Source organism: Spea bombifrons, chromosome 6 (genome assembly GCF_027358695.1).
Source record: "Spea bombifrons isolate aSpeBom1 chromosome 6, aSpeBom1.2.pri, whole genome shotgun sequence".
NCBI lineage: Eukaryota > Metazoa > Chordata > Amphibia > Anura > Pelobatidae > Spea > Spea bombifrons.
The window spans coordinates 6011432-6252957 of NC_071092.1; the positions used below are offsets into that span (position 1 = coordinate 6011432).

General features: G+C 42.7%; 12 protein-coding genes and 3 non-coding genes across 18 annotated transcripts; 10 read left to right on the forward strand and 5 right to left on the reverse strand.

Moving 5' to 3' along the window:
- The first annotated feature begins 72145 nt into the window (after positions 1–72145).
- Positions 72146–79508, forward strand: LOC128500491 (serine/threonine-protein kinase pim-1-like). The gene is made up of 6 exons (XM_053469655.1): positions 72146–72448; positions 77351–77451; positions 77689–77739; positions 77911–78274; positions 78394–78570; positions 78810–79508. Exons 1-6 carry the CDS (start codon positions 72364–72366, stop codon positions 78986–78988), a joined length of 957 nt encoding a protein of 318 aa, XP_053325630.1. The 5' UTR covers positions 72146–72363; the 3' UTR covers positions 78989–79508.
- A 10529-nt stretch (positions 79509–90037) lies between these two features.
- On the forward strand, positions 90038–111964 carry QARS1 (glutaminyl-tRNA synthetase 1). Its single transcript, XM_053469224.1, has 24 exons — positions 90038–90189; positions 95265–95412; positions 95820–95929; positions 96189–96264; positions 96585–96649; positions 96909–96962; positions 97646–97700; positions 103960–104031; positions 104332–104417; positions 104719–104805; positions 105105–105204; positions 106084–106162; positions 107005–107113; positions 107238–107368; positions 107859–107951; positions 108032–108169; positions 108458–108545; positions 108869–109012; positions 109137–109241; positions 109347–109439; positions 109936–110063; positions 110477–110543; positions 110953–111078; positions 111666–111964. Exons 1-24 carry the CDS (start codon positions 90076–90078, stop codon positions 111714–111716), a joined length of 2319 nt encoding a protein of 772 aa, XP_053325199.1. The 5' UTR covers positions 90038–90075; the 3' UTR covers positions 111717–111964.
- Positions 105680–105814, forward strand: LOC128501072 (small nucleolar RNA SNORA14). Its single transcript, XR_008355011.1, has one exon. It is a non-coding gene; the product is annotated as a small nucleolar RNA SNORA14 (small nucleolar RNA).
- Positions 106532–106667, forward strand: LOC128501071 (small nucleolar RNA SNORA14). Its single transcript, XR_008355010.1, has one exon. It is a non-coding gene; the product is annotated as a small nucleolar RNA SNORA14 (small nucleolar RNA).
- Positions 107587–107723, forward strand: LOC128501073 (small nucleolar RNA SNORA14). Its single transcript, XR_008355012.1, has one exon. It is a non-coding gene; the product is annotated as a small nucleolar RNA SNORA14 (small nucleolar RNA).
- Positions 111965–115452: 3488 nt separating the features above from the next.
- Positions 115453–126471, forward strand: QRICH1 (glutamine rich 1). Of its 2 annotated transcripts, XM_053469386.1 has the most exons (11): positions 115453–115762; positions 117675–117987; positions 118659–118772; positions 120125–121099; positions 123011–123182; positions 123356–123510; positions 123817–123931; positions 124176–124284; positions 124416–124570; positions 125193–125292; positions 125592–126471. In XM_053469386.1, the coding sequence occupies exons 2-11, from the start codon at positions 117685–117687 to the stop codon at positions 125782–125784; spliced, it is 2391 nt and encodes a 796-aa protein (XP_053325361.1). In that variant the 5' UTR covers positions 115453–115762; positions 117675–117684; the 3' UTR covers positions 125785–126471. The 2 variants fall into 2 exon arrangements, with proteins under 2 accessions (XP_053325361.1, XP_053325362.1); XM_053469387.1 differs by lacking the exon at positions 118659–118772 and having other exon boundaries at positions 115454–115762.
- A 2012-nt stretch (positions 126472–128483) lies between these two features.
- On the forward strand, positions 128484–139995 carry IMPDH2 (inosine monophosphate dehydrogenase 2). 2 transcript variants are annotated; one of them, XM_053468890.1, is made up of 15 exons: positions 128484–128724; positions 131122–131170; positions 131468–131569; positions 132013–132087; positions 132190–132396; positions 132502–132589; positions 133156–133355; positions 134075–134165; positions 134901–134996; positions 135372–135443; positions 137776–137919; positions 138070–138214; positions 138427–138570; positions 138987–139070; positions 139387–139995. In XM_053468890.1, exons 1-15 carry the CDS (start codon positions 128627–128629, stop codon positions 139406–139408), a joined length of 1617 nt encoding a protein of 538 aa, XP_053324865.1. In that variant the 5' UTR covers positions 128484–128626; the 3' UTR covers positions 139409–139995. The 2 variants fall into 2 exon arrangements, with proteins under 2 accessions (XP_053324865.1, XP_053324866.1); XM_053468891.1 differs by lacking the exon at positions 135372–135443.
- On the reverse strand, positions 139926–160363 carry NDUFAF3 (NADH:ubiquinone oxidoreductase complex assembly factor 3). The gene is made up of 6 exons (XM_053468901.1): positions 160343–160363; positions 143027–143140; positions 142107–142299; positions 141574–141640; positions 141053–141153; positions 139926–140138 (listed from the first exon to the last, which is right to left on the reverse strand). The coding sequence occupies exons 2-6, from the start codon at positions 143116–143118 to the stop codon at positions 140043–140045; spliced, it is 549 nt and encodes a 182-aa protein (XP_053324876.1). The 5' UTR covers positions 143119–143140; positions 160343–160363; the 3' UTR covers positions 139926–140042.
- Positions 160364–160484: 121 nt separating this feature from the next.
- Positions 160485–165898, forward strand: DALRD3 (DALR anticodon binding domain containing 3). Its single transcript, XM_053468889.1, has 13 exons — positions 160485–160709; positions 161258–161565; positions 161797–162089; positions 162454–162512; positions 162758–162871; positions 163293–163363; positions 163518–163576; positions 163685–163767; positions 163875–163998; positions 164089–164147; positions 164428–164541; positions 164976–165044; positions 165325–165898. The coding sequence occupies exons 1-13, from the start codon at positions 160521–160523 to the stop codon at positions 165442–165444; spliced, it is 1662 nt and encodes a 553-aa protein (XP_053324864.1). The 5' UTR covers positions 160485–160520; the 3' UTR covers positions 165445–165898.
- Positions 165899–169091: 3193 nt separating this feature from the next.
- WDR6 (WD repeat domain 6) lies at positions 169092–176111 on the reverse strand. Its single transcript, XM_053468885.1, has 7 exons — positions 176060–176111; positions 175217–175323; positions 172294–174727; positions 171912–172013; positions 170932–171048; positions 170597–170712; positions 169092–169905 (listed from the first exon to the last, which is right to left on the reverse strand). Exons 2-7 carry the CDS (start codon positions 175281–175283, stop codon positions 169433–169435), a joined length of 3309 nt encoding a protein of 1102 aa, XP_053324860.1. The 5' UTR covers positions 175284–175323; positions 176060–176111; the 3' UTR covers positions 169092–169432.
- A 3322-nt stretch (positions 176112–179433) lies between these two features.
- On the reverse strand, positions 179434–192210 carry P4HTM (prolyl 4-hydroxylase, transmembrane). The gene is made up of 9 exons (XM_053468892.1): positions 191768–192210; positions 190463–190544; positions 185284–185474; positions 183687–183783; positions 182725–182887; positions 180950–181135; positions 180639–180729; positions 180024–180147; positions 179434–179941 (listed from the first exon to the last, which is right to left on the reverse strand). Exons 1-9 carry the CDS (start codon positions 192122–192124, stop codon positions 179724–179726), a joined length of 1509 nt encoding a protein of 502 aa, XP_053324867.1. The 5' UTR covers positions 192125–192210; the 3' UTR covers positions 179434–179723.
- On the forward strand, positions 186572–188975 carry LOC128499921 (secreted frizzled-related protein 5-like). The gene is made up of 4 exons (XM_053468902.1): positions 186572–186837; positions 187541–187710; positions 188111–188197; positions 188599–188975. The coding sequence occupies exons 1-4, from the start codon at positions 186608–186610 to the stop codon at positions 188913–188915; spliced, it is 804 nt and encodes a 267-aa protein (XP_053324877.1). The 5' UTR covers positions 186572–186607; the 3' UTR covers positions 188916–188975.
- Positions 192211–194764: 2554 nt separating the features above from the next.
- Positions 194765–210138, reverse strand: ARIH2 (ariadne RBR E3 ubiquitin protein ligase 2). 2 transcript variants are annotated; one of them, XM_053468895.1, is made up of 15 exons: positions 210045–210138; positions 206492–206852; positions 203990–204057; positions 203550–203613; positions 202500–202647; positions 201869–201990; positions 201659–201768; positions 198652–198769; positions 198136–198186; positions 197698–197719; positions 196954–197105; positions 196685–196828; positions 196046–196114; positions 195639–195722; positions 194765–195397 (listed from the first exon to the last, which is right to left on the reverse strand). In XM_053468895.1, the coding sequence occupies exons 2-15, from the start codon at positions 206744–206746 to the stop codon at positions 195326–195328; spliced, it is 1479 nt and encodes a 492-aa protein (XP_053324870.1). In that variant the 5' UTR covers positions 206747–206852; positions 210045–210138; the 3' UTR covers positions 194765–195325. The 2 variants fall into 2 exon arrangements, with proteins under 2 accessions (XP_053324870.1, XP_053324868.1); XM_053468893.1 differs by having other exon boundaries at positions 210003–210109.
- Positions 210139–211428: 1290 nt separating this feature from the next.
- Positions 211429–222907, reverse strand: LOC128499915 (rab GDP dissociation inhibitor beta-like). The gene is made up of 11 exons (XM_053468896.1): positions 222832–222907; positions 220849–220956; positions 219212–219308; positions 218373–218507; positions 217761–217959; positions 217067–217198; positions 216733–216832; positions 215814–215985; positions 215262–215406; positions 212247–212301; positions 211429–211760 (listed from the first exon to the last, which is right to left on the reverse strand). Exons 1-11 carry the CDS (start codon positions 222874–222876, stop codon positions 211602–211604), a joined length of 1347 nt encoding a protein of 448 aa, XP_053324871.1. The 5' UTR covers positions 222877–222907; the 3' UTR covers positions 211429–211601.
- A 2169-nt stretch (positions 222908–225076) lies between these two features.
- On the forward strand, positions 225077–233823 carry SLC25A20 (solute carrier family 25 member 20). Its single transcript, XM_053468900.1, has 9 exons — positions 225077–225315; positions 226811–226903; positions 227427–227554; positions 228460–228550; positions 229212–229329; positions 231134–231206; positions 231745–231854; positions 232579–232703; positions 233122–233823. Exons 1-9 carry the CDS (start codon positions 225211–225213, stop codon positions 233182–233184), a joined length of 906 nt encoding a protein of 301 aa, XP_053324875.1. The 5' UTR covers positions 225077–225210; the 3' UTR covers positions 233185–233823.
- The last annotated feature ends 7703 nt before the right edge of the window (positions 233824–241526 follow it).

Here is a 241526-nt window from a genome sequence, read left to right on the forward strand (position 1 = left end):
TATAAAATAGAAAACGCAAAATACTCACCTTTGCTTCGACCTCTTTAGGGACGTTTTAGTACAAAATGTGTTAGGTTGACGCAGGTTTTCCGAAACTTTTCTTTTCTTCCACATTTTTAAAAATAAGCCTCCATGTACAAGCTTCCATTTTATTGGATACAAAAGTAATTAGTTACGACTCTAGCTCTGTGCTCCTCTGCAATATGTAGGATTTCTATGTTTTAAGAAAGACATCATCGTTCCAATATGGGAAAAAAAGGGTGATTAATTGCTTGTATATTTTGTCATAGATTTTTAGGTTGATAGGCTGAAGCACAAGTAAAAAAAATTTTTTTAAAAAAAATTGGCAATAAAAAAGTGTCACGGTGACATCATCGGTGAAAATTAAGACAATGCGTCTCCGTAGAAGACATGATCCGTTCTCTATTATCTCTCCCACTGAGTCTAATCAGACGTTTTAAAGAAAAGATCTATCGCTTCCTGTTTGCCGTTTGATCGCCCAAATTGTGATGGTAACTGTACAAAGTATTTAATTTCTGTACTGTGCACATTTTTATTTATTTATTTTTTTAGGATAAGGCCATATATTACCAAATATTCGGACTTTTGTTTTCACTGTAGAAAAAAGAAAGATTATGACATCATCATAGAGAACTGATACTTAAGAGAGTTAACAATGTAACGTGTTTTGTGTTGTCATTGTGTTACTGTCAAAACCCCTCTGGAGTGCTGCATTAGTCAAGTTATTGGGAGTTAAACCTAATATATATATATATATATATATATATATATATAACACGGGGGGCTATTACTTCAGTGTTAGGAATAATTAGCCAAGGGATCAGGTAATTTAACCAAAAATGGCACTGGTTGGTATATGGAACAGTTTGTATATAGCAATAGCTCTGACAGTTGAGCTTCCTCTGGTAGTTAAAAGGTTAAATGCCTCACAATTATACCTGTCTGGAACACTTAACATTTTGGGTGTAATGCGGAGAATGTTTTACCCCTGAGCCAGAATGAGATTCTGCAAGCCCAGGGTATCCACTGAGGTCCCGCGAATATTTCACCGTATAGGACGGTCGCAGCTTACGTTCCGTGGACCATTCCGAGGTCCGAGCCCCTATCTTGCCTTTTAGATAAATGCGTTGCTCTAGAATGCAGAGGGTTGATCTACGACAAACAGAAGCACACGTGTTACACATAGGACTAACACAACGTCTGTTCAACCAGCCTCCAAGAAAAGTCCAAGAGAGGAATGATTTGGGTTGTCGGTAAGTATGAAAGTGTCCATCAAAGGGATAAAAGTCTTTGTGAGGTCTGTGGAAGTTATGGTTTAGGTATTAGAACAAACTTTGGTTTCCATTAAGAATATGGAGAGTTAGATAATTAATCAGACTGACAGGGAGCTGGCTGCTATAATCATTAATGGACATTCCGTGATTCCAGGTAAGATTTCCATCTCAAGCACCCATGGCTATAAGTAAGACATAAGAAGATGCTGGGGGAGTTTGGGGTGGAAGGGGCATCACCCGCGTCTCTTGGCCTTCCGGATGCTGTAGGCATTAGCCAGAATTGGACATATTTGTTGGTTTTGAAAGGTTTTGGGTGGTCACACAAAGCGTCTCCACATCTCCAAGTCAACTATCATAGCCATGAAACTGCTGGCTCTACTTTATAATAGATGAGTAGATTTTCTTCATCAGTCGTTTCCTTAAACATATTTTTATATCAAAAAAATAAATAAAATAAAAATTCTATATATAAGTATAAAATACAAAGTGAATAAGAGCACATATTGACATCGCCATCGACTTCTAGCCTCCGGAAACTTGGGAAAGCGTGTCTCGTCACTTCCAGTACATTACATTGTTCTAATGCTAGGATGACGTACCTTTGGTCTGACTTCCAAGCCCACCCTTGGGCATCTGCTACTTTTTCTCTAGAGTTAAATAATAATTTATAAAAACTATTCCAAATTAATATTCTTAAATCAGTTTCTTTCTGAACGTTTGACCCTACGAAACAGTTTCTGTAAGAGCCACTAGGCGGCGCTGTCCTGATCTATGCTATGTAAATTCTGATTGGTTAAAGTCAGCCTACCATTTCAAACTTATATGAAACATATATTTTTTTCCCCCATTAACCCTTGGTGTCCCATTGGGGTGCGTTACATGTCACTGCACACATCCATTGTAATACACGGTCGATGAAAGCTCAGGTTACGACATTCCCTAAAATAAAATAAAAAGTCAATGCTTTGTGTTACTGATGCACTGGATTTCTTCTTGCGGAGGTGAATTGGGAGAAATAGCAATCTTTTAAGAATTTTTGGAATATTTATTGCTTAACTGTAAGCAGTGATGTATGAAAAGGTACCGGACACAAGCTGTACGCAAAACAAATCATATTGCGGTTTGGAATGATTCAAAATATTGGGGAATTAAGCGACATATTAAAAATATTACTTTTACAAATGATGAGTTTGTTTCATTCTTAATTTTTTTTTTTGGGGGGGGACTTTCAAACCGGGAGAATAACTGACTAAAAATGTATCTCTGAAGGGTTCCGAGTGCAACGTGCATTCTAAACTTTGCAATTTTCGATGGCGCCGCTCGCTGTTATTATTTATGTAGTCAACTATCCTGGATGAAAGGATCTCCATGACAACCACCTTCATCTAATGAAAAGGTATTCGAGCACCCAGGTCTCAACAGACTGCTTCATAGAGCGCGATCATGAAAAGAGACCGAAACAGCATCTCTCTGAGCGGTTTCTGAATTGCCGAGCTCGTTTGAATGTTTATGTCTCATTTTGGGTGTTTTTTTCCTCGCTGTATTTCCTAAATATGCTTATCGTGAATTGTAAGGATGCCGGCTCCAATCCCAATCCAAAAGAAGCTACGATGGCGGGTGGTTGGGTTGATTTTGAGGAATGCGAACCACCCAGCCGTCTCGTTTTCTTGTGGTACTGTCTCGATTTTGTGGGCAACGGGGAACGCAGACGGGTTAGGGAGATCCATAGATCCTTAAACCTCTCATGAACGGCCCACCAAGTTGTAATCACTGATCCAACGAGGCCTACTCGTCACACATTGTGTCCTGACATAACGTCATATCCTGATTTTCTTCCTTAATGTATTCTGAGGTTGTAAGGTTGGTCTCCCCTTACGAAAAAATTACTGCAGTTTTTCTGAAGTAATACTGCAGTTTTGTGGACATGAAAAAACTGCAATACTGCACTTTTACTGCAGTATTACTGCATTTGTACTTCACTGTACTGCAGTTTTACTGCAGTTATTTTTGTACGGAAGTACAAATGCAATAAAGCTACAGTACATTGAAGTACAACTGCAGGTTTGCAAAAAAAAAAAAGTGCGGTAAATGTGCAGTAATACTGCAGTACAGTGAAGTACAAATGCAGTAAAACTGCAGTAAATGTGCAGTATTACTTCAGAAAAAAACTGCAGTAATTTTTCGTAAGGGTTAGGGTCCTGTCCCGAGCCACCTCCGCCCGTCTCTAACCATGCTTCCAACAATGGTGACAAGATTTGGCCCTCTGATGTTGGGGGTAGGTGGACAATCTGGTCCCTTTTATGGAAAACAGGTCAAAGGATGCTTTTGATATGCAGACTCGGGCAGGCCAGATGGACCATATAGAGGTTTAATGATGATTCTCAACATGCATCAGACCTTGAGGCGCATGGGATCACGGACAGATCTGGGGGGGGGGCGAGGCAATTGCCCCCACCGAGAACCGGGACATTTCAGGTAACTCACTTCTTTATTTCCCTGATTTCCTGGAGGAGGTGGGCTTCAGCAGGGTCACGCAATGTCGTATATGCAAAGTGAGTGGGTATGTTTTTGTGCGTCTAGGTATGTTAGCGTGTGTCTGGGTATGTTCGTGAGTGTATGTGTCTGGGCGTGTTAGAGTGTGTGTATGTATGTTAGTGAGTATGTTAGTGTGTTAGTGTGTCAAGTGTCTGGATGTGTGTGTGTTAGTATGAGTGCCCCTGCCGAGATCAGCCGCTTATCAAGATGCCGAACAGTCATTCAGAAAGCCAATGTTGCAGGAAGTGTTTTTGGGGTAATTTTAGAATATATTGTTCTCACTGTATTTGAAGTTCGTGTTAATAAGGATTCTTTTGCTGCGTTATTAAAAAGTCAAGATGATTGAGGGGTTTTTTTCTGCAAGATGCTGGGGATGAAAAAAAAAACAAAAAGGAGGCGGTAGACTGGCGCTGTTGGAGAGATAAGAAAAAATTGTATGTAAATTGGAATGCTTTGTGTCACTAAAATCCCCCGAGTTCCATCCAACAAAAGAACACAATAAGGAACAGACAGGTGTGCGGCTATAGAAGATAAACTGTTTCAAAATAAGAACTGTACAATTTAACACCTTCAAAATATCTCTTTTAAGCCTCAAAATGCAAATCGTCTAGACGCGACATCAGCTGATATTACGGGGAAGGGTTGTATGTACCAAGTGATTTCCAGACTCAGATTAAAGCCTTAACGTTGTGATGTAAGGAAGGTTTACTTTACTGAGAGACTAGTAGAACAGCCTCCCAACAGAAGTGGTAGAGGCTAATCAGAAGACCCCCACCCCAGGCTAATCCAAAAGTCTACACAAAGGGCTGACCTGGTGTGTAAGTGTGTGTTGGCGTTAGGGTGTAAGTGTATGTTGGGGAGTATGTGTAAGTGTGTGTGTATGTGTGTTAGCGTGTAAGATTTTGTGTGCAACATGCGTGTCATTGAGTCTGAGGGTTACCTGGGGGTCAAGGGACCGATAGACGCCACTTGGCTTTACCTTCCCTCCCCTGAGGCTAATACAGTGAGGGTATTAAACATGCATGGGATAGGGCATATGCCTCCTGAATCTAAGACGATACCAGCGACTGATTAAGGTTTGAGTCTTTACAGCAGGAGAAACGGGCAGACTAGACGGGGGCCGGACGGGGCCGATCTGCCAGCAAGTTCTATGTTTAACATTAAGCCAGACCTACTAGGATTCACCATCCTTTCGGGACAAGTCACCCGGTCTGTCTGCATCTCTCCACTGGATAAGCTGGTGGTCCGATAGGCCAGGTCCTTCCAGTCCCAGCAGGCACACAAACAAATATTATAACTGTAGGTAAAGACGGATGCTGTACTCTACCGGCTTCGCATTAACGAAAAATCCCGCAGTTCCTTTTCTGCACCGGAGAAATCCGTCTCGTCCGCCCAAAGGAAAAAAAAACGCAAAAAATAAATTGAGATGCCGAGGAATTGCAGGAGCTCTGCTGATTTAATCTCAAAGCTCCCCGGGGAACGGACCAAGGAAACCGACACGCGGATCGGTATCAAACCTTTTGTTAGCTGTATTAGAAGGGCAGACATAGCAATTACCGAGAGCTGGTTGTGAAAAAACATGGATACATTTATATATATATGTTTGTGTGTCGTGTAATTATATGATAATCACTATAATCAAGTGATATGATTTGGGCAAAAAATCGGTTGCATTACCTCCAAGGGGGGATCTTCCCTGATGTCTCGCTCCACACCCCAAATCCAATTTTATTGACAATTATGAATGCATTAAAATGATGAAACCTTTTTTCCATTTATTCACAAATATACAGTACTCACAAGTAAAAAAGCACTTTATCGATATGGAGCGACACCATGTATCCAGTGTTTCTTTGCCACAGTTGCCTCCCGTGTGAAATAATCAGGCTCAGGTCGCCAAGGTCATTCAGTTAGTTATTTGATTATTTCCGATATTTGTTTTGTAACTTGCTAACACACGCCCTCTAACACTCATGCTAACACACATATACTAACACACTCACATACTAACACACACTCCCACTAACACACCCCTTTCTTTGCCTGCCTCCCTCCTTCCTCACATTTCTTCACCCTCTCAGAGGCATTGTAAGGAGCAGCGGTTTCACCGCGGGGTCACATAACATCATGTTGCGAGATCCTATCTTGCTCCACCTCTGCAACTTGGACTGGCCCTTTTTTTAAGAATTTTGAAGGGCCCCGGGCACCAGCCCTCCCCTGATGGCGCTCAGCAGTAAGATGGGCAGCGCGGATGGAGCAGCCATTGGGGCTCCCTGCGTTAGGCCTACGTTAGTGACAAAAGCCCTCCAATGTACAGAGCACAAAAAGCAAAATGAAGCGCTACGGGATTTGATGGCGCTATATAAAACAAAAAAATAAATAAATAATATTTAAATAATAAATATTTAAATTTAAATAATAATAATAATAATAATAAAATGAAAAATGTATCCCAATATAAATACGGCTAAGACATACACTATTGCTATCCATTACGTATACCTGCTTGAGGCTCAGTTGTTCCTGCACTGATCAATTATGAACAAAACTAAAATAGGTAGAAAGTTCAGGTTCATGTGCTTAAAACCATCTATAAAACGGCATCAAGTTTCATATGCATAACGTGACACACCTTCTGTCCTTACACACATGTCCTGTCCATATTGAAATAAGTGTATGTCATTCTGCCATGTGTCTGTATTTATGTATAGATATAGATAGATAGATAGATAGATAGATAGATGATAGATAGATAGATAGATAGATAGATAGATAGATAGATAGATAGACAGATAGAGATAGAGAGAGAGAGAGAGAGAGAGATAGAGATAGATAGATAGATAGATAGATAGATAGATAGATAGATAGATAGATAGATAGATAGATAGATAGATAGATGGATAGCGAATTTTAAAATGCCGCCCCCCCTTATCTACCCTTCCTCTCCCTCCCCCCCTTGTAATTACCTTTCAGCAGTCCTGCGGCGAGTCTCCCTGTTCGGTCTCGGTGCCGGCTTGTAATGCTGAGCGCCGGAAATCTTCCGGCACTCAGCATTACAAGCCGGCACCGAGACCGAACAGGGAGGCTCGCCGCGGAGGAGAGTGGGGCGCCGAGCGTGTACTGACCACTCGGCACCCCTTTCTCTCTCTTTCGCTTTAAAAAAAAAAAAAAAAAAAAAAAGGGCTTCAAAAGTGCCGCCTGGAGCGGTTGCCCCACTCGGCTCCATTGTCGGGACGGCCCTGGATAGATAAATAGATGGATAGATAGATAGATGGATAGATAGATAGATAGATAGATAGATAGATAGATAGATAGATAGATAGATAGATAGATAGATAGATGCAGATAGATAGATAGATAGATAGATAGATAGATAGATAGATAGATAGATAGATAGATAGATAGATAGATAGATAAATAGATAGATAGATAGATAGATAGATAGATAGATAGATAGATAGATGCAGATAGATAGATAGATAGATAGATAGATAGATGATAGATAGATAGATAGATAGATAGATAGATAGATAGATAGATAGATAGATAGATAGATAGATAGATATAATACATTAATCCTGACGGTCCATTTGAACTAATGGTTATTTGCTGCCACCATGTGGCCAGAAGGGGGTACTGACCATCATGGTTTTTCTCTATAGTAATATTGGACATTTTTAGTTGTAGGAGCGCCATGGCAACAAGTCACCGTCACATAAGATAATAATTTTTACAGGACTACTATTTTTAAAAAACAAAAACAACCTTTTAGATTTTTAGTATTTTTAACAACATAAGATGAATGTTGCGATTCACAATTTGCAATTTGCAATTTCATTTTACAGCAACTTACTAAATAGTCACATCCTAACCCATCAGTTAGATTAATTTTCAAGCAGCACATAGAAAAAAATATTCTTTATTAGTTTTTCAGTTTGTGATTAATAGTTAAAATTATTTTAACGGAAAATCCCCAACAAAATCCAGCCAGGAGAGACATTATAGGAAGAGATTCTTTAGTTTGCTGATTATGCCTATATCTAAAACATTTCTAAAATTAACATTTCTAACAATTAACATATAGCTAAAAGGAGTTTTTTTTCTATTTCTTGAAAACATAATAGAAGCAGAAAATATATTAAAGTTCCCTACGCGTTTCACTCACAGGAGCGCTTAATCTTATTTAAATTCACATTAAAATACACATTCATTTACAGAAACATGAAAAAAGTTTGTTAGGATCCCCGTCGTTGTTTTTTTGCTTCTTACTTCACTGTCTCTGATGTGTGACCTGGTGATGCAAGGGTTACCGAAGATACGCCGCAATATGTTTTTGTTCCACAGGAAACCGGCTTGAAAAACACAGACTGGAAAAGAATAGAGAAAATTAAATAAATATCAGAATTAGTCCACGGGATAGGAATGTCTGAACCTCTGCCAAGAATTCAAATAACATGTTTATATGTGAAAGTGTTCCATGGAACAAAGAGACGGGGTCGTGTCCCGTCGTACAATGCAGTCAAAATCACACTGTTGTTGTGAGACGTAGCAGGAAGTTCGGCCCAAGAAATAGTTAAATAGGCATTTTTAAACAATAATAAACCATGAATTCTGATTCCACTCATTTTTACTCTGTTAAGCGCTGTTTATAATGCAAATGTAATTTTATACAGCATTCGCTTTCAGTCCAGTCGCCAAGGCCAAACATGAGATGACTTGGGTGTCCCTGGCACTTTAAGGCCAGCGGCCGCTAAGTTACATAAGTGTGGCCGCCAGCTTGATACGCACAGCAGCACGTTGTGGCCGCCACACACTACAGCGCCTTATCTGCTGCTGAAGAGGCAGACCGCGTGAGTACGGATCTCTCTTGGCCAACAGCCCACCGGACATTTGCCAAGTGTGGCAGTCCATGCCTGCCAATCGCCCTTCTTTGCCCCATAGTGGAATGATCCCAGTTAGGACAGTTTGGAGGGTACGGTGCCATGATCAGTAATACACAATGTCTATGGAAACACAACTAGGTGCCACCATTATTACCTCTGCTCACCTACCCCGTTCCGTCAGTCGTTCTCCATCTTAATCTAAAATACCCACCTAATTCCAAGAGGCTTACAACGTTCAACCAGCACCCGCCACGTCCAACGGAAAGAGCATCAGAGTCCTCCATATCGCCCTCACTAGATTCAAGCAGTCCTCACCTACACCTCAACCACCCAATAGATTGTAAGCCCATAAGATCAGGGCCCTCTTCTCCTTCTGTAAAAGTATATTTTAAACTATGTTAATGTAATGGGTATTTCAAATTGTCTTCGTTAAATATTCTCACTGTCTTCCTATTAAAACAGCGCTATGGAATCTGCTGGCGCTATATAAATAAATGTAATGTATGGAATGTGCCAGTCTGTGCCAACATGGAATGCCATTCGGCTTGTGAACGCATTCTACGAGCTGGTCCAGGGTCTGGCTCAGCCCTGCTTGGTGCCACCCCTGAGCCTGTCTTATACGATACTCTGTATTTAATGATCATCCTTCTATGAAATATCTGTATCTTTTTAACCCCTTAATGACAACGCCCGTACATGTACGGGCTCAAAATGCATTGTTTTCAATGGGTTTAGGGACCGCCCATTGTCCTTAAGGGGTTAATTAAAAAATATATATGTTTGCGTTAAAAACATTTAACATTTAAAAACATTATTATTTAATAATAAAACAAGAATATCTAAACATATTTTTAGTAAAGGTAGATTCTGCTAATAATTAGCACGGGCAATTAAAATAATAATAAAAAAAATCTTAATAATAATAATTGCAAAGTATTAATTTTTTTAATTAAAATACACATTGGGATAAACTCTTTTATTATAATCATTTGAGAAATAACTTTAATATATATATATATATATATAATAAATATATAATAGTAAAAATAAATGTAGCAGTCAATAAAAGAAGCCTCTGGTCCATAGAGCTTGCATTCTAAAACAGTAAAAGACGTCATCGGCCACCGGGAAGGTTAAATAAGCATCGGAGTTATTTTAAGGGGACCGTCCCTGCCAAACGTGATGTTAAACTAAAAATACACAGGGGTTTAAGGATCATCGTAGCCAAGTTATTATCTGGTTTCCTTTGTTACTACAGAATACAGAAATAGCTCTTCTGGAGGAAGATTCAGGACACTGGGGGGGGGGGCGGACATAACAGTTCAATGGATAGCCGGCGGCAGACGCCAAAGCGTAATATTAATACGGGAAGAACACGCGCCAAGGCTGTACGTGTGTCCTTTAACCCTCATCCCCCACGCTGGCCAAGATAGGGTTAATTGTCTGCCTATGGAAGGCCATGGGGGGGGGTATAACTCTTGATGATCCAGAGCGTGACCATGAAAATTCATCTCCATCTTGTGTGCTGGTCTGCAAACCGTGATGTTATTTCCGCGGGCTAGAAGTAGAAGTGTGAAATATCCGGTTTGTTCCACGGTGGAGAAGAGATTTGCTGAATTTGGCTATTTATTTTTCCGCACGGCCACTAAGATACTTGCCAACACAACCGTGCCACTCGAGCGAGATAAAATCCACAAGCCGGGGGTGAATGTGTGTGGTGGGGGTCAAATTAGGACAGGGAGGAACTTTGATTATCATCTGGTAATACAGACTAAAGGTTAGCTCCTCTTAAGAGTGTAAGCTCTTGCGACCAGAACCTTCTGTTTAAATACGTCTTTACAATGTATTCCCTCAACTCTAAAGTGCTGTTGGATCTCCACGCCTAGATTTTGCCTCTTGTTTTAGGGTTTTCACCCCAATCTCAGGGTCTCGGGGGGTTCATATTCTGATTGAATCTGATGGAATCCCTGCTTGAATACAGATGACTTACAATATGTCTGTATTGGACTATAAAAGGGTTACAATGTCCCAGGTTTGTTGGCGATATATAAATAAAAGTTATAATGTTACCCACAATGCTCATTCATGACATCATCACGAGTCGCTACGCACTTCGGTGGCTGAACCAAATTCCATGTCAGGTCCGATGCTGTTGCTTCTCCCAACAGGTAGAGTTGGCCAGTCTCATAGGTCTTACGAAAGGGTTAAAATTATTAAAAACAATCGATTCCGTTTAAACACGAGCCTGATGAAGGTCATTGTTCACTGCCCGTCTACTATTATCCTCATAAAAATCCCATCACTTGGAGCCGCAGCTTTCCCCCGGAACTGTTTGGCTGGCTGAGGATAGTCAGAGCTGTAGTCCAACCAAAGAGCTTGGGTGCAGCAATTTGGTATAAATCCCAAATGAACCAAATTTGGTTTAATGAACCCCCTATAAATACCATAGAATATAATAATAATAATTATTATTATTATTATTATTGTTATTGCTATTATTATTATTATCTTTTATTATTATAATTATTGTTATTATTGTTATTATTATAGTTTATTATTATTATATTATTATTATTATTTTTTATTATTATTATTGTTGTTGTTGTTGTTATTATTGTTATTATTATTATAGTTTATTATTATTATTATATATATTATTATTATTATTATCTTTTATTATTATTATTATTGTTATTGTTGTTGTTGTTATTATTGTTATTATTATTATAGTTTATTATTATATATTATTATTATTATTATTATTATTATTATTGCTCCGACAATTCATGCAGCCCTTATAGAAATCAAGTTTTATCAGAAAAAAAGAGCTAATTCCAGTAAATGATTGTGTTTTTTAGCTCAGCGTACAGATCGTCACTTAAGGTTTGGATATTCTGTTCTTCGCTTATTATAAATCTGTTCCGTCCGCGGCGTTTTCTTTAATAGACCCTCGTCGCCCCGAACACAATGCAGAATGGATATCTGGCAGCTGCCCCTTGGATCTCCATCCGGCTGAACAAAGGGATAAAAAAAAAAAAGGAGAGATGTTTTCTGGGAAGTCGGTGATTAACGAAGCCAACTCTCTGGGCGCCTGAATTCCACGGATCTTTATCTCTCGGGAGACAAGAATATGCCATAAAAATAAGGAAACATCGAAAGATTCAGCGCAGGCGGCAATGGCGGCCACCGTACAGCCTATTCAGGGGCTATTGTTTTTGCGAGACAGTTCTAAAAACACAAAACATAAGTCGTGGCGGGGTAAAGGTGATGGAAAAAGCCGCCAGCTACCCTCTTAGTTCTAAAAACCAGGATCCAAATGCCCCCCGGGTCGCTCGAATGCTTTTTCTACGGACGACCCTTAATGTGTCTTATTATAGCCCTTCCATTGTGTTTCTAAGTCTAATTCCTGTGCATATTTTCTTTATTAAAAGCTTTATTATGTTTAACATAATCAATAAAAAAAATAATGGACTCGAGTAGAGTTGTATAGCACCATCATATACTGTAGCGCTCTACAATGGGCAAACGTGACATCACAAAGCAAATTACGACTCATGGAAATAGAAGGTTATGGGCTGGCTTTGGTTTATTGTAAGGGTTTGAGACATTCGAAATAATTGTTAATCCGCGTTTTCAAGGGTATTTTCAGTAAGAAGTTTACGTTTGCGAACCAAAGCTCTATCGCCGAGTACATCTTGGGGCTGGTTTTCGTTCTATAAGGTGGTGGAAAGACAGGTTCCTCCGCCTGCCGTGTGCTGGTACTGTGCGTGTTTTATTATGTGGGCTTCGTGGACAAAAAGGTCAAAAAAGTTTAATAGAGGAATCCCTTTCACTTTTGTTTTCTGTTCAAGAAGTAGAGGAAGAAGTTCCGGTGCTGGCCACTAGGTGGCGCCATTATATGTAGAATAATAATGGTAGAGAAAGTGGTTACACCATCCTGACTCCGCTTATCCCATCTATGGGGCAGATCGGCCCCATTCGGCCCGTCTGCCGGTTTTTCCTGCAGTAAAGACTCAAACCTTAATCAGTGGTTGGTCTCGTCTTAGATTCAGGAGCCGTATGTCTATCCCATGCATGTTTAAATCCCCTCGCTGTATTACCCTCTACCACCTCTGCTGGGAGGCTGTTTTATCATTGCAAATAGTATACCATGACTGTGAGTAGCATTTTTGTCTCCTCAGCGCTTCCCACAGTGCATACATTCATAAAGGTCTGACAAAACTAGAACTGACCGACTAAGACGAACTGATTATAGCTGAAAAAATAACAATATTTTATTCTGTGCATTTCCTAATAATTATGGTTGGTGTACCTAAGTTAATATTTATATTTATTGATTTATATGGCGCCATCATATTCTGCAGCGCTGTACAATGAGTAAACAAATAGTACATAACAATTGTTACCTACAGAAACAAAAGGGGGCCCTGCTCCAAAGAGCTTACAATCTAGAAAGTCTGCCTCTGGTACCCAAAGCCCTCTGTCCCTCTTTCCTCCCCTGAAAGTGGGTGAAAGGTATGTATTTTTCCGTGTAAACTCTCCCTCTACATGCCAAAGAGTTATTAGAGTTATATCTCCACGAACCGCTAAGATAAGCTATCTGCCGCAGACCGGGATCCTCAGCGTGACAGTGATTTATTATATATTATGCAGAATTATTATATTGGTGTTTATAATTATTATTGCTTTTATGGAACTCAATCAGAATCCCAGAAGAAGAATGTACTTTATTTATACAGTTTATGTTATAAAGCCGTTTCCTGCTGTTTCTATACACATTATCGGGGCTTTTAGGGCAGTAGAACCCTGCGATCCCCTCATACCCAACAAACATTCCGAGCTCCTAGAAAAGAGGGGCATCAGGGGAGGAAAGAAGGGGTTTCTATGAGGGTAGGCAGAGGGGCCACAGGGTCCTCCAGATGAGGGGCAATGGTGCCAAAAAAGCCAGCATTGCCTGATGGGAATAAGTGTGTTTTTTATGGACCCCTATATATAGATATTATCCCCCCCCTCCCCCCGTCTCTTATATGAAGATGTAATGCAAGTGATAGTATTTTGGGAATACAGAAAATCTATATAAGGAACAATACTTTTTCTACAAATACATATATTTATGAAAATTCAGGTTTCGGTGATTTGGGTAATTTGTTGATCATAGTTTTTGTACTCTGTCCATCGTCACGCGTTATATCACTGCCCAGAGAGAGGCGTTGAGAGAGGAGCTGTCTCGTTCCAGGGTATCCCTGCGTACCTGGTGAGTTTCTCTCTCTTTAAGACTCATCTCTTCTGTCTTTCCTCCCCTGCCCCTCTTTTCTAATACATCCCAACACTCCCGCTTTCTGCAAAACAGTCCCTACTGTCCAAGTTTTTGCGGAGGTTTGGCTCCACGATGCTTGGCTTTTCAGGAAAGGTAGGCTACGTTCGCAGTGTAATACCATTGTACAGCACTAAGGACTATGAAGGTGCTATTTAATAAATCAATCTATGCAAATCAAATATTTTTGTTGATCCCGATTTATTTCATCCAGGGAGAATTCCCAGCATTTCTGATAGTTTTCAGCTGCCGTGGTTTAGCGCATGACCCTCTTGATGTCACTTTTACACGTAATTGCATCAATGCTTTATTTTGAGGCGTCTGGACTGGGGTGGAGATGTTCGGGGCAGTTGGGTGGTATTAATAGACCTCACCAGAGGCGGGTAAGTAACTGTTTTGTCTTCAGATAAAATTCTCTCGTTGGTTTTGACTACGAAGAAAATAACAAAGCCGGTGTCATCGGGATGAACGCGTCGCAGGGATCTCTCCGCATCCAAATCCGAATGATGAAACGGCTCCCGGAGTCAGGGCACGTAAACAATGATGCAACTGTTACACCGAATGACTGTGTATCAGAATTGTCAGGGTCAGCGATAATAAAGGAGGTTTGTCAATAAAGTTACCGGTCTGTACTCAATGCTGGAGATAAACCTTTAACAAATGAATGAAGAGTACTCCTCGAAGACATTCTAATCCTCCCCGATTGGTTAGCAGAGATACAACGTATCACTGTACTCCATCTCATTTTTCTATTACATTCAGTGACATATTTCGGTCTGGTGCTGACCTAAGCATGACCCAGGACAGTAACCGTATGATGTCATACCCCAGTGAGCTGTGTTTAAAGGATGCGCTGTGCCACAAAGTGGCTGGGCACAGTGCCTATGGGCCAGTTACAAGGGAGATCTCTGGTCTCCATGGTCATCTCATGGAGCATTGGGACTTTGAGGAGCCTGGTCACCAACAGTAATGTCCACGGCCCACGCGCTAAATGTGTAAGTCTGGACGAGTAGGCGCACTCTTTAGAGCAATGATACTTTCTTTGACCCTCCGTGATGATTCTTTGCTAATAAAAGAGGGTTTAAAGGGCCAACTCAGGTTCAGATAAGCCCAGCTGTGCCTTTTTCTCGACCGTGATACGAATCAATAGATTTCCCGTCAAAGAAAAAGCGTAGAAATACAATAATATCCGTCCGCATTGGGGAAGGCCTGTCAGCACTTAGAAACCGAATCCACCGAGCCGTGCTTAACAACACGCAGGGAAATTAATTGCAGGGTCCCCAGGGAGGGGAATGGGTTAAGAGGCAGAGAAATTGCGTCCCCTGACACGCTTACCACCTGCTCCAGGTTATCAGGGGGTAATCTCCGCTGAAAAATGCTCCGTCTTCATATCTTTGATACAAAGAAGAAATCGGTTCAAAGGGGACATCTAATTCAATGGAGTTTTACAAGTTGCTCTCAAAAGAGAGAGGAGGCACAGAAGAGTCTAAAACCGGAAAAGCCATTTCCAAGACAAATGAAAGAGCGACATTAACAGTAAACTTAACATAATGATATTTTTTTTCAGGCCGTCTTGGAGCTTTTTTAGGGGAAAAGGAGATAATTTTCAAGTTAAAGTTCTTGTGTCTCTTCCAGTTGAATTGAGTTTCTAGTTGAGTTGAGTTGCCGAGGTCTTCTCGCCTGAGTTGTCTTCTGCGGAGCAACTTGTAGGTCCATTAAACTCAACTCAACTGAGAATTCAACCAGATCTCCACTTGACTCAGCTCCCACCTCGCATGGAGCTGCAATGGAGGGCATGGTGAGTTGAGTATTCACAGGAAGTTGAGTTGAGTCAACTTGGTAATGAAACTTGATAGAATTGAATATTGATAAAATAAACCTGGGAGGGGAGGAGGCCCGATCAGAGAATGAGTAAACCAAACGGCCTGAAAATCCAACTTGACTCACACTCTTGTCAAACTTAACGGCACCTGAACTGCTGTAGAGTCTATCTCAACATTTAACCGCAAAGTCTGCTGAAAGTAACTCTAGATAATGCGATGGGAGATGTGAAGACTCAACAGCATCTCCTCTTTGAGAACAGTTGGGTTAAGGTTTGAGTTTGTTTTTTTAAGTGTCGTTAAACTAAATCAGTTGAGCTATTTGACAATGCCGACGCATAATGGATAGAGCTGTCCATTTCAGGAACGTTCCATCTCTTAATTGGGTTTACCAACCTATGGTACCCATTGTATACTTCCGATGGGGCAGGGATTATCCTAGAACATGTCAAATTCCAGAAAGTTAACGACATCTGAAAGGAAATATTATTAAAGTGGAGATACCAACAAAACTAAAGTTCTACATCGTGGAAACCTGTTTGGATGAAGGTTCAGAACGATGCGCTATAAGAGCAGAAACTGACAGAATAAATATGCTGAGAAGTCTGAAAGTCTTCATGGATCTTGGAAAGTCCTCTTCTGGGTTTATTTTGTGAAATGGAAGGTGGTGCGGCCCCGGTGGGTGAGTCTTCTCAAGACTAAACAACTTTAAAGTGCCTTAACCACCGGCTTCCACTTTCACCACAGACTCTCCTGTTTGGGTCACCATTAGGGTTCCTTTGTCCAAGGAAAGAGGGTGAAGAAGACCTTTGGGAAAGCTCTCGGAGCACCTGAGGGGGGGGAAGCTTGTGAGTACAGGACCACTGAGCGGGTAATCATGTAGACACATCTCTGCTTATATAAAATCTCCAACTGGTAACTCTAAAAGGTCTAAAACTGTTACATTTTATAAGAAAACAATAAAATCACCGAAGAGGCGTCGACTAAAGCCGAGGTTCTCTCAAAACAACAGCGTGGACTGAGCTCCGCACCGCAGGAGTTAAAAGGGTTGGGGGAATGATTTATTTTCTTGTAGGTTTTCCCCGCTGCTGTTCTGATATCAGTCCAGATGTTACCCTTATTTTCTAACATGAACGGACAAGGAGCGTCTGGAGTGATGTCATTATACAGACAATAAGGAAAAAAAAAGACACTTCGTGGCAGACTAAAGAGATAAACAGCTGGCTGCCTCATTCGTCTGATGTCTGGAAGAGTATGAGTGGAAAGTATTCATACCTGAGTCCCGCAGAGTGAGATCATCAGCCCCTTCCAATGAATACTCAAGACCAAAACGTAGATCGGGACATTGCTAGGAAAACCTCCCTGTGATCGGTGAAAGAGCCTTATTTTATTCTTTAATTCGGGGGGGGGCAACAATGCGTCTTCTAGTCTTGAAGAAAGAAAAAAAAACATGTTTTAACCCTTTAAGATCACAGTGCCTTCTTTAACTCTTGGTGTCTCTATTAACTGTTTAAATGCATCTGAAACTATGTATCCTGTCGAGAATATGCAATGGCATTATATTCCAGGAGGCGGCTATCAAATATGTAATTTGTGTATGGCCAAAGATAAGTAAGTAAGAAAGTGAGTGGGGCTACGTCTAAGTCCTACCTGTTTTACACTTCTCAGTGACCCTAAAAAGTTCACGTTGTGTCTTGGCTCACTAACTCATGATGGAAACTGGAATTGACGTCACTCCATATAAAACATTTCATTAACTAAGTCACAAGTTCGGTCAATCAGTGTGGTGAAGGAATCTGGCTTTCATTGTCCCTTCTTTTGGGGTCTCCGTGGAGCTCCAAATGTCACACTATTCCATTCACAATGTTTTTAAGCAACACGAGACCACCATAGAATCCCAACCCCGGGAAGTCATCTCTAGAGTTCCAACCCTAGAATATCAGCTCCACGTTCTACTTCCAACCAAGAACATCATCCCCATGAATCCTTTATAGAACGCCAGGTCCCAGCTATACAAATAAAAAATAATAATGTTACTGCGGTGTGAAACGTGTCGGCAGTTCTTCTTCAACTTAGATTTTTAACAGAGGTGAATGGCCTGAAGGTCACATAAATCTTATTGTATCTCTATAGGGGTTCTGGAATTTGTTTGCTTACAACAGAGCAATAATATAAGACCATATTATGTCTTCTCACCGCTACGAATGTGATAAAAGTTTAAAATGCGTGCAAACTACAAAGGAAACAGCCGCAAAAATAAAGAAGTCCAAAGGTGGATGTTGGAAATCAATAAAAATGTAAACATACAGGGTGCTTATCTCTAGAAATATGTCTAATTAGAGCAGCCTGTTCTATATATATTTATTTAAATATATATACACACATACACTGCTGCTCAAAAGTTTGGAGTCATTGTTTTTGAAAGAAAAGCAAATTTTGTCCGTTAAAATAACATGAAATGGATCGGAAATCCAGCGCAGACGGGGTTAATGTTGTAAATGACTATTATAGCTGGAAATGGCTAATTTCAATAGAATTGCTTTATAGGCATACAGAGACTCTTTATCACTCCCATCACTCCTGTGTTCCAATGGCCTTTTATCACTCCCATCACTCCTGTGTTCCAATCGCCCTTTATCACTCCCATCACTCCTGTGTTCCTATGGCCCTTTATCACTCCCATCACTCCTGTGTCCCAATGGCACTTTATCACTCCCATCACTCCCGTGTCCCAATGGCCCTTTATCACTCCCATCACTCCTGTGTTCCAATGGCTCTTTATCACTCCCATCACTCCTGTGTTCCAATGGCCGTTTATTACTCCCATCACTCCCATCACTCCTGTGTTCAAATGGCCCTTTATCACTCCCATCACTCCTGTGTTCCAATGGCCCTTTATCACTCCCATCACTCCTGTGTTCCAATGGCCCTTTATCACTCCCATCACTCCTGTGTTCAAATGGCCCTTTATCACTCCCATCACTCCTGTGTTCCAATGGCCCTTTATCACTCCCATCACTCCTGTGTTCCAATGGCCCTTTATCACTCCCATCACTCCTGTGTTAGAATGGCGCATCGAGTTCACTGATCCAAGTTAAAGTTTAAAAGGTTAATTGATCATTAGAAAACCCTAATGAATCAGTAGCTATGATGTCTGCGCCACACTGAGTGTGTCTTCTATTTCACTTTTCTTAAGGATGTTGCTGCTCCACTTACACCTCCACTTAGAACCTTTAGCTGGGATGTTCTGTTGGTTTCCATATTAATTGTTGTACAATTAGAAGGTTGCCCTAAAATAGCTCTGGATGATAGGGGCCACTTGGATCGGTTCCCAAAGTTTGTTGGGCTCTCCTTGTTGCCCCTGTTGTTCGTTCATCATGTACTTGTTGTGGAGTTTGTGAATAACATGTTCTCGGCGGATCGGTGAATTGTACCCCAAATGGATGTTTCAGCGCAGAAGGAAGTTACTGGAATCCTCTGACGGGGCTGCACTTTACCCGGCAGAGGAGGAGAAAGGTCAGATAAACATGATTTGCGGAGGTGTTTGCCATAAACCTGGGAGAAGGTCAACAAGCGGATTGGGTTAATGGAATGAAACGTAATCCTGAACAGTTATCTGTGTTAAGGGCCATCCCATTTACAGTAATCCGTCCAGTGTCATGTAAACATTGGACGCAAATCACTTTGCATTTCACTGCCAGAGAGATAGAAATAAGGGTCCGCGTTTCAATTTACAGCAATTAGCAGACCCTAATTTTGTCTCCAACGTTGGTGCCATTTATAAATGTAAATGGAGCATCTTCACCCTGAGATTGTACCCATGTATGCCCTCATTGGAAGTTTTTTACCCGCCATGGTGTTTTGCCCAATTGCCCCGTAGGACAATGGTGGCAAATGGGATTGGCTAATGATGGATCTCAATTATAAGTCCAAACATGCTGGGAGGTCCAAGGAGGAGCTTCATTTACTGGTACTTTAGCCCCTGGCTACACAGATGTCTGACCATGATGCTAGATTGTAAGCTCACTTGAGCAGAGCCCTCCTTACCTTATGTCACTTTAAAGTGTGTGTGCGTATGTGTGAGTGTATGGTGTTGGAGTAAATTTATGTTACAGTATGGAAGTTTGTGTATAAAGTTACAGTATGGTGTTAGAGTGTGCGTGTGTTACTGTATGATGTTAACAAGTGTGTGTACATGTTACTGTTCAGTGATGGCATGACTATGTGTGTGTGTGTGTCAGCATATGGTGTTAGCATGAGTGTGTGTGCTAGCATGTGGTGTCAGCATGTGGGGGGGGTGTTAGCATGAGTGTGGGTGTCAGTGTATGGTTTCGGAGTGTCAGGGAGCCCATGGTTAGAGTGTGAGGGAGAGGAGATAGCGTGTGTTGTTGAGTTAGTGGACATTAGAGCGAGCGTGCGTGTTTGTATGTCCGTCTGTTTTAGTTACAAGGGAAGGTCCTGAAGAAATACTGTGCTACTAACCCTAGACCGACCCCTGTTTTTAACTCTGGAGATACTGGGATGTGTCATGTGACATTAATGTCACCGGCATCATGAGAGGATCCCCAAAATAAGGACAATGTTAGGTGATCACAATGTCTAGCATACATCTTGCAAGTGAAGGGTGACTTTTCGTAAGGTCGCGCTTAATGCTATTCTGTGTCATAAAATGTGGAAGGAGAGATCGAGCCGTGGACTAACGCTGAAATGTTTCTAGGTATTGCCTAATACAGTAAACCATTCCAAAGGCAGCCATTGATTCTTATCTACCGCCGGAGCCAAAGATCCTCAGAAACCTAGAATTTCCTTTATAAGGATCTCATGCAGCTGTTATTCCTGCCAAAAAGCACTCACTAGAACACAATAGGCGACTGACTGCTTCAGAGAGGTCTAAGAACGCTCCATTAGCACCATTAAAAGTTCACACTGAGACAATGCTTGGGCAGGGGTGATACCAGCGCGTTCCTGGTCAATGTATGGGTGCGGGATTGGAATCCCGGGCACGGGACGGACGGACGGACGGACGGACGGACGTGTCCGGAGTCACAGATCCAGCATCAAAGACTTCAACTTCTTTCAGCAGAGGGAAAGGGCATTCGCTGGCGCGCTCCCTCTGTTTACTATCTGAGCCTCAGTGATAAGCCAGCAGTACACATCGCTTTCCCTTTGATGTATATTTGGGAAGCGGCTCTGTAGGTCTCCCTTTAACCCATTTGTAGCCCAGAGGGAGCCACCTAAAAATCATGTAAATTTTAACTTTGATCCCCTAATATTTATTCCTCAGACCCCCTTTTATTTTTGCCAGCCTTCCATTAAGCAATGGGGATATTATTATCATTATTATTATTAATAATAATAGCGCCACTAACTTATATAGCACCAACAACTTGCGCAGCGCTTCTTACAGTCCCTACAGTTAAAGGGTCTGAAAAAAGAAGAACTGGCAAACTAGGACAACCTGATATATTTTGGTATCGAGGGCCTGGCTCGAAAGATTATAGTCTGGAATATACACTATATTGGAAAACAAAATTGCAAAAGGGTCTCAATTAGCCTTTTAAACTTGGATTAGTCAGCACAATGTGCCACTGGAACACAGGAGTGATGGGAGTGATAAAGGGCCATTGGAACACAGGAGTGATGGGAGTGATAAAGGGCCATTGGAACACAGGAGTGATGGGAGCGATAAAGGGCCATTGGAACACAGGAGTGATGGGAGTGATAAAGGGCCATTGGAACACAGGAGTGATGGGAGTGATAAAGGGCCATTGGAACACAGGAGTGATGGGAGTGATAAAGGGCCTCTGTTCACCTATGAAGAAATTCCATAAAAAAATCATTCGTTCCAGGTAAAATACTCATTTTCAACATTAACCCCTTCTGGGCTGGATTTCTGATCCATTTCATGTTATTTTAGTGGACAAAAGTGTGCTTTTCTTAAAAAAAAAAAAAAAAAAAAAAAACAATTTCGAAGTGACCCCAAACTTTTGAACATTACTGTATGTTCGGGACAAAAGGACTGAACAGATAAAAAGGTCCATTCATGGTACTCCTTTTGCCATGGACTTCCATTCCCATGATCCTCTGCAAAGTACCTGACATTAGGGGCATCATAGAAGGCATAACCCACAATACATAAATGCATGAATGAAAGTTCTTCTTTGGTCTTTAACTTGTTTCGTATAAAATATCTAATAGGAAATGAACAAATCTTTTGTGGGTTAGCGAATTCAAAATAATATATACGGTATATATATATTGTATATTTTTTTTTGGAACAGGGAAAATTGCCAAAATTGCAACACAAAGTCAACAAATGTATCACAAGTTACATTCTTTTTGATACATTAAGGTGACTTACCTTAGAGGGAGAACGGCCATGGCAAGAAAAATAAACCGTTTTGTCCGGAACAACATTTTATATAGATCTAAAAAGAACTTTACAACCTTTAACCCCTTAAGTGCCAAAGAGCAAAAGTAGATATTGCGTTGATCGCTTATCTACCTCCGAAAAGCGATGTCATTAAAGGCAAATGACATATTTAAAAAAATGAATGAATGAATGAATGATTCCATCCCAGTCTTGCTTTCCCAATTCTCCAGGCGCTTCACGGTTAATCCAGTTCCTTCCTTTTCTCATTAGAGCTCAGGGCAAATTGGGCCAAATTTCTTTTTTTACATCCTATGCGCGCTTTCATCTGATCTGTGCTCTCGTTTTTTAAGATACAGGATCCACAGGAGTCTCCAAACAATTACTCGCGTTCTTCTCGGCCGAGGCTAACCGAGGACAACGGGAAAACTGATCTCCTCCTGCAGCACCGCACTTAGTTTTGTTGAGGTTGTTAAAGCTCTGAGATGTCATCGGGATTTTTACCATGCACACACTTAAAAGGGGTTTTCGGCACCATAAAGTATATTAACATTTCTTATATTCCATGGTGAGAAGATCCTACTCCATGGGGGGGGATGTACTGTGAATTAAGTGCAAAGGAACAAGTATTTGGGAATCAAATTTGGTAAATTGTCTTTTCGGTGGAATCTAAACACATTCCTATTATTTCATTTGTATTCCAGTACCTTTATATTCACCTTTGTTGCATTAGTTACATTGTATTATCGTGTATTCCTTTGCAATAAGGACCCTTTTACATTGCTGGGAGCCTTGGCCGTAGCTACGTTAAATCTCATATGGAGGGCCAGATGACAAAAATTGCCCCATGGGCTGCTATCGTTGGAACGTTTTACCAGAAGCCTTCTTTTGTGTTTTAACAAGGAGATTATGCAGCATTTACACAATGCCTGGATCCTTTCCATGTTCCTATTATGAGATGACTATTCTATGTAGCCCTCTTTTGATGTTCCCAAACAAAAAAAATCTGATTCAAATATCACCTAACTACATTGTAACAACATAGAAAACCCTAGGATAAATCAGCAGGATCGCCGCGGAGTTACATAGGATTATTTTTGAAGAGTGGTTTGGTCCAACAGGCAACCACCGTTGTTGGGTATGAATAAATCATGCATTATTGGCATATTCTAAAATCTACAGTGTTCCTAATTGATCCGCAGATCGTGATTCTGTTTTCTTGAAAAGGAAACGCTATATTAAAGCTCTTATTTTTAATGCGGTTAGTTTTATTTATAGAAAATTGGGATATTTGTGGCTTGGTTTTCATGCCATCTCTTTAAGCCACATTTGTCATTACGACAATGTGGAGACACACGAGAAGAACGCAGGCATGTGATTTCAGCAGCATGTATTACAATACGGCAACGACACGGACGTCACTCCGCATGCGTCAGTCTATAACATAATTAGTCACAAGACAGCAGCCGGCAGATTCCATCAGTGCCGGGTCCTTATGTCATTTCATCTATATCTGGAAACGCAGAGGGTGTAGGTCGAAAAAAAAAAAGTGAGCCGTGCCATGTAAAGAAAATTGTCCCATAACTAAGTAAATGCCCCACTTACTCATTTCCCCCAAGGAATAAAGCATTTATTTCGGGGCGCAGAAGTATAAATGGAGCTGGAAAGGCAAGGTCAGTGGTCTCTAGAGGTCCAGAGGAGACAAAACTTGAAACATCAACTTGGCAGTTGACATCTTACTAAAAGTTGAGTTGTAACTTGTTTTCAAGTGGATGTCCGATGAGTTACCCGCAGTTTGCATCTTCCTTGAAAGCGAGTCTGAGCTGATGTTGAAATTGCCATCTCTGAGTTGAGTTGACATTAGCCAACTCACAAATTGCCACATTTCATTCAAGTCAACCGCGTCGGACTTAATGGAGCAACTCCATGAAACTGAGCCTTTACCGCATTAACCCCTGGGCCTGACCTGTCCTTTGGTGTTTAGAACATTGTAAAACCATAAAACACACTATATTTATTTAAGAAGACATAAGTCAGTTGGTCTTATCCCCAATTTCCATCAAATTCTTTATTTATTGCTAAAACGGGGCTCGCTCCTCAAAAAAGGTATAATCATCAATCATTAATTTAAAAAAAATAGGACAAAAAAGTGTACATTTTTGTAATTTGTAAAAGTGTCCATTTAGCCCTTTCTTGCAGCCAAACAATTAGAGGGTCTTGACCTCTGTACAGCACATAATGAATATTATACATGCACCATTTTCCCATCTCTAAGAATAGCATCAACAACAGAGTTTAATCATAGAAAGAAGAAAATCGGGACTGGAAAAAGCCCAGAACACAGCAGATTCTGGACTTAAGCAAATATTTTTCAGCCTATACAATGAGAGAGGTGTCATTAGGAGCGGCCCCCCGGGTTTCATGCACACGCCTGAGATAAGTGATGGTGGGGAACAGGACGTTATCAAGGTGCTATGAATCACCTTGCCTGTAACTTATGGGAGGGAGATCAGCGCATGAGCTAGGAGATTATCAACTTGTTTTCCTCTTGGATTTCATGCGCTGCAGTGAGCAGGCAAAGTCCAACAAAAGAGAGTGCGTCAGGTTCATGCCGGGTTAACCCTTTCACCATCAGAGAACCTGGTCCCTTTACCTTGGGGCTGTATTCTTTAGAGGACCAACAGAGTGGAGCGCCATAAACTCTTCTAATGCCCCTACTCAAGGAACTATAGGTTCCCTTCCAACCGGGGATGTCTCTGTGGTTTCATCCCATCAGGCTCAGCTGGGTTCCAATGGAGCTCCAGACATGGCCCAAGGAGAATTGATTGGCATAGCTATCTACAGTTCCAAGTTTGCCAGTCCAGCTCCAGCAACCAAGCATCTGTTGCACCTCTCATCATAGCATGCTCAGAAGGGCTGGTCTATGGGTGGACTGTGCTATGATGTCATAACAACACCCATACATTACAGGTGGACCCACGTGTGATGTCACATGTTCTCCTATGCCCCGTTGTCAGGAGCCAAAGTAGAGAAACAGAAGTAAATGCGATAAAAATGTAAATATATTACCTTTTTTTAGGTATGGGCCTCAATTAGTTAATTAATATCCCCTAGAACAAAAGTGCCCATCTTTGGTGTTTTGAAATGTTGGGGGGTATGACAATCTAGGACTCTGAGTACCAGAATTATCTATTGATTTTTTGTTGTTAAATATGCTTTAAAAATATGTTAGAACATAAGATTTCTTATCCTAGGAAGATTATTGTCGCATTTATTATTATTATTATTATTAATGATAATAAATAATGATATAAATGATATGAAATAAAGTAAAAACCTGGTATTAAAAATATGTTTGAAATATTGAATTTAAATACATTTAAAAACATATTTAGAAACGGATTAGTCTTGTATGCTTGTTACAAAAGTATCAATACTTTAATGAGTAATAATAAGTAATAAATAATAGAGCGTCAATACATCGTTTCCGTGCCTTATACCCTCCAGAATGCGTGTTTCTGATGAAACCGCTAAAAGAGAACCTTTCGTATGTAAACAAGCGGCTGACGAATTTCAAAATCGTTGAGCAACTTTTTCCCGCCTTGGATTTCCGAGAAACCTCGCCGTCAGCTTGGGGTGTAGTAAGACGCAGACTTCTCGTATCGCCTTTTTTTTTCTAAATTAAGTTATCGGTTATGTGTTTCCTCACAAACCAAACAGAGGCTCAACGAGCCGCGCTTCCAGTAAAAAGTGACCCTGTGGTCGTCGTGGCTCGCGTCCAAGAGGAAGTGTTTCAGAAGACCATCTTCCAGAGCAGGAAGTTGAGCGGTTTCCTGTTTTTCGTCGATGTCTCTTTGTGCTTGCCAGGCGTAAAGGAAATCGTAGGAAGAAGCAACAATGACAACACATCTGCCTGGCTCCAACGCAGCCAGGGAATCACTCGGGGAGCCGTCCCACCCAATGTCTCCTCCATCCTTCTAATTCTTTCCACCATCAACCGCTCCCCCGCACTAACTGGGGAAGCCCCCTGATGAGAACTCTCACTGGGGAGTAACTTATTATCGCACAATAACAAGCCTATACAGTTATTTTATCATGTTCCCCCTCTATACATACGATGAGTCCTTCATGGAATGGAAACTTCTCAACATTTTCTAAAACAGAAGTTATGCCTCTTCCACCTTTTAATCGTTGGGTGTAAAATCCCTAGATCATGTCATCCAAGGAAGACAATGTTCTAATTTTTACGAATTACAAAGAGGTCTTAACTTTGACCCAGGGCTGCTGGAAACGCGGAACCTTTACGGGCTACAAATCTGGTCCCTGTTTTGTGAAACTGGTATAATTAAATTAGAATTCAATTAATCCTGCAGACCCTGACAGATCTTAAACCACATCTGGTGGTCGTCTGGCCTCTGAAGGCTTTGAAGGATTATAGGAATTGTAGTTCACCAAAAGTTGCAGAGCTGAAGATTCCCTGCCCTAGGTTTCAGCAAGCTTCCATTATTAGATAAAAATGATTATAAAAAAAATAACTAAAATGATCAAGAGATGAACTGTTTTGTGAAGACGTTGCTTGGCCGCTCAGCTTTCAAGCTAAGAACATGCGCATTCCATCTCAGTCGCTGTAACGATTAACTGATTTGCCACAGTTTTGTTTAGTTTATTGGCAATTTACGACTAGTTTTATGTGAATAATCATGGCGGTGGTTTAGGGCACTTCAACGAAAGGTACAATATTCGAGAAGCCCAAAATGAGCCAGATTTATTTAGGCCTCGTGATGTCACACTCCGCAATCTCCGAGTCCTTAATTCCCACATTTCTGTAGTGAGAGACGTGACCAAGTGGCACATGCTCTGCTGGCATTGTTATACATAAACTGGACATCAAAGGGATCGGGACAATGGATACAGTCTTCTGGGCGTCGGAATACGTCCAGAGCTACTTTGTAACATCACTCTAATGGGCACTTAGCATCGGATGAAGGAAATATTACGTCTGCTGGAATCTTGACTCTGAAACCATGCGTTGCCACTCCTGACTACGTGCCCGTTATTGTTGACATGTTACATAGCTGTCTTTTAGTTCATGGGAAAGGCTTTTAGGAGGGTGCGACTCCCGATGATGAGAATTTCTGGATTTTTATTTTTTACAAATGAAGTCCAGCTAAATCTATGAAGAAGTGTTGGTGGTTACTATGTGGACCACAGACAATGCCATGAATGAGCGTGTAGTTGTCCACCATGGAGATAGTTTAGTCAACAAGTGAAGTAACATTATCATTGCCTTGTATTGCATTGAATGCTTTGTCTGGAGGGAAAGGACTGACACTTTAATAATGAACCTGTGATGAACATTCACCATTTATGGCCAGATCATCTCCTTGCCATTTTTATGTTTGGATATTGCCAAAGAGAAGCAGAAGAACAAATATTCTTGGATGAATTCAACCAGCTGTCCAAGAATGATAAGGAATGTGGTCTTCAGAAAGCGTTCAGAAGATGCTGGATGTCTTTAGTTGAAGGTGATACCTTTTATTGGACCAACATAGATAAAAAGGTCACCGGAGCGTATGTCGCTCTACCTCTTCAGCCATGTTGACCCAATAAAAGGTATCATGTTTTTACTAACGGCTCCATAGGAACATCACAATGATAGATCGAAAGATCGTCTATTGTGGATTGCGTAATAACCCGGCCCGGAATTTTTCATATTTACAGACTTTATGGGTTAAATATTACAAAACGTTTATGTTTGTTTTTGAGGAATTCCAGAAACAACGTATTGAGAACTTTGCCAGTAAATTGGAGCCTCCCTTTTTCCCCTTCTTGAGAATGTCTGAATTTGCATTACAAACTCTGAATGACCCTAAAGCGAGAGTAACGTTTGCCTAACCAGTAAGATGAGTTACTGGGAATAAGAATTTCCGATCAGCCTTTTTGTTTCCTCAATTCGTATATTTAAACAGCTTTCTCAATGGCAAATATTCGGTGTTTTCTAGTGAACTCTCATTCCTTCTGCGTTCCGTTTAAAGGAAGTGTCTTCATGTCACCAAAGTATTATCTGCCGTAAACAAAGCGGATAGAATTATCACACTTTTCCCCGTCTTGAATGGAACGCTCTGTTCTCTCAGGGACGTTGCAGCGAAGGATTATTGCTCAGGATTTGTTTTGTAATGTACTGTCATTTTACGTAATCCAATATCCATACGCATCGAGTTTCGCTGAAAAATAAATAGTTATTTTAAACGTCTTAAAAAAAAGGGAATGTCCCGAAGAAGAAAAAAATCTTTAACGCATAAACAGGGTATTCCAACTCAAAGGTGATCAATCACCTTGCGAGCTCTGATAGGGAAAAGGGCTTTATCTGTGTCGGTCTGAGAGAAGTTGGAGTTTTTAGTCGAAGACGATAGCTTTTATTGGGCCAACACAGAAAAAGATGTAGGGTCCCATGAGCTGTCACGCCCTCAGAGGTCTCTACTTCAGATGAAGTCTACTGATCTTTTCCGTATTATACGTGGTGGTGATCCATGATTACCGCATTCGTTCTATACTTCCAGAACAGCCAAAAAATGTATCTGCTGATCAGTTTTGGACTGAAATCCACATCTTTTGGGAATGGACCCATAAAGGGAAGTATTTAAAAAGATCTTTGTGGTTTTTGGAATTCCACTATTAACCCACGCTTGGGAAGGGACATTAGACCCCTAAATTCTTCTCCTATACCACAGAAAGCGGAACGGGGCCATGCATACTCCTAGTTCAGGGGCGTCCAACCTGCAGCCCTCCAGCTGCTGCAGGACTACATTTCCCATAATGCTCTTTCAACTAAGGGGCTGGCTGAGGAGGATGGGAGATGTAGTCTTGCAGCAGCTGGAGGGCCGCAGGTTGGACGCCCCTGTCCTAGCTGAAGAATACGGTTGACCTTTAGACCAAACGCACTTCACATTTGAAGCCCTTGCACCTAATATGGCTCAACATGGTGTCCTCCAGTAGGGGGCTCCACCACCATATATATATCCATCTATATACGTCATGTCCATTTGGACCATACCACTCAACCTTTTCCCCATATTACCTACTCACTTCTAACATTTTTTAGTCAACAGCGGGGGGTTTTGTAAATCCTGACCTCCAATTTTTACCAGTTTTTCCCTAAACTGTACCAATCTTTACACAAACGTTTGAGCGCCTGAGCCTTCTTGGATCTTGGACTTTCACCATTTTTGGGTCAAACAGACCAGAGGAACGACCAGATGAAGTTAAGCACAAAGGCGTTGTATACTGCATCGCCATAAACACTGTGTGATTTCAGTTTTATTTAGTTAAAAAATCTGTAATAAATGCAAAAATATGGTTTTCTAGATTATTTACCACTGGCAACAATTTCTGTGTTTCTGTCATTTTTCTCCAACGTTGTCAGACCTTTAATTTTTAATCAGAAAGAAAGACAAAAAAAAAGAACAAGAGAGATTCTATTCGGGGATAGCTATTTCTGAGCACGCGGACACCAAAGCGTTAACGCGAGCAGCTTTTTCATGCATATAATATGAATTCATTGCATTGCAGGCGTAGATGAGATCAGGGGATGCTTTTCACACTTCCCCAGAAGAGCGATTTCCGAGAAACAGTTGCGAGAGTTACATATTCATATCGCCTTCCCCATTCGAGTTACTTGGAACTGGGGTTGTGGCGCTGAACCATTCTGCTTTCGTGTTTATCTCTAGATTCCTCTGCTTGTGGGTTGTGTGTTTTTTTTTTTTTTCTTTTTCTTCGGAAACTGCTTTCTACGTCAAGACGCTAAACAACTCATAGAATTTCAAATTAATTCAAACCTCTGTCAGTGAGGCACTCGGAAAGGAATTCCACTTATCTTAACCCTTTTCTTATGTCCGTGGGGCTTTCTTTTTTTTTTCCATTGGACGCAGATCGGGGTCCTCGGGGGTCCCAAGCTGTGAATTTCAACCACGTGTCACAGTATGCCATAGGCAGGAGCGAGCGGGGGGGAAGGGGTGACAGTAGAGAAAATGAAGAACAAGGGGAAAAAAAACGCATGCCGCACAAATAAAAAGAGGATGGGACCGTTTGGGGCAATAGTTTAGTCTTCAGAGCTTGCAATCAGTGGTATAGTGGGTCTTCCAATGGTGGCGTCAGAATTAATTGGGCCGGGTTGCCTCCAATCTTTGAAATGTCTTTGATCCCCTTGGTTATCTTCCATCAAACCTTGAGAGTGCGTTGTGCGTATGAGCGATATTCCAGCCCATTGACTTCTATCTAAAACCTCCGCAAGAGAAAAGCCATCAAATAAGATCAGGCTGTAGTTTTTATGGTAGGGATAACGCACCGGTCAGATCCATGATCCACGAATATAACGTAAATACCAAAAAATTACCTGAATATTAGACTATGGGTACGTGATTAATATTATTAAGTACTGTACCTTTAATGATCTGTACTGGGATAAAAATATTATATTCTGCAACAATACACAGGAAAGTTACTATATATATATATATATATATATATATATGTATACTGTATACGTATTTAATGTATCGGTTTGTCTTAGTCTGTCAAATCTATAAATAAAAGATAATAATAATAATATATATATATATATATATTATATATTATATGTTATTGTATAAGTAGATGTGATTGTTTTAGGCTGCAGTCTAACATCGCAGTGAATTTTATGGCCTCCATATTGTGAAATCGCAGGTCAGCACCGCGTGTGCACAAATCCAGACGTTGTTTCATTTATTAGTTTCATTTATTAAGAAAAGGAAGAATTTAGTTTCATACAAACTGCAGGTGCAAATAAAGCAGCAGTTACAGTTTCACAAAAAAAAAGATTTCCGAGAATAATATTTTGCAAAATGAACCAATTCTAGCAGTTACTGAGCTAGTAGAAACTCGGATATTTATAGAATTCACTCATGATTTATTTTTGTGTTTTATGCAAGCAGCAGGTTCCTCTAACAAGAAAATACGCCGTATAGAGTTTAGTTCTGCTAATTGCACGAGTATACTGTATGCTATAAGTTCTATTCCAGCTGCTATTAAAGCATTGCTTGTCCAGTATTGATGTCATCGATGTTAAATAAATTTATTCTGTGAGGCTATGATGACATCACTAAGAGTGTACCAGGGAATTTGTGGCCCCTGGCTACCTGGAGCCCACCATTGCGGGACGCAGCCAGGACTGAGAAGAGCGGGATAGAATATAGAGATTGGAGAATGCAGGAAAGACAATAAAGGCAATAAACTGGGCAGGAGAGACAAAGATAGGGCAATGATAGCATGGAGGGTAGAACGAGCAATGAAACAAGGACAAAAGAATGAGAGAAACATGGGTTAATCAAGAGGTGCATGAAGGCAAATAGAAAGTACAGAAGAATCAGGAGAATGCTGGGAGGACAAATAAGAGGCAGAATGGAGAGAAGAGACTGGAGAGGAGGTAGAATGGAGAGAGGAGACTGGAGAGGAGGTAGAATGGAGAGAGGAGACTGGAGAGGAGGTAGAATGGAGAGAGGAGACTGGAGAGGAGGTAGAATGGAGAGAAGAGATAGGAGAGGGGGTAGAATGGAGAGAAGAGACAGGAGAGGGGAAATAATGGAGAGAAGAGACAGGAGAGGAGGTAGAATGGAGAGAAGAGACAGGAGAGGAGGTAGAATGGAGAGAAGAGACAGGAGAGGGGAAATAATGGAGAGAAGAGACAGGAGAGGAGGTAGAATGGAGAGAAGAGAAAGGAGAGGGGAAATAATGGAGAGAAGAAACAGGAGAATGGATAAAAGAGACAGGGTAGGGGGTAGAACAGAGAAAAGAGACAGGGTAGGGGGTAGAATGGATAAAAGAGACAGGGCAGGGGGTAGAATTGTCACCCGGAGATCCTTTGCAAGCATCATGTACAGTAACAGAAACATTTCAGTGATATTATGTTTACAGACATGCTTGACACCACTCTACAATACAACACATAAAATAATTCCTATCGACAGCCTCACTGCTATATAACCCCAACAACAGGAATATACTTTTGACCCTTTGAACACTGGAGGTTATGGGCCTTTCGTGGACCAGTGAACATTGAGTTAATCCATGCTGATTTGGTTATTGAGGTGCCCCCTTTCCAGCATGTGTTGAGTTAATGGAACCAGTGAGAGTTACAAGAAAAATGAAGTATGAAGCCAGAGAGGGATTCCTTTTGGAAAGAGTTCATTCCCCTTGGCCCGTTGAGTGAAAGTATCACTGTGTGTAAAGTATCTGCCAATTCACAGTTTCCATCGGGCACAGAGAGCTGTCTGTCTGCCTCGGAGAAGTCGAGAACTCATATTAAGGTGAATTAACCATTTATAGCGTATTCCGTAAAACAAGCACAACAACTGTATCCAGCGAGTTACTGGAAGAGATTTAGACCCTTAAAATGACTTTAGACTCTTTAGATATTACTTAATGCTTCATGCACCATAATACCCTGTGCTGGTAATGAAAGGGTTACAAAGAAGAGCCACCTGGTATATAAAGCGTATGGAAGTGTGGCCTATAAACATGGGTTTTTGGCCCCCAAGACGAGATGTTTCTTCAATAACAAAATAATTGCTTTGCGGATCCTTTAGACGACGAGAAGAAGTCCTAAAGCAAAAGGTTTGGGGAACGGCCGCGTCCTGTAGGCATGTTCACATACAAGCATATTCCCAGTGTTACCCCACAGGTGACTGCATGTAACCTTTGACCTGTACTGAGAAATACAATCATCGGGAACCACACTCCAATAACCTTATTAGTGAATACTCTTCTCCTTCTTCCATTCTTGGAATCTGCCCCTTTGATCCTTGTTAAAAGTTACCCATTTCCCCCCATCCCACAGCACCGACGCGTAGCTAACGACCTCCCTGACCGCTCCTGTCTGTGATTGGTCCGTTTCCCATCACATCCCCGTCACAGGAGATGCCCGTATGGAACCATGGAAGTAACAACACACATCTCCCCGTCACCTTTCACCCATTATTCACAGAAGACACATATTTCCTAAATCTATAAAGTTCCTATAGGACCTATAGGCCGATAAAACTCTATACCCCATCTCCAAGACCTCAAATTCCTCTTGCCAAAGGTCGGAGCTAAAGGTCCTCTCTTTTACTGATGAGCCAGGATGTATCTTAAGACCCAAATATAATTGGCCACACTTATTCCCGTGGCCTTTGCCCTAAGCCCCCCTAGGGAATTATTTTAGGAAATTATTACTACAATTAAAGCCCCCTGAGCTATTTTGCTCTGTGGAGACACCGTCTTGGTTTGGCCCATAATGTCAGCTTTAAATGGAATGCTTTTTATAAAAAAGAACAGAGACGGTGCCCTCTTTAAAGGTTCTAGAATTCCGCAGAGTATCGTTGCAAGGTTGAGGGGCTCACTCACTTGGCGAGGTTGGACTTTAGCTCGTAGTAAATGTTACGGCCGCAGGAGGATTACTCAATAACCTTGCCAAGTTGCATTGTGGAGAGGACGCTGCTAATTATCAGCATAAGGAGTAAATGGCAGAGTTAATTTTAGATCAGGAAAGGTCAAGAGAAGTTAAAATGTTGCAACCATCTATTCAATGGTTAGTCAAAAGTGTGAGTTCTTTCTTTTTTTGGGGGGGTAGGGGGGAGATAAAGCAAAATAATGATTAGCTTTGCTAAGGAGTTTGAGGTGGGAAACTATATGTAGTATTTACCCCCTGCCCCCACCGGGCAAATTATTAAGATCAGGAACCATGATGAGGTGAAAGGGAGGCATGGGGGGGGTGCGGTTGGTGGGGTTCCTCTTAGGAGAGGATTTATGGCTGAGGAGGTGCTACTTCCCCCAGAACTTTGGGTTCACTGAATACGGGTGATAAGCCGGCCTGCTGGTCATGTGGTGTCGCTGGCGCTTTAAGGCCAGCGGCTGCCTGGCGACGGCAGACCGGGTGAATATGGGACGTCAATGGCCAGTCTAGGCCTGATAGCTACCAATGGAATGGTCACACGGATTGGGACAGTATGCTGGTTGCTATGGTGATAAGGCCACTTGCGGCTTTGAGCCAGAATCACGTTTTCCACATAACCTGCATTTTACGCGTTTTTAATATAAACGTCGGTGACGATGTTTTAATTAATTTACATGTCAACAAAAGGGAACTTACCATCGTAATTTTGTAGATTCATCTTGTGAGTTGTAGTTTCCGTGACTATTTGCATGAGGTTTTGACTACTGCTTCTTAGAATTCACCTCCTCGCGTTACTCATTTTTGTAAATCTTATCTCCCCCCCTCGGAGACCACAAAAAAAAAACACAACTTTACCGGGCAAAACAAATAAAAAGCATTTGGTAAAACATACTTACAAAGAATATTTTTTTAAAAATGTTTACACATTTCACGTGGTCACTGGGTAAATAAACAGTGGCACGCGGGGGGCTACGGCGTCCCTGTAATACTGCGGGATCTGTACATACAGGGTCTTTTTATTTAAGGACTGTCCCTTTAAATCATATACTCGCGTACCCGCCATAATGGAAACCTCACGTTTGGTGCAATGGACGGGCTTCGGTCTGGGAGAACCACCTTGGTGATCATGGTTTCCCCTCTTCCAGGTTAGTATTCTGCCAAATAAAGCCAATAAAATGTATATAAAATAAATAAAAGTTAAGAAAACGGAAGTGCTTCTTTTCTACCGGCATTAGTATATGAGAAAACAACCAACGTCATACATGCCAACTGTCTCGTGTCCTACTAGCCGGCTGTCCAAAGCAAGGTCACCAGACACCGGTGGTAACGCAAAACACCAGCTTCAAATTGTCAGGGTTACTCAGTTTTTGTGTTCTGTGACGTTTGCCAGTGGTCCCCTCCTTGTAGGCCAAGAATCCCCTTTGTCTCTACCCTCAAGCAGCCAGAAACTATTGACTTTCACCAGTGGGGGAACCGTAGCTTAACACAAGGGGAGGAATAATTTAATGGGGAAGAGTCCTTATGCAGATCCTGAAAACAAGAAATTAAAATGACTGCTCCAATGGTTCAAACATAAGGTGGGTTTCTACCGGCGCAAGACTGGCAACGATAGGGCGGATCTGGCACTTTAAGGCCAGTGGCCGCCTGATGGCGTAAATGTGATCAACATAGTATGGGGCCAGGCATATCCAGCCGCTGGCCGCACGCTACACCTCCAGCGGCAAAACGGGTAGGTGTTTGGTGCTGTTGACCAGTGGCCCAACGGGCATTTGTCCATTGTGCCAGATGGCCAGTCCAGGCCTGGTTTCTACCACCATATAACGTAATATCCTATGAAGGCTGAGCGCGTGTCGTCTGTTTACAGTTTAAAGGATATATTTCTCTATCGCTGTTACTAAGATGGGTTCCCAGGAACTCGAATAATATTAACACCACAATAATAAAAAGCTTTCAGCGCAGGATGAGAAGCGGCCTATTTATAACTCATTTTTCTCTGTTTTATACGCGGAATATCTTTCTATATTTAGACGCCAAACATATAACCTTGTAACACGCAGTAAAAGCGTCGGGAATTTTATGCAAAGTCTGACTGTAGTGAAATATTTACAGATCTGCCGTTATTATGTCGCAAGTTCTCAGGATACTTTGGTGAAGTGTAATGTCATGTAATATTACTATATATACTATATGTATTTATATATTTGTTACATTTATATAGTGTCCCTCTTACAGATCCAGAATCCCCCCCATATGCATTTGCCCCTTCCCCCCGGCCACACACGATATACTTACTGCCAGCCAGATCCAGTACTAGTTCCCCAAATGCTTGAGGGGATCTAACGGGACCCCTGTCCACATGTAATCTCGATTAGCCAATCAGCAGTGCCAAACGACGGCTTTGGAGCTGCAGCTTCTCCCTAAGGTTTTTTTCTTTTCAGGTTGAATGAATGCATATGAATCCATATAAATTCACTGTTCGGGGGGCTTCCTGGGACACTGGGGTATCCCTCTACCAAAGAATATAAAATTAAAGTCAGATGCCTCTGATATTACCACCCCCTTCCCAGATGAAATCAGAGACCTGGTGCCAGCCATTCGCTATCTAATTAATTTTTCGAGCATCCTACCCCAGGAGACCCTCGTGGCGCAACGGATGGAGTTCCTGGCCACCCCAGGTCAACGTTCAATTCAACTACAGCTTCAAGACACATTTGAAGTGTCAGCGTTCGAAGGAATATTGATACGTACCTGGAAATACGTCGCTAATCCGTACGAGCTCTGAACGTGTTATCTGTACGTGCCGGCTGCGACAGAGATAAGTGTTCTTCAAGACTTTTGCCGCGGAAAGTTAGCACACCCTTCAAAAGCAGTTTCCTTTCGCTGAGAATAATCCCCCTGCCCTTCCATGTCTACTAAGAATAATAAATGTGCCATAGAGTTACTAAAACAGCAGGGGCCTTTTTTACAAAGAGGCGCAGCTGTTCCTGCCCCGAGGGGCCATCACCTGCCTTATTGCGTAATGACTGTCACAGGTAGCTGGAGGGGGTGGGGGGGGACGATGGAATGGAGTCTTAAAGCGATTGCAAGCTCTTATGGGGGGAAACAGAACAATCTGGTGTACAATCTGCTCCTATTAGCGACTATAGGTAGCAGTCTGTTGGATAGAAAGGCCCTCCATCTATGTTCTGCCTGGAGCCATCAAGCACATCCATCCACGACATGACTATGTTACTTAACGGAGTGCTCGCCAAAAACAGGATTTACCATATAAATGCCATATTAGGTATATAGTATCTTACGCAACACCCTATATAACACATTTGTTGGCTTTTCTTCTTGGCTTCCGTTGAATTGGCTTGAGTTATTCTTGCCAAATTTTGTTATGCTCTCGAATGATAACTTGGCAAGTATTTATCTGCAGGGCTCTATCGACGAAGTAGATACTTTTATAGAGCCAACATAGAAAAAGAGATAAAGTTACATAACATATAGAGAGACCTTGGAGGTCATACAGAGAACTCCAGGGTTCAAAGTAATATCAATGGCCTTTATGACTTTTTAACATAAGGGTTGTTATTCAAAGGGCAATGTAGTCCATAACCTTGGTTATTAGATGACCCCGATTAGATGGCCCAGCTATGGTCCTGTAGGCGTGATAAAGGGCCAGGTATATTGACCGCGGTCACTTTATGCCATGAATTATGTGTAAGGCTGCAAATTATCATGGAACCCACTGGTTCCCTTCCTAAGAATCTCAGGACCCCTAGTCTTCTGAGGTCTTCTACAAAGGCCTATGGACCCCAAACCCTGCTCTGCATCCTTGATCTCTTCTACAAAAGCAGAATCTTCTTGTAGCTTCATGTTGATAAATATATAATATAATAGAATAATAATATAAAAATAACATGAATCCCAAGAAAAAATGTGGAGATCAATTCCACGAAATGTGGCCAGAATTTATAATTACTTACACGTTAATTTCAGCAGCTGGTTTACAGAACCCCCTGACATGGAGATGACCTTTCTCATGGTTAGGCTTCGCTGGGCTGATAAGAAAAGGTGCCGGGGAAACTGTCTTTCCAGATTTATCTACGACTTGCATCGGTTCATGTGATGTGTGAGATCAGCCATGGATACGGATCTGCTTACAGGGTTATAAGTCAAGAAGATTAATTACGGCGACTTTAAAGAACCTTTTTCATGACAAATTGTAATGAAATATAAATAGTAATCTGGCGTTTTCGGGATATTTTTGTTTTGTTCATACTACACGTGATTGAATCCGGTTGATCTAATTTCAAGGCTTTGCGCCTTCATAGACCTTAACCAGTGGTCAATAAGTCAATGGAAGCCTTCTGTAGATGCGCCAGATGATATCACCCTTACACTTTATTAAGAAAAATAACAGGTTAAACACAGATTTTATTATTATTATAATTATTATTATTATAATTTAAAAACTGTATCAGTTCCTTGAAAACAGGGTCCCAAAGAGTAACTTTCCATCCTAAAAAGGGAGATTTTAGAACTTTAGCTACTCTAAACAATGACAATGTTTTAGGATTTTAGTTGAAAGTTATAAAATCCATGGTTTTAATGAATCTGCTGGCCAGCCAGCCAGTGAACCTGTATACCAGATATACAGGTATTTTTAATAAGTTGACTTATTAACCAGATGAAACTCCGGATAAGCGAAGACCATCATTTGTCTCGGCAAAGCTTCCGAACTAGAGTTTCCTTTTCCCGTCCTTACAAATAAATTTTAAATGTTTTACATATTCTTAAAGAATTTGCAAACACTGCAGAAGCTTGCGCGAGGAATGGCATATACATGTTTCAGACAAGACGCATCCAACACGATGGGGTCATGTCCTATAGCTGCAAGCACCTACCCCAAGGATAGAGTGAAAAGTTCAGAACCATACAGAAAAATATTATAGAAAGTTCATGGGGTAATTTCCCAACAGACATGGGAAAAGTTAGAATTTCACACTTATATAAGTGTTTTATAAAAGTTATTGAGGGCTTTCCCAATTCACTGTTTACGTGACAAAAAAAAGTTCCTGTCAGGGACAATCGATAAGGTTTGAAGAATATAAATTATAAGTATTAGGTTTATACTTTATACTTGCATTTTACTAATAGACAATAAATATAAATACATATATAATTATATAATATAATAATAATAATAATAATTATTATTATTATTATTATTATTTTATTTCCTAAAATATATTTGCAATTTACTAATAGATAATAAATGTATTATTATTATTATTATTATTATTATTATTATTTATTATTATTTTATTTCCTAAAATATATCTGCAATTTACTAATTGACTATAAATATATTATTATTATTATTATTATTGTTATTATTATTATTATTATTATTGTTATTATTATTATTGATATTATTATTATATTTATATCCTTTTTTCCATTTTATAGGACACATGAGCTGAAATTATTGCTATCAAATATATCACTGTGGGTTTTTTTTAATGAATCTATGCATTTCTTAGATCTTTCTATACATCAGTAACAAATTACAATGGCCTAAGGGGAATTCTCTTATATTCTCTCATGTCGGGAAAATGAAAGGAGGAATGTGTTTACCTGTCAGTCACGAATGCTTTTATTTCATGTGGAAGTTATATCGATGACATTCTTACATGTTGAAGATGTATTTTTCAGAATTATCTTATCTTGCAGATACATTTATGAATCCTAAACAAAGTGGGTGTTTCATTGTAGTTCATTTCACTGTTTTTTATGAAATACAATGTATCTCAACTGCTTCACACTTGCTTGGGGTTTGTTGATCATCACTCTTAAGTTATCTAAGTCCTTTCTTGCCTCGTTATCATAAACAATGAATTGTTTGGGTCTTAGCCCCTAAAAGAACAATGGGTTAACAAAGGTTTATTGTGAGCGATTAAGAACTAAGTACCAAGTGTTGGTTTTTAGGAGGGTCTTGTTGGGTTTTGCATGTTACTCCAGTTTAGCAGGTAACATTATTATATGTTTGCACTACCCTTTCCTAGATGTATTATATGTTATGGTACTCACAGCCAGGGATGTACTTACCTGCCACCACCTCCGCACCACCCCACTTTTTAAGAAGTGCGGCACAGAAGGAAACTATGGAGGACTGGGCTGACTTGGCACAGCCCTCCATAGTGTTAATGAGCCAGTTGGGGAGATCAGGGGTCTCCATTTTAACTGGTCCATTGACCAGTGGCTTGGCATGGGCACCATGGCTCCCTGTTACGTAGTAGAGCTGCTGCTGCCTCCCATGGACCTGCCACCCTATGCCAGAACACGTCACTACCCACATGTAGAAGCTTTCGTCCTATTGCCAGCAATTTGCAGGTCTGTCCATGTCTTTATAGCCTCTTTATTTGATTTGGTTGCCTTGAGCTTCATAAAGTGTGGAGTACAGAAGAACGCACGTCATTCAACAATTACTGTTAAACACGCATTCCAGCAGTTGTTTCAATAAGGTACAAAGAAAGTCTTCCGCGATGTTTTAGGGTGTGATCTATGAATGTACAATGTGGACAAGTGCCTATGGGTGTCCCTGATCGCCGGCGGGACACACTCTGGTCTCAGCTGCAATTTTGGCAGGTAGCACCTCCATTGCAGCGTCACACACCGTCCTCGTCTATCTCATCGTAGACGACTGAGCCTCAAGCTTGTTACTCCGGTCTCAATGTTTGAGGGTATATGGGCACATTCTCTCGTCTGACTCCTTCATATTCAGATTTAATGATATTTGAGCATCCCATATCACGGCTGAAATACCTGCTTGAATATAGGTGACTTTAAAATATCTTCAGTAATGATCTTCACATGAACCATTATAAGAACCATGTGGTTGCCACCATTAGTGAGTCGCGGCATGAAATCTCTATGTACCCTTAAGGGCTTTAAATCCCAGGTGGGCCAATCCCACCACCGACGTATAATTAGAAAGGTATTCGCGGGTTTTAGTGAAGGGCCGCGGAGCTGCAATATCTCACATGCATAAAGAATGTAACAAAATTCCCAAAGTGCGACTGTGCAGCCCCATTTATCTTACCTGCCTCCCCAACGCATGGAGCAATGTTCCCCTAGGCCGTCACGAACACCTGTTTGCACAGGCTATAGGTCAGGGTTGAGCGTCGCAGAACTCCTGTGCCTCGGGTTGAGAAGCCGAAAAAGTCACACAATTATGCAGCTGAACTCCCGAACCAGTAGAAAAACACCCCGCGAATCCCTTTTTTCTCATTTTCTCTAGCAGTGTTAAAGATGCTGTCCCACCGACTCTGCTGAATGCTCTAAACCTTCGCCACAAATTCATGGATCTAGTAAAAATGTTGCCGCATGAATCATTTTTTTGCTGCCAGGAAGATTTAATTGTCACGTGGTGCAAAAAGCAGGCACGGATAGGTTGTTGCCATAGAAACTGGAAAGCTACTGTCTATGCAATTATTAGAAAAAGAAAAGGATGACTAAGAATGTCTTAGTGGAACAGCACCTTTAAAGGGGCAATAACCTAAAAATGTAAAGAAAAATATATCTTTTTTTAACCTTTTTAGTGTGCCCAGACTTGTAATACTTTTTGCCGAAGAGGACTCGGCTCTCACACCAGCTCTGGATTTCCTGGCTTTATCTTAATACACCATTTATAGAAGTCTCGATAAATGGTTGTCATGACTGCCCTGGCAATTCTGGGACTGTTGGCAATTCTGAGCACGCAGTTACCGGCAAAGGGCTTACGAAGCTGTGCCGTCATGCGGCCGGCAGCCTGGTATAAAGATCAGGGACGGCAGCCAAGGCTGTAGCAGCGGCGCACCTTTACCCCGGTGCGCGGGAGACGGAAGTAACCCTTCGCAGCACTGACAGTAATCCCAGAGAAATGGTATTTAAACAATGTAAAGATGTTTTTCCCACGCACCCTCCCTCCCTCCCGCATTCTTTCTTATTTTCTCTGCATTCGTCTTCCTCTAATACTCTCGCCTTTAATAACAACGCTTATTATACGTGTTAATATTATTATTATTAATAGAAAATGGGCTTCATTTCTGAATTATGATCCTAGCCAAGGATTCCAAACTCCAAGCAGATGGGTTATGCAACGCCATACATCCCGAGCAACCTTCTATAGGATAGCCAGTCCCTGTTTGGGTCCCAAATCCCTGATGCCCCTCTTTCCTCCCCTGATGCCCCTCTTTCCTCCCCTGATGCCCCCTCTTTTCTAGGAGCTCGGAATGTTTGCTGGGTATGAGGGTATCAGAGGGTTCTACTGCCCTAACAGCCCCCATAATGTGTATAGAAACAGCAGGAAATGACTTTATCAGTTAAATTGTGTAAATAAAACACATTCTCGTTCTTCTAAATACCTTACACGTTTATGTCGTGTAGACAATGGGTGGCTAACCCAAAAGCTCAAAAACTAACTCAAAGTCCAGTGGGATTGTTGTTTTTTTATATTATTATTTAAAGGTACGTATCATTTCGCCTTTTTCCAGAGACAATCGCGTCGTATTCCTGTAACGCTGATTCTGTCCTCGGTGGGATATCAGGAACCCCACAAACCTGGCTGCGTAGCACAGCAAGCGGCGGCAACCCAGATCACGTTGGCCTGCCCTACATGCAGCAAGTCATCATTTATCATCATTAAAAGAAAAATTCTATAGAAAACCACAATTTCCTCTTCCTATTTTCCCATATATTTTGAAACATTTTCAGTCTCCTGTTCGATGCCGTGATATCTCCTGGAAGGTTTGCTCCTGACCCAATTCCTAGGAGTAGAACCAGGTGAAGGTTTATGAAGTGAGCTCAGTTATGAATTTCATTTAAGACGGTATTAAAGCATTTCTCGCTCCTAATCATGTTTTTTATTTACAAGTCTAAGGTCACAAATCCATTTTTTAAAGAATTATAGTGATTTAGAGGCGACGCAGCCACAAATCCCTCTGGGACACAGAACCGGTGGCAGGCTGGACCTTTGCTGTCTCACCTGATCTGACCTCCGCTGAACGCTTTGAAGGCGCTCTCTTGTACGCGGTGGAAACACTCTAGACTTTAGACGTGAGTGGTTTAAAAAAGAGAATCTACCGTGAATAATATGTTTTTGTGCTCTGGGTTCTCAAAGGTAAATTGCCACAGGGGGTTTTGTGGTGACCTTTAGCATTGAACTAATTTATTGTGGTGGGGTTGTTGTTTTTTTTAGTAAAACACCACAAAAACAATTGTAACTTCTAGAATCTGTTGTTTTTTTTTCTTGAAAATCGCTTGTATTTAGACCTCGTTATCTTTCTTTTTTTTTATCCCCCAAAAAACAAAAGCCATCTGGCCTTTGACACCTTGGTAAACAATAGAAAGCCATGGTGTAATTGACAACATCTGTGTGAGTGTGAGTCCCCTCCTAACACATCGATCTCCATTCAGAAGCCAGGGGGTCTAGGGAAAGCACACAGTTGTGTTCATCAAATGATTCTTCAATGGCCAGGTATGAACTTTACCTTCCTTAAGGGGCAATAAATGGTTTTATGGTGACAAAGGACGGTTCTGGGGGCAAATGCTGAAGCTTGGAGCTGTCCACATGGAACCCAAAGCCATGCTTCCATATTCTACATGATTACAACATAGTCCATGACATTGAAACAAAGTATCTCATCTTCATGATTGTCCCCAACAAGCTGCCGTTCCGTCATACTGTGTCTAATTGCACTCATTAAGCCGTTTAGGACGCAGAATTCCCGGAATCCGGTTCGGCAAGCGGCTGAGTTTGAGGTCTTTATCTCCGTGCCGTCTCTTTAAGCAGGTTAGAAATCCCCTGCTGGGTATGCGCAAGGGAAACAAAATGAGTTTCATTTGGAAATAGCGGAGAACCAATTGACGAATTTGCACGGAGCGTCCCCTTAAATTACCATTTAAACGAACTAAACGCGTCTTCAAAGAGTGAGATCCCAACGCTGGAAGGGGAGAGAAACCAGTTGGATAAGGTCCACCCGCCTCACCTTTTACTGCACCTATTTCTGTTCCATTAAAAGACAAGGCTGATACAAAAAGAGATATAAGTAATCAATGCCATTTAATGCAGCCTATAAACATATTCACTAAACCTATTCATTTTCTTTGCATGGCTGAAATGGTTCGGTTTCATACAGATGGAGCTTAATGACTCAGTTGGACCCCGGGAGGAATAAGACTGAGACATTCTACTGCTTACTTACGGGAGTGTAATATATGCTAGAATCCTCAACTTTACTTATGATCCCCTTAGTAATGTACAAATCAACATGGAAGAGGGGGAATAGATCCATGCTCCATAATCCACATTCAGGGGCGCACAGAAGCCAAGGCGCCTCTGGAACCCCAATGATCCACCTAAAGTATCCGTTTGTCTTAGTCTGTCAATTCCAGTCTCGTAAAAGATAATAATAATAATAATAATAAATGTAACAATAATCTCCCTAGGATATTAATAATAATAATAATGATAATAATAAATGTGACAATAATCTCCCTAGGATATTAATAATAATAATAATGATAATAATAAATGTGACAATAATCTCCCTAGGATATTAATAATATTAATAATGATAATAATAAATGTGACAATAATCTTCCAAGGATAATAATAATAATAAAAATAATAATAATAGAATAATTAATAGTTATTCTCTCCCGTTATAATATCCCTTTTTCCAATTACCTGAACAGTCAGCGTAAAGTCTGGCCCAGGTTTTTTTTTGTTGTTTCCCTGTTTGATTTGCTGTGTTGTACCCGCGCAGGTACTTATTCCTCTCCTCCGGCCGTGATAACTGTGAACAGACTCATTCAGGTATGTGACACACATTCTCCGCCGGCACCGGTGAGTGATATACGCAGAGCTGGCGGACATTTCTTTTCCTCTCCAGTTCTGCGAATATGGGTCATTGAAACCCCCACCTCTAATCTTGTTGTTGACAATATAACCATCTCAGATATTTAGGCCGCCATAGGAGACGTATTATGGGGCGTTTTAACCCTTTTCTGTCTGTAGATCATATAATACACCGAGGATCTTTATCTACGCCAGCCTGGAGATGGTATTCGTCTAAAATTTACTGCAAAACAGGTGAAAGTCTTATCTGGCGTTCACCCCCATCCATCAATTTGCTGAGCCTTGGAATCGGTCGAACAGGTGTCGGCTTCCACCTGTCTTTTTTGGAGTTAAAGTCAGCTGTGACCAGTGGCACATTTGTTCACGTGATTAAGAGAGAGATGATCAGATGGAACAGCGGCTAAGAATAGTCACACAGTATCCCCTTACAATCGAGATCTTAAGGTCTTCTGCCTCACGCCCACCGCGCCTCACCTAGCAACTTGGGATGGAATGGGGGGAAAAAATGGCTGTCAGTCTTGGGTTTGAGTACCAACAGCTCATTCACGAACTAATCGTTATCATACGTTTGTCAACATAATAAGCTAATTAGAGGCAGGGGGTCGATTTTGCAAAACCGCTTCCAGTCGTTGAAGCGACCGCTAGTCCTCCATGTGAATCAGTAACGGCTCCTTTGATCTCGAGACATTGTATCTCCCGCCTGAGTTGACACCAAGAGAAAAAAAAAACACACACACATTTCAACTGACATGTCTCAGAAATTACTTCAACCGCAATAAAAACCTTGTAGGTTGTGGTATGCAAATCGGGAGATCACAGAGCATACCTGCTGCCAACAAATCGCTTGGCAGTCTTGATACTTTGTAACAAAATATAGAGTGACATAAAAATATAAAGAGTAATGACTGTATGATGACACATATAGTATAAGACTGGAGGACACAAAAGTGTGACAGCAGCCGCTATCGATTGCCAGATCACTTACCGAAACGTGGCAGTGACTTCAACTGCTAAAGTATATTCATTGCTTTCAACTGTCAGACGATTCACGTGCCATTAAGAACATTTTTTTTGTGTATTTATTCCTTCAACATCATCTTCAAATCACAAGCTCTAGAGATCAGAGGTTTATGTCAGTTCAGTGAATATACATTTTTTTTAAACATAAAAAAATATAACTAATAATAACTAAAATGATGAACAAAGAAGTAAAAAAGAAAGGTAAAAAAAAAAACAGAATTGTTCAAATAATAAGGATCCGACCAAAACAAATCGAACAAAGAAGAAAGAGAAGAAAGGAAAGATGGAGCATTTCGGGTTTTTACCTCCCTTCTACCTTCTGTTGGGATGTGAGGTTAACGCAGGCCATTTTGGGCTCACTTCAATAGAATTCCAGACATTCCGTTCTCGAATTACAGCCATTCTCATGCAGGCCTGATCTGCCCCCATTAGCTCAGTCGGTGTTCATAGAATTTCACATGATTCCCCCAGTCTGCAGTCCTGTAATTAACACGACGGGAGATTGGGCAGTAAAACAAAGTATCAGACCCTCCCGAAACACACACTAATACCGAGTATGTCAACGGGACCCCTTAGACACTTTTATCTTTTCAAAGAAACCTTCAAGTGAAATGAAAGCAAAGAAAATATGAATTTATCCGTGGAAAATATTCATATTGCGACTATGACCTCCCAGTGAGTGGATGGTCTACGAAACCCCAGACAGGACTATCCTTTGATCTCAACTTTCTGATTTCAATGTACTTTACTTTTATCTTGTATTTATGACTTTTTAACTGATTTATACAAATCTGGAGCAATGGATTTGGTGGCTCTAAGCCAAGTAACGGATATCCCCAGAAGGCAATGTGAGTTCTTATCCCTACGTTACCTTATTAAAATTAAACCTCACTTCTTAAAAGCCATAAAAAGTGAAAAATAGTTATTCTATAGGTTTTTTTTTACTCTTCTGAACAAAAGGGCTGTTAGTCCTATATCTTTAAGAAGCGGCATTGGCGAGATGCTATTGGCTACACAGATAATTTTGACTTCACACCAGCCAATTGGACGCTCCGTCCAATGACAGCAGGGTTCCCAAACCCTGGAAAATGGGGTGACAAATTTGAGGAGGTCTGAGTTCACTGGAAACACTAAAAATGTGTTCCTTTTAACCCATTTCCTGACTGGTTCAGATTTTGGATACAAGAAGCAGCCATGTTGCTTTTTCCTTGGACTCGTATGAGGTATCCTGTGCTCTAATTTAACAGTTTTGTAGATGCGCCCACTGGAGAACTATGGGAAAGCTGTTAAATGTTCCCTTGCAGTCAAACATATTGGATAGATAAAAACACTATTGCCACTTTACAACAGACATTGGCCAACAAGACCCAAGAGAAGTTCCTTGAAATGAGTTTAAAGAATGCATAAATCTGACACCCCAGGGATTATAAGTATGGAACTACAAAACACACGGAAAAAAAAACATCTAGTAGTGGCCAAAGTTCTTCAAAGGAGCCAAGAAAGCCAGTCGCCGCCTTTGCCTCTTGTCCTCCACACCCAATCCCAGAAGATTTCCATCCACCAACTTTGCGGCCTGTTTTTGTAGATCGTAGTTACACGCGTGTGGCGGACGTCTTATCCTTTAGTTTTATTTTTGTCCTCTTCTTGACTTAAATCCTTTTGCTAGCCAGTGTTTTTTTAGACGCTTTCACTTACCAGTAATTAGAAAACTTTAGCCCTGTGGAAAAAGCCCTTCCGATGGCTCTATTGTTTCTTCAAAAAGAATATAAAATAAATAAAGATGCTTTATTTGTTTAAACTTCATGCTGTCCTTCTTAATAGGACCTGGCATACCAAGATGTCTCCTCTGTGTGTTTCACAACTCTCAGATGGATCAGATGGGGATTTGGAAGAGACGGAGGGATTTCCAGCCTTTTAACAATGGGGGGGGGGACGGAAAGTTTCAAGTTCCCACAAGTGCCAGAAAAATACTTACTGTGATACAGGATACACACCTGGCTTAGCCCGGTTATCCTAAAGATACCTTGTAAACAAGGCCCAGGCGCCTCTCCCATCGAGGCAGAAGAAAAATTTATGGAGGAATCCACGCCACGTGGCTTTTGTCCCTAACGAGATGAGAAGAGAAAAAAGGAATTGTTCACATAGCGGTGGGGAAATCACCCTTCTCAAATGAAAAACAAGTTGTGTGCTCTGGAAAATCCCAGGTTTTAGGGGATCCTAAATCCAAAAATGCTTACACAGGACAGGACATGCACCGTGTATCTGAGACTAGATGTTTTGGGGCTGAAACAGGTGTCGAATTTATGGCCAAGGCTCCTAGTTTTCTGTACTGCCCTTCGTGTTCAGTGGCTTGTATCATCACAACTTAGTTTACTTTAATTTCCCCATGACATCATAAGCACACAGTTTAAGTTAAAGCAGCTGATTTCCGTTTCAGTGGCTGTCTGGGAAAGTGTCTGCTAGATGGAAGCCAGAGCATGAAATGTGTCTTCACCGGTCCCATTCTTTTCCTCGACAATAATTGCACCCACATTTCCCTTTGATCATCTTGGTTGCCGATATTTCTTACCAAAATAGTAAGATCACTAAATACCCATTTATTTAGAGACGCATACAATCTGTCCTCCTAATACCCACAGCCTACATTCTGAAAGAAACCATTAGTTCTCCAAAGATCTCGAGATCTCCAGGCTTCCAATGACTTCTCCATCTAACCCTCACAATAAACACCATGGCTCAAGCTGAAAAGCTCAATCTTTTTTCCTCTATCTATTAAGAACTCAAATTTTCAGTTGATAAGTGGTTGTTAAAAAGAATGGTTTAAATTGGCCTGCCTGTTATAAGGGTTTATTCACTAAAGTAGGCGCTGATACATTATTTAAGGGAATAAAGCCTGACTCTTGCCTGAATGTATGTCACATAATTAAAAAGGTCTTCTGATTTCCTTAAGATTCTTATACTCATGCTTAGTGCCCAAGACGAAAGACTTCTCACAAATGAACGCATTTCTCTATGGCCACAGATGCTGGTTGAAAACAAAAAAGTTGAGTTTTTTTGAATTTTTTTTGTTCTAATTCCTGGACGTTCAGCGGTGCACTTTTCAATAACCTATAATAATGAATGACCCCATACATTATACGTTTAGATCTTATCTTTTACAAACCGAGTTTAAAATGATGAGCATCCATTGTTCAGAATAGTAGTTAATTACAGAGCCGTGATACAATGAACTCCATCTAGGAAACAAAGTCAGAAATACGATCCCACTTCTACCACCAAACAGAGAGAGCCTTTGCCCCGCCGTAATTGCCATAATTGGAACTTCAAGGAGGCTTACAAGAGGCTTTCTTGAGAAACTGTGTGAACTATATAAACAAAGTGGAATTACAACCCTTTTTCAGAATTAAAGCCCACCTCTCATGTTTAGACACATTGGAACGGAATGACTCTTTTTGGAAATTACAGTCAAGGTTGCCCTGGTGTTCCTACAACGCAGAGCCACCCAAGGACTGATCGAGCTCCATTTGACAATCACAGCCATCGGAGCATTCAATAAAAGTGAGCTTCTCAGACAAGAATAATGTGGATTAATATTGCTATAATTTAATTACATCAAATTATAGCAAGGGATAGTACGAAAGTGGGACACATCGTGGAGCCCAGTTTCAAAGTCTGCAATGATAATGGGGAAAATGGGATTTAAGTGTTAAAAATATAAAACAAAGTGAATCATAAAATATTGGCTATACACAAATGCATTAATCTCCATTAAATTTGCCAGTCAAAATAAGATAGAAATACCGATGTACACGAGAGCAAAAGAATGACTGTGGAACACTGGAATTGTCTAATTTGTTACAAATGGGTAAACGATTTTGATATAAATATGGACCAAGTGCAATAGGGGATACAATGTAAAAAAAAAATTGCATTTGCTGTTGGGGCAAGCAAGATCATCATACTATTTGAATATTGAATGCAATGTCAGGACTGTTACAGTGAAACTAGGAGAGTTGGCAACGAGTGGTCATATCACTGAAAATGATGAATTTTCTTTTGACAACTGCATATACCGGTATATAGGACATGTTGCACATTTAGCATATTTTACATGTTTATATTTTGTATTCTTTTCTAAAATAATAAATAATATAAATAAATAATAACCGGCTCTATCGCTATTTCCAGGCAGCATTACTGCTCGTGCCGGAAATCTACGAACTGAATCAATAAAACGTCCCAATAAATGTCATTTTACTTTCACAAGACTTTATTGCTCTGTAATATATGTCAGTGTTATAAAGGGCAGCTTGTTAGAACAAATGATGTATCAACGGAGAAGGAGGGTATATTTAAATACCCTCGCCCGCTATCGGAATGAGGAAATGTCTCTAAAGGAAAGGAGTGCCGGAGAATTACAGGTACAGCTTCATTTTGTAATAAAAAAAAGATATGGAGTTTTTTTTTCCCAGCGTTTAAACCCAAGGTATTCTACTAAGCTCGTCTCGCAATCCAGTTTAGCGGCGTCCATTGAGATAGACCGTGCATGCGCACTTAACGGGACTGACTATGGATGAATGGTACTATCCACGTTCTATCCGTATGCTGCCAAAGGGTTAACCCAATGGTGCATATTGAAAAGTGTCAATAATAACAACAGTGTAATGGAATACATGGCTGTTGAGAGGGGCAGGTGCAGATGAGGGGTGACCAGCTGGGCTATTTTTGGGTGAATTGGCTGTCTCAGCAGAAGAAAGGCCCATTGAGTGTGACTGCCCCCCTCTTATATTCCCCAACTTCTGCTCTTCAAGCAGATACCGCTGACAGCACCCGACACTCCTACCATCCAACATTACTCTGTCGGCACATTCCCGGCACACTAATGATGTCATGAAGATGGTCAATGAGAAGCCTAAGCGAATATTCCTGCTGACAAAACCGGTGGAGGATGTATGTCAACACGGGGTCACATAACATGACTTTGGGAACGCCAGCCCTGAGTGACCTACCATACGTTAGGATCATGTAGAACTGATGGATGAGAAGTGAGACATCATGATCAGCAACTTACATGATGATCAGCAACTCACACGGATCTGAATACATTTCATAAATCAAAACCATTATGTGAGAACCAGAATGGCCGATGACCCCAAGAAACCAGGACGGTACAACTTCTTTGCCACCTGATACAATTGTTCTTGTCCTAAAGTACAGGCATTTGGGGGCAGACAATCCCAGTTATGGTGTTGTTGGAGTATCATTCCCATGACCATAGGCCAAGTTATGTCTGTAGTTTAACTAGAACAATCCATATGTTCTCCAACTACAACTCCCATGATTACCTGGTAGTTGGGGAAAGACGGGTTGTCTTCCATCGTGTTATAAGAATCCCAGGCTTATGTCATTTAATAAAGTTTTATATATTATATTTCTTTACGTTGTGTTCTCTGTTCCAGTTTTAAAGCAGACTCTTAAGACTAAAGAAAAATAACATATTTATTAGCCAATCAGAATAAGGAGGACAGGCGCCCACGGGGGAAGAAATGTTCTTCTAAGTATTTTAATTAGAACAGGTCATTTTGGAACCTGTCAAGCCATAAACTGTGTAAAAAAAGGGTAAAACGACAATAAGTTTTTATCATTTTGCAATGAATGTCTTTTTTTTAGGTGGTAGATTTATGTACAGCATAGAATTTCAACATAAAAAGACATATTTAAATTACGACACGTTTACACAATAATTTCCCATAAATTATGTAATTTAAGCGCATTCACCTTCAAACCACTAAGAGATTGTGATTTCACAAGAGCCGGGCCCTGTCCTCCTTCTGTACCTTTATAACTTACCGTACATTCATGGAATTGTGAAATTGTATATTGTTCACTTTTCCCAATTGTAAAAAGAACATATTTTATACTGAGGTTACGCAATAACATGGCAGCCCGGGTACTTTAATGACAGCGAGCTTTTAGGCTCAGGCTACCAGGAGCCTATGCTTGCCGGACGCGGCCAGGACTGCCCGCTGGCTAATGCAGCAAATGCCCCGGTGGCTGCTGGGCGACGGTGTCCCCGACGGCCAGTTTTGGGCCTGCTTCATACACCAGGCATGTCAATGTTTTATTTGAAAACATGGCGCGTACAAAATCACCAGGGTCCCAAGGAGAAGACAAATGAGCCCAGATTTCCAGCATGGCCAGCCAGTCAACGAGTTGGGAAAAACCATTCCCTGGTCAAGGAGCGTTAAACTCCCAGAGCTTCACAAATACATGCCCCCCCCCAGCACCAACATGTGGAAAGGCCACAGAAGGACACTTTTCCACTACTACTACTCGTGCAGCTCTAATGAGATGTTTTCATGTGACTTTGTGACCTGCTGGTAGCTGTGTACGCAACTAAAGCTTTTAGGAGAAGAAGGATAACGTATTTTATTTACACAATATATAAACACATTCCTGCTGTTTGTGTAGACACAATATGGTGACTTTTAAGACTGTAGAACCCTGCGATCCCCTCATCCTCAGCTAACATTCCGAGCTCCTAGAAGAGAGGGGCATCAGGGGAGGAAAGAGGGGCATCAGGGAAGGAAAGAGGGGCATCAGGGGAGGAAAGAGGGGCATCAGAGGGATATGAGGCCCAAAGAAGGACTGTCCCTCCCGAAGAGATACACGTTGGATGAAGAATGGACTTTCAATACAATAAACAAGCCCCCCCCTACCCGTTATCCTTTGTTGTTGAGCGTGTGTGGCCCGTTGATTTTATCCTCTCGGTTTCGGGAAATGTTTTGGTTTGATTCCATTTGCGGGCTGATCTGTGTGTAAAAAGGGAATTCCTCGGATTCCTCGAGCGAAATCTATCTGCAGAGTCTTTTCAAGGCAATAATAAATTGTAATTGTTGCAAAATAACGTCGCGGGATTTACGCAGGCGAATTCCCTGCCGCTGTCATACTGGGCGTCATCTATAATAAAAAAAAAAAAAGAAAGTTCCTCCAATGATATGTATAAAAGAATATATTTGTTGCATTAGTACAGCGCTACTATGTTTCGCTCTGACAATTACACGTGAACTGATGGTTCTGATTTTCAAAGCTCTTGGAGATACCATGTTGCATTTTTTATACTCTTATCTCTAGAGTTGATCCTAAATTCCAAGGCCCTGGCGGTGGGCCAGTTCTGTCCCATGGGGCGCCCAGTGTGCGGAATCCCCAACCTCATTCCATCAGACTCTCCCTAGCCTTTGTAACGCTGCCGTTGCCTCCGGGGAAGCCTAGGAGACATCTCAAATCCGTTGCACAACCGGCCTTTCCTCCACATTAACTCCTCTCACTTTAGACAGCAGTAGAGCTGGTTCGTGTTACACGTCAGTATCTTCTCCAACGCGACCGGGGCTGCGGATACAACGACACAACCCAACGCGTTTTCAATGAACCTTAACAGAAGCTTCCTGCTTCATTCACTAAGGAGGATTAGTCTAAGAAGCGAAGCTCAGCGCTCTGTGTTCGGCCGGTTTGATGATGGTTCTTCAAGACGATCGCCACTCAGCCCACAATTACCCCTTTTTGGTAAAAGTACCCCTGGAACTACATTAAAATCCAACGCGGGCCAAATGTGGTTTCCTCCTGGGCAAGTCCACCGCATGGTGTGTATTTTTGCTTAACCCAAGCAGAACAAATTGTCTCAGGTTTATTTAATTAGACGTTTATAATTAGGTTGCACTCGAGGAACTCATCCTATGCTCCTCCTAAGCGCCTATTTATATGAACGCACTGGGGTATGAAGCTTTTACAAACATTGGGGGGGGGGAGCTGTGATCGCGCCAATGTACAAAGAGTTTTGCACCAAAATGTTCCAGATTGTGACAGCCAATCAAAAAATGTAATAAAAAGCAACAAAATTAGGCCATCATCAGGTTTTTGGAGAACAGCGCATTCTTACGCTGCAAGTAGGACTTTAGGCCCTTTGTGCATTTGGGTCCATAACCCCATTGTCCTCTTTTTCCTCCTCGTTGACCTTTGAATGCCTCGCACCCTCTCAACACATTGACTAATCATATTTACATTCAAACACAGCCTTTAAGTGATGGGATGTTTAGCTACAATTGTGTGCGATCACATGGCGATGACTGCTGCGTTCTGGAACTATCCTGTCCATGTGGACAAAACTTTGACTTCTTCGCAGATACCGTCTGCCATGTGGATTCTGTACGAGTCGTACTGTGGCGGCCTATGAACGTTTATTTTTTTTTGGGCCCTTTGAGCAGAAAATATTCTGGGGATTTTTTCATTATTTTGAAAACAGAACCCTGAAAAAAAAAATCGGTTAATTAAAATTATTATTTTTTATTTATTTAAAATTAGCTGTTATCAAGATATTTTATGCCTTTTATCAGAGGATGGATAGCATGGTATCAATAGTTTATTGGTTCAAAATCCTCTTCTTCAGGAAGCAAGATTTAGGACAAAGATGATAAATATTTTAACATATATATCATAGAATCATAGATTCTGGATTTTGACCCAGATAACACCCATCCCGCTGTAAAGACTCAAACCTTAATCAGTCGTTGGTCTCGTCTTAGATTCAGGAGCCATATGCCCATCCCATGCATGTTTTCCTAACTGTGTTAACCTCTACCACATCTGATGGGAGGCTGCTCCACTTATCTACCACTCTCTTGGTTAAGTTACACTTCCTTACATTACATGTTATGCTTTATAAATGAGTGGTCTTGTTACCGCAGGAAGATGCCACTAGATTCGAGGGTGAAGAGACCACTTCTCAATGTTGCGTAATACAGCGTTGAAGAAGCCTATGGTGGGTTTTAAGTTCAATACTATTTTTATAGGGTCTTTAAGACTAGCATTTTCCATTGGAGGTTGCCATGTGGTATTGCGATGTCACCTGTGCTCGTAAAACCCAAAGTGGTACTTTATTTATTGAAAAGTTTGTTCTTTTCCCTTCCTATAGACTTCCATTGGTCCCCCATGGGCTAAAACTCAAACATTCTTCTCTTTCACCAAACAGCGAGATAGCGCCATGTTATATTTATTCAAGCGATTCAGAAATAAGTACAAAAAAAAAACCCACCACATACCAATGGGTATTAAACACCAGCGAAAAACAACAACTTTTACTACTCCGTTGTAATAAAAATTACGCAACATCTTTTATTATGGTTTAAAAGAAGGTTTGGGGAACGAGAAATAAAGATACTTTCCCCTTTGAAGTTCTCGTTGTCAAACTAGAATGGGATTTTTATGGAAACGTAGTTACTAAACTCTCACACTAATTAAGGCTAATTAAATTCATGTAAGATTATTCCAGATTCCAAACCTCCTTCCCAGGGGTGACAAAGAAGGAGAACAAAAAAAAAAAGTCTGATAAGGATAGAATGTCTGCCCTTAAACCACCTTCTTTAAAACCCAAATTATTTACATTAAGCGTATGCCGGTCACATGTCTCCCACAATACCTTTTATTCTGTTCAACAGAGGAACTACCGGCCGTTCTGGAACGGGATCAGTAAAATCAAGAAATGGCCGGCGGGCACTCAGATGCGGGCTAGAAGCAGTCTCATCCGACTTTCAAGGAAAAACAGACACCCGATCCTTGTGACTGAGTGCATTTTCATGTCACGTGTGTCTCAAAAGGACATAAGATCCGCAAAATCGAAACAGGTTTTAAAGGAACAATAAACCGGAAAAAAAAATTAACTTGGCGTCGATCGTCTTCGGCGAAGCAAATCGGCTTATGGCGTGACGTCAGCAATGTCACGAAGCTTATGCCAGACCTATTTCTTTAATGCTAAGAGATTGTAAGGGGGTAACTAGTCCATCGGCAACACTAAGTATGGTTTGGGGTAAGTTCGGAACCGCTAAACATTCTAATACGATGTTATTAACATCCTCAAATAAAGTAGCCCCTCGGGCTAGCACTCAATGTCCGAATTCCGGCTAGAAGAAGCGACACTCAGCAGTAATCAGGCCCGGACTGGCCATCTGGCACACGGGGGAAAAAGGCCCAGTGGGCCGGTGGCTGACAGCACCCAATGTCAGCTCCTTAACGTACCAGGGCCGCCTCGTCATGCCACGGCTGTGATAAGCACATGATTTACTGCATGCAGATCACACGGGTAAAACAAACTTCATGGAGGTTCTCCTGTTCTTCTACTACAAGTAACAAGAACCTGCAGTGGAACTTCCCCTTTAAAAAAAAACACAATTATCCATACATAATGAATGTACTTGTACTCGTACCCTCTGCTACGCCCGCTGATAAAAGATATGCGTAACCCCTCGTGCAGGAAGCTCGCGGTTGTGAAAGAGGACGCTCTACACATCCTATCACAATTCTGCTTTGTTTTGGGGATTTTAGCCTCGGGTATCAAGTGCGTTCCTGCGAGAGGATTCTGTTTGTTCGCTTCGGAATGAGAGAGACGTTGCAGTCACACGGGGATCAGGTCGGTCACGTGCAGACCCGGCACAGACCGGAAGCCAAACGGGCTTCGCGTTAAGGAATGACATTGATATAAACGGTAGGAGGTCATGCGAGGTTGTACCGCATCACAAGACTGGTTTAACCCATTGGCTGCTCACAGGCCAAAAAATCCACCGCAGCGTATGAGGGAATACGTAGCTCTATACGAGCATTTCTTCCCATGTTCGTGGGGGGCTCCGGTAGATTGATATGCCGGGTGGTCGTGGCATGGACTGAGGGCGGCCAACCGTGTGACTGCGCTGAGCTCATCCGCATGGAACTTTGGTTCTAAACCGGGGGAATTCTGACTCGGTTTGTTCTTAATCAGTAAACTATATAAAATTTAGACGCAAAAATACAAAAACCCACAGTCAATAAACCGGGAAATGATCCCACCCAGGCATGAAGCTCCGATCCTAGACACTGAGGAATTTCCGTGGCTCCTTTCAATCCTGTTTAAGAAGTTTACACATCTTAAATACTTTGACCTCTTCTGCCCCGCGTGCTGTTCTCACCAGCCCATTCCGGGCCTTTCCGGGTGGAATATGAGCAGTGAAGGCATTAGCATGGGAACCGTCCATGATTGGGCAAGGTCACGGGGTCACGACTAGCCCGCTGCTTCCAATCGGTGTGGAGAGGGCCTGTCAACTCACATCCAGTGTATTGATGACATTGTTTCTTTGGAAAGCACTCACCCAAATCCATACATCCCCTGCCCTTCCGAGGAGCTCCTCACTTGGTCTTATGCGGTTCTAACAATATCTGGAAAACAAAGGTCAGCCTGATGATAGATCCCCCCCCAGAGAGACCTCGCACGACCATGAGTGAGGGAATCTCCTCATCCTCCTTCATAAAAATCAGTTCTCACAGGTAGTCAATGATCTAGGAGACCAGGAGAACCAAGAGAAGGTTAAATGGACTATATACCTAGATCAATAAGAACTACCGTAATTCATGTTCTTTGCTCTGGATATATTGTAACTGGATGTAACAAAGTTCATGTATCACGGTACATTTCCTGTTCTCACTTTGGTTTCCAAAACCCAAGGTGTGGCAGCAGATAAGAAGCTTATCAGTATAAGAATCTCAAACCTGATGTTATTCTGGCGTATTTATGGGCATAGCTTTTTATGCATGTCTAGTATTCATCAGCCTATCATTCAATAAATTATATTAGACTTCACCATTGGAATGCCAGTCCAGGTATCTACTACACACACAGGAATACAGAATAATCCGATCCGCCAACCTGACATAATAATTAAAATCGCATAAAAGCACACGGCGTGGTGAGCAACAGATGTGCTCTGAAAGTGTTGATAAAATGTTGAGCGGAGAAGTGGGTCAACCGGATCTGAACTTCTGAAACTTCACTCGAACGCTGCACCTGGCAGATTCTAGCGGCTGTGAAGTTCCGAGATGAGTATTGATACATTCCATGCTTCAGTCTCGCGGTAATATTTGTAACTCACCCAATGACGTTGGCGGATTAATCACCTTGGGCTTCTGCCAAAGTCGGCTATTGCCACACACTGACTTCAAACGTTTTTAGATCGTTCTGAGCACTAAAAATGTTTTGTTTTTGTTTTTTTTCTTAGATCTGAAGAATCTAACGATTGTTTATAGCTTGGACGAGAGAAACGAGAGGGGGTGAGATGAGAAACGTTGTACAGCGCTATGGAATAAGATGGTGCTATAAAGGGAGTGGATAAGCGGAACAGCCTTCATGCAGAAGAGGTAAATGTTAATAATGCGGGAGAATTTAAACATGCGTCGGATAGGTTTTTTTTACAGCAGAAAAAAAATGTTCATTGCTTTCCCTAAAATCAGACTTTATAATTATATTCCGCATAGGTTAAAAATGGGCAACTAGATTGGTGGTAACGGCCAGCTGGTTAAACGGTTACGACATCTGCTGTAGCATATCCAGAGCACTAAAGAGCTTTAAGGTCATCGCGGAATTCTGCAATGACGTATGACAGATTGCCAGCTTTTGAGTCTATCTAGGCCTCATCTTCACGCATTATATTTATTATCTTGGTATAATGCACCTGAAGGAGAGACCTAGAGAGTCTCAAAGGCTTGCAATCCATTATCTTTACCAAATTTGCTCTTTCTACGGCTAACACAATAGAGCTCTTTACGAACGGATAAAGCCATCTCACACTATTTCAGTGTTCATAGAAACATTGTATCCGGCATGAACTGCCTACGCCGGGAAAACACACGCGGGATTCAACAACGTTCGCTGAATGAAAACAACGGGCGGTGGACACATTTCATTCATGGCGCTCGCCATTCCAAACATGGAGAATTTTCATTCTTGGGCCCATCCGCAGGCCTCTGGAAAACGTGTCGGTTTCAATGTGTGGTCGAATTACGGCTCGGTTTGTGTCTGTGTTTTATGTTTATTTTCTCCTTGCTTATGGCTACAGCCATTAATCACTGCCTTATCCTATCTTGCTCCAACACACTGTTTCCACGGTAACCATCAAAGTGAAGAGCCGTGGCTCTGACATCACAGAAACGGGTGACGCACGCGCTTCCAGATAATGCAGTCTTTTGTGGACGATGGGGCATGTGAGATACGGTCATAGGAAGCACGTGAACGGCTCCTCGTCATTCCTCTCCCCCGAGAGAGGCCGAGGGGGGAATTATACGAGACCAGCCTGACTCCAGTCGAATTCCTTCCATCTTGTAATCTCTCCTCCCTGCCTCCTAACACACATCATGCACAGTGCCTTTTTGTGACGTCCCAGAAGGCTCACGGTTAAAGAAGCAAGCCCTGCTTATATCGTGCTACATACGAGTTCTATACGTGTCTAAAACCCAGACTGGGGGGGGGCTTGCTTAAAAAAAATATTTATACGTTATTGCGTGGTGTTCGTAACTACACTGGCATAAAACATCCATAAATTAGATAATGGTTCCTTAAAAAAAAAAGATGGAAATTAAGAAAAAAAAAGAGGAATAAACGGTTGTCTTATTTCCTGGGAAAAAAAATAAAAAATTTTTTTATAGAATTATTTTTCTTCTAAATGTTTTTTTTCGGTAAAGTTTTCAGGATCTATATTTTCTTGCATCAGATAAGTGACACAGCGCTGGATTTTGAAGACGAGCTAAACGGTTCTAACACTGAAGCTGGAAGTTACTAAAATGTATTTGGAGAAAGAACATTATGGGCAAAGGTGGGACTGAGGGTGACAAGGTGGTCCTGGCACTTTAAGGCCAGCAGTCGCCAAGTGACATAAGGGCGGCCATCGGCTGGATATGTTATACTCATATATAAGACCCCAAATTGGTGCCATTGTGCTAGATGGCCAGTCAGGGCCTATATATATATATATATATATATTAACAAAACTCAGCAACTGTTGCAGGGAGAGAGAACTTAATGGGGAGGAATAATCATACAGGCTGCTCCCATGGTATTCCCATAAGGTGAATTTCCAGTACTCATAAATGGCTTATTTTAACCTGTAGACGCCATTAGATTTATTTAGTAAACCGGACTATTAAATGTTGGATTTGCGAAACGTTACAAATCCGCGTTAATCTTTATAAATGTAACTGGAACAATCTTTCATATGTTTTTTGTTTGTTTGTTTCTATGAAAGTTGGGACGCATTCGCCTTCCATATTTATGGAATCTGGAATTTACGTAACACACAAGAGTTTTTCCACAAATTGCCTGGCTTTCACTCCGTCGAGAATTTTATTTTTTTTCTAGAACTTAACATTTTTTTTTTTATTATTTTTTAAACGCAGACATTAATACTTTACCGAAATATATTACGTTCCTGGCATTTCACGAGTACACAAAATAGAACATGTAGTTCCCGCAATAAACACAGAGCATGTTCTGGGGAGACCATAGCGTTATCCATGCCAGTTCCAGTGCCAATTACACCCACTCTCTCATTGGGCTGCGCTGGAAATGCCAAGTTAAACTCAAGCAAACAATTTCAAGTAGTTATCGGATTATTTTTCTGTTCTGTACAGCAAGTAAGTTGCCCACGCAACGTATGATCTAATGATAGTTCTGTAGGATGCAGACCGGTCCAAGCGTCTCCCATCGTATAACCAGAAGAGACGTAAAATATTCCCCGCTCAACGCAGGATTGGCAGAGACTCGCCGGAGTCTGCGTTCCAGAAGCAGTCTTTACATAAATGTTTTTGGTAGAATTACAGCATTATAGCTGTGTTATGATATTAATAAAGAGTCAGACAGTGTTATTGCGAAAGCTGCCTTTTAAAAAAAAAGAATGAAGGCTGTATTCTGGCTGTAAGATAATTGCAAAAGGGATCAGCAATCACAATGTGCCATTGGAACACAGAAGTGATGGGAGTGATAAAGGGCCATTGGAACACAGGAGTGATGGGAGTGATAAAGGGCCATTGGAACACAGGAGTGATGGGAGTGATAAAGGTCCATTGGGACACAGGAGTGATGGGAGTGATAAAGGGCCATTGGAGCACAGGAGTGATGGGAGTGATAAAGGTCCATTGGGACACAGGAGTGATGGGAGTGATAAACGGCCATTGGAACACAGGAGTGATGGGAGTGATAAAGGGCCATTGGAACCCAGGAGTGATGGGAGTGATAAAGGGCCATTGGAACACAGGAGTGATGGGAGTGATAAAGGGCCATTGGAACACAGGAGTGATGGGAGTGATAAAGGGCCATTGGAACACAGGAGTGATGGGAGTGATAAAGGGCCATTGGAACACAGGAGTGATGGGAGTAATAAAGAGCCATCGAAAAACAGGAGTGATGGGAGTGATAAAGGGCCTCTGTACACCTATGAAGTTATTCCGTTAAAAATCAGCCATTTCCAGCTACAATAGTCATTTTTAACATTAACCCCGTCTGCGCTGGATTTCTGATTCATTTCATGTTACTTCTCAGTGACCCCAGACTTTTGAACAGAATTATATAGAGGGGGGGTATGAATTATTTATTCCCAGTTTTTTTCCATTGTTATCTTTATCTTTCCCCCTGTAATATACTATTTATTCTATTTTTCCATCTTCCAATTGGACCCTTCTTATTATTTAGACTTCACCCCCATAGTGCAAAAATACACCCCCCCCCGCCCGCTTTACCCTTGGCGGCAATGCCTATGGGTCAAAACCAGAGATGGTTTTTTTTTGTCAACAAATTAAGATTTCAGATGTTTCTGTGTCGGCAGCTTCGTAATCAAACCCCGTCTTCTACGCAAAACAAATATACGAACATTCACAATCGCAGTCGTCCTTTCAGCTGTTTCATGGGACCGGCCTCCATATTCTTATAAGGGTCTCTTTTCTTCAACGAGGGTGAATTAAACCCACTGCTGGTAGACAGGTATAATTAACTTCATTAATTACAATCATTTCTGCTCTGCCTGCGTCACCGCGATCCACGGCGCTGAAAAGATTAAACAGAAACACGAGTGTGTATGTTGGGAATCGACCATCTAGCTTTTACTCCACTGTATGCTTTTGTCTGAATAATTAGGTCTGTGAGTCACGAGCGTTAAGTAATGAAAGGCAAAGGCTTCGAGTGTTTGTTTCTGTACGGCTCAAGGGTCTGGGGGGATGGGAGCTGGATGGGGAAGGGTACCCTCCACCCCGGGCCATGTGTACAACTAATCAAACCAACGCTGATTAAAACAGATGGGTTATTCAGTGGAGTAGGTATCAATGGCCTTAGTATACAGAGGAAAGTGCCATCTTTTCTTCTGGGCCATCGTAGATTATAAGCCCCTGCTGTATTCTTGCTTGCGTTTTTTATTTTTTTATGTGTTTTCCAATAAATTGTAATAAAATACTAACAATTGAAGTCATTTGGCTAAAATCTGTGATTTTTTTTTTCTATTTTAAAGCGAAAATCTAGTGCCCGACATTTTAGTGGATATTGGAGTCTATTGTGCACAAACTCCAACGCATCTTACTGCATGCAAATCTACACGTGTGCTCTATGGTCCTTAGAAAATTAGATCTCTAACTCCTCCCCTTCCTGCCTTTACTGAAATCAGGAAGCATACTTAAGTACACTTCCAGCCCGTGCACTGTAGCGCCTCTCAGCTTGCATGCATATGATTGGCTGCCATTCCTGACACCTCATTTCCAAATAATAATACAATCTATCCTGACCTGTATTCTCTAAAAAAAAACATATGTTCTGTCTCCCTTCTTTCAGGCCACCGGCTTCTCCGCCTGACCCTCCCTACAATCAAATATTCCTCGCCCAAGCAGTCCCTCTCCTTCTTTCTCATTGTTCAGATATACTATGGGTTTATTTGCTTACCATGATACATAGCCCAATTTTATTTCATCTAATTGGAACAGCACCTTTAACAAGCGGAAAATAGGTTGTCAGAGATAGTGCTAATACTACGTGGCGTAAAAAAAAAAACACCATTCAGAATTCTGTATTAAAACACATTTTTTTTGTATTTTTCTAATAATTCCTCTTTCATTATTGTGCAGAGTCGCCGGATGAATTACTCCGAATTCTACAATTTATGAATTGTGTGCTGCTCTCTGTTTCTTTGCTGGCTCCGCCCAGTCATTATCTGAGAGCCTATAAAGATAAGGGAAGAGATGTAGGCGGGGAGCGAGCTGAGTAAACGGTTTGCTAAGTAGCAAATGATGTCAGACTTACAGGAAAGGGGGGGGGAAAAAGTTTTTAGAATGTAGGTAAAAGGTCATCCGCCTTCTAGTTCTGAAGCCTGCCGAGGGGGGATACATTAAACGTCTATTTCCCTTTGCTCTTCCAAGGAGTTATCACAATGCCACTTAGAGAACATGTTACTAAACTGTGTATCACCACGCCTGGAATGTCTGATACGGAGACTGCTACTGCGGACTGCTACTCTCAGAACACACAGCCAAGCACGGTCCCAAAGCCAGCGGAACGATAAATCTTAGACAGATATAAAATGCATTCAATAATACCTGTGAAAATAACTGATTATTACGGACATATTAGCTGCGCAATTTCACGTATTAAAATACAAAGATTTAGATTTTTTTCAAAAATTTTAAATTTAGACAGAGTGAAAGTGGGATTGGAATAAGGTAGCTACAAAAATGCATATATTGCAGCATGCTAGAATGTTTGAGATGAGTTCTGCGGGTTTTTAAGCTATACTGTACTATTGTTTTAATATTTTAAGTAGAAAACTGACCTCTGTGCCTTAAAGGGGCATCGTTGAGAATTAGCCAAAAAATGGTGGACAGCCGGAGTATCCGTATTTAACTGGTTGCCTGTGAGGCTAACAAACATGCGAAGTATCATTCGAGTCTCAACCCTAAACCTCAATCAGAAAAGAGAAGAACACAACAGGGATGGGGCTTCAAACTATGGTTCTCCAGGAGATCATTATCAGGTCAAGAGTGACGGTATGTGACGCGAAACTGGGTCAGCCTCAGATGCCTCCTACGCTATTACATTTTGGGGTCTGGGTCCACACGAGGACCCTGGTCTTCAGACAATGTGTCCAACTTAGTTGGACACCAAGCACAACGGCCGAATGTGATGGACCAATAACCTAAGAAGTTAGTCCCACCACCAACCATGTCAACCAGGCTATACACGGACATAGAGTGATACCTCTTTGGGCTAACCGAGGTATAATGGAAGCATAATGGAGCTTCCAAAACTAAGGTCACTCCTTCAGGTATATAATCATCACTTAATATAATATGCGTCAAGAAGAGACCTAATCATCTTCACCAAAACCATGTTCTTTGAAAGCTCAGGATAGCCAAACTCATCTGGAATGCGTTTTGGGATCTCCAGCCTAAGATGGGTTGTTGTTTTTTTTATGGTAAATACGCGTAACAGATACATGTCACAATTTCAGCGAATAGACACATTGTAGCCTCTTTGTTTCACTTTGAAATGTGTCGGATATTTGGGAAGCAGCTGTCCTACGGCTAACCGCTTCTGGCAGGGAACGAGGTCAGGGCTCCGAGAGGGATCCGTTGCATTTGTTTTTGCATTATCAAGCCGTTTGGAAGGTGAGATTGCAAAAGATGTTTTTCCTCTGTGATGCTTATTTTCTTTTTCAGCCGGCTACCTCAGAACAGAGACACGAGATTGCGATCTGCATGATTCATGGGCAGAGGGTGATTCATTTGTACAGACCGCGGCAAGCCGGAGACGATAACATTTTGTTGATGAGGAATGGCTAGAATGTGCATCAGTATATAAAAGTACATTCATATATATTCACGTCTATTAATCTAACAAACACAGCTTTCCAGAGAATTAAACCGATTGCGATCTATTATTTTTCCACTGGAACAAAAAAAAACTACCATTAATGATCGCGGCTTCTCATATAACCAGCTGGCGGCTGCTCGGGGACTTTCCTGGTGCCATATATATATGCGAAGATGTAGGCTAACACTTGCTGGGCCACGTGCCGTCGATCAATTGTTCTGTTTCTATCTCCCGCGCATGCTGACACCTCTAATGAGCAGAACCACCTCAAAAGTACTCCATTGAGGTGAAAATAGTATTAATATTCCCAATGATAAGGATTTTTACAGAACTAGGGCTGTGCAGCTCCAGTCCTCAAGGGACGAACACACATTTTGGATCCCATTAAACATTTATCAAACCACCTGACTTTAAGCAGGACTGGAGTTATGTCGCCCTCATGTAGAGGATCCTGGCCCTTTAAAGACCAATGGCATTTACGTCACGTCATTATTTTGTTATGTCAAACAATGGACAATGTTCAGGAACTTTATGGCAAACTTGATTCAACCATGGTGACATCCCACCAGCCCAAGTGAAAGATGGGACCATTCATCCAGCTAATGAGAGAGAATTTATTAATCTCATAAGGCGAACCTGTATTTCACCCAAATGGGCAATACAAGTTAAAATATCATCTCTCACGCAGCCACGCCAATGTCAAGATGGTCACAAATGGATGTCCTCAACGTAATGAAGTCACGCCTTTCAAAATTTGGCACCAAACCTGAATTTGGTGTCTTTTTTCATTCCCAGCCCTATATAAAACCTAGCACCCTGCTACACCTTGCCTTCTGATGGTCGTACCTGTGCATAGTGCGTTGCCTGTTACTGACCCTGTGTATTTGACCTGGCTTGATCCTGACTATCTGTTTTCTGGCTTCCTGACCTCGGCTTTGATATATCGATTATCCTGAACTCCGGCTCCTCTTGTATATCCTGCCTGTGCACCGTTAGAGTCTGTCCCCGGTCTCGGAGGATCATCAGAAAGACCCAAAGTCGCTCGAACTCAAACGTTTCAAACCAAAGAGGAACCAGTTGGAGGGTGAAGACCTCTTCTGAAATCATACGTAGATTGAAGTCAATGGTAGAACTTTTTGCGCATGCAAGCAGGGGGGTTTCATTTGTCCCCCTAGAACGCTCTTGAGGGCCAGTGCTGGCTGGCAATGAGTATAGACTAGAGCATGTGTGCATTGGGAAGTAGAAGATGTGTTTGTTGGAGGACAGCTCCTCCAAGCCTAGGAGTTATGGGTTGGGGAAAGGGGCAATTGCATAGAGGTTCTGCAGAGGAGGAGAAACCCATAATTTAAAGGGGTATCATTAAAGGGCATGTGATGGCCGAGGGGTCCCTTTAATTACATGGAGTAGCGTTCTTTATGTTCATGCAGCTTTGGTTTTGGCGCTCTGTGTGAAGAAGTATATATATATGAATGAAAAGGGCCGGGCTTCTTGGCAGCTTCCATCTGCATACGGAGACATTGATGGGAATTATATTTTATTGGCATCTACCGATCATGCAGAATGTCTCTGCTGTTGGATGCCTGGGGGGTTTTGTTGAACTGGGAGATCAGTTTGAAAGAAGCTCTGATGTAAGTTGTATAAAAAGGCTGAGATGATGCACACTGAGAACATGTGATGATAAAGATGAATACGTAATTATAATTATTATTATTTTCATTATTAATTATATAATTTATATAATATATATATATATGGGGGCCTGATACTGAGAAAGGCTGGACACCATATAAATAACACATTTTTTATAAAAAAAAAACGTAAATAAGGGAGATGCTAAGTAAAAATGAATTGGAAAAGTAGACATGACTCGCAACATTTCAATTGGCTAAGGAAGACACTTTAAGGGCGCAGCTAATATTTTTGATTTATTTACGTTTAGAAAATGCTAATTTACATAATTTAATTTGTAAACAAAGTATTGGGGCGTTTAGGGCTGTAGAACCCTGCGATAGCCTCATACCCGGCAAACATTCCGAGCTCCTAGAAAAGAGGGACATCGGGGAGAAAAAAGAGACACAGAGGAGGATTTGGAATACACAATGCAATTATAATTCTTTATTTTTTGGGGGGAATGGGTAGCACCCAGTACTTTACCAATAAATAGGCACTTGCTGGAATAAATTCACATTAGGGCTGGTTTTAAATATTTTTGGTTGCTTTCCTACAGTCAACCTTTGCTCCACAAAGAAGTTAAACCAGCTTAAAACACAATACATACTCCAACCCCCCCTTTACTTCCCCTCCGACCAGTTGCCCCTGCAGGAACACAAGGCTTATAACAACAGCAGATAAAAACCAATGACTTCTATCCATGCGCAAACACTGGAAGATCAGTTAGCAGGAAATCTTTGCTGCAATAACATGGAAGTGTTTTGCTTTGCTCCATGTGGCTATTACGAAACTTGTAAAACATGCTTTGTCTCCACTATGTTTCGGGCCGGCGGTCGGGCAGAAGAGACATATAAACACGGGGCTACCTTTGGAGGTTTTCATCTCTGTTATTTTTTTTTATCTTTTTATGTACGAAAAAAAAAAACTATGGAAAATACCACGGCTGGAGTCTGTTGCGCAATCACAAGCCAAGAGTTTAAATGCCCCCTGTGCGGTGGCCACAAAAGGTTTCCACCAGCTTAGGACAAGCTAAAAAACAAGAACACATCTAAATCCCCGTCTACACCTCTCAGATACTTGTATTATGATTTTAGGTATATTTTAGTGTCCCTGTACCCTATGGGGGGGTTGTAGGTGGGGCTTGGGCGTGACCTGGGCGGGGTATGAGCAAAAATACTTACCAATGCTTGGAAATGGGTGGAGTCACACCAAACATGCAGAGACAGTAGGCGGAGTTTACATAAGTGGGTTAAACAGCCAATATGACCATCCTTTGTTGGCCCTCCTACATAAGAACCTCCTATAACACATCCTATAGGTACTTAAATAAGCCAAGTTTACCAGATTTCTGCTTTTCCTTACTGTAAATAAATATTTCACAGACAACTGTAGGGCTGTTTAGCATCTATCAATCTACGCAGGATAGAGAGAGGTTCAAGAGCAGTTGGTTAAAGGGTTCACTGCATATCAGAAGGTTATTTATCCATAATGATGCACGTGGAGGGTTGTATATAACTTGTTTTTATTTATGTCAGTAAAAGCAACTATGTTGCCACATTGTATTGAAAATAAAATAAACAAAACATCCTTTTCCTTCCTGCAAAACATGAGGTCACGCTACCCCACCACAGGGGTCATTTTAGTTTAAAGAGGATATTAGAGACGGTGCAACACAGTTTATGTGTCTGTAAAGCAGGACTTTTTTTTGTTGTTTTTAAGCAAACAAAGTAGTAGAGCGGGGTGTAAAATTCCACTGCCGGACCATAAAAAAGGAGTTTTTTTCCAAAGATTCTGTAAGAATCCGGCTATATCAGCAGTGTTCTGATAAAGGAGATATGGGCTGGACGCTGTTTATTTGCAAAAGCACCATTAGCTATCTGGACTGGAGGAATAATTCCAGGAATGTAACAATTAGGAATGGCGGAATTGTCATTGAGAATTCTTTCCGACACCGCTCTCATTGGAACATCTTTCAATGCCTCCTCCGAGTGACGCAACAATCCAAGGTCAGATTTCCATGCCATATTTTGCTTCTTGGCACCAAATCCACTAAAATAACTCTTTTACACAAGACAGGCAACCTCTGAAACACTTGCATCGTTGAATTCTCGTCGTCCCAGCATTTGGATGGCTATGCATGCTAGGAATTGAAGTCCCTCAAGCAGCTGGAGTGCCGGAAAATTGCTTATCGCTGCCTTTATGTGTTGTAAATGTGCGTTAATGCACAAAAATCACATCTATTACCCGCAGATGCTCGGGAGGTGGGGGGGGCGCGCATTCACACATTCCATTAGTAGATTGCTATTTACAGATCTGCCTATACACAAATAAATATATATAGAAGGCTTTATGTCAGCTAGCAATAGAAAAAGCATGTTTAATGGATTATTATTATCTTCATTAAAACACGCAAGTGCCTTTAAAGGTTGAATTGGCTTGAATACAAAAGAATTAGCAAGTTTCCTTTGCAACAAAAAAAAAAAAATGAAAGCGCACCTTACTTAAGTAAATGAATCCACCATGCCAAGAGGCCTTACGCATCTGGAACGCATCAACCGATGTCAAATACAAAGGAAGAAGATCTGACGGATACAGTGCCGCCTCTGGAAGTCATGCCCCATTATGGAGAAAAAGTCAGCTTTCCAGGAATTTCTATTTATTTATTTATGAGCTAAGATATTGTGCTGCACCATGCAATATTCTGGAATACCTGCACATCTAAACCGCCCCCCCCCTCCTCTCTCTGGGAGCCAAATAATTAAAATCGCACCGAGCACACAGGGACTCCGCTATGGAAAAGATGCTTATTTCACCAAATTGCATTTTTGCTCTATAATCCACTAAGCCGCACGTAAATATGTAGAGCACAACGTATTTTATAATACGGCACAGAGATTCATACATCCTATCCGTGATCGCAGATTATATATGGTACATTATATATATATATATATATATATATATATATATATATATATATATATTGCAGTAACCCTCCAATGCAGGCTAATGATACAGTTTAAGCAAAAAAAAAATTTTATAATTTGCCTTAATGACCTTTGTGAAGGTCATTGATTCAGATCTTGCAGTTGCAAGGTTCTTTATTCCTAAACTTTATTTAGATCGGGACAAATCATTCATTGCCGCGGCTAAAACGTGTGTATGACGGTGGAAACATATTAGGTTTTATTTTACATCGGCGGTGCAATATCCATAACAACCAGAACAATGCTTATTTCCAGCGTGTTACTCCCAACGTGTTCAGAACTCCGGCATCTGTATACCTAACGCGCCAAATCCCACCTGATTTTAAATTAGATTGCTAGCTCTTTGGGACAGGGTCTGCGCTATAAGGATTAAAGCGTGGGGGGATTCCATCAGCTTTCTGGCTTCCCTACCAGTAAAAGTGTTAAGAGCCATTAACGGAGACATTATCATAATGGCATGTTCCCAACCCCCTGTGATAACACTTTGTGAATGTGACACTTCGCAGGCTGATCACGGCCACCTTTAGGGAGTCAGCGCACTCAGATATTCCTCCCTTGGAACTAATTATAGGTCCAATGTAATAAACTCCTGCCACATGATGTCAACAGAATAAAAACCCAGATAAGTTAAACACATTTCCCTCTTTTTACTTATTATCTGTATTTATTTTGAGGCTGTTCCAATTATATTTGCAGACGGCCAGACGACTACCAATGTACAAAAAAAATAAAAAAAAACAATCAAGAATGTTAACGAATATGTGGAAAGCCGTGTCGTAACTTCCACTAATTATATAAATGCTCTCTGCCCTCGTTGGAGGAATAGTAAAGGTTAAATACCAAAAAAGTTTAATTCTGTTAGGGCAGGGGTTCATTTAAAACATATTCCTATAACAATTGGGGGGGGTCTTTTCTGGGTTTTTAAAGATAATGGTGATGGACCAAGTCACCAGAGGAGGACTTGCAAGGGGCAACTTAATTGGGCTGCTCTGATTTGTAGGTTTTGGGCCACTAACAGTCTTCTGTGACCTACTTGCAGTTTCATGTAGTGTCACCAGCATTTACTCCCTGACTATATCCTTTGTGTGCTCCTCTTAAGAAGTACATTTTGGCAATATTATATTGGAGCAAACAGAACTGTTGCGTAACGTCGTTGCCCTTGCCATCATTAACCAAAATGTTTTTGGACGCCATTATTGGGCCCTTTAGCATGGGCTAGCCCACTGGAATGAATGATGGCAGCCCTCCCCTGCAAGTCACACCATAAACATGTGTGGTCAGGGTGACTTATGCATGGGACAGGGCTGAACAGTATTACGTCTGTGACACCTGTCGGGACCATGGGTTTTTTAAACCCGGAAAGCGCAGACCCAGAATCCTAAGCGTATTCATATTTGGCCAAACATTATATGGAGCAACAGCCTCCGCTTTGTGAATCCTCCTTCCATAATTGCACGTAGCATATATTTTGCAGCATTATGTTCCTGGCGTCCTAACGGTACCGAGCATCTCTGCATGCAGTCCGTGTGCGATATGAATTCATTAATTACCTGCCTTCAGAACACAACTCAATTAGCTGAGAACAGGCAGCTAGATTGCCAGAAAATCAGAGAGGAATCCATGTAGGATTTACCAGAGACCCTGCGATGAACACCTCTCCGCTCTTGTCCCCGCTGACCTCTCGCAGCCATACCACTCATGTTCTGAGGTCAGTGCGGTCAGAAGAATAAACTGTTTATACAGTGGCTTCAGTTTGTGTATCTAATATGCGCAGCGTTTTAAATGCCATATGAAAGAATGGTACACTGTTTGATTGATACGCCAAGAATACCAAAGATCCCGGAGACTTTTGCTGTTAGAAAGAAAGTTTAGATCATTAGTGATACAAATTAACAATTTAACTGCCTAGCGGCTGGCCGCTACAACGTTAAATTGTAATCTAAACAATGGGTTTAACCCTGCCGCTGCCATGTAGCGGAGGTTTAACGGGCAGCAGTAGTACATTGCATTCATCATAACAGGGAAGATCTGAGGTTATTGTAGATCAAAAGCGTCAGATAAAAATAAACACTGATAATGTTTTGCCGGTGCCAAGTCTTTGCTCACGATCTTCCATTTGGTTCATGTTTTCACATTCTCTCTGTGTGTGGGCAGCTTTTTTTTTTTGCAATCTCTTTTTTAATTTGGGCAAAACAAAAAAAAATAAAGTCTGTTAGATGAGGCAGTACAGGTCAGGGTCACTTTAAGACTACAAGTCACTTGACATTCATGTAATAATGTTCTTCTGATTCAAATATGTGCTTAGAAGTCATATGGTGTTGAGCTGGTGATTAATAGGAATGTGATGAGACGCCTGAGCGTTGGGCTAGTAATATATACTGATCGGTAAAAAAAATGTGCTGATGTCAGCGGTAATATCTGTTTATGTAAATATGTTATACATATACAATAATAATAATGCAAATATTTGATACAGTATACGTATTTTGGTTCCGTAGTGGGGGAACGGTTAGCTACTAAAAGACGGGAGTCTAAGGTTAAGAAAATTGAAGACACTGATTAAATGCCCCAAGACACCACCAATTCCAGCTGTTTATTAATGTTTAACCCAGTAAATTCCAGAGTGTTGCATTGTTTGCCCCCTCTAGCCCTTGACGTGTGAACACAGGGTAGTATTTCAACGGTGGCTGCCGTTTGTCCCAGTTCTTGTACAATTCCAAGACTTTTTCTCCAATTAGAGCTTATTAGCGTCTGCCCTTTGGAATGTGTTGGCATTTTTACTATGCAAAAGGTAACAACAGCCCAAAATGCTTTTTTTTTTCCTCCCCATTTACAGGGTTGGGGGGGGGGAATGATGTTGGCACACAGCGAACTAAGATTATCTACCCCTTGGGAGTCAGAACTTTTGCGCTTGTGCGATTTGCTAAATTTACACTACAGGGATGACGAATTAAGCCAAACGCCGGTTTAGGAGATGGAATATCCTGATCCTCAGAGCTTACGTTCTAAAGCAGTGCGGTGCTCTAATATTCCTGTGCGAGGGGAGAAGCTGCCTCTAGTTGTACTCGCTGGAACACATAAAACATTGCTATGAAACCGTACGCTGTGCTTGTGTAAGGCATGCAGCTCCATACTTAGTCATTGATGGCGAGGAAGGAGCGTTCCTGTAGGGGGAGGCTATAGTGGGAGTGAGCGTCCACCCACTCGCAGAACCTCCCCTCGCCTCTGTCAGCAGTGTCATGTTGCCGAGTCCTTGAGAGCTACTCAATGTGAATGTTAGCTATCTTAGAGGACTGATCAAGCCTTGGACTTTGCCAGCTTAGGACTCTTTGAAGTGTCAGGTGGGAACTCCTGCAACCAAACCACCGCTGAAGACACCGCGACCCCCTTGGCTAATACCTCTACCTGCTCATCTTGCCACCATGTCGTCGGTACAAGTCATTTATCACCAGAAGATCCACAATTATCTTTTGAATTCCGTGTTCCCCAAAGATGATCTTCCAGCTGGTAAGAATCCCATTGCTACATTGTTGCTCTGTTGAACCTGTTCACTATAGAAAGCGTGTTAATGGTTATTCTGTGCATAAAATGTATTTATCAGATTATATAAATCCGTGTTTTACCTACGGGCAGCCACTGGGAATAGTAATTGTGTGGCCAAGGGGTTAACGTAATGAGATGAAATGCACAGCTTGGGCTTTCAGATCACAAGATTGTCTAAATATTTACTCAGAATCCCCTTCCCAGCATGTATCATAAAAGAGGAATTCTGCATCACATGCACCGGTGCAGAACAGGGGGATGGAGGTGGGGGGTTGGAATCAGCTCATGACACTGACAAGCCCTTTCTAACCAAAATACTGGATTATCATGTGATCTCCAGGCTGCCTTCGGAAAAGGCTTTGATGCCTTGAGTTTTCCAGCTCTTAAATAAAGGGTTTTTCTAAAAGGGAGCTGAATTAGTTAACGAGAAGGGAAACCCGGGAACATCGCATCAGCAGCTCTGCAAATTACAAGCTATTTGTGTCCTTAATCAAGAATGTGTCAGCTTCGCACCATCGTGAAGCACTGATATATATATATATATATATATATATACATACACACTGTACCCTCGTTCAATGTTTATATTGTGACATCTAGGGGTTCCCATTCCCGGCTTCCAAGAGCCTGGTGTCATATGTTGATACGCTGTAGGCTGATAGAAGGGATGACGTGTAGGAGCAGCTGATATGTTCCATTATTTATAGAATCCGGTCCTAAAATTTGAAAAAAAGCAGTCGAACTTATTAGGCTCTACGCAGGCTTTTGGCATCGTATGAATTAAAAATCCTTTGTACGCACATTATTTTTAAAACCTACCGTCATAGGCAGGAGGACACTGGCCTTTTGTGTTATAAAAAGCACAAGAAACCCTATTCTAGTTTATTTTAACTGTCAATCCAAACATTAACTCCCTGACTGCCACATCACAAGATTCTATTAAGTGGCAAGCCTCCTGTAGCTGTGTGTATATATATATATATATAACTCTGAAGCGTTGATGTTTTGTGTCAATAAATTTAACCATTGATTGATTGTGGAAAGTCCTGTGAATGCTCCAGTTTTTGCATTTGAATGCATTTTTTGGTATGTTTATGACATTAGCGTAGCTCCCCTATTAATCGGTAGCGCAGTATACAATAATGCTTTATACAATAATCTGATTCTCATGTGACCTGCATATAGCAGCTAAGATTCTATAAGATGCTTGGTTGCGTAACGCGGACTCTTGAATTCTTAATGGTGCAAGAATTCGATTAGCCAGTTTGAACGCCTACAAATGCCACGGGGGGTTTACAAAGCATTGCATAGCCCTAAGCCACCAACAGGGCTAAAGAGAAGTTCCCATGGTAAAATCCCACCACGCTTTAGGCTGTATACAAATGTTCTGCTGTTGTTGTTGTTTTTTTCCGGAACGTTGATAAACATTTTAATATGGATTCTAGAAACCAAAGTTTAAAGGCTTATGAGATTGTGCAATAAAAATTGCTTTGGGGAAACGGTAATAAAAATAAACGTTTATGGCAGGTAATTTACCTTTTTTTTGTTGAAATTGTTTGAAGTCTTTGCATTTTTTAGGCAAAGATATGCACGGATGTTTAACCCTTTTCAGTGCAGCGCGATTGGCTTATGTTAATAGCCACCCCACTGCCACCAAAAAGGGGTAAACGGCATCGGAACCATGACCGATCCATGCCATGGGTTCCTTGGAGGTATAAAGGGGTTAATACGCGTTCCATAAGGGGGTTGACATAATTTCTATGAGATTCAAACCTGGCAAGAATATTAACAACATTGGACTCATGTCTGGCGCCTAGTGGCTGCTGGTTAAATCAAGCTGAACAAACTGTTCATTTATACACATACGCAGGAGCGGTTATGCAGCTAATTAGCATTACAAATAGGAATGTTTCACACTAGCGCATTCTGATTTGCTCCATGTGAAGCTATTACCTTTTTATTTATTTATTTTTTGTTACCTGGAAGCATGCATATGGAAAACGGTTGGTTAAAGCAGGGTATTCAGGCACCCGGGCTAAATATAGACGTAGGTTGGAAAGCTCGCGCTTTGAGATCGGTAGGGGGAATCCTCCATTTGTCAATTTTGGCGCCTGCAACACATTAGAAGAAAAAAAAAATCTATTGAAAAAGCACCGCCTGGCAGCTAAAAGCAAATTAACACATACTGGTCTATATATATTTATAAAACATAGGGATCTCGTAGGTAAATAATAATAGTTAATAGACAATAATAATGTGATTTTGTGTATATATATATATATATATATATATATATATATATACACACACACATTATATTTTCAAGGTTAGGAACTTAGTTTTACATATATATATATTTATTTATACATATTTATTTACATATATATATTTACACATATATATTTACACATATATATTTACACATGTGTATTTAAATATATATATTATATTTATATATGCAATATAAGCCTCAGAGGGTAATAGGCCCCTCTGTCAGCAGATCCCGAACGAACGTCAGTAACAAACGTAATCCCGCCACGGGTTCAGGGTTTTTTTTTACCGCTAAATCAGTAACTAATAGAACCTGTCAGGGCTCCCATTAATCTCTCCTGAGAATCCACATCTCCTTTGAAATTGTATTCCTGTGAGAAACGGTTACTGGAAAACCTATAAGAAATATAGATATAATTTATTTTATATCAGATAATATTTATTTATTAAATATAATTTAATGTGGATGTGGAATATATCTTTAAAGTCATACGTGCCTCTTGTTACATATGATACATGTTTTATTTTATAATGGAAAGAAATGAGAATAGAACGCTGGGTTACTGTCTGTATGAGAGGTTATTTAAGGTCTCATGGACCACCCAGCCCAGACCCCTGTACACCCTCCCTGTGTGTGTGGGTAATCGGACCATGTGATCCTACATTTGGCGCCTTCTCTTAAAACCCATTCTCACCCTATAGGAATGTGTAATGGGGGGGTTACTCCATTATGCCTGTACATGATTCCAGGAATTAAGTGACTTTTGGTTTGGAAAAGTGCAAACTGATGTGTTATAAAAACACAATCTGTAAACACACAGAAACCAATTCACGTGATTAGTTACTTAATTACCATTTAGTGAAATAAAACCACCCCCAAAGCATGTGGTACAATCCAAAAAAAAAACCCCACAACACCTCACATTGTTTAGTACTGTTTAAAAAGGCGGGTCCAGCTCTGAATAAAAGACAATAGCTGAATACTATTAGCCCTCCCACCTCCTTTGCATTTAAATGACTTGTCCTCTCTTCGTTATGATTGGCTACCAGAGAGACTCTGCCCCCTTAGGCGCGCGAATAGAGCTCCGGAGGGACATTTCTATTGGCTGAAGCTGTACTTAGCCGAAACCGATTCTACGCGCTGATTGGTCAGCTCATATACATAGAGAGAAATAGATAATTTCTAAGCGTGTAGCCCACACGTGGAGCTCGTTATTCTGCCGGCTATTGCTGCACGCGTGGGGCAGGCGACACGGAGCGATCTGCACGCGGCATTTTGGGGATAAAACCAAGCAAATAAAGAACGCGAAGAGAATAATGTTGCTAGCTGCCCAGTCACGCTTCCCGGAGCCTCACATGGCGCTTGGATGTTATTACCGGCATTCTCCTTCGGCTGCTCCCTCATCATCCGGCTTCCCCGCATCTGCAGCGCAGGGGACTCCCTCTGGAGGTAACTAGGCTGGGTTACAGCGGCTTAATTCAATGTTATAACCCTATTGTGCGACGCTACAGCGTGTGCCGCGCTCCTCGGATTTATTTTTAGCGCTTGCAGCGAATGGATTTGGTGTTCCCGTGCTGCATGTGCAGCGAAGGCAAAACGTGATCGCTGTGATCTGTGCATAATTAACGTTACATACATCGTCGAAGGAGGGGAGATGTTGGAAGAAGAGGACATAATATAAAACCTACAGGGTCAGAGGCTTAGATGGAACGAAGGATAGTTTTAGTACACAGAGAAAGAGGTAGATAAGTGGAACAGCTTCCCAGCAGAAGTGGTAAAGGCTAATACAGTGAGGGGAATTTAAACATGCATGTGGCTCCTGAATCTAAGACGAGACCAAGGACTGATTAATGTTTGAGTCTTTATGGCAGGGATAATGGGCCGAATGGGGCCGATCTGCCTTCTATGTATATTGTAATTTCATCTTGAAATTGCAGAAGATCCTTTATTTCCCGGCGTTGCCCGTCCCTGCCGTTTATGCTCCCGAGCGCCTCTTTGCATGCATAGGTTGCTATCAGGGCTCTACCTGCTGCAGCGAAGCTGCATCCATTGATTTGCCGGGGTGGGGGGGATGCAGGGCTTTGCGGAGGCTGCAGCACGGATTGCGTGGGTGGGAGGCGCAGCCGGTGGGGTGGTCTCCTCCTGAGGGAGGGGTTTCCCTGGGATACCCGCAGAGCTGGAAATAGGTTTGCGTGCTCTGCAGGGAGGCTCCCATCTCATACATCGCCCCCCCCAGCCAGTAAAAAAAAAAAAAAAAAAGTTTAATGACCTTTTCGGAGCAAAAGGCTTTTTTCTTCTTCTGCATCGTGAGTCACGGATCATACACCTTCGATAAACGCATCATGATGAGTAATACTCTTGCGTTCTGAGATCATCAAGCGAATTGCGAGCGTGGTATGGGGGTCTGCGTGACCCTCTCTTCTCGTAACGAGAAGCGTGCGAGATGATTCATTACCTCGCCTGCAAACATGAATATCCTCGCGGTGTCTGCCTTAAATATTATTCCAGGTATTAGGGAATGCCCGTCTTTTGATCGAGATCCTTTTCCGTGACTGCGATCGGAGATTAACCTGTTAACGTTCTTCTCTTTATAGTGAAGGAACCGTTTGAGAACTGCTACCGAGTGGGACCGGTTATCGGAACGGGCGGTTTTGGCACCGTCTACTCCGGAGTGAGGATTGCTGATAACTTACCTGTAAGCATGCATTTAATCATCTCTCAATCTTCTGCATGATGGGTCTGTCTTCTGTCTCTCATCCGACGCGGTTTGCCTTTGATGAAGTAATAACTTTAATTGGATAGTATGTAACAAGGAGGTTTCTTATTAGTTCATACATCAGCGGTCTGCGTGGATATTAACTGTAACTTTTAAGTCAAGAATGTTGCGAAATTTGAACTTTTATTAAATTTGGTCATTTTTTTGTTGTTGCAGGTGGCAATTAAACATGTGGCCAGAGATCGGATTGGCGAGTTAAAGCACATGGTGAGAATCTATTAATGCTTCTATCTTATTCGGTTGGGTGGTGATAGTTGGGGGTTTAGATGGTGGCCCTTTGAAGTGGGCATGTGATGTAAATGGTCAGCGTGGGGGGTTGTTATCTGTGGAATGTTCTGTGCTGATCAGCTTGGTAACGTTGTTATCCTCTTCTAACAGAATGGAACTCTGGTTCCTCTGGAAATCTACCTCTTGAAGAAGGTGTCCACTGGCTGCCGAGGGGTCATCCAACTACTGGATTGGTACGAGAGACCCGACGGCTTCATCATCATTATGGAGCGACCAGAACCTGTACAGGACCTCTTTGACTTCATCACCGAGAGAGGGGCTCTGGGCGAGGAACTGGCCTCTAAGTTTTTTCGGCAGGTGGTAGAGGCAGTCCAGCATTGTCACTCCTGCGACGTCGTCCATCGAGACATCAAAGACGAGAACATTCTGGTTGATCTCAGGACTGCCGAGCTGAAGCTGATAGACTTTGGGTCGGGCGCCTTACTGCGCGAAGCGGTTTACACGGACTTTGATGGTTAGTTGTGTTTTTATTGACTTCTATAATAACCCCATGTAACTGTTTTACAATTTTTAGAAGACTAAGGTGGAACCACATCTTCTAAATCTCCTTGTGAATCCTTTTTTCTTCTGCAGGTACTAGAGTGTACAGTCCACCAGAATGGATTCGCTTTCACCGCTATCACGGCTGCTCTGCTACTGTGTGGTCCCTGGGCATCCTGCTTTACGACATGGTCTGCGGGGACATTCCCTTCGAACACGATGACGAGATCTTGAGGGGCAAGATCCAGTATCGCTGCAGGGTTTCCAGAGGTAAGATTGCTTCCGCATTGCCGTGTTAGCGTGTGTGTGAAGCAAGCAAAATGGCTTGGACAGTGTGTGTAGACCTAAAACTCCTTTACATTTTGTTAGTGGTTGCTTGAGGAAAACTGCAAAAAGTAGAAACGAGTGTCTTGTGAGCAAGAAACTCCTTCCACATCATGGTCCAATTTGATGGTTTGGTTGTATGTTGAGAGACCACCTGCTGATATTCTTTTCTTGGATTCTTGCAGAATGTCAACACCTGATTGAGTGGTGTCTGTCCAAGAGGCCTTCAGACAGGCCATCCCTGGAGCAGATTCTGTCGCATCCATGGATGTCCCAAGAAAAGTTACTTGATCAAAAAGACAAAAACAAAGTATCAAGAAAGCTAGACAAAGAGCCAAGCAGCACGAGCCAGGAGAGTCTGTGATCCTACAAAAAAATGACACTCTTTGAGTGACGTAAGGGAAAAAAATGTTGCTCAGCCCTCGTATGGATGGGTTGGCGTGGAACTGTGCGTCTGGAGGCTTGGATTCCCCAGGGGGCAGACGGAGCTGTCCCATTACAGCATACCTCAAAGGGATCTAAGAAAGGAGACCTCAGACCGTGGACTTCTTGAACGAGGCCCCTGAAATAGACTCACGTGGAAAGTGTTGGAGAGCGAAAGGGGCTTGCCCGTCCGCGATGTTCTGCTGGGTTCTACTAGCAATCACGAAACACACATTGTACCCGCATCTCTGTATTCCGCAGAGTTCTTGTTTAGTTCTAAACATCTTCAGATACTTGACCGTCTTGAATGTGCATTCACGTACTGCCAGTATGGGAGGGATGATCCCTTTCTCAACATGCATCCTATCTGTTAATATAAAAGAAAACTAAAGCCATAAGACAACTTCCCTAACCCACCCCACCCCATCTCCAGCAGCGCAATTGTCTGACTTTTATCTTCATTTTTTAGTTTGACAATGTTCTTGCTGCTGGGTGTGGGGAAGGGTCTGCGACCGAGCGGCAGGGGTTAAGGCAAGCCCTCTTCAGGGAAACTGGTGTGATACTGGTATTACTGGTTGAACTTGTGTTCTCCAGGAATTCTGGTTAAACATGTACTCCGTAGACGCCTTTCTCTGGTTAAACGGATGTGTCCTTATTTCACCTAGTAGCAACTGTGGTTTCAAAGCTGGTTTACAATGAATGTTATCAGTGCTGTTGTATTTTTATTTGTTTTTTTTTATTCTCTCCATTGCAATTTAATTGACTTATTTTTTTTTTTTTATTTCTCCATATCAATTGCTAATTTAAATAGAAGCTGTGTGTGATATTGGCAGATAAGACGTTAAAAAAAAAAAAATGCAGCATTGGGTTAATGAAATGTTCAGACTGGATCGTTTTAAATACCCTTGTCTTAAAGTGATGAAAGGGCCATTGGGTTTTTTTGTTCTTCCCGGCATATAATGAACCTGTTTTATCAGCTGTTTACGAGATGCAGCGGTTGATAGTAACTTAACTAATCATTCCCACACTGTATGCAACGTTAAGTGCGTTTGGAGCCCCCTCTTGTAACAAAAGGGTTAAAAGGTTTATCTGGGGTACAATGTGTACCTACAGTGTTCACTGGTCATGTCCTAATTTATTTAATTTAACAAATAACACCATGTTTTTGTTCCTGACTTTTTTTTTTTAATTTATATATATATTTTTTTCTTCCATTTGAAATATGAACTGAACGGTATTTATAAAATCTTTGTTACATTCTGAAGATAAGATTGTTGCCTTTTTTTCAGTTTTATTTAAGTGTTAATTTTATCTATTTCTTAATAAAAACATTTCTAAAAAAAAAAAAAAAAAATCCTTATGTTTTTTTTGCCTCCTCTATCGAGTTTCATAATTCGGAGTATGAGTAAACTGCGTGCCTACATCATGTGGTGAGCGTTTTGAGTTGTAGAATAAGAGACTGTGATTGGTGGGTTGAAATGGTGGTGGCTACATCTGCAACTGGAATAATGACCAAGCCGCACAGTATGAAAGATGGGTTTTATCTAAACATTGTAGAATGTTGCATTCTTAAACGTCAACCGAGGGCTCCTTTTGAAAATCTTTTACCTCCTTGCGCTTAAGACCATCATTTGATCTTCATCTTGAGACAATAGACCTCGAAGAGCTTTACAGATGTCGAGGAACCCAACATGAAGGCTAACCTGGGCATCTCCAGTAGTTGAACTGTATCTTGAGACCTATGTCTACTCCTTTTTGGGTTTGTGTTGAGTTATTGTCGATGGACTGTGAGTTGGCCGCTCTCATTCCCAGTGGAGAAGACCACAAGGGTTATAAATGAATCCTGAAGACCGTACTCATGGCCGCACCTTGAGAACAGCCTTCTGGAAGAAGAACCCACGTCCAAAACTGGACGCTACCAAACGTTGCTTGTATCACCCAAGCCGGGAGCCTAATAAGCTTGAAGACCACCGAAGCTTTTTGGTGCAAAGTGACCCTACGAGCAGGAACAATATAGTTTGGGGGGGTAAGATGACTACACCACCATCACCCCCTCTAAAAGGTCACCCCAAGTTGTTGTCTGAAGCATACGTAGGTTACCGCACCGTTCCTCTTACCAACAATCTTGGTTCCTTTCCTGAAACTTTGGTTGTATCACACGAAGCTTAAAATAGAGGATACGTGAGATAATGCATTCTGAAGACAAACACACAAGGAAATATACCCCTATATAATATATTTATAATTACATATGTGAATGGGTATACATGTTTCTTTCTTCCAAGGAAAGCAGACACATCCTACAACCTTTTGAGAGAACAGCCTGTGCTAAGTGGTCCAGGAGGGAAGCAAATCAATAATTCAGCTGAAATTAGTCAACACTTCCTGAGCAGACAGAAAGAGAGGAAAAAAAACAAATTGCCCGGGGAGAATGGTAAGCGGGGGAGTTAAAGGACCGCATGCTTTAACAGCTTGCCAGATTTTTAGAAGGAAGCATTTATCATTTTCAGCAAAGTTTAATAATTTCGATTTTTACGGATGCTGTTAAAAGGAAAATCGGTTGATGGAGATTTATTTTATGGTCATTGCTGGTTTATAGCGGTTAAACCGGCTTCAAATTATTTGTTGAGGTACAGTATCCTTTCCAATTAATGTTTAGCACTTGGTATTATTAGTATAAATTATTATGTTTTGGCTGGTTAAGAGGTGTTAGAAAAATGGCGGTATCGGGGAGGTATGAACTGTGCTAGGGGATGTCCAACAGGGAATGGAGATTTATACACGATCCCTCCATGGTAAGGGTAACCTGGAGATCTGCTTATGATCCCACCACGGTCAGGGTGACCTCTGGAGATCTGCATATGATCCCACCATGTTGAGGATGACCTCTGGAGATCTGCATAGGATCCCACCATGTTGAGGATGACCTCTGGAGATCTGCATATGATTCCACCATGTTGAGGATGACCTCTGGAGATCTGCATACGATCCCACCACAGCGAGGATGACCTCTGGAGATCTGCTTACGATCCCACCACGGTCAGGATGACCTCTGGAGATCTGTATACGATCCCACCACGGTGAGGATGATCTGGAGATCTGCATATGATCCCACCACAGTCAGGATGACCTCTGGAGATCTGCATATGATCCCACCACGGTGAGGATGACCTCTGGAGATCTGTATACGATCCCACCACGGTGAGGATGACCTCTGGAGATCTGTATACGATCCCACCACGGTGAGGATGACCTGGAGATGTGCAAACGTTTCCACCACGGTGAGGATGACCCCTGGAGATCTGTATACGATCCCACCACGGTGAGGATGACCTGGAGATGTGCAAACGTTTCCACCACGGTGAGGATGACCTGGAGATCTGGATATGATCCCACCACAGTGAGGATGACCTGGACCTCTGCATTACTCCCTTGCATCTGGTCCCATACTAATAACTAGTATCTGTAGGAACAAAGAATCACCCCTTTAATTATTATAGGGAATTAATTGTTATAGGGAAGTCACACCTAAAGTAAAATATAGAATGTTTAAATATTAATGAAAATCAAATGAATGTTTAAATATTAATGAAAATCAAATGTCAGGATATCTCAAAACTATCCATATTCCAGCACAAAAAAAAACTATTTTCTTTCAATGAGTTCCATGAATATACGACGTCTAAAAAGCAAAGCAGACTATTCAGACGGATTTATCGTAGTAGGAACATGAAGAATAATTCTTCTCTTTATCACTGAAAATGATGCCTTTTCTTACGTTCTGTAGATAACATCTGAGTCACCGGGATTCTCTGCAGAATGTTTTGGAAAACAAGTCAAATGAGACACCTTGAGTCATCAATGACAGTTTCAGAATTCATATATATATATATATATATATATATATATATATGTGCACCGTGTCCGAGGCAGGTAACCCTTTGGTACCAACGTACTTGCTTGACATGGGAAAACATGGGCTACCTAGTAGCGTTGCCTAAATTGCCCAGATAGTCTTTGGGTTGAACGACATGTGGAAACTCTGAATGCATTTTCGAGGACTCTCCGGGGTCTGGTATAGACAGTTGACCTTCACTGGCTAGGAGGACTAAGTTGGACTTTGAAACTTGTTAAAAAGCTTTTTTCTATCTTAGTAGGTCGACTACTATGTAGACTGTCCTTCAGACGACCTCAAAACCAAGATCTAGGTTGGACCGATCTATAAAAAAGGGAATATATATGATAGAGGCACATAATATATTGTTGAGGTTGGCATCCGGTTCTTCGCTGTCCCTTTAAGATCTTTCTCGTGTTTCCATGCTCCATCGCTTTGTGTATCGGATATAAAGAGATTACAGGATTCGAAGAGCCCTAAAAGGTTATGCAGTAAAAAGGGATGACAAAGCGGAGTTACTCATTCTTTACGAGAAGGATGAATCACAACCAAGCGAGCTCGCATTTTAAAAAAAAAATTATGCTTTAGTCTTGGATGTATGAATGATGAGCACACGATGAGACAAGCTTATAGCACCATGACCAGCTGTGCGATGGTGGCTTACAGGGTCAACTGAAGAAGAGGTCAACCCGTGGGCAAACAGTGGGTCTATCTGACATGTATTCTGAAACAGATATGCTTCTCGTAATCTATTATTCCCTTTACAACCGCCAGAAAATCCAGTTCAGAGTCATCGAGGATCCCAAATACCATTAAAAGCATTTAGGGATCCTTGATTTAACACAGGTGAGCCGGTCAACATATGAGTCACCAGTTCCCAAGCAAGGTCATTATTTGAACCGTGTCTCCTTCTGTTTGTGTTCTACCGACGCACTAATTCCGTGAAACGCGTGGATCTGCAAGGTCCTGCTTAATGAGAGTTTCTTCTAGCGTGGCCAAGCCCTGAGATCAGATTTTAATGGGTGTTCTTCACGGACTAAAAAAGGGATTCCGATTCCAGAGAATGAAAAAAATGTTATGTCAGGGAACAGAATCCGATATTCCAGGTAAATGTACCTAGCCTAATGGTTTAAGCGTGCCGCCACCGGCTGGATCCGCACGGCCGCACGCGCTTTCACTTGCCGTGTGTTCTCAGCCCTCATTCAAAGACGGGAACTGCAGAAGTAGAAGTAAGTAGCCCGCGCCACGTGTCCGAGCCTGAATATACTTAAGAAACCCCTGAAAATTTTCCATAGGGGGAAAAACAAAAAAAATCATTAGTTTTTGTTCCCCAATTTTTACGGCGGGGGATTTTTTCTATTTTTTTTACTTATTGTTTCCGTCGTCTTAACGTTCTTAACGTTAATCGTCTGGCGGAATAATTATTAATCGCATATCTCTCTCCCATCAGATAAATCTTCATCTCCCGCGTCCTCTCTTCATGCGTTTCTTCTGCTACCCTTCCAGTCGAATTTGTTTTCTACCGAGAGATCATTGGAACGTTTCTGGCCCCCGGGGGACATCTCCAGCTGGGTTCGCAGGAAATGGACTTTGGAGATGCATTATTGATCCTAATGGATCTTTCGTCTTGCTGATATTTCCTTTTCGTGTCAGTCTCGTTCACAGAACATCTGTCTTTTTCTTGGGTCCACAACTTGAGTGGCTATTAGGAAAGGGCTCAGGGGATGAAAGCCTCGTATCAGACAGCTCCATGGATCGGGGGGCTTCGCTTTTAGCACTCCCACAATAAGCGGCCGGGCCCCTTGGAGGAAAAAGCACGTCGGCGGAATCTGAATAATGATATACGATATATTACATTTCATTTATAGACTGCCAACAGATTCCTAACCACCATTAAAGCAACCGGAGGATACAAAAACACCTTCGGTATAGAAAATAAATTAAAAAAAATAAATAAAAGGCAATTGGTGAAAAAAAAACTCTTTTTTTCTTATTTACAGAAAAAATATATAAAAAATTCTAAAGAATTTTATAAATACATACAAGAAATAAATCTTTTTTTTTTACACAAATACAACTGCAACTGCAAGGGACAGGAGCTGGGGACGCGGGTAAAGAAGCATGCCTCCCAACTGTCCCACTTTGAGCAAGACAGTCCTGATTTAACCACTCTATACTGCTGCCCCATCGAGCTCTACCTTTGTCCCGCTTTTCGGTGGGATAGCGGGATTCGGGACCACAATCCCGCAGTGCCGATTTCATTCAGAATTTCATTCCGAATACGTTCTGCACGTGCGCAGAATTATGTGCATTCACGGTAGCGCTGTCAGTTAAAGTGACACTCTACCTCCTTGGCATCTCCAGGGGTAGGGGTACATATGTCTTCTGGATTTAAAAGCTCCCCTGGAATATTCACCAATAATATGTCCACAAACACCGACTAGGACTATGCGGTTGGCGCCCTGCCACCGGCAACCACAAATCTCTCAAACCTCAAAGACCGGGTTTCACGGACACATTGCAACAAATCTAGTTGGATGGTCCACCTGTGAAGGGACGTCTTTTTGTTGTTATTTTGTTTTCTTCTGTTCCCATTTATCCCTTCAGATTACAAGACTCTGAGCTGTTAATAACCCCCATGCTTAAAATAATAAGACAAAGAGCATTTCTGAAAAGGCTACTGGTTTTTCAGATTAAGTGTACTGGAACATCAGTTGGCCGAGATTACCGTAGTTAATTAGGTGGAACCACCGAGAATGACGCAGCAAAGCTCCATGTCACCAAACATGACGTGGGGGTCAATATCTCAAACGTGAGGTCAGCTTTTCTCCAAGACACATGAGTGATACAGCTGACACTTTTGTGTCTCTTGATAAAAATGATGTCCATCGACCAAAGTGGTGACCTTTAAGATCTTTGACTAAGGAGATATCTCAGGCACCTTCATGGTGGCCCTTTAACCCAACACAGACCCAAAAGGTTGCTTTAGGAGATCACATCTACCAGATTCCAAGAACACACAACATCTCCAGCGAGCAGCTGCTAAAATATCCTGCTCTGATCCAGAAAATTTACTAGAAGATCTCATTCTAACGCTTTGTCCTGACGGTGTGAGGACGGAACATCCCAGAGTCTTATCTTCTAAGGTTCCGTTACCTACGAGACCGCAATCTTACCATTGTCTTTCCTGGAGAAGGCTGACATTGAAATAACCAGTAATCATTGATGTTCTTTCTCAGGAAGGCTCGCTGATAATGGTTTCTGATGGCTCATTACAGCCAGTCCTGTCCAGCTTCTGTAGATCGATATGAATGCTCTCAGCACTAGACACCATTACTGTATTACTCATATATCGGTCAACCCAATCCACTTAATTACAATATAAATCGCCATCTCACATCAAACGAGGCTCACCATCTCTTGGCAAATCATGTGTTCATTGACAGACCAATCTATCCAATGACTGGTAAGGTGCGCGCTATTAATTCACCCACATATACGCATTTAATTCATTCATTCAAATGCTTGTCAGAAGGGACCGGGGGGAATGACCATTATTATTATTGTGTTTATTATTATTATTATCTTTATTTATATAGCGCTAACAATTTCCGCAGTCCATACATTCAAAGGGTCTGACAAAACCAGAACCGACCGACTAACCAAATACAAACCGATACATTAGGTAAAGAGCGCCCCGGCTCAGAAGCTAACAATCTAGGAACTATAGCATTAGGACCAAACCACTGTTATATTTTTGCATGTTAACCCCTTAATGACAAAGCCGGTACATGTACGGGCTCAAAATGCATTGTTTTCAATGGGTTTAGGGACTGTGCATTGTCCTTAAGGGGTTAATATTTTTTATGTGCCATATTAATTCTAGTTGCAGTCACATGACACAAGTAAAGAGCACTGATAAGTTGTTCTAGCAGCAGATTCTTCAATGTTGCTGTGATGTTCAAAGGTTCTCAAAAGTATTGTGGAAAGAACAAAATGAGATGTTTGCTGATCGTGTCACATTACTCTCTCGCTGTTTTCTTTAGGTGAAAGTTCTCGCTGTGTTATCTCCTTCTCCTTATCACACTGAGGGAAATAATGGAATGACCCAGTCCTAATCACCCAGCCTGACTCTCTGACTAATGAAAGTATATGGAAGAACAGACTTCATTAGCATTGCCATAAAGCATCAGCTCAGTGTTATGTTTGAGGGAGAAAAGTCACCCAAAATATCACATGAGTGACGGCGACTCCAGATCTGCAGATAAAGGGAGTTTATTGGGGCAAAATTAGATAAAAGTAGGTTTTTGTTAATGCCAACCGACATTACTGTATACAGATCTGGGGGTTATTACTGTATACAGCGCTGGGGGTTATATTGCTGTATACAGCGATGGGGGGGTTATATTGCTGTATACAGCGATGGGGGGGTTATATTACTGTATACAGCACTGGAGAGGTTATATTACTGTATACAGCGCTGGGGGGTTATATTACTGTATACAGCGCTGGGGGTTATATTACTGTATACAGCACTGGGGGGTTATATTACTGTATACAGCGCTGGGGGGGTTATTACTGTATACAGCGCTGGGAGGTTATATTACTGTATACAGCACTGGGGGTTATATTACTGTATACAGCGCTGGGGGGGTTATATTACTGTATACAGCGCTGGGGGTTATATTACTGTATACAGCACTGGGGGTTATTACTGTATACAGTGCTGGGGGGTTATATTACTGTATACAGCGCTGGGGGGTTATATTACTGTATACAGCGCTGGGGGGTTATATTACTGTATACAGCGCTGGGAGGTTATATTACTGTATACAGTGCTGGGGGATTATATTACTGTATACAGCACTGGGGGTTATATTACTGTATACAGCGCTGGGGTTATATTACTGTATACAGCGCTGGGAGGTTATATTACTGTATACAGCGCTGGGGGTTATATTACTGTATACAGCGCTGGGGGTTATTACTGTATACAGCGCTGGGGGTTATATTACTGTATACAGCGCTGGGAGGTTATATTACTGTATACAGCGCTGGGGGATTATATCACTGTATACAACGATGGGGGTTATATTACTGTATACAGCGCTGGGGGGGTTATTACTGTATACAGCGCTGGGGGGTTATTACTGTGTACAGCACTGGGGGTTATATCACTGTATACAGCGCTGGGGGTTTTATTACTGTATACAGCGCTGGGGGGGTTATTACTGTATACAGCGCTGGGGAGTTATATTACTGTATACAGCGCTGGGGGTTATATTACTGTATACAGCGCTGGGGGGGTTATTACTGTGTACAGCGCTGGGGGGTTATATTACTGTATACAGTGCTGGGGGTTATTACTGTATACAGCGCTGGGGGTTATTACTGTATACAGTGCTGGGGTTATTACTGTATACAGCGCTGGGGGTTTTCACTGAATGCAGTTCTGGGGGTTATTACTGTATACAGTGCTGGGGTTTATATCACTGTATACAGCAAAATTTATGCTCGTTATGGTTGAAGTCCTCGCTGCTCACGTGCGTTATTCTGATTTTCTGTATCTGGGGTATGACCCTGGAAGTGATTTCATTCTGTAAAATAAGAGAATACCCTAATCTAGAATGACTTATTTCTGGATGGAAAAGTCCCGGGGAACCCATGCAGGACGGGGCAGCGGGACGGCGTTGCGTTCCGTGCTGTTGATGTTTTGGGCAGTGATGCGTGTGTTCTGGAGATGCCGTTCCTGGTCGTTCTGGTTCTAAGAATTGTTTTCTGCTGGTTAATTATTGATATTAAAAGCTCAGGTGATGATTCCACACTTTTTTTGTTTGGTTAAATTATGTAAAAGAGATGGTTGTCTGTTCCATCCTCAAAAGCGCCGGCAGCCCGTCACCCACAGAGCAACTAAGGAAAAAAAAACACAGAGCAACCACGTAAAATGTATTTTTCATACTGATTCGTGGCGCCCCAACCCCCCCCCCCCGCTTTGTAAAGTTGCCCCTTTAGCTTCTGACCCATCACACGGTATCAGAAACGTCTAGTGGTTTCATAATGTCTATTAACCCAAAATTGCGGGGTGGAAAAAGTCCCAGGGGGATGTTTCAAGATGGTGGCCAAGCAGTCTCACTTCCCCCTCACCCACCCAATAGATTGTAAGCTCACAAGACCAGCACCCTCTTCTCCTTCTGTACCAGTATATCTTGATGTATGTTAATGTTATAAGCAATTTGAAATTGTCTTTGTGAAATATTTTCACTGCCCCCCCCATTTCAACAGCGCTACAGAATCTGCTGGCGCCACACGGCCTTCCATGATGTTTGCCCTCTGATATGTACGGTTTTGGCGTTCTTACGTTTTCGATTTTTAGCACTGTAATGTACCCGCGTTCTGCTATAAACTGATAAATCTGCTGAAAAAGTGCCAGGCGCCTGAATTATCTTCTGAAAAATGAAGTTTTAGCAGGGCGCGGCAGCGATGACGAGGTGGTTCCGGCACTTTAAGGCCCCCGGCCGCAGGTTACTTTATTAAGCGATTTCTAATAAGTATATTAATGTATTTAGATGAACATGCTTGCGTTCCATGTTTATCCCTCTAATGTATGTCACGTCTGCAATGTATGCACTGACCGGTACCCAAAATATAGTTATTAGTTACACCATTAATTTAAAGAAGCATTTTCTGCTCTTTATATAAGCATTATCATGATGGAGCCTGTATGATCAGTGTCAAAACCCAAAGACTGCCTTTGTAAATCTGTGACAGTGTGCAGCTATAAGTTATTGCGTCATAAATAATATTTATACAGCTAGTAATTAGGCCTGTGTATGGCAGCTACAGGTTACTATAAAACCGGCTGCAGAATGTCCTTATCACCCCTCTTCCTGTCACTCAGCAGGAGGCTCACACCCACGTGTACGAAGCTGGGCGCTGACTGATGCAATCCAGGATCCGCCCACTGGACCATAGTTCTATTACATGATTGGCTTAATAGTGTCCTCTGGGCGTCATGGGATGCTACCATTGGCTAACGCTGTACGCTAGCTTTAATGTGATAGGCGAAACGTTGACTTCCGTGTTCTGCCCATGGTTGGCCGCTTTCCGCTCTCCCTCTTTCTCCCGGTTCCAATATGGCGGATGAATCGGTTTCTCTTTTCACGGCTATCGGACTAAGTGAACAGAAAGCTCGAGAAACGTTAAAGAATGAAGCTCTTAGCCAAACACTTCGGGAAGCCATCCTCCAGGTACTGAGACCGGGGCGCTCACCGGGAGATTGTAGGAACGGGCCTATCTCTACTCCCCCCCTCCGCACTATGTGGTGGCCACTGAGTTCCCTGCACCCCCTGTCCTTAGTCTTTGGGGGGCCCTGAGCTCCCTGCACCCCCTGTCCCTAGTCTTTGGGGGTCCCTGAGCTCCCTGCACCCCCTGCCCTTAGTCTTTGGGGGCCCTGAGCTCCCTGCACCCCCTGTCCTTAGTCTTTGGGGGGGCCCTGAGCTCCCTGCACCCCCTGTCCTTAGTCTTTGGGGGGGCCCTGAGCTCCCTGCACCCCCTGTCCTTAGTCTTTGGGGGGGCCCTGAGCTCCCTGCACCCCCTGTCTTTAGTCTTTGGGGGGGGGCACTGACCTCCCTGCACTCCCTGTCCTTAGCCTTTGGGGGGGGGGCACTGACCTCCCTGCACCCCCTGTCCTTCAAGGACAATTTATATCATTTGTTTCTTTAAAAAGCGCCAACATATTCCGCAGAGCAGTATATGCAGTCTGCATTTGCTGAAATGTGATTGGTTCTTTTTAAAGCACAACCTGCGGGTCGGGGGATCCTAGAAACGCAGGAACCTCTCGGAACCTGATCCGGGGCGACCTCCGGTTTATCTGGGGTCTATCGATCATTCATTTCCCCGCATAGGCTGTTTTATCAAATGTAGAAGCCTAGAAACGTGTTTCTGTTCTACATAGAACCCGCCAGCAGATCGGCCCCATTCGGCCCCCGTCTAGTCGCCCGTTTCTCCAGCTGTAAAGCCTGAAACCTTAATCAGTCGTTGGTCTCGTCTTAGATTCAGGAGCCGTATGTCTATCCCATGCATGTTTAAATCCCCTTACTGTGCTAGCCTCTACCACTTCTGCTGAGAGGCTGTTCCACTCATCTACCACCCTCTTGCATGTAATCAACCAAAGAAATGTATATAACTTTTTGAAAAAAGTAACAAGTCGACTTTATTGTTGCTTGTGCCGCGGATCACATTTTGACGCATCCCCTCGTTTGAACTCGTTTCCCGTCCGTTCTACTCGTAGAATTTTTTCATCTTTATTTTTTATGACTTTTTATTGTTTTTTTATTACTGCATTAGCCGCATCCTGTAATGATCAATAATTATGATCTTCTTTCAGGCCGGTCAAACCGGGACACGACGACTAAAACTCTTTCTGTGCCAATGCACCTTTTTACTTTCTGAACATTGGACTAATTGTCACTTAAAGCAGCCAGTGGCAGGAAAGCAGTAGGATGCACGGGGGGGGGGGCACGGAGGGTCTCATTAGGCTGGAGCACACGCGTGTGCGCTGGCATGTGGTGCCGTGTGTCTCAATGACTCAATGGGCCGGTAACAAGGTAAATCTCTGATGTCCCGGACCGGACCATTTACACTATGGGGGGGCTTTGCGGAGTCAGCACAACCTCCATGGGATGCAAGACGCAGAGCGCTGGGGTATGATGTCATATATCAATGTGAGGACAGCGGCCGCGGAGGGGGGGCTGACCTGGGTAAGTGCTAGGGCAGCACCCGAGATAACTACACCATTGGATATGGGGGGATTCTGGAGAATTATGCTTTTGCAAGGGGGGGCATCACAAAAGTTTAAAGGGACAGCTCAGATATCGTGGGTTGGATGGCTGGAGCGTCCCTTTAAACTCTATTCTGTAACGTTTGCTTAAAAACGGGTGCAGAACGTACGCGTTGGATACCGAGCCGTGTCCCCGGCGTACGTGTCCCGTTTATATACGAGGATGATGGGAGTGGGACATCTACAGCATATAACGATTACATAAGAGCTACTCTCACCAGAAACCCAGTATCCTCCCCAAAACGCTCGTTCTGTAGGTTTCGCCAGATTAGCGAATGTTCTGCGGAACCGGTTTCACTTAACGAGGGGTGAGTGACGCTCCTTATTTCCGCCCCGGCTTATACGCACAAAGAACTTAATTATCGCCTGCGTCGCTGGGATGCGAGGTAAACGCACGCGTCGGGATTAGCGCCCATTCATCGCCTCGCGGACCCGTTCCCTCCTCGGCTTTTATCTGCTTGTTGTTTTTGATACTTCGTAGACGTTTGTTTCGTACCCAGTGGTGTTTTTGAACTTGAAGCGGTTTGTTGGCTGTCGAGCCGGCCGCAGAATCACTAGAATCCCGTTTAATGGTTTGCAGGCGGCAGCGCTTTCAAGGGTGCGCATGCACGTGGCTCTATAGAGGCAGGGTCCGGGGTGCGCATGCACGTGGCTCTATAGAGGCAGGGTCCGGGGTGCGCATGCACGTGGCTCTATAGAGGCAGGGTCCGGGATCGAGCCAGTGGTACGACAGGCTAACGAATCTGAAGATGGTTTCGCTCGCAAACACTCTGCAGAGCGTTTCAGCCGTCGCGTCACTAATGAGTTGAGTTTTAGGAGACAGATAAAGCCGTGTAGCGCAGCTTCTATTAATTGCAGCAAATCCAGAAAGTCCCCGACTTTCATACATAACTCCAAGACAACGGGTTTTTAGTGTACGGTCTACTGGTACGGGATTTAACGTCTGACCCCAAACGGGAGCGGAGATCTCCTTATCATACTGTCTGAGGGGAAATAGTAGAAAAGCTCAGTCTTAACTACCCAGCCTGACGCTCTGACTAATAAGTCTATGGAGTCACAGACATCATTAGCATTGCCATAAGCCAGGAAAGTCACCCAAAATATCACATGCCTGACAACAATGGCGGCCTCCGGGTCTGCACAAGGGAGTTTATATCACTGTATATAGCCTTGGGAGGGGGCGGGGTTATATCTCTGTATATAGCCTTGGGAGGGGGCGGGGTTATATCTCTGTATACAGCCTGGGGGGGGCGAGATTATATCTCTGTATATAGCCTTGGGAGGGGGCGGGGTTATATCTCTGTATACAGCCTGGGGGCGAGATTATATCTCTGTATATAACCTTAGGAGGGGCGGGGTTATATCTCTGTATATAGCCTTGGGAGGGGGTGGGGTTATATCTCTGTATATAGCCTTGAGAGGGGGTGGGGTTATATCTCTGTATATAGCCTTGAGAGGGGGCGGGGTTATATTGCTGTATATAGCCTTGGGAGGGGGCGGGGTTATATCTCTGTATATAGCCTTGGCAGGGGGCGGGGTTATATCTCTGTATACAGCCCTGGGAGGGGGCAGGTTTATATCTCTGTATACACCCCTGGGAGGGGGCGGGGTTATATCTCTGTATATAGCCTTGGGAGGGGGCGGGTTTTTATCTCTGTATACATCCTGGGGGGGTGAGATTATATCGCTGTATATAGCCTTGGGAGGGGGCAGGGTTATATCTCTGTATACAGCCCTGGGAGGGGGCAGGGTTATATCTCTATACACAGCCCTGGGAGGGGGTGGGGTTATATCTCTGTATACAGCCTTGGGAGGGGGCGGGGTTATATCTCTGTATACAGTGGTTGGGGTAATGCTAAGCAAAAAAAATATTGTTTCCGTGGAATGTCCCGTTTTAATGTTCATGATTTACTAGCCATCGGTTAATTTGTGTCCTTGTAGGGACTGGGCTTTGAAATCGGTGAGAGTTGGCTCCTGCATGCTGGGTGTCCTTTCACTATCTGGAGTTCTTTCCGTATTGTTGGAGCCCAATTTAGGCTTTCTTATTGCGCTGACTGTCGGCTGCCCCGGCTGGGGCATTCAATCACCGGCACATAACCAGAGACTTCCAATGACGTAAGAAGCAAATGGCAAACTATTCATAACTTGTCGGGGAGAGAAGCTCCGGTTACAGCCCCCCCTCGAGGATTTAACCCTGTCCGCGCTGGCGGATATATAATAACTTTCTGACATCGTCTCACGTTGCGATATGATCTCCAGAACGTATCGCCTACAAATTAAACGTCTTGTTTTAGTTAAATGAGTTTAAATTGTAAAATTCCAGGTAGAATATTGAATAATACGACGCCGGCTCTGATCACCCCCTATGATTATTTCCAGATAAATTGGAACAAAATGGAATGTGGAATATCTTCTTTTACAATAATAAATATGGTTGCCATTCCAACTATATTACATGGAGACCTTTATGTGCAATTGGTGCGAAGGTGCAAATCTGATTGGACGATTGTGATCGCTCTTCCCGTCCAATCCATGGAGTATTAGAGATCTTTTGGGTTTTTGATGGCTTCTTGATTTATTTTGTTGCGTTTGAGGGAAACGAGGGGTTACCGGATCTCATGAATAGTTGAAATGTTCTTAACATATAGAGACCTTGTTCCATTTGCAACAAAAAAATAGTTTCAAAAAGCAAATTGAATTTATTATTTACTGAATAAGCTATACTTTTTATTTCAAGCAGGATACATTTCATGTTCCCAGTGTAACAAAATAATTTAACATTTGTAAAACTATTCCATCTGCATTATTTAAAAAAAAATTCAGAAACTTTCCATTTTTTTACGGAAAAAAACCTGTTTGGTGTCTTTTTGTTTTTTTCCATGGCTTCAAAATTTCCAGAAATTTCACAGGCATTTCTAAAACTGCTTATTAAATGTAAACTAATTCCAGTCCCCCCACCGTATGTGCCGACTGCGATATAACCACAGATTGTAATGCCTGACAGCGATCCAGCGTTTAAAGCGATAGTCCCACCAAGCCAACATATTCTCATCTCCATACAAATGCTTATTTTTAATGGCGAAACCCGCTGCTGGTTGGCATGGCTTGGCGCTCGTGTAGCAATAGCACCCCCAAGTGGCTGAATCCATGCCTCTGCGAGGTTAAAATTCTATTTCTGTGTTTATTTTTTTTCTTTTTGTAATAAAAGTATAAAAAATACTTTTATTACGATTTTTTTTTTATTTCTCAATGAATGAAATGATCAAAAAAAGGTAATTTTACATAATGTGCAAATGATTTTCCAATAAAGCAATTTAAACTGGATATTTTAGAACCCTACACCAAAGTTCTGCCCGTATAATATAGAGATCGTTTTTACTGCGCAGCGGCAGCGCTATAAGCACTGTTTAATACTGACCCATTTATTAGTGTTTTTTCCAACAGATAGAGAATAACTACAGTTTTTTTTTTTTTTTTTGGCAGACCCAGGCCGTTTCCGGCCCTTCCGTTGACAAAGTGACAGGCACCCTGCTCTACAGCGTGTCATCTCGGCTGAAGGATACAAAGAGGCTGAGCTTTCTGGTTGGATATATCGCCAATAAGAAGATTAACACAGACCTGCAGCTCAACGGTAATTCCTCCTCGTCGGCCCTTCGACGGGGATCTGTCAGCACCATTAAAATGAATACAGTATCTATACTGATGGTTTGTTTCTATCGTGTTATATACATTAATATTACATCAGTTATAGAACACCATAGGTCGATATACCAACCCTTAGAAGGCTTGCTGCAGATGTGTATAAAGTCTGCTTTGTAATGGAATTCAGTAAATACTCTCTGGGTAGAACACGGGGATCATCGCTGACGTAAAACATTTAAGAGAGAGTCAAAACACTTGGCTATGCTTTCTGAACGGCCCCTCCGAGCGTCTCTTGCCTGTGTATTTCTTAGTTAAATCCGTGAGATTTTTGGGGGTATTTTCGTGGTTATTGTCCAATTCTCCTAGAGCTCCTAATTCTCCGATGACTGTTTCCAGCTGCTCTTGATTACGTGAAGGCCCATCCTGTGGACCCCATCGATGTTGCCGATTTTGAAAAAGAATGTGGCGTTGGGGTAATTGTGACCCCGGAGCAAATTGAAGAGGCTGTGAGTATTTTAATGCTTATCTTGCTATTCCGTTCCTGGCCACTAGTAGCCGCCACTACTCCTGAATGCCAGGTTAAGGTGTAATAGCCTGCGTCGGCTTCTTCTAAGGTGACCCCAGCACTGAAAGAATAGGAAAAAAGGCATATAGTATGGTTGCCGTAGTGACTGCAGGGTGTTTGTGAATTATCATGCTTATCTTAAATGTTAACTCATCTCTGCGCACCTTCACTTCTATGCAACGATTCCCATGTCCTTCCAGGTGGAAGCTGTGATCCAGAAATGTAAAGCCCAGCTGCTGGAGGAGCGATATCGCTTTAACATGGGATTGCTAATGGGTAAGCAATGGGTTCTAGTGCCCTTTCAGTAAGGACCAAGTACTAATCCTACAGTGAACGGCCAGGAGCCTCCCCCTCTGTTGCTGCCTTGGTATGGTCCATGGTGAGCCATGGACGTTTGTCTGTTATGGAGTGTAACCCACCATGCGTTCGTGTTACAAGGCTCGGTGCGATATATGAGTGACCTGCAGCTTCTAAATAAATACAATGATCTACACATGGCCCACACTATTTTAATTCTTTTGCATTGAATCCCCCATAATGTTCCCGTTCCTTCTCGTTTCTCCACTAAACGTGCTGTATGTGTCTTACTTTCAAAGGTGAAGCAAGAAATAAACTGAAGTGGGCCGACGGGAAGATTATCAAGAACGAAGTAGATATGCAGGTGACTGGACCATTCATTCTGTGTTTGTATGTGATCAGGTTGAAGAACTACTTAAGTCCATCAAGTTCAACTCGTCTACTGATCTTTCCTGCTATTGTTCCAAAAGAAGGCAAAAATTCCTGCCAATTAAGCATTTTTTTCATATTTTACCTTGGGGGGGTCAGCGTATTTTAATGACGTATTTTAATGCTGGAGGGATTCGTGATCAGGGAGCTCATCTCATGGAGTCTGAGATAACCTTTGCTTGTTTTTCACTCAGGTTTTACACTTACTTGGCCCCAAGACAGAAGCCGATCTAGAAAAGAAACCCAAGGTATTTGTGCGTTTGTTCCCTCTGGCAGAACGAGTGACGTCTGCTTCGTGACCTGTCGGCGGACCTTTTGTCCGTTGTATGCGCACGTCCAGTAATTGGACATTCTTACCTGGAGACGGACAGTCTGTTACTTTCAAAGGGTCGCGTCCCCTTTAAGAAACAAAACTGTGTGTTGACCAGTAGTGCATCAAAACAAGACACAAATGCATATTTCTCGACATGCATCTGACCTAATTGGGTGAAAGTCTTGGAATCGCTAATTATTGTTCCGTTGGGGTTTATGAGTTTGTAGAAGGGCTTTGCAGATTTCAACAAACCCATTATGTGAATAGACTTTAAACGGACAGGATCTCTTTACGACTGCTGCAAAATGCTCATCCCGGCCCTCCCATGCAGAGCGGTTTAATGACCGTAGGACCGATGTCATCAAGCAAGGTAGCAAATCAGATGAGGAATGGCCCCTGTAGCAATACGCCTGCCCTGCGTACCGTGCCTTTACGTGTAATTAACCCTTTTAACAATTGCATTCTGTGAATTGACTGCCTGGATAATTTAGGGAATTGATTTTTGTTATTTGCACTAAAACTTTGTTATTTTTACCGTTTTTGAATCCCGAAATCGTGTATCTATAATCCTAACAGGCAGGGTACTTTGGTCATATCTCTGTGATTTGGACTTTTTAGGTTGCGAAGCAGAAAGTACCAGAAACCGAGAAAAAAGCTGAAGTGACTGTGAACGGTGAGTGCTTTTTGTGCTTTCTTGTTGTTCGATGTTTTGTTTTTCGTGTTTACGCCGACCTGCGGCGTGCGTTCTCCGACCTGCTCACATCAGCCGCGTATCTGACGTGCCTGAAAAGAAGTCTGTGGCAACCGCAGAACCAGCCCTTCAGATACTACTTTCTGTCCTCACGAGAAGCAAAAAACAAATAAACCTGGCATGTACGTACGGAAATTATATATATTTATATATTATATATATAATAAATATAAAAACACTTAGAATAAAAAATAAATCTGAAATAAACATAAATTGATCTTGTATAAGGGAGCCAACGTGTAGGAGTTCCAAAATATATCTCTGTTATGGAACTTGGCTTATATTTAGACGTTTTGGGCTGGCGCTGCCATTTGTTTTTTTATTATTTGTTGCTGCGGATCTATAACCGTATACACGTCAGCGTACAATGTCCGAATAACAAACGCAGACATCTTTAGGTGCCAGTCTGTCTTTCTTAGTTGCCAGGAAGGAGCCGCGGCCGCGCGCTTCTTCATAAAATAGCGAAACGTGTTAGGGTGCGGCGCGGATTTATATTATTCTCCGTCTCTAACGTTAAAGGGGGGCGGCCGCCAACTTCTAGCATTCCAAAATCGAAAGTTAATATGGCAGCCCCCGTGGTATACGCATACGGGGGGTTCCTAATGTACATATTTGTTTCGGTCTTTAAACGTGGGTGCGTTTGGTACATTGAACCATAAAATGTGGGATTTAAAAAAAAAAAAGTGACGAATCCCCTTTTAAATGGAATTTATGTACTTTTCACATAAAATGGAGGTTCTATTTAATCAGTCAATCTGGCGGCGGAGCTGTGAATTGGGGTCACCCCCGCGTGTTTACTTGTTAAAGTCGCGCAGGCTCCTCTTTGCGGCGGTTATAGTTAAAAATAAAAAGCACGAGCGGCTTGGAGAAAGCCGATGAATTCTCGGAATAACGTGTCTGATGAGGTGTTAACGCAGACGACGAGGGTCGGCAGTCCTGTGACGGCGGTAACACGCGGCTGCCATTAGCCTTTTATTTTGGAAGCTTCTGGCAATAAACGACTGTTCGGCTCACAACCATCCAATTTCTTTTTTTTTAACCCCTTTGCCGCTGAAACGGTGGCAGCAGCCGAGGGGTTAATAATCCCCCCACCACCACCACCGCTCCTTCTAATTCTTCTGTCGGCGGCGTCGGGGGGAAAAAAAAAAGTGTTTATCTAGCAATTAGAACGGAGCTGTTAACAGAATGTCCCATTTTCCACGGAGCCTTCTGTGGTCTGCGCGGAGTCTGAAGATCTTTCTCTTGAGGTTCTAGAAGGTGACATTAAGACGCCGCGTTCCGCCAGCTGGGAGCGTTCCCTGCGCGGAAAAAAAAGACTGCCTTATTGATTCAGAGTTTTTCTTTTTTTCCCACTTTTTTTAATAATTTTACAGCGAGGCGCTGCCTTCTGGTATAAACGGCTAATTGTGCTAATTTTGGGGGATTTACCATTGTGTTTCAGGCATTCATTTTTAGGGGTCTGCTATCTGGTTGGACCCCTGACAGCCACGTGGAGTATTTGAGGGACCCCTGGCCTGCCTACGAACCCCCCCCCCCCCGAGTTATACTTGATTATCGCACGTGCTCTGCCGCGGTAGTCATTGGATAATATGGAAGCCGGGAGTCTGGGCTCCAGGGTTTGTAGCGCCCCTAGGGAGCTAGAAACACGGGACTTCAGATAAGACCCCAACCTTAATCAGCCGTGTGTCTCTGGCGCCCCCTCCTGGTTATATACCGCCTATATCATACCATTGGCCCTGCTGGACAGCCCCTTGCGCACAGCCACCAAAAAGCAAAGAGGTGCCAAGCTCTTACCGAGCCGCCGTTTATCGCATAAGATCCCAAATGAGAAGTCATTTTATTAAACCTCCTATCAGACAGTTAACGTTTCGGCTTTCATATAAGATCCCGCGAGCCGAGGTTCCTGACTTAGTAGCCCCGGCGGAGTTTCGCGTGATTAGCGGCGCTTAACGGAAGCAAACGAGTAGCTGCCGGTAACGTTACGGTGCGCTTTGTGGCCTTTAACCCGTTGACTGCCGTTGGGTTATAAGTGGAGGAGACGTAATCTGCACCAGATGCCGCGTGTTAAACCCCAGCTGGTGGGGGGGGGCGGATGTTATTACAGATGTAGGTTTCAGTTTTTTTCTTTTGTATTCCGCTAACAAACCTCCATTCCGTACAAACCGGGGCAGAAAAAAAATTACTCTTGGGGACATAGAATAGAATTTTTATTTCGTGTGCGGGAGAGTGTGTGTGTGTACGGTATGTATGTATAGATAGATAGACAGATATATATATATATATATGTGTGTGTGTTACCAGCAGTGCTGAGTGGCTGTGGAGTGTGAATTTGAGCCGGTAACAATGCTCTTGGCCGATCCTCCTTAAAACCTCCCCTCTACCAATTTAAATTCCTGGTGGCGTTTTGAGCCGAAGCGTCTGGCCTCCTCTCTCTCCGAAACGCGATCGGCTGCACATTTTCTAGGAACTGGGAGAAAGGAGATGATTGAGCCGGGGCTGAGCGGTGTGGGGGGGGACCGGGGGGGGCAGATCTGCGCCGACGGTCAGTTTTCTATACGGCTCTGTTGGCTTTCTTGGAAAGGCTCAGCCAAAACCCAAACATTGTCAGTTCTGAGAAGTTGCAGATCGGCGGAGCGGGTGGAAGACACACAAAGCTCTGTCTGTCCGGCCGACGCCGAAATCACCCGCAGCCCCTGCTTTCTGGGACCAGCCTTACCTGCAGCGAGACGTCATCGCAAAACACACGTGCCTGCGCAAATAGGACACTTGGATAAATCGGGGGAGCATTGAAATGCTGTGTGTATTAAAAATAAATAAATAAGTGTGTGTGTGTGTGTGTGTGTATACATCATAAATAGGGAGAGATGAAATAACAGGTTCTTAGTTTTTAGCCCCGAGCGCACGCATTTTGGGGGGCGTCACAGCGGGGGCTGGTATTTAAGAAGAGAAATCGTTCTATCCGAGCAGACTCGTGTTACTGGGGGACTGGATATATTGTTATCTGGTATTGGAGGGGTTAATGCCTCTCTAAGGTTCAGGTGATATAAACGTGATTGAGCTGGGGGGGGCTTGTGACCTTATCATCTAAGCGCTGAACAGAGTATTAAACGCACCCAGAGATCTAGAACCAATTGCTCCCTTTTTCTGATGACTTGTGTGTCCCCGTATGCAAATTAATTTCACATCGATGCAGTTAATTTGCATTTGCGTTCAGTGGACTATTCCACAAAACAGGCGAGGCTGTCCCAAACCGGTAATATAGTCACTACATGTCCAGTGGGGGTTCCTTGCCGCTCTGGGGGTCCACGACGTGCAGACCCCCCTATTGCCCATTCGTCAGATCTCATAACTTCCTCCCCAGATTCCAGTGCTTTAAGTCTTCCTTCTCCTCTTATCTCTCCATCTGCCGACCTCCTGCTTTCCTGTTTTTGCCGTCATGGGTTTTATTCTGTTTTTCTCGAGACCACAATTCCCATCATCCACAGGGATATTTGCCCCCCTCTCGTGAGACGGTCGTGGCTGTGCGTGCGCTTTGCTTGCTGCGTGTATTCATGGAATCCATGCGCGATGCGTAGTAGCCCGGCGGTGCGTCTGGCGGGGAGAGACAGACGCCGCGAGCTGTACAGAAAGAATTGCCGCTGTGTAGAGCGCACAAGCCCCGGATTGTTCTTTCTTAATTGTGCTGCGGGGGGGGGGGGGCTCCGTAGCCGCCAGTGTGTTTTTGTAGGCTAATGGCCGGCCCTCAGGATGACTGCCCGGCCCCCGTGTTTGAAACGCTTGTTGTGGGATGCATGCTCCAAAATGTTATTCCAAACCTTGGGCCGTTTACATGAGAGAATCCCGGGATAGGAAGCCTTTTGTATTCAGCGACGTGACCCCCAAACCGCTTTACAGCACAAACCCGAGGAGATCGGCTGCCGTCGCTGCGATGAGGACTCTGAAGTCTTCTTTTCAGTTAAAAAATATACAAACTGGACAAAGAGAACTGTTTCACTCCTCTTCTGTCCGGCTCCTCCAGTCTGGCGGCTTTTCGCAGATCACAATGGAGTCTATTCACTAAAGCAGGTATCTCCGGCTGTTGCAGGACTGCATCTCCCATGAGGAGCCTTCTGCTAAGAGGCTGGCTGAGGATCATGGGAGATGTAGTCCTGCAGCAGCTGGAGGGCCGCACCAAAGGGAGAGTTGTGGTTTTCACTGTTCGGTACGAAGCGCGACCGCTGGCAGCTTTCTCCAGCAGGGAAGGTTGAGCCGGCCCTGCATGATGCATAATACAATGTGCAAGAAGAAATCTCGCTGATTTAATTATACATTATACGGGGCCAGCCAAACTCTCGTGCTGGCTCTCCCTTTAATGACGTGAATAAGCCTCGGCGTGCGAGACCCCCGCTTCCCATCCGGACCCTGGAGGGTTACAGCCCTCCTCGCTAGCGTGTAGCCAGGCAATGTGCGTCAGTAAGCAATGTGTTCTGTATTATCACGAAGAACAGCTGTCTCTTCACCGTTTGAGAACTCTAGCCCCCCCGGGTTAAACCCCCCCCTGCGAACGACCAAAGACATGAAAGGGTGATAAAGCCGTAATGAACTGCATCTGCGATTCGTATTCTAATGCCGTGCAGCGGTATATACTCCAGAACCAGGCATCCGTTGGACCGTTCACGCCGTACATCGGACAGGGCCTTATAATAAAAACGTGGACTGTTTGTGTTGGATGGGAGGGACATTTCTAGTGATCAGGGGGGTGTATTTCACAAACGAGAGGGTGGTAGATAAGTGGAACGGCCTCCTGGCAGAAGTGGTAGAGGATAATACAGTGAGGGGATTAAACATGCATGGGATAGACATACGGCTCCTGAATCTAAGACGAGACCAACGACTGATTAAGGTCTGAGTCGTTACAGCAGGAGAAATGGGCGGACTGGACGGGGGGCCGAATGGGGCCGATCTGTATGGATGAATGCGACCGCAGGCGGTCTCGATAAGCGCTGAATATGGTTTTGGTTCTTATTGTTTATTTGCCACGAAGCGACACAATTAGCGTTTAAATGTATATTTGCAAATAATACTCAGAACGCAGCGCTTATTCCGGGCCGGGCCCCCTGCGTGCGGCGTTTGGATTCTGCCTGCGGGAAGATGAGTTGCATTAAGTTTTCAAAATAAAACGCCGGAGCGATGCTTGGTGAAACAAACGGTTTAGAAGCTTCCCGTGCAAACGCCTCGGCGCTCCGGCTGAGCGATGACGGAACCCGCATGATCCGCGGGAGATTCCTAGAAGTCTGGAGGGAAGATTAGAGTCCCTTTTCCTGGAAAATCAGCTTAAAAGGATAAATAGGAGGAATGATGGATTAAGACCTCTGGCTAAATAGCACCACCTAGTGGCAGCACACCAGACCTACACGTATCACACGCCAACATGCGCTGCTGCTCAAAGGTTTGGGGTCCCTCAGCTGTTTCCATGGAAAACAAGGAGTTTTCTAACCATCAATTAGCCTTTTAAACTTAAACGTGGTAAAGGGCCATTGGAACACAGGAGTGATGGGAGTGATAAAGGGCCATTGGAGCACAAGAGTGATGGGAGTGATAAAGGGCCATTGGAACTCAGGAGTGATGGGAGTGATAAAGGGCCATTGGAACACAGTAGTGATGGGAGTGATAAAGGGCCATTGGAGCACAAGAGTGATGGGAGTGATAAAGGGCCATTGGAACTCAGGAGTGATGGGAGTGATAAAGGGCCTTTGGAACACAGGGGTGATGGGAGTGATAAAGAGCCATTGGAACACAGGGGTGATGGGAGTGATAAAGGGCCATTGGAACACAGTAGTGATGGGAGTGATAAAGGGCCATTGGAGCACAAGAGTCATGGGAGTGATAAAGGGCCATTGGAACTCAGGAGTGATGGGAGTGATAAAGGGCCTCTGTGCGCCTATGAAGAGATTCCATTAAAAATCAGCCGTTTCCAGCTACAATAGTCATTTACAACATTAACCCCGTCTGCGCTGGATTTCTGATCCATTTTGTGTCGCTTGGCTCATGGGTTGACACATTAGGCAAGTTTGGTTTTTTGAGCAAGCAATCGCACACATTATCCATCGCAAGCAATTAAAATGCATGTTTTTATTTGGTTGTATACTCTGTAATCTCACTTTGTGTTGTGTATTTGATTTTCTTTTTTTGTTTTTTTTAGATGATGTAAAGTTAGAATCCAAATCTTTGATGGAGCAGCTAAGAGGAGAGGCCTTGAAATTCCATAAACCAGGTACGGGGAGGAAACACTTGTTTGTTTATTTTCTTATGGATCTGTTGAAAGCCCTTACCCTCCCCAGAAATAAATCTTTAATCATGTTTAAAGTTCGCCCCGTGCATATTTTTTTTGCTGGGAACACTTAAATGTCATGTGAAACAAAAGCAGGCATTGACAGGCTGTTGCCATAGTCACTGCATTTCTGTAAAGGGTACACGGCTGCAAAATACCATCTTTTTTAAACCTTACAGAGATACATTCAGCCATCTGGGGATTCTGTCATCACGTCACCGATTAACCCTATTCCTTCCGCAGGTGAAAATTATAAGACCGAGGGATACGTTGTGACCCCGAACACCATGCAGCTACTTAAGAAGCACCTGGAGATCACGGGGGGACAGGTAGGGGCGTCCATGGTGTCAATGCGTGTCGTACGCTGGAATGGAAAAGGCAACCCGTTGTCCTTTAAGGGGTTAAATAATAGGATGAATTGCTGCAGACCATTTCATTAAACCAAAGCGTTTCATATACACAGCCCAACATACCTCGTTTTGGACCTGTTTTGTAGATACGCGGGGGGCCCAGTCAGGACAAGACTTTGTGTCCAAAGGAACCCAAAATGTAGCCCCTCGCCCCCCCCCCCCGATATCCTCCGGCTCCGTAGTGTTTTGTAGATAATAACCAAATGCTTTGTGTTTCCAGGTGAGAACTCGCTTTCCCCCGGAGCCAAACGGCATTCTGCACATCGGCCACGCCAAAGCCATTAACTTCAACTTTGGTTACGCCAAGGTAAGGATTTCTTGTAAACGCACCAAAAATGAACCCCTAGAAGACCGTCCATCGGCAGTGAGCCAATAAACGCGATTTACAAACTTGCTTGTCCTGTAATGTCCCCTAATAAAGACCACGCTTGGATAATTCCTTTAAAAAATACAATAATTATAATAAGCCAATGGGCTCGTCCACGGAGCTTTAACTTTCATAGATTGCTTACCCTGCTTTTTGTGACACCAGAGCTGGGTGAAAAAGTGCAATTTACTTCCCGCACGTCTAATAGCAGGACGCTACGCTCTGATATCTCTTGGCAGGCAAACAACGGCATCTGCTTTTTGCGGTACGACGACACCAACCCGGAGAAGGAGGAAGAGAAGTATTTCACCGCCATCAAGGACATGGTCGAGTGGCTGGGTATGCTGCTTAATCTAACGAGAAGCCTCAAAAAAACAATACGGGGGGTTTCAGGACCACCTTGTTGGGTACAAATGTGGCTCTTTTGTAGCCCAAGTGACTTTGAGGCCTATGTTGGCACCAAGCAGTCTCTCCTCTCGTCAATAAAGCGCCAAGCTTTGAAATCTATAGCATGGGTGGGCTATATGTGGGCTGGTCGTCCCTTTTGTAGCCGTCGCTAAATCACTAAAGCTGGAAGTCCCAGCCGCTGTGAGCTTATTCTGGGACTTTGTGTCAAACATCCTCAATAATAAAACGGCTAATCCCCCAACTCTTTACTCTTTACAGTCAACTCTTTAAGTTACTTGTATTTAGAGCGTAAGTACAAGTTACTGTTATGTGATCATCTTTGCTAATTGCCTATTTTTGTCCCCAAAAACGTGTCGGTCCTGTCTACTCTGACGGTTTCTCCCATTGTTAAGTTATTTTTTTTAACGGGCATTTCTGAAACCCCTCGGACTCTTTTCTGCAGTAGATTCCGAGACAAGAAGAGATGCCAGATCGAACCCGTGAGATTTCCAAAGAGCGGAGACTGTCGGTACCGCCGCTCTATTTCACATCTCGCACATCTTCCGTTTTCTTGTAAAATCGAGACCCAGGAAGAAGTGTTTTTGAAAAAGACTCGGAGTCAGCGCTGCGATTGTCCTTTTGGGGTCCTCTACGGCTTTTCGTTGCCTTTTTATGCCATAGATATGAGCGGGTCTTGATTAAGAACCCTTAAGGGAGCTGGAGATGTCTTCCCGCGTATGATTTATGTGCCGGGAAGCCGATATCCGTATTGAAATAACTTTTCTATATTCTTGGGGGGGTTAATTTAAACTTTTTTCTCTGCCGTCACAGGATACAAGCCTTTCGCGGTGACGCACGCCTCTGATAACTTCGACCAGCTGTACGAGTGGGCCGTGGAGCTCATTAAAAGGTGAAAAGTCCTCTTGTGGTATAGAGAAATCTGAGCCTCGCGGGACGGCATGAGGTTCTTAGGGAATGTCGGTTGTGTTTAACGGGGTTAAGGGATTACTAATGCCCCAAAATAAGTTTGCTCGTCATCTTCTCTCCGTCCCAAACATGACATGGGGAGTCTGACGTGGTTCGGTAAGCCCCTAAAACAGCTAATCACCCCCCCAACTCTTTACAGTTTATAACTTTAATAGTTAGAGCGTAAGTACAAGTAACTGTTATGTGATCATCTTTGCTAATTGCCTATTTTTGCCCCGAAAAACGTGCCGGTCCTGTCTACTCTGACGGTTTCTCCCATTGTTAAGTTATTTTTATTACTTTTTTTTTTAACGGGCATTTCTGAAACCCCTCGGACTCTTTTCTGCAGTAGATTCCGAGACAAGAAGAGATGCCAGAGCGAACCCGTGAGATTTCCAAAGAGCGGAGACTGTCAGCACCCGCCGCTCTATTTCACATCTCGCACATCTTTAGTTTTTTGTAAAATTGAGACCCAGGAGGAAGTATTTTTGAAAAAGACTCAGAGTTCCGGATATTGCTGCTACGCTGCGATTGTCCTTTTGTGGTCTTTTAGGACTTTTCGCTGCCTTTTTATGCCACAGACATGAGCAGGACTTGAATAAGAACGCTTAAGGAAGGAATATAGTTTGCTTCTGTAAGCCCCTGACCCTGTATCTCGCAGCTTTGACTCAGAGGCTCATCTTTGCGATGTGAAGCCGGTAGTGAGTGAGGATAAACTCCCGTAATGGGGTCTATAATACAGAAATGAGACGTGCCTGATTTAACCCGTTGCTTGGCTTGTTCCAGGGGTCATGCCTACGTGTGTCATCAGAAAGTGGAAGAAATTAAAGGTCACAACCCACCACCTTCTCCATGGAGGGATCGGCCGATTGAAGAATCCTTAAATCTGTTTGAGGCAAGATTCCTATTTCTTGGCTATACGGTCCCTAAGCTTCTAGCGACCAAGCTGTAGAAAGCCTGTCCCCGACCCCTGGACACCCCGATTCCCACCCCTGCTGATCTCGGCATATTCTCTACAGGGAATGAAAAAGGGCAAGTTTGCGGAGGGCGAGGTCACCCTGAGGATGAAGTTGGTTATGGAAGACGGGAAGATGGATCCAGTTGCGTATCGGATCAAATATACCCCTCACCATCGCTCTGGAGACAAATGGTAGGTACTCGAGTCACATCACCAATGGCTGATTCACCTGGAGCTTTAGTTACCGTGGCTGGAGTCCGATATAGTCCAGAAAATAAAACGTCAGCCGGTCCCTCTTGTTCTGCGTAACTTGGTGCCGTTTTTTCCTGCGGGCATTTAGTATCAACCCATCGGCTAAACGGCTTCCTACAGCCTGCGAGATATTTAATGTCTGGCTCATCATTTCTTTTCGGCATTTCTGAAACCCCTCGGAATCCTCCTTTCATAGATTCCGAGACAAGAAGAGATGCCAGAGCAAAGTGTCTGAGATTTCCAAAGAGCAGAGACTTCCCGCGCCTTCTGTTCTATTTCACGTCTCGCACAGACTTTTGGGGTTTTGGGGTGTTTGCTATACTAATATTATTCCTGTTAGTTGCGTTTGGCAATAAATGAGTCAGATCTCTGTATAAAGTGTGCTTTTCGGGATTCTCCTCTCCACCCGGTGATTCCCATCTCTTTGCAGGTGTATATACCCCACCTATGACTATACCCACTGCCTGTGTGATTCGATTGAGCACATTACGCATTCTTTGTGCACCAAGGAGTTCCAGGCCAGGTGAGAATAACGTAACGCTGTAGGATGGGGGGGGCATTTCTTACGTTGCCTTTGTTACGGGGACACGTTTGTCTCCGCAGGCGGTCGTCGTATTTCTGGCTCTGCAATGCGCTCGATGTTTACTGCCCCGTGCAGTGGGAATACGGACGCCTGAACCTGCACTATACGGTGGTGTCAAAGCGGAAGATCATCAAGCTGGTGGAAACGGGGGCTGTCAGGTGCGGCAAGATAAAAGGAGACCGTTCTCGTTAATGGGAACACGACTGATCACACAAACAAACAAACATAAATAATATATATATATATATTCAGAAACACAGAACTTCTTATAACTCAAGCTGGGGTATGCACTCGGTTTTTGGCCAATCTAGAAGACTACGGTGTCTCTTACAATCCACAGAAGCTCAATATGTGATGGGCTTTGTCTATGCATTCATGTTCTTCTTGTTCGGCATCAAGAATGCACGTCTGCCAGGCGGTTTAATAATGATGTTCTTCTACTTTAGGGACTGGGACGACCCTCGCCTTTTCACGTTAACTGCTCTGAGACGGAGAGGATTTCCACCTGAAGCCATAAACAACTTCTGCGCGAGGGTAAGAACTTCACTCGGGTGTCTGACTTCTTATAACGAGTCTGACCAACGCCGTGTAACGCTTTAGGCTGAAAGCTTTCCGGAATCCACGTTACGATAGTTTTGCAAAGTGTGGCGAATGGTTTTGAATCTCTGAAACCCCTCCGGGGTTGGTCCGTGTAGCTGCAGAGACAAGAAGCGGTGCTAGAAAGGGCCAGTGGGTTTCCAGAGTGCCGGGGCTCTAAGTAACTGTGATCAGTAAGCTCACACATTCCCCAATACGCACCTTATGAGGACTTTGCTCACACAAATGGCTTTTACTAATGCCTGTCTGCCTGCTCGTAGGTTGGGGTGACGGTCGCCCAGACTACAATGGAGCCGCACTTGCTGGAGGCTTGTGTCCGAGAGGTACTAAATGAAAAAGCCCCCCGAATCATGGCTGTCTTGGAACCTCTGAAGGTCACCATAACCAATTTCCCCGCGGAAAAGGTGAGTTTCCCCATAAGGTACAGAGCTGGTTTAATGTCGTGCCCCCCTCTGGTTAAAAAAGAAAGTAAAGCCATGTGTGGACTTTGGTGGTCGTTAAACCCAGACTTTCTATGTATCCCGACAGGCAATCAACGTCTCTGTACCAAATTTCCCAGCAGATGAATCGAAAGGATTCCACACGGTTCCGTTCTCTTCCACTCTGTATATTGAGCAAACCGACTTCAGAGAGGTGAGCGTTTCGGATGCCGATGATCGACCTATTTAGACATGCAGCGCCCCCCCCGCGACCTGTTTATTTTAAATGAAGACCCGTGAACAATAACTGTATCCGTAGGCGATGGAGAAAGGATACAAGCGCCTCACCCCGGATCAGCCTGTCGGTCTTCGCCATGCTGGGTACGTCATCTCCGTGCAGAACATCGTGAAGGTAAGACTGTCCTATTTAATAGCATCTGCTAACCGGCACGGAGGAGCGTTTCTAGGTCATTACTGAGAGCCGAAACTAGAACACAAAGTCCTTAGTATCTGGTGTGGCGCAAGTTTTTATAGTTTTTATTATTAACCTGTTAAAACCCTCATGGTGTTCCAAGCCGTCATTAAAAATGTTGCCCAAAAACCTATCGTGAGGTCATGGAACGTCTTGAAGAAAGCGGCGGTGTGATCAGCAGCCAAGTATAGTAAAAAAAAAAAAAAAAAAGTTATCCAGCAGCGCTGTGAACGATGCAGGGGATCGCCTTCCATGCCCCCCCATATTGGAAGTCTTCCATTATGAATGGAGCATCGCCTTCTCTGCTCTTGGTGCTAGATGTATATTGGTGTCTACTCCAGCTACCCCCTACCGTCCGTTGAAGACTGTGGTTAGATATGTCGCATGCTTGCTCTTTGGCCTCTGTCACGCATGTCTGCACTTTTCTTTGCCGTAGGACCAAAGCGGTAACGTTGTGGAGCTGGAAGTCACTTGCACGAAATCCGAGGCTGCAGAGAAGCCCAAAGCCTTTATACACTGGGTCTCCGACCCCCTGCGGTGTGAAGTGCGTCTGTACGATAGACTGTGAGTATCCGCCGCGCAACCGCAGACTACGACTACGACCCTGTCCTGAGTGTCGCTCAGCTCTCCCAGACTCCTCGTGGCATTCGCAACACGCATGAGAGCTACGTGACAGCATGGTATAGAGTCTGCAGAAATATTCATCTCGTGGCTACGCTGCTCCTGTTTGTTGCCCCCTATCAGCCCATCACACGACTCGTCTGCTTCCTTTCTTAAAACCACTGTCTTTTGAGTTTATAAAGACAGTAAAATCCTAATAAATTCCTTTTAATTTACTCCGGCATCTATTTTAATTATAGAACTGATTCACCAGAATTCGTTGTGCCGTTTTGCAGCTCCGTAGTATGAAAAGTATGACCTTTAAAATATTTCTTAGAAGCCTCCTACCCTGATAACACAAACGTGTCTCGTTCCAGATTCCTTCACAAAAGCCCAGAGGATCCCTCTGAAGTACCTGGAGGATTTCTAAGTGATTTGAACCCTGTAAGTTATTATATTCCCCTATGTCCTGAGAACTTGTGTTCTATAGAATTAGTAAACATGTCAGTAAGGCTAGATAGATATGAACGTTGGGACGGTGTATAATATATATATATCTATATCTATATATCTCAGATAAAGCCCTGTTGGGACGGTGTATAGTGTGTGTGTGTGTGTGTGTGTGTGTGTATATATATATATATATATATATATATATCTATCGGATAAAGGTCTTCTTGTCTGGTGAATAAACCCAATACCCTGATAAATCGCAACAACTTTATGCCCTGACAAGGGCCAATCTTGGTTAGTTTCTTCTGCACGAGTCGGCCCCGTATAACGCAAAGTTCACGCCTCTCTGTAAAGGGACTCCAGAACCCACGTTTTTAATTCTCATTTTGTTTTCCCGTAGAATTCCATGACGACGATCCCGAATGCCTTTGTGGATCAATCTGTGAAGAACGCGACCGTCTTCGATAAATTCCAGTTTGAGAGAATCGGCTATTTCTCTGTAGATCCAGACAGCACTCAGGACAAGGTCAGCGTGTTCTCTGCTTCTTCCGCTTTGTGGCCCCGTAGGTTCGCGGCTCGACGGCCTTCAGAAGCTGAGATTTCAGATCCGTTCTCGGTCTCCGTTAGTTTAATGCGGACAAAGTGTCTTGGACTGTAGATTCTAATCTCATGCTAATCCTTTCATGGGAAATAATTTAAGATTTTCCGTGGTAATGAAAGGTCAGACTTTTATATCAAATTGGGAAAGTGTGCAGCACGATTCCAATTCCTTAAAGCCGCAGACTCGTCTGTTACTCGCTGATCCCAACTGACTTTTGCAGATGGGGTTGAGCTGGATGTGCGGTGTCAGTCTGGTTCTCTTGATCTCAGAATAGTATGATGGCACGAGTCTTAAATGAAGATTATATTGTTTATTGGGCAAACGTAGAAAAAGGCGTGAAGCTGCATTAGCTTTCAAACCTCATAGGTCTCTTCTTCAGATAGTGGTCTCTGAGGTCCCGAATGCCAATTCTCCTTCGCCAGTCCCTACAGTGAAGTTGTTTTTATTAGGGACTTTTGGATAGTCCTGGTTCTTGCTGTTTACTTAAACCTGGCCTGTGTTTTGTTTTACAGATTGTATTCAACAGGACCGTGACGTTGAAGGAAGACCCGGGGAAGGTGTGAAGAAAACCAGAGCCACCTCCCCGTCTGCCCCGTCACCTCGGGGGCAGCTAAGACTTGTTGCCCTTGAGTGCCAGAGAGAGAGACGCACACCCCTCTGGCACTAAAAGTATTAAATCAGAAGTACGCAAAAGACGCTTCATGGAAACCCAAAATCAGCCGCTTGCCTTAAACCCCAAAAAAGGGCTTGTTTGAGAACGTCATTTTTCTCTTGCGTTCAATGGAAAATAATAAACGATGCATTTATTTAATCCGATCGCTTTCGCTCACTCCTTGGATAAAATGTGGCAAGAGGCCATGAAGACGTCATTCAACCAGCGACGTAAACACATCGGTATTATGTCTGATCCCCTCTAGGGTTCCGGGCATTAAAAAGAAATGATTCTTATATTAAAAAGCACTTTCTTAATTCATTGTGGTGGAGAAGTTCGTGTATATATATCCCAAATGATCCCTAATAATCTGAAACCTCATTGGAAGCAGACAGGGGCTGACGGTTGTTTAATTTGCTATAAAATACTGGCTTTTTATTGCGTGTATAAAATCCGTAAAATCAGCCCTGCCGCCCGTACAGCCGTCGCCGTAGCCCTGTTACCTTGATTAACCACTAGGTAACCGGGGTCCTGTTGTATTACATAGAGTATGATGCGTTTCACATTCTAAGCAATTAGCTCCCGAAGCTGTAAATAGATTGATGTAACTCGCTTTCTCCCAGTTACGCACTCGCGATACCTTTTAGGTCACCGATGTTATGTCGGAACATGGAGGTGATGTCCGGATCTCCCCCGGAAGAAGTCGGCTCAAAGTTTGAAACGTAAAGTGTTTCTTGGGATTTCAGCAGACGTTCCTGTGTTGTTTTGTCGACTTTTCATCGTTTGTTTTTTTTTTTTATGCCGGGCCTTTCCGGTTGTCGATCAGTTACTTCTTGCTGCTATCTGATAAATAACCTACTTTGACTGCTTTCCCTTACCCCTGAAGTCATTACAAAGTTATTTAAAAGGGTTAATGATGGCAAAAAAAAAAGGGCTCAAACACCGGTTCCCACATCACCGAACACGAACGGCCTTTGGGCTTCACACACACACACATATATATATATATTTATTTTTCATAGAAGGTGCTTTGGCTTTTTGGGATCTCGCTTTGTGACACTTTAACCCCAATTCAAGCTAGGAGTCTGCCTACAAACCACGGGGGCAACGCGTGAACCTCCCACAGGAAGACCGGAAGTTCTCATGCGCTTTACTTAATTTAGAATCATTCTCAGCCGTATCAACAGCAGCATAATTATTTTATAGGACATCAAATATATATAAATTATTGAGAAATGTATCGATTCAGCATCATTTTTTAATGAATCATAAATATATTTAGTTTTTGAAACAAAGTAACAGAAGGATAAGTGTAGTTGGACCGGTCTATTCGCCGTGTCTTGAGTTACAACATGACGGCATTTAATAAACTATAACTGACCGATCCCGCCAGCGGTTACGATCCCATAGAGTCCAGCATCGTCGAGTCGTGCTCTCCGGTTCGTGACGAGAGTTCCAGCAGTTTCTGGACGGTTTAGCTCTTCCTGAAATGTCTCGTAGACTCCAGGAAGGATCTTTTCTTCAGCTTGAGTTCCAATTAGACGAGGTGCCGTTCTTTCAATCACATCCTGAAATGAGTTGGAAGTCGGAAGACATACGGCTCCTGAATCTAAGACAAGACCAACAACTGACGGGGGCCGATTTGCCGGTAGGTTTAGATATATATAGATATATTTACACGTACATAGAATTGTACATCTTGATAACAGGCACAAAAAAAAATCTTGATTTAATTAATAAAAAAAGAGAGATATGTTCATCTAATGTTAAAATTAACGTTATCTCATATATTTATTCACAAATCTCTTTGGCAGCGAACGTGTGAAGCAAAGTATTACAAAAAAAAAATACAGGACTGATGGCACGTATGTTTAAAGGTCTAATAACAAAGTGAATATTTTGATCCTATAGCTCAGGCCTTCGGCACTGGAAGAGTTAAGTGCTCAGTCTGCAGTAACCATTTCCTGCCCACGCTCTGATCAGCCTGGGTGCTGGGAGGTCACTGGGAAATCCTGGCTCTGTAGCTTTAAAGTGCAGCACATTTTTCCCCATTGTATACAAACACAGCAAGTGATCTCTGACTTACCAGCTACTCAAGTCTGTGTTTAAGGTGGAACGGGAGGAGTTCTGTGCCAGCCTCGCACAATCACACAGCTCCAGGGTGAGAGGACTCCTTATGTGACACACACCTTCATCAACGTGGCGATCATCCTGACCCACTTTATATTTAAGGTGGACAGCCCCTGCCAGCAGCGCTGGGTACAGCCACATGCTCGGGGCCACCTTAAGAAGAAGTGTTGCTGTGTCTAGTGGGAGGTAGTAAAGCAGCACATGGATGTGTTAAAGCTGCCCTGTCCCTGCTGTCTGTGGGTGCCAAGGGAGTGCAGATTGCTGGGCAGGGGGGGTATTTCACTGTATGCCAGTCTTTGGGGCAAAACCAGGGGTGGTACAATTCAGAATCAGGCCCACAGCCCCAAATGGCCACGTCCCTTCTTCTTCTATTTTACAGATTGCACAAGACTTGAAGGGGTTAAAGGCAGTCACATGCTTTGCAGTGGATAGAGAGGAAACAGAAATAGGAGGGAGAGAGGAGAGCGATATACTGATTAAATTGTGGCCAGGGGGGTGATCTGTCACACGCCGTATTGTAAGATAAATAAAATATACAACTGAGTTTGTTGCAGCTTTATCCCGGAGCGCACTATAACCCTTTAAACTCATATTAACCTCACGCGTTTAGTTACCTTCGCCAGCCTCCGCCATCATTCTGCTCTGGAAGGCTGGTCGCCGACGCATTTCACAACGCAAGCTCTGTACTGGCCGCCAGGTGGGGCTCTGGGCTGGACGCCGGCCCCCCGTAAGCAGCTGTATATTAGAAGCACACTTGGGGCCACAGCGGAGTAATTTACAAGAACACAGGATTTATACCCGCCTCGCATTATAACCATAGCTCACCCCAACCATAGATCCAATGACTTCATAAACATTGCATTGACGGTATATTTTTAAATGTCTGAGTGTTTTTTTATTTTTTTGAGCTAGCCTTAAGTTGCTATGGCAACAGGTTCAAATTGGATGTACTAAAGTGGTCCTTTACTTGCAGCGGCATCCGTAATAGTGAAATCGGGGACAAAATCAATTAACATTAACCTATAGATCTGCGTCAAATGATTTCTTGCCCCAAAGATTCTGTTTTATTAGAAAAGCCATATCTGGGGTGTTTAATAGATTGTAAGCTCCCAAGAACAGGGCCCTCTTCATTGGTACGTCTTCCATGGGTTACATGTTATTGATGATTATGTACGTTGTCAGTTTTAATGTTCTTTGCCTTGTCCCCAGCGCTACAGACTATGTCGGCGCTCTATAAGAGCACAACGATAGCATAGAAGTAAAGGTTTTCAGGGAGCTGTTTGCCTATACATAGGCTAGGGAAATGTATAGGCAAAATGTTGTGTACATTACAAACTGCGGCTCCCCTAAACATCAGAGACCCCCAAACGTGACCAGAATGTATGATTTAAGCTTCAGGACACACAACATGATCATAAAGGAAATGCTATAGAGGCCCGAGCGGCCCCCTCCTTCCAGTGGAAGCCCAGCTCACTGCTGTGTGTCCCCTTTAAGTGGACCCAGGGGCCGCCCCAAGCCTCGCGGGATTTGGCAGACGGGTTCTCGCGAGTCTGGGCAACGGGGCCGCGATTGGCTGACGGTGTCTGAATGTAAGATGGCGCCCAGGGAGCTGTGAGGCGAAAATAATCTATCCAGGAAAAAAAGGAAGAATCGTTAATACAGAGAAAACAGGAAGTCTCCAAGGAAGCCGAGGCCGGACACGGAGTTAGATCGGTAGGATCCGGCTTTCGTGGTTTGAGGTGGCGGAGGAAACGGCAAGGCCGAACCGGGGAGAGCTTGCCTGCGGGCGACGAGCGGGCGGAGCAGCGGCATCAGCGCCAGCACGGGGTGAGTGATGCAGGCGAGGCCGCAGCCCTTAGAACAGGACACAGAAACCGGGGGCTACCCAGTAGTTTATGGAGAGAGCGAGATTACCCTTAAATATCAGTCCCGTGCGCGTTCCGGCCCTCTCCCTCCTGACAGGGACGGGGAGCGCGCGCGCGCCTCCGCCCCACTCCGCTTTATTGAAAAAGCGGGAAAGCGCGACATTTACCTGTCCGCGACACGTCACTTGCAGCGCGCCCCCGATGTTTCTTTCATTTTTTGTGGGTGGGGGGGTTGACTCCTGGCCCTGTGGTTTGGTGGGAGGCGTCTCTTCCACCATATGCGGGTTGCGCTGTCACCAGGGTGAGGCGCGTTCACGGGGTAGGTTTTTTTTTTTTTTACATATATTTGTACAAAGATGTATTAAGAAACGTGTTTCCCCTTTCTCAGAGGCCACGAGTTCACGTGACTGGGGTAGGGGGGGGGGCGCGCGCTGCCGCCGCCGCATGTAGTGCTGTGTTTCCCGCGAGCGCGCTCCCGCGGTAGTGGGAAGGGCCCTGAGGTAAATGAGAGAAAGAAATGGTTTAGCGGGAGCGCGCATCAGACCGAGATAAGAGCTGACAGATCCGTGACATGTCAGTGACAGCTCCGCGCCGCTCATTGTGTGTCATATATATATATATCTCTTTATACATGAGTTGTATTTTATGTATTAAGACTTAATATTTTGTGTGTCTGTACATTCTGTGTGTGTGTGTGTGTATATATATATAATATATATGTGTGTGTAATATTACATTTATATACACCTGTATAATTTGCTCCAGGCAGTGAACTTCCACTGCTTTATTGTTTATGTCCCCAGTCTATTATTTACTAAATGCATTAGTAACACACTCTGTATACAGGTTACACTAAAATACACACTATGAATACATTAAATGCGCCAGATTCATGTGTAATTCCTTCTAGTTTGTAAGCTCCTTCAGCAGGCCCCTCTAGCTTTTCATAAAATGATCATGTTATACCCTGTTTATGTCCTCTTTACCTGTCTTACAGCGCTGTGGGATATGATGGCGCTCTATAAATCAATTCATATTTGTGTTGGATTCCATGGCTAATGTATTGTGTATTGGAACATGTGCCAAAAGCATCACCTGAAGCAGGAGGTGGCGTGCAGTTGTTGGCATGTTGTTCACATGCAGTTATTCCGTGATCTGCCCCGTACCTGGTGTATCCCGTGTGTTCATGGCTGCTCTCGGTCCCCCCTCCTTTCCTGCTGTTTTGTGCACGAGCCTCCATTGTAGTAACGGCCCTGCGCTCCAGCCTCGCTCCTGAGAGCTCAGACGCCTCTGAGGCAAGGGATTCCCTGACAAGGAGGGAGCCCCGGGTTCAGCAGGAGGCCACGGGCTGTCCCTGACAAACCGTTAACCCGTTCATAAACCAGCAGATATCATTCAGTACAGATACATTGTCTTAACGTTCACATTAAATCGGTTTTGTTTTTTTATCTGTGACACTACATAACCTCGTCTGACCTGTGAACACACTGGCATTAAGCTACATCTCATTCTTGAAACACATAATTGCTTAACAAACATTATAGCTACATTATATTATTATAGTTAACATAATTCCCTACATTTTGGTTGACAAATTTTAGCTGTAGAATCTCTGATTGCTGATTTTTATAATTTTTTATTTTTTCCCTCTTGCCTTGGAAAATTAAGATATTTATAACCACGCTAGTACCAAATAATAGCGTCCTGGTTCTATGCATAGTTTTAGAGAGACATGTTGTTTCCAGAAATTGTCATACTGTATATAGAGTTCTATGTGTAATTTCCTCTGCATGTCGCTGTCATTCGTTAAGAAATCTGATAATTTGTTAATTGAGGATCTCAGTCATGAAATCCCATCTCCTTCTTCTGTACAGATTTTACGCTATGAATAATTCTCTAGAGAACACCATTTCGTTCGAAGAATATGTCCGGATGAAGGCGCGGACGGTTCCCCAGCACAGGATGAAGGAATTCCTGGACTCCTTGGCTTCCAAGGGCCCTGATGCGTTGCAAGAATTCCATCAGCCTCCCACCACGACTATGGTCTATCAGCAGGGGGGTAACTGCATTTATACAGACAGCACTGAAGTGGCGGGGTCCTTGCTGGAACTAGCCTGTCCGGTTACTTCAAGTGTGCAGCAGCAGCAGGCACAGCAGGAGCAGCAGATCCAGCAGCAACAGCAGCAGGTACAGCTGACCATCCTTCGTGTTTATAGAGTGAAATCAGAGCAATATGATAATTACTGTCTGATGTGCACTGCCCAGTACTATCTGTATTGATATAATGCAGAGGATGCTGCCCACAAAACCATCTTAAAGGTCTGACTTGCGCATGGCTTTTACCCGGCACAGTTTTCCCTCTTCTTACTTAAACCACAGTAAGGTCCTGTGTCGGGTACAAAGGGCTTATATCTGCACAGGGCTTCCATTTGACCACCTTCAGCATCGCTAGCAGTGGTATAGCTGACGTCAAATTTATTTTTTTCTATTTGTTTATTTATTACTTAAAATAACAAAATAATTGATGATACATCAGCTTCTCTGAAACATTACAGAAATGGAAACAGCCTGGAGACTGTGGTTGGAACTGTATGATATTTTTCCACTTGACTTTCAACATAGTTTTTTCATGAGCTAAGGCACGGTGATTTTTTTTAAATTTTTTTTTTTAACTTCCGTAACGCAATGGCATAATACACAGAGCCGTGGCCCCTTTTTTTTTTACTCATCGGAGGGAGCTTGGGCTTACATTTACACCAAACTTCTGTGAGAATATTTTAGTATGCCCAAAAGTTTTATTTTTGTTTAGTTCAATGCAGTAGAGATGTTAGTGGCTGAGTTTCCATTGTCGCTTTCAGATTCTTGAAGCACTTACAAGGCCTTGGAATCCTCTCAGCACTTGCCCTCAACTGAATCGAATCAGCCTCTCCCCTGAGGGGTCCCAGGACTCTGGTATTTCAGAAGATTTGTTGGTTAGTTTCCCCTGTACAGACTAGAAGTGCTGATGTATACCCAAACAAATGTGGGTCGCTCCCAAAAAGATGAAAATAAGAATACTGTTTATAATCATGACCAGTTGAAAATGGGGGTTTGTAGACATAAATTGCTTTATATGCTAAATTAGCATGTTATATGTTACATGTTATATATTCCCCCATTTGTTGGGATATAAGTATTTATATAAATTTCATAAAGGGTCGGTGGGCATTTTCCTTCTATGCCCATGGGGTATTTCTTTCTCTCTGAAAAACATTGATCAGTCTGGCCATGTTTCTGAGGCTAATTCTTTTCAGGGTTTCATTTTAGGGGTGGCCTGTGGTTTAGCTTTCTGACGGGGGCTTTCGCGGTCCAGCCTTCTGTGGAGCCAGGAGGGTTCCCCGTAGATCCCAAAACTATATCCTTACCTGAAGTAAATATCTCAGCCTTTAGACAAGTGTACTGTGTGGTATGTCCTCATTACAATTACATTTTGTGGTTGGATTGAATCTGTGACATCAGGAAGGAAACAGACCTTAAATACTATAATCATAACAGATTTTATTGAGTCACTTAGAGATACATGTCGGGTGAAACCTAGAAATAAATGCAGCTTATAGTTACTTGTCCATGTTTAAAATTAGGTGGTGGGGGATGAGAGTTGACTATCCTGTTTAAATACATTTAGTGGCAGTTAATTGTGTTTTTTTTTGTCATAACAATATGTGGTTCAAAATAATGAAAACCTGCAAATTTGCTCAGTGGCATAAAAGGGTCTGGAAAACATATCATAAAGCTCAAATTACAGTAATCGTAAAAATGTTAAAAAAAGTACAAATGAAGACAGACATTACGTGTGTCATTGAAGCCCGAGAACTGTAACTTGAGATCCTAATGAGGAATTGCTTCATCATTTTACGAGACAGAATACAAATTAACATTAATGTGTTTCGGTCCTTAATTTCTTAATGAATAAATATTCTAATTTTGTGACCTGGAACAGGGCTTGTTTATTCCTGACGCGTTTTCAGGTTTGGAAAATATTGCAGCAAGTTACTGGTCTGGGGGAGTTGCTGTTGTCGGTCCTCAGTGTTTAATAGCATTACCAGTTCTGTCTGTCCTTCTTTTTTTTCCCTTCTTCTTTCTTCTCCTTTTCGGAAATTTCCGCTTCTGTTGTACTTAGTTTTTCAGTGTCTTGTGGCAGTGACACCAAAAAGGGATTTTGTTTCCTCTTTAAACACAATAGAATTTAGCTTTTGTTTTTAGAGTTTTAGATCTAGGTAGCGTCAGAATGCTGGATGTAAATATCTGCTCTGTATTCTATTAAGTGCTGCTTTGTTTTGTGCAGGTACAACAGTCTCCCCAGCAGCTTTCTCCACAGCTCAGTGTTCATACATCTAATGATCAGTCGATCCAAGTTCAAGTACCGATCCAGGGCTCTGCACAGTCGCAAACCCCACAATCGGCGCAGTCACTACAGACTCAGTCCCTGCAGACCCCCAGCCCCTCTCAGCAACTTTCTAACTCCCAGTTACAGATCCAAGTGCAGCATGTTCAGGCTGGCCAGCAGATCCAGGCTTCCGACATCCAGGATGAACATATCCAGCACCAGCAGATCCAGGCACAACTGGTTGCATCACAGTCCGTTGGCAGCGGCTTACAGATATCTGCAACAGGAGCACTGTCACCCCCACCTACCCAGCAGGGCTCCCCGAGGGAAGGAGAACGTCGATCCAGCTCCTCCAGCGTCCTCCAACCGGTTAAGAAACGTAAAGTGGACATGCCCATCACTTTGTCATATGCAATATCAGGCCAACCAGTTGCTGCTGTCCTGGCTATTCCCCAGGGGCAGCAGCAAAGTTATGTGTCCCTGAGGCCAGACTTGCTGACTGTGGACAGTGCTCACCTTTATGGTGCTGCTGGGACCATTACAAGCCCAACAGGAGAGACATGGACCATCCCGGTTTATTCTGCTAATGCCCGCAGTGATCTGCAACAGCAGAACATCACCCACATCGCTATCCCTCAAGAGGCTTACAATGCCGTCCATGTAACCGGCTCTCCCACCACTGTGGCAGCTGTAAAGTTAGAGGATGACAAAGACAAAATGGCCAAAAACGCTCATGAGGAGGCGGTTCAGACTTTGGCAAACTCCCTGTTCCCTGCCCAGTTCATGAATGGGAATATTCACATTCCAGTGGCAGTACAGGCTGTGGCCGGGGCCTACCAGAATACAGCACAGACTGTCCACATATGGGACCCGCAGCAGCAGGCAACACTACATGAGCAAGTTCAGCAGCAGCAACATCAGCAGCAGTTGCAGGTAACCTGTCACATGAGAGAGATGTCGGTTGTTAAACTGGCTGTGCATGCTTGGGCTGTAGAAGTTAGGAGCCAGACAGAAATCTGTGAGCCAGCTTGATGTTTTTAGGTCTGAGGGCAAGTTATACCCACCAAGAGCAATATAAAATAGCACAAAACATTAGGAATCATGGCTATATAAAATTCTTTAAGCTCTGCAGTTGTGGATCCTTGTATTCCAGCAACGCCTGTACTGTAAGAGTGAACACCGAACTACATTGAGGCTGCTTTGTGTTGCCTTCTGCTCTTGGCCTTGATTCTGTGCACATGTGACAAAACACATCACTCTGGGTACGATTGGATGTGTTGCAAAAATCACTGCCTGTGGCAAGGCAGAAAACCTATAGCTCTTCACTTTTTCAGAACTTCAGCTTCCACAATCTTCAGGAAAACCTTGGGCTTACTTAAATAAACAATTTGGCACAGTGTTTAATAATTCAAGCCAGGTTGCAATGATGTGTTATTGACAAATGACATCCATGCTGTGTAACAGCATTTGTGTCTTGGAGCATGCCTCATGTCCTACTGATTAATATAAGCTGATATGCTGTTGCAGCACAGACCTTGATTGTAGCTCACATTGCCACTTCGCAATGTAGAGAAAAGGAGCGCCACAGTATGTATCATGGCGTTGGCTCACTACATCGCAAAGGGTAATGTAAGTGCGCCCAGCGCCGCAACAGAGGTGTTGCGGTTTAGTCACCTGAAATGTTGGGGGTATGTTGAAGGTGCATAGGGGACTTTGCCACCAGCAACAGACAAATAAGTATAGGGAACGCCATGAAAATGTAGCGCGGTTGGATGACTGCTTAAATGTGCTCCTAATAGTGTAGATTTTAGAATGCCCTCAAAAAACCCATTGTTTTGGGTACCCTCACCAATATTCAAATAAACATGGCTGAATCTGTTCTTTGTAATTCTCCTTTGTGAATTTTCTTTATTATTTTATGCAGATATAGGGCTTGGAAAAATAGATGCCCGGAGGTGCGAGCTAAGATGCATGTCATCATGTCTTTAGCTCGCCCTGCCCTGATTACGAGGTGGCATGCTGGGTACTAATTACTATATATATATATATATATATATATATATATATTTTAAGATGGTTAATTTAGTAATTTCCTTATGTTCAAATTCAGTTAAAAATTAAGACAAATGCCAGGAGACATGAATCCGTGGCTCTCAGATTTTTAGGACTGGCTCCTAACTTTTTGTGCCATTTTATATTGATCTCTTCCTGGCACGTAAAAAAACATCAAGATGGCTCTCAGATTTGCCCGTCTGGCTCCTAATTTTCACACAAATGTGTCCAGCAACAATATCTTGCGTGTATTAATAACCACATGTAATTATTCTTTTAGTACAGGCTTTAATCCAAGTGCCTTTTGATAGTTTGATGACTGAGATATGAGGTTTTCTGACCCTTACACTATATTATCGGGAGATTATAGATTATTATAGTCAGATTAATTGGTAACGGTTCTCCAAAGTGTGTTCCTTGATTCAACTACAGTTTGTGTATTTGTTACCTTTTCTAATTATGCACGATAAGCAAAGTATAAGAGCAGCTACATTTTAGAATATCCAGTTGAACCTCAATAGTGCAGTATTTCCCAAACTTCAGTCTTCTGTGTACCTCATGGTTTTAGGGATATCTCTACTGATTAGTCACATTAGACTCAGACATGGTAATTAATCCACCTCTACTCATACAGAAACATTCCAGTTTGGGATTTGGGAAATGTTGAAAATACTTTCTAGGTCAGCATTAGTTGTCCAGACTATGATGCAGTTCAGGCAATATTTTAAGAGCAATAATATCTCTCTGGTAATGAGTCACAAATTATATGTATTTGGTTTTCTGTCTTCGCAGGCTCAAGCAGTTCAGGTTACAGAGGTTGAGCAGCAACCCCAACCTTCCCCCGAAATAATGCTTCCCAATACCTTGAAACCAGAAGAGGGGCTTGAGGTGTGGAAGAACTGGGCACAGACCAAGAATGCAGAGCTGGAAAAAGATTCTCACAACAGATTAGCACCCATAGGAAGTATGATTATTTCCCTTAATAAACAATACCATCAGTAACTCATGGGAAAAAAAACATATATATCACTGGGTAGAAATTAAGATATGTTAGTCCCCGTATCAGGGTGCAGCAGTCAATTATAGCTGAGAGGGGAATTATCTCAATCTTTATACTTGGAAATATTATCGTTTCAGGGCGTCAGTTGCTGCGGTTTCAGGAGGATCTGATATCCTCCGCAGTTGCTGAATTAAATTATGGATTGTGTCTCATGACGAAGGAATGTCGGAATTCAGAAGGGGAACTGTATGATCCAGACATACTTTATTATATTTTTCTTTGCATTCAAAAGGTGAGAAAACATACATTTTGCATGGATCTTACAATTGTATTTCATTCTGCGCAATGATGTAGAAACTTGAAATTGTGTACAGATTCAAAATAGTTTAACTAAACTAGAATTGACAGACTAAGACAACACAATATATCAGGTAAAAATGGCCCTGCTTACAATATAGAAGTCAATTATAACTCTGAGTTTGTCAATCATGCTTTTTGATACTCACTGTTTTAAAACAGAGTTACTCCTTACCAGGAATGTTACATTGAATGTCTTACTGTTGCAAACATATATACACAATCTTCCTTTATGTTTTAGTACCTTTTTGAGAACGGAAGAGTCGATGACATATTCTCAGACACGTACTACATGAAGTTCTCGGAGTGGCTTCACGTAGTTCTCAAGAACTTTCAGCCACGAGTTACGTCTCTTGGTAAGCATAAATATAACAGTATAGGCGGAAAATGAAAACTCCAATAATTAACAGGTATATATTTAATGTATTTACATAGCATCCAAAATATACTTCAGCATACTGCTTCAAAAGGTATTACGAAATCCAGCCCAATAAAAAAAAAAAATATATATATATTATAATATTCTGACACTAATCTTGTAATGTGGAGTTCCTGGGGGCTCGTGGTGGTATTCAAACTTGTATGTGCGTTTGTTTTCAGGATACGTTATCCCCAGTCATGTAACTGAAGAGATGCTCTGGGAGTGCAAGCAGCTTGGGGCACACTCTCCTGCAACACTACTCACGACACTTATGTTTTTTAACACAAAGTAAGTTGCTCATAATTAAAAATGTAGAATGACAATGCTTTATGTATGACATTTACTAAGCCTTTTAAACTATTAAAGCTATTACATGCACCCAGCAAACAAGCTGTCGTAATATTGGTTTGCCCCAACAGGTATTTTTTGTTAAAGACAGTCGACCAGCACATGAAATTAGCCTTTTCTAAAGTACTAAGGCAAACAAAAAAGAATCCTTCCAACCCAAAAGATAAGAGCACGAGTATCCGGTACCTGAAAGCACTTGGCATTTCTCAAGGAGGGCAGCAGAAAGGTATGTATTCCTACGATGTTCTGGAGTTCAAGAAACGGACCATTCCAAATGGTGCCATTTGTTCGGTTTCCAGTGATATATATGTTTTTTTTTCATGGTGCAAATAATAAACCCTGAAACAAAGCAAATTGCTGAGAATGGTATCACCAGTCTGTGTTCTTTAAAGTTACTTCCAAGTAAATATATGTATTGTATTAAGCGCTGCGTAAACTGTTGGCGCTATAAAAATAAAAGATAATAGGAATTCTCGACCAAACGTTTCTATTTCTATGCAGGGTAGGACAAATTCTGAGAGCAATGTGAGCCTGGCTTCTCAAAGTTTAGTTGAGGTTATTTATCCCTTTGCTTTCCACCAGTCCTTCCTCCCAAGAAATTGCTTGTCTCTGTATGTGTAATTACGTTTAGCTTTCAGAAAGCCAGGCATTTTACAGCACTGTAAGTGTAAAAAACCACCAAGAATACACAGGACGTTAGTGGTAGATTTTTAATGTTGGAAGGATGAAGATTTTAGGTGAATTAGATATATAAATATATGGCCACCTAGCAATATATAATATTATATAAGTATCTGTAAACGGACCTACTATGTCTCCTTTGACTTGGTCATCCTCAAATCTTTCAGGTATTCCAGTCACAGATGATATGTATGCAGAACAGACTGAGAACCCGGAAAATCCATTGAGATGTCCCATTAAACTCTATGATTTCTACCTCTTCAAATGGTACGTAAGGTATTCCGTAGTTTACTTTGCAAAGAGAATTCATAGGAGAGTTGTGTTTCAGCTCCTTCACTTCGGTATACTATATTAGGATCCAATATTGTCAGAACAAACAAAATCTCCAGAAAATGCTTGAGTGTTTCTGATTAAAACCAATGCTTTTGGTTGCCAGACCTGCACAGACAATTCGCTATCCGGTCCTAAATTTCTGGATTTAATAAATAAACGTAAAATACACAAAGCGTCTGGCTGCAGCACATCTACTTATAGCAATGCCTTACATTTTCGTTTTTTCTTTTCAGCCCGCAGAGTGTGAAAGGTCGAAACGACACATTTTACTTAACCCCAGAGCCCGTGGTAGCCCCTAACAGCCCAATCTGGTACTCTACTCAACCAATCAGCAGAGAGCAAATGGAACAGATGTTGACCCGAATTCTGATCATCCGAGAAATCCAAGAAGCCATTGTGGTTGCAAGTGCCAGCAACATGCACTAAATTATTTCCAGCCACGTGTGATATGTAAAAGGAATCCTGTACAGACTTTTACACTAAAGAAGATGCCTACCTTTTTTTTTATTTTATTATAATTATTATTATTGGTGTAGTTATGGAGCCCCTTTTAGGCTTCTTATGTTTAAAATAAAGTATAAGAGAAAAACAACCATAATGTGCATCTTAAAAAAAAAAAAAAAAGTTATTCAAAGATTTTGGAGTTCCAGATTATAAGACTAAATTGGTACTTGAAGACCTTTTTTAAATTCTTTAAGCGTAGGGGGCAGGTAGAAACATTTCACAAGTAAGAAGCTTTTGGGCAGACTCCATATGCTTTGAAGGAACATTGAATGGACTTACTATGAAGGGAACTATCCATTTCTTTGGCTACCATATATACAAAGTTTTCTTCTGTTTTTCGTTACCAGTTCCCTAGTTTTATACAGTTACATATATATATATATATAAATATATAGACATGTTTCAGAAACAATGATTCACGTTAACCTGAATATCGCATTTTGTTTTCTTTTGTGGCCCAGATGTCAAGGCCTTAAACTGCGGACATGTGAGCCTATGTAAATATCCTGTAATATAAACTTGTGTATCTGCTGCACATATCTCAATATTTCGCCATTGTTCTTATGCTCCTTGTTTTATTAAGAATGACAAGCACGTCTTTTTAACATGCGAGAATGGTGTTTTTATTTCAGGCTCGTAACCAATTTTTAAGCGTTTAGTTGGGTATTAAGAAGAAGACAAAAAGCACTGGTTGTGCAGACCTGTCTCAGGGACACTTGCAACAATTTTAAAAAAATACGACAACCCTTTAATAACACATTTAATATTACCTGAATAATAATGGCACAACTTTGGGTTTATTTTTTATTTCCACAGAGCAAAAAATATCCAGTTTCTTGGGCTTCCAAATATACTGATAGATTTAGCCATCTAAAGCTTTGTGTTCGAGTCTGCATTGTGTTGGCACACAGATATAAACTATTTCAGAGACAAAAAGCAGCTTATCCATACAATACATTTTTAACCCAAGTCGATTTGATATATTTTGATGACTTTAGCTAAAATTATATTTTTTTTTTCTAGCTGTATCGCATTAGTGAATCTGCACCGATCATGCGCTCCCAGAAAAGCAGAAAAAAAATATTTGTTCTGTGCACAAAGTAGTGCAATTTCTATCCGATTATACTTAAACAGACCTGTCATCCATTCAGCTGGGGTGATAGGTCTGTATTAACATAGTTTCGAAATCCTTGATCTCCTTTTGTATACCCTAATTTTAACATTTTTATTTTGACATTATTATATATCAGAACATGTTTTGTTTCACTCGTGGAATATTCTATTTAGTGTACTTTACGAATTATTGTAGATGTTTTTTGTGCCCCTAGTGTTTGCCCCCTTCCTGCAGGAGTTCAGGAAGGGGACAGCAAGTCTCTGACGGTAAACATTAATCATGTTAGTTTATAATGTTTCACACTATGAGCTAAAAACAGGTTTAAATGAGAACTATTTTATTGTTTTAATGCCAGTGAACAGACTCCATAGAGTGGATCATTCTCAACTACTTGACAAGCGCAGACAAATGTATCTAGCCTTCTATCAGACAACTGGAGATAAGGAGAACTGACTTATAAAAAGCTAACTCACTAGAAACCATAAGAAATGAGGTAATGTATTACCTATGGAGAAACAGCAAGCGCGTTAAGAGAATTTTGGAAAAAAATATTACAAATTTACCCTTTTTTAGACAAATCATTTTTGAATCTCTTTTTCCAGGCATGTTATTGGAAAATGTTTCTGCGATTCCCTGTCTGGCTTTTAGTATGAGGAAGGTGTAGATTTTTTGGGGAGGCAGAGTTTTCAGGTGAGATCATTGCCCCATATTAAAATATGTCAACCAGTGAAAGATTGTGCTGTGATAATTATAAATCACGTTATATTTAACCGAGGAAGTAAAAGTTAAGCATATTATTTGTTTTTACAGTTCTGATTAAGTCATCAGGTTCATATGATAAATATAAATCAAGTATAGAGAATAGTAAAGTTGCATTTCGAGTTCCTTACTATTGACGTTTAGAGTGAGTTTCTTTTAATCAATATGCCTAACTCTGGAAAACGCATTAAGATGTTGCTATGCCTCCCTTAGCAGTTTATGATCAATAACATGGTGACACATATATACACACACACACACACACACACACACACACACACACACACACACACACACACACACACACACACACACACACACACACACACACACACACACACACACACACACACACACACACACACACACACACACACACACACACACACACACACACACACACACACACACACACACACACACACACACACACACACACACACACACACACACACACACTGCATGTATACAGGTTCCGTGTAAAGAAAGCAGGGAGTGTTGGCATATAAATAGGGGCTTTGGGGCCCTTTAATCAATGCAGGTAGTGACAGGCATCGTTGACAGGGCAGAAATTCCCATTTTCCCCCAGCGATCAGGGAACCGAACTCATTTACTGGCTTTAGAACGATGCTATCTCTGCTTCCCCTGTCCCCAGGCGCATGCACCCAGAGCGCGCACATGTGCTGGCGCCAGATTATGAGGTCAGCGTGGGCGGCGCTTCCTTGCCCTTTAAATGGCAGGCGCGCCGGGAGGTTTGGCCTCTTGTCGGGGAAGGCTCGGATCCGGCAGGGGTGGGAGGAAGCTGACACTCGTGCTTTCTGATCAGGCGCCTTCCTCCTGCTCCCTGCCCGCTCACCTCGTGCAACCGGCTTCCTTATAAAGCGTTCCCCAATGGCAGATTACCTGATCAGCGGGGGGACCGGCTATGTCCCTGATGATGGTCTTACAGCTCAGCAGCTCTTCGGAGCCGGCGAAGGACTCACCTACAAGTGAGTTGGGGGGTGCTGGGAAAATGTCCCCGGGGCATCATCTCCTGCAGGATAGTTCTAGATCGTCGTGTCCGGTGCTGGGCAACAGCGCCTCTACAGTTTGTTGGACAACAACTCCTCTGAATCTCAGGCAGACACGAGGGCTTGCTGCATTAGCCATCATTAGCCTTCGTCTTATTCTCAGCCCCTTCCCTGCATGACCTTCTCCTGTCGCCCCGTTGAATAAAGCGCTCTATCTGTTATGACTCTGTTACAATGTATCTGCTCGTCTGCCCAGCCGGAGTTTAAATGACCTTTAATGTTACTTTGACTTTGGACACGAATGATTAGCTGAACCCCGATATTAACTACACACCGTGTGACGTCAAAGGTTTTAAGGGGAATCTAATGCAATAATTCTCAGTTCTTTACCAAATCCTACATCTTACATTAATTTACCCCAAATAACTGATTAGAAGTACATTCCTGTTAAACCAAAGCGAATGGCTGCTCCATGGTGAAGGGATTTTTAACCACTTTATAGCTGAGTGAGTTATTCCTCCCCATTATATTTTCACATAGTGTGTGGCTGATCGTTGATTGGCTAAGGCAGCTTTAATAGGAGGGGGATATTGCTGACTCTGCCACAGGCTGTCACCTAGAAATTTCTGAACTGATTACACTGCTTGATAGAGCATTTTAATTCCGGGACTTCCTTATAGTAAAGAATGTGTGGCATCGATTCCTTTTAGTGTCATATTGAACGGTTGTATATAGCGCCATCATATTCCATAGCGCTGTACAATGGGTATGCTGCGGTGACCTAGGAAGTACTTGTGTCGTTTATTTTTGGGGCTCCTGTCATGCCTCATAAAATAAACATATGAAGTATTAAAATGGGGAGCTACACCCCCGGTTTACATAGCTGTTAACGTATACTTTGCATATGTTTTTCTTATTCAAATCTCTTTTATTATTTGGAGGGCGCTGGTTGTCTTCCTGTCCCAAAGCGTTGCGGTGCTGACCAATTTCTGACCGATCTAATGTGGTCTCCCCCACTGCGGTTGCCAGCTGAATGCGCCTCTTGTTAAAATGACACCTGAGCGTTACTTTGTTTACTGATGTGCAGTAAGATCAGGTTTACCTGGATGACAAAGCCGGCAGAGCGTTCATCATAAATGGACTTTTGGCATCAAACTAGATAAGTTAATGCTATAGGTCGGTGTTCTGCAGAAGCCACGCGGGATCACGGGATGCGATGAATTTATGTGACTGACGTTGGGTCCCGGGCCTGACAAACCGTATCCAACGGCTGATAGTACCCATCGGGCCTGAATTCTGGTCGTCTGGCTCACACTTGCCTTCCCAATCTGTCGTCCTCCTGTTAAAAAGCCCCACTCGAGACCGTCCGCCCCAAGCAAAATTTTACTTTGCAATTAAAAAAATCTAATAAAAAGTTTTTTTCTTTAATATATTTTTATTCAGCAATTACACGAGGAATATTTCCCACAGCAGGTCACTAACTACGTGGAATTAATGGGTTAAACATTCGGACAGTGTCCTGATTTGTTTTAATAAAAGGAAGTATTTAATAATAAAACAAAAACGTCTATGAAACAAAATAATTGACTTCGCTAAACGCTAATCTGGGTTAGCAAAGCACGTCAGAAAGAAACTGTCTTTACTCAATCGCTCCAGGGATGCGAGCGGAGACGATTGTGGCGCGTTTTAAAATAACTAAAAAATTTATCCGTTTATTCCAGGATTTCTGGTTGTAAAATATCACGAACCGGAACTAAAGGCTCTAAACACACATTAAACGGGCACCAGGGAATGTGCTTCAGAGAGCCGACACCTGGAAGTGTTTGGGCTAATACCAGAAACTGTATAGTTCAAAGCGTATCGGGGTATAATATTCCTTTGTTTCCAGCCACTGTGCGGACGATAACATGTAATATAGCGCACGCGACTTAAACATACGTACACAAACTAGTTGCCCGTTGGTCTCATCTTAGATTCAGGAGTCATATGCCTATCCCATGTATGTTTAAATTCCCTCGCTGTATTACCCTCTACCACTTCTACTGGGAGGCTTTTCCATTTATCTACCACCCTCTCTGTAAAGTAAAACTTATATTCCATTACACCTTCTGGGTTTAGATTTTATCCTCTTTTATCCTGTACTTTGTTCAAATCCATTTAAATGTTTCTATCACCCCCCCCCTCTCTTCTTTCCGCCTATACTATGCGTATAAGCGAGTAGAAAAATATTACATGTAAACGTTTTCTAATCTGTACATTTTCTAGTTGTATGGACAAAAAGTTCTAAATTTTGAATGCATTTAATTCAACAATGCAAATTAATCACCAAATGTACATTTTTAATGCTGATAATTTAATTTTTTTGCGTTTATTTAGTGACTTCCTCATTCTCCCCGGGTACATAGACTTCACGGCAGATCAAGTGGTGAGTAAAAAATATTTATCCTGGAATTTTTTCTTTATTATTTACTGAGCTGACCCCCCCCCTCTCCCTTTGGTGGCGACAAGTTTTTAAATGTTTTTATCTGTAAGCAGATTGTACAAATGTCTTCTCGAGGGATTGTATGTTTGTGAGAATCTGTATTTAACAATAAGTAAAATATATTTATTTTTATATGAAATTACCATTTCCTTTACTTCCTGCGTCGCCATTCCCATAGCCGTATACAGAGACTTTCTACTTACAGATTCATTGACTTTGTCCCATTTCTATGTTTTTAAGGACCTCACCTCTGCGCTCACCAAGAAGATAACCTTAAAGACCCCGTTAGTGTCCTCCCCGATGGATACTGTATCAGAAGCTAATATGGCCATTGCAATGGCGGTAAGACCTTAACACACCATGAAGAATGATCGTCAGTAAGACCCTTTATTGCTGGAAGGGGTATCGCAAGCCTCTCAGACAATAATCATTTTACATGGCGGAACATTGCTTTTTTTTCTGTGCTGTGCAAGTATCTAAATTTACCAAGAGATAAAGAATCTAAAAATCTAAATGTTTGGGGTTTTTTTTTTTAAAGCCAAATGGGGGAAGTATTTTCCCCTTGCACTCATCATCTGAGCAGGAAATTGTATTCTACAATCGTCATAATTACTGCGGCATCCACGCTACTGAAAATGAGCAAAAGTCACATAGAGAAAGTTCTAGGAAGATGCCGCTGTGTGTTAAAGGCTGCGTCAATCATTTCTTAAGTGCCCCCCCCATTGTCTCTTTCTCTTTTTTGCCATTTAAAGTCCAAATCTTAAAGAAGTTTCTTCTTCGTTTAGCTTACAGGTGGTATCGGTGTTATTCATCATAACTGCACTCCGGAATTTCAAGCAAATGAAGTTCGGAAAGTGAAGGTAAGAGTTTTGAATAGTTTTGAAAGCGGTAGATGATGCCATCTACTCACCCAACGTAACCCAGGAGCTCGTTTAAATTCTGTTTTGTTTTTTTCTCCGCAGAAATACGAGCAGGGATTCATCACAGACCCGGTGGTCTTAAGTCCTAAACACAGAGTCCGAGATGTGTTTGAGGCCAAAGCCCGTCATGGCTTCTGTGGGATCCCCATCACAGACAATGGGAAGATGGGGAGCAAGCTGGCAGGAATCATTTCATCCAGAGACATCGATTTCTTAACAGCCGAGGAACACGACCAGCTGCTTAGCGAAGTAAGTGAAATGTTTTTAATTGTGTTTTTTCAGTTTTTTATATTATTATTTCAAGTAGTTCTGTTTTATAAATTTATATGAAACTTTCTCTCCCCACCCTTGTAGATCATGACCAGACGGGAGGATCTTGTTGTAGCTCCAGCTGGGGTCACGTTGAAAGAAGCCAATGAAATTTTGCAGAGGAGTAAAAAAGGTAACTTTTGGGGTCCTGTAGAATTCAAGTAGTTTAAAATAACATGAAATGGATCAGAAATCCGGGGCAGACGGGGTTAATGTTGTAATTGTGACTAGTATCTGAAAATGGAGGATTTTAAAATGGAATCTCTTCATAGGCGTACAGAGGCCCTTTATCACTCCCATCACTCCTGTGTTCCAATGGCCCTTTATCACTCCCATCACTCCTGTGTTCCAATGGCCCTTTATCACTCCCATCACTCCTGTGTTCCAATGGCCCTTTATCACTCCCATCACTCCTGTGTTCCAATGGCCCTTTATCACTCCCATCACTCCTGTGTTCCAATGGCACGTTGTGTTCGCTGATCCAAGTTTAAGTTTTAAATGCTAATTGATGGTTAGAAAACCCTTATGTAATTATGTTACAGCCAGAAATTTCAGCTCAGTGACCCCAAACTTTTAAACCGTTGTGTGAATGTATATGCGTGTCTGTGTATATATATATATGTATGTATGTGTGTGTGGGGGGGGTATATGTATTCATATACACCGACTGACTAATAATTTCACATTTTTGTTGTTAAGGCAAGTTACCCATCGTTAATGAGAACGACGAGCTGGTAGCAATTATCGCTCGCACCGATTTGAAGAAAAACAGGGATTATCCGCTCGCCTCTAAGGACGCCAAGAAGCAGCTGCTGTGTGGGGCAGCCATCGGCACCCACGAAGATGACAAGTACCGTCTGGACCTCCTGGTGCAGTCCGGCGTGGATGCCGTCGTTCTCGTGAGTTTTACTTGCTGTCATTCCTATTAAATTCGCAGCATGGGGTTCGCACTGAACAAGCGCACTCGGGATCTTAAAGAAGTAGCGTTACGACTCAAAAATCGACTGAAACAAAGGCTTCTGTTCCAATTCCAGAGCTTTTAATAGACAAAAAATGCATATTGATGATACGTGTTTAACGTGCCAGAGCAGTTGCTTTTTTTGGCCAATTAGCCATTCATGTCCTTGTTTGCTAAAGATGAGGGGAGTTTGACTAACTGCTAACTCTGAGCATCGTAACTATTCATGCGCAAAAATGGTGGTCAAAACACTTTCTATACAAATGATCTATATATTATTAACAGAGTTATGTATAAATGTATAGATCAAGTGAAACCTGCTTTAATTTTGGTGACTGTATCTCCTTTTGAGATATTACACCGTACCACCTGACTTATCCCCGTTCCATAGCACAATGTGTAGGTTATGAAGGAACAGAATCTTTGGTTTACCCCTCCCCCGCTCTTGACCTATACACACGCTTGCAAAATTACAAATAGAATACTCGGAACGGGTTTGGGTCGCGTGGAGAGCAGCACTCTGTTTAGAGGAGAATCTTGCAGAGTTGCCAGGATAACAGATCTGTGTTCCCGCTATCGCGTTACCCTGTAATCTGAGACCGTGTGCTCCGTGTCCGTGGTAGCCGTACACTAAATGTATGTCTTTTCACCTCGTTTCAGGATTCTTCTCAAGGAAACTCCATTTTCCAGATAGACATGATAAAGTACATCAAAGAGAAGTACGCCGATCTGCAGGTCATTGCCGGAAATGGTAATAATTCAACGTGAATTGAGATGGGGGGCTGTCTTTAGGAGTCCGCAGGAGCCGCCGCGAGCCCGATTGTTCCTCCCGCAAAGTGATTCCAATTGTCTAAAAGTAAACAAAGTAAACGCGGGATTGCGTATTAAACCGCAGCAAAGATTTTACACGACTGTTAGCCGAGCCGGGAAGTCATTGCTATAAATAGGAGCCGTGTGCAAGTACATAGTGATCCGTGACACGCACGGAAACGGAATGCGGGTTATGGCTGACGGACGCGCGCTTGACCCGGAGCCAGGGCCGATTCTTGGTGTCCAATTCCACTATCGTTCTGGTACCAAACACAGACTCGGGGCAGGCGACCGCTCTCTGCTCTTTCCTATTAAAAAGACTTGCGTTATGTTATAGATAGATATATATATATATATATAGATGATTTGCACCTATAGAACAGCCAATGGTTTTTCTCCCCATTAAGTCATCTGTCACCTAAGTTGTACGGAGATAAAGATCTTAGCTTCTCTATGGTAAAATAGTCCCTTGCTTTTAAATGAAAGAGGGGGAAGGAATTTCATGGCAGGAAACTGCTCTGATAATGCTGACCCTGCCACAGGCTGCCACTAGTCTCAACTTTTGTGACGCAAACTTTTCGGGTAAATATTTACACCGAGTGACGAGCTGTGTGCGTTTTTTTATAAAGGAATAAAGTTCCCCTCTAAGTTCTGCCTTTTGTTTCCTTTTTTGCAGTGGTGACGGCCGCGCAAGCAAAGAACCTGATCGACGCAGGCGCCGACGCCTTGAGAGTGGGGATGGGGAGCGGCTCGATCTGCATAACGCAGGAAGGTAATGCGCAGCACCTCCGCTCGACATTCTAGTTTTGTACAGTAAATATTAAGCATATTTTGGTGAAATATCTCAAAGTCTGTATTTTCGGCTTATTTCAGCTCCTTGTTTTATTGTGGCAGCTGACTTAAAGTTACTTTGAAAGATAGAATTTAAAGTAATAAATGCTGGTTTAAATTCTAAAGCCGGAACGCCTGCCTTTATAGGCGTCCATATGATCCAAAAAAAAACCCTGATTTGATCCAAAAGCGTTTGTCCGGGGAGGTCTTTCAGAGACAAGGTGTGGAAATCGCTGTCTTCTCTGCGGAAGCGCGTCTGGGCGCAGCCTTTTAAATGAATGTTTTTATTTTATTTATTTTTTATTTTTCCGTTTAGCGGCACCCATGATTCCTCCAGACCTAAAGTCTCACAGCCCCAAATGCCCTTCTAATGTGACGGGCAGTTATAGTAAGTCACGATGCCCCAGTCATGTCCCCAGAGGCCGCGCCGTCCTGCTTGTCTGAGTACGGTAGATGTAGATTGCACTCGGGGTTTGGGGGCTTTGGGAAGCCGGCTACGTGTTTGCGGGGGGAGGGGGGGCGGCCTAATGCGAAAGCAGGGTTCTAGATGACAAAACCCACCAACCTCAGCTGCTCATTAGCGGCCGCCTTCTTAATGGTTTCCTATCTAGAATAGGATCTAGAATACTCCTGAGCAAAAGGTCTTCTACTGGCAACCGGCGCTGGGCCAGCCGCAAGCCTGACTTACGGAAACCAATGTTTTAAGAGGATACTGGGATTTTCTTCTAGTTTAGAAACACTATTATCCTTTATTTTGTCCTTTTTTAAAAATGGCCCTTGGCTGGAACAGGTGAAGCCCCCTGCAGCAGATCACAAACAATAACCAGATTGAGACGTCTGCTGCGTGTATCTCTTATCTCTTTTTGAGTCAAAAACACTGCTCATCCACACCAGCTGATGGCCGGGGGTGATCAGAGTTGTAATCCAGTATGACTTCTTGTTAGTCATTGGTGGGCATTTCATCGGCTAGGTTGAATTTCTTTAAAAAAATGCCAAAGCTTCTCAGTCTCTTTTTTTTTGTTCTGAACCCTGCTTTTTTGGGACGCGTGTGCACGGTTTTAAGCGTTGGGCACGTGCCTCTGGGAATTCATGACGCTATGAAATGATATACCCCGGAGCAGCAGCTGCCGCCACAGATCCTCATACAAAGGGCTGGTCTCTTCGCATCTCTAAATATAAACTCAAAGTCAACTTCTAGCCTTTATACTCCGCAGCCGGGCTGCTCATCGTAAATCACATTAATACGTTCTATAGTTTGCTGGAGCAGGGCTGCGAGTGAATGTATAGGTCAAAGCAAGAGCCGACATAAACATTTTTCTAATTTTTTTTTCTAATTTTTATTAAGTTTTGTGTCTTCGTGATGTCGGTGTGCATCCCCTGGCATAGCATTTAATGTACATAGAATGCCTGGTAAAAATCACACTGATCCTTTGTATTGATCTATACATTGCTTGCTGTTCTGCTGAGGCAGCGGGGTAGAAACACTTGTTTTTGGTGTCAAATCCCTTTAAACAGTGAGACCATCTCTTTAATGACTGCCGTGACAGACCCTTCTGGGGTCCTAAAGTTTTAGGCTATTTATCACTGATATGTGGCTTGATCTTTGCCTGCTCACCCACCCGGAGCCCCAAAATGAAGGAATATGCAGTGGTTTTTGCTCCAGAGTTTGGCCACCGAGCACTGAGATTGTGTTTGGATTACTAACGCTGCATGACCTCTTTGTGCTTCCGTAAAGGGAAATTATCACGGTTACTTTCCACGCCAATCGGACATCACGTGCCTTTCGCAGAAGACCCATCGGTCATTTTTTGCTGCTAACATCGCAGCGGGACCTTAGAGCGCCAGAACGGCGTGTCGGATTTTGCCATAACAGTGGCCAACAAAATGAACGGAGCGAAAGAGATGGTGAAGGAAACCTTTTTTGTTTCCCCGACCTTCTTTATAAATGGTCATTTTAACTCTTGAACTGCAAAGAACTCTGTATATAATCTGTATTTGTGTAAAGTACACACATATACCTAATTCAAAGAAAACAAAAAGAAACATTTTTTTGGGAAGGGTATGATAATTTCCCTTGGTTTGTAAAGCATGTTATACTAGATTTCTGCAGGGAAACCTTTTATTATATGCAAAGATAAGACACCTGTATATACCCATCTAAATGTGTTATTAAGGTGAGTAAGGGTCTCGTGGGTACTATCGCGTGCGGTTCTTGGGACTCGGTGGGAGTTCTGAATACCCTTTTTCGTGTGCTCTGTTCTGATCACCGAGCGGGAACCGGGAACGTGATCTGTGCTTCGCGTGTTACTACCGGCACCGCGTGGAGTAGACGTGATCTACTTTCCACATTTGTGTGTTAAATGTCAGGATCCCAGTTCTTAAAACCTAGAATTGATGACGGAACTTTAACACCTGATTACAGAAATGTGACCCGAGTACAGTGTGTGACCTTTAGGGACACCGTTATAATAGCGTCATAACAGGGTATACCACCCACCCTCCTGACGGCTGTGATCGTCCGTGTACATTGATAACACTTGTCTGGAATTAAATCCAGCAGCACGTGAAACCGGTTCGAGCGGCTGCATCAGGCCAAGAGGCGGACTGAATTTTGGATATAAAATACCTGCTTAATTTATCTTTTTCTATGTTTTTTTACGCTGAGTGTTGGCCGCTTTGTTGCCTCGATGTAAATGTCCTGTTCTGTGTTTCTGCTGCAGTGCTGGCATGTGGCAGACCTCAGGCTACGGCCGTCTACAAAGTCTCGGAGTACGCCAGAAGATTTGGTGTTCCTGTGATAGCAGATGGGGGAATTCAGTCTGTTGGACACATTGCAAAAGCCCTGGCCCTCGGTGCCTCCACAGGTAACCATCTAGCCCGCCATCGATTCGGCAGCAGGAAAAGCTTTTCAATATATATTTATTATTTCAATAATTCAGCTGCAGCTGGCATCTTTGTAATAATCCCTTGAGCTCTTAAGTGTGATGTTAACTCGATGGGTCTTTGGCTTGCAGTCATGATGGGTTCCCTGCTGGCTGCCACCTCTGAAGCCCCAGGCGAATACTTCTTCTCCGACGGCATCCGACTAAAGAAATACCGCGGCATGGGATCTCTGGACGCCATGGACAAAAACGTGAGCAGCCAAAAGAGATATTTCAGGTGCGTCTCCTTTTGTGCTCTTGAATTCCAGTCTTTAGCGTTTGAGTCGGCGCAAACCGGTACGGACGCCCAACTTCTGGTTAAGGTAGTAACTGCTTCACCCGCTGAAATTCATCCCAGGTATACGCCTGAGCCTATTAACATGCGCAATACCTGTGTGGGTACAGAGTGAGTGCTAAGTATTTATGGACTCTTCCCCCTGTCTTCTACAGCGAGGCCGATAAAATCAAAGTAGCCCAAGGTGTGTCCGGTGCTGTGCAGGACAAGGGATCCATCCACAAGTTTATTCCTTATTTAATTGCTGGAATCCAGCATTCCTGCCAGGATATCGGCTCCAAAAGCTTAACTCAAGTCAGGTATGTGCAAGTTTACACCAAGTATATGTGTGTGTATATATTTATATATGTGCATATTCACTAAGTGTAATACGTTTATACATTTTGTATTACGTATTATAGAATTTCTTAAACTTTTAGTACTTTTAGTACTTAGACTGCAAATAATAAACAAAATAAGTGGATACAATTACTCTGTATCAACCGAAAAACAATGTTTTCAATATTATAAAGGAAATACAGCTGTGAAAACTAAATTACTTAAATGTTTTAATTTTTGCTTCAGATTTGGAAGCCTTATGTTCAAGAGCTCCTTAGACACGTTATATACTTTCTTACTTATATACTTTTTTTTATGTGACGTTAAGTGCAAAAATTTAAAGTCTACTGTACTGTGTAGCTTTTACATTGAAGCAAATGTTGGAAATTTTTTCCAGGGCGATGATGTATTCTGGTGAACTTAAATTTGAAAAGAGGACGATGTCCGCGCAGGTGGAAGGCGGGGTGCATGGGCTCCATTCGTAAGTATTCGATGACATGAAAAAGGGGTTCAGTCTGTCCCAACACTTCCACAGCCCGAGACCCCGATCCTAATTTACTTTTGGGGACGTGATTGAATATTATAGAAAATGTTTTGTCCTGGTGATCTGTTTACCCTCGCAGGTTTCTGACCAAAAGACTATCGCACATTCAGCATGTTCAAAGTCCCCTCCGTGCGTCTCTGTATACCTTATCCATAGGATGGGGGGCTGCTAACAGGACTTGGATGCTTTTGGGGGGTGGGGATGTTTTTCTCTCCTATGAAACCCATTAATAGCATAATGTTCTGTCTCTTAGGTATGAGAAAAGACTGTTTTAGCGAGCCTGAACATTCCCGTTGCTTCATCACCCATCACCTTACAGCAGAGAACGTTCCTCTCCGACCTCAACACGCGTGTCCAGGAGCTACAGTTACAGCAGCCTTCTTACATCTCGCAGGGGCGCTTACCATATAAATACCCATAATCACTACTGCATGAGAGGTTTACACCAGGTACTGGTTTTATTGAACGCAAAGCTACAGGGTAGATCTAGAAACCGATAAAAAAAAAAAACGGATGTAATAAGTGCTGCGCCCCAGATGCTAAAACCTGCGACCATCATCACATATCCAAAACACTTCAAACAACTATGCTGTTCTGATAAGAGGAACCCCTAAACCTGCGTACCCGGATCAGAACACCATATCTACTAAATGCGTAGCTTTTTACAGCATTGTAATTCAGTGCCTGATTTATTGGGTTGTGAATCGTGTGCTACTCTTACAGAGGGTGGGGGGTGGTGGCTGAACAGTTTAGGTTATAAGTGTTCTTTTCAAAAACAATGACTACTGTGTGTTTCATTATTACGCTGTTTTTTATATGTAAGATGGTATGACACCCGTCAATAAAAAATATCTGCAAGTTACATGGCTGTCCGTTTCCTTGCCTGTGTTTGTAACAGTCTGTCGGGTTCTATGCAGATCTCCTGTCTGCTGTTGGGGGAATCAATGCGGCTCCCGTCACACGGCCTTCGCTGTTCAGGAAGTTAAAAGTTGCGCATGCGTTGGCCTGCGGAGAGCAAGGAAAGACATGTTAAGGCCTATACAAGTAGCGGTGGTGGTACGGAAACGGGGGCTGCATCACCAGGTCACAATATATAAGTCCAATATTCACATCCATCTTATGATCCATGACCACACAACTCATTAATGGGACTGGTTTGGGCCAAACAAAATAACCAAGTACATAGCCAAGTAGGACAACACTGGTGGAAATTAGTATATTTTCAGTCAGACCACCCTCCAGTAGTTAACATAAAGGAACCACAGAAGCTTGCAATTACATTAATAGGGAAGCTGCATCAAATGTAGCTACCACGGAAAACCTGACCCAACACCAGCCTTTACAAGCCGAGGCCACAAAGCGTGAGCTACTGCAAATTCTTACCGTTTACTGCCTCGTAACATACAGCGTAACATATTTCCCAAACCCATAATGTCGTGTTAAAGCTATCGCCATAGGAAACTGTTGCTATTATAATTATGACAGACAAACCCTAACAGAAGCAGGTAGTTGGATGAAATAGGGTTAAAGGCCAAATAAACGTTTTCTTATAGCATTATATGCCACGCAAAACCAGTTTATCCAGACTTTCCAGCCAGTCCAAAACCGCAGCATGACCCAAGGAGGCTGGGTGGCTGCCGTCCCGCTCGCTATAGAGAGAGCAACTGTACTTGATGTGATTTCTGAGGCCTGGTTTATTCCATCGCTATCCTGCCTGGGCTGTCTCACGTTTGGTTCTGTTCTCCTTAACTCACGTAAACGAAGCAGCAGCAATTCCAATACAAAAAGCTGCATCGCTCCGAAGTTTTACCGACTGCCTGCCTCGTTATTCTGTCCGCGCTGTTCTCATGGTCTTGGCATTAGGAGGGCATTTTATTTAATACCATTATAGCATTAATTGAATGTGGTTTTATTCTCACCGTATCTTGCACCTCAACCGCTACACCTTTCTGTCTCATGAACTTAAGAATGGCCGGGTCTAACCTCTCCACTCTGTCTCCAGTTCCCAGAACCACGATTTCTAGAAGGAAAAAAAAGATGAAAGATAGTGGGTGACAAGTCCAAAATGACATGAGACTTGCCTGTATATGAACAATATGTCTAAATACACAGCTCTCCCCTTCCTTTATCAATTAAAAGGACACTCCAGTGTCCCACGCAGCCTCACCAAGTACTTTATTTTATATATATATATTATAATTTATTATTAATATTATGTTAGCTGCTCATAGTATTTCAGACTCAGGGGTTTATGATACACAGAGATCAGTCAGATGAAGCTTCTATGTAATGTGAACACGTCTGTTTTCTGTCCCTTCCACCAGTATAACCCCGCAGGTGCCACCTCTTGGGTGTAACTGGAAGTGACAGATCTATCGGACCGCATAGAGATCTGATCAACACGTCCAAACAAACACAATAACAACAAAAAGGTAATTACCGATCCTGGGAACCAGCATGTGGAATAAGGAAAGACTTTCCACCGAGATGTCTTTATGGGAACCAACCTATGAAGAAAGTACAGACACTCAGATAATGACCGGGAAAGGGATTCATCCCTAAAATATCTTCAGCCAACTTGCAGCATGTGTAGAGTTGTTCTACTTGCAGTAATTTTGTGTTTAGTAAATATTTGGTTTATAGGAATATTAGTTAAGAAGCTCAGGGACACCACGTACACACATTCACTCTATATGTTTCCATCGCGGGGAGCGTTACCTATAGGTCAGCCTGAATATTGGCCGGTGATCTGCTCAAGGCTCGGGGTGGGATCGATAGTTACTCCATGTAATAATCTCAAATTTACGGTAAAGCTTCTCCAGATTATTTTCACAGAGGTCAGAAAGCCCCCCCCCCCCGTGCCCTGCAATGGGGACCGTATCAAAACTTATAGGGACCACTCAGCTACCATAGGCATTATCGTCCACATGATGGCTGAAGTCCCTTTAAAGTAGTAAAAATTACTGGACTTACGTTCCATTGCAGAATTGCTTTTGGGATAATAGCGCAGGGCCCCACCACTCGGTCACCGTTGATGATGAATCCCTGACGGCTGACACTTTCGATAAACATGACGTCAGAGGAGTCCCTCTCTAGAACAGACACCGTGGTCTTCTGATAGATCTCATCATCCGACGGCGCGAGGCGGTGAGATCGAGATGGCTGCCTGCAGTGGAATAAAAAAAAAGAAATGAATGATACATGAGATTAGATCAAGCTGCCGGGTTCCCTTCCAGTTTTCATGTGCACTTTGATACATATGACCACTGCGCAGTCCCTTTAAAGTTGTTGCATTTGCCCCTTTCCTTACACCCAGCTAGTTGCTGTGAAGGACATGTTTTTGGCCGAACCCTGCATGTGATATTCACCTCGAGTCGAGGGAAATGCTGCCGGCAGGGAATCTTTCTCAGACTCCCATATGCATGGGTGGAAAGTGTTTTCATTGATTTCAAAGGAAGCACTTTCCTGCAAGCGATTGTCTGCTTGCTGGGGAAGCACACCCAGGAACTGTTCAGGTTTTGCTTGGAGACTCCAGGTGAAGCGCAACTTCTCCGGGTTAACACGGGGAAACTGTGGCTTGCAGGAGCGGCGTTGTGGCTCGCACCCCACTAGCTGCCCACTTACACTCCAGCAACACGACGTCTTCAGGACCGCCAACCAACGTCAAAGGATGGACTCCGGGTAGCTGGAGCCTGAAAGTTCCCAGGCACGGTGTCTGGAATAGTTTGATCACGGAGCAGGACTGCATCTTCTTTGCCAGGTAAGCATTTTTTTGTAAGTATGCGTATTAACGTACTCAGACTCTTTAATACGCATTCTTCCATGGCGGGGTGTCAGGGACGTTAAAACGAGCTTTGTGAGCCATAGCCAAGGATCATGTCCGTTAGACCTACCGTGTATATGCTGTCAGCGCAGACCCGCACAGTTTCCACCGTGAAGCCGACGTCCGAAGCAGGGGTACCCCGAGAGACGCCAACACAGCCATGCCTCTGTGAGCTCCCCGAATCCTGCAGGAAACAGTCATACATTATAAAAATGAGGGAAGCATCTGGGATAAATCCTCCTTTAGTGTTATAAGTACAAGACGTACACAAAACAGAAACATACAAAACATACACGGTCCCTGATCCTCTGTACAGGTGACCCATCAGAGGCTTATACAAAACCCTTCGGCTCCGGGGTCCTTACCCGTGTCACCGGCACCTGCCGCCGGACGAGCTACGCGTGCCAGAAAAAGCGGACGAGATTAATATAACTTTTTTCTTTTTATTTAAGTCACCATGCCCTTAAAATCTGTGACAGGTGCAAGAAACCGTACTTATTTAGTCCTGTTAATAACCTCATTATAGCAGTTATTACACCATCCACCCCTAATTTACTAATTTCTGTCTGCAGTGGGTGAGCGATCACCTTAAATACAACGCAAGCAAAAAATCATTATTATTATATTTTATTTACATAGACAACCCGATACATTAGGAAGAGACTGACTGCTATATCCGCATATCACATAATTATAATATCTACAAATAAAATAAGTATGTGTGCAAACAGCAGAGATATTCTACGGTGCAAAAATATCTGTATATCTGTCAACAAACATAACCTACCTATAAAGGGGCAAATTACTACAGAGATCACAACACAAACTGCCCTTGTACACACAGCATGGCAGCCAGGAACTGATATTTACCATAGAGGAGATACAGTACAGACATGACTGTGTGAAGCTCTGCAGCGCACACTGCCCTCTGGCGGCCAGGAGGTGTAAAGACTGCTTACAAATGTAAACAGAAGCCTTATTAACATTATTTATTATTATTATTTATTGTTTTATATAGCGCCATCATATTCCACACCGCTGTACAATGGGTAACCAGGACATGGCAAGCAATGTAGACTGCTCCAAAGAGCTTACAATCTTGAGGTGAAAAAATGTCAACATGATGTGACCGAGCTGCCCCCTTGTCCTGTTTAAGAGCGAAATGGGCGGGGAGTGGGGCGTGTCAAGACACCGCTCCCGTGACCCAGAGGATTTGGGTGTTGACCTGGAGTTCTCTGGGTCAAACCTGGAGAGCTCCCTGACCCCTCACAAAGTGACTCTCTGGGAAGAGGGATAGCTCTGGGTAGCCCACTGTTCAAAGTCCCTAAATATATTCATGACTTCCCTGCAAGCATATTGGAAACTTGCGCATGTGCTTTGCAGCAGCATCTTTCTCTGGGGCAAAAAATTGTGTTGAAAAAACGAAAATGGAGAGAAAAAAAAAAATCTTATCCCTGACGCCATTACCCGACGCGTTTCACGGTCAAGCAGCCTCTCCTGTGCTTCAGATAAATACTTCCACGGCCTGAAAGTCCGCCGTTGAACTCTTCATCTTGTATTCGGAGGATCTGGGGCTCCCGGGAGCCCTGAGAACAGATATTTCATATTCTGTTTTTTGACATATCTGCAAACTTAGGGTTTTTGCCCCAATCTCAGGGCGAAGGGGCAGATCCTCTTGAGTAACAAATTTGGAGAGTCACTCCATGAAAGGGTTAATATTCCAAGGGCCTCAGGGGGGCCGCTCATTTAGAAAGTTCCCAGGCGTGATAAGAAGTATCTTTCCTCCCCAACGCTGCCATCTATACCGCAAATTATCACACAGACGCCCCGTTCCGGGCCACTGCAGGGAAGTCGGCCATTAATATTCGGAAAGCACCTAGAACTCTACATTAACGCCAGGATATCGATATCTCGCAGCGAGCGGGGGCTCTTTCATCTTCATTAATTCCTCTGTCAGGCCCTGGATATCAGGAGAGAATTTCACCGACGCTCTCATGATTTTTGGGGGAATAAATTGGGCGTCAGATCGCATCATCCCCACTTTTTGGTTTCTGTTGCAGTTGAACTAATTATAAAAATGGTATCCGATGTTATGGTTGTTGGGCAGGGTACTTACCGGGCGGCGGATCCCTTCTCCTCCGCCGTGTGTCAGGTCCCAACGTCGGCTGGCGGTGGCCTCCACCATGCAGGGGTCCTCTGATTGGCTGATGTCTTCTGCCAGTGAGCCGTCGGGCATGCAGCGCACGAAGCAGTTGCCTGCTTACCTTGAAACTACCCCCACCCCATTACTCCCTGACCCTCGTGATTGTGACCTTGGCTTTGACCCCGGGATGTCCTGTCGGCCGTGTAGACCTCACTCCAGTATCTGTTGCGGGTCACTTGAGTGTCACATCCGACCCGCTGACTCTCACCCCTACGGATCAGGTAGAACCTTTTACTGCCAACGATGAAGTCTCTCAGCCGTAGACGTCTCGCTGCCATATTGTCGGAATCTCGGTGATTTTATCGCCCCTCTGATTTTTTCTCACTTGAGTCTGGGGATTTACCCCAATCTCAGAGTAAACGGGAGCCCGGAGGGGCATATTCTACTCTGCTCACATATTGTATATGACAGCTGAGCGGTCCCTTTACATCTGTGTGGGGTTTCTTTTGCAAATGCATGGGGGGTTCCACAGCACCCCCTCCTTAAGTATTTGCCCCTTTCCCCACCAGCTATTAGTCTTGCAGGAGATGTCTTTGGGTAAACGCATGGAATACTAACCATGAACTCAAAGAATGTTCCGGGAGAGGGGGTTCTAACGAGACCCCACATGCGCATGCATGGAAAGTGCTCCCATGCATATCAATGGGTGCGCTTTCCTGCCACCGATTGCCTGCTTCAAGCAGCCAATCAGCGGCCCAATCCTCAGACCATGGAGAAGGGGAGATGCTTTTGACAGCTGAAGTCCCTGCTTGAGCACTGGCGATTTACAAGATCCAAAGTACGTTGAGTCTCCGGTTAGTACAGGCCGTGGGGGGGGGGTAGAATACATGGATTTGAAATGTCCGTGTAAAACCTAAAAAGGTGTCGCAGCTGGGAAGCAGTTTGGAAATCAGTGTCTATTACAAATAACATCTGTGATGCCCCCCCTCCCCACCCCCGGCAATGAAAAAGCCCCTAATCACAGCTTGTGTTCATGCGCGGCCGCCGGGTTATAACAGGGTAACGCGCTCATACGTCTGTTTCAGCCAGAGCCTGTAATTGAAGACTCGGACCGCTCACCTGTATTTCTGCCGTAATAGTCAGCCCCGGCCGTGTAATTAAATACCCTTTGTGTCAAGCAGGTGCTCCCTCTGTCCCCAGCGACGAGTAAAAGCCCCCCCCCACCTTTTAATGACAATAATCAGAATTTCCGATCCCGACGTACAATCGGAATTCTGACCACAATGAGATATCGCGCTGAAACTCACGAGGTGGGACGGCGAAGCGCGTTGGGAACGCCAGCGAGTAAATAACGGGCAGGTGTTACCAAAATCTGGGGCTTTCACACAGTAATTAGGCAGATGCGGCCGGGTAATGTGCATATGGTAATAGGGGCAGGTTTGGCTAGAGATCAGGGTGTGAGGGATGGGGTAGACTTACTAACGGCTGGGGCGGAATTCTACCGGATTTAAGGAACCGTTAAAGTGATTTATACCATAACGTTGGATTCAGATCAGTCCTGGACGGCGCAGTTAAAGGCACGCTGCAGCCTCTTTACCGACGGTCCCTTTAAATGTTCATGGTGTCCCTCTTGCAATTGCACGGGGGGGTTTCTGCAGTGTAACCCAAATGGCCCTTATACCGGCCCCCATGGAAACCTTGACTTGTTTGTCATTATAGATACACTTAACGGAGTCACCTGCATTCAAGCAGGGATATCAACCACAACATACTGGTAGCAAAAGCACCAACTCTAAGTCTTATATATGATGAGCTGGTAGAATAGGAAGGAGCTGGCTCCAGACTGTGCGACCCGGAGAATCTGCCCCGTCACCCCGAGACTGGGGCAAAAACCCTGAGAGCTCCCAGTTATGGATATCATCAGGTGGTGCAAGGTGGCCCAAGTATTTTTGGGGGCCGCTGCTACATTTTTTTTTAGAAGAGGACAATAGATATGATTTGTACCGTAGAGACGGATCCCCCCCATACCTACGCTAAGACCCCCATGTACTGCAGCCTTGAGGGTTCATAGCAACCAAGCCACCTGGATCTCAGGACCTCTTCGCAGCTTCACTCAACTTAAAGTTTGATTGGAGCCCATTAAAAAAAAAAAGTCGGGCGTCTCCAACGCGTATCCAGGTCCTGTCTCTCTGCTATAAAACGAGTCACATTTTTACCAGTTTTCACTTTTGTTTATTTTTCATTTTGTTTGTTTGAATGATTTCTCCCCAAGGGCGTTCTAACAGCTTCTACCGACTTCTCTCTACCCCTAGGAGATCCTAGGGGTAGCTGCAACCTGCAACCGTACCTGCAACCGTCATCCGTAACCCCTTTTCAGCTAAAATCACTTATTTTCTCCCCAAATTTGTCAGGTCCTCGACCCCCAAAACCTTAATACTTAAAGACTAGAAGAATGAATATATTTTATAGTAAAAAAAAATAATTTTGCCTGATTTTGAAACATTAAAAGAATCCAAAGCATCTCCCCAACGCGACATTAGAGGTGCCGTTCCACCTACTCTGCTGAATGCAGCACTTTTTAAACTAAATCAGCATTAGAAATATCATTCTTGGTGCCGTTAAAAATTTCCAAATCCCTGCTGCTTCCAAAAAAAAAAAGTTAGATTTTGCCTCATTCATAATTTTTCCCGGGAATGCTTAATTGCTATTTGCCCTAAACCATACAAACTAGAACAAAAAAAACAAAACAAAAAAAGACGACTTCTTAAAGGTTCCCGTGTTATTTTACATAATTAAACCTCCAGAAGAAATACGACGACAGATCTGCTATGCTTTATCTGCTTAACATACCAGAGAGAGACATTATTTATTGTTTTATATATCGCCATCATATACCTCAGCGCTGTACAACAGGTAAATGGGGCATAGCAAGTATTATATAACATAACAATTATGCAATTATCGTCTAAGTGGAACAGCACCTTTAACAAAGCACTCTTGTGTCTCTCTGTGATTTGTGGGGTGAGAGAACGCTCATACTTAGTAACGCGACGTCTTTTCTTTACCTTCCATCTGCCGGGGTCTCCTGTATCCCCCCCAAACACAGTAAGGTTTACGGCAGGGCTTCGCGAGAGCTTTTTCATAGAGTGAGATTAGTTGGGAGTTCGTTCTCTGGAGGTTTGTAATCTCACCCAGAAAAGCAGTGATAAAAGATGCTGAAATGTGGTTTATAAAACGTTTTTCCTTGAGTCACTTAGTTAATTTCCTTAAAACACGTTTGGATGCAGAGCAAACTCATATACCAGATACATAACGTACCTTCTTCTCAATCTAATAAATAAATATATATATATATATATATATATATACACACACACACACACACATACACACACACACACCGGTATACATATATACACTAATACACACTACCATTCAAAAGTTTGGGGTCACTCAGCTGTAACAATTACAAAACAGTTTTCTAGCGATCAATTAGCCTTTTAAACTCAAACTTGGATCAGCGAACACAACGTGCCATTGGAACCCAGGAGTGATGGGAGTGATAAAGGGCCATTGGAACACAGGAGTGATGGGAGTGATAAAGGGCCATTGGAACACAGGAGTGATGGGGGGGATAAAGGGCCATTGGAACACAGGAGTGATGGGAGTGATAAAGGGGCCATTGGAACACAGGAGTGATGGGGGTGATAAAGGGCCATTGGAACACAGGAGTGATGGGAGTGATAAAGGGGCCATTGGAACACAGGAGTGATGGGAGTGATAAAGGGCCTCTGTACGCCTATGAAGAGATTCCATTAAAAATCAGCTGTTTCCAGCTACAATAGTCATTTACAACATTAACCCTGTCTGCGCTGGATTTCTGATCCATTTCATGTTATTTTAATGGAGAAAATGTGCTTTTCTTTTAAAAACAAGGACATTTCTAAGCGACCCCAAACTTTTGGACATTAGGGTTTGTGTATTAAGCGCAAATCCCACTTATGGTTTCAGAGCAGTTTTAGAAGATACAGTGAAATCTGTCTACTGAATATACACTTTTATTGTTTTTTTTGGGGGGGGTGATATTTAAAAATAAAATTCCAGTTGGTGCAAAAACCCGGGGACGGTCGTAAAAAAAGTGAAAATACGTTTTTTTACCATTAAGAAAAGAGGAAGTGGAGAGCGATCTTCGCCTGATTGGGAGAAGATAAATTAGGGCCGGGAGGTGTGGGAGGGGTGCGGGTTACAAGCCACGCTCTTTGTGTATAAAAAAAGCCTGATCCGTCCCGACAGGTAGCAGAAGGAACGGCGGACGGGTAAGGAGCGCTTCTCCCTCCTTATTACACAACGCGCTCTCTCTACAAGCCGCGGGGCTCTGAAGGGTTAAATATATCTTAAGACGAGCGCAAATCATACCTTCTTCAACTCGGTTTTGCTCAGGTAGGAACGTTCATCGCAAAGCGTGATAACCCATATGGGTCAAAGCACAGAATACTGACCGCTCAGAATACGTACTTATTGCATTTGAAAGGTAGTGGATACATGGTACTGCGCACCGGCATGTTATACTTGGATTCTATATTTGCAGAATTTTTACTGATACAAAATGTTTTCATTTATTTTTTTTGATCATTGCACTGATTTTTGTATGTACGGCTTTGTATGTTCTGGGCGTCTACAGCCGAGGCAGATGTTTCTTATCTAAAGTAGACCTGTAATAAAAGGTGTTTGTCGGTCTCCTGGCTGTTACCGTACCCCGGATCCCTGTCTGTAAGCGGGAGGCATCTGGCATGCAGGGAATCTGTCCGATGGCGATTAAATGGTTAAAACGTGGCATTAATGGCATTTTTGAGAATGCAGATTATTTGAACGTTTCTCCGGGGCGATACATTGTTGTTTATAATGTTTTATGTTAGTAACTAAGTTTGATATTGTCTAATCTGAGCGTTAAACGGAATGGCGACCCTCTTTAACCCTTTGTTCTATCGGCGACCCTGTTTAACCCTTTGTTCTATCGGCGGGCTCTTTCCCCGCGATCTCCCAGGCCTTCCTGGCACGGCTGGCACTGCCATGTGCGTTCCGTAGGAAGCAGGGCCCGCGTGCGGGGTGTGGCAGAGACAATAGCCCCACGCTTTATCGTCGCGGAACAGACACCATCCCAAAGAAAATCCACCAGTTACAAATTCCTTTAAATAAATTGCCGGAAAGCCCATTAAACGCCTTATTTTTACATTGGCGGAGTATGTCGGTTGCAGGGGCCATAAGGGTCCGGAGCGAAATCATTTTTATATCGAGCAGCACTTAACATGTTAATCCGACCAGCTGCTAGAAAATAGAGTCCGCTGGCAGATCGGCCCCATTCGGCCCCCATCTAGCCTGCCTGGTGTAAAGACTCAAACCTTAATCAGTCGTTGGTCTCGTCTTAGATTCAGGAGCCGTATGTCTATCCCATGCATGTTTAAATCCCCTCGCTATATTAGCCTCTACCACTTCTGCTTGGTGGCTGCTCCACTTACCTACCACCCTCTCACTAAAGTATAACGTCCTTATATTTATGCTGTTTGTTACAATTATGTAAGACATTGTAAGTAATATTTGAAATCAAATGCACATTTGAACTTAGTACTTGTTTTTCTCCTTTAACACAGTCTTTGAAGGGAACAGTTTGGGAAATTGCCCCCCCTCCCCATTGGAGGGGGTAAAACACTACGTTGTGTCCCTCTGTGACCCCGCTAGCAGCCAATACAGGGACACGTGCGTAATTCATAACGAAAGGCAGCGGCGGGCTGTGTCTCCACGTCCAGCCAATGAGAACTCAGCAGAGCTTACTTAACTGCTTCAGTGCTGGATTACTCATTGGGCAGTCGAATTATAATTTGGGCACTCAAAGAGTTAACGGTATTACCTTCTTTACCTGGATTCGGATAATAAAATCGCACATCCTGTTCATTTTCTAAATATATATATTTTACAGAAATCCCCCTTTTTATATTATTGTCCAAGGTTTGTGGGAAGTGATTGATGGGGGGGGCGAGGATTATAGGGAAAAAAGTATCTACAGCAGGAAGAGCGATGTTCTAATGCCGCGTTCTAGATCACCGCTGAGACCTTATTCACAATAGCGCGCCTGGGAGATTAAAAATTAGCGGGTGGAATACTAAAAGGAAGTAGTTACCTGGAATAGCCTTCCAGTGGAAGCAGTGCATGAGTCTATCCTAAAGGAAGAGACTAGATTCTTTTCTGCTATCACTATGTCTGCAGCACGTTCGTCGCTCAGTCGTCATTTCTTACTTGCAGCTTACATTTATCCCAAGGTCGCCTTAGCGTATTCTTGCACCATCTCAGATGAGAAACCACGCCGCGTACCTACTACAGTATTAATAGCCTTACAATCCTTTGCAACCGTTTGCGTGATAGTAGCGAGTCAAACCATCTACGCCGGCACATTCATTATAAACTGGGGTCATTGGGTTTAATTTTTTTTCTCTTCATATTTCTGCTTTGTTAACGTGAAAGAGTTAACCAATTAATGTCTGAATTTTAGCCTCCATTTAATAGATCGCCATCCTCTCCCTGGCCGGTCTTAAGTCTAATTAAGACATCAGGACTGGACTAGCGATCCCGAGGGGGCTCTGCCACTTTAAGGCCAGCGGCCGCCTGACGGTGCATGCTGTAGCGCCAGATTGGGTGAGTATGGAGCACCGACGGCCAGCGGCCCCCTGGGCCAGATCAACAATCCTGCCCTTTAGGGGTTAAAGTAATTCTGACATTAAATTGGCTCTGTCACTTTAACAACTAATTTTATTTGCTGCAGATACATTGATTAGAACCGAGTTGTCCTAAAATACTCTATTCTGTCCCAAAACACGATGCGCGGGGTCAGTAACTTTTTTTTATCCAGCAAGGAAATAGGAAAATCTCCCATCTCCAGGAGGTCAGGGGTTAATTTGTTAGAGCCTGATGAACGCTCCAGTACCTTATAGTTAAACATTCATCTCAAGAATTTTAAGAGGAATTTGTCAAGAGGAGCCGTTTTTTAAAGAGGCTTTGATTTAAGTGCCAGCTCAAGGTGGGGGGTTTTATAAAACGAGAGCCACATCTTCGGAATATATTAAAAAAAAAAAAAATTTAAATTTTTTTCCCCCATTAACTCAAACTACTTACTACCACCGTGCGCCATTTAGTAAATCGTCTCCATCACAAAGATACCAAATAAAAGATTTAGGTCACTGGTGAGAAGTACGTGGCATCCCCGTTAACACTCATGATGGCGTAAGAACTTGCCGATGTTGGTCATCCTCGTGGTCTTTGTAGACCTCGCGATGGCCACCGACCCCAACAGCTACTGCCAAGGCCATCGACCATAACAGACGCATCTTGACCCTAAAACGCCGTCGAAAAAAGTTATCAGATCGTCAACTGTAGAATCTGCCGGCAGGTCGGCCCCATTCGGCCCCCGTCTAGTCTGCCCGTTTCTCCTGCTTTAAAGACCCAAACCTTAATCAGTCGTTGGTCTGGTTTTAGATTCAGGAGCCGTATGTCTATCCCCTGCGTGTTTAAAACATAAGCCTCAAATAACGTTCCTACTGAGGATCTGAAGTTAGTTGGACTCCATTCATGGCGTCCTGGAGCCTAAAGCGGAGGAGACGTTTAACTCTTTCCAAGATGTCTTCTTCAGAAAAGCCTGGTGTTAAGAACACGAAACGCCTGGAGCAGGAGAAACCTTGAAACCCGATCCAGCACAGAACGTTAAACCAAGCAGTTTTCAGGCAAAAAAAGATATGACTCAAGTTAAATACGGATGTAAGATATCTGTAAGTCACACAAGGGATGATCAGGTGGTTTTGGAGAATGAATTCTCACCGCCTGCATGCAGCTCCTCGTCCCGTTCACACGCTTGGGGCAAAACACACGGCCGTTAGTCACAAGAGATCCGCCGCGGGCTTTAATCCATCGCCTGCGCGAGGAAGTCGGTTGCTTTTGGGCCCAACAGACGTTTCTCCGTCTGGCAGCGCATGAGACGAGCGACACGACAAACACGCAGGACGATATTACGTTATAAAGAGGAAGTTTGGGTTCTTAACAAAAATAAACGTTTTCATAAAGCTGTAGTAAATATCCACAGACGAACTTGAAGGGAATACAACGTAAACCTTTCGGGTGTCCGAACCAGGCCCCTCTGTTAAGACCGGGGCATGGAGGGGGGAAAAGACCGGACTATCTGCGTGCCTTACCCCCCGGGACACGTCGTGGGGCTCCTCTTTCATGCATTAAGAATTTTAATCACCGTATTCAGACACGCGTTATCGCCCCATGATCCAAAAGCCCTGAGAAATTAAAAGGGGGGTTTATTAAATAGCAGTAATAAAATATATATATATATATAGAAAGAAGCATGGTGGGAAGCGGGGATTTTTTTATATATATATATTGGCTTTTTTTTGCGTTCTGAGCGGAGCCAGATGGATTTAAGTGCAGATATATCGGCATATTGTTGCGTCTGTAATTTCACGCCGCTGGTGACAAACAAAGCAAATAATTCCCCATTATAACCGTCCCTCGGTGTCCGATTTCTGCCCCATTATACGGCCGCTTTGTTCTGCGCTTTACTAAACTCCTTTAGGACCTTGAGATTGGGAGCTCGGAGAGGTGCGTGGAGCCACTTAAACCTCTTTGATCTGAGCTTTACTTAGGTGGCGGGGCCCTGACACCCTCTCCACGCCGATACCATGCGCGACCATTTGTAATTAACCCCCCTTTTTGAGCACTAAATAAGGGTTGGAGCCCACGGAGGGAGAGTAATTCACATGATGCCGTAAAGGCTTTTCTCCATCTCTGAAAGGGTTAAACCGACATGATTAATGGGGGGGAAACTTTCACCGATTTGGATTTTAAGTTGAAAATGTTTATTTTAGTTGGGTTTTTTCCCAATCATTTATTCTTTTGTTGAGGACTGGAGTCGTTTTAAGGGATGTTTAAAGAGCTGCGATCACGTTAATCGATATCCTCGTTACATTGAAATTATTATTATTTTGACCGTTGTTTTATTCTGCAGGGAACGGACCTTCCTGTGAAAACCTTCCAAGCAGAAGAAGCCAATGCATCAAATCGAACAACGGAATCCCAAAAGCAGCTGTTATGATCAGATCCAGCTGCAGTTGGGACCCGTTAGCTGATTTCGTGCCCAATCTTCACGACCAAAGGGCCACCCGAGGGCCCATCGCTGCCGACCGTGCTCCGTGACCTACAGATACGCTCTGCTATGTAAGATACTGAACCAATTCGCAAAATTAGGATTCCTTTATGGGTTAAAAACATCTGCGTTAATTAACAGCCCCTAAAAATTACCAATATGTTGATATACATTTTTTCCTCAAATACCAAAATTTTAAGTCATTCAATTAAAAAAATGACAGTGATTTGGTAGTAAAAGCTGTATCGCGGGATATGTTTAATAAGCACATAAATATATTAAAGGGAAAACTAGAGATTTAAATTAGTTTGGTGTTTCTATAACTTACAGCATTTGGTTAAAAAAAGAATGGAAGCGTCCTACTCTTCTGATAAAATCTGAGAAAATGTGAATTCGATATCAAATTTTCAAAGTAGAGAAAAGGAAATAAAAATGTTTTAAAAACAAAACTAAGAAAAAGAAAAAAAAGATACACATACACACATTTTATGTAGTATTGCGCAACTTCTAATTGTATGCATGTTTAAAGGGTTAAAATAGCACATTGAAATATGAAAAATCTTGGCACCGCTGTTTTGTGTATTTTTCCCATCCAGTTTCCAAGTTTAAAATCATAAACTTTAATTACCCCAAGGCAAATATGTAAAAAAAAATAAAAAAAAAAATTAAAATGTTTAAAATATACATTAAAACAAACAATTGCCCTTTTTTTATACTAAATGGAAATCCTTAGTTTTACCCCTTTAATTATAAAATTCCACTTCCTTCTCAAACAAGTGATTTCTAAAGATAAATACTTATTTCCTGCATAAAAACCACAAGTGCCGTTAGAAGAAAAAAAAATATTTATCACGTATCAATGAAAAAAAGGAGTATAGAGGCGGACAGGCGGCCCGAAGGACACCGGAAAGACGTTAAATCACATGTTTTACCCTTTCTGTGGTTAGCAGCTGTGGGCGGCCATTGCTAACAGCCCGTTTGGAAATTAAACTTTTTTTTCCTGTTTTAAATTATAAAAAAAGAAATAAATCATCACTATTTTAATTTCCTTATTTAAGAATAGAATCACAAGTATTGCAGGGTTCCTAGTTGTATTATTTTGATGTGGGTGCCATAGGTCACTAATGATTAAAACCAAGCATTTCTCAAACTAAGGTTTTTGTGTAAATTTTTTCCTTTTCTTTCTTTCTTTCTTTCTTTCTTTCTTTCTTTCTCTTTCCCTAATGTGGATGGAAACCCAGTTTTTTACAGGTGCCCAGCCCACAGCGGAAACAGTTATATATATATATATATATATATATATATATATATATATATTTTAATTTATTATTATTATTATTGCATAGTCCTTTTAATTGCTGTTCTGTAAGTCCATACCTATTGCTTATTTTTTCCGTCTCTTCCAGCCGCGGCCCTTCGGAGAGATTGTGCCCTGGAATGACACGATCACTCCCGTTGAGCCCAAACACACAGCGCCATCGGGAATATCGTGTCGCTCCAAAGCTCTCTCTTGGTCTCCATTCAAGACATTTGGACCTCGCGCAACCCCCCCCCCCCCCGATTCCTACATCTCCAAAGAAATATTCGCCAGTTTATCCGAGAACAGGAATTGTGTTTCGCTTGGATTTTCTTTGTTATTCAAAGGGTTGGAGAGGCTTTTCTGTACCCCGGAATATTGATAATTAACATATTAATGTGTTTACAATTAAAGCCGATTCTCGTAATGGAAGCGAGTGTAATATTATTAACCCAGAATTCCAATAACATTCATTGTAAATAAGACTTACAACTTTTTGTTGAGTTCAGTCGGGATTCACTAAAGACATATTAAGCTACGGTTATCAGATGGAGTTGTTTACTGAAGTCCGGTTCTAAGCAATGTTAGGTCTATAGGAGGGCCTTTCTAGGACGGAAAGCGTCAGGAGGATCTCAGTCTCCGCTGCGCAGGTATTGCTGCCCAATTCATGTTTTTACTTTGGGTAGTTCTTATGAGGTCACAGTGACATACTTTTTGAGCAATAAAGTCATTTACATTTTTGTACCCTTGGGTAGTTTTTGTTGATCACCGATGACACCTGCTGCATGTGTTTGTTATTTTACCCTAAGCTTCCAAATCAAGGAGCCTTTGGCTAGGTGAAGCCCAGCGGGGAATCAAATACAGAGTCCCAATAATCCGTTTACTACACTGAATAGCCTTTTAAAAGAGCCTTTTATAGCGCCGCAGCTCTAGAACTCTCCAAACACTAGAATGCACATAGATAGCACCCAGAAAGGATCAGTTCTGGATTGCCTACCTGCCCATGACAAGCACACCTTACTACTTGGTTAATAGGAAGGCTCTTTGTATAGACCCCATTCACTCACAACAGCAGATCCCCCACATTGACTTTTCAGCAAAATGTGCATTTTGTGCAACCCAATTTTAGGTAATTTGGGCTAAATTTGCCCCAATGTGTCTGCTGGCCACAGACCAACGAACTTTAAACTATAGGTCTCCAGCAGACAGAATAAAATACACTCGGTTACATTGTGGCTTCATAAACGTTACGTATTGGTTTATAATTTTACAACCAATGGTTTATTTATTCTGCATAATTGAATATTTTTTAATGATATCCCCGTTGGACAAAAGCAAAGCCTCCTGTGGCAAGCAAGACCTCTAATCGTTTAGAGTACATACTACGCGAGCTGAAATAACTAGAATACGGCATGTCGTATGTTTCCCTGCTTGTTGAATTCTAATTGGCAGCGATTTCAGAGCCGTTTGCCACCCGACCTTAAATCCTGCTGCTGGAGACAGTCAGAAGTTGGTCTGGCGTGAGGTTAGAATCTCAGATCACCTCTTGGCTGTGCTCAGCGCCCAGGAAACGTGAAGACTGGCAAAAGAAATATACAGAAGAACCATATTTAATAAAAATAAATACAAAAGAAGAACAGCGCTACCGCCGGAGGGCTAGCCGTGGATACTTTTTACTGCCAAATTTATGAGACTATGGGCCCTGGCCTTGGAAGGGGTTCTGTTTTTGGGGAGGTGGGTACCGGGGGCCCATTGGGACTGCTTTTTACCCCTGATACAGAGTGTCGCGTTTCCCCAAATCTGCATCAGAGCTCAACAGTCTTTAGAGTCTCTGATAATTGTGGAAACGTGACAACTTGTACCAGGGGTAAGAAATAGTCCCAATGGACCCCCTGTACCCACAGTGCCAGGGTCCAAAGTCTATATCTTTGGACCCTGGCAGTTTATATCCTGGCAGTTTTTTTTTTTTATTCAATAATTTTTTTTTTTAAATTAAAAACGGCAAAGGGCGAAAAGTGAGGATTCCCATGGAAATTCAAAGTGTGAAACGCATTGGATTAAAAGATTCTGAACCCCAACTCTAATCACTCATTTTCCTGTATAACCGGAGACAGCCGGACTACCCGGGACACTCCTCGTGTTTTTGGTATTTTGCGTTGTTGCCAATCTTAACATTTTGTTTTAAATCTAATTACCGGTATTTTTTTTATCGCGTGGTGCTGATTTCAAACACATCGTTCGAGAGACCTTCTGTAATACTGACTGCAATATGTTGCTTTTGTAGGAAACCGGGGCTCTATTTTAATCCATTTTAATTTAATTCAGTTTTTCTTGACCATATTCAATAATAAATAAGTACGTGTTATCCCTTAGTGTTTGGCCCCCAGAGAAAGATTTCCATACAGAGTTCCTTTGCTCACAAATATCTTGTGTTACGTACCTGATAACGTTACTACAAATACTCTTTTCATTTTTCTTTAGTTTTGTAGAATGTTTCATGAATATTCTAACATTTGGAATTCTTAAAATAAATATATGCTTAAATAAACTGTTACATTGTCATTCATTTAAGGCAATATTCTAATATTTAGGTTAAGGCTCAATGATGTTATATCTGCCTAAAAAAACGTGATTTTATACTGTCTTTATGGATCGATTTAAGATATTTTATAGCGTATGCTTTTATCAGGGCCACACTGGCAATGACGGGGCGGCCCTGGGCATATTCAGCAGATGGCCGCACCTTGAGGCAGTCCGGCAGCTATCAGAGAATAAAGTAACGCGATGTTCGTCCCGCACATTAAAGCGGCAATATCCACATTCACGTAAAAAAAAATTGAAGAGCTTTCCTGAAACGCTCGTTTCCATGAATTCTGACAGCCTGCTTCTACTTCTCAGCTTCTTCTGTTTGGAAAGCAAACAAGTCAAAGGCTTTGCATTTGTCAGAAGGGGAGTCAGGAGATCGTATGACTGATTTAAGTAAACAGTTTTCCCGAAAAGAACAGAGTTACAAATCTGCAAACAGGACAAAAATAAAAATTGTGGTGCAAAAAATGGTAAAAATTGAAGCCCGGATTCATTCCTAGCCCCAATAAACTAGATACATTTTAATTGGTTTTAAAACAAATGTTACTTTTCTCAAGCACAATATTTTAGTTTTCTACATTAAGAGGTACTTACAGAAGAAAATATGTAATATAAACGTATTAAAAACAACTCTATATGCATATCTTGAGTATTCACTTATCATTCTGTTCTGAGCATCTACGCGATTATTCCTCCCCATTAAGTCATCCCTCCCTTGTTGTTTAAATTGCTGATTGTTAACTGGTTCAGATTGCAAGAATGAGTATAGAGAGGATGGGAATCCGATCCCATAATGCTCATTCTGCTATAGATCAGGCAATGCTGGACGCGGCGATGGTGACAGGTGTCCTTTAAACATGCTTAATGCACAGGGCAGGTGCAGCTGGATTTAAGGCATTAACTTAAGAGTCAAGAATTGCAATTTGATGGCTGATTCTGTCCCGGTTCTGTACGGTGAACCCGATTCTGGTTCTGGGAAGGAAGAAGGGTCCGGTGTTCTACAGAAAACACTTAACCACGAACGGCGGCAGCAGCGGGTGGTATGGAGTCTCTGGCTGTCCCATTTAATGCACGGAGAGGTCCACAAAGATGACCAAATATTTAATGAAACTTGGGGGCGATATATATTTAACCTCTTCCGTGCCAGGGTTTTTTTTTTGTACCCCAAGTACAGGAGCTATTTTGCCATTTGTCTGCACAGCCATTAACCGCCCTTCCTGTGGATAGCCCACCCATGTGAACTATATATTGTTTTTTAAAAGAGAAATACAACTTTTTTTTATATCATAGTTACACGATTAGCCTAATATTTAAGTAAAATCACGGCTACTACTACTACCATAAAGGATACGTTTATACAAATCTTTACCATGTAAAATTATTATTGTTCTATATAGCGCCATCGTATTCCGCAGTGCTGTACAACGTATTAAAGGCCAAAATTAAGTCACTTATTAAATACAAGATAAAACTCAGGGATATGTAGTCCCCTTGTACCCAGATCATCCTGCGTCTGGCACGACACCTGGGTCTAAAGGGTTGGCTAGCAGATCTACTGGCCTTCCATTCCCTTCCCAGAGAGAGCTCAAGCTGGGCCACCCCACCCAGCTGCTATAATGGAGGATGGACAGGGCACTACCAAACTGGCCCTCGCCTTCTGCCCCCATTCCACCCGTAAAGCAGACAGTAGGCGGCAAACACACCACATACGGCACGGGTGGAACTTAGTTAAGCGAATAACTCACTACTGCGGACATGAAGCAGCAAACAGTGTCCAGCAGCACCACCCCCAGCGTACGCCATCCAGAGCGTTACGCATGCGCAGGCAATAAAGCTGCCGCCACGCAATATAGCGCTAGCGTTATAATTATAGCGTATTTTACCTGTAACCCGGACACAGCATATGGGCTAACCGGCCATTATTTTACGTGGATGCTATGTAACGGCACTGATACACTATCACCGCTCCCAACATACACGTTACAGACCCCCACAAACATGCTGAACTGCCTCATAAGAGGGACAACAGGATTGGGGTCCCAATGGAGGGAATATTTTACAGGAGAGGCCTAAATAGGGACAGCTGGGGGTTGGAAATCCATGTCACACAATACACTGTAAAGTAAAAAAAAACACCATACAAAATGTGCCACACAAACCTCCTCACCTATTACGAGAGCTGCAGCGCCACAACCAACATGGCACGAGCAACACTCTATTCTCTTACATCACATCCTGTTCTATCACGTGATTCCCGGACTGCGGATTCCCTAGGTCCAACTTGAAATACTTTCCCCAGACAACGGTGGCTGCAGGAGAAAGGTTCCTCCTGTCCCGCTGTCACCATGGAGACTGAACGCTGCGGCGCGGAGCCCTTGTGGATCTCGGAGGTGCTCAGGGCCCTAACCGGAGCCGTGCAGAGCTCAGTGGCGCCTCCTATCGTCTGGTTCAAAGAAAACAGCCAACGGAATTTGAAGAGCCGGGACTTTCTGGTGCCCAGGGGAGCGCTACAGAAAATCTTCCCAGATGGAGAGGTGGAGAACATGGAGTGGGGCAGCTGGGGGTGATAAGGATGGTATGGTGGCAAACAAGGGCTTTTAACGAGGATAGTAAACAATAAGGCACTCCCTTCAACTAATGAGCGTTCATTGCTCTGTCCCTTAAAGGGTTAACCCAGGCTGCATGCCACAAACTGTTATTATATAGATTGGTAATAATGCCCTTTATTAACCCTTTACATGATGAAACTGTCATTTAGTGTCCCAACTGATTTGGCAGCTGCGCTTAACCTGTCTCAACAATTTGTTGAGGAAATTTAAATATATTTATATATATTATATATATATAATATTCCACTTTGGTACCTCTGTGGGGTTTAAGATGCACATACATATATATATATATATATATACAGATTTCTATACTCACATATATATAAGTATATAATGCCAGCAATCTAGTATTTCGGTCTTTGTTTTTAGTTATTAAGTCATAACTATTCTCCGGGGCATTCTGGTTCACGCGAGCTCCTCTGCGTAAATGCTTATAAAGCTGATTAACCTTTGACCCCCTTCTTTCCTAGGTTCCTGAAGACCTTATACACAAGTTGTCATCACTCTGTGCTCCAGGAGTTCCCCCCATCCAAAGCTGTCGGCAGACGGAAGCCGGGCTCGTCATTCAGTTGGACCGGCCGGCTGTTTTCCAGCGTGTGCTCTCAGACTTTTATCCGTATCTGAAAGCTGTGAGCTCGGCCTCAGACAGCGGGCACAATGTGGTTATACTGAACTGCACCCCTCTGCATTGCTGTGAGGGTCTGGACGCGCTCAAACTAAGCCACTTAAGAGCTGTTTTGGTTACAGATCACCTGGCAGAGGTGCTCAGATTAAAAGGGTGGGTGAATTTCCAGCCTGCTGCATCATATTTACAATTTTACTGGTAGAAAAGTAATCAGAAATTAATAATAATAATAAATAATAGTAGTAGTAATAAGTCCTGCTCTCAATATGTATTTAGATATCAAGAATAGGACGCCAGGTTTAAAACGGGGGAACCGGTCTTTACTTATCTCCAACTAAAGCATCATTTAAACATTATTTTTTTATTGTGTCTACCTTCTTTTAGAAAACAAGTCCATCTGATCCCTGCGGTGCAGAATACAGAACTCAAAGTCTTCTTGCAGCAGCTAGGGGTCTCCTGGCTCTCTGTATTGGAAGCACCTCCAGCGGAGGAGACGGTTTCATCTTTCCAACAGCGCCTGAAGCCATATATTCACGTAGGAGACAGCGATGCCAATCATCCTCTACCCCGGGATGAGCCGCTGCCCCCAGATTTTCTCAGCATCCGGTTAAAACCCTTTGCAGAGGAGCGGAAGCTGTGTCTGGAGGGATACGACCCAAACCTGGACGTTTTTCTCGGTAAACCATTCAGCCTGACCTGTCAAAACTACTACGAACGTTTGTAAATATAAAGATAATCAGATATCAACAGAATAAGAGTATGGATCACACTATGGATCATACCTTTCTGCTATTGTACAATCGACTTTGTAATGTTCCTCTTATGTACATAAGTGAGTTATAATATATTTAGGATTTTGTTGCCAATGTGTTGGTAATTTGTAACCGTGACCTAGTGCTTTATAAGTGAACAGGCAGGTTTCCAGTGACGGAGCTGGTTACTTGTTGGTACATCATTTCCATATGTGTTTGTACGTCTTGTCATAATACCGTTAAATCTTTAAAGCTATTCACACAGGTTGTGTGTTTGTTTTTGTTTTAGTGAGTAAGGGGGACTTGGCACACGTGGCAAACGTGCAAAGATCTGTCCAAAGAACCCTGGTAAGTGTAATGACAAAACTCACTCATCCTGCCATTACTTAGCAGCAAGCTATCCTGTTATATGGGGCTCCTGCATTAATAATATGACCAAGTAAGACCATCCGCCCCATTGTATAAAAAGTCGGGGGGGGGGGGGGTGTAGTAACGTGCAGTATTTGGAGGTCTGGTGATTTTTCCAGGATCTTTCTAACCATCTTTGCCCTTTGGTTATCTTGACGATCCCCCCTTTTCCGTTCTGTGAGCAGGACAAGGGACCCTGCGCTGTGATACACGTGGTGAGCTGCGAGGAGGAGTTCCACCAGCAGAAGCTGGATCTGCTCTGGAGGATGGTGGATCCAGGAGCCAATTCAGTCTTACAGGTTCTTAATAAAGCGTGCCACTTAGTACCAGAATGCACTCGTAGAGTTAGGAGCCAGGAGAAAGGTAAGGGTGGAGGCATAAAATGCTGCAGAAGAGGCGAGCTGCTGATTAAATACTTTTCCAAAAATGTTTTTTACATTTAGACATAGCAAGCTGTGATTGTGTGGCTCCTGGGTACACGTAGAATATAAACATAGGTTAGGAAAGGAACTGGATTTAAACATTTTAAACTATTTGGACCCGGCTGTTGTCCTTTTACATTGACTCATTCTCTTGCTCACTGTAGGAGTTACTAATCTCATAAGAGACGCAAAGTAAAAACACGTGCAGAATTATATTTCTCCTTTCGCCATGGCACAAATTGCTAATTGTTTGCTTTACTGCTAGTATTTTTAGCAATATTATTTTAATCTCTTGCAGAAACATCTCATTTGTGGGCCGGTGAAAGTCTTGAACCCATCGACTCCGGTCAGCTGCTCCCAGTACTTCCAGTAAGAGCTGCTGTTCGTTGTAACTGGATTCTGTTTCTAGTAATGGAAAAGATACCAATTTAGGATTAGTTGTAGATCTAGTTGTCTTATTCAGAAACGACCACAAATTTAGCACGAATAACAGGAACATTCTTTATTTTTTCTCTCCACGCAGTCTCCGAAAGTCACAGATGCGCGAAGCCTCCGTCATGAAGTACGGCGAGAGTGTTCAAGGTTTGAACTTTCGTGGTTGCTGTTTATTTAAATAGAAATGTGCAAGAATGGTGGGAGTTTATTTTTTTCTTGTACCAGCCAGAAGTAACGGATCTGCTTTATGTCCAGGTAGCAGCTGGGAAGAAATTATCAACTCTTTAACGGCAGCAGCCATCCGGTTTGAGATGATGTCTACACCTCACCGCAGCCAGGTAGTCCTCGAAGCAATATTATTCAGCAGATAGAGGCTGCCGCACGGAAATAAGACTTTAACGTGTTATCGGAAGTAGCTCTGGTTTATATAAAGTGTCCATTTCAGGTGTCTCTGGACTTAGAAGATGCCAGCATCACTACCAAAGGAACAAAGAGCGGGGCTTTCGTGATGTATAATTGTGCTCGCCTGGCCACCATGTTTGAAAGCTACAACAGTGCGGTGACTAAAGGTACTGAGACATCCCTGCTGTATTATTATTATTATTACTAAATGGAACTAGAGCTTTAAAAGCAATGGTTATGTGATCTGTATTCATCAGGCTTGTATCCAGAATTTCCCCCATCGGCAGAACTAAGCTACAACACACTAACTGAAGAGGTAAAATACCTTTCTTTATTTTTAAAGCCATATACCTGATTTGTAACGGCGTATACTACGGTCTAGTGCTACAGTGTTTTATTTATCTCCAAATACTATGTCTTTAATAGGCAAGTTTTCACCTTTTCTCCTTTCATTACACCTCGTATTATCGTTTGTCTAAATCTTCGGCGTTTGGAGATTCAGTGTGAGAGCGAGGGCAAGCTAAAGCCCACGGCGTCAGATCGTATTCTCTCTCACATAGACAAAGCTTGCTAACACTTTCTGTACTCTCACATAGGGAGAATGGCTTTTGCTGTTTAATTATATCATGACTTTCCCAGAGGTTCTGTCTCATTCTGCAAAAATATCACTAAAGTCGCCTGGGATCCGGGTCACGGCCAACACAGAGACGGTAAGACACGATTTTGGAACGTCCGTGATTGAGATACTTTGCCGCCACCACGTGGGATTAACCAATTCTGCTAGGGTACTACATACAACAAACTCGCAATTATATATATATATATAATTAATGGTGTTGTTAATAGTATAACAGCCCACAGCATCAACTAAATTAATTAGAACAACAACAGTTTCTGTGAATTATAACAAAAGTTCCCTGTAACCTTGTAGCTTTGTGACATTAAATGACCAAGAATGAAATCTCTAGATACAATAATACGAGGCAGAGCTGGCATTTAATAAAAAAACTTAAAAAAAATAAAATAATGATACAGGGCAGAGAGGACTCTTTTGATTTAATGATTTTATATGCCCTAAACTGTATACTTCGCATACCCACTTAAATACATGTTTCGTGACTTACTGTTAATCGGATCCTTTTAGGTTTGCAAATTCCTTGTGAACCTCAGCATGGATTTTAGTTCTTATTATAACAGAGTGCACATTCTCGGGGTAAGTACATCGGGAAAAACACATCCCACCCACCTCTTTTTTTTTTACGAAGTATAAATTGCCTCCCAAAGTGAGTACCTGTTGGAGTGACTGCAGCCGTGTCTTTATATACGCCGTCAGGAGCCATACTTAGTCATACTAATTATATGGCGTAAACCGAGCCGGTCTTTATGAAATCTAAAAATAAAAACTATAGAAGATTTTGACTCGTTTTATCAAATAGACCCCTTTGTGAATGTGTCCCCCTGTTAACCATCATGCTATTTATTTTAACCCTCAGGAGCCCCTGCCGCATCTCTTCCGACAGATGTTTGCCCGGCTGCAGCTGATGAGGGCCGTTGAGAGTGTTCTGCATTCAGCCCTGGGCACCCTGCATATCCTACCCCTAACACAGATATAACACGGGGGTCCCGGAGCTGGGGCAGTTTGGGTGCATGTGATGCATGCCAATTACTAAACAATGCAAGACAAGAAGCTGCCTTCAAAGCATCGGGGACATTTATGTTTACATTTTGTGCCAAAGAGAACGCGCAGACTGAAAGCCCTCAGTACGAAGCGACGCGTTCCTAGACCCACTGACGGGTGGCCAATAGGTGGCAGCCATAATATTGTTTTTGGGTTTTTTTCCCCCCAGTTTGTTGCTGGCACCTCTGGCACTAAATGGGTTAAATACTTTATGGTTATCAGCGTTTCATTCACATGCCCATTTAGAGAACTAGAAGGAAAGTTTTAACGTTCAGGGGGGGGTGTTTGTTTATCTCTCCTGTGCGCAATGCGCAGGTTCTGTGTTCAGGGAGCAGATTTTATTGGTATTGGAGGCTTGCGTAAAAATGAGTAAATAAATGCATTTGTTCGGAAAATGTATAGTCTTGTTGTTGCTGCGGGTCTGCATGATGTCAGAGGGAATGAATGATCCGTGTTCTCACGGGTGACACCGGACCCTAATTATAAGGAACTGGTCCAGAGCAAAGTTGTTATGTGAAGTAGTTACCATGGAAACCAATGGAATGTTACTGCTGATTCCGCCATACCCAGGATTTCTGTTTTACAGCATAAGCCTTACAGCGGCATTCCCGAAAAGCGGTCGCCATTAGAGTAGCTTCATCGTTATATGTATCATCCGCTGGCGCTGGAGCCGCTGCTGGAGACTCTGATGCTCAGGGAGTTCAAAGAAGGAAAAGCTAAAATTGCGGCTGAAGCTGAGATCGGTCGGCGCCGGCACCGGGGGTAACTTAGTGCCGTAGAGTTTATCCAGGGTACGTCTCTTGGCCGCTCTGATTCTACTCCTCTGTTTCGTTTGGCTACTATTTTTCCCGTGTGGTGGGAGATGCTCCGGCAGGGGGGTCCGAGAAATGTATTTGTCCTGGTTTGGAATATCCGACGCATTTCTAAGGTTCTTGGGCTGATCAACTATTTTCTCTGAACATCTCGACAGAGAGGCGATGCTGCGCAGGAGAGATGTCAGGGAGCACTCGGAAGGCGATGGCTTCACCCACGGAGTCACCTCGGCCGGTGGTAACGGTTGGGACTTTAGGTGGTCCTGTTTCTGGAAAGGCTTCGGTGCCGGGGCGCAATATGTGAACTTGCTCATATTTCTGGTTTTTACACCTAAAACAACAGTAAGTAAAAAGTAAGACCTCACAAATGGGCTTCGAAATGGTTAACATTATAAAACATAAACTGCATATATCAGGGACTATATATATATATATATATATCAAACCACGCTGCCTGATCTTCCTGCAGCCATCTATTGGCAATTACTGCAGTCATCATATACAATGATCCGTAACAACCTTTGGAAATTAATTATGGACCCCGAACGTACGTACAGATTTTAACGATTTCTTTCTGAATAAAGCACAACCTATCGGCCGCCAAATGAATTAACGTTGCGTAAAATGTGTTCGTTATTAGAAGGTGTTAGTCTCCCCGTTGCATTGGAAATATAACAATAATAGGTGTGTGTTCCGCGTCCTTCTGTTACGTTAGTTGAAGGTTCTGTTTCAGAAGCTTCTCGTCGTTCATGGACGTGTAAGGGATGCTGTAGAGACGCCGGCGACGTGTAATTTGACCGGCCCCGTAACGCATTGGGATTTAATGGCTGAGCTGAGCGTATGTGACAGGCAGCAGAACGTGCCAGATTTTGCGGAGACAAAGCTTTGTGCTCAGACCTCTGATTAGGCGGGTAGGACACCGTCCTTTTCATCACCCCGGCTTAATATTCAGGAACGTTGGCACCGATAAGGCTTTTCTCATGTGAGGCAGGTGTGAGATTACAGTCGGTGGCGGTTGGCACAGCCTCAAAGGATTTGCCTCCACCGGGGCAGTCGGGCAGCCCCTGGGTGGACCCTGATTATGCTTATCAATGATATATCCCAAATTCTCTGGATAAGATTACAGACCCCAAACACCTGCTATGAGTTAGCGGCATCCTGTTTCCCAATGGAAAAGTTACTTAGACTTACATCAGCCCATCCAACACCATATGCTTGCCCGCCCGCCCGCCGCTTGCCTGCCCGCCGCTCACCTGGACTCCTCCCCATTACACTTGTGATTGGCGGTAATTGTGATCCGTCTTCCTTCTGATCCGTTGGTTCATTGACTGAACCTTTTGGGCATCTGGAGCCAGCTGTTACCTGGGATCAACAATAAAGAAACAACACAATGGGCTGGCATTAATTACGGCTTTTACATCGTTTATACACAAAGCCCAGTTACACGAGCCAACGCCGCTACGTGACAAGCTGATACCAGCAACGTCCCCAAAAGCTGCCTCGTGTGGCAAACAGCAGGCAGCCCGTGGCATAGATGGGACCTTAAATATATTCTCTCAATTGATGTGGGTGAAAAAAAAGCCGGTTTCCCTTAATAAGCACAAGCCACAGAAAATAAATTTATCGTGTACAGAGAATCACGTTAATGTTTAATGTCTCTTTAACTTTCATCATTATGTATTTTTCCAAGAGTTTTTTATATGTTTATATTAAACAGGAATGGTTTTACAATACTCTGACCAGGATATCCCAGTGCTTTAAAAGGTCCGCTCCACACTATTTACATGTTACATGCGTGTTGGAGTCCATTGTGCATGGAATGCAGTTCATTGTGCAACACCTCATACATGGTGCTGACCTCTAGATGGCGCAATTACTCCATTTCTTAACATTCTATATATATATATATATATATATAAAACAATATTTATCAAGCATACTTTCCTAACATAGCTTCAGACTGCAACGCTCACGGCTTATTACATAATATACACATTATCAATTGGTTTAATTAATAAACCCCTTAATTCCATCCCTTCATAGGGAAGGGACATTATAGATTGTATATGCAGGTTCCATACACGTATCACCCATCTACAAAAAAATAAAAAAAACACAATCTTTTAAGTGTCCACTTTTGCTTCACAAGATAAATGACATTTTATTTAATGAAGGAATTATTTTATACTATTTGGAATATCGTTCATAACACTGCATTCAGTTAAAAACGTGTTACGCTTACAGGAGGAATAGCACCCTGCCATGCCTGCTGTCTAATACACTTGTCCTTAATCACGATGCACACAGCCAACGTTCCCAGTATTCTGCATTAGACCAAGTGATGTTGTGGGTCGCTCACCTCTTCTGGACGGCTGTTGTGGCGGCACGGATTGGGCCCCCATGCTATCCAGGATACCGTCGGGCTCCCTGGCGCCTGTAGTTTTCCAGCCGGTCTCGGTGCTGATAGAACCTCTTTCCTACCTTTAGAAGGTGACGACCCAGCCACCTTCCTTTCGGTCTCTTTGCTAACACTGGCATGATCCATGCTGGGTCCTCCTAGTATTTGCTGTATTTATCATGCGATGTCCCCTAGGGCTGTTTTAGTAAAGCAGGGGCCACTTTACGTCCAGTTACCACCAATACATCTACCGAGTTCTCCAGCTGCTCCAACACGGACAAAACTCCGTCAGGGTAATATGAAGTTTGCTATCCAAGTTCAGCTTGAGATGAGTGCTACCGATTCCCCCGACTACACAAAGACTAGAGAACATTGGAGTTTAATATTTAATGGGCCTCTTTGGATATGGAGTGAGAAGTATTTAATTATTCAGGGTCATGCCGGCATGCCACATTTGTCTTCATGATAAAACTTGTCAAGAGACCAACAGACAATCAATGGAGCCAAGAGGATAACTTTTCAGGTGAACGTGCAAGGAGGTCAACGGCGATGAAAAGGTCAAAAGATCTCAATCGACACTTACAGCGTTCAACAGACGTCCTTCCCCACAACGCCAATTATTTAAAAGAGAGGATTCTGTTGTATTTATGTATATTTTTATTTAAAGGGACTGCTAGATTGTGATAATCCTTCAAAACAATGAAATTATAAATTCACTGGGACATTCTGCAATGTGAGCTGCTGGTCGTAGAATGGATGATTTCCAATCCCTGACCGCATAGAACATACAGGTGTCCCTTCTCTCCTTCATTCATCCAGCAGTCCAGTTCGGACACGTCCGGCACGTGACAGAATTTGGTGCGCAGGTGCCGAAGGTTTTTGTCCCCAATCGCCCAGAGATTTAGACGTTGGTCCACGGACGCCGACGCCAACAGGTCGTCCCGCAGTATCCGTAGCCCGGTTACGTGGGCCGAATGAGCGCCGGGGATGGAAAACGTTTGCAGGAGCTGGATACACGGTTTGCTGTCCACATCGGAAGGTTGGTCCACGCTTAGAAGGCATACGTGGATGGTGTTGTCGTCTCCGCCGCTGGCCATCACATGATGTCCACGTTTGGTTTCACGAATGTGGAGGCTGTTGATGCCGCACTGGTGAGCGGAGACGGTGAAGCACGGAGACCTCAGATCTGCAGAGATGAAATAGAGGGTAATACAGCGAGGGGGTTAAACATGCACGGGGTAGGCACACGGCTCCTGAACCTAAGACGAGACCAACGACTGATTAAGGCTTAAGTCTTTATAGCAGGAGAAACGGGCGACTAGACGGGCTGAGTGACTCTGATCTTCAGGCAAATTCTGTTTCTATATAAAATGCTTACCCTACACCATTTCTGGCAAAGAGGGGCTGATGGTCACAAATGGTCAGAACTGTTCAATTCAAGTAATCCCAGGGATCTAACCAGAGTTTTAGGATTTTTATAATGAATGGGTGATCAAGCATTTTGCATACCCGTGATGGGGGGGGGGGTCACTCAGTGCTTAATAAATCTATAATGAGTCTGATTAAAAGTGCATTATCCACTTCAAGTGAACTGTATCACCTTCATGTTCTAGAGAGCTCGCGAGGACATTATGTGTATGTATCAGGATACAGAATTTCATAGAATGACAGCTGCAGTGAATTTGGGTTTTATACAGTGAATTTAGTTTTTTATATAGTGAATTTGGGTTTTTATATTGGCCAAATGCTGGTCCGCACTTTGGTTGATTGACGACTCAGAGAAACCCCCTAGCACTCATCTTCATGATGTCGCCTACAGATAATAGAATATGGGGATTAAAGCAGGGCTACAAACTACTTTCTGGAACGAGTCTCACCTACAGGCTGAAAATCCACCGGCTCGGATTCAAGCACTTTTAGGACCTCATTCATGGTGCCAGTGATATCCCAGAATGCAATGCGTCCGTCAGTAGCTGCACTGCAAAGCAAAACCCTGAGAAGATTGGGGGGAAAATTAAGAGTGAAAATAGAGAATAAAGAAAAAAGAAAAAACCATACATTTCAGGGATAAGACGATGCTAAAAAATGTTATAAAAAAAGGGTGATTATGTGTCAAAAGTCGTAAACGATCAGCCAATTTTAGTAATTTCTAATAAAATCGGGGCTATTAAATATTTTTAGATTGCCATTGAAAAGCTTCCTATGAGCTCACCTCTGCTGATCGGAGTGTTTTTTAACAAGTTTTTCTACTTTCAGGACACATCGCTGGTGGTAAAAGGACTCGGCGGCCAGCATCAGCCGCCGGGTGTTTTCACACATCACGAAAAACCTAAAAACACACAAAAAAAGTGGGAATTAAAAGATTTGCTTCCTCATTTCAGGTGTACAGGGCAACAAATAAATACAAAATGTAGGCCAATCTAGAGTAACCCCATCAGCCTTTCTTCTAGGACATGTATGTGTTGGAGATATAAAATGATTCCTTGCAGTATGTGGGGGGTATAACTGGTTAATAAACCCATTTCTGTGACTTTATGCACCCAGAATACTACAGAGGGCAACAAACATGGTGCTTAGTCCTTCTAGAAATGTCTTCTGGTGTCATTTGCCTTACGCTATTCTGAATTTAGGAGCCGGTGAACAGGAACGACCTCAAATTATTATTAAATCAGAATGGATTATGAATGGGTTATACAACCCTGGATTCCTAGGGATCAATCCAGTTTATGACAGGTAAACTAAGGTTTAAAAACTAATATTTGTTTACGCCGCTCTGGGAATATTCGAGATAATATTCTAGGTAAATTTACATATCTATGTTTATAGAACGAACCAGAACACCATAGACCTGATTAGAAGGAATAAAGTGAGATGGATCCTCCAAATATCAATGTTAGAAATCACGCAGTTTTTAACCTAAAATAGATTTTATCTACACTAGCAGTATCTGCTGAATCCATGCGAAGATCTCTTCCCAACGTGACTCCATCTTGTAAATAATGCTATATTTTTAGAATTTCGGGTTCTTTGACACCTGGGATCTCTTCCTGCCCAAAACACAGCTCGTCTACCTTTTCCTTTGCTGCGTGTGAAGGTTCAATGGGAGCAAAAGTGCTAGGAAGCCCTCGACGCAAACCCCCGACCATTAAATAATTCATGATATTTATAGATAATTCACTACAGTCTACGTACCTCACCGATCCGTCACTGCACGCGGCCGCCAGAAACACGTACGGGGATCCCGTCCTACGGCTGACGTAGCTTTCCTCCGTGATCGCCACAACAGACATGTATCTAGGGTGGTTGGAGAACGATAGGGATATTTATAATCAGCACAGGGGTGACTGGGTGCATCTTTATAATATATATACATATATAATATATATTTTATAAAATATACTATATAGCAGGTGGGTAGAAATATTTTCTTAAAGGCGTAAAGGTTACTGGACATATTAACTGGAGGACTGGTCATGAATTGCTGGTCTATGAAACCCGGGGGGTTCTACAGAGTCTTCCCCAACGCTCGCTGACGGCTTCATAGAATGGCATGTCTGGTGAGACTCGTATCTACCTCGTTTCTGGGTCCATCTTTAGCGTTCTGTGCTTGTTCTTCATTCTGTCCCAGTGTTCGTCCAGTCTGTGAGAGGCCAGATGGATCACGTGGCACGAAAGGTTAGCTTCACCCCTCTTTTGGGACAATTGTACTCGGTAACACTCCACTTGAGCCCTTCCACCTGCGGTGAACAGTACGGTCGAGAAGCCACGGCCTCCGTGTTGAAGATGGCTGGTAGCTAGTGTTTTCACACTGGATAAGTGATCGCTAAGGTTGGCAAGTTGTTGGACATGTTTAGAGATCTCATTAAAAGCAAATATGTTAACCGTGGTGTCTTCGCTGCTCGTGATGAGTATGTGAACGGATTCATTGTTTGAAGCCTTGCCCGTCCCTGCATATCGCACACAAGTGAATTCTCTACCGTGCATTGGCTCCTTTAACACGCTGCGGGGTCCTTCCGTTGGGTGGCTTTGATAGACAAATATGTCACCCGACTTGATATACGCAAATAGAGCAGAGTCCTCTTCATCTACGTAACTCCACGACCTGTGTCCTCCTCCGCAGGGAACACAGTGGATTTTCTCGTTGGTCCTCATGCTCCAAACCACAAAGTTGGTGGCGTGGAAGCCCAGAACCAGTAAATTGCCATCTGTAGCGAAGGAAAGGCGTTCTATCCATTCCATCCCCTTGCAGGATTTTTGCTTGCGTAACATGATCAGCTGACCTCCCGCCACCTTTAACTGACGGTAAAGTCCGTCCCGACCGGTGCTATACACAAAGCCATCGTGGCAACTCAGGGACTTAACTCCTAACTTCCCGTGAACGCCAAACAGGATGGAAAGTGGAGCCGCTGCACAGTCTTTGGAATTGGGCACAGAATGGCTATGAGAGCCTCCTTCGGAATCTACGCAAGCGCTCCCTAAATCGATACATTTTGTTGAGTTATCCTCATCATGGTGAATCGAATCAACCCGTGTAGAAAACAGCATTAAGGATCCTCTCCGGTCGCCGACCACAATAAAATCCTCTTGAGGCAGGAAAGCAACGCAAGTATGCCACCTCTGCTTACAAGCAGGTAAAAGAAAGCGTCCTTTCTCTACCGCATAACGGATATGCCCCGACACACACCTAACTTCAATCCAAACCATTATACCATCAGGGCCCGAGGAAAAAAGACTGTAAGTGTCTGTATCCTGGAGGAGATGTGGCACCCAAGTGAGGCTATGAACCTTTCCCTGGTAGAGTTTAATGTTCTCGCAACCATGTCCAGAACAAAGGGGGAAGACCTTAATACTGCCTGATATGTTACCAATGGCACACATGGCACCACTAGGTGATTTACAGACCTCTAGGAGACTGTAAGATGCGTAGTCCTCATCATCCAAAACAAAGCTCCACTCCTTGTTGACCAAGTCATAGGTATATATAGAACCTAGGTCTGTCATTACAACGAGAGAGCTGGTGTCCACCATCGCTATGGCTTTTGGGGACCCCGTACAGTGTGATGAACAAAAATTTAAAGCCCACAGGCTATTAGATTGAAACGACTGTCCTTTTGTTATTTGCCAGAGCCGGATACCAGAGTCTGCACCACCGGTAGCTACCAAGCCAACCTGATCTTTGACAGCAACAGCTCTGATGCCTCGACCTTTATGACCTTGAAAATTATGGACAATATCTCCGTTGTAGTCCCACACGATGCACGCAGAGTCTTCTCCTATGCTGACAACACGATCATGGAGGAGTTTGACCGACCAAACTCGCGACTGGTGCCCATATAACACACGCAGACACTGGACCTTCTTACTGTCTACAGCAAGGTCTCCAACGTCCCAAATCCGGATGCTACGATCATCCGAGGCTGAAGCCAGGAAGCCTCTTCTTTTCTCATAGAAGATGCTAAATATGACGCCATCGTGCCCGCTTATCCTCTGCTTGGGTTCAACTCTTCCTTCCGCGTTGGTTTTATCAGCCGGGCACCATATGACCAGCTGGTTAAAAACGGTCCCCGACACCAACACCAGTTCTTCCCAGCTTTCACCCCAGAAATGTGCGGAATACAAAATGCATTTCTCAGCGCAGTGGATCTCTTTCAGGACACTGCCATTCCCATAATCATAGAGAGCCACAGAATTGTGACCCAAGGCTAACCCAAGATAAGAGGTGGTTTCTGCATTGGCTCTGATCCACTGAACATCCCATATCCAATCATGAAGTTCCCTTAGATCACCGACACGCGACAGTCCCAGGTCTTGATCATTAAAGATCAGTTGCAGAATAATTAGCCCCTTGCTTCCGAACACACAGAAGAGGGCATCTTTGTCTTGCGAAGGGGCATAGCTACATAACTTGATACCATGGACGGCATAACCTTTCAGCACGTTCTGACAGATCTTCTTCGGGTTTTTGCACGTTTCCTTCAGGCTGTACACAGTAACACAGGGCCCTTCACCTGCAACATAAGGATACGCATTAGTCCATATACTTCAATGCGAAAGTGCTGAGTTCTAGCGCTCAGGGGCTGCAGTTATTTGGGTATTCAATGATACATTAATAAAAAGGTTCTTTATTCTTTATTAAAAAAAAATAATGGGGAAACTTTAATTCCTGCCCACTTTTTCATTCCCTGATGTATACATTAAATTAAACTAATATATATATATATATATATATATATATATATATATATATATATATCTTGTCATTCCAAAATATATATATTCACAGTATATAGGACAATGACATAAATCATCATCTCCAACTAGGCATTAATAGTAAAAATATTAGTATAATTTCTAATCTGACACCTGATTGCAACCATATCTGTTCCCTGCTTGGCTTTTGGTGCATAACATTATGTGGGATAAATAATCTGTATTTAGATACCTGATCAAAAACATTAAAACCGTCCCAATATCCTCCTGCCATAAGGACTACTTACCAGATAGTAGATAATCCCCAACAAACTCCAATGCTGTTATCGGAGCAACAAGCAGAACAGACTCCATGTCCACAGATCCTTTATTCACCCGGCATATAGAGAGGTTCCTAGAGAGAGGATCGAAAGAAGAACGTATTCCGTCACTATTCTATCACCCTTAAAATAATAACGTGATAAAGAACAATGGATCTATTGTCTTTACACAAAATGACAACGTACATAATTAACATGGTTATTACTGAAATGAATTCCAATGCTTCTTCCAGCCGCAATACATTCAGTGCTAAAAGTATTACTTTTAGGTGTTCTAAAAAATGTTTGTTACATATTTTTATTTATATAGCACTACCAGGTATATATAATAAATGTAGCGTAGGATACGTTGGTAAGCCGTCGCAATGCTCCGCATGATGGGATTTGTAGCTTGCATGGTTTACAATGCCGGGGCTTATCCCTGAGGGTTTAGCTTTATAATATATATATTTTATTTAAATACTTGATGTATAAAGGCTGTGCTATGATTTAGGGTGCAAAAGAACTTTACTGATAAATATACAGCTATAAAAATGACATTATTTTGTTATTGACACTTAAAATTAGTTTGATTTTTGTTAATACATTGACACAGTAACAGATAACACAAGCTACACATTACACTAAACAGGAAGTGCTAAGCAGATCACAAAAGATTATAACTCGGTGCCAAAGCAATGATTTGGCGATTGATTATCTGTCCTGTCAGTTTATGGTAAGATCTTGCAGGCAATAAAGAGGTTACATTTTTTGGGGGGAGAATAATCGCAATCTTATAATTCAGTACTCAGGGGATACCGTCAGCCATACCCTGCATGCTTGGGCACCCGGCACCCTCTCTTCCTGGCTTTACAGGAATACAGCTCGGCAGCTCGGCACGTGCTTCCGCCAGGACTTCCGTCATCATAAGACGGCATCAGCTGGGGCGCATGCGTAGATCACACTGCGAGGCTCTTAAAGGGGCGAGATTTTTATTAGATTTGGGGAACTGGGAGGTGGCAGATGGGGGCATAATCCGCAGACCACGGTTTTGCCACACGGGGGGGTTAAATGACTGTTGGAATTGTTTAGCATTCAGCCATTAACTTCTTCATTTCTGGTGTGCTTTAAATCAGGGGTTTACTTAGACAGAGCTGTTTATTGATCAGATCCAGAGATTAAATGCAGGTTTTTGTTCCATTCAACCCAACATTCACAAGCAGGAAATGTCAATCTGGCCCCTTCATAGACAGCTCCCAGATTTTGTGAGGATTTCATAACATGTCCAGAGGGCCAGCCTGCAGATTTGTGAGCTGTCCAGAGGGCCAGCCTGCAGATTTGTGAGATGTCCAGAGGGCCAGCCTGCAGATTTGTGAGATGTCCAGAGGGCCAACCTGCAGATTTGTGAGCTGTCCAGAGGGCCAGTATGTGGCCCAAAGCAGATGATCTATCCACAACAGGTGAAGGCGTTCTAAATGTATCATACAGGACAAAATGGTCACAGGTTGAAGTGGAAAGTCTGGGTGAGATGATGGGACCTAAACTGGTGGCCGGAGTGAAGTCCTTGATGGAATCCAGAAGTGGGACCCTCGCTTAGTCTCGAAGCCTGGACTCCCCAGGTCTGTGACGGTTCTAACATCAAACGGTTTTAACATCAGAACCATGTTTCTTACAATTCATATACTGTGAAAAAGTATAAGTTCCCCTGGGCTAGAAAGATCTCAAACCCTCGGTTTTTACCGCAGAAACATCACTCCTGGAGCACCAAGTATAAATATATACATATAAAAGGCATGTCATTCGCACTGACGTACGCTACACATAATTAAATAATATTTTATTTTGCAGTCTTGTATGATGGATCCAACAAGTTCATAGATAAACAGATGTACAAAAATGCCATAAAGTGAAAAAAGTGCAAATAAATAACATCTTTCTTTGCAATATGATTTTGAACAAGTAACCTGATATGTGTAAACACAACAAAACAAACACTCAGTGGGACAGAAGTGCAAGTAAATCTTGTGGTTAGGGTTTAACACAACAAAATGATATTCAAGCTTATATTCTTACAATGCCTTCCATGTTTGGCTTCACATTATATATATATATATATATATATATAGATAGAGCCCAATACGGGATATGATAAATACTGTCTGCAGCAAAAGCTCTAGAACAGGGGTAAGCACCCTCTAGGGGTGTTAATAGACTACTATTCCCATTATCCTTCATTAGGCAATGTCTGAAGATAAAGCTCCGGTTTATGAACTTGAATTCAGATGCCTGCTGTAGCCAATCAAGTTCACGCTAGGGGCGTCCATGCGTTACTGCCCCGATATCATACTCTGCTGCCAATGTAAATCGCGATATGGCCATGGATAATGGGCCTCTGAGTCTCCATACTGCACCCCCACTCCGTAGTCATAGTATCATCCACTTTGATTAAAAACATGAATGTTACAATAAGATTTTTGTCTACTAGATTTTCTATATTTTCTGTGTTATATATATTGTGATATCCAAGCAAAACAACACAGATTAAAACCAAAAAAATGCAAAACATAAATAAACATAAATACATCATCAAGTCTCCTCCAGGGCAAAATGGAACCAGCCTGACGCTCCGAGGAGGCGACATTACTCAGTAGTGCTTTCTGCAGAGATTGCGTCTTTTCTTTGCATTGCATACAGTTGCAATAATAATAATAATTTCAGAAATTGTTACATTTATAAATTATTCTATTCAGAAATAAAGCAGATTGTCCTTGGTGATGTAAAGGGTAAGTTTTAAAATAACTTTTTTTTTTTTAGATCATTGAGAACTCAATTGATAAACAAATTATTATATAAATAAGCAGAATTACGAAAATTGCAGAAATAAAAGTAATTGTAAGTGGTTGATCACCAAGGACAGCGGTGATCTATACATCGACACATTGTGTATTATCACAAATTTAAGGTAAAACTTTCTTTTGAAAGGTTTGATTGTTTTGGAGGAAGAACCATACAGGTGTAAAGTTACCACCGTTTTAAAGTGATGTAAACAAAACATAAAAGCAATCAAAATTGCTAAGAGGTATGTAGTGACCTCAGCATCCCCAAATCTACGAATTACTGCAGCCTGGCAAGGATAACGGACAAGAGGATGAATACACCGGCTAGTCCTTCTCAGGTGTGCAGTGTTTATGGATACAACGTCTTTGGCTTCATGAACATATTCTTCATATCTATGGCTACCTGACCCATCTCTTTCCTAGAAGCAAACGCGTTTCTAAGTGACCCCAAACTTTTGAACGGCAGTGGATCTTTTGAACAGAAGTTGCGTTCTGCTTTAGAGCGCTTGCTACGGTGCATACGGACAATCACATTTACAAACTAACACAAAGAGTAATGCAGGGCATGCAACATCATGCCTTAATATCATTTGGGAAAGACTGCGACTTAGATAACGTTATAGAAATAAACATAAGCGTCTAACCGTGAAGAACGCCACATTACATTAAAACCTTGAATCTACATTGTGTCGGGTAGACCTGCAAGGTTATGCATAGTGATATGACAAAGGCCGCACTGGCTTCTAACGAACTAACGTAGGCTGGGTTTACTAAATTTATGTTGGGTTGTAGAGGTATAATCTGGCGAACATTAATTTCTCTATAAGAGGTGTAGTGCCTTCACTATGATGTTCTGAATGACTATAAGCGTAGAGGTAATCTGTGATAGTGATTTTATGACTGGTACTAGTCTGGTTTGAGATTATTTGATTTTGGGCTGCCCGGCACGGTACTAACCAACCCACTGAATGCCAGAGAGGTGTGCAGTACCCTTGTACACAGATATATAGAAGTCTGAGTAAGATATAAATACATAAGGAAGAGATAATGAGCAGTGATATAATGGGACTGAAGTCAGCAATGTTTGAACCCCACTTTGTGGGTCCATGAACCGGCCGTAAGTGATTTTTATAGGTCGTAATTCCCAGATTGTATTTTAGATTCAATAACTCGTACGCTCCTGAACCATGCAAAACATGAATGATAGGAACAAAGAGGGTAACCTCTCAACTGCTGGAAGAAGAGCCCTCTGTCTCCTGCCCATGATATGATTTACTGTAAAACAATTCCATATATCCAAATCCAGCTAAAGAAACATATTGGTCTGTCAAATTTTTAGAAACACGCATAAAAAAACTAATTTGTTCCTCTTTACTACCTCCTTCTGTTGTTTCTTAAACCTTCTCAGTACCAGACCAACACAAATCGTGTTCTCCCAAGTCCTCCACGGTTTGCCTGTTGGTGCACTCTATCACCGTGTGCGATTAAACAGAGGCTTCAGGAAGACTGATTCATTCAGCTCTTCCAAGTTGCCCCAACTCACACGCCTGCAAGAAAACTGAGAAAGGGTGCATTAAGATAGCTGGGTAAGGTATTGTTGTGCTCAGGACCCAAGAATGTACCCTCTGCCCAAGGCTGGTGCAAGGCTGGTCTTCCGATTACAAATCCACGTGCACATCCTTGTACGATGTATCGGCTGTCCAATCCTTCTGACTCTCGTTTTCATCTTTGGCGTATCGTGCCATCTCCTGTTGGAACCAGAGCTGACGCTCCTTGTTGGGGTCCACGTTAATCCAGTTGTTGGCAATCCATTTGGTTCCTTCTGTCACCAGGCAGCCTCCGTGGAGGGCAAACTCATCCAGGTCTCCCACCCAGCCTGATAAAAGGAGACTGATATTGGTATCCATTCATACTTTTAGCTTGTGACTCTATCATGTGTAACACATACAGTTGTATACCTTTGCCATTTGACAAGTAATTGTACCAGAAGACTGCTGTACCCTGCCGTGGCTTTATTCTAAGGTTTCCTTTATCACAATGCTTCCGTGTGTCTCTCAGGTCAACATCATTTTGGATTAAGGACTGAAACAGAAACATATGTAGTTGGCAATAGACATTTTCAAGGTATTGGCAAATCAGTTCAGGTAACTTTTTACTCATCCTCGGTTCATTCAGGCCTCATTCCCACCCTAAATTGTACAAGAGTCAGAGTGTGTATGAATGAACCTCTCCACTCACACTTCTTCTAATGCGGTCTGCGTGTCGCCTGCTGATGGGCACCAGGATATTAAGTCAAATCCTGGTGCTCTGCGCCGGCAGGTCATGCGCAAGCGACAAGAAAGCTTTAGTGAAGAGGTTTGGGCCAACAGCTGCATATTGAAGGGTCAAAAGGAAAGCTGCTGTGTGCACCTATGGTAACAATGGGCCTGCCCCTTAGGCCCTGTGTTAAACATGGCCCTGATCCAAATAAAATGAAATACAGAGGTCAGATGACTTAATAAATTTTCCAACCGAAGTGAAGACATGGATGAGCCAATAATGGAAATACATTTTGAAACAGGACACCTGCTCACCATTTCCTCGTACGTTCTGTTGTCAGCTATCGGGAATGTCGTTTCACCTCCCCCGGTGACATTATTCAGGTAAAACAAAACCGTCACATACCTGGAAAACAGAACCTCTGTCACTTCTACAGATATTACATACTTTTCTGTTTCAGGAGAGAAATAACAAAAAAAATATCTGATGTCATCTTTAGCTGCGTAATGGCAGTTGTGTTAAAAATATACATAGACGTGGCAATAACACATGCGAGATATTTGTTCTAAGCGTTATTACGCGGTCCTTCGCTATGTGAACGCTTTATGGCATTCTTCCTTCTTACCGACATGAGGTCTCGAAGGGTGCAGATTCATTGGTAGTGAGCTTGGTGTGCGCGCATGCTGTCTCTGGGAACACCGGCCCGCTATCCATATGAGCGTGGTAGTGGCCGCCTGCGTCATACCTCACCACCTGCAAGGGCTCGCTGTTCTCCACCACTTCTGGAGGGAGTTGCGTTAATTTGATGACTCTAAGAAGAAAACATGAAGGTTCTGGATGAACGTGGGTATTCCTTCACCGCATACACGTCTCTGTAGTCTCATTCCAAAAAAAAAACTGTTAAAATGTGGAGCTTCTATGATTAGTATAAAGTCAAACTATGTTAATTTATGTCTTATGAGTCTACATGTTATTATCGTTCTTGGAAATGATGGTGGGCTTAGGAGGCCCCCTGCTTGTGAGCTTACAATCTAATAGATGTGTTAGATGCAGAGGTAGATGTACTAAGTGGTGAACATTTTAAAATCTATATACAGAACAATTAATGTATATACTGTAAATTGCAGCACTGGTCCTGTTGTGGCACATAATGTGCATGGGTTTTCTGATTTAAATGGCTGATCTGGGAATCCTCTGCCATCAGCGGATCCCTACTTCTGAAAGTTGTTATGAATAAAAAAGGAAGAAAATCCCTGTTTTAGACGTCTGTAAAACAAATGGATAACTACGTGGTAAAAAACATAAGAAAAAGCATCTTTAAAACAAGACCCCCCCCAATGCATAATTATTTAACAGTCGAAAGTTCATGGACAACTGCTTTGAATAAGTAAACATTAGATTACTTAGATAATTAGGGCCCAATTAGCAGAAAGTAAACATTTGGGAAGCCGGTCTTCACAGTTTGCTATTTTGGTTACAAATAATTACAGCCATAGCCCAATTCTAATTTCCTCTTTCCTCACTCAATTAACACTAAATTAGGTGAGTAAATAAAGCCATAGATTGGGTGTTGTGTACAGAAAGCAGGTCTTTAGAGCAAGAACAACTGTAACCTTTAGTACACAAGATAAGATCTCCAAAGTCAATTAACCCTTAGTAATCTTATCAGCCTGCTGCGCGCTTTACCTAAAACTCATCAAATTAACCAACTTTTTTACTTAAATCCATGGCCTGCATCTCGGAAATGGAATTAAAATCTAAATACAACCTGCATTGTTGTAAAACTGAGACTTGGTATGTAATAATTTGCATTTTTTGACTCCTTAATATCTAAGATTCTTATTCAACTGTAATACATCTTGACGTTCTATGGGCAGAGACAATGTTACCCGATACACCTACTGTATGTTATACTTATAATAAATCAAGGTCAGCTGGAAATCTACCATCTAATTCCAAGAATATGCTGAGTCCCTTTCCAGAATTTATTTTCATCTCAAGCAACGATGATGTCATTATTATACTTCCTACATTCCCCTACCAAAACACTTGCCTTGGCGCCTTTGCTTAAGTACAGTGGCAGAAAAAGCTAAGGCGTCGCTTGAAGACCGGACCCAATGCGATCTCCAGTAGAGATATAACTTTTAACATGCGTTTTAACTATATAAATTCTGCATCCACGTGCCAAAAAGTTTAACCCCATAAATGCCAGGCAATTACTGCCCTTTGGTACCCAGAATGTTTAAAAGACTAGCTGGGCTGCATGTTAAGAGGTTTCAAGTAGGCGCTGCTCTGTCACCTTTTACCTTTAATTCGATATTTAAGAATATTCATTTGTTGGATAAACTGTAACCGTCTGTCTACGATATAAGCGGTCACATGATGCCGTTTGGAACTTACCTCTGACGAATGGATCGTAACACGTGGTGAGCTCCTTCTCCCTGGTACAGCCAGGTGTGCTGACTATTCCGGACCAAGTCGCTCATGGTGATCCTCTGGTTCCCCAAGTATTTATGGAAGTCCCCGAGATTTAATTTCTTGAATTCCTCCAAGCTCAGGACTCCTGGAAAATCATGAAGCAGCAGCAGTTTCTTAGTTTCAATTAGTTTATTTATTAATAAAGAGACAGGGGCTTTACATGATAGATAAATCGAGTCCTCGAGCGAGAGATTTTACAATCACCGACACTGTTGGTCACATAAAAGTTATCACCTGCTCCCTGGCCGGACTGTCTCACAAAGAGCGTCCCCATACAGCAGATTTATTCAGGATAGAACTGATAAACATCAAAGTCAGCCTGATAGACGTCCTCACAACAGACCAGCTACGTCAGTGAAATATACATCATTAATATACCGCTGTTACTCACCAGCAACACTAACAGAGTTCATTGCGATTTCAAGTATTACTTCAAATAAAATGCAAAATAAATACATTGGAAGGAACATGTACTAAATTCTATAAGGGGATTAGTCTGTCGGTGGATTAGACAATGAATGAAACAGTGTTTGAGACCTACAGAAGAAATGGGACCCTGGCTAATAATTAAATATATCTAAGTATTGCAATTATAGTTAATAATTTCTAAATCATTCCCTGGATAATACGGCATGTACCGTGTAGGAATGAAAGACATTAAGGACAAGCTAACACACTTAGCGGCTGGACTGGACAGCTGCCTATAGTCGGTCCGCAAGGACCCTCTTCACATGAGTAAAGGACCCCATTACGCTTATTAAGCGAATACTTGCAGGCGGTTAAAGCTTTTAGAGTAACTGCCCCACCTGACTTTCAGGGGCTTTTGTCGTCAGTAACACAATCAGATATGCTTTGTTTTAAACACAATTACCCTGCTATCTCACCATTGCCATCTGGGTCGGCCTTAACCGCGGTGTACATTTCCCGAATATTCTCAGGGGTCATCCATCTGCCGTTTCCGAGTCGGGAGTGGGTCAATACCTGGAAGTCAAAGGGTTTATATTAGTCTTAAAAACCACCAGCAGCATGTTCAATAAAAACTTCCTTTATACGCAGAGAACACAAAATATTTTGCAACGGCAGCGACCTAATTTTTGTTACTTTGTATCATATTAACAGTAGTTTCCAGAAAATATATATTTGGTGTTGAAAAAAAAGAAAATAAATAAATAAATAACAACCCAGAAGTATCTGGAGATTTGACTGCAGCTTTTTTTTAACCATAAATGATCGTTTTAATTCAAATGGATCGCTGAAATTATTTGTTTAGTCTCTATTTTTTATATAACAGCTTTTAAGAAATGTATGAGAATTAAGAGAATATTGTACTTTAAAATATAAACACATACATCAGACAGAACACTTACGGCTATTAAGTGATTTTTCTACCCATTAAATTTAATGTTTGGGGAACTATTATGAATATTCTTTATGTATTAAAAAAGAATCTATGATTGCTACATATATTAAGTAGTTATATATTGTATTTCTATGAACCTGACTTTGGAATTTATATATTCATAATAGAAATATTTTTGTATGTTATAAAACTTCAATAAAATAAATATAATTTTTATTAAAAATAAATAAATAATAATAATAATAATAATATTAATATTATTTAATATATTTCAGAGAGCGATGGACATTATCTTTTTTGCTTTGTTGGATACTGAAGGTTACCCCCTGTAGATCTGCTTAAATGTGTTTTAAATATTATTTGATGTGTGCATGTTAATCTGTTATTTGAATCTTGAGATAAAAAATCACCAAAAAAATCTTACTGGGAGTGTTTTTTTTTATTGCAGCCATTATGTTGCAAATAACGAAAACTACTTCCAAAAAGCAGTTTGTGTCTCCAAAGTGAACATCTGTTTTAATGGATGAGAAGACGCTGTAAGATGTAACGATGATAAAAAGCCTGGTTACAATGTAGTTTTGAAAACTGGAAATAACTCGTTATTAGACGTAATAAACACAATAATTGGGTCAAAAAAAGCATTTAATATGGATATCATTGTCATAGGCCGGAGAGAAGGAAGAAGTCTGCTCTGAGTGGCGTTATATTACAGGCGGTAGTAATAAATATCAGAAGGTTGGAGGGTGTTAGTACTGTATAAAGAGAATTAAGCCTCAGTAAGATTTGAACTGCAAGTCTTTAAGTAAATTGCTGTGTGAGCTATAAACAAATCAAATCCGGAATGCCGGCTGGGTACATTTATATACAATCACATACAGAGAAATCGGTGCCTCCGGGAATTTATCTTAAATATGCAGCTAAATTAGGCTCCAGATATATAGGTTTAGGAGACACGGCCCAGCCTTGATAAACCAACACAAAAGAAGTGAACCATTTGAAATGTGAACATCAAACAGAGTCAATAGCCACGCGTCCCCCATGTGTTATCTGCCGTGTTTCCCACACCAGTCTGAAGCCATCCCGTCTTCCCGGACCCCCGTCCCCCCCAGCCCATCACTCACTTCCTTTATCTGAAGTTGTCCATCCTGGTTGTGGTCCAGAAGATTAAAGATATCGGCCTTGCTTATCTCCAGGTTCTCCATGGCTTCTTTATATCCATCTACAGGCAAAATCTGACTTGCCTGCAGTCCCTTTAACTGTGCCAGGTGAATGAGCAGTTTGCACTCTTCCTCGGTCAGAAAATGTGGGATTTCTAGAAGAAATACACAAAATCATCTTAAAAAAAGAAAAACCCTTGGAATGTGTACACACTGGAAATCCAGGCTGCTGAAAGCAATTAATAAAAACATATTAAAAATGATTACACTGAAGGCTCTTACATTATAATATTGCTTTGCTATGTACCCTAAATCACTTATACGACCATATAGTCACGGATTCCATATTATGTTGGGAAATCACCAATCGGCAGAGAACACCTAAATCTGTTGTTACAGAGAAACATGGCTATTAAAACAAGAAAATGGCTTTGCTGTACCCAGCATGTGTGGAGAAATCAAATATATGACAGCATTACATAGGTTTACATCATAAAACAAAAGATGTGGTGGCCAAAATGGATTTTTTGGTGATTTGCCAAAGTTTACAAACTTAACAAATAAGGTGTTTGCTTTTTTTTATTTTTTTAGTAGTGATCTTGCTAATTACATTGTGATTACTCCGCATGTAAATGATCGACCCTCACCTGTAAATGGACGTTCTCCAGGACACAATGTTAAAAAATTAAAGCTCTTAATGAAAACATTAAGACACTCAGCGTCTGTTTGAGAATCCCCAGAGCTGGATAAACACACTTTACTTATCCTCTGTCCAAAAAAATGATTGTTTCTTTTGCAAGTGGGTAAAACGTTTACGTTTCTAGGATAGTTAATGACGAGTCACGGGAATAGGCTGGCCTCAACAAATGGTGTCCAGTAGAGATTCAATCAAAAAAGAAAAAAATACAATAACACGCCTAGATAATCCAATGTGTAGGAGGGTTCAAACATTCAGCCCCCTCTGTCTGCCCTCATTACAACACCTGCTGATCTAAGCAGCCCCCCTACAAGACCAAACAATCAGGCCTATTGGCAAAGACAAACTGTGGTATTGTCTTTACCACCAGGAGACCAAGAGTGCTGGATCTTAATGAGAAAGGATTAGCAGGAAAGTGGCTCCCGCAATATAAAGACCAGTAGCCCAAAGCAGGAGAAACTCACTTCCCTGACCATTTGTGAGGACGAGCCATTGGTTTCTGGACGTTTCGGGAGAGGCACCATGACTCCTCGGCACTCACTATGCTCCCTGTTGTTTCTGGTATGCACCTCGATCTGTGGCTCCCAGGCTATGTACGTGGACTTCTTGGGTTCTTCAAGGTGCACGCGGATTCCCAGACACATGGCTCTGTGCTATGACATCGGATATTCAGAAATGCGGATCCCCAACTTGTTGGAACACGAGTCGATGGCGGAGGTGATTCAGCAATCCACCAGCTGGCTGCCCCTACTAGCGAGAGAGTGCCACCCCGACGCACGCATCTTCCTCTGCTCCCTCTTTGCGCCAGTCTGCCTGGACAGGTAAGTAATATCCTTCCTCTCACAAATACTATGTTCCAAGCAAAGGGAAAATGTGAACTACAAACACTGTATCTCTTACTGTGTTAACGTTCTAATGTCTTCATCGCTGCTGCTCACACATTGTGCTCCTTGTTCCGTACGGGGCAGCGGGCTCTCCTTGTGCGTCAGTTCCATGGCAATTAACTGCCATATTTTCCCATTAGTGAGTTTCTCTATTGTAAAATGTCTCTTTGAATTACACATGACTGACCCCTGCTTGCATCACTCTACGTATTCGGGCAGCACTTAGTCGGCTCTTTGTTCCTTTGAAACATACAATTTGACAAAGTCCTTTCTTAATGAAAGCGTTAAGGCGCTCAGTGTCTGTTGGAGAAAACCCAGCGCTGGATGAACACACTTTAAATTTAAATCTCCAACCTCATTTGTTCTGGTGAGCTTTTAACCATTTAAGATGCCGTGAGCAACGCACTGAGCTTCTCTATGACACTCGAAGAGTTAAAACCCATTATTGTAGAATGCAGGAGGATGGAAAATCGAGTGGTCTGTGTAATACCTTTCTGATAGGGGGTCAGCATTATTATTTTTATTGCTGATTAAATGTGGCGCGCATTTGTAAAATCCATCCATGAATTTGTAGATCCTGACTCCATCACCCATAGGCGTCTTTTGCTGATCTGCTGCTCGGTTTATTGCCTCTCATCAGGTTCATCTACCCGTGCCGGAGCCTGTGCGAGGCAGTGAGGGACAGCTGCGCCCCAATCATGGCCTGCTATGGGTACCCGTGGCCCGAGATACTGAAGTGTGAGAACTTCCCCATCGACCACGGCATGTGCATCTCACCGATCACCAACGGCACGAGTTCCAGCCGCAGAAGTAAGTTATTTCTCCATCAAATGCAGAAACTACACAAGTTTCCCGAGAGTAATCCAACTAGCCGATGTCTTGTCCTCTGCCTTTATGTTATCACTTCTGTTATTTTTACACAAGTTTAACGGGTCTCGGTTTAATGTTTAAAGTGACGCGGTTAGCATGTCAGGGTTCCTTTAAAGATCAGGTTTAGGGTGCGTGACTTTCTACCGCCTGTTATCTCTGCTGCAGATCCACGAGCGGGTCCCTCTGCTGCTACTCTAATAAAGACAGGTCTACATAAAACTTGAGGAAAGCCATGTTTTGTCTGCATTCTCTGTGTCGCTCTGTACTGTGTACTTCATGTCAGGAAACCATCCGTGGGATGCAGGAATGCTCACGGCTCTTCTTTACTTGCTTATAGCAGTGCCCAGAGCCAGCTGCAGAGACTGCGAGCTAGAAGAAGCGAGCACCGCCAAGGAGATCCTGGATACCTTCTGCGCCAACGACTTCAGTGAGTACACAGCACAGGGTACAATGCCGCCTCTCAGCCCCAGTGCTCTACACACACCCGTCTATTTATTCCCAAAATAAACAACAACAAAACCGCATACGTTCCTATGGGAAAACCGTTTGCATTCACTGACCTATCTATTATGTATGGCCAGTTTGCACAATGCACAGTTAAATCATATATAATGTTTACAGATCTATAATGTGCAATGCAGAGTCGTTTGCTATTAATTTAATAAGGGAAGGTGTTATGCGCATGTACACCACTTGGCATGTGGTCCCACAATGCACTGCACTCAATGGATGAGAGCACTGGGATGCGGGGGGCTTCACATCACATCCACACAAGCCATTATAATGTGTAGCTGATTAAAAAAATACATTCATATTTCTATCTCCTAGCTGCCAAGGTCCGCATCACCAAGAAAAACCTGACTTCTCCAGTGCTGTCCGACTTCGACATGGATGCCAAGCTGGAAATACTGAAACATGGCCCCCTGGCCAAAGCGGATATATTCCCGATGCTCCAGCAATGGCTGGAACTCGATGCCACCTGCGTGCAGAACATCATGCGGGGAACCCGGAGCGGCACTTACGTCATCAGCGGAAATATCCAAGACGACAAGGTGGTTGTGAATAACGCCTACGCCTGGCAGAAAAGGAACAAGAACCTCCAGCACGCGGTGAGGAAATGGAAGCATCACAAGTGCAGGTCCTAAGAGCCCAATGGATTGAAGGTGCTTCACTAACCAGAGGGCACCGCATGAAAGCTGTGTATATTTCTGTATATATGTGGGACATGCTCCGTAACAATATTAAGACAAGAAGCAACGTGCGCTGCGTGTGAAAATTCTCCGGAATGAAATTCTTAAAGGAATGAACAAAGCTCTAGGACACCCAAACTTCTGCGACCATGTTTTCTTAGCTTGCTGTCCTGGCCACAAACGTCTAGCCATAAAATAAATGTTAGTTTTTATATATTGACTCACGAAGACAAATAATTTGGAGCTCGCATCTATCCCCCTAAATGCATGCTGAGAAAATAGGTTCCAATCACACAAAGTCAGTTTCTGTGTGCGTTCTATTAATGCACACCTCCCAACTGTCCCGCGCAAAGTCCCCATTTTGCCACTCAATCCCGCTGAGCTCTATTCTGCCCCCCGCTTCTCAGGACAGAGGTAGAGCTCAGCGGGAGAGCGGGATTCGGGACCACAATCTGGCGGTTTTCAATCACTGGAGTTTGAGTGACGCTCTACCTCCCAAACTCCGCTCCCTGCCGTCCCGAATCACACGGGCTTAGAAGTCGAGATGTACGACAACACGACAGATCTGTAATCAAAGTGCATTACAACAAAGCCACTCTTTCCTGTTTTTTATATAAGTAAATATCTATTTAATTAAAACAACCGTGTCTATCTATTCTTCGATTGCCGTTTGCAAAGAAAGTGTTTAAACTTTGTAAATAAATAAAGTAGAGCTAAGAAATAAAAGTCGGTACTAACGGTAAGGGTATCAATGTGCGCTTCGTGTTACAAAGTGTCATAAATACATTGTGACCTTTGAGGAAGCCTCGTTGGCCGAAGAACGTTCCAGATGTTGGACTGGTGGCAGAACGTTCTTTTTTTTAATTTGACCGACATTGATCGGATTATCCAGGATTGGGATGTAAAATGCTACGTTTTTAATAAAAGTATGTAAAAAAACTTACTCTTCTGGAAAGATGTGATTCTTTCTCATCCCTGAGGTTAAAGTCCAAGCTGTGTTGCGCATTTAGAATGTCCTTTGATGAGCCTTTTCCATGTGTTCTACTTGTGAGCGCAATAATATAAATACACTATATATGCACTTCATACACTATGTTAGATTTGCTCTTTTTCTGGCATAATATGGGTTATTAACCCTTGAATAAAGGTTGAAAGGATTCAGGTTACTATTTATTACACGTCGTAACACCATGCGCACATTGATACTTTTGGAGTATCGGGAAAGGACGGGAGGTTGAGCTTTTTGTGCTCCACAATACATTATTTATAGAAATATATGTGAATAAACATGTCTTCTCGTGGTTTGTGAGGACATGTGAATGAATGAATGAGTACCAGGCGATGGATTTTAGGATCAGATGGTGTCCCTCTCCGTTAGATTAGTTATAAGAGCAGCGCTGGGGTTTATCATGGTGTTAAGGTGATTAAATTCACTTGCAGCAGATTGAAGCAGGGGAATAAACCGAGTTAAACGCCCATCACGCAGAGAACAAATCTCTTACCAAACAGCAGCGGCTTTAGACTCAAGGTTTTGACGTCGTGGACCTTGTTTAGAACCAGCTCCACTTTCTGCGTGTGTCCAACCTGACGAGGAAATCACAGCAGAAAGAAATAATTACTTCCATCCGTCTGACCGCAGAAGGCAACATATTCCGCTGGTCCCACATTATAACATAAATGATATATTATCACAATAATCCCAAATGCGCTAACGAACACAGTCTCTGTTCACACAGATTATCTGCCATGTGCGTGTACCATGACTCCATAACATTATAACACGGAAGATGGATGCAGTCATATTGGTCCAAGAAAATATGGCGTCTTTACTGGAAAGATGATACCTTTTATTGGGCCAACTTAGAAAAGTATGTTGAGTCACAAAGGCTTTTGGGATCTCAGAGGTTTCCTCTCCATCTGAAGAGAGATCTGAGGTCCTGAAAGCCTATGAGAGTCATCTTTTTTCCATTAACCTTCTAACCGTTTTTTGCTGGCTGGTACATCTTGGTAAAACATATTTCAGGCTAATTTATTATAATTATTATTATTGTTATTAGAACACTTTTGACAAAATAACTCCACAAGTTTCATAGCTGGGTGGCTTCTAACTCCATGGTCGGCCAGTGGAGATGACTTGCAGGACATCAAGTCTTATATAACTCATCAATGCCTAAGATGGATCACCACCAAGGGGTAACTCAGGCTCGAGCCGTGTGACCACCAGCGATATCTGAACACTTGGTTCTATTAGTGGCCCATCAAGGATGTACCAATGAGAAAGTAATATTTGCAGATTTGTCCCATTAGGGTTCAATATGTGGCCCTTTGAAGCCCACCCCTGAAAATGGAGATTGCACCCCCCCCTGGAGCTGTCCGCTAGGGAGAGCTGAATAGCTGTTTGAAGCTGTGCATTAGGAACAATGCGTGGCCCTTGGAGCTGCCTGTAAATGGCCCTTCAGGAATAGTGAGCGGTTACCCTGCACTGAGTATTAGGAACAATGAGTTGTCAGAGCTGTCCCTATAACATGCAGTGAGTGGCCCCTTGGAGCTGTCCCTATAACATGCAGTGAGTGGCCCCTTGGAGCTGTTCCCTTATCAGCAGTGAGTGGCCCCATGGAGCTGCCCCTATAAAATGCAGTGAGTGGCCCCTTGGAGCTGTCCCTTTAACATGCAGTGAGTGGCCCCTTGGAGCTGTCCCTTTAACATGCAGTGAGTGGCCCCTTGGAGCTCTCCAATAGATGTTACCCTGTACCGGGGCAGGTGTTATCGGCCTCTCACAGCCACCCCACCCCAGCAGCCAGACTCACCTTGATACCCTCCAGCCTGGGCAGGTAGGTGTACGGTGAGTTGTCCTGCTCATGCCTCAGCCTAGCCTTGTGCTGGGGGGCTGGTGTCCCGGTCGTTGGTGCTGGAGGGCCCGGGGTGGGCCCCTCGACCCCGTGGTTGTTGCCGTTGGTGTAGTAGACATAGAACAGCAGAGCGATGACATTGAGGATGTAGACGTGCACGAACACCATCACCACCACGAAGTACGAGCGCGAGCAGACGCTGCTGCCCTTCTGTATCCCCGCCAGCCTGTCCCTGCCAGGCGGAGGCTCATCTTCAGGCGGCGGCGGCAGCTTTGGGCCCCCGTTCACCGCTGACCCGATTCCCGAGGCCTCCATCACACTTAGCCTGACAGGAGCCGGGCGGCGCTCGTTACCGTGGAAACGCAGAGCTCGCGCGAGCTGTCACTGACAGGAGGGCGCGCGCCCAGCACCGGAGGTCTGGAATTAGTGGGAGGAGACAGCGCGGTCACATGGAGCCTTGGAGGAAGGTTGCTAGGAGACGAGCAGGAGATTAAAAGTCTAGGTATCATCATTTAAATGTCACTTGTATAGATCAGGGTTACAATTCACTTGGTCACCGATGTAACATTTCTGAATTACACACGTGATAAATACTGGTAAAAGATCAGAATCTTGTAGTAAATGCGATACATTCTGGTAATAGATTGGAATCTTGTATTAAATGTTATAAATTCTGGTAATAGCCATTGTCTTCTTGTTATGCGGTGGGAGAACTAGGCAGGTTGGTGATTCTGAGAAGTTCCAGGATAAAGATCTTCCCTCATTCATCTTCCAGATCACAGGGAAAGTGCTCCCTGGGTCTTCAAGGAAAGAGGAACCTATAGCTCCAACCCTTTGTGGCCAGAGGAGTAGGTAGGACCTGCTTACCCTCTAGGACTAATTAGCACTGGGTCAGTAACTGGCGCAGGGCACCTCTTCACAGTCAGATCAAGAGAGAACAGAATATTGACCCCCTAAATGCCATGTTGAGGTCCCCCATCTCCATGCATGTACTCTAATAAACGACTCCCCAAACCTAACTCACCCATGAAATCCAGTTTCCAGTTACATGAGCCAAATACACGCAAAGTTACAGTTTTGCACAAAAACAAGCCAGTGATGACGTGACAGCCCCTTTAACATTTCTAGTACAAAATAATTACCGAAGACGTCGTCACTGTCAAATTCACAGGTCCACTTATGCTCCAAGAAGCCTCCCTGCCCTTCTGCACCCCAGGGGTCTACCTTATTCTCCGGATTGGAGGAGATATTGTACTTTTGGGCTTCAACCCCCCAACATCTCAGTGTCCTGGTTCTGTCGGCACCCAGACATCAAGCATCATTAACATGAAAGGTGGCCCTGAGGTCTCTTAATTAACCTGGTTTGGTGGAGTTGAAGCTTTTGCATGGCAGGAGATCCAGTCTAGACGGAATTCCATAAGGAAATTAGATATATTATGTATCTCGTTGCATCATGATTGAAAACTCCTTCACCAAAGGAAATGAAAGCACCACCAATGGTTGTTCAATGCAATCTGCGAGCCGATTCCAATAAGACTAATGAGAATAATTTGCTGTCTATCAAAAGTTTTAGGTAATCCCCGGTACTAAAGGGTGCGAGATATTCATTTAAGACAAAAAAAAAAAGTGGAAATCGTTCCAAGAAAGTCAAACGCCATATGCCATCTAAAAATAACCTCCATCTCACCGCGTTATCAAAACAAAGTTGAGAGAACAGCGCGGGTAAGACCTAAAAAGCATTCTCAGAGATAACACCGATAGGACTGGACTGTGTCACGTTTAATCTGCCGAGGCTGTAAGAGCGCCGGTCTAACATTAGCACGGAATCTAAACATCTTTGTGACATTTTATAGACTCCACGGCAGGTTTTAATATCTTCGCAGAATACCAACTGTTGGCCACCTACCAACATTAAAGGGCCCGGAAAATTCCAGGGCTGGACTCTCCATTTGGCTACCGAGGCAGATGGGGTGGGAGCCGCTGTCAACGCAAACTATTAGGGGTCAAACGGAACTCTGAAGTCAGGGAGGTCTTTTTGCCCCCTTAGATCACTCTATACATAAAAAGTGCTCTTCCATTTCGGGGGTGGGGGGGATACCGCATCCCACCGTATAATAAATAAACCTTAGTAGACGTTTTATTATTAGTTTAAACATTTTATCACATAAAAAAAACACAAGGAACCGCCTTTTACTGCCTGCTTTTGGGTCACATGACAACTTAGCACTTACCACAAAAACTATAATTGAGGCAAAGGTTTACACAATGAAAGCATTCTCAGGGAAAAGTGTTGACTTCTAATGTACTAAAGGATAGTGTTGCATTTAGTAATAAAAATGCTAATATTAGCAGAGTAGGTGGAACAGCACCTTTAAGAATGACAGACACCATATACTTCTTTGAGGTCTGGTTTTTTTCCCCCCACACTTGGTCATGGGGGTTCGCGGGACCCCCAGCTTTCTACTCTCCCACCCCAATACCTCCTTATCGGCTCAGAAGAGGGGTTCCTGGAAAGGAGGCAAACATTAGTTACCCATTAATAGGAAAAATGGGAAGACCGCAGTAGTAGTAGCTGCAGACCAGCGTGTACCTGTACAAAATGAGAACTTTGGTTGGGTGGTAAAGATTAGCCGCAACTACCCCAGTCTAGATTGTAAGCTCACAAGACCCAGTACCCCTCCTCCATTTATTTTGTTATTTTGTGTGATTTTGAATTGTTTTACTGACCCTGTTGTAACAGCGTTACAGAATCAGCTGGCGCTATAGAAATAAATGTAATGTAATGGTGTTCAGCCAGCGTGTAGAGTAGGCCACCATAACCCCAGTATACAACTACAACTCCCATGAAGTTCAGCCAGCAATATGGCAGTTAAATATTATTTTCAACAAAAGTGATATCGTCATTAACGTCAAACAGTATAAAACAATACTGAACAATAAACACCAAAACCAAAATGTTTTTAAAAAGTGTTTTGTTTTTTTTCTGTAATTCTATTATTTTTTTTTCTGTATAATTGTACAACAGTTCAAAATGACAAGTTTGCATAATAATCTCTAATTCTATTAACAGCCATTCAAAAAATTGAACTACTTTTCCAAGAGTTGCCATCCGGAACACAAAAAAAAAACAGAGGTGGAAAAAAGTCAAACCTTTTTTAATGTTATGAGGGTGGGGGGTGAAGCATTGCTTTTGCAATGTGCCGCAGGCCTAAAGGGCAGTGGAAGGGTTAACGTAAGAACAGAAACCATGGGGGGGGTACATTTCATCCCAGAGGCTGTTTATGGCAGTTAATCTGTCAAAAAAAGGAAAGTGGCTGCAGTGAAAAAACAGAAGACGGAAGGCAAAAGAAAAAAAAAATGGAACCACATTTCGTACAAGCGAGCCGGGGCGCGGGAACGGATTTTCTTCACATTCCCAGAACTACTGTGTTTCTTGCAGCATCAATTCATTTTCACGCATGAACATGCTCTCACATCCCGGAGGGAAAAAGGGGAAAGCCTCCGCAGCTTATCATCTTATGTGTCGTGAAAGTCCTTTAGCAACGTCCTCCGGCGCTGCTCTGCTATATGCATCTGATTCTCCAGATCCTAAGAGAAAAATATTTCATTTAGCTACAAGAAGTGGGTGCTGGGAATTTCTTGGGACAGGCAATAACCTATTGTGGATCATGAGTCTCAAGATGCTCAGCCAGACATTTATAGACCGCAGCACCTGGAGTGCGGATGACATTTCATTGAAACAAGCTATTATGCCAGTTATAACCCCCCCAGTGATGATCCCATAACACATGCATGGGGATGGTGAGGTCTGGATTTTGGCAGGTCTTACCCCTCTGTCATAGCTGTCTGCCCTCTCAACCTTCCAAGAAAGGTTCTCAATCTCAGCCTCCAGCTGGGCCTGCTGATACTCAAACTACAAAAAAAAATACAAAACGTATAACAAAGCAGCATTATGTCTTTTAGCGATGCAGAACATGCATTATGGAAGCCAGATCACGTGTGCTTATATAGGACTACATGATCAATAAGGGAAACATGGTGAGACGTGTAGAAAATATTTAGTGAGACTATGAGGTAGCCCAAAATCGGATGTGGCCACCAGAACCACAGGAAAGTTACCAAAACGTCACTATGCGGCCCTCTGTATAGGATGGAAAATGCAGCTACAATTAAAAGGCAAAGGCCTGCAGCTAATCACACAATTATACAGACGGAAGGAAAGGTTAGACTACTTACTAGCTTCTTCCGAGGGCCCGACTCCATGTAGTAAGCGTAGGGATATGTGTATTGCAGCGTGTATCTACACTGAAATCGGATGAGAAAGAAGTATCAGGTTATTAAAAATACATAAAAAGAGTTCAAGACCATCGCATGTAATCACCTGACCATTTATTATTGACGGTTTTATGTAGCACCAGATTCCACAAAGGGCAGGACACAATTAGTATATAACGTAACAGTTAAAAAGCTTACAATCTAGAATTGTAGAATTTTGAAGCGTTTAATAAATGTAAAAAAACATCTACAAAATCTGGCATTGAACAAAACCCAGCACAGCCGAAGGGCCAGCATTGACAGCTGGTGATGACAAGGACCTAAGATAATAGCTTTTCACCCCCTGGAAAAAAAGGCCTAAAAAAACACCCACAAAACTCATGGACCTTCATAACCATATAATTAGCCAAAATTTGCAAAATCAAACGCCCTCATGGAGGTAAAGGTCATCTTTTCAATGACGATAATATCAGTCGTCACATTAACATACATTTAAAGCCTGTGTCGTGTAATACAATGACCTCCGTGCGGATCCGGGTCTGGCCCCGCAGAGAAGATATGCTTTTATCATAACCTTTTGGGCTTTAATTTTCCACGTACCTTCGCAAGCAGCTTGGCAGCATTCTGCAGGTACTGCCAGTCGATCCAAGTCCCGAGGTTGTTCATCACTCTCTCCTGGATCTTCTCCTGGATCTGCTGGTAGGTCTGCGCCTCCAGCTGCAGGCTCTTGTTATGGTTCTCCCACTGTACAGGGACAAAAGGCAACACTGAGAACGCTCTCTGCCGGCACGCGATGAGTGTAATTAGGTTCTGCTATGTGCTACTGGTCCTCGGTGATGTCAACTGCAATATGTGGAGGAGTCTCTTACCCTCTCAAAGTAGAAGAGGTATTTCTTGAGTGCCTCTCGTGCCTGCGCCTGCTGACTCTGGTTGACAATATCCGGGTTCTCCTTGTATCTGCTGCATTCGTAATACTCGCTGCCGTGGGTCTTCCAGTCGCCGAGACACATCCAGCAGAAATCTGACAATACACAAGCACGGCCACACCGGTCAAACTTCATAGGGAAACCGGTGTGCAGGCTCCTCGAATGCTCGCTAACATGCAACCTGTCTTTTACTTATATAGCGGCAACAATTCCTGCAGTGCTTCGCACAGTCCCAACATTTAAAGGGTCCGACACAACTAGAACTAAGCGCATGCGTTACAAAATTTTCCCTTTGTAACTCTTTTTGATTACATGGATCGCAAATCACATCACAGCTACATACATGTTTATACGGTGGCAACAGAAGATCAGGTGAAAACTGATGCAAAACAGGGGGTCCTGAGGGTATCGGCAGCTAATGGCTGGAACAGACATTTCTCCCAGCAGGTAAGTGCTGTCCACTGTGGCCCTTCCAGATGTTTCTGAACTAAAAAGGTACTATTGCTATATGCAGCTTTTATGAGATTAATATAAATCTGCATTAAAACAGATCTTTCTTCGAAATGTGCATCACCCGGTGTTAAGCGCTCTCATTCCTGACATTCTGTGTTCTGTTTATGCGATATTAATCCCGGTACGGATATCGCAAGCTGCAGGAAGATGAATCAATAAAGCGATCTGACTTACCGTGCTTGCATTTCGAGCATTGCTGAAAGAGATGGATGGAGATAAGATCAACATTTTAGTCCTTTGTGTAGTTTGATAACAGAATACAAAGGCTAACAGTAAGTCTAACATTATGGACGCAGCACACGGATATGCTGCAGGATATTGCTCCTTTGTGCAAGACCATGTTCACCAGGCCTTCCAGAGGCTGACAAAATCTAGCATTGCTGCTCAGAACTCTTAAGTGAACATAAACGCTAATAGGACTTTTAAAACCGGACATTTTCTGGGGGATTTACGGAGAAAGACATCTCAGGGGGTACGTAAGGAAGTGTGAAAAAAAAACAAACCCTGCCATATCCTTACAGAAACAGCCATTTTTGGACTATGGTGCAAACAAGGTAGATTATTTCACTGCTTTTGAGCAGCGGATTAGCAGGTATTAGGTTCAATACTCACCATGTGATTGCATCCTCCGTTTTTTTCAATGCAAATATTGCACTTGGGACACTGAGAGGGGGACACAAAATACCAAAGGATTATAAAACATTCTAGAAGCGAGTGGTTAGGAAGCCTCAACTCGTGAGATCTGCGGTCAGCTCCGCTTTCCAAACGCTGAGCCAGAAGTTAATAAACAGAATTTCTCAAATACGGCTTTTGTTTTGGATTTTAAAAATCCCTGCTTTAATGCAGGTGGCCCAATTAAGCATACGACAAGCCCCTTTGCAGCATAAAAAAATATTTTATATAGACACAACCTATAGGGATATATAGTAGTTGCTCTTAGTGTGTATCATCTGTATCGTTGGCCCTGGGAGTCCTCACCTCCTACCACGCCAACGACATCCATTTACCGAGCTTGTGAAGGAAGGCTCAGTAATCGTGACAGATATTTGAACAGGCGGCGTGTGAGTGTGTGAATATGGGGGGTATTTACAAACCCCCAGGACAGACCCTTTTCCCCCAGATCCTTACGTCTTTAGTGTGAGCACTGATGTAGTTTGCAGTCTCCGAGTCGTCTGCGCATTTTGTTAGCCATTTCCGAATGGTGGCGCAGTCTGTAGGAGCGTGGTACATCTGACGGCACCGGAAGCTAAGAGCAAAGAACATGAGAGAGAAGGCGGTTTTATGCTTTTCTGTCTAAATCCGTATACCATTCATCGATTCCTTCACTAATGGCACCATATCCCAACGTGCTCACAGACAGCTAAAGCATGGCATCTGCCGCTTGTGCACGTGTCCCAACATACATTGTAATGTATCAAAATGCATTAATCACCAATAAGTGTGCCACGCTCTAAAGCTACCCTGCTTTCACAAACACCCATCAATTGCCCGCCTCCCGAGTCGGGTCCACGGGCTGCCAAAAAGGTTCACAACAAATGCCAAGAATTTATAAGGTGATCTGCGGCCAGCGAGCGGCAGCACAAAAATAGGACTGGGGGGCGGACGGCTGCATTTTTCTTTGCATGTGCTTTTTGCAGCGTTAACCCTTTTGTGACCAAAGGCAATACAGCAAGTTCTCCGGACAACGACAGAGGGGGGGGGGGGAAAAGGCAGTTTTTTTCCACTGCGTATTTTGCCTATTGCCAAGTCTTATCGCTCCGTTTTAATACATTAGCAAAAAATACAATTTTGGAACAAAAATTGCGACCACTAGGCGGCAGCACAGCGCACAAATGATAGTACCGTATTTGCTCGATTATAAGACGACCCCGATTATAAGACGACCCCCCAAAATCAAAATATTAATTTAGGAAAAAAACAAAAAGCCTGAATATAAGACTACCCTATAGGGAAAAAGTTTTACCAGTAAATATTAATTAATGTAAATTATTTTCATGTTTAATAAAAGCTATGATTGAGAAAAATATATTTTTTAAATTTCCTTTTATTTGCCAACCTGCCCCCCCCAGTTATGCCACTCTGCCCCCAGAAATGCTTTATACCCCCCTATTTGCCACTCTGCCCCATGATATGCCTTATACCCCTGTATGCCACTCTGGCATATAGGGGGTTAAAAGGCATATCATGGGGCTGAGTGGCATATAGGGGGGTATAAAGCATTTCTGGAGGTATATAGGCATATCATGGGGCTGAGTGGCATATAGGGGGTTAAAATGCATTTCTGGAGGTCCAGAAATGCATTTTAACCCCCTATATGCCACTCAGCCCCATGATATGCCTTTTAACCCAGCATGTACTGGCTGCCTTGGCTTGATAGGAGTGTGATTGCTGTTAGCAGTTTGATATATATATATATATATATCAAACTGCTAACAGCAATCACACTCCTATCAAGCCAAGGCAGCCAGTACATGCTGGAACCTGGGGATGATAGCAGTGGGATTACAGCCTCCATATGCCATGCTACAACCCCCACCCCCCTTACACATCCATGCTATCACACACACTCACACTCATTCACAAACATTTAAATACTCATTCATTCCCTTAATCACACACACTTCACACATACTCAAAAACCCTCCCCCACCCCCTCACCTGAACTGCAGATCTCCCACTCGCAGACTTCTGCAGGGGACCGGCTGTAGCAACTTCTCTGGCCCCGCCCTCAGAGGAGGGAGGGGGGAGATAGAGTTCTGTGAGGACGCTGCAAGCTTCCTGCCCTGCTTCTAACAGAAGAGACGCTGCTCGCGACCGGTAAGCAGCATGGCGCCAGCATTTTTTTGGGGTCTGATTAGAAGACGACCCCGATTATAAGACGAGGGGTATTTTTCAGAGCATTTGCTCTGGAAAAAACCTCGTCTTATAATCGAGCAAATACGGTATTTTTCGTGGAGATGTGATTGTTTTCCTTGCGAAGCTGCAGTTACAATAACCAGCTAATATAATCATTATATATACGGTGGCAAGAAAAGGTAATGGAACCTTTTGGAATTACCAGCATTTATGTATAAATTTGTCTTAGATGAGGATCAGATCAAATTTTAAGTTGAAATACTGAACAGACACAATCTGTTTCAAACAATAACACAAATTATTGTATTGTTCTTGTATTGTTCCATATTAAATATATCATTTATAAATCAACAATTGGAAGAAGTATGAACCCCCTAGGCTAATTACTTCAACAAAAGCTAACTGGAGTCCAATCAATGAAACGGGATTGGAAGTGTGCTTTAGAGCTACTTTGACAAAAACCTCAAAAAAACCTTTGACAAAAACCTCAAAATACTTGTTTGCTATTTTCATGAAGCCCTCTGCTGAGGTGAACCATGCCTCGCAAAAAAAGAAATCTCAGAAGACCTACGATGAAGAGAGCTCATCGAGGGGACAATAAACTCCCAAGTTTATCGAGGTACCATACAGGGTAACGTCGGGGTGGCTGCTGAAGCTCAGTAGTAGTTGGGCGATGCAGCAGGACAATGACCGTTAAATATGATTAAAAATTATAAGATAAAATAAGATAACTCTTTGGCGGTGTTTGTACTCTACATTAAGAGAAAAAAAAATCCTAATTATTTTCTTAATATCCCCAAAGCAAAAATGGTTGGGCCTTGACTGTTCCTTTAAACATTAAATCTGGAATAAGATCTAAGCGTTTAAAGTTCTGTGCACAGCCCAAAGAGACGGGTCACATGCCAAGCATCTGACACAAGCTTGGAACGCAATGGCAGAGCACGTCTGGATGTTAGCAAGTCTGGGAAAAATACCAACTGCTAAGAGCTGCAGAGAACAGCTCCTCACCAACACAGTGTTCCAGAGTAATATCACAACCGATGTACAGCGTGGAGGAGGCAGGGGTTGGTTCCCTATAGCGCACATTAATAGGAATGGGACAGATCTGACCCTTCATTTTCTCCTTTTGATGGCCATTTCATGGGTAATTGAGAGGTACCTCCAGGCCAGCCAGGTACCTCTCATTACTCATGAAACAGCCATCGAAGGGAGAAGATGGTGCCCCGGTTTTGTATGCCCTGGTTCCTTTTATACGGTCGTATGTTCTATGGCCTCTTACCAGAAAACCTCGCTGCATCGGTTGCACTGCACACGCCGGGCTTTCGGCTCCTGGACTTGTATGACCATCGGACAGTCTGCGCCGGGACACAGCTGCAACTGATAGTGACTCTGTAGTATCAAAAAAATACAGATAGTTAAACATTACATCACTATGACAGACAATACCAACACGGCTCCACTCAGCCAAGGCCAGGCATTCAAACAATACCTCTACGTAATCCCTGAAGAGATAGCGCTTGTATTTCTCTTTTAGCTCCTCGTTGGCTAGTAAAGGAAACACAAAATCCTCTGGAATCCGCAGTAAGCATTCCTGGGCCATGCAGGAGATCCCTGGCGAGAGAAACACACAAAGTGTGAGCGATTCAGAAGAGAATGCAATGCACTGGTCTGTAACGCAAGGACATGTCTGAGCAAAATATGAGACTCTTTATCCTATTATCATATAACTACAACCTTGCAGAGATCAGAAGTTCTAATAGTATAGAAGAGAACTTTGTGTTACACATTTTGTTTTCGTTTTAAGCTTTCTTTCCAGGCACTTCTATAAGTTATCGAGAACAGCAAAACATCATTAAAAGTGCTATTCTGCTAAGACCAAACATTAATTGCACTCTAGTGTGCCAAGCAGATAAACCTTTGTCCATCTCTCATTATAGCCTCTGATGAATATAACCTAAGAAGCCTTTTAGTTTCTATGGCAAAAAACAATCTCGGTCTACAAAAAATATGAACAAACAAGACTGAATAATTATTTCTTGGAAGGCTTTGGCCGTCCAGAACTACAAGGAATAATATTTCGGATGCTGCTTTTAGGTACACCCTGCATCCGAAAGACTTACCGACGCCGGCCCCGTCTTTCACTAGAACGGTGCAGTGCTGCTCCCAACAGCTGCGGCAGAACAGATGCTGACAGGGGAGAGATAGCAGGTTCTCTTTCCGGACAAACTGCATACAAACCGCACAGTGATGGGAGGAATGCGCCGCGGCCTGTGGACACAAACGCAAATTGTTATCCGGTGAACAAAACCAGCATGTGTGAAAGGGGAAACGCAACAGCACTGAACCCGCAAAGTCCGATCACATTCACAGACTTCATGCAACAGTCTACACTACAAAAGGCATTAGTAAAAATATTTTATTAAAAGCACTCAAACGTATTCCCATATTACAACGGAGACTGTAAACTGTTTATATTTAACAATGCTAAATCCCTGGCAGTCACGACTGGTGCTGTAACTGGAACACAGGAGTGATGGGAGTGATAAAGGGCCACTGGAACACAGGAGTGATGGGAGTGATAAAGGGCCATTGGAACACAGGAGTGATGGGAGTGATAAAGGGCCATTGGAACACAGGAGTGATGGGAGTGATAAAGGGCCTTTGTATGCCTATAAAGAGATTCCATTAAAAATCAGCAGTTTCCAGCTACAATAGTCATTTTCAACATTAACCCTATCTACGCTGGATTTCTGATCCATTTCATTTTATTTTAATTGACTACATTTTCTTTCCTTTCAAAAACAAGGAAAGGGATGCCAAGCTTTTAAACAGTAGTATACTTTCCTACAAAAAGCTTAAATTTGGTGTAAATCCACACGATACTTTCAATAGGTAATGTGAATTAAATGTTGGAGACCGGCAGCACTCACAATACACTTAGCTTGCATTTTACTGCATCATGCTATATAAATGGATGTCAGGGTGTGTAGGCGATTAGGATTGCACTTGGTCCCTACATGCCTGCAGCTGCCCAGCCCTGAAATAAAAGCTACCCGTTTACAGCGAACCGGATCCTGTGAAATAAATCTACACTGTGCGCCCACCCAGACATGCACCCCCGGGGCACCCGCAGTAAGCGTGGCTGCCAGTGATCGGAGTCGCTTACTTACATGTTTTAATGGTGAAGGCTGAACTCTGGCTTCAACGAGTAATTGCGAAGAATTCAGTTTATGTCTTTAATACAAAGAAAAGGAGATTAACATGGCGTTAAATGCATCTTGTGGGTTGCATGGGTGCAGTCAAGGGTCCCCAAATCTTTTTTTTTTTTTAAAAGCAATGTCACATTATTAAGGGCAAATAAATATTTTGCACATATGATAAATTACACTGTTTTTTTTTTTTTTAAAGTTTACACGTTTGCGCATATATATTAATTATATATATATATATATATATATATATATATATATATATATATATATATATACACACACACACACACACACACACACACACACTGAAATTCACTGAAATGTAAATCCCCCAAATATTACTGCATACCATTACTTTTGAAAGAAAGAAAGAAAGAAAGAAAGAAAGAAAGACATACCTTTCTAATATTTCTGTGACTTGCCAATGAAAGTGAACTAATATGAGTTTAGCCACAGAGTGAGAAACCTACAAGAAGAAGAACAAGAAGGAGTTAATACGCCTGTTATTAAGAATATACTGAACTTGACAAAATCTTAGAAAGCCAATTTAATTCTCTATCATGTTGAACTAATAACCTTAGGAGATTTGCCATTGTATCCTTGTGAAAACACACAAAAAAAGTTAAAGACTTTTAAGGCACTCAGTTTTTAAGAGATTTTAAGACACTCAGTTTCTATGGCAACAACCTACCAGTTGCCCAGTTTAGTGCCACATGTCAATTAACTATTCCCTGATTAGCCGACATTTTACATGACTAAAGAAATATTTCTGGGTAGGGTTTGGGTGTTCAAAGGTACAAAAAACATTTATGCAGCTGTTTTTCGAGTTGTTAAAACATTTCTTTTTCGGGGTGAAATATCTGCGAAGGAGTTCATATGTTATGTTTGATCGAGTCTTTACGGCGATGTCCCCGACAAGGGGTATGCAAAGAAAGGAACCCACGTATTCGTGATGTATCCGTGGCGGTGTTTGCATAAGGCATGTTAATATATAACCAAGCTGACCGGCGCAGGGTCCGCATTAACGTGTTTAGCAAAGCTACAGCTGCCTCTGAACCAACAGATGGGTTGGAATTTGTAAACCAACAGTCAGGAGGACCCAGGTAGCCCCTTCAGAGTCATTCCACACCAGCATGTGACATTTTATTTACAAATTATTACAGCTCAAGGGACTGAACAAGCCACACGAGGAGGAACAAAAAAAACTGCTTTAGGGTTTGCCATTTATGTTTGGCTTCCAGTGGAATGTCTCGGGTCAGCGACCTGTAGATTAATTCCTTGGGACCTGTCAGGAAAGACGTCTACTGGAGCCAGGCAACAGAATCAGGTAGCCATGGGCCACCACCAAGGACCACATACTGTTCCTGTTCCCACATACTGCACGTGTTTTGTTAATGTGTTTTTAAATAGGGTATGAAGGCGAGTATCAGGTTAATTACACACTCCCCGGGACGGCCACGAGACCCCGTGCCAGCGGAGGCAGGGCAGGCAATTTAAAACGGGCTCTGTAAACAAAGATCCTAACCGTGAAGAAAAAAAAAAAAAAGCTGGATCAGGGACTAGGACCTTGTATTCAGTCTGAAGCTCCCGTGGGTTCTTTCTACACTAAGTTAGTTTACTTTGGGGAAAGATTCTCAGCCCCCTGAAGCAACGCAGCGTTCAGTCTCCAGAAATTGGGAAAATAATCCAGTATTCCCGATTCATCTCTTAAATAAACGTGGGACGTACTCAGATACGAGAGGAAAACACTAACAATTTCAGTCTATCTATATACCTAATAAGGCTTTTCCATATAGAGAGCGTTCACAACGTACAGGGAGAAGGCATATGAGTAATAAAGCCTGCGGCAACTAATTGCCACCCAAAATGATTTAATTTCTCGCCCATTCGTTCTGTTTATAGACCGATCACGCCCTAATTTATAGTCTATTGCAAACTGGTTTATTCAGGGAATCAAATAAATAGGATTGACTAAAGTATGCCGTTTTAATGAAATGAGGGGTGGCAGTTTGTTTCGAAGCATTTGGTTACACGGGGTCTGATCAGTGCATTGTGGTCAATGTTTTTCTGGCTGAAGTGCAAAATAAAACCGATATTGGGTATTTTTCCCTATTACTGTTACTTGAATTATCCTATTTACCTTTGTCAGTTGTTTCTGTTTTTTTAAGTATACAAAGGTATATTATGCCTTCAATGCTAATATCGGCACAAGGCATTTACTGCTCTACTGGTGGTGTGCCCTGTGACCGCACATATGGACTTCCACACTTTGGAATGTGAACATTAACAGTAAAAAAGAACTGCTTCTGCTTCCAAGAACTGTTCACACGTTGAAGGACACTTCTCCATACACGAGAGAGCGAGAAACACATTGGATCTCGAGAATCCCAAACAAGATAAGCACTGCAACGCTAATAAACAGCTTTCTTGGAATCTTAAGGTGGCTTGGGAGACACAGAGTATGTAATGTGTTCTCTCGCTCTGTCCTGGTGGACAGTACAGGGTGCTGTATAGTCCATTGTAAGAAGTATGGACACAGCCCGCACCTGTAATGTCGCAAACCAGCCCTGCCCAGCGAGAAAGAGATGACATTCTGCAGAAAGCAGACATCAGAAGGCAAGTTAGTTTACAAAGGGCCAAGTTAGCCAAGAGGAGCCCCAAGTGGAAATGTTTGACCTTGGAATATTCACTAGTTAAGCCTGGAAGGCCTTCTTGAATGGGATTCTCGACCCTAGCCATCTTGGACCCTGACGAGTCCCAAACACACAGTTCAGTGCCCATTGAAAGCAATGGAGTCTGGAGTTGCTCGGCATATAGTGAATCATCTTGGGGTCCCGACCCTACTTCATCTCCATTAAGATTTCTAGTTATCTAAAAAGAAACATTCTGCGTCGCCTCACCTTTAGCGTTGAAGCCATGCTTGCCATTTGCTCATTCAGAGCACTCTCCGATTCCCGGTAAGTGAGACACGTAAAAAGATATTCCTCTGGATCAAACGAGTCCGCCCCTTGTTGCTCAACATCATTTGCAACCCCAACATAATAATCCTCAATGTCTCCGGGGTCTTCGTCGTCGTCCTCTTCATCCTCATCTTCACAATTTGGGTCATAGTCCTCATTGCTATCTGATCCTTGACTGTTCATGTCTACAGACATTTTACTACAGCGCTATAACGATATCGATCGGCGAAGCTCTCCGTGCCAACTCTCTCACAGCACGGCGCTCTGCTGCTCTCTCGCACCCATCTGTGGCTGTAGTAACCTGGAAAAGGTGAAAAACAGACATAAATGATGGAAAACAGGGCCAAGATTCATAAGAAAAAAACCACATGTACACTTTTTGGACACAGTATCATTAAGCATGCAAACGTGTTACATTTAAATACAATATCGGTATTTACAGTTACAGGTGGGACACATTGAATACTGCTGCTGACATTGAAACATCGGGCATTTATTATTTCTTTTGAGACGTACGTTCTTTATAAAGCTGTGTAAGGCTAGCATTCTGCCCCTGCTGGGTAATAAAAGGGTAAAGGGACAGGAAAATGACCCCTTCCAGTCTATTCAAATGTGCGATTGAATAAGAGGGTCCCGCTCCTCCAAGCTTACAATCTATTTTGCGATCATGTAGGGTACTTAGACCAACACCTTAACAGTAATTGTCTGAGTGCTCGTGTATAAAGTGCTTCAACAGCCGCTCTATCTTCTGCAGTGCTCCACAAGCCTACTCTCAACAGAGTGGGCCAAAGTGAACCTCACCACCTCAGATACAATGCCTGTAGTTTGCATAGACCCCAAAAGTCCATAATGCAAACAGACAGGACCTCTGACTGATTAGAAGTCCTCTTTTACCCATATATACACCTAAGAAGGATTGCTTTACGTGCAACGCATCACCAGCCCATTGGGCATCATAGCAGAAGCCTCTACAAAGCAGGCTTACTGTAGCTGGAAAGGCTCGTTAGTACAAAGCAGTTCCAACAAGAGACAAAACATTATCCCGGCTCAGAGACCGATGAGGCTTTAGCAAGCTGGAAAAGAAAATATTTTTTTGAGGAACTCGTCTTTGATCTTGAAAGGCCACCTGTCACGAAGGGAACACAATCGAAACACTCCTTGTTTCCAAATAATCTGCTGCAGCTGTATAAATGTTTCTCTGGCCGGCTTCATGCCTGTTTACTATACTTCGCCGACGCATGGTAGTGAAGGATTCTGGGAGATGTAGTTCAGATTTTGTTGAGGAAGAACTGAACTTTCCTATATGCCCCTCCGCATTTGTTAATTTTTTTTTTTCTCCTCTCTCGACAAAGCAGTTAAACGCCTTTTGTTTTGATCATTTTTTTATAAAGTGGGTCACACAATCAGGAGACCAGGACTGCGACGTATGTTACAGACACACAAAGCAGGCATGAAGATTAGTGGAAATAGATAAACAGGTATGTTAACACGTTCATGGACGGCACGGCATTCCAAGCATCGGATTAGCAACAGCAGATGCAAACGTCACAAAGGCGAGGATTTCCAAAAATGGTTATTTAAATCAATGGGTCGGATTCTACGCTGGAGATAAATCTCTATCAAGTATCTGAACACACACACTATATTATATATATATTGTATATTACCAGAGATAAAATGTGTCACGGGTTTTACCTCTCTCTCTTTTTTTTTTTTTAATCACAACCTAGCAGAGCTTAGCTATTCGATTACATGTGACAGATTTATGTCTGACGTGGAATCTCCCCCACGGGTTCCTTATTTAGGCCTGGGATTAACGCAAGAGTTCTGAGAAATAAAACCCAACATAGTCCTTACCTTAACTATAGATTACCTTTCCTAGACGCGTTATCTTCCACGTCACCCACCTTTCACCTTAAACCTATTTACGAGTACAAAGACCGCTTGAAGAATGAATCCTCGGAGCTTGGTATAGTTATCTCAACCACCACTTATTCTTCACCTATATGTACGTCCCACACTGATTAGATTATTTATTGTGTGTTTTATATGGTACCATTATCAACAGACCTTTGCAACAAAAATAAATAATAACAAAAAAAAGCGATTTGGGGTCAAAACATAAATTAACCAACAGTACGAGAAGCGAGAGAATTAGGAGGATTGAGGCCGGATTAGTATTAACCAGAGAGGAAAAGTAGATTATCATCAGATACGATGCAAAAATGTAGCTGTTACGAGTGTCGAGTTCTTTAAGGCTTTCTGTCGATTGATGGCGGATATTTTTGTTACGATGGTCGTTTAGATGAAGTGACAGCTGTCATTCTGGAAGCCGGTGCTTCTAAGGTCTCTTTATGGTCCGTCACCTGTTCCTGTGAATAAGGTAGCTGGTGGCTGCTGCTTCAGAAACATCTTTCCTCATCATCATAAAACTCACACACATTTTCTTCTGCTACAAACATCGTGCATCATCCATAAGGGGAGCCAACATTTACCTCCCTCAATACCACCGGCATCGCCAACCCTTTCCCCTGTGCCTCTTCAAAGCTGTACGCTGTAGGCCGCCCCTTTAATCTCTACTTTCCACACGCATTTAGCCCCTGCCGGTCTCTCATTTCCTAACCATAACGCAAACTTTTCTCCTCTCCCACCGTATTAACGCAACCTAGAGAACCCCTAAAATCAGAATCCAGATCCCCCCCCCCATTTCTTCTTCTACTGAACACAACGCAGACCCTCAACAGCCCAAAGGCTTTTCAGAACTCCTCTGCTGACTCAGCGCATAGTGACCACATACCCCGGCGTCCCCTAAAGCAGGGCATAGTCCCTCCATACTGCACCCAGTGCCGCTCATATTCCCCTATCAGTCTTAGGTCTTATTTGCCCCCACAGCCCCCCAAACCTTTTATCCATGGACCAGTTTACCCCTAAACCATGCATGTGCTAAATGCAGTTAACCCTTCAGAACATATTCAGCCAGCTTCTCTGTTAACCCTATAGACTACCTTCTGACAGCTATTCTGTTAACTCCTTAAACTACCTTCTACCAAGTGTTCTGTTAACCCTTTAGCCTACATTCTGACAGGTTTCCTATTAAAATCGTCAGGAGTACCTCCTGCCACAGCTTGCATTAACCCATCAGCCCACCTTGGGCCAACTTTTCCATTAACCCTTAATACTTATTAGCCCCCAGAATTTCACTCGCTGGTGCAGCCCTTTGCACCTCAGTCCGACTCTTACAGCCCCTCCACTTCCAGGATAATCCCCTCAAGACCCCTTTTAACCCAAACTCCTAGGTCCCTCATGTGAAGCCCCCCTCCCCATCATTCCCTCATGACTACCCCCTCTTCCGTTATCTACTGACCCGTCTGTGTTATCCCCAGAAGGCCTCTGTCTGCGCAGATACCCTTCCCCGGCTCTCGCCCTGCAGGGTGGGGGCGCTCTCTCTCACCTAGCTCGATCTTTTGGTTCACGGCAGGGCGGTTCTATTTACCGGGACAGCTCCACCTTCTCCAAGCAGCTCCACCGAAGGCTTACACAGGAAGTTCTCCGCTCAGGGACGTACGTCACTTCCTCCTGCCCGCCGCGAGGCGGGGCGGAGGCTATGACACAGCGTGATAGGCGGGGCTTCAGCTCATTTCGCTTCCTGGTTTCCCACGTGCGTCGTTTCCAGGCAGGGCCGTGCTTTACGGCGACAGGACGGGGATCTGAAGCGCTTTACCTCCATTAATTACTTCACAAGCGACTGGATGAAGAAACCATACCTACCAAATCTCCTTATTCACGAGGGCTAGTCCTTGTTTGGGGCCCGAATCCTTGTGGCTCTTTTTCCTCCCCTGATTCCCCTCTTTACCAGGAGCTCAGAATGTTTTCTATGGATGAGGGTATCACAGGGTTCTAAAGCACTAAAGTACGCAAAACCTCAGAGGCTTTTATCCAAACCTGTAGTTTTCCAAGAACAAAATACATTATTCTTCTTTAAATGCTCACAGAGCCATAAATACTCCACCCATTGTACAGCGCTGTGGAATATGATGGCGCTAAAAAAACCCCATTAAATAATAACCCTGATGCGCAGTTTTAGTAGCTGGGTTGAATTTAGGTGGCCATAACCATACCTGGGAACTTTCCTGAGACTCTTGAAATATTAACCCTTTAATACCCCCATCGTGAAGATTCTACGTAGTGACTCACCAAATTTCTAACCTGAATGGCTCTAATACCGTAACACCGCCCCTCATGGTAACTTTTGACTATAAAGATTTATAAACAAAATTAATTATTTAAAGATTACACTTGAGTCACCTGCATTCAAGCAGAGATATCATCCATTACATACTGGTGACAAAAACACAATATATATATATATATATATAATCACTGCTGTTTAGAACTAGAAGAAGTCAGCTCTATACCGTGTGACCCTAAGAATCTGCCCCTCCACCCTGAGGCTAGGACAAAAATCATAAGACTCGCGGTCAAACCCTGAGAGCTTCCAGGTGTGGTCCATGACTCGCAGTTTAGTGGATAGGGTCTTTAACAATATTCTCAAATGAGTGAATTATTGCAAATTGCCTGATTTCTCATGGGGTACGCGAATTCTCAACGAGCAGCGGCCCTTTTGCAAAAGACACTACCGTCTATATATTATATATAATTATATTATATAATATAATTATATAATATATATATATACATATAAGTGCAACAAAAAATAATGTAATCTCAGCACAAATGCCTTGATTTTTATCATCTGCGTGGGTACAAGTCCTGATCCCGTGAAGCGCGTTGGCATTTTAGTTTTGCTGCTCCGAGGAGAATCATGCCTGTAAATTTAAGGAAATCTGAAGAAGGAACACGGGAACTGAAACGTTTCCAACATATTTTTATTTGTCACAGTCTCCGGTGAAAAAAAAAACCCTAAATGGTTACTATCTAAAGAAAATGAAAGGTTTGAAGATAAAACAAAGAACAGCTGCATAAAACAAGGTGCAGTAAAGGCAGTGGAATGAAATAAATATACGAATAATTGGTTGGTTGGGGGGTAAAGTCAGTTGGCTTCTCGTCCGTACATTTCTGATTCTGAGTGCGCGTTCCACATTTCTTTGAAGTTCAGAGTGGCTCCTGTCATTCTTTGAAAGATGTCTTTAATGTCATCGCAGGTTGTCTCGAAGTGAGTGGTTGCGTCATATGATCGTGAAATGAAGATCTGCAGGAATAAAAATCGGGGTAAACCCAGAAACATAGAATTTGCCAGCAGATCAGACCCATTCAGCCCCCTTCTAGTCCGCCATTTTTTTCTGCTGTAAAGACTCAAACCTTAATCAGTCGTTGGTCTCGTCTTAGATTCAGGAGCCGTATGCCTACCCCATGCGTGTTTAATACCCTCACTGTATTACCCTCTACCACTTCTACCGGGATGCTGTTCATTTATCTAACCCATCTCAGTCAAGTAAAACCTCATTACATTACAAATAAGTCTCTGACCGGGTAGAGTAATATAATTGGACTGAAAAGAACCCAAATTGTGAATACTATGGCCCAGAAGTAACATTGTGCCCTTAGAAGCCTTGCCTCCCTGCCCCGGCAAACAAACACGTCCACAGCCAAACTCTCTGATTCTCCTCCATATCTATTAAAAAACAACCATTCATTTTTGGCTTCTTGGTACTCAAGTAGGGTTTACAATCCTCACCTGGTTCTTTGTTCCATCGTGTTTTGGGATGTACTGGTCAGTTATCGTTACAAATCTGGAAACAAAAGTAACAATTATTAGTTTGTCTTTGTGGTCAAAGTGAGAACTGCCAAGCCTGCACCAGATGAATAGACCAAAAAAATTATAATAGAATTTGATGGCAGATAAGAGCCATTCATCCCATCTAGTCTGCTCAAGATGCATATAGTAGGGCCCGAAACCTTTCTTGGCCCTTGATTTATGACACAAAAGCTGCAGCCCTGTTGCTGCAGTTACCATCGTCATCCATGTGCAGGGGGGGGCAATTGCCCCGGGCTGGTCTAAAATTCTGGTCTGCAGAAACGTGACCCTGCGGTAAAAACGAGGCAAAAAGAAGGCTACGGGCAAGGTAAGAGGGTGAGAGAGTAAGGGAAGGAGTCAGTATGTATGTATGTTAGAGTGAGAGTGTATGTATAAGCGTGTCAGTGTTCGCATGAATGTGTAAGCGTGTGTGTTAGCATGAATGTGTGTGTATAAGCGTGTGTTAGAATGAATGTGTGTGTATAAGCGTGTGTGAGCATGAATGTGTGTAGTGTAAGTATCCCTGTGTGAATGTGTATGTGTGTTAGCGTGAGTGTGTAGGGACTTTACCTGCTTTGCTTTTCTTTACCTGCCCCAGGGTCAGAAGGTGCCAGCTCTTCCCTGTCAATGGTCCCACTATTCTTGCCACTGTTGGTGGCAGGAAAGTGGTCCAATTAAAATCTGAACAGACCCCCACCAGCCAGAAGGTGAGTATATCATGTGCTGGCCGGACACATGTCCTGCGGGACATTTAGCTGAGGAATGGGGAAAAGGGGAAAATGCACATGGGGGGGGGTATTCTGCCAACCATTTAAAGGGATCATATGCATTACAGTTTATACGATGGCTGGGGGTTCTTTTAAATTCCCCTCTCTGTATTAAGCTCTACCAAAGATAAGACGTAACTACATGCCCTTGTTACACGTCCTGGTTAAACTCTTGCAGACCATCTAGTTGTTTTGAATGCTAGCTCCCATTATTCTATAGCTAGCCCTTTTTCACAGGCTTGCTGTGGTTGATGGGATTTGTCCCCTCCCCCAAAGGTTGCCTTTGATCAGATAAACACGAAGTCCCATCCATTCTTCACCTTCCCCGCGTAATAGCGTGACTGAACCTTCACACCAAGTTTGCACGGCTTTTACCAGGAAAAGTGAGTCATCTTTGACTCGACTTCCTGCATTCCTGGGAAATTCTAAGAAATGTTTTATCCACACTAGGAATTCAAAAAAAGAAAGAACCCTTTAGTCATTTTTCTTAACGCCCCAGGATTTATTGCAGGCGTACTTTGTGCTTCTGTTAAGGTGCATTGGCTATTGTAGCTCTTCGGCTTTTAGGGGAATGTCTCACTCAGCAAATGTGGCGCAGTGTATTAAACAAACGAGAAGCTTTTGCAAGGTGCTGTTCCGCTGACCATTGATTGTTCTCTCCAGAAAGTTAAGTAAATACACCTTAGCAGATCTGTGATTTTATTCCATAAAAACAACACTTTTTAAGAAGACAGCTAAGCATTCCCTAAAAAAACTCTTTCTTTCAAGAGTTCTGGCACTGGACGGTACTAGGAACGGTGATTCTTCTGTAGCATATCGTTAGTAAAATGTTAAATTAAGCCCAGCAAGGGTGCACACAGGTGCCTGCTAACTTAGGCTTCCAGCTGTGTCGTGTAATGTGCACTAGTAAAGCCACAGTTCATGGAACGACAGGACTCCACACGAGGGAAAGGGGGGAGAGAGCACTACATGAGCTGTACAGATAAAGGGAGAGACATTGAGTATGTGTATATGTATGTGTAAGGGTATGGAGTTAGCGTATGTGTTGGTGTATGGTGTATGACGTGAGTATATGGATGAGTATGTGTCTGAGTATGTGTCTGGGTGTGTAATAGTGTGAGTGTCTGGATAAGTATGTGTCTGGATGTGTGTATTACTGTGAGAGTTTGGATGAGTATGTGTCTGGATGTGTGTATTAGTGTGAGAGTCTGGATGAGTATGTGTCTGTGTGTGTATTAGTGTGAGTGTATGGATGAGTATGTGTCTGGATGTGTGTATAAGTGTGAGAGTCTGGATGAGTATGTGTCTGGATGTGTGTATTAGTGTGAGAGTCTGGATGAGTATGTGTCTGGATGTGTGTATAAGTGTGAGAGTCTGGATGAGTATGTGTCTGTGTGTGTATTAGTGTGAGAGTCTGGATGAGTATGTGTCTGGATGTGTGTATAAGTGTGAGAGTCTGGATGAGTATGTGTCTGGATGTGTGTATTAGTGTGAGAGTTTGGATGAGTATGTGTCTGTGTGTGTGTATTAGTGCGAGTGTTTGGATCAGTATGTGTCTGGATGTGTGTATTAGTGTCGGTGTCTGGATGAGTATGTGTCTGGATGTGTGTATTAGTGTGAGAGTCTGGATGAGTATGTGTCTGGATGTGTGTATTAGTGTGAGAGTCTGGATGAGTATGTGTCTGGATGTGTGTATTAGTGCTAGTGTCTGGATCAGTATGTGTCTGGATGTGTGTATTAGTGCTAGTGTCTGGATCAGTATGTGTCTGGATGTGTGTATTAGTGTGAGAGTCTGGATGAGTATGTGTCTGGATGTGTGTATTAGTGTGAGAGTCTGGATGAGTATGTGTCTGTGTGTATTAGTGTGAGTGTCTGGATGAATATGTGTCTGTGTGTATTAGTGTGAGTGTCTGGATGAGTATGTGTCTGTCTGTGTGTATTAGTGTGAGTGTCTGGATGAGTATGTGTCTGGATGTGTGTATTAGTGCTAGTGTCTGGATCAGTGTGTGTCTGGATGTGTGTATTAGTGTGAGAGTCTGGATGAGTATGTGTATGGATGTGTGTATTAATGTAAGAGTCTAGATGAGTATGTGTCTGTGTGTGTTAGTGTGAGTGCCCCTCCCAAGCCCAGGCTCTGGATCTGCCCCTGACTAACATACATTGCTGGCCCCTGAGTGATGTTGCTTACTTTTGGTCAACCGGTTCCAGGAGTTCGAGAGCTGGCTGGATCTCTTTCTCTGGATTCTCAGTTTCTACAGTTGTGCTAATTATAGCGACGTACTTCCCATCTGATGCCACGCAGTGCGAACAGGAGACCATACAGACATAGATATCTGAGCAGAGAAGAAACGCATGATATATCAGCCTTAACAGCATAACCACAACCAAGAATAACTCCCAATTGTCTATGACAAGCTCATCGGGGCCTTGATGCCCCATCTTTTCTAGGAGTTCATAATGGTTTCTGGGTATGAGGGTATCACAGGGTTCTAATGCTAAAGGCATAAAAACTATTTAAAGGTAAAGCTATGCGCCATGATCACGCGTCCAATTACTCCTCAAAAATAAGTGTTCCTCTCTGGAATTTCCAACATTTTTCATATATATCTGAAGTCTGGTGGATGTTTTCCAATATATCTAAAGTGTGACAGGGTTGGGAGATATCTGTCTATCACATTGTGCTTAAATGCAACGGAACGAGGGTTTTAAACACACCCAGTACTCTTATTCGGTGCCCAACCTGATTTTCTTTTGACCTGTGTCTGTGGGATGATGATTTGGCAAGATGTGCACTCGTTGGTGTTCCTGATGGGATGGCTGAGGATGCAGATCACTCTTATTACTTGCCCAGTCTTCTTCACTTGGTCCGGAACATAGCTGGGGTCACAGATGAGCTGCTTACAGTGAGCGATCTAAAAGGATGGGAGAAACAAGGAATGCCTTTGGTGACCCCATCCAAAAGTTCAAAGTATTTGCTACTTAACATTGAGAAGGGTTACAAAAAAAGAATAACATTCTCTGAGTTTCACTGCTGAAGATGGACCAAAGACATCTGTGAAACCCCTTGGTGGACCAGCATTTATAGAGTAACATTAACATTAACTTTCGAAACATCAGAGGTTCCTTCTTCAGGTAAATATGTAGCCAGCAGGAGAAACTTGTATCTTTCATGTATCTGTTTTGGTTCTATAATGTTCTACTTTAGAATCTTCCAAATGGAGATGCTGTAAAATATACGATATTTATCTCATCGCTATGATGTGAACCGAATTATGTGCTCTCAGAAAGTTATACACGTCATTCCCGTGACCCGCCTTGTGATTACTTTTATTTTTAGTGTTTTTAATGATGGATATACAGTAGGTTTAGGAATATTATAATACCCAAAATGCCAAGGACTATAAAAACATTTCTGTTACCAGGTTACTCTTGGCAGAAGAGTGAGCAACAAATTGCATTTGTAATCTCACTGCCGGTCCGGGTTAAAGGACAACATAACAAATGAAAAGCATTTACCCCTCTAGGAACTCAAGTGTTGGAAATTGATCCTCTCTCCCAAGCTATACGAGGTTAACGTGGGATTAGCACTGGACGTTCCCCCCTCATAGCTGAAATAAGGACAAGGACAGAGATAAAGCTTTCGATGAACATGACATTACCTCTCCCTCGGACCTCACGCCAACTACACGTCCATTTTTCATGAGGATCTCATCCACTGGCTTGTTGAGCATGTAGACCCCACCATACAGAGCACTCAGCCTAAATGAGATGAGTAAACGTGTATTATGACTCTGTATCTCATGTAAGTGACATTTAGCGGCGCCTAGAGAAATACCAACCTCAACACATTGACATTGACTTCAAAGGCTGAGGAGTATGTCTGGGGTTATTGGTTCTATCATGCAGTGGAGACATGCTTCAGATTTTGGGTTTGGACCTTATGATCAGGATTAGCCTTAAAGTTACAAGCCAGAAAAACAAAATGTATCTCACCTTGCAAATCCCTGAGGTAGCTCTCCGAGCCCATACAGTGGGTATAAGTAGGGGCTCTTACTGTACTTAGCCAGAGATTCACAATACAGTTTGATCCGATTTATGGTCTCCAAGCACGGTAAGTCCAAGTAGCTGAGAGAAATAAAATTCCAATTATGCATAAAAGATGTGTTAAACATTATGGAATCTGATGGGGCTCTGTAAATAAAATAGAATAACAATGATAATAAAAATAAGAGAGCCACGGAAAGGATCTAGTCATTGTGTAAATGCTGAATAAGGTCTTTTGACAAAGGTCTTTAAATCAGAATAGCCCAAGGGGCAATTGTCTACCACTATCTCTTGCCAGAGATGGAAACTGAGGTATGAGCATACAGAGTGTATCAACGACGTTCCAGAACCTGCATTGTAATCTCGTATCATACATGTTGGCCATTCTACTGGCTCCAGGGCCTTGTGGAGAATACAAGACAATCCAGGGTACAAACTTAGGCCCCGGGCCCAGTGCAAGTTCCCGCCACTGGTGACAGCAATAAAATTGAGACAATGTATACTAACTGTGGTCCTCTTAACCAGGAATTAGGCATGAAGGCAGTAGGTTGGAGGTTCCTGTTTGTTGCTTTGTATAGAACCCTGCAGAACCTTGATCTTGGAATCTACATAATTCCACCTTTAAAAGGAATGATGTACTCACTCATCTGTTCTGTACAAGGCAAGAGCATGACCAGTAAAAGCCATCACATCTGGGCCAAGGTCAAACCTTCTGTAGACTTCCCGCATGGTCATCTTCTTAGGGTCTATGTCTTGGTGGGTCTTTGCCTGGTGCTCATTGAAGTTTACCACGAAAAGTAAAAATTTTCGGAAACGCCTCTTTTCAAACATGCCCATTAGGTCTGCAACCCCAGGGGAAAAAAAACCACGGCGTTCAAAATGTTTTTATTCTCTAACAAGAGAAACACGACAAGCACCATTGGAAGGTACTGCCCTACTTGCACAAAACATTAAGAAACCTGATCACATGGCAATTAAGTGTTTACCGAAAAATTATAAATGAGGCAACATTTTTCACGAATTATAAAGAATTATTTCTAGAAAGGCTTTGGGAATTTGGGAGCTAGCGCTAATGAATCTGCTAACACTATATAAATAAAATACAATGTAATACTGGGAATGATTTTTCTGATGTTAGATTTAGTTGTAAAAGTGAAAAAATTGGAACAGCACCTTTAAAAACATTAATTGACATGTCATGTAAGTGTGACTTCTGTGTTAAGTTTAAAAAATGTTTTTGGGTCAATCTGCTCACCAGAAGCCAAAGCTTCCTCCTCCGTACACGGGACTTTGTGAATCTTCCCAGACTTATAAACATAACTTCCGTCTACCACTTTGAAATCCATATAGCGGGTCACTTCTGTGTAGAGGAGCATCTTCACCAGCTGCCCTAACAGCAAGACAAAGAGATTTCACCACATCTGAGAAGGGGTCTTGATCAAGGTCAGCCCTGGACTGGTTGAGGAGGAGCGGGGATACGATAAAGATGGGTGATTTACTGCACCAACTGCCCAAGCCTGAGAGGTGTAGGTAGTAGGTACCCTCTGCACCTGGTAGGTCACAACCCAAGGTCATTGCCACTTCTTATGCTCGTTACCCAGCCTAAGTATGCATATCATCTGAAGAAGTAAGAGTAACGCTCTCCATATACATTAAAGAGTCTTTAATGTCTTGTGATGCACAATAAGGCAAATTATTCATGTAGCGGAGGCACGTGGCCACGGAGCAGAAGGTAAACCGTCATCAACTATCTCCCTTTCCCCATAGAGATTTTGTATTTTTTTCCCCTTTCTGTAGCCGATCTAGTGTTTGCTTGAGGAGTTTTTGTGATTGAGCCTGAACCTGTAGAAGGTTAAGATGAGTCTACCAGACAAGAATGAGGCCTTTTGGCTCTTGTTTTCACAATTTGGGACTATTTTGAAGTCTTGTTAGAAATATTCTGTTGGAATATAGCTAACGTTCATCAACTTTGCAGTTTATTACTGAATGTCCAGAGCAGATATCATAATTTGTATCTTTACAATATTCCGTTCTATGTGGCCATAGTGCTTCTTGCAATGACAGGAATGTATTGTTTTTAGGTGGTCTCCTTACCATTGGCCATGAGAAACTTTGGAATAAGATCCACATTCCATTCTCTTCCTCTGCCCATTGGTTCTGGGGGTCCAATAACATTAAACCTTCGATACAACTGAGGAGAGAAGACCGGTGAAGATTCCTTCTATTAAACACACGCTTCCCAACATTCAAGTAGCCAAAGATCTACCATTCCTTGTAGGCTTTGGCTGCATACCTACCAACGTGGTCCAAATCCCCCCGATGCCCCCTTTTCTTCCTCTGATGCCCCTCGTTTCTAGGGGCTTATAATGTTTGCTGGGTATGAGAGTATCACAGGGTTCTAACGTAATGTGACCACATATCCTAGATTGCCGTGACAGTCCCGCAATGGAACTTTAAGTCCCGGGCAGCCTCAATCCGGGACAATGCATTGTCCTGGAAGGAGAATCCTGAGTGAAGGAGGAATTCTTAACTCTCCTGATTGGCTGAGAGTTCAGAAGCCTCTCCTAATAGGCTGAGTCCCTCCTTTTCACCGAGCTCAGTGTAAGCTGCAGCCAGAGCCAGGTATGAGTATGTGTGACTGCATGTGTATGTGACCGTGTTTGTCTGTTTGTCTGACTGTGTGTGTAATGTCTGGTAATAGAGGGGTTAATTCTCTCAATCTGCTCATGTCTGGTGAAAGAGGGGTTGATTCTCTCAATCTGCTCATGTCTAGTAATAGAGGGGTTAATTATGTGAAACAGCTCACGTCTGGTGATGATTCTATGTATATTATAATAAAATATATTATTAAATCTGAGATGAACCTGGTTCCCAATGCTTCCTAATAATTAATATAAATAAAATACATTTTATGTGTACGTGACGGTGTGTATATGTCAATCAGTGTGTATGTGCTTTAATTGTTGCCTGTTAACTACTTCACAAAAAAAATATACTGGTCTTTATGGCTCGGAAACATTTGCTTCTTTAAATTCTGATCTATATAAAAGAAAAAATAGTTTCAACCAATAGGATTCCTAGAAATGTGGTCCAAGGAGCAGTATATATATATATATATATATAGAGAGAGAGAGAGAGAGAGAGAGAGAGAGCTCGTGCGACAGCCGCTAATCGGTGTCTGTGTGGGTAGCTCTTCGCTCCGACGCACATCATTCTCCAATCCTGGGTTGAGTGGGAGCGGAGTGGAGTCAGAGTGAGAGACATTGTAACCGATTTAAATCAAAATCTTTTATTACCGGTATGTAGGCTATTGAACATTAATCTCTTCATAGCTATATGACCCATATCTTAAAGAAACAGTCATGTTTATGTCTTCTTTTTAGGAAAATTTTAAAGGGCCCTTAGCCTTAGCGCATGAATCCATTGTTGTCACTAAAGGCACATGAGCCGAAGACTTCTTACAAAACAAGTTTCTTATTATTATCTCTTAGCGCCAACATATTCCGCGGCGTTGTACAATTTTTTTTCTCGTGCTTCAATGCCTTCTGCTCCTGATTGTTTTCCTTTTCCTTAATGGAATTCCTCCCCAGTGTTCTCCAGCACTAAAAGTCCCAATAATGTGTACAGAAGCATTATGTGTGTGTGTATTAAATTGTGTACGGGTTTTCTGCAGTCTCTATGTGTCCATAAATGAACGGATTAAATGGGATTCTGAGGGGCAAACGGCTCACCTCTTCCAGCGGAGTGATGGATGCACTTTCCCCTCCGTAATAATCATTCCGATCGATGTGTAAAACCTTCCTGCCGTTCACTGACATTATTCCGGACAGCACGCACTCCTGGGGATGTGACGGGAAACACAGCGTTGATTTCGGAATCCACAAATGCATATTTACTAAAGAACGCTGCTCTACACCATATATTTTTTGACAGGGGAGCACAATGGGCCAGCCAGCCAAATAGATCTATATAACTGGTGCCCAAAATGCCCAAAGGCTCGTGTTCATACTGGGATTATTTTAATTTCATAAAACGCGGGTGGGGTGGGATAATTAAGTAATTGGTGGCCTACATATACTCTTTTGGCTACACTGGTTAAGGTTTGAGTCTAGATCAGTAAAAACGGGCAGACTAAATGGGCCGAATGGTTCTTGGGGGGGGGGAATGGGAAAAAAGTAATTCTCAAATTACCCCTTTAAATGCTAGTCGGGATTGGGGTTGCTATGATGCTCCAGGGTCTGACCAGTTTTAAATATACCCTCCAAAAAATCCGGCATTGATCACAATGGGGGGGGGGGTTACATGGAGGATTAATACTCTGCATCTATCTGAAAGGTAAGATCCAATGTTTTCCGTAGTTACATTCTACCTCTTTTCTCTGCTGTTACATTTTAACCGGTTTGATGTCTTTGCAGTCGTCGGGTTTGGTAAACAACAAGGTGTTACATTGTTGTCACGATTAACGGGCTAATCCTGCAGCCCTGACATATTAGATTGAGGTATAAGCCAGAGGTGGATGACGGTCTCTCAAATCCTCCTAGCAGCTTAAATGTGGCAGTCACAACGATCCCAGGGTGAGGCATCTACATGCGCAATCTATCCTGGTGACCTGAAGGCAAAGCCCATGCCGCCTGAGAAGAGCAAGGGTGAGAAACTATGTTTCTACCAACATGCCTGCTCATCAGCTTCTGGCCATCCTGTTGACCAACTCATTGGCCATTTTTTAACGCTCTGCTCTAAAGTCAAAAGTCAAAACCCCATTTTAGTGGGTGAACATGGAAATTGATGTAGTGACATAAGCTTTATGGTCATCAAGGTTCTCTTTCTTGGATAGAAAGCGTTCCTTCTGACAAAGTGACTTCTTCTTTTTCGGCTAAAGACTCCGCCATCTCTTTGACCAACATGGAATTCCATTTTTCTTATGGGAAATACATAAGATGCCTTTTAGTCCACAGCGGTTGAACCGATTTTCCCCAAGCAGTGAGGGGAATATTAGAAAATAAGTTAAAAGGATGGGGTGAAAGCTTTTGAACATACAAAGGGATTTATGTTATCAAAATAAATAAGAGTCCTTTTAACGCTACAGTTTGAATCTTTACATGTTCTGGTGCTTTCATTGTAATGCAGACATTTTACCAAACTATGTTTAGAATCTATTTTATATTCATTTTAGTTTCAAAAAGCAAAAAAAAATAAAAAATATATATATATATATATATATAAAAACAAAGAATACATTCAAATAAAGTGGTTTCCATTCCAAGTATAGACCTGAGTATAATAGAATTCGGATTTTGAAAGAAAGGTGCTCCCAGCTGAAGTGGAGTCCACGCCAGGTCTGGACTTCCCACAAAGCAAATGAGACGTGAGAAGATCTAATGGGATACTTTTTAGGGGATCCCCAGGAGTCAAAAATATAATCTCTGTCCATTTCTTCCTGTGACTCCTCTATTTCTGTCCGCGCTCCACCTACTCGCAGCCTCAAATCAATCCTCATGTTCAAGTATCATCATCATCATGTCATGTTGCCAAAACCATGGGACATGACAAAACCATGGGCTTTGGGAATTATCAGCACTTTCTGTCCACCACTAACTACAACCTAATTTGTTAAATTAATAGTTGATTAAAGCTTCTTCATTAGAAAACTCCCAGTAACAGAAACAACCGTTCTACTGCAATGTGTGACGTTCTAAGCATGGCAGCCCTCCTACCTTGAGTCCTGTACCCAACACGATGACATCATACTCTTCCTCCATACCAGAGATATGTTATAGTTACGAGCATCCGCCGATTTCTCCCGTTTCACTCTTGGACGTAGCACAACACAAGCCTACGATACTAATCTGATCTGCTATATGCTGATAAGCTACCAGCTTTCTGCATGTCAGTGGCTCTAGTGACCTGAAGCCTGGCCTTCTGCTTATAATCCAGGTCTCAAGCCTTCAGATAGGAGAGAAACTGAGAAGCTCAGCGTACGCTATAATAATAATAAAACACCCGACTGCCATACGGTTAGTGTTGGATACGGTGAGATGCGGCTGTAGAATGTATTGAATAGAGAAGAAGTAAGAAGGTTAGATGGGGAGGATTGAGGAGAAGGAAAAAACTGGGGCAAAACTAGACAATAAATGAGAAGAGGCAGTGGAATAGAGACAAAGGGGTAATAGAATGTAGTTTACAGTCTATGTTGGATTGGATGATACGCCATGGACCGAAACAAGATTTTAATTATTTATCAACTGGACTCCAAGCTCTACTAAGCAGGATTTTCCAACCCATCGTTCTCCATTCATTTTCAAAAATCTGCTGGGACAACCTGTTAAAGGTTATATTTGAAGGACATCACCCAGTAACCCAACCAAGGAATCCAATACGCTGTGTAAGACCTTAGTACATAAGGGACATCATTGAACGCAACCAGAGCAACGGCCCAAAATCAGGTATCTATGGACTATAAATACATAAAGACAGCCATAGAAGTTTGATAAAACAATCTGTATGTTTTAGGTTACAACTTAATTTCCAAGCAGATCTTATCTAAAGCGCAGGAGGAATCTTTATCGCAGATTTTGTTTCTTCCCCCTGGATTTTGAATGAAACAAAGCTTTTCTAATGGCTATGAGAAAAGAGTTTTATATTTTATAGTCATTTATGGTTTTCTTAAAACTGCAAGTCTCCTTTTATTCTTTTAAACTCAAAAACTCTTGTTAATTTTAGTTTAGGAACAGGAGCACCATCTGCTGATACAAGAAGGAACAACTTGTCATCCATAATAATGTTTGGCTCCGCAATGCGATGACACAGCTGGAAACTGCGGTCCCGTGAAGTCAGTCCTCTTACTTACGTCGGGTTATCGCTTGCTGCTTTGGGGCACCAGATCACCCTATTTTGCAAAAAATGTAGCCGCCTGTATGTCAGGAAGTTACCATAGCAATAACGTCCGAAAGTTCTGTGTTTTGGGTATCAGATCTACATTGGCCCTTTTTCAGGGCACATATACATCCGATACGCTAAACCTACTATCCGTGAAGTGCTACCTTGCCGTAGGTGAGAGGTATAACCGAGTCTTAGGGTGACCCTTCAAGGTCATATCTCCCAACATTTCAAAGGAGCACACATGTGTTTTAGGGGGTGTGGTTTAAAGAGTACCCATGGGTGGGGCTTAATAGATTGCAACCTCACAAGAGCAGGTTTTGTAGGTTATTTTATGGCCAACTGCCTAACACAAGAAGAGATGTATTTTGTTTAAACAAACCAAGGGACAGACGAATTTGGTTTCCAAAGAGGGACTTGCCGTTTTAAAGAAGGACAGTTAGGAGGCAACATATTTAATTTTTGGGTGAAATGTTATGAAATCACCTGTGGGAGGGGAATAATAAGAACTCCGATACGGGGTTAAACGCTTAATGATTATAATGATCAAGTATCATCAAAGCGTAAACTATAAAGGACCCGGCTTCCCTATGTAGTCGGAGATGATAACGGATTTTGGGCACTGTCCCTCCCAAAAAGAAAAGAGATAAGCGAAGGGTGGTGCCAGCGCCTCTGTGGGATACATCAAGGAGGTCTGGGGAGATAAGAATTACAGACTGCAAGTCCAGCAATATAGAAAACTTAAATCCAAATATTTATTTACAAGGTGACAAGCTTATTTTACAAAATGTGAGATTGCCTGTTATGTGGCTGAGTTACAAAAATAATCCTGGGTTGATATTTTTGGTGATAACGTATCATTGAATGAATGGGGCAGGAGTAAAACCTGTTTTCCCAATTCAAACATGGCGAGAGATGCTTCCGTCACGTCATCAGGCTGCTGCAGCTCGTTTCACTGACACATTGGCGGGGCTTATGAGAGTGAGAAGAAGGATTCGTCAGGATAGGTGTCCATCTGTTATTGTAGGCGGTGCTTTGGCGCAAGGCAAACGGTGATTGGTTTGCTGGCAGGCGTAGTATGGTTGGCTATTGCTGGGAGGGGAATTAGGGCAAGGGTCGGTGAGGTAACCCTTGTCCTGTGCGGAGTGAGAGGCTCGTGGTGTCCGGTGACCCGGTTTCTGTTCCCAGTCCGTTCCTGTATTCTCTCCGCTCTCAGGATGGCGAAGCAGCCGCAGCCCATCAGCCCTTTGAAGAACTTTTTCGCCGGCGGTTTCGGGGGAGTGTGTCTTGTGTTTGCAGGACACCCGCTGGACACCATCAAGGTGAGACCGGGGAGACCGGACAGGCCACGGTGGTAATGTAATGGTGTATGACATCAAATGATCTCATTCATTGTAACGGCGCTATGGCATCTGTTGGCTCTATATAAATGCAATGTAGTACAAGGGGGTAGTAAGCAGCCTGGTGGGGTAATGTCAGAATCCTGGTTGGGGTATCTTGGTACAAAATGAAGGTAGTGATGTCATGTTGGTGCAGTGTTAGTGGATGAACTGTAGTGATGTCATGTTGGTGCAGTGTTAGTGGATGGGCTGGGGTGTAGTGATGTCATGTTTGGGCAGTGTTAGAAAACAGTTGGGGGTAATTGTAACAAGGTGTGGGGCAGTTTAGGGCTGATGGAAGCAGTGCTAGTAAACAGTGGGCCAACACTTGCAGGTTTCTCCAGAAAGAAGGGTCTTGAGCTGGCCCTGTATAATGTATAATTCAATGTGTGAGAAGATGAAAGGAGTCTCACTGATTTGCCTACACATGATGCAGGGCCAGCCAAGGTTTTCCTGCAGCAGAGGCTCTCTGGGGTTGGATCTTTATGATGTATAGCGAAGGAGCTGAAACACAAACTCTCCCTTTAATTGCGAAACATCGTCGGTAAATTCTAACGCTAAATCCTAGACAAGGACCAACGACTTTGATCCTAAACAGTCAATGAACATATAATCTGGGGCAATACAGTCACCCCTAGGACTTGTAGCAGGTGCTTTAGGGCCGGTCAGGCTTTCTGGATTAAAAAGTGACCGATGACCGCTAAGGTGATGGTCCCGATCCAGAAGGGGAATTTTAGAGTTGGGGGCCAAGTAAGAGTGATGCTGCCGGCAGTAAAATGTCCTGCCTGGGGCTTTGTGCTGAGCAGAGGCCTTAATTTACAGACCCCCCGGGGGCAGCGCTGTTTGGGTAAAAGGTGACAGCTGAAGTCCTGGTGTTTTAAATCCCCATTCAAAGGTGACACCGACTTACTAAGAGTGTCCTGCAGGGGGAGCTCTAGTGCAGTTGCATTTGTAGGTGAAAGTTCTTTTGGGGAGAAACGGGTTTTGGAGACCTAAAGGGCAGATTCCGTTTGTGTCCCTTAGCGATGCGTCGTTAGATTAGGTATACAGTGCGCCGTTTACTCGCTAGTCGCGCTACATTCTTGGATTTTAATAGTTTTGTAACAATGCAAACACGTGATTCTGTTTACTGATCTATAGATCGTATGTTATTGTTTTTGTGACAAATATACACCTTGTATCTATTTTGGTTGTAAACAAAAATACACGGAGTCCGTTTACAAATATAGCCGATAAACATCCGGTAAGAGTTTCACAAGCAGAATTCTGTAGGCAAAATTGAGTTCGCTGGAGGGTTTCCACTATAGTCACCTTTAGTTTAAATCAGACAGCTTTGCTATCAACCAATTGTAATTGATGATGTTGTTGGTTTTGATCATTTGCTAGACTCGGTGGAAAAAGGTTAATTCTCGCTTAAATTTGCTGGTAATTTTTACAGGTCCGAATTCAGACACAGCCAAAGCCTTCACCAGGACTACCTCCGTTATACGCTGGAACCTTTGACTGCTTTAAGAAGACCCTTGTAAATGAGGTACTCAAAATATATACATCTGTCAAAAGTTTGGGGTCACTGAGCTGTTTTCATGGAAAACAAGGACATTTCTGGCTGTAACATAATTGCAAAAGGGTTTTCTAACAATCAATTAGCCTTTTAAACTTTAACTTGAATCGGCAAACACAACGAGCCATTGGAACCCAGGAGTGATAGGAGTGATAAAGGGCCATTGGAACTCAGGAGTGATGGGAGTGATAAAGGGCCATTGGAACTCAGGAGTGATGGGAGTGATAAAGGGCCATTGGAACGCAGGAGTGATGGGAGTGATAAAGTGGAAGATATTCCATTTAAAATCACTGGTTTCCAGCTACAATAGTCATTTACTACATTAACCCCATCTTTGCTGGATTTCTGATCTATTTCATGTTTTTCTTTAAAAAAAAAAATAAGGACCTTTTTAAGTGACCCCAATCTTTTGTTTTCTTTCCTGCATAAATAGCATTCTCTTTTATTTAATCCGTAAACCAAGTTCTCAACTGAAATAATTTCTGAATTTCAGGGTTTCAAAGGCTTGTACAAGGGAATGGCGGCTCCGATTGTCGGGGTGACCCCCATGTTCGCCGTTTGTTTTTTCGGCTTTGGCCTCGGTAAAAAACTCCAGCAAAAACACCCGGAGGACCCGCTGACGTAAGTTGCCGCAGTTTGTCTTCTGTACGTTAAGTCCTTGCGTTTTAAAGAGACCTTGACGTTAACCGCAAGGCCAATTATTCTTATTTATGTAGTGACAAAATAGGAATGCCAAATAAACGACAGTTTAGTGCGTTGCCTTCTGAAACATAGAATTTGCTGGCAGATCAGACCCGTTCGGCCCCATCCTCGGTCTCTAGGTAGAGTTTATTGGGGTAGATACAGAATATATTTAGGAATTCGTTGTATCCTGTGGCTGTTAGTAGCCCCGAACGTCAGCGACCGATTCGGAGAATGAATGATTTAGGTATATTATCATTTTTTATTTTTTTAAAACCATTTTTCCCCAAAGTGTCAGACAGCGAGCCTGATCACATTAAAGGCACAGTACGAGTGTCCTATCACATACCAAATCGTAGTTGTGTAAGTACCTGGTACGGTACTGAGAGACAGTATTATTGTCTGCTCCGGTTTACGACGTGTGTCTTCATAGAATATAAACTAATTACTGATTACAAGATGCTTATCGTCGGTGTTTTGCAGTTCAAAGTTCGTCAAACTGAATCGCTTTAGCTGATTTGTTACCTTCTGTTACAATATAATCGCTCCTATATGGCAGCTGTACGCAATGTCTGTGTGGATTTCCCCATCCAAAAGGATCATGGCAAATAATTTTATATTATTATTATTACTACTACATGTAATTGTGCTGTTAAAGGTGCAGTTCCACCTACTCTGTTGAATTCTACACTTCTGCAACATTAAGAGCATCATCTTTAGTACTGCTGAACACCCAGACCCTTTACTGGAATAAGATTATTTAAGTAGTGATGTCACACTATATAACATTACTTTCTCTGCACCGGACTCATCACGGGGTCTTTTTTTGTTTGTTTTTTTGGAAGGTACCCACAGCTTTTTGCAGCAGGAATGCTTTCCGGGGTATTTACAACGGCAATCATGGCACCCGGAGAAAGAATAAAGTGCCTCTTACAGGTAAGCAAGGAAATCCAAAGAGCTTCTTTTTAAATGTTTGTGTAGTAGCACTAAAAGATGCTGAATTTTTTATACTTTTAATGCTATTGGTGGTTCCCAGCTTTTTTATATTTACCGTCCTTCCTTTCGGATGACTTTTATTTTACGATATATCATAAAGCCGTTATTTACGCTGCCTGTTCTAACTTCCGGCAGGAGCTGCGGCAGATTAAAGGGACAGGACTCTGAAAGAACCCCTGGCACCTTTTTATGTTTTTACCTACTCAGTCACAAGGGGGCGCTGTAACCCAGTTCTCTGGCCTTCTATTGCACTAATCTGTTCTTGCTTTCCCAGGGTGTTCAGTTTATGTATCATTCCATGTTCCTGATAGTATTTCCTTATCCTTTTTTTTTCCTTAATTCTGACGCTGTCCAGTTTTTAAGTCATCTAAACGTTCTTTTTGATGGAAGCAAACTATTGCATAGTGTGTAGGAAGAGTATAACGGAGGCTGCTGCGCTTTACAGCGGCTAAAGAACGGATGTCGGACATCGTGGTTGCAATCGCTGCGGGACTTTTATGTATCTGGATTTTCCAAAGGCTCTAGAATATCTCCTAAGATGTGGGGTCTTAATATCTAAACGCTGAAGTCTACCCCCTCCCGCCCCCGTTTAAATTTTCAGGTCCAAGCTGCTTCAGGAGGAGTGAAATACAACGGTCCCATGGACTGCGCCAAACAGCTGTACCGCGAGGCAGGGATCCGAGGAATTTACAAAGGGACAGTCCTGACGCTCATGAGAGGTATATGGTTAGAGGTGAAGGACAGGGTGGGATGTGACAGAAAGGGTCTTTTTTGACCCAAATTATTTGTTCGGATGGGTGTTATAATACAAAACAACTTTTCAAATACCGCAGCGTCACGATATTGTGTTCACAGGGTAGACGATAGAAGGAAATTCTAGACGCAACTCCTTCAAAGCTTATGCACCCCGATAGAGATTCAGCGAGCGAAGCTCTTTAAGGAAAGGGCTCTGGCGACGCCAGCAATTTTGCCGTTTAGTTTCCTTTTTCGTGAGTTGAGTCAACAACTAAGGGGCCAAACCCTGATGGGAATCCCCTGAAAATATGGCTGAGGTCCCTGGGAATAATGTATAATAATTTTGCTGATAAAACATGGCATTTCACCGCTTTGTCCTCTACGCCGCGTACAATGCGTCGTGGTGCGTGGATAGAAGTGATCACACGGGATAAAATGCTTTCAGCCGCCTCCCGAAATTCTTGAAATAACCCAACATGCTGAGGATTTGTGTGAAGGGGCAGCGTTATGTGTACAGGTATACATGCGTGTTTCCCCCATACATGTGCTGGCGATTTCCCTCGAGGAGCATGAGGTATGGTGTATGGGAACTGTCAGAAGAGGCCGGCAGAAAACAGCTGTTCTCTTTTAACAAAAGTCAGAGGAATTCTCGTGTTATTTCTTTAATATTCAGGGAATTCAAGCAATGACAGAGCTCGGTGACATGGAAAGCAGAGCCGTCATTTGAGTCTCGACCGGGTTCTTTAAGAGCAAATGTTGAATTCATTTGTTTCATCCAACCAGAAAGAACCAAAAAAAAAAAACACTAGGTTTTTAAAGTATGACTCAATTATTAATTAATTATATTAGAAAATAAAATGTAATTGTGCTCTTTCATAACACAAACTAGTATTCTATCTGCAAATAAATAACCATATTTGCTCAATTGCTCAAAAATTTTGATCTTATGGGGGGGGCTTAGAAATAAGATGACCCTATTAGAAAAAAAACGTGATCGTGCCGTGTCATACATTACGTGAAGATCGTTCCTTAGCGGCGGCGGCCCGTGAGCGCCCGGTAACTCCCGCGACCCGCGCATACATGTGTTCGCTTACAGTTAGGAGTCTGGCAAGTCTGTAAATGCACCCAAGCATATAATGTGTCCCGGGGGCCATAGTAGGCGGCAGAATTACTATATTAAAAAATAAATAAATAAATAAAAGAAATCCAATCGTGTGAGGACGTTTTTCTAAAAATCAGCTCTTTCCCATCCGGATGGAAAAGGCCGGTGTTCTCGATGACCCCTCGTTCGGCTGCGTATTATTATGTAATCACGTTCTGATTTAAAATATGGTCGCCAATCCTCTAAATCTGATCTCGGCAAATGAAAGGGAATAATGCCGGCTCACAATGAGCTTTCACGGCTACTTTTAACATTTTTAATGCCGATCGGAGAGATTAATCTTCCCTCTAATGCATACGGTTAGATTTCGTTAAAAGGGATGCTTTGGGATATTTTGTGAAGTAGAACATGTTGTTTCTGCATTTATACAGAACTATCGCTGGGCTTAAATCTGATTACTTTTTGTTCCGTGGCGAGGAACCCTTTTGTACTCCCGCATCGCTGAAAACGTTAAATGGCTATGCCGTAATTTCTCAGTAGAAACAATTATTTGCTGCTTTGCCTGAGTGTTAACCACTTCTGCTGGAAGGCTGTTCCACATATCAACCACTCTGTTAGTGAAGTAAAAACAACCATTACGTGGCCCAGCCTAATGACTATTAAATTCTTCCTCCTTGTCGTTGCAGATGTGCCGGCCAGCGGGATGTATTTCATGACTTACGAATGGCTGAAGAACATTCTTACACCGGAGGGACACAGGTAATCGGGAGGATGGGAACCCCCTACCTGCCGGGAACCAAAATATTGTGATCCGCAAGGGCCGTGCGTGAGACTGACTCACTTGTGTGGCTCGATCCACCTTTATCAATCTAGCCCGGGCTTTAAGCGTTTGCTGGTAATATATGGGGGGGTAGGAGCGAGGAGGGGGTGCACGGTGTCCATCGGGGCTAAAGATGCGAGGGCTGCAGAGTTGTCAAAAAAAATGAATAAAAGAATATATCAGGCTTAATAGGGGTGTCCTCAATTCTGATTATCACCTATTACAGCAAGTTGCTGGATGGGTCGGATAGGGGTTGTAGTCCGTTAATTAGTGGGGTGCATGCATTGGGTTTAAAGAATTTAGCGTTAGTCCAACCCGTTAACACACTGATTGCCAGATTGTAACTGCAATTGTAAATAACCTTTTTTCATGTGGATCTGCTTTACGCAATTGGTCAAAATTTGGAAATTTAAAGTGGTCTCGGGTCCCTCCGGGGGTTAAAGCTGACTCTGGGCTTTTTTTTCCTTCTTCTTGCAGTGTAAGCGAGCTGAGTGTTCCTAAAATCCTCTTTGCCGGAGGAATGGCTGGAATCTTTAACTGGGCTGTCGCAATTCCTCCCGACGTGTTAAAATCCCGTTTCCAGACAGGTGGGTGAAACGCTCCCCTCGCTGTAACTCTCTGCAGGCGTCCCCATCCGTGGAGGGATTGTGTTTCAAGAGACCTCTCGTGTAACTCTCTCTTCTCCTACTAAAGCAATCATTATTAGCCGCTTTCTTAGAAAATGATCTTTGTATGTTTTTGGAGACATAAAATACGACGAGCATAACTTACGTTCTATGTCAGGAACACAAATACAAGTATTTTCATAAACTGTAACATAATTACAAAAGGGTTTCTAACCATCAATTAGCCTTTTAAACTTAAACTTGGATCAGCGAACACAACGTGCCATTGGAACACAGGAGTGATGGGAGTGATAAAGGGCCATTGGAACACAGGAGTGATAAAGGGCCATTGGAGCACAGGAGTGATGGGAGTGATAAAGGGCCATTGGAGCACAGGAGTGATGGGAGTGATAAAGGGCCATTGGAACACAGGAGTGATGGGAGTGATAAAGGGCCATTGGAGCACAGGAGTGATAAAGGGCCATTGGAGAGATTCCATTAAAAACTATCTGTTTCCAGCTACAGTAGTCATTTACAACATTAACCCCATCTGCGCTGGATTTCTGATCCATTTCATGTTATTTTAATGGATAAAATGTGCTTTTCCTTCGAAAACACATTTTTAAGTGACTCAAACTCTCGACTGGTAGTGTGTATATATTTATAACAATCTCTCTTTTTCTCCCTTTCCCTTCTCAATGTAAAGCTCCAGCAGGAAAGTATCCCAATGGTTTTCGGGATGTTTTGCGGGAGCTGATCCGAGAGGAAGGCGTCCGGTCCCTGTATAAAGGTTTCAGCGCGGTGATGCTGCGGGCGTTCCCGGCTAACGCGGTGAGAATCGCTCTGACGACGACCAATTAACTGCTCAACTTCTTTGCATATCCGCCTTACTTTCCAATACTTTTTTTTTTTTTTTACAGCCCTCTCAAATATTAATCTATACATATTTCACCTAATTTTGGCACTCTTACATAGGAAACATAGTCCAAAAATATCTTTTTACTATACATTTACTAGCAGACCGGGTCAACTCTTGTATCTATTTGTATGTATGTATGTATGTATGTATGAAATAATTTTTATGAAAAAGCTTTCTTTTTGGTTTATGCATTATTATAGGCAACCTGTATTAATGGAAAATCTTTAATTTTTTTCTATTTTTCTTAGATTTTTCTTATGCTACAAGTACATTAGTTGCTTGCTAATAATAAAACGGCATTCTCACGTTGATGAATTTCTCTTTGTTTAGGCCTGTTTCCTGGGATTTGAAGTCGCCATGAAATTCCTTAACTGGATGGCGCCAAGCTTGTGAAACTTGGAAATATGCATCCGAAAGAACGGAAGATCCAGATACCTCAACAACGATCGATTCTGAGTTATTACGAAAATAGTTAACACACAATGCCTTAATAGTGAAACGTGCTAACATCCTATAGTCTGATAATACTTGAGTTACATATATATAATATATGTATAATATATAATATATATATAAAAAAGAAAACTGTTAGTTTTTCTGCAGAATGAAATGTCATCCAAGTGCAATTTTCTCCTTATCAGAACTGAAGAAAAAAACACCACTTAGGTTTTATTTTTTTAATAAACCGCGCATTATATCTTAATATCTTCTTCTACGCAACTTTATGCACAAAGGGCTTAGTATATAAAATCTCCTCTTCTTGCTAAAGCTGGATTTAATTTTTTTTTTTTTTAGAAAAAATATTTTCTGTGCAAGACCATCAGTAACTCCTTCCCTGGATTTTAATTTTTGAACACCGGGTTTAATAATTTTATTGAATTGTTATCAGCGAGATAAACTGTATGTTTAGATAGTTATGTTACACCTGGTTAGGAAGCCATATGAACTACTGTTGCCTGTGCAGTAGCTATGAATCTCAGCAAAAGTGATGTTTTTATACATGTTAACAGCAGTAAACATTGCTTTATGGCATTGTTGCATGTTCTTTATTGACAGGGATAATCTAGCTGTCTGAACATCATGGGAGTTTTAGTAGGTCTATTTTACTTTACTGAGATGGTGCCAAATAAATGGAGCGGTCTTCCAGCAGAGGTGGTAGAGGCTAACACAACAAGGGAATTTAAACATGCATAGGATAGGCATACGGCTCCTGAATCTAAGACGAGACCGACGACTGATGAAGGATTGAGTCTTTACAGCGGGTAAAACGGGCTGGATGGGGCCGATCTGCTGGCAAAATCCCTTACGGTTTGGAATTTTTTATTTTTTTTTTCTTGAATTTCTCTGCGCCGGGTTATTATCTGTCACTTCTCCTTTAAATAAATGTCAGCGACGAGCCGGACAAACAGAGATCCCAGTAACGTACGGAGCCGCCCAATTAAGAGAGCGGAATTACCAGTTTAGAAGCCCTGATTAATGGAGTACGGAGGCTGTGAAACAAAAGACCTTGAGGAGGAACGGACAGCTTGTCGCGGGATTAATGTATTACTAGATTATGTAAAGGAGTGACGAGTGACGTCAGAACGCTGTGCGGATAGAAAAGAGGGAAGCAATTAGATGACAGCGGTAATTAATCCAGCCGGATGGAATCCCAATTAGAATAGTTTCACTAGGCAACAGAACGTATGTTTAAACGGGGTTTCCTCCTGCGATGCCTGCGCGCACGTGACTCCGCGTGCAAACAATGGGATTCGTGTCGCCTTCTCGCATTAACCAGTTCTGTGCCGGAGACGCACTTAGTGGGACTTCGTCATGTCCGTTTAGGAAGGTCCCACCTGATACCTGTGTCCCTTTCAAGCTTTGGACCACGTCGGTGGTCTGTGCACCTGTAGGCACATACCTGGAGACTGTTCTAGCTGGAGCCGTGCATTATGGGAGCACCTGGAGTCTCCATACCCTATGGCACTTACGGGGTTAAGCATTTTTATTAACGTACTGTTATAAGCGGGTAATAAAGTAATTCCGTGTGATATTATTGGCCTTTGACCACCTGGTTAACTCTCTGAGTGCCGGTCGGCGTAATAACGCTAGCGCTCTGGTAACTGATGAATCCTGGGGTTTTTTGTCGTTGTGTGCAAATATTTGCCGAAGGACAACCATAGTAACTGACTGACTTATTGTAAACGTGCGAAGAGCAGCTGCTATAAAGAGGGAACGGGAATATACGGAGTTATTGATTTACTGAAGTCAGCGGTAATCTAACGTCCCTGCCAGGTATTGATTCGGAATAGATTTACGAGGGGCAGTCCAGCTGTTTAAGGAATAATCTGCAGTTAATCTGCTGTTTTCGGATTAATCCGTCAGATTTCTTTTCATTTTCCGATGTATATCTGGTTATTATTTTGCAGGTCCCTAGGCACGGCAGGGTTTGCATTCATGGAGCCCTTATTGTTTGTATTCATATAGCGCCGTCATATTCCGAAGTGCTGTATAGTAGGTAAACGGGATTTAAAAATTAGAGCATCACATAATTTGGATTTATAGCAATAAAAAGTAAGGGGGGGGGCGGGGCAAGAGAACTGGGAGTTGCCGCTAAGCATATCCACTGCGGCAGACAAAAGTTATCTAATGTGTGTAGGCTGTATATGGCAAATCAGAATGAGTCGAATGCAGAAAAAAATAGGAGGAGCTTGAACTGGATTGGGTGGTGCTTACTACCAAGCCCTGCCCCCTTTTGTCTGCCAGCCCTGTGCTTGGAAGGCTCAGAGTAGCAAAAGAAAACCCTGTGTAGCTAATGGGAAGCTCATAACCCTAACCGTTCAGGTGCTGGGTGGGTGTGGCAAGAGGCGGGGAGGGGTGGGCCTGGCCCTAGGGGTGGATATGACTGGCCCCAGAAGTGGGCAGGGCCTCCTCACGGCGCTAACATATGCAGACCACCATTGGGAGGCCGTGTGTGAGTTGGGCTACCAGTAGCCTGGGCCAGAAACTTCCCAGGAATGCTAATAAGTCACAAAGTCACATAAAAAGTCTAAATAATTCTGTGTAATAATAATGTGTGATTGTGTGTGTGTGAGCATGAATGTGTAATTGTGTGTGTGTGAGCATGTGTGTGTAAGTGAGTGAGATGGAGTGTGTGTTAGAATGAATGTGTATGTGTGTGTGAGCATGAATGTGTAATTGTGTGTGTGTGAGCATGAATGTATAATTTGTGTGTGAGCATGAATGTGTAATTGTGTGTGTGTGAGCATGTGTGTGTAAGTGAGTGAGATGGAGTGTGTGTGTGTGAGCATGAATGTGTAATTGTGTGTGTGTGTGAGCATGAATGTGCAATTGTGTGCGAGCATGTATGTGTAAGTGGGGTGAAGCAGAGTGTGTGTTAGCATGTGTAAGCGTGTTTCATTTGTGTAAGTGTATTTACATTTGATGTATGTTTGAAGATGGAGCAAAGTTCAAACGAGGCAGAGACAAGTTGTTTGGGGACAGTGATGGCTGTTGAAGTTGGGGTCCCCGGGGCAATTTCCGCACCAGGGCCCCGTGGTTTCTATGCCCCTGGTTTATAGGATAAAAGCTCTTCCTTTTTGGATGAAAACAATGTGTCTCCCTTTCATCTCAGTGATATTGTTTCCTGTTACTCTGTCTCTCTTTGTTTGATTAAATGGGCAGCGTCATTAAAGAATAATAACATCGAAAAAGGAATTCCACAAACCGCTTCCCCAATTATATATAACGCTTTCCAACATTATTTTAGTGAACAAGAAAATTGAGATTATTGACATGTTTTATTTATAAAGAAAACAATATTCCTAATAGGTCTGAATTAAGAACGCGTCGGGGCGCACATTACTAAGAAAACCATCCATTGAAAAATGAATCAGAAATAATTGAAAACACCGCAAGAGTGATCAAGTTTCTTAAAATTCATTATTACTATTATTTATAGATTTATATAGCGCCATCATAGTCCACAGCGCTGTACATGATCCGCCAGGCATGATTCTCCCGAGAAATTCATTATTTTAACATAAAAAAGATCGGATTTTGCCCTTTAAATTCTTAATTTTGCAATTTGGGAATGTGTGTTTTAGAATAATTCCAGAATAATATTTAACCCTTTTTGTTCCGCAGAGGCTAGCTGCTCTGAAGAAGCCAAAGGCTTTCCCGGACGGGTTGTATACATCCGTTTAAGATGAGAATGCAGTGAATTGTCGAGGAATGCCGCTGTGCCGACTCGCATAGGGCAGGGGGCTGTTGTGTTGTAACATTTCCTTCTTTAGTAATATAGTCGCTGACCGTCCCTCCCCATGTAGAATCCCGGGAAAGCAGGGAGAAGTGCTTGCCTGACAGCCTATATTACTCTCCCATGTAAAACCAGGCGCCGATTTCTCAGAAAACATTCCTGCCGCGTTGTCGGAGCCTTCAGAAGTTATACGCGTGTTTATACTCAGTGATACAATGGACACTCCGTCCGATGCAAACTACAACTCCCATGATGCTCTATGCCATCACTTATTGGATGTGGACCTGATTCTAAAGTTTACTGCCTGGCAGATTAAATAAATAAATGGCGTAGTTGCTTATGGATTAAAGTAAGCAATACATTTGCTCCAGCAGGCAGCCGTCGGCTGCACTTATACCATCAGGAGGTCTCTGGCCTTAAATCAGGATCATAAGGGGTCTCAGGTGTGACTACGCTCGCCCGGGCGACCCCTGTGACCACTTGTCTGGCCCTTTAAAGGAGGGCCCTGCTCAAACAAATGCAACAGCTTCCCAGCAGAAGTGGTAGAGGGTAATACAGTGAGGGTATTAAACATGCACGGGATAGACATACGGCTCCTGAATCTAAGACCCCAGAAACGTAAAACTTGACAGCAGATAAGAACCATTCGGCCCACCTAGTCTGCCCGTTTTGTATGTGGTGCTGATATTGTGCATTTTTTGTAATCCTGCTCGCTGTCTGACGCTTTGGGGAACAAATGGTTAAAAAAAACACAATAATATACCTAAATCATTAATTCTCCGATGAACTTTCATCGGTCGCCAACGTCTGGGGCTACTAACAGCCGCAGGATACAGTATATTCCTAAATATATTCTGTATCTACCCCAACAACTCTACCTAGAGAATTCTATGATTCTAACCTAAAATTCATTGCTATTTCTGAACGATCTGCGCCTAAGACATCCTCCCATCCCCTCCCGTCGTCGGCGACGAACCATGACGACATACGGTTGCCGCGTGTGAAATATGCGTGGAATATAATATAACATGTCGGCTACGCATCTTTGTTCTTTATTCAATTAGTTACGAGCCCATTTTCTCTGTGCGATCACCATGGAAACCTGACTCCCTTACGATGCTCTTCTCGTCAGATGGAATACAACTACATTCAGCTGGAAAATACATAACGTACGCGTTCGGACGGTGAATCGCGGGTACATTCGATAGTCAAAGAGGTCAAGGCTGTGAAATTGCTTTGTTATTATTCTCGTTTTACTCTCAGATTAATGGGGGGGGGACGTGATATTTTGGGCAGAAAGGTCTATAATAAATGTAAAATGCATTTGGTACCCAGTCGCCAGTTAGGTTAAAATAAGGAGATCCTGCGTTATAAATAATAATAAACCTCATGTGAACATGTAGTAATCCAGCTGCCTCGGAATGCAACTCCCAGCAATCTCAGCCGTTAAAGGATCGTAGGTTTTAAAAATGAAATTAAAATTAAAATTAAAAAAAAACATGGATTTGCACCGATTGCCATGAATCTGCACTCGGAGTGAGTTGAGGGCATTCATATGGAAAAGAAGAAATAGCTTCAATATCCTTTTTCTTTTAAATGGACTCGTTTGTTTGTCTGTTAGCATCGTGCGTAGATTCATATTTTTGTGGTCTGTGCACATTATCGGGGCTGCGATACCCTCATACCCAACGAACATGAGCTTCTGAGGTCCCCCAAAATATGGGGTTCAGAGAGGAACACTTAAGAGATGATATATATCTTATTGCTCTATATTTGCATATTATTTAAAGGGATAATTTACTGTCCCTAAATCCCCACTAAAGGAAAATGTATGTTAAAGTGCTCTGGGATTACTTTAATAAGCATTATTCCAAACATTAAATGAAAAGAACTTGCCGGAGGTGGAATCTGCAACCCTGCTGCTTGAACTGCCCTTCTACTGTATGGCCTGACAAATCTTGCCACTGATTGGCTGCTTGAATCAATGGCAGGGAAGTAGTATGAAAGCGTTCCTATTAAAATCACATACACTATACACATACAAAACACACATACAAAACACACATACAATATACACATACAATATACACATACAATACACACATACAATACACACACATACAATTCACACATACAATACACACATACAATATACACATACACTATACACACATACAATATACACATACACTATACACACATACAATATACACATACAATACACACATACAATACACACATACAATATACACATACAATACACACATACAATACACACATACAACACACACATACACTATACACATACAATATACACACACAATATACACATACAATACACACATACAATACACACACATACAATTCACACATACAATACACACATACAATATACACATACACTATACACACATACAATATACACATACAATACACACATACAATACACACATACAACACACACATACACTATACACATACAATATACACATACAATATACACATACAATACACGCATACAATACACACATACAATACACACATACACTATACACATACAATATACACATACAATACACACATACAATACACACATACAAAACACACATACAATATACACATACAACACACATACAAAACACACATACAAAACACACATACAATATACACATACAACACACACATACAAAACACACATACAATATACACATACAATACACATACAAAACACACATACAATAAACATACAAAACACACATAAAACCCACTCCGTGTCTCCGTAGCGCTCGCACCTGGACCTCCAGCCTTGGAAACATCCATAAATCTCAAAATAATAAAAACAAATTTAAAAAATCTGCCCCTTTTTGTAAAAATATAGAATTTTTGTCTTTTTGAAGCCTGATTCCCCCTCTTCACTAATCGTCTGCACCCATTACACGACCTACGCGGCGTGTGCACTGTGATAACACGCGGCGAGCAGGCAGGCATGTAACACGCTGTGGGGTGAACGCCTGACATCACTTTACCGGCTCAATCGTTGCTATAAAATGATAGCGGCTGCGCGTTATGATTTTTTTTAAGGTGATTATTGAGTGATTCCGCTCGCTTATGAAAGAAGAGCCATTAACTGATTGAATGACTCTTAATGTCTGCAATTATTAATGCGCTTTGGAGGATCCAGAAAAACGTTGATTTTTAACTCTGTGTCTGCCAGTAGCTCAGTAGAGTCGGTAGAGCTTTGCCCACGTCGGCAGGATGTAAGGGGTTAACCCAGACGGAAGGTAAGTGGAGCTTCTTAGAAGGAAACGTGCAAATATCATGATTCCGGTCACACGGACAAACTATGAGAGCCGCTATTTTTTTCTCTCTGAAGACTAATGAAGACGCAACCAATTTCATGAAGAAAATGTCATTTTTGGGTCGTTTTAAGATTCCCGATTGGTTCGTGACATTCAGCAGAAGAAGCTCATAAGGTTTTTTTTTACCTTTTAGAGACGATGACGTAAAAAGCCTTCAAAACGTTTCTTACGTAGCAGCCAATACCGCTTTAAGTCTTTGTTTATATATTTATATATATATATATATTTATGTTTAAATATATATATATATATATCGCGTTACAATGTCATTGAATTTCTGTTTTTTGAGACATTTGAACTTTTATTACTTTTCCCAAATCTCCATGAATAAATCCAACTATGTTGTGATGTAATGTTAGGAAGGGTGGTGGATAAGCGGAACAGCCTCCCAGCAGCTCCCAGCAGATGTGGCACCATCTGGCACACAGGGCAAACACCCGGTTGTTTGCTGGCCGGCATCGCTCTATACTCCCTCGATCTGCCTCTCCGACAATGTGTGACCACCGTCTGGAGAAGCCCCGTCACTCTCCACGAGTGACGTAACATTACGGCTTCTCAAATCCAGCCGTCGGACACACATGAATTGGCAGCTGCCGGTCATAAACTGCCTTGTTATCCCCAGTCTAGCCCTGTAGAGGGTAATACAGTGAGGGTATTAAACATGCATGGGATGGGCATGTGGCTCCTGAATCTAAGACGGGATCAACGTGCAGGAGAACCGGGCGACTAGACAGGGGGGCGAATGAGTCTGATCATCCGGCAGAAACCGGCAGAAAAAATCAGGCCAGGAAATGAATGGATTTAGTTAAAAGTTCTGATAGTTCCCACGGTTAGCCTTTAACAATAAGAAAAGTTAGGCAGAGAGTTTTACAAAACACGATATTTAATACGAAGAGCTTCATCCGTTACGTTTGAGTCACAAAGTCGAGATTCATTGAAGTTCTACGATTGTAGAGCGCTGTCTCGGAGGTCGGCGGTGGAGTGAAGGCGAGGAAAGCGCACCTTATTAAATCCAAATGCGGAGAGGAACCTGCGGAAAATTGTTATCAAACGGGGGGGGGGGAATATCAAAGGAACAAAGCATCAAAGCGAAGGGCTGGTGAATGTTCTGGCAAGGAGCAGGTAAACGTCGTACCTTC

What these genes read in the sequence shown, in the direction of transcription:
- LOC128499921 (XM_053468902.1), top strand. Translation starts at nt 186,608, where the DNA reads ATGTACGTGGACTTCTTGGGTTCTTCAAGGTGCACGCGGATTCCCAGA. An exon ending in CACGAGTTCCAGCCGCAGAA is followed by an intron (nt 187,711 to 188,110) that starts GTAAGTTATTTC and finishes TGCTTATAGCAG; the next exon opens with TGCCCAGAGCCAGCTGCAGA. An exon ending in CTTCTGCGCCAACGACTTCA is followed by an intron (nt 188,198 to 188,598) that starts GTGAGTACACAG and finishes TCTATCTCCTAG; the next exon opens with CTGCCAAGGTCCGCATCACC.
- SLC25A20 (XM_053468900.1), top strand. Translation starts at nt 225,211, where the DNA reads ATGGCGAAGCAGCCGCAGCCCATCAGCCCTTTGAAGAACTTTTTCGCC. An exon ending in AGAAGACCCTTGTAAATGAG is followed by an intron (nt 226,904 to 227,426) that starts GTACTCAAAATA and finishes TCTGAATTTCAG; the next exon opens with GGTTTCAAAGGCTTGTACAA. An exon ending in GGGCGTTCCCGGCTAACGCG is followed by an intron (nt 232,704 to 233,121) that starts GTGAGAATCGCT and finishes CTCTTTGTTTAG; the next exon opens with GCCTGTTTCCTGGGATTTGA.
- DALRD3 (XM_053468889.1), top strand. Translation starts at nt 160,521, where the DNA reads ATGGAGACTGAACGCTGCGGCGCGGAGCCCTTGTGGATCTCGGAGGTG. An exon ending in GAGCCAATTCAGTCTTACAG is followed by an intron (nt 162,872 to 163,292) that starts GTTCTTAATAAA and finishes AATCTCTTGCAG; the next exon opens with AAACATCTCATTTGTGGGCC. An exon ending in TCACGGCCAACACAGAGACG is followed by an intron (nt 164,542 to 164,975) that starts GTAAGACACGAT and finishes GGATCCTTTTAG; the next exon opens with GTTTGCAAATTCCTTGTGAA.
- QRICH1 (XM_053469386.1), top strand. Translation starts at nt 117,685, where the DNA reads ATGAATAATTCTCTAGAGAACACCATTTCGTTCGAAGAATATGTCCGG. An exon ending in CTTATGTTTTTTAACACAAA is followed by an intron (nt 124,285 to 124,415) that starts GTAAGTTGCTCA and finishes TTGCCCCAACAG; the next exon opens with GTATTTTTTGTTAAAGACAG. An exon ending in TCAAGGAGGGCAGCAGAAAG is followed by an intron (nt 124,571 to 125,192) that starts GTATGTATTCCT and finishes CAAATCTTTCAG; the next exon opens with GTATTCCAGTCACAGATGAT.
- LOC128499915 (XM_053468896.1), bottom strand. Translation starts at nt 222,876, where the DNA reads ATGGAGGAAGAGTATGATGTCATCGTGTTGGGTACAGGACTCAAG. An exon ending in TGTTGGGTACAGGACTCAAG is followed by an intron (nt 220,957 to 222,831) that starts GTAGGAGGGCTG and finishes TCACATCCCCAG; the next exon opens with GAGTGCGTGCTGTCCGGAAT. An exon ending in CTGGAACCGGTTGACCAAAA is followed by an intron (nt 212,302 to 215,261) that starts GTAAGCAACATC and finishes TTTTGTTTCCAG; the next exon opens with ATTTGTAACGATAACTGACC.
- QARS1 (XM_053469224.1), top strand. Translation starts at nt 90,076, where the DNA reads ATGGCGGATGAATCGGTTTCTCTTTTCACGGCTATCGGACTAAGTGAA. An exon ending in ATCTAGAAAAGAAACCCAAG is followed by an intron (nt 96,963 to 97,645) that starts GTATTTGTGCGT and finishes TGGACTTTTTAG; the next exon opens with GTTGCGAAGCAGAAAGTACC. An exon ending in ACCAAGGAGTTCCAGGCCAG is followed by an intron (nt 107,952 to 108,031) that starts GTGAGAATAACG and finishes TTGTCTCCGCAG; the next exon opens with GCGGTCGTCGTATTTCTGGC.
- P4HTM (XM_053468892.1), bottom strand. Translation starts at nt 192,124, where the DNA reads ATGGAGGCCTCGGGAATCGGGTCAGCGGTGAACGGGGGCCCAAAGCTG. An exon ending in GACAACTTCAGATAAAGGAA is followed by an intron (nt 183,784 to 185,283) that starts GTGAGTGATGGG and finishes TTTGACTTCCAG; the next exon opens with GTATTGACCCACTCCCGACT. An exon ending in ACAGAACGTACGAGGAAATG is followed by an intron (nt 180,148 to 180,638) that starts GTGAGCAGGTGT and finishes TTTCTGTTTCAG; the next exon opens with TCCTTAATCCAAAATGATGT.
- WDR6 (XM_053468885.1), bottom strand. Translation starts at nt 175,283, where the DNA reads ATGGAGTCTGTTCTGCTTGTTGCTCCGATAACAGCATTGGAGTTTGTT. An exon ending in TGCAGTGACGGATCGGTGAG is followed by an intron (nt 171,049 to 171,911) that starts GTACGTAGACTG and finishes GTGTGTTTTTAG; the next exon opens with GTTTTTCGTGATGTGTGAAA. An exon ending in GGTGGATTTTCAGCCTGTAG is followed by an intron (nt 169,906 to 170,596) that starts GTGAGACTCGTT and finishes TCATCTCTGCAG; the next exon opens with ATCTGAGGTCTCCGTGCTTC.
- IMPDH2 (XM_053468890.1), top strand. Translation starts at nt 128,627, where the DNA reads ATGGCAGATTACCTGATCAGCGGGGGGACCGGCTATGTCCCTGATGAT. An exon ending in TAATGTGACGGGCAGTTATA is followed by an intron (nt 135,444 to 137,775) that starts GTAAGTCACGAT and finishes TTTCTGCTGCAG; the next exon opens with TGCTGGCATGTGGCAGACCT. An exon ending in GGGGTGCATGGGCTCCATTC is followed by an intron (nt 139,071 to 139,386) that starts GTAAGTATTCGA and finishes TCTGTCTCTTAG; the next exon opens with GTATGAGAAAAGACTGTTTT.
- NDUFAF3 (XM_053468901.1), bottom strand. Translation starts at nt 143,118, where the DNA reads ATGGCTGTGTTGGCGTCTCTCGGGGTACCCCTGCTTCGGACGTCGGCT. An exon ending in GCGCTGACAGCATATACACG is followed by an intron (nt 142,300 to 143,026) that starts GTAGGTCTAACG and finishes ATTCCACTGCAG; the next exon opens with GCAGCCATCTCGATCTCACC. An exon ending in CGGTTGAGGTGCAAGATACG is followed by an intron (nt 140,139 to 141,052) that starts GTGAGAATAAAA and finishes TGCTCTCCGCAG; the next exon opens with GCCAACGCATGCGCAACTTT.
- ARIH2 (XM_053468895.1), bottom strand. Translation starts at nt 206,746, where the DNA reads ATGTCTGTAGACATGAACAGTCAAGGATCAGATAGCAATGAGGACTAT. An exon ending in GTCACAGAAATATTAGAAAG is followed by an intron (nt 203,614 to 203,989) that starts GTATGTCTTTCT and finishes TTTGTATTAAAG; the next exon opens with ACATAAACTGAATTCTTCGC. An exon ending in CGGGCCCTCGGAAGAAGCTA is followed by an intron (nt 195,723 to 196,045) that starts GTAAGTAGTCTA and finishes TTTTTTTTGTAG; the next exon opens with TTTGAGTATCAGCAGGCCCA.
- LOC128500491 (XM_053469655.1), top strand. Translation starts at nt 72,364, where the DNA reads ATGTCGTCGGTACAAGTCATTTATCACCAGAAGATCCACAATTATCTT. An exon ending in TTGGCGAGTTAAAGCACATG is followed by an intron (nt 77,740 to 77,910) that starts GTGAGAATCTAT and finishes CTCTTCTAACAG; the next exon opens with AATGGAACTCTGGTTCCTCT. An exon ending in GGTTTACACGGACTTTGATG is followed by an intron (nt 78,275 to 78,393) that starts GTTAGTTGTGTT and finishes TTTCTTCTGCAG; the next exon opens with GTACTAGAGTGTACAGTCCA.